General features: G+C 37.5%; 1 protein-coding gene across 1 annotated transcript; it reads left to right on the top strand.

The window, feature by feature from the left end:
* Positions 1-153,756: 153,756 nt before the first annotated feature.
* On the top strand, positions 153,757-283,451 carry LOC131764197 (beta-defensin 112-like). The gene is given in 3 exon segments (XM_067043215.1): positions 153,757-153,788; positions 267,456-267,596; positions 283,291-283,451. Coding segments are annotated over 2 exon segments (276 nt in total). The 5' UTR covers positions 153,757-153,788; positions 267,456-267,481.
* The last annotated feature ends 4,907 nt before the right edge of the window (positions 283,452-288,358 follow it).

Below are 288,358 nucleotides of genomic sequence, written 5' to 3'. Positions count from 1 at the left end.
GAGAGAGAGAGAGAGAGAGAGAGAGAGAGAGAGAGATTCTTCTTACATTGGGGCATGCAGGTAGTAGTCAAGGAACCAGGAACCCCACCAAAGTCAACTCAGAACCTCTCAAGCTTGTCTGAGGTGAGTTTGGCAGATGTATAATATCCGTGCTGTCTTTGGGTAATCGGTGAGGAGCATAGGGCTGTTCTTGGAGTACCAAGGAAAAGCTTTCGAAGGAGTTGCCCTAGCTCAGACAGGTCACCCCTGGAGGACTAGGACGGATGAAGCAGAGTGGGCTTCTCACCCTCTGCGTTCAGGGATGCAGCGAAAACCGTGTAGGAAGAACATACTCTTAGGAGGTTAAAAAGGAGTGGTCCCCCACCCACTAAGGGAACTTGACGGTTTCTGGGGCTTTTTATTGAAGTTTGAAATGGTTCCCACCTGGGGCTGTGTAGTGTTTCAGTTCACTTACAATTTGGGGTAGAATTGCTAGAAGCTTGTCTGCTGGATCAGATTCATCTAATGTCAGAACATGAGACAGATGGAAGATAAAGTTCAAGAAAAGGAAAGAAAAAAAACCCACCACATCCAGATTCCCAGGTCTCTGCAGAGTGAGCCAGTGCTGATGGTGATGGGGTTCACAGCCCCACCTTGAGCTTTGGTAAGAATGCCTTTTGTCTGGTAAATTCTCTCTAAACGGCTAGGGGAACATGACAGCTTTTGGATTTGTTTCAGTCTTAAGAGCTTCCTGTTACCTACTCTTTTCAAACTCTGTTTTTCACGAACCTAAAAACAATATAAAATAGTGATGATAAAGCTCTGTGTGTCTGTCTGTCTGTCTGTCTCCCTACTTATTCACTTAGAAAAAGCAAATGCTAAATAACCTCCTGTGTGCAGGATATTTACTGCTTTAGGGCACAATCTGTTGCAGAACAGTTAAAACTGTTGCTAAGGCATCTATTGTCATCATATATGCCTCGGCAGCCCTGTGTTCTGTCTCGCTCTGCATCTGTGAGTACAGTGATTTATTGGTAATACTAATCTTCTTTGGAAGTCGAAGTGCTGCTAAGTCAAACATGTTTGAAGAGGGGAAAAACAGTTTCATTTTCTGTTGTTTGTTTCCATGGAATGTCCTATGACTGCTTGAGAAAACATTTTATTTGGAAAGAGAATACATATTTATGTCGTTGAATAAAAAATAAGGAGCAGCATCTTCCTTAGGATTCTATTACTCCTATGAGATCTGCCCTGCTACTTTCATTTTCTTAGGACAGTAGTATCCTAAGGATTGCATCATCATCACCGTCATCGCCCTTGCTGTCATCATCAATTAGCCTTACTGAACAGTCATTACGTGCAGAGCGTTTAAGAAAAAAGAGGAAAATTGGAAAACAGAGACCCTAAACACAAACACAATCTGACTCTTCCTTTCAAGAGAAGTTCTTGGAAGAGAGTTCCTACCCAATTTCTACCTTCTCTTTCTGTCCTTCCACAGAGTGTTAGTAAAACTAGGAGAGCTTGACATTGATTGTATCCCCCAAAGCAGTGGGCTGAACCATTGCATTGAAACTCAGATACCCTGAAGGACAATTGGGAGGAAGGTGAGGGTCTTCCAGGCCAAGGTGCATAGGGTTTACACACTCAGCTCTCTTCCAGATTGACCCCAAGGTGATGAGTGGGTCATGGGCAAAGATGAATAGGAAGCTTTACTCTTGTTTCAGGCCTATATCACATCCTCTATCCTAGGACACCAAATTTTTTTTTTTTTCTTTTTCTTTGTGCTCAACTCCTTCACTGTACCAAATGCCTTCACCTCCCCGTTCACACTAAGGTAAAAGTTAGTGATAACAGCTCCAAGAGGTAATTGCTCTCAATCAGATATAAAGTCTCTGTCAAACACTGTACAGTTGAGCCTTGCACAAAGAGGGGGTTAGGGGGACTGAACCGCGAGCAGTCAAAAATCTGAGTATAACTTACAGCTGGTGCTCCATATATACGGTTTCTCATCTGTGGTTTCAACCAACCTTGGATCGTGTAGTACATATCTATTGTAAAAGTGGACCCGTGCAGTTCAAATCTGTGTTGTTAAGGGTCAGCTGTAGTTCTAAATTAAGGACATTAGTCATCCCATGGAAGAAGGCTTGTTCTGTGGGAAGAAAGTCTGCAAAGATAAGGTGGGGCCTTCTGACTATAGTTTGGAAAGGTTAGCATAATAATAAACATTGTGATTTCTGAAGATTGGTTGACCTGAATTTAACTTTAGCCTCATCACTTACTTGCTGTGTTAACACTGGGTGAATTTCTCAATCTTTCTAAAAGCCAGTTTCTGTTAAAATAGAGATAAAAGTAGTGCATACATTTTCAGGGCTGTAGTGCGGATTAGATAACATAATGCTAACCACAGTGCTGGCACTCAGCTAGTGCTTGTTGTTATTTATGTCAGGTAGATGACAGCACGCCTGTGTGTAAAGATAGTAACGAATGATTCCACTAACTGAATCTGCAGACTCCATAGATTTGAGTTCGTCCCACTAAGATAAAATAGTTCTTTCTTTTTCTTCTGGTTTAATCTTGGATATTGGACAACAAACACAAAAGGAAGCATGAAATATAAATGTATACAGAAATTAATATGAGAGATCATCTATAGATAAGCTAGTCTAATGTGCACTTAAAATAGCAATTACCACAAGTGTGCAGTAATTTGATTCTTATTAAATAACATCACATCAAACCTCATCGAGTCAAAATTCAAGAAACTAAAAAAAAAAAAAAAAAAATTGTTGGATTTTAATAATCTGATTTTTAAAAATCCAAGACTACATACCGTATAGTCATATATGAGGAATAGCTCTTTTGGTTAAACTCCACATACTTTTCCAGTATATTAAGGCAATAGAACATTCTGCAGACTCGGGAGTCTTTATAGTATTTTGGAATCATGGTTTTACTAATTTTGTAGCTGAGGGAACATGTCTGACTGCTTAGAGCCTAAGTTTCCTCATCTACCACTTTTATAAGATTGATTTTAGGATTAACAAGAACATATTCATAAAGCGCTACATACAGAGAAACACTCAACACCTGGTGGGCGTTATGATTGGAACTGGGCACTTACTATGTGCAGAGGGCAGCCTTTTCAAATTTCCTATTCTTGGCAACAATCTGCTTAGCAACACTTTCCCCATTTAAAGCACCTCTTTAATTTTATCTTTATTGTTAAGAGACCGGAGTAAATAAAAGTTTGAGTATGTTTTCCCTTGCCCAGAAAACAGCCAAGAGACCAAAGCAAGTAACACACTTGGCAGTACCCAAGCAACGAGGAGCGGTCTTTACCTGCCTCTTTTTTCTGTCAACATTTAAGCGCAAGGCATTAATTCTCTACAATCTGTAAATGCTTTGTTTGAGGGCTTTGCACCTTTGGAGAATAATGAATATTAATTAATGATGGCAATGACAATAGCATTCCATGCTTTTACCTTATTGCTCTTTATCAGTCTCTAAGCCTTTTCCTTCTCAAGTGGGTTCCTTATTATTTTATCCATTATTTTACTCCTGGAAACTTGTGCTTTGTTAAAATACAGCAGATATCTTCTTGTGTGTTACCATAGCAAATTGCATAAGAATTTACACCATAAATTATTCATTACAGCCAATTTAGTGTAATTATTAATTCCCGCACACACTGGTGCCTGATTACATCTCAGTGCTCACTGCAGGATCTTGACCATGTTCTGCTGAAAATAATGATCTGTCATGGCTAATCAGGATCTAACAAGTCCCACTAAAAGGTGAAAACGTTTAATAAATATTGGTTTAATGAAACAATGATTGATCTAGTTGCTACAATCTGTCAGAGATTCTTTCAAAGGTAATCCAAAATCTAACTGGTAATGAATTTAAGAGCTAGCTGTGCTGTACAAGCGATCAACGTGCTTTCCAATTCAAGGGCAAATTGGGATGTCCTCTTCCTTTGGTATCTTTATGCAAAAGTTTCACTGGGAAGCTTTGCTCCCAACATCAGTTCTGGTATTTCAAGCTTTCTTGCCTTATGCTCCCAATGAGCCCTTTTTTTTTTGCATTAAAGATGCATCCTGTATTGTATGTGAATGTTCCAAGCTGCACTGCCTCTCATGCGGATCTCATTTTAACTCTAAGTTGAGCTGAGCAAAGTTTGCAGTTGCATTTCCCTCTGGGATTAACTGTGTAGGATATGGCTTAGAATTCAGTTTAAAAGCCCTTTGGCTGAAAAACCATGTAGTCTAAATATCCGCAGAGCATCACTGAATAGATATGGCCTTAAGTTTGATTTAAATTTGGATGGGGAGAGTCTCTTGAAATGTAGAGGAGAAATCGGTCCTGTGTGCAATAAGATCAATTTTATTACATTAATTTATTTTATATATTTTGAACAATTTCTTTGTTTTTATGTTGAGATCCCTCAGGATCAAGAGTGAGACAATATTAATTAATTAATTTTAAATCTAAAGAATAAATTTTATGGCTTATCTTTTTACTCTTATAGGAGAAAATATATTAAGATGGTAACATCTCTCTTACTGAGTGCCAATGATGTACCAGAAACTTTGTATATATTTGCTTTCAGACTCACAATGGCCTTTTAAAGTAGATAATGTATTTCTCATTTTCAAGATAAGAAAACAGAAGCTGGAGGTCTTCATCTAGTAAATTGATGAGTCAAGTTGTAAACTCAGATCTGCCTCATCTACTCCAGCGCAGTTTATTGGATCATCTCTAAACCAGGGACATAAGACAGGGACTGTTTGAAGAGCTAAAGTGATTACCTTTTTGATCCTTTTTTTGTTAGACCATGGGTGAATTTTAATATATTGTTTAGAAACACACACGTGGATGAGACAAATGAGGGGAACAAGGCAGAATTTATATACTTGCTACCAATTCAATATCAGGTTTTGATTGACTTGGCTGTATATTTGGCTCTGTTTCAAGGGACATAAACTTGTAGATATCAGACCCATGTACTGTAGAAATAAGTCCTATTACAAAACTATACATCCATCCCATTTCAACTTTCACACTTCCCCTACTGATGCTCTGTGTGTTTTCCTAGGAAATCACTTCAAAGTCTAGGTTTTTTTGTGTGAATTTTGCTTAAAGTACCTTACCAGAGCTTGTTAGGACTGAGATTCTCAGGAACTGTCATTGTCTGCCTTGAAGGCTCAGGGGTAGTGGATACCTCAGCAGCACTTTGAGCGGCCACCTTAGAAAGCCATTGATGGACAAATGCTATCATCTTTGCCCTGCAGTTCAGTGCACACAAGCTTGAAGGTGTTCTGTACCACTTGAGAATTCATTAATGTCTTCAAGGCTAACCCCCTGTGTTCCACATCAGTTCACCCTAGAGTTCTTCAACACCAAACATAACTTACATGTAAGAGGAGAGGCCACATAGCCATAGCTATGCTGATATATAACCAAATATTCTATTTGCTTCTGGGACTTCATTATACCTAGTGTCACATCATGCAGTTTTAGAGGTCTTTGCTTGCACACTTGGTATAGTCCTCTGGCACTGCTAAAGCTTGTTAGAGTTTTCTCTTATTTTCACAAGTTTATTGGGTTGCTATAAAGCTGAGAGAAAAACTCCCAGGAGAAAGAACATGGGAACAAAGACTAGAAAACCAGGCAGAATGAGGAAAGAGAAGCCATAGGAATAGACAGTCAAAACTGCGAAAAGACAGTTAACCCCCTAAACTTTCTCCTTATAAACATATATTTATATCAGTATTTTCACCAAAGAGTCAAGTAAACTGCCTGTTTATTTACTGACCAGTCAATTGCATAATTCATATCCTTATATTCTAGGAACAGACAATCAAATAATACAAAACAATTATTATCTCTTTTTCAATATATTTAACTTTGGTTTGTTGGAAAGTTTCAGGAAAGGTCCATTTGAAGGTTTTACACCTATAGATGGGTAAGAGGAGGAGAATATTTATTCCTAATCTTGGCATATTTCAGTCCTCATGAGAATCCATTAAACATGTGGAAACAGGAACATGATTTAAGATTACTCAACATAACATGATTGTCATATTTCTGTACCTTGTGAATGCTCTTCATTTTTGGAAGATGACTTTGGAGATACAGGAAATGATTCTCACGTTCCCCTTCAAACAGGAACTTTCTCCACCCTTATCCTATCTAGTCATCAGAAAAGGACATAAAAGTGTTGGGGAAGCTAATATTTTGACAAAATATTAATGTATTTTTCTCTTTCACAAGTTTGCACATAACACATTTATAGCCAGGTCAAGACAACCCTCTGTCTCAGGAGTAAGGTTCAGTATGTCAGAGCAGGAATGGAAGGACAAAGATTTCATCTTAATTTTCTGACATTTAGTGTAGGATTTGGTGTAAAATCTCCTTCAGCACATCAAGAGCCAGCTTGGATTCTATACAAGAGGTTTTCTCTCATGGTCCATGGGTAGAATTTAAGGAAAAAAAGACAGAGAGGAAGTAATTGAAAGAACTTCAACCCTCTCAAACAGAGGATTGAGAGATCAAGAGAAGGGGCAGAAGAAGACATTAAGTGGTCAAACACGTGGTCGATTCTCACCTGGAATGAGAAGATGTATTATGATCCAATGGCGAGAAGGACTCTAGCCTTCTCTCACATCGAGACTCTGAAGGAAGATAACTGCACAGTCGTCCAGCACCAACAGTGGACAGTCTCACTCGTTTAGGAGTGTGGAATTGCATTGCCAAAAGTAGAGTGTTCAAGTTTGAAATTCGAAGATCGCTACCAATTCTTGTGGGGGTAATGAGTGTGTTTTCTATGAGGAAAGTTGTAGTGAAGGTGAGATGATGCCTAAGCAGAGGCTGGAGTAGGCTATTTTAGGACAGAAGTCAAGACAGACCACAAGGCTGAAATCTTTAGCACTGGCAAATGCCAAAGCCCAGAGAGAGGCCAGACTATGAATTTTATTATCTGCTAACAATGGCCACCCACACTGGAAGATGTCCAGAAATGGGACCAGTTACCCTCAAAGGTCACCAGCTTATGCACGTGAAGTAACCACCTTTTTTCCCCCAATGCCATGAGCTTCCTTTTTCCTATACCTGGACTTCATCATGAAGAGGAATCAGGGAAACATGGAGGAAAAAAGTCACTGAAGCTGAAAAAACAATCTCAAAAGTCCAAATAATGCCTAAACACCTTCATTTAATTGTAAATTTTTGTGTCAGACTTCTGAAAAATAGGATGCAATAAAAGTCAGTAGAAGCAATATGCAAACAAATTTCAAAGTTTCCAGAAAATCTATTTTGTATTACGGGGAAATTTGTAAACTTGTTTGAGGGAAAGAAAAATTTAGGTCATAGCAGCGATGCATATCTTGATATGTGTAATTCTATTGGATCTTTTGCTAAGAGCAAGTTTAAGGGGATAAACGGGTGAAAATCGGTATAGCAGAAAGGACAAAGGCCGTTGACCGAAGTAGTCAACTACTTTCTGACCTCTCTCTCTCCCTGGAGACACTTTCCCTACTCCCAGTGTTTATTATACTTGATGCTGTGTTAGGAAGATGATAACAAAAATTATGATAGTTACTGTTGATAATTTATAGTCACAATTAATAAAGAAGATATTTTACTAGCAGAACCTAACATCAGATCTTAATAGTGGTTTGGTGAAAGCACCTGACACTCACATGTGTGCTTTTTACCAGTCAAGGAAATGAGGGGAACAAAGGCTCAAACTGCTGAAAAGTAGTAACATTAAAAATATTGTAAGGCTTCTGTCTGAAAACTCAAATTGCGTTTGTTTCCTAGAAAACAAATCAGGAGAAAAGAAGTGAAAATAGTGAGTGCATCTAGATAGGAAATCCACCAGATTATAAAGCTGTTGAGATATTGATTGATGTCACACAACAATTAAAATAGTTTAAAATGGGCATTGTTTCATGATTGGAGCATTTAACACATTAGAATTCATGAAGAAAAGTTATCTGTAGTTCTGCCTTCCAAAGATGTTGACCAACAACTAATATTTGTGTCTTGCATTTCTTTCCTGAACAGATATTTTTACATTTTCTTTGCTTTTATGTTAGAGGCATTGTTTACTCATGACCACACAGTAAAAAAGAAATATGTAGATCTTTTTTGTTTGTTTTAAAAATACATTTTGAAGTTATCGAAATGGTGGCCAAAGTATCATTCTGCCTCACTGTGACCAGATAGGCACTTTGAAAAAATTATTGTCACAAAAAAACTTTTGCGAGTAAAGCAAGGGTGCTTGCGTATGCATGTATCTACATTTGTAGTGTGTGTTTGTGAAGAGGTTGGGCTTATTGGAACTTAGGAGCTTAAAGAAGTGACACTCAGACCTCTATGGAGGGGTGCTACCCCCCGTTGAGGGGTACAACAAAACTTTTCCTAGGAGAGCTGGAAGCAGCTGCCACTTCTGGAGCGGAGACCTGTTGCTGGGACAATGCTGGCAGCAACAGCAGCCAAAACAGGAAAGAATAGCTTCTTCTTCCTCCTCCAGCCTTGCATTCTCCATTTAGTGTCTCCCATTAGAAAGCCAGCTGGTAAAGCTGGAATGTAGTTTACAGAGCCCTAGCCCTAGCACCAGACAGTAGAGTATAGAAAGGAAGATTTGGAGCTGAGGGATTTAAAAAAAAAATCGTATTATCTCTTTGTGCCATGCAGAGGCTCACTTTCTCTGGCATACAGGTCAGAGAGCTGGATCATGTATAAACAACCAAATCATTTATACACAGATCAGTCTTGCCTCACCTAGAAAAAGAAGACTCCATACTCATAGTTTCCTCTCTAGTGCTAGGGTGAGTTTGGCATCTCTTACTTTTCCTCTTTTTAGGTTTTCTAATTTTTGCTCTCTACCTTCTCTAGTGTTTTAGAGTTTCCATTTGACAAGTATTTATTATGCCCATGTATATTCCAGGTACTCTGCTAGGAGCCAGGGACCCAAGTAATACATTTTCTAGGTTTTTCTAAAATACTTGGTGTATGTCTCATTTTCGAATATAATTTACAAGTGAAACACATTCTCTTTGTCTTTTTTTTTTTCTGTTGTGTTTTAGTATAGATGTTTTCTATTGGGCAGTCTTTCAATTTTCTAATTTTGTGGAGTCCAATCTGCTGTTGTAGATTTTTCATTTCAGATCAGATATTATATTTTATGACTTTAGCATTTGATTCTTTTTATAGGTTACAATTCTAAGTGAAATTTTTGTTTTGTCTTTTTGTCCATAATCTTCTTGATTTTAGTGAACAAATGAATTATCTTTTTAAAAGTTCCTTGTTTGTTAATTTTAATAATGATGTCAATTTAGGGATCTGTATTTAATATCTATTATTATCTATTATTTATTTTTATTACCTTGGTTATTTACCATATAGTCTTGTCTTTCTGTATGCCTAGAGGTTTTATTGAACACAGACATTGTGTTTAAAAAGTTGCAGATAATGTTATCTTTCATGCGAGATGGTTTTTCCTTCCCTTTGCTAGGCAAGAGATATCCAGCTGGCGTGGGTTGAGGTTGACTTACAGGTTTGTAGAATTTAGCGGCTGATTCATTCAGGTTCCTAGGGTGTGGTTTTCAACGACTCCCAACAGAGATCCTCTGGGAATTTTCCCCTGTTCTTTAGAGACTTTTGTCTTAGTTCTTTATTATCCCACCATGAACACCTTTGCAATGTGGCAGATGTCTAACTGGATAAACCAACTTGATCACCAAGTCCCCTCCAGTGTACAATTTTGTCCCTCCAGACCTGGACACTTCCCCAAAATACAGCTGGAAGTTTAACCTCCATCTTCCTGGGGACAAGAATGGATGCTCGGCCTCTATTTGTGCTCAGATGGTCAAATGTTCCCAGGTAGAAAGTGTTGAAGGTAGCCCTGTGCCAGCAGGCACACATTTCACTTGCCCAGGGACAAAGAAAACGTGTTCTTTTTAACCTCACACTTTTTCAGAAGATTTGGATTTTTAAAAAATGACCTTTTAACTTGCTATTGTTGTGATTTCTGAGAAAGAAAGAAGAGGAGTGCTGTTGCACATTGTTTTCCTGTCTCCCGCATACCCTTGTGTGGAAAGTCTAAACTGTAAGTGAGGAGAGATGTAGGTCATCCAGAGAATTGAGGATTCTGGAGCTACAGGCTATCTTTCTTTGCAGGACAGTTTCTGGGCCAAGCAAATAAATATTTAGCTGTTGTGGTAGGGAGGCTTCTCATAGCAACTTTGCTATTAAAAAAGGGGCATTATGTGATAAAGTATAGGGAACACTAAGGAGAGGCCCTAACGTCTAATTAGGTATTTCCCAATCCAAAAAATGAGGTAATGTGAACTTACTATAAAATTTTATATATTTTTTGTGACAAGTTAAATATACCCTTTTCCATTTTTCCTTACTAATTATACAGCCTTGTGCACATTGGGTAACTGCAATTTGGGGTTATGCTAACTTTATAGATACATTTTCCCCATTTTTATACTATATATCAGCTTTGGTAATTTTCTGTCTCTTCTTGTCCTCTTGAGAAGGGATAAGAATCATTAAACATCCTGGTTTCTGAGGAAGATTTTACTGGGCTTATATCAAACAAAGATCTCTGTTTGGGAGAGGAGTTCAAATGCTCCCTACTATGAGTTCAGTTTTGCCTATGGTGACTATACCTGTGTATACAAACGCGCGCGTGCGCACACACACACATACACACACACACGATAACCATGAATGTTCAGATGGTAACACAGACACATATAGATAGAATTTTACCCTCTGGGAGATTCTACCCTATCAGGGGTAGTAAATGAGATTACAAAATCTGACAACATTAATTTAAGACATATAAGTGACCAAAGTAATGTGGAAAGTAAAACCTGTTAAGGGGTAGAAATGACTCATGTCCAAGCTGAAACAACTGATGTTTAAGAATCAGGAGATCTGATTTTCAAGATCCATCTTTACCTGAGTTTCAGCAAGTCAGTTAAACTACCTGGTCCTCAGGTATGAAGTGAGGAGACTGGGTGAGATCTTTTAACTGATAGTCATCCAATAATCACTTTTTTTTTTTTGAACCTCATATCATCTTTATTTTTTTTAAACATCTTTATTGGCGTATAATTGCTTTACAAAGGTGTGTTAGTTTCTGCTTTACAACAAAGTGAATCAGCTATACATATACATATATCCTCATATCACCTCCCTCTTGTTTCTCCCTCCCACCCTCCCTATCCCACCCCTCTAGGTGGACACAAAGCACAAAGCTGATCTCCCTGTGCGATGCGGCTGCTTTGCACTAGCTATCTATTTGCTATTTGGTAGTGTATATATGTCAACGCTACTCTCTAACTTCGTCCCAGCTACCCCTTCCCCTTCCCCGTGTCCTCAAGTCCATTCTCTATGTCTGCACCTTTATTCCTGTCCTGCCCCTAGGTTCGTCAGAACCATTTTTTAAAATTCCATATATATGTGTTACCATATGGAATTTGTTTTTCTCTTTCTGACTTACTTCACTCTGTATGACAGACTGTAGGTCCATCCACCTCACTACAAATAGTTCAGTTTTGTTTCTTTTTATGGCTGAGTAATATTCCATTGTATATGTGTGCCACATCTTCTTTACCCATTCATCTGTCGATGGATGCTTAGGTTGCTTCCATGTCCTGGCTATCGTAAATAGAGCTTCAGTGAACACTGTGGTACATGATTCATTTTGAATTATGGTTTTCTCAGGGTATATGCCCAGTAGTGGGATTGCTGGGTCGTATGGTACTTCATTTTTAGTTTTTTAAGGAACCTCCATACTGATCTCCATAGTAGCTATACCAATGTACATTCCCACCAACTGCAAGAGGTTTCCCTTTTCTCCACACCCTCTCCAGCATTTATTGTTTGTAGACTTTTTGATGATGGCCATTCTGACTGGAGTGAGGTGATACCTCATTGTAGTTTTGATTTGCATTTCTCTAATGATTAGTGATGTTGAGCATCCTTTCATGTGTTTGTTGACAATCTGTATATCTTCTTTGGAGAAATGTCTATTTAGATCTTCTGTCCATTTTTGGATTGGGTTGTTTGTTTTTTTGATATTGAGCTGTTGAGCTGCCTGTATATTTTGGAGATTAATCCTTTGTCAGTTGTTTCGTTTGCAAAGATTTTCTCCCATTCTGAGGGTTGTCTTTTTGTCTTGTTTATGGTTTCCTTTGCTGTGCAAAGGCTTTTAAGTTTCATTAGGTTCCATTTCTTTATTTTTGTTTTCATTTCCATTTCTCTAGGAGGTGGGTCAAAAAGGATCTCGCTGTGATTTATGTCAGAGTATTTTGCATATGTTTTCCTCTAAGAGTTTTATAGTGTCTGGCCTTGTATTTAGGTCTTTAATCCATTTTGAATTTATTTTTGTGTATGGTGTTAGGGAGTATTCGAATTTCATTCTTTTACATGTAGCTGTCCAGTTTTCCCTCACCACTTTTTGAAGAGCCTGTCTTTTCTCCATTGTACATTCTTGCCTCCTTTATCAAAAATAACGTGACCATGGGTGCGTGGGTTTATCTCTGGGCTTTCTATCCTGTTCCATTGATCTATATTTCTGTTGTTGTGCCAGTACCATACTCTCTTGACTACTGTAACTTTGTAGTATAGTCTGAAGTCCGGGAGCCTGATTCCTCCAGCTCTGTTTTTCTTTCTCAAGATTGCTTTGGCCATTTGGGGTCTTTTGGGTTTCCATACAAATTGTGAAATTTTTTGCTCTGGTTCTGTGAAAAATGCCAGTGGGAGTTTGAAAGGTATTTCACTGAATCTGTAGATCGCTTTGGGTAGGATAGTCATTTTCACAATGTTGATTCTTCCAATCCAAGAGCATGGTATATCTCTCCATCTGTTTGTATCATCTTTAATTTCTTTCATCAGTGTCTTATAGTTTTCTGCAGACAGGTCTTCTGTCTCCTTAGGTAGGTTTATTCCTAGGTATTTTATTCTTTTTGTTGCAATGGTAAATGGGAGTGTTTTCTCAATTTCTCTTTCAGATTTTTCATCATTAGTGTACAGGAATGCCAGAGATTTCTGGGCATTAATTTTGTATCCTGCTACTTTACCAAATTCATTGATTAGCTCTAGTAGTTTTCTGGTAGCATCTTTAGGATTCTCTGTGTATAGTACCGTGTCATCTGCAAACAGTGACAGCTTTACTTCTTCTTTTCCGATTTGGATTCCTTTTTTTTTTTCTTCTCTGATTGCTGTGCCTAAAACTTCCAAAACCATGTTGAATAATAGTGGTGAGAGTGGGCAACCTTGTCTTGTTCCTGATCTTAGTGGAAATGGTTTCAGTTTTTCACCATTGAGAACAATGTTGGCTGTGGGTTTGTCATATATGACCTTTATTTTGTTGATATGATTTCCCTCTATATCTTCTTTCTGGAGGGTTTTTATCATAAATGGGTGTTGAATTTTGTCAAAAGGTTTTTCTGCATCTATTGAGATTATCATATGGTTTTTCTTCAGTTTTTTAATATGATTTTTCACATTGATTGATTTGCATATTTTGAAGAATCCTTGCATTCCTGGGATAAACCCCACTTGATCATGGTGTACAATACTTTTAATTTGCTGTTGGATCCTGTTTGCTAGTATTTTGTTGAGGATTTTTGCATCTATGTTCATCAGTGATACTGGCCTGTAGTTTCTTTATTTGTGACATCTTTGTCTGGTTTTGGTATCAGGGTGATGATGGCCTCTTAGAATGAGTTTGGGAATGTTATTCCCTCTGCTACATTTTGGAAGAGTTTGAGAAAGATAGGTGTTAGCTCTTCTCTAAATGTTTGATAGAATTTGCCTTTGAAGCAATCTGGTCCTGGGCTTTTGTTTGTTGGAAGATTTTTAATCACAGTTTCAATTTCAGTGCTTGTGATTGGTCTGTTTATATTTTCTATTTCTTCCTGATTCAGTCTGGGAAGATTGTGCTTTTCTAAGAATTTGTTCATTTCTTCCAGGTTGTCCATGTTATTGGCATATAGTTGCTTGTAGTAATCTCTCATGATCTTTTGTATTTCTGCACTGTCAGTTGTTACTTCTTTTTCATTTCTAATTCTATTGATTTGAGTCTTCCCCCTTTTTTCTTGATGAGTCTGGCTAATGGTTTATCAATTTTATCTTCTCAAAGAACCAGCTTTTAGTTTTATTGATCTTCGCTATCATTTCCTTCATTTCTTTTTCATTTATTTCTGATCTGATCTTTATGATTTCTTTCCTTCGGTTAACTTTGGGGTATTTTTGTTCTTATTTTTCTAATTGCTTTAGGTGTAAGGTTAGGTTGTTTATTTGAGATGTTTCTTGTTTCTTGAGTTAGGATTGTATTGCTATAAACTTCCCTCTTAGAACTGCTTTTGCTGTATCCCATAGGTTTTGAGTCATTGTGTTTACATTGTCATTTGTTTCTAGGGATTTTTTGATTTCCTCTTTGATTTCTTCAGTGATCTTTTGGTTATTTAATAGTGTATTGTTTAGCCTCCATGTGTTTGTATTTTTTTACAGATTTTTTCCTGTAATTGATATCTACTCTTACAGCATTGTGATCAGAAAGGATACTTGATATTATTTCAATTTTCTTAAAATTACCAAGGCTTGATTTGTGTCCCACGATATGGTCTATCCTGGAGAATGTTCCATGAGAACTTGAGAAGAAAGTGTATTCTGTTGTTTTTGGATGGAATGTCCTATAAATATCCATTAAGTCCATCTTGTTTAATGTGTCATTTAAAACTTGTGTTTTCTTATTTATTTTCATCTTGGATGATCTATCCATTGGTGAAAATGGGGTGTTCAAGTTCCCTACTATTATTGTGTTACTGTTGATTTCCCCTTTTATGGCTGTTAGCATTTGCCTTATGTATGGAGGTGCTCCTATACTGGGTGCATAAATATTTACAATTGTTGTATCTTCTTCTTGGATTGGTCCCTTGATCATTATGTAGTATCCTTATTTGTCTCTTGTACTAGTCTTTATTTTAAAGTCTATTTTTTCTGATATGAGAATTGCTACTTCAGCTTTCTTTTGATTTCCATTTGCATGGAATATCTTTTTCCATCCCCTCACTTTCAGTCTGTATGTGTCCCTTGGTCTGAAGTGGGTCTCTTGTAGACAGCATATCTACAGGCCTAGTTTTTGTATCCATTCAGCCAGTCTATGTCTTTTGGTTGGAGCATTTAATCCATTTCCATTTTAGGTTGTTATCAGTGTGTATGTTCCTATTACCATTTGCTTAATTGTTTTGAGTTTGTTATTCTATGTCTTTTCCTTCTCTTTTGTTTCTGGCCTAGAGCAGTTCCTTTAGCATTTGTTGTAAACCTGGTTTCGTTGTGCTGAATTCTCTTAGCTTTTGCTTGTCTGTAAAGGTTTTAATTTCTCTGTCAAATCTGAATGAGATCCTTACTGGGTAGCATTATCTCGGTTATAGTTTCTTTCCTTTCGTCACTTTAAATATGTCCTGCCACTCCCTTCTGGTTTGCAGAATTTCTGCTGAAAGATCAGCTGTTAACCTTATGCGGATTCCCTTGTATGTTATTTGTTACTTTTCCCTTTGTGCTTTTAATATTTTTTCTTTGTATTTAATTTTTGATACTCTGATTAATATGTGTCTTGGCGTGTATCTCCTTGGATTTATCATGTATGGGACTCTTTGCGCTTCCTGCACTTGACTGACTTTACCTTTCCCATATTAGGGAAGTTTTCAACTATAATCTCCAAATTTTTTCTCAGTGCCTTTTTTTTTTCTCTTCTTCTTGTGGGACCGCTATAATTTGAATGTTGGTGTGTTTAGTGTTGTTCCAGAGGTCTCTGAGACTGTCCTCAATTCTTTTCATTCTTTTTTCTTTATTCTGCTCTGTGGTAGTTATTTTCCCTATTTAATCTTCCAGATCACTTATCCATTCTTCTGCCTCACTTATTCTGCTGTTTATTCCTTGTAGAGAATTTTTATTTTCATTTATTGTGTTGTTCATCATTATTTGTTTGCTCTTTAGTTCTTCTAGGTCCTTGTTAAACGTTTCTTGTATTTTCTCCATTCTATTTCCATGATTTTGGATCATCTTTACTATCATTACTTTGAATCCTTTTTCAGGTAGACTGCCTATTTCCTCTTCACTTGTTTCGCCTGGTGGGTTTTTACCTTGCTCCTTCATCTGCTGTGTATTTCTCTGTCTTCTCATTTTGCTTAACTTACTGTGTTTGGGGTCTCCTTTTCACAGGCTGCAGGTTCGTAGTTCCCATTGTTTTTGGTGTCTGCCCCCAGTGGGTATTGTTGGCTCAGTGGGTAGTGTAGGCTTCCTGGTGGAGGGGACTGGTGCCTGTGTTCTGGTGGATGAGGCTGGGTCTTGTCTTTCTGGTGAGCAGGACCGTGTCCAGTGGTGTGTTTTGGGGTGTCTGTGACTTTATTATGGTTTTAGGCAGCCTTTCTGCTAATGGGTGGGGTTGTGTTCCTTTCTTGCTATTTGTTTGTTGTAGGGTGTCCAGCACTGCAGCTTGCTGGTCATTGAGTGGAGCTGGGTCTTAGCCTTGAGATGGAGATCTCTGGGAGAGCTTTTGCTGTTTGATATTGCATGGAGCCAGGAGGTCTCTGGTGGACCAATGTCCTGATCTCGATTCTCCCACCTCAGAGGCACAGGCCTGACACCCGGCTGGAGCACCAAGACCCTGTCAGCCACATGGCTCAGAAGAAAAGGGAGAAAAAAGAAAGAAAGGAAAAAAGGAAGAATGGAAGAAAGAACAAAAGTTATTAAAATATAAAATAAAAAATATTATTAAAAATATAAAAATAAAAAAGTAATTAAAAAAACGAAGAAAGAAAGAAAAGAGCAACCAAACCAAAATAAACAAGTCCACCAATGATAAGAAGCCATAAAAACTATACTAGAAGCAAACAAACAAACAAAAAATACGGACAGACTGAACCCTATGACAAATGGTAAAAGCAAGGCTATATAGACAAAATCACACAAAGGAGCATACACATACACACTCACAAAAAGTGAAAAAGGAAAAAAAACTATATATATATATATATATATATAAAGGAAGAGAGCAACCAAGTCAATAAACAAATCTACAATGATAATAAGCTCTAAATACTAAATTAAGATAAACATAAAACCAGAAACAAATTAGATGCAGAAAGCAAAACCCAAGTCTACAGTTGCTCCCAAAGTCCACTGCCTCAATTTTGGGATGATTCATTGTCTTTTCAGGTCTTCCGGAGATTCAGGGTACATCGAGATGATTGTGGAGATTTAATCTGCTGCTCCTGAGGCTGCTGGGAGAGATTTCCCTTTCTCTTTGTTCCCACAGCTCCCAGGGTTCAGCTTTGGATTTGGCCCTGCCTCTGCGTGTAGGTCGCCTGAGGGCATCTGTTCCCGCCCAGACAGGATGGAGTTAATGTAGCAGCTGATTCGGGGGGTTCTGGCTCACTCAGGCTGGGGGGAGGGAGGGGTATGGATGCAGCGTGAGCCTGTGGTGGCAGAGGCCGGCATGACGCTGCTACAGCCTGGGGAGTGCCATGTGTTCTCCCGGGGAAGCTGTCCCTGGATCACGGGACCCTGGCTTTGGCGGGCTGCACAGGCTCCTGGGAGGGGAGGTGTGGATAGTGACCTGTACTTGCACACAGGGTTCTTGGTGGCGGCAGCAGCAGCCTTAGCTTTTCATGCCTGTCTCTGGTGTCCGCACCGATAGCTGCGGCTCGCACCCGTCTCTGGAGCTCGTTTAGGCGGTGCTCTGAATCTCCTGTCCTCGTGCACCCAGAAACAATGGTCTCTTGACTCTTAGGCAGGTGCAGACTTTTTCCCGGACTCCCTCTCGGCTATCTGTGGCACACTAGCCCCCTTCAGGCTGCTTCGTGCAGGCAACCTCAGTTCTCTCCCTGGGGTCTGACCTCTGAATCTCGAGCCTCAGCTCCCAGCCCCACCCGCCCTGGCAGGTGAGCAGATGAGCCTCTCAGGCTGGTGAGTGCCGGTCGGCACCGATCCTCTGTGAGGGAATCTCTCCGCTTTGCCCTCCGCACCCCTGTTGCTGTGCTCTCCTCTGTGGCTCCGAAGCTTTGCCCCACCTACCCCCTGTTTCTGCCAGTGAAGGGGCTTCCTAGTGTGTGGAAACTTTTCCTCTTCACAGCTCCCTCCCAGAGGTGCAGGTCCCGTCCCTATTCTTTTGTCTCTGTTTTTTTCTTTTTTCTTTTGCTCTACCTAGGTACATGGGGAGTTTCTTGCCTTTTGGGAAGTCTGGGGTCTTCTGCCAGCGTTCAGTAGGTGTTCTGTAGGAGTTGTTCCACATCTTGATGGATGTTGTTCCACATATTTTTGGGAGGAAGGTGATCTCCATGTCTTACTCCTCTGCCATCTTGAAGGTCCCTCATCAATAATTACTTATTGAATGCTGCTCTGTGACAGGCATTTTGTTAAGTTCTAATCATCTTGGTTTCTCTCAGCTCTAAAATGTGAATGGACTGTGGATTCAGAAGAGTGGACAATATTTGTGGGCTTAGATCTGTCAGTTAAGGAATTCTTCTTAGAGCAAGAAGAAAAGGGAAACTGAAGCTGGCCCTTGAAGGAGGGGTGTAACATATAAATAGGAGAAGATGGGGCTGTGCATCTCCAAGCTACCTCCCATGCACGATCCAAGGAATTGGCTTTTTAAAGGAGACTAGAGCACAGCTTTTGGACAAAGCTGTGATGGCTCACACAGCCTATGCCTACTGGCACCTGGTGAGGGTTGTGGTCTTGTGTGACCCCCTACGGGCATATACTTTCCAAGTCAAATATAGAGCAATGTGACACTGTGCCCTTTATGATTATTTTTAATGGACATAAATTCAAACATTATGCATATATATTTACGACCAGCAAGTTATTTGAATGTTTGAACCTTCCAAACTACATAAGGATATAGTCAGTGACAGAGTTCTGACAACTTTGTTCTGTTTGTGGAGTTTGACATCAGCACACGTGAGAAAAATTAGACTTCTACTGGAAATATTTGCACAAGTTTGGGTAAAGCCTACACTTAAAAAAACAAGCATTTGGTTACAGGATTTATTTCAAATGACTTTTAGAATATTTCTTCTAAAGAAAAATAAAATAGGTTTACCATTCTTTTCCAGACCAAAGAGTTGCTGCCTGTGCCCATTTATTTGGTAAATAAATCGAGGCTATCTGTCATCATCATCTACCTATCTGTATCATCTATTAACTACTTAACCATCAGATTCTTACCTATGTCTAATATTTATGTACATGGTTATGCTCTTGTCTACTAGTCATATTGGGTGACTATAAAAATTATAAGTGCATCCTAGGAGGATAGTACACCAAGGAGACAGAATGTAAAGAAAAAAATAGTGTATCCTTGTCATTAGAGGGGCCATTTCAGTTGTTACATGGCTACTACTTAACTAAAAAAAATACATATTGGTAGAACGAAGCTTGATGCTAAATAGAGAAGGAAAAATAGTCATAATTCAATGGCATTTACAATCAAATTTCAAATAACTGTCAAAAGCTTCCTTCAAATGCTAATAAATAAGTTATTCTTTTCTCATATCAAGGGACCGAGGTCTATGACACACAGTAAATGCTCTGTAAAAGAGAGTTCACATACCTTTAGGATATGCCCGACTGTACGCAACACAGGAAAATAAGGAGTAAGAGATGAAGCAGTTGCTGAAGTTGTCATTCACTTGAAGCTTCTTTGTGTCCTGGGCTCTGAGAATTTTATCAATGGAGTGGGTGAAAACAGAGCCCACCAGAGCCCCAGAGAATATGCCTTGGGGAGCTGCCTGACCTGGGGCATTAGGGACTGATTGCGGAGGCCCTGGTGCAGTTCCTACAGCTCATGCTTCTGGAATCTACAGATTCTGGTTGGGAAAAAAACAAAACAAACAGCCACCCCTACCAACACTGCCATGTCTGTCTAGACACTTTGTAATCTTTGATTGCGTTCCTCTCCCTCTTCCAGAGGCTCTTAATTGGACCCAACTCATAGTCAACTTTCTTAATGGTATACTTCAAAACCAGGTTACTGCAGAGTAATATAGACACAGAAGAGTCAAATATCATAAAAGTGTAGGTCAATGGATTTCCATAAACTGAACTCTCCCCTTATAACCGTCATTCAGATCATGCAACACAACATTACCAGGACCCATAGGTCTCCCTTGTGCCCCCTTCATGTCACTACTACCAAGGGTACCCCATCCTCAATTTTAATACCACTGATTAATCCTGCCTTTTTTTTGTTTAATACAGAATTACACATTCTGTACTCTTTTGTACCTGGCTTCTTTTATTCAACATTGCATTGATATGTTCATCCATTTCTCTGCCTGTAGCCATAGATTTATTTTTTCATTTTTATTGATGTATTCCATAATGTGCATATGCCACAATTTACTTATTCTTGCAACTCTTGATGGACATTTAGGAATTTGAAATGGTCATTTTTGAAGGGCTATAAAGGAACCCTGCTGCTCAAATATACCTTTTCTCATAACTCTCTATACTGACCGGTATTCCTTATTGAAATACGTCCTTCAGCTCAACACATTAACTTCAAGCTCGTTAATGGGGCTTACTTGTTCCTGTATGAGCTGGTTTCGACTCCTTCCCCTGCTGTCCTCTATTGCTACTTCTGCCTCTGCTATAGTTACACTAAACTACTTTCTACTGTTTTTTCTCTGTGTGTTTCATTTTGGATATATTCTATTGCTAGGTCTTCAAGTTCACTTTTTTTTTTTTCTGTAGTGCCTAACTGGCAGTTATTCTCATCCATTGTATTTTTTATCTAAGTAGTGTATTTTTCATCTCTAGGAGTTCTTTAAAAAAAAAACACTTTCATTTCTCCATTCACCCTACTTAGACTGTCCTGTACCTTCTAGAATAGCTACCTTCTGGCTATTTATATAGCTCTTTCAAAGTCTTTGTTTAATTTTATAATCTGTGTTATTTTTCTTGTATTTCTATTACCTGGTTGTTTCTGTTTATGGGTCATATTTTTCTGCTTTCCGCCATGCTTATTGATTTCTGATTGGTTGAGAGGGCGTTGTGAATTTTACATTGTTGGGTGGTGGATTTTGCTTTTAATGCTTTTAATGTATAGGACTTTGTTCTGGGATACAGCTAAGTGTGATCCTTTTTGTTGGCTTTGCTAGGAAGGACAAGAATGCCTGTAGTCTAGAGTTTCCTTAGCCCTGCTGCTGAGGCAGTCCCCTTCTGAGAACTGTACATCATGCCCTGTGTGAGAAAGTCTCACCACTCTGCTGGTGGATACATGGATTCCCTCCTCTGTAAGAACTCCAGTGACTGCTGGTTTCACTTGCTTCTGTCTGGTGATTCTTTCTCTCATCTCAGTAGTTTGCTCATACATATGTGCAGTTAAGTACTCAGGGGACCTAAAGAAGGTCTCCAGAGTTCTGTTTCTCTGAGCAGCTTTCTGCTCTACGGTACTCTGTTTTGCAATTTCTAGTCACATATGCCAGAAGTCCATACTTTGCCTCCTCAACTCAGGGACACTGCCATGATCAGTTTGGCTTGCCCTGCCAGGTGTGTGGTGTGGAAAGCCTCTCCAGGCAGTGACAAGTTGGGTGACTTGTAGGGCTGACACCACCTCATTTGTTTCCCTTCTCTTGGGGACACTGTCCAGTGCTGTTTATTGGCTAAAAACTAAAAATAGTTATTTTGTATATTTTTCTAGTATTTAATTGTTTAAGGTGGAAGGTAAGTCCTTATTATTTCATTATGGCTAGAAGCAGAAGTCACCACCCTGACCTACTTCAGTGTAACAGCAAATCTTGCCTCCTGTTTCTAAGATTGAGACATACTGTTCTTTGTTCCTCTCTCGCACCTCATTTTCCTTGGCTCACCTAACTCCCACTCATTTTAATGGCCTTAATTTAATAGTAATAGCTTACATTTGTTGAGAACTATCAATATGCCAGTTATTCTTCTAAGCAGTGTGTGCATTGTTTTGTTTAACCTTCACAACAATTTTATGATTTTAGTGCTGCTATTATTATCTTCATTTTACAACAAGGGAATGAATGAAGCTCAAAGACACTGAGTCACTTGTTGGAGGTCCCATAACTAATAGGTGGCAGGTTGGATTCGAACTCAGGTGGTCTGGCTTCAGCCTTTGATGCTACAGCCTAATTATCACGCTGTACCTTCTCTCTAGTTATCTGGTATTCTGGAATGATTTTGCCGATACTCAAATTCTGTTGTTATTTTGTTTTGATTAAATATGTTTCCATAACACCTAAAGTTTCCCCCAATTAAACTTGTCCTTCCATATTAAAACCACCACCTGCTTATTTGTCTACATTTTTTGTTCAACTCCATGCTCTGGGAGGGCAGAGACTATATTGTCTTGGTAATCATCACTTCAGTAGCATCCAGAACATAAAAGGCAATCAATAAATGTTTGTTGAATGAATGAATAAAAGGATAATATCTTGATGAGGTGACACAATGATTTTTATCAAGGTCTTTATTAGAAATAGATTTTACATTTATTTCCTATATTCCCAAGAGAAGGAGTCACAGAAAAAAATATATTTTAGACATATATGGGAGGTTAGGAAAGGTCTGTATCTTGAAGTCTTGGCCCTTGACGGTGAGCCTGTTTGTATACCAGAGCAAGGGCTCAAAAACTCAAGAGGAAGAAAATGGGGAGGGGCTTGAGAAGAGGATAGGTAGAAACAAAAGGGAATAGGGAGTTGTTGAATAGACAACACTTAGTCATTTTGCTTAGGGCTGGCCTGCTTACTAAAAAGAGTCATTTATCACATCCTATTCAAAAATCTATGATCTCTGAAGGTTGGAAGTCATTATGCTTATTGGGAACAGATAGGTAGCTATTCTATCAGTCCAAATAAATTACTTAGTCAATAAAGTTGCATTTTAGTGACAGAAAATTGGTATTCTTTTGAGAGTGCTTGATCTTCTTTCTTATGATATAAAAGAGCACAGGATGAGTGAACATAGTCAAATCTGAAAGTGGCTGTATTTCATATTTATATTAGGCTGTTTAGATGACGGTTGTTGATTATCATTTCTTTCTCCTTCTTACCCAGACTACACCAGAGTGAGGGGATCACTATAAATATTACTTTTTCCAATCTGAGTGTCCTTTGTATATGTGGTTCTCCCCTTCTGTTTGCAAAAAAACCCCCCACTTTCTCATGTATTATTCTATCTGGTCAAAGCAGCAACGATACAGTGGGAATTAAGAGGTTTTTACAACCTAACTTTATATTTCTGAGCCTCAAATATCCCTATATATAAAATGGCTGTATTCTTTATAAATATTGTAATTCCATCCTGGTTTTCATATTGTGCTCCATGACAACTTAGGATTTTACAGAGGCGCCATAGAGTGAAATATTGAAGGAAGAGAAGGGGAGACCAAGCAGGAAGAGGTCCAGCACTCTCACCTTTATACCAACTAGGGATGCTTTGCTTCTTTTTTATCTGTGAGGGAGGATTTGCATTAAACCATCCTCACTCCCTCCCCTGGTACCGTTATAATGAACTGACCTGAAAATAAGTGCATTAAGTGGCCATAGAATGTAAAGACACTAATTAGTTCACTTGGGGATCAAATCCATGATAACAGACTTATTCATGCTTCTCTCTATCCCCAAAACTATACAGATGAAAGCAAAGGGGGAAAACAAATCTATCACATATATGACAGTCCTCAAGAACAAACACTTTAAATTTCAAATATGATGTAGGTGATTCTGTCACAGGGAAAGAATCTTATCAGTAGTTAAGAATAAGTAATAATTGAGTCTGGACCCATAGCAAATAATATTTCACAGCCAAAGAATGCAAATAGCCAATAAACATTAAAAAGGTTTAGCCCCTCTGATGATCAAAGGAATTTATATTTGTATTATGAGACGCTATTTTAGACTTTTAAATTGCCAAATGTTTTAAAAATTATATATCATGATGATGCAGGGAGGCGGAAACCCTTTCTTCAGTACACATCAGTAAATTATTTCTGGAGAACAATTTGGCATTAGGTGAAAGCCTTAAGCATATTCTTGTACTTTGACTAATAGGTTCTATTTCTGGAATCATCCTAAGGATATAATCACAGGTGTGGCAAGGGTACATACCCAAGTTTTATTTCTGTGGTGTATAGAATTTAGGCTCCCTTACTTTATAAGGAAGAGATGCAGGTTTACCCCCAGACGCTATGGGTTTGTTGTAAAAGCTACAAGGAAGGGTAAGGAAGGAAGACAGAAAGATTTGCCCAGCCAGGCTAAGTGAGAGTGGCCTGCATGCGATTTGGAGCAAAGAGGGTAAGGGAATCCTTCATGATATGTTGGCGTTTCTCCAAGAGCATCCTCTTGTCCCATCCTTAGCAGTGGGCCCATTGCTCTCTCCTCTCACAACCTACCACTTTGGTTAAGTTGCACTGTCTTCATTTACTGCTGATATGTCTCTTGCCTGAATCATTATTTTCTCACTACCTCATGACTGCTGCTCCTAGATACTGCTTGTTGCTTTCTCTTGATATTTTGGTCTCTGCCTTCACAAGGAGGCTCTGGACTCTTAAATACCTTTGATATATCTACTTAAAAAAAAGATTCTTCCAGAAACCTCACTAACTATTGTCCAGCCCATAGGTTGGTTGTCTTTTGTCTGGTACCCGATACTATTCCAAATAAGTCACATTTCCAGAGAGGATCATACAGTTTTGTTTCTATAGAATGGGTTGTGAGTGTGTCTGGTACTTGGAGGAGAACCTATTCTTACCCCAAATGCAGCATCACTGGTAAAAGCCCAAATGGGAACCAACATAGTTATTCAAAAATAGGGGTATTAGCACATACATTACACTATACACATAAATTATAGTATTATGCAACTATTACACATGTTTTGATAACATTGTGATTCAGGGAACATGTATATCATAACATTTAAAGTGAAAAAGTGTTTGAAACTATACTGAATAGTGTCAACTTCAGAAAATATATGTGTAGAATACATATATTGGGACAAAATACACTAAACTGTTGAGCAATTACCGAATGGTTAAGATATGGTGATCTCTATTTTCCTTTTTATATGTGCATCTTCCAGATTGCATCTTAGTCTTTTGTACTTTTTAAATCATGATGCTATTTAATAGAAGTAAAGAGGCTGATCTGAAAAATCAAAACTCTCAAATCCAGTGAAATAAATGTATGTGGTTTGCCCATGAGACAAATTTTCCTGTGATGCTTATATTTATGCAGGCAGGAGCTGAGAGTCATTAATTTACCCAGAAGATTGAATACCTTAGGAAAATGACTGCACATTCCGAGTTTTTCTATGTTACTGTAGGGTCCTTTTCTCTAAAATGTTGCAAGGAACTTGTCTCTTGTTTCTCATCTACTCCCAGACAACCCGCCTTATCATTTTCCAACAAAATGATCAATGAATAACCATTGTGATAACAAATGTTTATATATTCATCCCTTAGAGAAGTAGTACATTTGCCATTTTCCATAGACCTTCTCTTTGCTTTCCTAAAGGGCAAAAAATAAGCAACAGAATAAACAAAGAGCTAGCCATGGCTCCAGGTGACTACTCATATTTAAAGATCCACAATAAAAAGATGTTCTTTTTATTTATGTATTGATATATTGGACACATCTCCCTTGTAGATGGTGAGCTTCTGGGACCTACAAACAGCGTTTGACATTTCTGTACATAGTCTCAGCAACGAGTACATAATTTAAAAAATGAATTTCAGAGCTGCAAAGACTTTAGAAATCATAGAATCCCCTTCTTTGGCAATTGAGGAAACTGAAGCCTGTAGTGAATAAGGGCTTTTCTCAAGATCAAACAAGTTAATGGGAAAACTGACACTGGCACCAAGGTTTCCTGATGTTCACTCATATGGGGAAGAAGAAAAAATTCAACCTTTCTGATTTAGAGAAGACATCTTTTCTAAAATGAAACTACACAGAATCAAAATGTGATGAAAATGAACAGTAATACAATAGCTAATAGTGCCAGGTTAGGTTCTGGGAGACGCAGCGCTTAAGATAGGATGAAATGTGCAAGATATTTACTGGGAGAAATACCTGTGACCGTAAAGAGGAAGGAGTAGAGAGGAGAGTCTTCAGATCACCATGCAGGTCAGACCTGTGAAGGAGAAAGGGCAGGAAGAAGGATTAGACAGGAACAGTCTCAGACTGCAGTACAGTTCCAGGAAATTTTCAGCTAGACTGTTGGCGAGTACTCAAACCCAATTTACCCAGTAAAGGCGCCCCATGTTTTGTGGGAATGGCTTTCATTGGTATCTTTGTGTTTGGTCACTGGAGCAGGTTTCTGGAAGCCTGATATTGGCACAAACTCAGTAGATCCAGAAATTAGCAGCTGGGGTTGTCGGCCAATTATACAGCCTGTAGGAGAAAATCTGGGTGTGACATTTTCATGGCTATCACACTTATTGGGGACTTACTATGTGCCAGACACTGTGATTAAGTATTTATATGCATTATCTTATTTCATCATCAAAACAAATTTATGGCATGGATATGATTATTTCCACTTTACAAATGAAGAAATTGGGACTGAGAAAAGGTTAATAACTTGAGCAAGATTACATATTTGGTAAATGACAGAGTTGGTATTCAAGTGTATGTAGTTTAACACGTGAGGTTACATCTTTGTGCCACATATAACCCATGGCTATGAAAGTTTGCATAAAGATAAGGACCCCAATGCTGAATATTCCATATTACTAGCACTAACTCACACCCAATTAATTTGAAAACAAAAAGTATACTAGCCTTAGGAGTCAAGAATTTCCCAGTTTATACTAACCAAATATTTTACACTCTAAACACTATGAGAGAAAGATAAATAATTGAAAAATCATAACAAAAATATTAAATTTGATGACTAGAATTAAATGCTAGAGACCCTACAAAATTCTTAATCTTCTCAAATGTCTTAGTGTGCTACACTCTATATTTCAATGTGAAGGTAGAGGAAAACGTTGCTGTCTCAGAGACTAGAAGCCTCTATTGTTAATGACATCTAAACTACCTGTAGCTAGTGAACATCCTCTTCATTAATCCCTAGATAAAAATGATTAAGTGTCTTGGGATTCCAGTAAGAATCATTGTCTACTTTCTTCCCTTCAGTTCTCTGTTTCCTGCCCCTCTGTGTATTTAGGGAGTAAAAGGATGGGTTGTAAAATTGATTCTAAAATACATAACTATATTCAAATTCAAATAGTATTTCAAATAGACAACCATCTGAAGAAATACAGAATTCTGTGAAACACCAATTGGAAAATTACAAGAAAACAAAACTAACCAACCAAATTAAAGACAGCAAAAAACTACAAACAACAAATTTTCAAAACCAAAATACCCACATAGATCCTTGTAATATCTAGTGGTTTGTAAAGTACAGGGAAACGTATGCTTTCACTTACACATGGAATCTGGAAAACAAAACAAATGAACCACCATAACAAAACAGAAGTAGAGTCGTAGATACAGAGAATAAACAGATGGTTGCCAGAGGAGAGAGGGGCAAGAGGGATGAGAGAAATAGGTGAGGAAGACTGAGGTACAAGCTTCACAGTTACCAAATAAATGAGTCATCAGTATGAAATGTACAGTGTTGGGAATACAGTCAATAATAACTTAATGTCTTCGTATGATGACAAATGATAACTAGACTTATTGTGGTGACCATTTTGTAACGTATAAAAATATTGAATCACTATTTTGTGCACCAGGAACTAATCTTATATTTATCATTGAGTATAAGATTAATTATACTTCAAAAATAAACAAGCAAACAGACTCATAGAAAAAGAGGTCACCTTTGTGGTTACTAGAAGCAGGGAGGGGAAGGGAAATTGGATGAATATAATCTAAAGTTAGAAACTTCCAATTATAAGAAAATAAGTACTAGGAATGTATTGTACCACATGATAAATATAGTTAACACTGCTGTACATTATATATGAAAGTTGTTAACAGAGTGGATCCTGGGAGTTCTCAGCAACAGGGAAAATTTTTTTTTTCTTTAACGTTGTATCTATATGAGATGATAGATGTTCACTGAGCTTATTGTGGTCATCATTTCATGATGTATGTAAGTCAGATCATGCTGTACGCCTTAAATTTACACAGTGCTGTATATCAATTATATTTCATTAAAACTGGAATGAAAAAAGATACAATGAAAAATAATTGTGCGATTTGTTTCAAATTTTGTACAGAAGCAAAATAACGTTTGCAAAATGTAACGGAGCAACAAGAGGAAAGCAGCTGAGGCAATAAGCAGGGTAGTCTAGGACTCCAAACCACTTCACATGTCATAAATTCCAGGTTTTTTAAGGAAGTGGTTCACCGAACAGAATTTAGTCTCTGAAGCAGGCAGCTCTGCAGGACTACAGGATGGGGTCCTGTGACTGGGCGGGGAGGGAGCAGCTGGGCTGGTGGGGGTGGGGGGCACAGACAACTGCAATGAAATGAAAGGACAGAGTTTTGTTTTTTAAAAATATGTGAATTCAGACTTGTGTATTTGTGCACTTGTCACAAATAAACAAAATAAGGGATTTGTGAGTGGAATTGGATTTTCCAATTGGATTTTCTTGAATGAAATGTTCAAGAGTTAAATCCACTGTTCGACATTTTTCCAAATAGAGGCCAAGGAGAGTAATTGTGGAACTAATAATCTACATGTGAGGGTAAAAGGAAGAGGGACAAATTGTCCGTTTCAAAGGCTCAAGAGCAAAGAATTTTATGCTTTTTTTCTCTTCCTTTAGACCTCCTTTTCAACTGAAAATAGGAATATCTTGAATTGCAATAATATTTAAGATTTCAGAATAACGGCCTCCAGAGTGGAAAATTTCCTTTTCTAATTTTCCCTAAATCTTCATCTTGATAAAAAAAAAAAATGGTCTTGGTTAAGAAGGATGATTGTAATGGGTAATATATTACAAATTTTCTAAACTACTAAAGTTGTGATTCTCAAAAAAAAAATTTTTTTAAGTTAAAAAATAAACCTGTGTATTTGACAGCTTGTGGGATCCTGTAGATTTCTTAATTTTCCTGCTGGTCAGTGTTTTTGTATTGTTTTATTTTTTTAAAAAACAAGCATTGTTAACCAATTCAAGTCTCTTTGTCTTTTTTACTTTTAAGTATTGCTCACAAAGAACAACCATTGTAAGTTGAATTGGGCTGGTAGTGACTTTAGCAACCTACTGATATAAACAGTTTCCCTTGTTCCTTTTGCTGCGGAAGAGTGTGGTAAGGCTAGTTAAGGGGTAGAAAAGGAATTGTTGGCAACATTCTTACCTACATCTCCATTTATCCCACCACTCCCAGAAACAGGTGGTTCATTACTATTTTTTTTCAGCAGAGCTCTAAGGTGGAAAATTTGGTTCATAGTCCCCCTAGCCTCAATCCTGAAGGAGTTCTCGTAGCCATAGTAGGTTGCAGGTTCGTATGAAAAGATGCAATGAGATAAAAAGCACATAAAACATTATTTTGATGTAAAATTGCACAAATCCTATCAAAATGTTTGTCAGCACTGAAATGCTATGATTGCCTTCTTCATTCTTAGCTTTGTGGCATGTGGTTGGCATGTGAACAAACATTAACCCAAAACTTTCCTATAAAGACTAATACTGATGTCTGTATTTGAGGACACATGAGCAGCAACTAGCACTTTTGATTCAGAGCATTGAGAAAGGACCGTTTTAACGAAAGCTCCTTTTAAATACAAGTCCTATTTTAAATAGATGAGTCATGTGAATCTATATGTTAATGTTGATGTCAGGATTGGATGTTTGCTGCCTTTCAGTTTAGAAAACTCTAAAATATTGCTTTGTGATAAATTAGATTCAAACTTAAATGATTAGAGGGGGTGACTTGCTATATAATTAACATTATAATATAATCGGGTCACATCTCCTGATATTTTTATGAGATTACCATTATTATAATCATTTACAGACCTCATGCACCATTGATAGTATATTTGCAATGTGCATTCAGTATTTGAGAACTTATTTTGAAAAGAGGGTTATTTCTACTTTATGCAGAAATCCAAGTTTTACTAATGACCTGATCAAGCATCCCAAGAAACTCTTAACAATAGGGCACATATTCCCAATGATGAAAACTGTACTCAATTTAAATACAAGATGAATATTAATAGGATGCTTTGTTCCCTTTCAAATGCCTTCCCCGTTTTACTCTCTTTCCTGGGTCAGTGGTCTTTAAGCTGTGTTGCGATTGGTTTGTACAACCTTACCTTTTAGAGAATTATGCATAAAATCCATAAAAATCCTATGAGACTCTCTAGAATAAACTGGATTAATTCTGATTAATTCCTGTATGTGCTGAAATGCTCTTCCTCTTGCTATGCTGCATGCATTCAATTATGGGAAATGGGAACGCTTTAAAATACCACATTCTGGCGTGAAGTGTTTTGAAAATCTTTGGGGACATTAGTTTGCCTTTAATAACAAGTCCAGAATTGTGCCTACTGGGCCTTTCCCCTGGAAACAAAGATTGTATATTGCGATAAAAACACAGTATTGTCATCTGGCTGATGTCTGTCTAATGGAGAATAGCTCAGGAGAGAAGCACAGGAGAGAAGAGCGGGAGAAGCCAGAGAAAATAGGCATTCAAAGGTGAGAACTATCTTTTTTCCCTGGAAGATAGCTTTTTTAAGACAAGAAGAAAAAAGCATTTTATTTTTCAGTCCCTCTCTCCCCAGGCTTTACAAAACCTAGATGCTCTGTTTTCAAGTTGGAAAATTAGAGCCATAATTACCTTAAAAAAGTTTTACTTGTCAGAATTGCTTCTCAGCATGTAAAACACCGCTTTGTAGTGTCTCATGCCACTATTTCACTTCTGTAAGACATACCGTGGAGAACAACTTGTCCAAAAGAGTCAGTATCAATGCTTTTCCTACCAGGACAATTGATTCTAGGAACTTTCTACTTTCTTTTCCACTGGGCAAATCTTTGCTACTTTTTGGAGGATGACAAATGTAATTTAATTCTGAAATATCCAAAAAGAAACAGAGAACTATATGGATTTGGGATTGGTTCTACAAAATAAATTGAAATTCAGTGGGTACAAGTGCCTGGTAATAGGTTTAAGGGCATGCCAATAAAATACAGTTTATAAAAGTTCTGGGCACAAAGACATAGATAGAAACATTTCAACATGAATAGCTGATAATGAATTAAAAATGACTATCAACATGGTAGTTTTCATAGGAAAAAAAGAGGAAAATATTAAATAGGTAAGGTTTCTATCCAGCAGTTCCCAGTATCTCTATAACTTCAAAGTTTCCCCTTTTAGTAGTGCCACAGCAAATCCATCTTCCCATAAAATTAATTGTCTATGCCTTTTACTCACTATTAAAATCTGATTTCAGAAATATAGACTATTAGAAAGACTCTGAAAACTGGGATATGAAGTAAGGCATTAGTTCAAGACATGGTTTTGCTTCTTATTGACTGTGTGTCCTTGGGCCAGTGGTGTCCCGTTAAATGTCTAACAACAGATTTTCAGGCAAAAAAAGTTTGAAGTGTCTGATTTCCTTGGTGTATGTAGTCCTACCATGGCCAGTGTCCTGAATGTAGAGATGAGGATTGTGGACAGTTGGCTCTCATGACCTGAGAGGAATTGACTTTATCATATTACTGCCTTGAACAGATATATCACTGTTCTGACTCTTTTCTCTTTTGTAAAGTTGAAATAATAATGTTTATCTCACACAAATAGTTGAGAGGATTCAATGAACAAAAATATCAGTGCCCTAGTTTATCAGAAAAATGTATTAAGATTAGAGACCAATGTTGAAAGCCCATGTAAATTCCTACTCAACATTTCAGTAATGCCCAGATAGAGAAGGGATATCCATCACACTTATGAGTATATAAAACTAGGAAGAATAGTTGACAGCGTGGAAGACAGATTGTGAGTAAAAAAATATTTTGAAAGATTTGAGTATTGGCTATATAACAATAGAAAATTTACTGGTAACATCTACATCTACATGTGCAACTAAAAAAAATAAAACACATAAGCGTTAAACTGGTGAGGAAGAACACATTTTAAAGGCAGGCTTAGGTGTTTTGTAAGAAAATTACTTTTGTTTCTGCAATTGATATGGTGTCACCAGAGTTTACAAACTCAGGCTAAATTGAGGCAAGTTAATTCAATTAAGAAAGTAAGAATTTCTCTCCAATTAATGGTGGCCAGTCCACATATAGAAAATCTGCCTTTTGGTTCTAAGGGCTAACCATTAAGAATAAAACAGAAACATACAGCCCATGAGAAGTAGATTGACTAGATCCAGACAGGACTTAAAATATATATATTAATTGAAGGAATTACAAATGTCTAGCTTGGATAAATGAAGATGCAATGAAAATGTGATTGCTAACATTAAATATGTGAAAGTTCATCTTACATATAGTTTCAAAGATTAAAAACCAGCGTTGAATAGTTTCAGGAAAACAAATTTTTACCTCATCCTAAGAATTTTCTAAAGATGAAGTTATCTTCATTGGGAAACTGGGTTCTCTAAAATGATTGCTGGTCAGATGGCAAATAGATGACCAGACGTGAGAAGAATGGGATTTGAGAATGAGAAGAAGCCTGGTTGTACTTTATGCCATCAAGCATTCTTTCAGTTTTAAGTTGTTATATTTTTGAGTTTCTGTTTTTAGAAATAAATGGGGAAAAAAAGAATGTTTTCTGAAGTCTAGGGGTGGAGGACAATCTTGAAAACTTTCAAAGTTAACTTGTCCCCTTAATTTCAAAATATGTTAAAAACATCAGCATGAAAAATCAAGGGGGCTAAAAAAAAAAAAAAAAAAAAATCAAGGGGCTAAGAATGTGACCAAAAGTCAACTAACTACCTGAGAATACCAAAGGGAAGAGCTTGGTTTCTGGGGACGGTAACAGCAAGGGAAGCATTACCATGAGTGGAATTTTACAACGTGATGTGTTAACTATTATCTTCATTCAGCCAGTGACAGTCATGACGTTGGATGTTATTATAAAAGGAGTCATTTTTTATCCGCACAAACTGTGGGCTAAGACTGAGTCATTTCAACACACACATTCAGATCTCTGAAGAACAATGCATGTTTATTGATCATTTCCTGGTCCCTCGTTATGAGGGTTATTTAAAAAATGCCCAGCGTACACTTGTAGTTTGAGCAATACTTGATCTGGGGAAATATTTGACTTTTCACCATCCATTACATGTTTCAGATAAACTTACATTTTCTGTTACTGTTGCTCTACTTTACATCCATACAAATCCTTGGCTTCTTTCCTTCCCTAAATAGACACTGTCACCAGCTGGGTTTCTCAGAATGAAAACTTGGTACTCATGGAGCAAGGATAGTTTTTTTCTGTTACCTTTCACTATCATATACATTCTCTTTTGCTTAGGTTAATCTTAAATTCAATTATTGGTCTCCTGAGGAAGAGGCTTTGGAAAACCACAACTAGAGGTGTTAAGATTTTTTAATTGGCTAATCCCTTAACCTTGGTGTCTGCCCCTTGTGCTTTGCCCAAGTTCTCAACAACTACCGTGCGGTGATGTGAAGATTTGTCTAAAACCACTGCAGGCATGGTCTTCTGAGGACTGCCACTAGATTTTGTTATTAAAGCCCTGTGTCCTAAATTCTAGAAGTTCTAAGTGTCTCTGAATGCTTAATCAGGATGTGTTTCAGGCCCTGTGCTTGAGGGTATTGGAAAAGGTCATCAGCATCCTTGGTGCCTGCTTATCTTGAATGTGTAGTCAGCCTGAAAATTAAGATAAAAATTATGCAACCATTAATCATTGGTTGATTGTTGCCCCCAATTTGGTGCTGATGAGCCTGTAGTTGAGGGGATTTTTGTCAGTCCAAATATATATTACTGGAATGTCTCTCTGATTGGCCTGTTTACATTGAGAAGTGGTAAACTTCTGAGCAGACAGCTTTGAGCAAAAGCTTAAGATTTCTTCCCTACATCTTTCTGTTAGACTAGAGCTTCTAATCCCTGTTATGAATGTTTAATGTGCAGGATTTGAAGAATCACCAAATGGGATCACACAAACCTGAACCAAGTGAAGTACCAAAATCTTGAACTTAAATTCTACTCTTTAAAGACTTGTTGGAGGCTGCCAGATTCCTTTACCTGACAAGCCAATTTTTACCTGATGGGTTAAGCTCCCAACTCTCCTAGTTTCAAAAGTCTTAGTGGGTGTTTTTCCAATTGCTCTGAATCTCTGTTCCTTGCCAAATTTGCAAGCCGCTTCCTTTTCCTCACTGATACGGGTTTCACTAATTGGAATAGGTTGGGGAGTTGTGACTTATCTGACAGTAATAACTTCAGCAGAGCTCTTTAGTCCCCTTTTCCCTGGCTTTTCTCTAAGGCCTTCTGTGTCAGTGGCTGTGCTTTCTGATGACCAGCAGCCCTATCATCTGCAATATTCATAAATACTTGCTTGAAAGTCTTCAATATTTCAGGCAGTTACCAAATCATTACTTACCTTGAGAAGAATGCTTCAGAGTTACCAGTGGGAGTTTATATCAACCTCAGTGTCTTTCCCCCACTCTATTCTTGCCTTTGACAGAATCTCAGGGATCAGTTCAGCCACATTTTAGAGACCTTTTTTTTCTTCAGGGATAAACAACATTCCCTATGATAAATCTCAGAAAATGACATATATTTGTTGAGTGAATGGATGGATGGATGGATGAATAAATTATGTACTTTTTAAAAGCTAGCATGCTTTATAGAAATTCTTTTAACTATGGTCTGCAGACCACGTGCAAATGAATTCTCATAGGTGCTTAATAAAGTATAGTCTAGTGCCCCATGGAAGGCAGCCCCAAAGATGGCCCTCAATGATCTCTGCCTCCTGGTCTGTACACTCTTATGTAGTTCTCTCCCATATTCTATCAGGACTGATCGAATTCAGTAGCATGTAGCAGAAGTGATGATAAATCACTTCTGAGAACATAGAAAACGGATTTGTGGTTGTCAAGGGGGAGCGGGGATAGAGGAGGGATGGATTGGGAGTTTGGAGTTAGCAGATGCGCAAACTGGTATATAGAGAATGGATAAACAACAAGGCCCTACTGTATAGCACAGAGAACTATATTCAATATCCTGTGATAAACCATAATGGAAAAGAATATATATATATATAATATATATATACACACACATATATATATATCTGAATCACTTTGCTGTACGGCAGCAATTAACACAACATTGTAAATCAACTATACTGCAGTAAAATAAATTCACCAAGAAAAAGACACTGTGGCTCCCAGCTTGGTCACTTAGCCTCTCTCTTGGATGACTCACTTTGGGAAAAGCTGGCTGCCAAGTGGAAGAGCCCTATGGAAAAGCCCACATGGCGAGGAACTGAAGCTTTCTGGAAAAGACGAAAGAGAATGGAGGCCATCTGACAACAGCCACATGAGTAAGATACCTTGGAAACAGCACTTGCAGCTCCACTCAATTCTTCCAGTGATAAAACCCCAGCTGATAGCTTTACCATAACTTCAGGAGTGACCTTAAGCCAGAAACACCCTGCCGGGTCACTTCTAGATTTCTGACCTCAGAAACTGTGAGAGATGATGCATGTTTGTTGCTTTATACTGCTAGGTTTGGAGGTGGTTTGTTATGCAGCAATAGATAACTAATACTAATACATCATGTATCTACTGAATCAATATCCAGACAGAAGGGCCCAGGAAACTTTACTGTTAGCGAGCATCCATCACAAGGTGACGAGACCTTTGCATATTGGCATTGGAGAACCAGGCCATTATTGGTGTTTTTTAAGCTCTAAATAACTGTAGACTTCCATTTTTCACTAATTCACTGCTAAATATCCCTGATCTTTTAACCTGTGAATGGCTTTAGTTTCTTCTCAGTGCTATTACGGTGCCTAAGGACTTTCTAAATTTTGTTTGTTGTAATGGTTCTGCATTTCTCAAGCCCACTTTTGAGAATGGAATTCTATGAGTTGGGTAGATTTAGGCATTTGTAGCTTAATGTGGTTTTCAGAATGACTCCTGAAAGGATGGTTAACAACTAATTGCTCTGTATCTTTAAATCTAACCACCAAAATCAAAGAAAACTCACTTTACCATAATTACTTGGATGAACAGGAAATGCTTAGACTTCTTTCTCTCCAGTCCACTTTTCTTTACCAAAGCATGGGACCCAACTCTCTAAGATCAAAGAAAATCTTTTCTCTTTTTTTTTCAAAGCTAGCAAGCCATTAATATCCATCCTGTAAAGTAATCCAAATGAATATTTCAAAAGTGACTTGTATAATTAGCAGAATTTTACAACAGTGTCAGCATTCATCTGAGGACTGTAGGGGAGTCAGAGGAGCCTGGGGTAGGAGCCGTAGGCAGCAGTGACTCGGTAGAGTTGCCTTCGTTTCTCTGAATTGAGGCTGCTTTATTTCGGAATCGAACATGCCTTTTTTCTTTATAAAACAGGAATTAATTAGAAACGCTAAAGAGTCACTTTGTAATTCTGAGCATTGTGAGAATGAATATTATTACCGTCACCTTGGGTTTCTAATCCCCAAAGTCCTACTTTATTACTTCCCCTACTTTATGACTTCTTTCTACTTTATTGCTACTTCCCGTCATATCAGTCAGAGTTCAATCACAAAAGCAAAACCAATAGGAGTATAATAAAATAAGAGATTTATTGTAGGGTGCTACACTTTTGTGGAAGGCACTAGAGACATGAGGGTCCATGAATAATGTTGAAAGATCTAAAAAATTGTCGCTAACGAGAACTCCTGGAACACTGGCCAGTGTGGACAAGTCAGAGCTTGCAGCCAGAGTGAGACCACGAGGGAGACCCATGGGAAGCCCCACAGATGCCTGGTGGCTCCTTGTACCTCCTGCTTCTGTGAGTTCAGAGCTAAGTGTCTGGCGATGGGTCTGTGATTGAAGTTGGTCAACAAGGACAGAAGTTGGGAAGAAAGGTGGATATGAAGTGAGGAGAGGGATGATTCGGTGGGCTGTTCCAGTTTTTATGTTACAGTATTTATCTGTTTGTCACTGCATCTGACCCCCAAATTGTCAGACTAATGTTAGCAGCTTCACACTAGCCTACTTGCTTCTCACAACTTCCCTTTTGCCCAACTTTAAGCTAGACCCACATAGGGAAAGAGATTCTGGGAAACATAGTTCCCAGTGTAACCAAAATGACAGTAGAACAATCCAGTGCCACCACCTTCTCATCAAAATATGAAACCTTCATGTTTATTTTGAAATTTGTGGTTCACAATGTAAAAGTTGGTATAAGATCACTGGCTGTAGTGTCATGAGACTTGGACTGCATGTAATCTTATCTTTTTCTTTTTTCTTTTCTACTGAAGTATCGTTGGTGTACAATATAGTGAGTCACAATTTTTAAAGGTTATTGTGATTTAGAGTTATTATAAAATATTGGCTATATTCCTCGTGGTGTACAATATATCCTTGCATCTTATTTTATACCTGTTTGCGTCTCCTAATCCCCTACCCCTACCTTGCCTCTCCCCACTTCCCTCTCCCCATTGGTAACCACTAGCTTGTTCTCTATATATGTGAGTCTGCTTCTTAACTAACTTCATGAGTTTAGTCTCCTTACTTTCCTTCACTGGGCTTCAGTTTTCTCATTTTTATAATAGGTAGTGTTAGGTAGGGGTGTAGTGAACCAAGAAACTTTAAAATAACTTCTATCCATGATACTCTGGTAATTCTAGACATTTCTCTTTTTTTAACTAGACACTCTTTTTCAGTTCTAGCTCTTAAATTCTATGGTTCAAAGAAGCAGTTCATATCTAATAGAGTTCTCCTTATTTCTAAACTACTTACCTTCCATTAAATTTGCTCTATTAACCCCTGTAAAAATCATCTGCACCCAGTTATATGCAGAGAAGCAAAGATACACTGAAGGCTGCTCTCTTATGCCTTAAACACACTGTGGGTCCAGAACTAGATGCCTCAAAGAAATGTGTGTGTGACCCAGAAGTTTGGAAGGGCATTCAGCTTGGCTATACATTGTAATCATATGAGGACATTTAAAAAAAATACAGATTTCTGAATTGTACCACTAGAGATTTTGATTTAATTGATCTGCAGGGAAACTCTGGCATCATTACTTTGTTTTTTTGAGCTCCCCAGGCAGAGTTAATGTCCAGTCAGCATTGAGAATCACTAAATTAGATGCTCTGAAAGGAATAAAATATGACTCATTTTATCTGTCAATAGCTATTTGTAAAAACAACCTCTTCAGACTCAAGTTCTATGATTTGTATCACTGTAAGGCTGAGAGGTCTGAGATTCTTAGGAAAGAATCTTTCCAGCCAGCTAAATCAGTGGGTCTACTTGTGGCTGCTTTCCATACTGTAACACACCTGGGTAGAATTCTTTAACGATAGATCTCATACACAATGGAATTGAAAGGACCCAAATCAACACCATGAGAAAATCATGGATTCATTATTTAAGTAGTAGAAATACGATCATCAGATTCTTACCCCTGCCTTCTGTTGGTTCTGCTGCTTTTATTCTTTTGTCTTCAGTTTATTTTTGTGTCATTGTATTTGCACACTCATGCTTTGGATAACACTGCTGAGTGGGAAGCTCTTACCTCTTTTGCACCCTGTCCTAAATATATACATTGTTAATCTGCAGATGGTTCAGTTTCAAGATGCTGTACTAACCTGGGCACCATTTTCTGCACTTCCTCTTTAGCCTCCAGTGTCCATAAAGATAGACCTCATGCCTCACAATACCGTAGTTTATTTTAGTCAATCATAGCCACAAGGATCTTGTCTTTAATAGCAATATTTGTTCCTGGCTGCACTGGCCTTCTTGGTTCAAGTGACTGTACCTTCAGTAACTAGTCTAGCCTTAGCTCAGGTTTTAATAATTCTTCTAGTCTTGACTCCCTTCATGCATATGAGGTGGATATTAATCTTGACAACATAAGCTTGAAGAGGAAGAAGTAATTTTTTGGTGTATAGTTAGGTGTTCTCTGAGAAATAATAAGCTCATTTTTATTCTCAATCTCTTATTTTTCTCTTGGCTTTAGTTTTTTAGATTCTGTCTTCTCTCGTAATGATGTAGCAAAAATAAAATGTGCAAAAGCTCATGGTATTTAGATTGATTCTGTTCATGTATTGAAAGCTTGTTCAGTCCTTTCAAGTATATTTCTATATAACTAAATAAACGAGATGAAGGCCTTAAAATTTAGAACTTGAATTATGAGAAGATGACTAAATATAATACATCCCCAAAGTGTCACATCTTTGCTGGCAACAGTGAAGATGAGTATCACAATAAAAGTATCTTTTATAGCTACCCTTTCGGAACTCACACCCAGCAGACTCATCTGGTCAATACCTCTGATTCCGTTTTAAATCTGACTCTATGCTGGGCCAATAGGCTAGCCCATCAGAAGCATTTGACAAAGTGAAACAGAGCAAGTAATTAAAATAACTAATGATTAGCAGAGACTTATGATCTGTCAAGCATGGCTCCAAGAACTTTGCGTGTATTAACGAATTTAATCTTTAAAACAATCCTATGATGTAAATGCTCTCATTATTCTCTTTTTACAGATTGAGGAACCAACCCAAAACACATTACAAAGAGGGGTAGCTACAGTGTAAATCTGGAAAGACTGCACACAGTGTCCAAGTTCTTAATTCACACCACCATTATTTCATCCATCCTTTATTCCTTCCATCCATTCATCTATTCATCCATCCATAAAAAGATGTACTGCCCTGGAAGTAATGGTATACTGTCTACTAAAGTGTGCTGGTTATTCTGTTTGCTCTTCTACATCCATTGTTTATATCACCTGGATTCTGTCACTGGCTAATCTGCTTAGACTTAGCCAATGAAAACTTCCAGCAGGAGATAAGATGATGGAAGAGAGGAAAGCCCAGTATTTCTTCCCCACAGGTCTCCACTTCGGTGCTTTGTCTCTGGGCATAGCTGTATTCTTCCATGACTACTGGTTTTGCCTCGTGGCCTCCTCCTCCACATTTCCAATTCCTAACTTATGTCTTTTGGCTCATTGGACTTGTGTAGTTTAGTCTGAACTGTGTTCTTTCAAAATTGCCAACATTGTAAAATCGGGTGACTTGAAACATACAGAAAATTAGAATTCTGGCTTCTCTTGAAGAATAAAAGTTCTGACAGGACAGAGTCCTGTATTGCCATAAGGTGAAAAGCAGCTGGTGCTGATTTGAAGCCATGTTCTCTTCCTCTGCCCCACCTGCTTTGTCACCTGCCTGATACCTGTAGTCGTTTGAGGTTGCCACCCCTTCTCTTGTCACTTGGATCGCTACTGGCTGTTGTACAACCAGAGCAGCCCTTGTTCTGTTCTGACATTGGGAAGCAGAATGAAGTTGGCAGAGAAGATTGTGTTCCCTAGAGATGGAGAAGAAAGCCTTCGCTTTTGGCTTCTGGTTCCCAGTTGCAGTTCATCCAGTTAACAATGGAAAATATAAGGTTTCAGAACAATCAGGGATTCCGCGTTTCAGTGCCACCAGAGGAGAGTTTGCTTCTGATTGTTTGAGTAAAGTGTTGAGTTTGGAGAGTAAAAATTTAGGCCAAAGTCACAAATGCAGAATAATGATTTTCTACATTGTATAAACAAAAGCCTAAAATTTAAACATTAAATGTATTCTTTCACAGATAAGAATTCTTTCTGGGTACTGGAAGTTTGTTAGATTGGGTACTCAAATTCTAACACTTCAGTAGATTCTTAAGTGCACAAGCTGTGTAGCTTCCTCTTCGTTTTTTCATTAACCCATACTTTCTATTTTTTCTTGCTAAGTGAATGGCAGGAATATTCATCTTCTTTATAAGGTTATGGCGTGCATTTCAATTGTGTTAAAAACAAGCAAAACAAAATCTGGAAAATGTTACTTTGCAATCAGAAATGAGATACCAATTACTGCAAGATGAACTTACTCATATTTTTGCTTTTAATATTTTCCTGAAATAACGTATTTCAAGATTCTTACCAATATGTTCATTTTAAATATGTTCTCTATGGGACAAAAGAAAAGAAAACTAGGCCACAGGGAGAGAGTATAAAAGTTGCTTCACTTTTAGCTTTACTTTCAATTGTTTCCTTGCAAAGGCTGTAGAATTTGAAGATATTTGAGATTCCCATAATCCTTTAAAATGCAAATTTATTTTACATTTTTCTTCTTGGGAGATCTTTCCTAATCTAGCAGCTCTTAATAAAATAAGCATCAAACAGCAGACTGAGGTGTTGATTTGTGTTGATTAACGTATTCTCCCCACTACAACTTCTCACTGCTTTTCATTTCATGGAAACCTTTGCTAATGACACAAATGACTCCTGTCTAACATTTGAAATCTCAGAACTGATAGGCAAGGGAAGGAAAGTGAGTGACATGCTGAGTAAGCCAGAGTAGGCTAAATAATTTGCCATAAGTACGATAAAGAAAAACAACTTTGCTTTACTCTTCGCTGCCTCTGAATTCTTAAGAGCAGAGCAAATATTATGTGAACAACACCATGAAATGGAATGAGGTGTGATGGCTAGATTCCCAGCAGAAGAACTGTGTGAAATAAACTCTATGACCAGAGATCTTAAAAATAAGAGTGAAACTGACATAGCCATTTGGTAGCTCTTCACTGGTGAACGTGTCTCTTTATTACATTTGTCTTTTTATCATCATCATCATTATTATTTTTGTAATATAATCATCATTTATCTATTAGCATCATTTCTTGGTTGGAGAAAATTAATGTCGGAAACCAGAATGCTTTGCTTAATTTTTACCCGACCCAGTGCCAGTCAATATTCACAGAATTCCCAGCGCCCTGTCAGTGCTCTTCAACCCTTGCTCTCGTTGAGTCGTTCTTAATTGACTCCACGGAAGCAAATCCAATTTCTGCTCTCAGCCCTTGAACACATGTGTGAAGACTGCTAAATTTAAACTATTTCTGCTCAATTTTGTGCTGTCAACTCTTGACACACCAGACAGAATGAGATCACCGGAATTTGCTTTATATCTTATTTTAAGATCATGTAATTGGAATGATTTTGTGCCATTGTTTCAGGATAGTATTAAAGTGATATCCTAGAGGTGAAAAACAAATACATTATTCGACTCCATCATCCAATCTCTCTGAAACCACCTTCTTTGCTTTGTCTGCATGACTTGATTTATATATGAGATATGTGTCAATAACTTGTTTTTGATGGGTGCAATACTGCCAGGAAAATGGATATAATTGAACATTATGCTATAAAGAGGGGCATGAAATATAATTCAGATGGGGTTCATGACACTCGTCCCTCATCTGACACACATTCTTTTCATTTCCAATTTCACTGGAACAGCAAAAAAGTGGTTTCCAATCTGTCCCACCTCATAAAAATAGACCTGTGTTTAATTCTTCAGGACCTGAAATTATCCTTTGGATATTGTCAACCAGTCATCCTAGGAAAATGTTCCTGGCCAAAGTAATAGAAATATTCTAGGTATTGAGATGGCTAAAATATTACTGTTACCTTGCTTTTAATGATTGCACGAAATATTGCAGAAAACCAAATGTGATGATGATAATGACATAGCTTGCCACTTTTATTTTTTAAAATTAAATTGTGCCATTTTCTCACCAGTATATGGCGGTTTGTGAATATAACATTTTTTTTTTAATAGGAAGAGACCAATCACAGACCCTGACATATATGTTTTAATATAGTAAAGGAACTGTGTTTGTCAAAGCCAAAAGCCTCATTTAATTGTAACCAAGATCTCACATAAAAGATGTTAGTTTTATTTATGATTATAGTTCATGATGGATCATCGAAGTTTCAATTAAAATCTTATTCTGGCTTTCTTGATCAGCAAGTTGGATTATAAATATTATATCTCTAGAGCACAGCAGCCTGATAGAAAGTTAGCCGCCTAAATTTTAGACATTTGGACATTTTCTAGCAGAGGCCATTAATCATGTCACATCAGGCTTGTTATGAATAAACTAAATGTCCTTACAGAAATTAGAGAATACTCGTCAAAAACTTGGGCATTGAGTGAAGAATGATTTTTAGTTTAAGATTACTGGGGAAAAAAAAATTACAGGTCATCTATTTCCTTAAAAAGCCTATTGAAGAGATAATAAAATTTATAATTTCTCTGTCCCAGGCTTTGGAAAAGCTGAATCTGTACCATCTCATGCATGCATGTTCTACATACACTAGATAATAAATGCATAATTCCAAATTTGGCAAAAAACAATAAAATCTAATATGAAGCTTATTCTTTGGGGCTTACTCAGAGAGGTTAGTTATTTTACTTTTATATTAAATTTTTTACACTTTCTTCTGTTCACAAGTGACTCCTTGGAAGCTACACACTATGGATAAGGCTCTGTGGACCATATGTGTGATCAAAGAGCCCCATTTGGTGGTGAAATCATTGGACTGAAAATCAACCACTGTCAACATTAAGAGGATTGTCCACTAGTAATTAATGTCAATTAAACTCCTGTGATTGTTGATAGATTTTTATAAATACTATATTTTAATTAGGAAAAAATATTTGAATCACACCTCTCTCTCTTTAAACTGTTCAGCCATCAATAGGGGAAACACAGGGCAAGGATTAATACTTACATAAATTGTGTTCTTGCATAAACATAGTAGCTACTGAGAGCAGGAATGGTCTAGAATAGAGTATTTTCAAACAGGTATTTTGGCTGATTCCCTCTACCGATAGGTTAAAGATCAACTCTGGCTATTGAACATGACCAGTTGTAACAGGTAAAAGGTGAATTTGTGTCTCCCTAAGGGAGACACTTCATAGTTAATGTTTTCCCCTGCATCCCTTCTCCCCTAATGGCAGCTTGACTGACGCAAAGCATAGTTTCTTTACGTGTATTCTCAGAAACTCCTTGAGCAAATGAGTCACACCACAGCGAGGAATCCTCCTAGGCTTGAAGCCTAATGCAGACGAGGAGAATTTCTTAGCTGACAGCAAAGGATTGAAATAAAGAGAAGTGGAGGGAGTAGAGGCTCTCGATATTTCTCAAGCATCTACAACATGACAGACACTGTGTTGGAAGATTTATGCATACTTCTTGAGTTAATTTTCAGCAGAATTGTGAGTTAAGTTTTCCTAGTTCATTTTGCGAGCAGCTGAAATGAAACTCAGAGAGGCTAAACAATTTTCTTAAGGCAATACAGTGAGGAGCCAAGGTGTGTCTGGCTCCAGTTACAAGAAGAGTGTGTCCATGAACTGTTTCCATTATACGAGGCCATCTTAAAATTTATAAAAACATACATTTCTCGAACTGTAGCGTGAGGAGAATGCAAACTAGTACACTTTATAAATATGTAAGATAATCTGCTTTATAAGACCAGTGTGAATACTTTCTCTGCTGAAAACCTCCACACTCTACCCATATCCTTCATTTATCTTAGAGTTGGGCATCTTTCTCACTTGGACACATTGCTTTGGAAGCATTTGTGTTAATGTTCACTAATTTTCTTTTCCACTTTCTGTCTTTTGTTTACCTACTTTTTGACTCTTGTTAACAACCCCTACAGGACACTAAAAAAAAAAAAAAAAAAAAGGAATTAGTGTTATTTAATGTTATGAAAAAGGTATTGGGAGTTGAAAACAATACCCTCGTTAATGGATTGATTTTGCCTGTAGATTCCTATCTCTCTGACAAATTTGAATTTAAAGTTGGATTCCTTTGGGACCCATCACCATAGATGCCATCTGTATGTTCTAAAACTTAGCCCGTGTACCTAGGTTTATAAGCTTCCAAGTTTTTGTAAGTCTAATTGCAGGCTGCCTTAGTCTCCAAGACACATTAAAATTGAAATAGAACTTTTCTCAAAGTGCTTTTTTGGGTATTGACATAGGAAATCAACAATGGTTGCCTAACGGTTCCTCAAGTTGCAGCGTGAGTTTGCTGTCACCTGCACCAAAAGAAAAAAAAAAAGAAACGTAGGTAATTGGTTCCTGACCTACTTGTGCCTCTGTCAGATGAAGCACTATTATATATCTATAAGTGAGAATGCTTCACTGTGTGATTTCTTTTGTTGAAAGTGCAGCTAGATAACCATCCTTTGTGATTCAAGTATTTGAATAATCGCTATGAGATGAAAAAGTACCATGTGTAGATAAAAAGTACCAAGTGTAGATATAGTATATAAGTAGCTACAAAAATTTTAATATCAGTAATGTGATGTTGGAAGAGTTTGCTGTCAATACCATTTATATGTTAAATGTATTATTAGTAGATAGATCTACTAGAATCTTGATATGAATTTCATGTGGATGCTGAGACTCTCAAAGGGCAAATTAGGCTCTATGGAATTGCAAATCTCTCTTTTCTATTGCCTCATTAACTTCATGATAAAGAGTGACATTTATTATCTGGAAATATATTTTTTTAAAGTGTGTGTGTGTGTGTATGTGTGTGTGTGTGAGAGAGAGAGAGAGAGAAAGAGAAAACTCAGTTTCCCTCTTCTTCCTTTCTCTTATTTTTCCAGCAATCACCTTTCAAAAAGGAGGAAGAAAGTAAGAGGAGGAGGAGGAGGAGGAGGAATAAGGGAACATGTTTAGCCTTTATAATTTATAAAGGTACACAACTCATCCAGGAATTGCAGAATTACATAAGACTAGGAATCAATCATTTTGAAAGTCTCTGTTATAGAAGTTCTTTACTCAGTCTTTAAGTCTTGTGACCAAAGGAGACCTTTCTTTCCCATTACCCATCTAGAGAATGTTTCAGAGTCCAGCCCCCCAACCCAAAAAATGAACACATGTCTTTACTGAGCTTTCTAAATCATCTTCTAGGTATGATATTTGCACTTACTGTGAGATACTGGCCTTAAATCACGATTGGGACAGGGAGAGAGAAGGGAAGCACAGGGAGGTAGTGGCCCATTATTTATCATGTTATCAAGCCCTGTAATCAAAAGAAATCATAAAGACTGAGGATAGAGAAATAATGCATTTTTAATAAATAAGAACATTTCTTCCATGTGGCACAGGAGGTAAGGACAAACTATGGCTTTTTTGGTCTACAATAGGTGGACAAAATGTTCAGTTTTATGTTCTAGATGCAATCATACTTCAAGAATAGGAATTAAACTCAGCGTTTATTTTGTCCAAAGTCAATAGATGGATACATTTCAGAGTATCACAATGATTTCTGGGTAAAAAATTCTGCCTCTATAAGCAAATGAACTAAATTAGACAACCTTTCACTTTTAGATGGCTTTGGTTGTTTTAAGTTCTTTGTATGGTGAGCTGAACTTTTGCCTTTCTATAATTTTTGTACATTTCCTATTGGCTAAAGATACATAGAACAAACCTAGTTCCTAGCTACAGTCCACCAGTGTCTGAAAATATGTGACATTCCTCTTACATTGTACCTAAGGTTCAAGTATGCAGGTGCCACTGGGGGTCATTTGTAGTATATTAGCTGACAAGCTAGAAATACACTTATATCTGCTGCTATTATAGGCTATTCCACATTTCTACTCTCAGATGTTTTTGAAGTTAATAGTATCAAGTGTCCTGGCAATTTTCATGTTGCTCTAAAACTAGGGACATGGTTTAACTGATTTGTGGTTACAGGAAGTTAAACAATTGTGTTTCAGGAAAAGATTGTCCCTTTTAGGGACAGAGAATAACCTTTATCTAGAGATTCAGTTGTTATGTTCATACTAATGTATGCAAATAAAATCAGAGTTTCAGTAACTACTGTGCCTCTAAAAGGTCATATTCTTTTAATTAGAATCAAGCAATTAATTCTAAATGTTTCCCTATATTTTTCCGGAAGCATTTCCTTTCATTACCAAAAGCCTCAGATTTCTTCCCATTCTATTTTTTTAGCATATGAAATATAAAAATTTGTGCTTTGGTTCATCCTGGAATTAATTGCCCCTCCCTTTAGCGCATATCAATTCAGTGTGGCTCTTTGGGATTTTATGGCTTTTAGTGCATGTAATACTTGTTGATATGTAATGTTAGGACAAATTTGAGTGTTCGTTATGATTTTGACACCTTGAATCCGATGCCGCTGACTTGACTAGGAAATTACAAATAATAAAGCCTCACTCTAACATAAATTTATTATTTTTAATTAGTTATGTATAAAGGGGATAAATCCTAAAAATGTTACCAAAAACTTCCCTGCACTAATAAATATAATTAAGCTAAAATTCAAATTCAAATTTCTTTAGCACTGGAATGCCCTCAGCTCGTACATTGTTGTTGCTGTTTTTTTTTTTTAAATTTGATTGACAATAGCCAAAGTATTATTTTAAAATGACTTAACATGCTGGATTACCTTTCTTTTGTTATTACTTTACTCTCTCCTCCCTCTCCACTTTCATGCTCAAAAAATATTAAGAATATTACTCATTAATGCTTTTATTCATTCCTTTAGTTATCCACTCATGTTTTCAGTCAACACACATTTACTGAGTACCTACTGCATGTTAAACATTAGATGAATGAGCTTCTTCCCTCCCCACAAGGAGTTCCCAACTCACTCTCCTGCAGCCTGTGTAGTAGATAGGAGCCAGGTCTGAGCCACTGCTTCTGTGAGCCAAGCTTTGCTTTAGAACAGTGCTTGTCAAATCGTAATGTGTGGGGCTACCCTGGTGGCGCAGTGGTTGCGAGTCCGCCTGCCGATGCAGGGGACACAGGTTCGTGCCCTGGTCCAGGAAGATCCCACATCCCACATCCCACATGCCGCGGAGCGGCTGGGCCTGTGAGCCATGGCCGCTGAGCCTGCGCGTCCGGAGCCTGTGCTCTGCAGTGGGAGAGGCCACAACAGTGAGAGGCCCGCGTATCAAAAAAAAAAAAAAAAATTGTAATGTGTTCATGAATCACCTGGGAGATTTAGTTAACGCTCCGATTCTGATTTGGTAGGTCTGGGTGGGGCCTGAGATTTTGTAGTTCTAATAAACTCTTGGCCCAGGGAACATACTTCAAGGATCAGGGCATTAGATCAGAGAATAGATCTGATTCCTTTGAATTGATTTTTCTGTCCATCACAAAATCAAGACATTTGCTTTTGTAAATGGAGATCATTTTGAAAGGACATACTCATATTATTTTAGTTATTATGAATTCATCCTCTTTGCTTTTATGGCACTTATCACACTGTAATATCTTTAATTGCTGGTGTCTCTTTTGCTGAATTTAATTTCCTTGAGAATTGACATTAAATTCTATTTAGTTAGTGTTTGTACCAACTATCATGGTGTTTATGGCTCAATCATTATGTGATGAATGAATGTAGTAATGCTTAACACTGTCAGAGTAACATCTATTCTTACTTGCTAAGGGTCAGAAAGAGGCCTTTTCCTCTTTTCTTTTTCCCACTCTGGTCTTAATTCAGCTAGCCTTCCCACGGAGTGAAATGTTCAAAATTGAGCTAGTGTTGGTTTTGATGTGAGGTGGAGGGACTGTCAGGATTTTGAGAAAGGAACAAAAGCAAACAGGAAGTCTTATGTTCCAGACAAGATACTATTGGAAATGAAAGAACTATTAGGTTGCCAAGTGTCTCGAGTGGGGTGACTGAAAGCAAAGACCAGAGTTAATGGAGACTGGGCAAGGTAAGAAGGTGTGTTAGAGAAAGTCCCCTGGGGAAACCATATAACGAGGAAGCCATCAGCTGTGCTGGAGGGATCTGACCCATACCTTATTTTCTAGTCCTGAATTGTAGTGTCACCAGCGATATGGAGGTCAGCATGGTAGGAGCTGTGGAAAGTATGTGGGTGAGGGTATAGGTTTCTACCTGATCCCTGAATGGTGAGTCCCAGACAGATCCTCTCACCAACCAGCCAATGGCCTTATAATTTTCTTATGAGTTTACAAAAGCAGTCACACAATTATTTCAACATAATAATAATAGCAAACTCTTATAGTCTACTTTAGTGAGTGGATAGACATATTGGACTGTAGAAGTATATATAAATGCATTCTTTGTAAGGCACGGAACTAAATAATTTAAGAAACATAGCATGTCAGAATTATTGCTTTACAGTTAATATAACACCATATTTTTCCTTTGAAATATCATAATAATATTCATAGTTACACTTACTTAGAGCTTACTAGGTACCTGGGGTTTTTCTTAACGTTTTACATATATTAACTCATTTAATCCTTCTGAGAGAGATACTATTGTCACTATTTCATAGATAAGGCAATCAAGGCACAGCATGTTTGTGTAATTCGCTCAAGGTTACATAACAGTAAGTGGTGGGGTGGATTTTGAATCTGGGCAGCTTTGGTTCTAGTGTCTTTGCTTTTAACTACTACATGCCACTGTCCATCACATAAATAATTGTTTCTCATAAACTTTGAATGTGAGAGACATACAACTAAAATGGATCCATTTAAATAGAATTAAGAAGACAATACAGTTCTCATTGAAACTGGGTAAATAAACAGGAGGTGGGAAGTTCAGATCCACAGAGTCAAGGATTTATATCCCTAGAAAGTCAGACCAAGTGGTGCCACATTCTGTTCCTTTGTGTCAACAGTATATCATGTATGCTTCGTAAAATGGTTGCTGAGAAACACATATCTATACGTATACAACACATTCCATGATGGTTCTCTTAATATTCTGAAGGACAAAATGGGAAAATATGAGCAATCCTCTAATCCATAACTAATTGAACAACTATCTGAAGAGTATCTAGCAATGGATTGATGCCAGGCTCTATGGAGATCTCTGGAATGGGGATTCTCCACTTGGCTCTCTTGTTCAGCAGTTTGTTCAATAGTTAGAATGATGAAAGAAGAAATGCTTACCACTTCTGTAGGTAATGCAAAGCTAGAAAGGGTGGCTATTAGTTTAGATGATAGCCACATGCCTGAAAAAAGATCTCTCCAGGTTGGAACTATGGACTAAAACTAATAAAATGAAAATTTACTGAGTTATTATAAAGTCTTGTTTATTGCATATTTACAGGATAAGGAAATTTATGTCAAAATTCCTGTGGTTTTATTTGCCTACCTGCTCAATATGAGCCAGTATGGTGTTAACAGATGATTTAAAAAGTTAATGCAGGGTTTCCCTGGTGGCGCAGTGGTTGAGAGTCCGCCTGCCGATGCAGGGGACACGGGTTCGTGCCCCGGTCCGGGGGGATCCGACATGCCGCTGAGCGGCTGGGCCCGTGAGCCATGGCCGCTGAGCATGCACGTCCGGAGCCTGTGCTCCGCAACGGGAGAGGAAAAAAAAAAAAAGTTAATGCATTCTTAAATTGCATTAATAGAGGTAGAGAGTCAAGTTCAGGATAATAATAGTTTCACTATAATCTGAACTGCTCAGACGGTGTCTTGAATATTATATTCAGTTCTGTAAGCTGCGTTTTAAGAGTTGCTGAAAAGGTGGATTCTAGTCACCTAGAGGGTGACTAGAATGTTGAAGAGACTGGAAACCATAGTGTTTAAGAAGTTGAGCTCATCTAACCTGGAGAAGAAACTGATAAGGCATTATGAAAGTGCACATTGTAAAATGCTTTATTTTTCTTGAAGGGAGGTGATAATTTGGTGTAATTCTACTGAGAAGTAGATACGATAGATTAGAAAGTAAAGGATTAGGTATATTGTTACAGTTATGGCTAAGAAAAGGTAGAATAAGGCACCTTGAAAATAACGTGGGGTGGAGCAAAGCAAATATCATTTCTCCTTTTTGTTATAATAAAAACTGTTTTTAAAAATAGGAGATTTTTATTATAAATGTAAGTTGCTCAACCCAAAACTGTCAAACGATTTGGAGGGTATCAACTAAAAATTAAAATTCTTTTCCCCGTCAGAATCCGTATCACACTGACCACCATATGGCTGTCATAATAATTAGTAATACTTTCTTGCTCATTTTTTAGAAAATATCTATGCATAGAAAACATCATACAGGCATTTGGACAAAAATGAATATACATGTATAAATATACAAGTCCTTTTATAACACTAATGGGATCATACTATACATGGTTTTCTTGAGCGTACATTTTGGATATATCTTTTCATATCAGTGAAGTGAAACCTAGCTTAATCTTTTAAGCTGCTTAGAATTTCTTTCCTAAATACCCATAAATATTTAGGTGTTTTTATTGTACATCACAGTGATTATAAGTTTGACGATAATAGCCAACCTTGTACATAGATCATTCATTTCTTTAGTCCTAATGGTTAGAAGCAGAGCTGTTAGGTATGAGTGTTTTCAGACTTTTGAGATATTTTATGAAATTAATCTCAACAAAGATTGTAAAATTAAACTTCTACCAGCAAGGTGTAGATAATTCCATATATCTCCACCTGACCAACATTAAGTTTTCTCGTTATTTTTATGGTTTCCAATCTTATGGATGAAATAGGGCATTTTGTTTTGATTTCTATTATTAATGAAGTTAAAATGTTATTTAGTGTGTTTATTACTCATTTATGTATATTCCTTTGTGAATTCCTGTTCATGTCCTTTGGTCATTTTTCTAATGGATTGCTCTATTTTCAAAATATTGAATAGAATTATTTAAATATTTAGAATTCTAACACTTATAAATGATGAAAATAGTTTTTCTTGTCTAATATTTGCCCTTTAATTTATTTGTCATATTAGTGACCTCCATTCTCTATTATATGATAGTTTTGATTACCAACAAAAAAGGAAGAAAAGCCAAAAATAATACTCCATTAAGGAAGCCATAGTCCTCCTTGGTTTTTCAGTAATACCTACTCCTTCCTGGATATCAGAATATATGAATATAATAACATCTAAGATCTCACAAAAACTAGTGATTCCAATTTTTAAATAAATTTAATAAAAGGAAATTTTTAAAAATCATTGGAAACTGTTCTAGATATTGAGGAGAACTTTACAAAAAGAAATTCGGTAAGTTGTTTTTAAAAATTAAAAATAATTATCATTCCACATTCATCAAAAGTCAACTTGAGATTTATTTTTAAATCATAGCTTTAACCATATAAACAAAAAGTGTGAGTTGATATTTTTAAATTTAAAAGTTATGCCAGTAATTTTACATTAATGATGTCTGTGCATGTGCATGTATATGTATGTGTTTTAAGTGTATGAATTTTAATTTATTTTGGCTGTTTTATCATGTGCCTCTCCACTGATATGTTTTTGGTTAGAACATCAAGGCACAAGAGTAATTGTCAGCTTTTGTGTGCTGCCTAGTTGGTGTGTGATGGCTAATTTTTGTACCTGAAGTTTCTGGTGGAGTGTGGCCAAAGAATGATGTATAAACTAAAAGAATCTCATTAGGGCTTCCCTGGTGGCTCAGTAGTTGAGAATCCGCCTGCCGATGCAGGGGACATGGGTTAGTGCCCCGGTCCAGGAAGATCCCACATGCCACGGAGCGGCTGGGCCCGTGAGCCATGGCCGCTGAGCCTGTGTGTCCGGAGCCTGTGCTCTGCAACGGGAAAGGCCACAACAGTGAGAGGCCTGCATACCACAAAAAAAAAAAAAAAAAAAGAATCTCATTAAACTGCTAAGGAAAGACAGTGCCAATGGGAGCATCTGTTCTCCATTCTCCATACTAATGCTGTAATATAGAAAGAAATTAAGCCTCTCACTATATAATATTTCCTTGTGACTTTTTATAAGCAAGATTTCATTGAAGTTTCTCTAATTGGCTATGTCATTATCAGCTTATATTTTAGTAATTGAATTGTTAGTATGAAAATCTATCATTAAAAAACCTATCATTAGGGCTTCCCTGGTGGCACAGTGGTTGGGAGCCCGCCTGCCGATGCAGGGGACACGGGTTCGTGCCCCGGTCCGGGAAGATCCCACATGCCGCGGAGCAGCTGGGCCCGTGAGCCATGGCTGCTGAGCCTGCGCGTCCGGAGCCTGTGCTCCCCAACGGGAGGACCACAACAGTGAGAAGCCCGCGTACCGCAAAAAAAAAACAAAAACAAAACCAAAAAAACCCCTATCATTAAAAAGTACATAAATGTAAAAAAAAGTTTGGACAACAACAACAAAACGTCTGTCAAGTTACCAAACTATAAACACTACATAGACAAGGCTGACAAATGCTCAAACTGGATCCTGGATTTGGGATTGATAATTAAGAGGATGTTAAATCTCTTTCTGTGGAGAAATATAGATAAAACCAAACTTTTTTTTTTCTTTTGAAGCATTTATATAGAAGTTAAAATGACCTAAACATGACCAAGCACTCATTTTCTCAAAAACTTTTACTGGACTCCTATTATGGGTCCAGTCACAAAGCTACCTTGCCTAACTTTTCTGACAGTGAAAAAGTATTTTCTACCTTCACTTACAATAATTAAATGAAAATTAAAAGAGCTAGAAAACAACATTCTTTCATTATCAGCTCAGCAACTATTAAAATATCTGATGACACCTAGTGCTGACCAGGGTATAGGGAAGCTACACCTTGTACAATTTTAGTAGAACTGTAAGTTGATACAATACTTTGGAAAGGCATCTGTCGAAATTATCAACATTTAAAATATGCATATTCTTGGACCAGCAGTAATAATAATGATAATAATTTATTTCACAGAAATAATTTATATAATTGTGTGATGATAGATATGTAAGAATATTGATTGCAGTGTTGCTTAATAGTGATTAGTTATCTCAAATAATGTTTACTAAGAGAATTAATAATAGTTACTATTGTATGGATGATTTTCAGTTTCTTCTTTATATATTCTGTATTGTCTGAAAGTTTTATAATAGCGGTATATGTAAACTTTAACCTGGAATCATTATCATGATATTTCATTTAAAAATTTTAAAACCAAGGATGATATAGAGTCCATGTTACTCAATTTAAAAACTAAAAATCAAAACAATAATACAGAAAAACATAAGCTGGGAATTTAAGTGTTTTGTGTATACAGGAATTGAGTCACTTCAAAGCTAAAGACCTGGAAACTTGACACCTGATTGGCTAATGTTATTTTGTAAAATTGAGTTACAGTTTTGGGGTAGGTGAGATTCTTGGACTGCCACCACTTGAAATGAAAGCAGTATACCACTTAGTAGGAAATGTGATGTAAGTAATGTCTCTATATGTTGTGCAATAATTTATACCAGCAGTCCCCAACCTTTTTGGTACCAGGGACCGGTTTTGTGGAAAACAATTTTTCCACAGACCGGGGGTGAGGGGGTGGGGTGGGGATGGTTTCAGGATGATTCAAGCACATTACATTTATTGTGCACTTTATTCCTATTATTATTACATTGTAATATATAATGAAATAATTATACAACTCACCATGATGCAGAATCAATGGGAGCCCTGAGCTTGTGTTCCTGCAACTAGATGGTTCCATCTGGGGGTGATGGGAGACAGAGACACCCCAAACGTGTGGCTTATGTCCAGTCTACTCCATGATCTCCTTTTGGCTGCTGTCACTGCAGGAAACCCTGCTTCACAAAGACAGGGTGTTGGAAATGGAAGCAGGCTTCTCAGTGATTTTGTGGCAGTCTCAGGATATTTGGCCTTGACTTTGATCCAGAAGGTGTGGAGATTTGAGGGTGTCTCAAACATACTTTTAATGTCACATGTCTTTTGCAATCTCAAGCACTTGATCCTGTTCTAGCACAGATGAAGTCGATTCAGCTGGCTTATTCACAAATGGGTCGCGGATCCGTTCCTCCCCAGTCTGGGGGTCTTTTGTGGTTGGGAAGTAATGATCAAACTCTTTTGAAAGCTGAGATAGGAGAAAGAAGGCCCTGGCTCAGTCTCTTTCAAAATCTCTGCTCATGTTTGAAAGATGTCAGAAATCCCAGTGTTCACTCACCATCCCCGTAAGTCCTGTTTGGCTTTGAATGCAACCACTTTATCTGCCGACGTGAACACAACTGTTGTTCTCCCCTGAAGTGACAGATGGGTCGCAACTTTTGCGACCCATTCCGTGTCACTGAAATATGTTGTCAATGGTGACTGTTCTTCTAAAAGAAATCTCTGGAGTGGCTCTCATAACTCAAAAACTCTAGCCAGTGATCTACCTCTAGAAAGCCATCTCACTTCATTGTATAGGAGAAGATGTATGCTCTGCACCCATCTCCTCACAGAGCTGTGCGAGCAGACGTGAGTTGAGGGCCTGTACTTCAATGTGGTTGATCATTTTAATCACATCCTGAAAAACGGTGTTAAGTTCAGGTGACATTTTTCGGCTAGCCAGCATTTCTCTGTGGATGACACGGTGCATAGATTCACATTCAAAAGCCACCTCTTTGGCCGGAGTGGTGAAACCAGAAAGCTGTCCAGTCATGGCAGCCGCTCCGTCCGTGCATACAGCAACACAACATGACCAATTCCGTTTTCCTGGTATGTAATCATTCAAAGACTTGAATAGTTCTGCAGCTGTGGTGTTGGTTGGCAAGAAAAGTGCACATAACATATCCTCATGCGCATCCTCCTGAGAAGCATATCACACATAAACAAGCACTGTGGCCTTGCTGTCAACGTCAGTAGACTCGTCGAGCTGGACCGCGTACCACAGTGACTCGTTAATCCTCTCTAACGATTGTGCCTCAGTATCTTCTGCCATTTCATCAATGTGTCTAGTTATGGTGCTAGCCAAAAGAGGAACACGTGCCACCCCTCTAACTGCAGCCTCGCCTAAAAATTCACGACAGATGTCCTTAGCAGCAGGCAGGATCAACTCTTCACCAACAGTAAAGGGCTTCTTAGCTTTAGCAATGCGGTTAAGCCACTAAGAATGATGCTCTCAGCGCACACACATTTGACGAAGCGGTGGCCTTCAAATAATTGCTTCTGTCCTTCCTGTTCGCAGTTTTTTCTTTTGAAAAACTCCAAAGGCTTGTCTTTAATGCAGGTGCTTGGTCTCCATGTGGCAAAGCAGTTTTGAAGGTTTCATGGCTTCACTGGATAGCCAGTCGCCACATATCATACAAAGCGGGCTTGGAGAAGGTGAATCACCTGTTGCAGTGAACCCATAATTTAAGTAGGACTCTTGGTATTTCCTTTTAAATGCAGCTTTCTTTTTGTTGGCAGTCCTAGAGTCTTCTGCTGTCTCATCATTGGGTCTTTCCCCCTTTTCAAAGAAGCTCTCCAGCGGCGTTTGTCTTTTACTCGTTTTGGCGAGCGTTAGCTGGTGGGCTTACCAGCACTGTGACTGAGACAAGTGCACAGTGTGGGGAAAGAGGCGCAGCTGGAAGTGGTAAGTAAAATGACGGGTGGGCCACGTGCAGACTAAAATAAGTGTTGGATTCTGACTTAAAGCCTGCCACCAGATGCAGCCTAATTGTCACTTGCCACTCACCAGTAGGGTTTTGCTATGAGTCTGCAAGCCATTGATTTATTATGGTCTCTGTGCAGTCAGACCTCTCTGCTAGTGATGATCTGTATCTGCAGCCACTCCCCAGTGCCAGCATCACCGCCTCAGCTCCACGTCAGATCATCAGGCATTAGATTCTCATAAGGAGCGTGCAACCGAGATCCCTCACATGCACAGTTCACAGTAGGGTTCGCCCTCCTATGAGATTCTAATGCCGCTGCTGATCTGACAGGAGGCAGCGCTCAGGCTGTAATGCGAGTGACGGGGAGAGGCTGTAAATACAGATGAAGCTTCACTTGCTCGCCCACCATTCACCTCCTGCTGTGCAGTCCAGTTCCTAATAGGCCATGGACCACTACTGTTCCATGGCCCAGAGGTTGGGGACCCCTGATTCATACAACCAAGAAATCCCCCAGATTAATTTGGAGAGTGATAAGTCTTCAAGGAAACATATACACGATAAAAATTAAGAGAAGGAACCTCTGCAATGCCATTGATTGTTGAAGAGTGTGTAAAATTCAGACCTGAAAAATAAATGAATGCTGGTAAATTATGCTAAAAATATCTAAGTTGAAAAATATCTCAATAAAATGACTACATACTTCTAGAAAGTTTGTCATACAAGTGAATTTTTCTAAAGTATGTTATTTTTCCTTCACAGTGACTTTCATTATAAAATTTAAACTGGCTGTAAAATTTAATTTAGTATACTAATTTAAACACCTTATGACACATGAGCTTTTAGTCATATAGGAGAAGCCATATTTATCTATAGTAAGATTAGTAACTGTATCAATGATTTATTTAAATCCCCCTTGAAAAAATTATTCTATTAACAAGAGGATTTCCTTTTATAAATTTTAAAGAAAAATGAGAAAAAATTCATTAAAATTGTCTAGGGTAAGCACAAATTCTTTCTGTTAAATTTCTACAGAATACTAGCAGAATAGCTGTGTACTCCAGAAGAGGGACCACAGCTCATGATCTTCAAACCCAGGGTTTCCTCAGGGCTTTACAAATCACATGGAGCACAAAAAGGAATATGTTCCCAGCCTCCCTAAGCCCCTCTTGCCCCACACCCATGGAACTGAACTCCTGCCCTGTCTGTGTTTGAGGACAGGTGGATCTGGACAAGCACAGAGGAGGTGACCATAGGCCACACAAGAACACTGCCCCATCTTCCTCTTCCTTGTAGACATAAATTATTTCCACTTACCTCTACATAGTGAGTTTAGATAATATTTCCCTTGGGAGGGAAAATGTAAATTGCTAACACCAGGGCCCATCCCTCCAGGAAAGAGATAGATGAGGAATTTGGTAGCTTTTCTATAGTTTCATAAAGTTGCTTAGTAGCCCAATAGGGGAGGAAACCATGCTTGAGTGGATGAAGCTGAGAACTGAGTAACTTGGAAAATGCATGGGATGACAAAACTGCTCTGGTTATGTGAATGAACCAGAAGCTTAAGATAATAGGCTTTATCAGGCCAGCTGGGAACAGCTTCTATAACCAAGAGCCTCATGGTAAGAACTTACTTATAGAAGAAAAAGAGACATATCTAGGGTGTAGACATATGGGCACTGACTCTACCACTCCAGAAGTGCCATCATGGACGTATTGAAAGGAGGTAACTTCTGCCTGATTTAGATATCTTATTTTCCAAAGAAAGGCCAGTTCCACTTCCTCCCTTCAGGAGAAAAGGCTTAGAGTAACACCCTCCACCCCATGACTAATAGGGAGAGGCTAAGCAAAGAAGCCCGACCCCTGAGACTAAAGAAAGAATGAGACAGTCCTGCTCAGTGATGACCGAGGAATGCAGGTGAGTAGAGATCTTCTTCCAAAATCTGGAGCATTATCTAATCTCAGCATCTCAGATGATCACAGTTAGCAACAGAAGCCACATTAGATAACATCTTTAAACATAGTCTCACCTTTAAGGCATTTACTAATTTTTACTTTACTAAGTCTGTAGTATTGATTATAATTATGGAAACATTTAGAAAAATAATAATAGATTTTTCTGATTTAGAAAGTTAGATTTTTATCAAATTAGTATATTCTTAAGTCAGTTATGAAATTATTAAGCTAACATATTCCATTTTCCCTTCTTCACAATAGAACCTTTATTACTTAGTTAATTTATGTTGGGTTGAATTTTCTAGTATTTTCCAAAGTGGTGCTTCCTGCTCTTCTCCAATAAAAAAGAGTGATGCAGAATTCAAACCTTACTTTATTTTTTAAAAACTTTGATATTATTTAATTAAAATGACTAATACACTTCATATATATATCATCTCTCCCTCTCTCTCTCTATATATATATATGTATATATATATGTGTGTGTGTGTGGGTGTGTGTGTATATGTGCCTGTATGTGTGTGTATATAGTCAATCCTCATTACTTGCAGATTCTGTATTTCTGAATTATCCAACTAACTAAAATTTATCTGTTACCCCCAAATCCATACTTATGTGCTTTAATGGTCCTTTGTGCATATTTTTTGTAGGGAGAAAAATATTTGGGTTGCTGGAAGCACTCATTCCCAGCTGAGGTAGAGCAGGGCTATGCTCTGCCTTCTTGTTCCAGCTCTCCTACTGTAAACAAGTACCCTCTTGAAGGTCCACTTAGTGCCACATTTTCACATTTTTGTGCTTTTTATTAGTGATTTAGCTGTTTAAAATGGCACCCAAGTGTAGCACTGATGAGCTCTCTAACATTCTAAGTGCAAGAAGGCTGTGATGTGCTTTAATGAGAATATACGGTCACCCCCTCTTATCCTTGGAGGATACACTCCAAGATCCCCAGTGGGTGCCTGAAACCACAGATAGTACTGAACCCCATACATACCGTGTTTTTTCCTATATATACACACACCTATGATAAAGTTTAATTTTTAAGTTAGACACAGTAAACGATTAATAATAAATCTATAATAATAAATGAATAGAACAATTTTAACCATATATTGTAATAAAAGTTATGTGAATGTGGTCTCTCTTTCTAAATATCTTATTGGACAAATTTAATGCCTTTTCCATCTTAACTAAGCACTTATGCACTGTGGCTATAGTTTTTGCAGTTTGAGGTGTGACAGCAAAACTAGTCTGAAATTCTTTTTCCTTCTTTTAAAATTTCACAGATAGAAGATTTAGATCTTAGCAACCTCAGCATATGATTTTTCTTCTTTCCTTATTAAGTCGAGAACTTTCACCTTTTCACTTAAAGGAAGCATTTTGCAGTTTCTCTGGCATATCCGAATTTCCAGCATCACTACTCTTGGACTTTAGGGTCATTATGAAATAAAATAAGGGTTACTTAAATACAAGCACTGGGATACCTCGACAGTCGATCTGATGATCAAGAAGGCTACTAAGTGACCCGCAGGGGGATACGCTGGGTGGAGGGATGATTCACATCCCTCGTGGGATGGAACAGGGTGGCATGATATTTCATCAAGCTATTTAGAATGAGACACAATTTAAAAATTTAAATTGTTTATTTCTGGAATTTTCCATGTAATATTTTCAGACCATGGTTGACTGCAGGTAACAAACTTTGAAAAGCAAAAACATGGATGGGGGCACTACTGCATGTGTGCTAGGTCAGGGGTCCTCACCTGGGCCATGGACCAGTACCAGTCCGTGGCCTGTTAGGAACTGGACTGCACAGCAGGAGATGAATGGTGGGCGAGCAAGTGAAGCTTCATCTGTATTTACAGCCTCTCCCCATCGCTTGTGTTACCGCCTGAGCTCTGCCTCCTGTCAGATCAGCAGCGGCATTAGGTTCTCAAAGGAGCGCGAACCCTACTGTGAACTGCGCATGTGAGGGATCTCGGTTGCGCGCTCCTTATGAGAATCTAATGCCTGATGATCTGACGTGGAGCTGAGGTGGTGATGCTGGCACTGGGGAGTGGCTGCAAATACAGATCATCATTAGCAGAGAGGTCTGACTGCACAGAGACCATAATAAATCAATGGCTTGCAGACTCATATCAAAACCCTACTGGTGAGTGGCAAGTGACAATTAGGCTGCATCTGGTGGCAGGCTTTAAGTCAGAATCCAACACTTATTTTAGTCTGCACGTGGCCCACCCGTCATTTTACTTACCACTTCCAGCTGCGCCTCTTTCCCCGCACTGTGCACTTGTCTCAGTCACAGTGCTGGTAAGCCCACCAGCTAACCCTCGCCAAAACGAGTAAAAGACCAACGTCGCTGGAGAGCTTCTTTGAAAAGGGGGAAAGACCCAATGATGAGACAGCAGAAGACTCTAGGACTGCCAACAAAAAGAAAGCTGCATTTAAAAGGAAATACCAAGAGTCCTACTTAAATTGTGGGTTCACTGCAACAGGTGATTCACCTTCTCCAAGCCCGCTTTGTATGATATGTGGCGACTGGCTATCCAGTGAAGCCATGAAACCTTCAAAACTGCTTTGCCACATGGAGACCAAGCACCTGCATTAAAGACAAGCCTTTGGAGTTTTTCAAAAGAAAAAACTGCGAACAGGAAGGACAGAAGCAATTATTTGAAGGCCACCGCTTCGTCAAATGTGTGTGCGCTGAGAGCATCATTCTTAGTGGCTTAACCGCATTGCTAAAGCTAAGAAGCCCTTTACTGTTGGTGAAGAGTTGATCCTGCCTGCTGCTAAGGACATCTGTCGTGAATTTTTAGGCGAGGCTGCAGTTTAGAGGGGTGGCACGTGTTCCTCTTTTGGCTAGCACCATAACTAGACACATTGATGAAATGGCAGAAGATACTGAGGCACGATCGTTAGAGAGGATTAACGAGTCACTGGGGTACGCAGTCCAGCTCGACGAGTCTACTGTCGTTGACAGCAAGGCCACAGCGCTTGTTTATGTGTGATATGCTTCTCAGGAGGATGCGCATGAGGATATGTTATGTGCACTTTTCTTGCCAACCAACACCACAGCTGCAGAACTATTCAAGTCTTTGAATGATTACATACCAGGAAAACGGAATTGGTCATGTTGTGTTGCTGTATGCACGGACGGAGCCGCTGCCATGACTGGACAGCTTTCTGGTTTCACCACTCCGGCCAAAGAGGTGGCTTCTGAATGTGAGTCTATGCACCGCGTCATCCACAGAGAAATGCTGGCTAGCCGAAAAATGTCACCTGAACTTAACACCGTTTTTCAGGATGTGATTAAAATGATCAACCACATTGAAGTACAGGCCCTCAACTCACGTCTGCTCGCACAGCTCTGTGAGGAGATGGGTGCAGAGCATACATCTTCTCCTGTACACTGAAGTGAGATGGCTTTCTAGAGGTAGATCACTGGCTAGAGTTTTTGAGTTATGAGAGCCACTCCAGAGATTTCTTTTAGAAGAACAGTCACCATTGGCAACATATTTCAGTGACACAGAATGGGTCGCAAAAGTTGCGACCCATCTGTCACTTCAGGGGAGAACAACAGTTGTGTTCACGTCGGCAGATAAAGTGGTTGCATTCAAAGCCAAACAGGACTTACGGGGATGGTGAGTGAACACTGGGATTTCTGACATCTTTCAAACATGAGCAGAGATTTTGAAAGAGACTGAGCCAGGGCCTTCTTTCTCCCAGCTGGTGCATGATCACCTATCTCAGCTTTCAGAAGAGTGTGAGCACTACTTCCCAACCACAAAAGACCCCCAGACTGGGGAGGAATGGATCCGCGACCCATTTGTGAATAAGCCAGCTGAATCGACTTCGTCTGTGCTAGAACAGGATCAAGTGCTTGAGATTGCAAAAGACATGTGACATTAAAAGTATGTTTGAGACACCCTCAAATCTCCACACGTTCTGGATCAAAGTCAAGGCCGAATATCCTGAGATTGCCACAAAAGCACGGAGAAGCCTGCTTCCATTTCCAACACCCTGTCTTTGTGAAGCAGGGTTTCCTGCAGTGACAGCAGCCAAAAGGAGATCATGGAGTAGACTGGACATAAGCCACACGTTTGGGGTGTCTCTGTCTCCCATCACCCCCAGATGGAACCATCTAGTTGCAGGAAAACAAGCTCAGGGCTCCCATTGATTCTGCATCATGATGAGTTGTATACTTATTTCAATATGTATTACAATGTAATAATAATAGAAATAAAGTGCACAATAAATGTAATGTGCTTGAATCATCCTGAAACCATCCCTACCCCACCCCCTCACTCCCCGTCTGTGGAAAAATTGTTTTCCACAAAACCGGTCCCTGGTACCAAAAGGTTGGGGACTGCTGTGCTATGTAAGCTTTATTCAGGCATAAGTTATAGTGTGTTGGCTGACAAAGGCTCTCTCCTTGACTAAACTCTAGTCAGGCTCCTTTGAGCCCTCTTTTTGACCAGGCTTTGACGTTGGCCCTTTGTTTTCCTGTCTTTGGCCTGCCCAGTGAAGTCTTAGCAAGGTATTCTCTTAAATCAGTTTAGGGAAACATCCTTCCACCCTGATATCTGATCACCTTTGAGGTCTAATCAAGTTCCTCATCCTCCACTCTTGATGTGTAAATCCTTGGCCTGCCAGTAAGAAGAATCCTGTTAGGTCAGTAAGAATCTCCCTACTCTTGAAGTCTCCTCTTAATAACTTTCTATCCTCTGACCCCCTCACTCTGTTGGCTACAAATTCCCATTTGTTCATGTTGTATTCAGTGTTGAGCCCTATCTCTTGCCTATTATAGTACCCCTACTGCAATAGTTTTGAATAAAGTCTTCCATATCATTTTAGTAAGTACCAGAATCATTTTTTTCTTTTACACGGCCAGGTGTTCAATGTTAATAAATCAATAACATATATTAAATAAGGTGTCTTCAAATAGAAACACACATAAAACAAGGTTATACATTGGTTAGGTGATGAAAATGTTGTGACCAGAGAGGTCCATAGGAACCGAATCCTGTATTTTTTCTACGAGCAATGGTTCAGTGTTTTCCAGTTCAGTATTCATAGTGACTTTATAGACTATTAACTCCTCTGACAAATAAGAATTGACTGTATATATTTTATATACACACATATGCACAATGAGATCAAAATAAATATTTTCCTTTTTTATGGCTGCACATCTTAAATTATTTGGAAAAAGCAGGCGATAATTTTGAGAAGTAAAATAGTTTCTTCTCTTTTCTGATGTCCTACCTCTCTGTCTGGTAACTTTTCTTCCAAAATATTGGGAATATTTTTGTTTCTCAACCCAGGTCAAGGAGGAGAGGGCGTGAGAGCAAAGAAGAAAGAGAACAAGAAAGAGAGATTAGATGCTTGACAGTTGAGAACAATGTCTCATGTGCCTGTGACACAAACCATCTCAGTGGTTTGCCTTGCAGAACACAGGGAGAAAATGTGACAAATAGAAAGAAAGTAGAACACCCTTCAACAGCAAAGGGAAGCTTGGAGGGAGGGAGGGGGCCAGGAGTTAGTTGGCTCATTTAAGCAACGAAGATCTGTCTTCCAGTGATACTTAAAGCAGCTGAGCTGTTCTGTTTTATATTCTGCTTTGACAGCAAGTCTGCTCTGCAGAGAGAGAGAGCGAGAGAGATGGGTTGGGGGGTGGGGAGATAGAGATCATTTCTAGATGCTGAATAGAGCAGAGCAGCCCTTAAAACGATGAATAATTCTAATGGGGGGCATCCTTGACAAGTAGTGAAAATAAAAGTAAACCACATTTCTGCATTCTGTTCTCATTTCAGTGTATTTTGCTGCTTGAGGTAAATTAAGTAATTAAGTAATTAAGTAATTTTCATAGAGAAAGTAGTTTCAGCAGCTATTCATCAACCGCATAGTAAATAATAACGACTTCCAATTTTCAATCCTAAATCTTATAAAATGGAGCTCCATCAAGTGCATTTAACATCATACCGACCTGTGATAATACAACCTGTAAAAATACAGTATAGGGATTGGCCCCAAGTTACCAGTCACTGATCAAACATGTTTCCCCTTCCTGGTTCTGGGGCTACACCAGACTAAACGTGGTAAACAAACTTTGTTGCATAGCTTTGAAGTCTTCTTGCTAGTTTCCCCCAACTTAGAAAAATTATACTATTTATAAAAGTGCATAATTTGTAATTTAAGTTAAAAAAAAGCCTTGAAATTTTTATCAAAAGCATTCAAATTACTCTCTCCGCAGGTCAGCTAATGAGTTGTCAGGGGCTGGCCCCTCACTGTAGTGCACCTCCTGCAGGCTAAGACAGTTAACCGTGTTTTCATCAAAGGAAATGCTCATTAGTAGGGCTTTCAGAAACTGATTTGATTATGGTTTCACTTGTTAAAGTGAAATATTTTGAGCTCATTAGGATGATTATGATTCAAGGTCATCGTTTGAAGCTAGTCCTGTCAATATAAGATAAATGGTCCCTCATCTTTTTCCTTCTTTACGTCTGTGCTTTTAAAATTCTTCTGTGTAAAAAGTTCCATAGCCATAATTAATTTTTAGTTCTTCTGTTACAAAGCAGTTTTAAAAAAAAGAACAAAGATTTTGGCTACCAAAAGGGCCTTGAAGAACTATTAAGAGGAGGAGGAGGCTATCTTGTTTTAGAAAAATCAGAGAAAAACCTTGAAAAGTTCAGCTTTTGAAATCCAGCTGTTTTCTCCTTGACCTTCCCAAAGTTTCTAAAAGGTGCTTTGTACATAATTTTGCATGTACCCTTTCATCTCAAAAGTATAAAACTAAGCTGAAAAACCACCCAAGAACTACCAGTGGCTTAATTAAACATCTCCTCTTTCATGGCACAAGATGAAGTTAACACCTTTTAGAGTTCTTTCCTTTCTTTTTCTAAATCTAGCACTTAAATCTCTGAGTGTTGAAGAGCCACTTAGACATTAAAGGGAGTGGTGTTAACTTCTATCAGTCAGGCAGTCTAACATGAGTTTACCCCTTTAACTTTCTTGGTCAAATATTACCTTTTCCTTTAACATTAAGGAGGGGTTACAATAAAAGTAGAGTGTTTTTTTTTAACCTCCTGTATATTATATTTTGGCAAATCATTTTGATCTTTAATATGATTGAATCTCCAAAACCCTTCCCTTTATTTCAAATCTACACTGAACTTGAGCAGTGGATGACAGTTAAAAGGTTACAATAGACTATTAACCTCTTTAGTTCATAACATTAGGCTGTTTTTTCCCCTTACTTCTGTGGACAACAAGATGATTAAAATTTATCTCTGCTTCCTAAAATAATAAATCTTTAAAGGACTTATTCTAAACCCATGAGTTTAGCATTTAAGATATCGCTTATTAATCAAGAAAGCTAGTGCCCAAACATGCAATTCTGTGACACTGGATCAGAGGTTGGTTAGTAGATAATTATTTGAGGACAGATACAAACACTGTACCTTGAAGCAATTAATTTGTATTCTCACATGTACCTAAGGGTTCCTTTGACCATGAAATTGAGAATATAATTATGAAGCTAAGTTTGAGTATTGGGATGCTTGCATGAAAGTCCCTTACATGCTAAATTAATCTAGGTTTCTTTTTAAACAAAACAAAATGAAACTAAAGCACATGGTAGGTAGACTGTGGTGGAGGAAGGGTATCTACTTCAGTGGTGTGATGGTGCCAGGATGTACATGCAGTTGGATATGTGAAAGACAGAATGAACTCATTGAACTCCCTCAAAATGTGATGGGAAAATAATGTATGAGAACTGCGGGGCCCAGAGACACCTACAGTAAAGAGGAGAGTGCTTAATTCAAATTACATGCCAAAATTGCTTGTGAAGACTACTCTTTACCTTTACTTTGCACCCCACTTTCAATTGTTACATTGGATTGTTTCTTAATGAGCCCTTATCACAATGTGTAATAATTTTATTCATTTATCATGGATCTCTCTCAAATAGGATTACAACTTCTTGAGGGCAAGAAATTGTCTTTTGGTCACTGGTGAATTCCCACTGATCAGCACCATGTCTGTTCAAAGTAGGCACTCAAATGCATTTGTTAAATGAATGAATAAATGAAACCACAGGTCAATTATATATTGATGTATATTCATTCTTTGCATCCTGGGTATTTTTTGCATCTTGCACTAAAGTGAATCCCTTTGAGCTGATGTACTCAACTGACTTCTGATTTAAATACTCCAGACAAGGCATGATGAAAGCTTGTCCCAGGGTAGGAATAGTGGGACTGCAAAAGAGAGGGAGATACAGGGTTAAATAGGAAGGAGTATCAGCAAATCTTGAGAAATATTGACTGACAGCTTGAAGGAGAGAGAAAAGGATGAACCCCAGTTTTCTACCTGGGACTATCGGATGGAAAGTAATCCACTGACAAAAATCCTAAAGGAAAAGCCAAAAGTTCACATTGGTAGAGGTGGATGATCCTAAAAGAGAATTTGTTCTATTTTAGACATAGAGGATTGAGTTGAAGTGTTTCTCGAATTCCAAAGAGAGGTTTTATTTTGTAAGACAGTGCTGGAACTCTCATATGTGCCTTAAAAGTCAAGTATTGAAAGCAACATACAGAATATTTACTACTGGGAAGATGTGGTAAAGGGGAAAGGAAATAAAAGAGGAGAAAGAGTGAATGGAAAATATGGAAAAATAGCTCAATATTTATTTGTTAGTGTGAGGGTTACTTCTGGGCACCATTTTGAAGTAGCTGAAATTGTTTTTGAAACTGTCCCACCTCATTTTCTACATGTTAATTTCATGTTTTGAACCCCTTATCCAGGACAACTGGTTTCTTCAATAAGAATAATAAGTCCCCTCAGAAGTACACTCCTTCTCACCTGGGTGTTTTATCAGAACTTCGTGCCTCCCAAGCATTCTCTGCTTCATCCTTTACACAATTAAACATCTTGTTACCCAACTTCTCTCAATTAGTTGATAATGTAGCAGTCCTGTTCAGTAACCCATCCTAATATGTGCATTACCATTTTCTATACATATAAATAAAAAAAAAATAATAAAAGCACCCAACACATGTCAAATTGAGGATGTCACCAGGAAAAGTCCCTGGGCTGTGAAGAAACTTCCTTCACTGGGCAGTTAACTTTGTGAATTTGCCACAAGCCAAAGCCAGCTTTGCAATCCAATGGGGATATATTTAAATATGGACTTCCATCCGTACATGTTTTTAACATGAGAAAGTAGATAGACACTCTCTTAGTATAATAACATAAAGAAGGGACACTGGAGAGAGGATAGCTTTCTAATACAATATGAACATGTGGATTCGTTTCTTTATACTATGCCCTGAGATTAGATCAAAAAGAGCCCTTCCTCCCTCCTTTTGCCCACCCTAGAGAACCGGGAGACATAACTAATGGACAGAGCATGAGTGAAGACTCGTGTTGGAAGTTAGGCAAAAAAGAAAGCAGGACTTAGGGCAAGAAACAAAACAAAACACACACAAAAAATGGGTTGAGGGATTCGCAGGATGAGAACAAAGAGAGAAAGAGAGCGATCAGATACAAGATAAACACTTTAGGTTTTGGTGGACTCTGGGTTGGCAAGTGGGCCTGCTGTCTCATGCCCCAGACATGTTTCTCCACATGAGTGGTCTACAGACAGAAGGATAAGCACTGGTAGAAAGACCCAAATCAGGTCAGGATGGACAGTGAATTCCTGTCATTCCCTGGGTAGTCTAACAAAGGTTAGGTCTCTGCAGCTTCAGTGCAGACAGCAGAGTATCGATCATGAAACCATCCCAAGAGGCAGAAGCCAGGTGTGTTTAGGATAGGTATGCTCTTTGTGACCCAGTCCAGCATCTTACATGTGTTAAGCTGCTATTGATTATTGATACCTGCAGGCTACAGAGCAGTATTGTTTTTAACGATGTTTCCTATGCTTGCTTTTTCAGTGTTTGCCCCATTAGCAACAAGTTGGAATATTATGCCTCATCTTTACAGGAAGGCCCTGGAAACTAATCTTCACTTAGCATTAACTTCAGCTTTTCTCCAGAACATAAAGAACACAAGGGGAGCATAAAAGAAGTTTCAAACTAAGTGTAATTTGTTCTCCCTTGATGAATAGGACAAGAGCTATGAAAAGGGGGAGACGTATCCAATGGATCATAAGTCTGGCAGACTTTATGGTGTATTTTATGTGAACACTTGTGTTGGAGGTCACGTTAGGGTTTGTGTTAACAGACTCTAATGGATTTTTACCTGAGTCGTGAAGGCCTGCACATCCTTAAAGAATATAGGAAGGGAAACATAAAAGAAGGAGAACCAGAATGTGAACAAATTGTTGTATTCCGAACGATGTAATTATTACCATTTCACCAGGCCCCAAATTCCAAGCGTTCTGAAGTGGTTCATTGGCTTTCAAAGTCATATTTATGATATGCATATCTTTATATGTTTGCCTGTTCAGTTGCATCAGATTATTCTTGGCATGAGCCGTTGAGTTAATAGTAACTGCTATGGAGCCACAAGTGGTGAATTTAGATAACAAAATTACATTCAGAGGGATCTTGTGTGAGTTTAAGCAGACTCCTGAAGGTGGTAAGCTGCTTGAGGAAGTGGTTTTAAAAAGAGTTCCTTGACAACGTTTAATTATTCCACATGTTTCTAAAATATCAGTGTCATATATTATATTGACACCGAGCAAGCAAGTATTGAGGTGAAATCTTACCGAGCAGTTCTGAACAACCAGCTTCAGGAAGTGAGGACACTTTGGTGCACAACAGGGATTACAACCATGTCATCAACGCCTGGTCCCAGGTTGTGCAGCCTCTGACTAGCAGGTCAGTGATAGGACCTCCTGCTAAAGAAGGATGTTACAGAAGCCCAAGCGCTATGGAGAGCTGGCGGTGGGGTGGGGGGAAGGTCCCCATTCTTATCCACTGTCTCTAGTGCCTTAACTCCCAGGTGAGAAGCTGGTGATGACCACTGGCCACTATGGCTAAGCGCACACATCCCTTCGTCTGAGTTCTTTATTCCAGAGATTCTGCCAATCTTCTTATGTAATTTGACCCTCGTGATTTTGTATTGGTTGTCACGTAATCATTTTGTAGCATTTGTGGCTATCAGTTTTTGCACGTGAACTTACTTTGCATGTGAAAAGTCACTTAACCAGTATCCATTCCACTCTTTAATTTTTAAAAAATGCGTTCTGCTGAGTTCTGGTTGCATGTTTCACTTGATAATCATAGTTGGTGTTTAACATGGTCGCTGTTTGTCTCTCTTTAACTTGGGCATCCAGACTTGTTTTCATGTTCTTATTACTAGCTCTCTATTCCTCTCCAAAACCAACAGATATTCAAAATATCTGCTTTGATAAAAGGAAGAGGCATTTTAAACTACCTTTAAAGTCACATCCTGTTTGGCATATGGCTTGAAAATATTTCTCTTGGAACTGCACCTTGAAAATTTCTATGTTACATTATTAAACATCCCTCTCTTCTTCCCTCTTCTTAAGTCACTAGTAGAGGAATCAGAGTTATTATTTATGATTACATTCTGACAATTATGTCACTTAATTGGATAGATCATTGATGTGATCCAAGTATGTTTATCTTATCTGCTTATGCTTCTCTTCCACTCTTTGTAGTGAGTTCTTAGACATGTACCTCTTTAAAGACAGGGAAGTGAATCTCCTGAATGTGTCCAAGCTTCCATCCAGATCTGACTCTTTTTTAATTCTGCAATGCACAGTGTATTTCACGGGGTTCTCCAGAGAAACAGAATCAATAGGATAGACAGATTCCATAAAGGAGATTTCATATAAGAGTTGGCTCCCGTGGTTATGGAGGCCAAGAAGTCACACAATCTTCCGTCTGCAAGTTGGAGAACCAGAAAAGCTGGGGTGTAATTTGGTCCAAGTTCAAAGCCCTGTGAACTGGGAGTAAGGGATGGGCTGAGGGCAAGGGGTGTAGTGGTGCTAAGTCTTGTTCTGAGTCCGAAAACCCTAGAACCAGAAGCAGCTTCCCAAGGACAGGAAAAGATAGATCCTTTAGCTCAAGCAGAGAGTGGATTCACCCTTTCTCTACTTTTTGTTCTCTTCAGGCCCTCATTGGATTAGAGGATGCTCCCCTGCATTAATGAGGGACTACTTTACTCAGTTCACTGATTCAGTGCTAATCTTTCCTGGAGACACCCTCGCAGACACATCCAGAAATAATATTTTACCAGCTATCTGGGCAACCCTTAGCCCAGTCAAGTTGACATATAAAATTAACCATCACACACAATAACTTCAGTAATTCTTAGCAAAAAAATTGTCTTCTGAATTATCCATATTTACTTAAATGGCCCAAGATGAAATAATAGCAACTGTAGATATTTTTTCTTCAATAGCTTAAAAGTGCTCTTGGAATTTTCAATTATTTAATAAGTAGAAGCCAACGAAGTTAGTTAACGTTAAGACTGAGTGTACCTGGTCACGTAACTTTGAGGAAAATTTTTAGAATACAAAACCAAAACAATACATGTCTGACATCATGGGGTCAAAAATTCCATTTGCCAGTTGGAAATCTATCATTGAGTAGAAAATAAAACCATTATTTTTTTTAGTGCGAAATCCTTCGGTTGGCTGAGGCCCTAGACAAGTTAATGTTTCCCAAATTTCAAAATGCTAAATACCTCACGGAATAAACCCAAAATGAACTTGTAATGCAGTTTCAAAATATGAAATTATTACTAGCTTTTGAATCCCTGCTGCCCACTGTCGTGTGAAAGCATGTATAACTCACCAAGAAACCAGTGAAACGAAGCCTCAGCAAATATAAACATGATTTATGGCTTTTATTTTCCCCACGTAAAATGAACATCCATGTCTTATGCCTTCTGTTTATCAACACGACGTCAGCCCTAGAATGCATTATACATCCAGTATCCAGGAGAGGTTTCTAATTCTCCACTTCTGTTCGTTAAGACCTGGGGAAGAGAATGTCTTCTTGCTCTAATTCTCCACCGTTGACAGGAGTTATGTTAGAAAGTCAAGATTCTGTAAATGTACATTGTTCCTCATTAGCCTCAAGTTGAAGACAGTATCTCATTTTTTTGAGAAGGGTTCTCAAAGACCCATTCAGGGAATCTGGGCTAATGAGGCCACAGTCTTGAATGAGAGCCGGCCTCGGATGTCTGGATTCTTGCTCTCTTGCCATCAGAGCCATGGCAGATGCCCTCTGAAGGCTGAGAGTAATTATTTTAATGACTAACCTGTGGATTCCATTTTTAAATGCCCTTCCTGAGAAAAATATATTTGCAAGTCATTTTCACTCTTTTATTTCTTTTTCTCCCCATGTTTAATCCTACCTAAATTTTATTTTATTTTTTTAAGACTTTTTTTTTGATGTGGACCATTTTTTAAGGCTTTATTAAATTTGTTACAATATTGCTTCTGTTTTTATGTTTTGGTTTTTTGGCCGCGAGGCATGTGGGATCTTAGCTCCCCGACCAGGGATCGAACCCGCACCCCCTGCATAGGAAGGTGAAGTCTTAACCACTGGACTGCCAGGGCAGTCCCTACCCGAATTTTAAAGAGAGAATCTTTTTTAGGAGTTTACTACCTTAGGATTCTGAACTGAGAGAATTGCTAAATAAAAGCGAGTTAACAGCAGGTGTAATGAGAATGACAGTAGTTAATTTATTCAGATTCTTTGTTTTAGATATGGTGCATCTAAGGATAGTGGCAGGGAAAAAGATTTATATAAATGCCAGTGAAAGCAGACATGTTTCTCCCCCCTTATCTTAAAAACTTAGTGAGAAATGTCCTTTCCTATACTGTCAAATCAAGAATTTAGCAACTCAGATACAAGAGCAAGTCTTTAAGGTTAGAACCTCAAATAGCAAAGAAATGTAACATGCTTTAAATTTTTATCCCGTTTTATTGAGATGTCGTTGACATATAACATTGTATTTATTTTAGGTCTACAACATAGGGATTTGATACTCATATATTGTGAAATGAGTAACACAATAAGTTTAGTTAACCTCTATCACCCATATAGTTCTAATTTTTTTCTTATGATGAAAAAAAATTTTAAGATCTACTCTCTTAGCAACATTCAAATTTTCGATACAGTATTGTTAACCATACTGTAGTTACTATGCTGCACATTACAACCCCAGTACTTATTTATCTCATAACTGCAATTTTGTAACTTTTGACACCTTCACCCATTTTTGCCCTCCTCCTCCCACCTTAGCCAATAACCAGCTGTTCTCTGTGTCTGTTTGTTTGTTTGTTTATTTTTTTTGGATTCCACATATAAGTGAGCTCATACAATATTTGTCTTTCTCTTCCTGACATTGTACTTAGTACTCAACTTCAAGTTCCATCCATATTGTTGCAAATGGATGGATTTTCTTCTTTTTTTATGGCTGAATAATATTCAATTCAATAATATTCAATTGTATATATATATATATATATATATATATATATATATATATATACACACACACATATATACCACTTTTTTTGTATCCATTTATCTGTCTATGGACACTAGATTGTTTCCATAGCTTGGCTATTATAAATAATGCTGTAATGAACATGAGGGTACAAATATCTTTCCAAGATAGTGATTTTATTTCCTTTGGCTATATACCCAGAAGTGGAATTGCTGGGTCATATGGTAATTCTATATTTAATTTTTTGAGGAAACTCCATACTGTTTTCCATAGTTGCTGCTACAATTTACATTCCCACCAACAGTGCACAAGGGTTCCCATTTCTCCACATCCTCCCTAGCACTTGTTATTTCTTGTCTTTTTGATAATAGCCATTCTAACAGGTATATAGTGACATCTCATTATGGTTTTGATTTGCCAGTTCTTGATAATTAGGGATGTTGAATAGCTTCTCATGTGCCTGCTGGCCATCTGTATGTTTTCTTTGGAAAAATGTCTATTCAGATTTTCTGCCCAAATTTCAGTTCGATTGTTTGTTTTCTTGCTATTGAGTTGTATGAATTCTGTATATACTTTGGATATTAACTCTTTATAAGCTGTATGATTTGCAGATATTTTCTCCTGTTCTATAGGTTACCTTTTCATTTTGTTGATGGTTTCTTTTGCTGTATAGAAGCCTTTTAGTTTAATATAGTCCTACTTATTTATTTTTGATTTTGTCACCTTTAATTTTGGTGTCAAATCCAAAAAATCATTGTTTATGGCTTCAGGTTTTATATTCAAGTCTTTAATCCATTTTGAGTTGATTTGTATGTATGATGTAATATAGGGGTCCAGTTTCATTCTTTTGAGTAACTGTCCAGTTTTTCAATCACCATCTATTGAAGAAACTATCTTTTCCCCATTGTGTATTCTTGGCTTCTTTGTCATAAATTAATTGACCATATATGCTGGCCAATATGGTTATTTCTGGTCTCTGTATCCCAGTGCATTGTTCTGTGTGTCTGTTTACAATTGCATCAAAAAGAATAAAATACCTAGGAATAAATTTAACCAAGGAGATTAAAGAACTGTACACTAAAAACTACAAGACACTGATGAAAGAAATGGAAGATTACACAAATAAATAGAAAGATATTTCGTGCTCAGGTGGTTTCCTCCTGGAATGTTCTTCCCCAGATATTGACATGATTTGTTCCATGCTCCCTTCCACTCACTTTCTTTCACTCTCCACTTAGTTTTCATCATATAAAATAGGAATTCATTGATATTTTAGGAAACACCATTCCTCATTGTTTTTCACCCTTTTTTCTGCTTCAGTTTTCATTGAGCCCTTATGGCCATTATGGCATATTATACATGGATTTAGTGATTTGCTGAACTATTTCTTTCTCTTTGTTTCTGGAATGTGAGCTTGTTGAAAGGAAGGACTGTCTTAGCCTTAGGCTACTAAAAAAAATAAAGTAGGTAATTTAAACAACAGAAATTTATTGTTATACTCTTCCAGAGGCTGGAAGACCAAGATTAAGGGGCCAGCATGGTCAGGTTTGGGTGAGGACTCTTCCAGTTTTTCAGACAACCACCCCTTGCTGTGTACTCGCATGGTCTTTCCAGTGCATGTTGGATAGAGAGAGAGCAGGAGAAAGAGAGAAAGAGAGAGGAGGATTTTTCTCTTTCTCTTCTTATAAGGCCACCAATCCAATCAGATTAGGACCCCACTCTTATGACTTCATTTAATTTTAATTACCTCCTAAAAGTCCTATCTCCAAATACAGTCTTATCGTGGGTTTGAATTTGGTGTTTGGGGAGAATGATTTTTTTTTAAGGTTTGCATATTTGTTTATAATTACCAGTTTACATTGCTCCAACAGAGCAGCCGCGTTGCTATGTTCTAATTCTTAGCCATTAATTCCTACAAAAATAAACCTAAGCTTTTACAGTAACTTAATCGATACAGAACTAAAACCGTTACGCCTACTTAAAGGGATTTAGTTACCAAGGTACTTATGCTCACCACGATGCCCTGTCAGAGGGTCGCATGCTTCTACTAAAGGTCTGGTCCCTTTGTTCATGCAACAAATTTATATGCCCCACCCGCCCTCCACCCACCAGTAAAACAGAAACACAGAACTATTTACAATTGAGAGGAAATATGCTCTTGGTCAACCGACCTTGCAAAAAAAAAAAAAAAAGACTGGCTCATTTCCAAGTGGATGAGACACCGAACGGTGTTCCGCCAGAGTCCAACGCTGACTGGCCTGGGTCAGGGACTGGCAGGGACAGGGCAGGAGGGAGAGGGACGTCGCAGAGGAGCTTGTCCTGGGCGTTCACCCCCAACCCCGATTCCTATGGAAGCCACACTCCAAGTGACAGCTCCCAGCTCCCGTTCAGGGCCCCGTCCTACAACTCCAGCACCCCCGACCGCGCCAGCCCGCTACCTTGATGTCACCGCTCGGGATGTCAGGGTCGTCTGGTTTGCTTCTACAACATGATCCGTGGGACACCCCACTTTCCACGCCCTAGGCCCCCCCATTCCCCCATGCTGGCCACGCCTGGCTTCTAGGCCCCACCTGCGGTAGTGGGTGCCAGGCCAGCAGCGCCAGCGGCCTGCTGAATTACAGAGATGCGCTTGGCTGCTGCATTTGCCAAATGGGATTTGGTTCCACTTTAAAAAGCAAAGCTGTCCAGAAAAGGTCACAAAGTGAGGATCACACTTTCGCTCTAGAAACCTTTCTGCAAAATACCAAAACCTTAGAATCAGGCTGTGCACAACTAAAAAGGAAAAATAGGCCAAGGTACCTCAAAGAGGTTTCCCATATACACGTCCCCCCAAAAAAGTGGTTCGAACTCAGACCATGTCCAAATTCAGTTCAGTCCAAAACAGAAGCAGTAGCATGGGAATTTTCCAAACTCAGTAAACAAAGTGACCCATGTCTCCCGCAGTAAGTGCAGTAAAGCAGGGACTTTACTGAATTGTGGAATGAATTAATGGAATAATTTTTCCCTTGGACCTCTTGGCTCATATGTAAATCAGAGAATGTGGTTGGACACCTCTATAATATATGCAGGCATTCTGGACAGTTAGGCGCTCTTTGAACTTTCTGTAACATTTAAGTATCTTTGCGTGTTTCAATTTTTCTAAGCGCTTTCTCTAACATTTAAGCATGCTTGGCTCATTTTGCACGTGAACTTACACATATACATACACATACAACTCTGTGGGTGGAGAGTGTTGTCTGCTCCATATGCTAACATCTCTAAATCCTAGCTCCAGCCCAACCAATACACTTTTCTTCTGTTCCTCTCATGTGGAAACTTTACAGTCCCTTCCAAAGTTCTATGCCATTTAAGGAGTTCTAAGGAAAGGAAAATACATCCTTTCATTTGGAATACCTGGTATTTTTGCAGGGCTGGAGATTTTATTTTCACATGTTAAATAGTATCAAAGCATGCCAGAAACAGTATAAAGAGCATATATTTGCATGCTTTTAATTTCATGGTGCCAATTCAGCTTCCAAAGTGGCTTCTACCTTACCACTCATCTGTTCAATGCTATTATCACATTTAGAGTTCCTCCCAGTTCTGGAACAAGTTCTTCGGATATTCATGTGACCCATGGGCAGGCAGATGCCTTTCACTTAAAAGCAGTCCTGAGATGGTTACAATTCATTCGTATGAGTGGGGCTAGTATCTGTGTCCTCAGGTTCGGGTCCCAAATCAGGATTAAAAGAGCTGGTCCACACCTACTCTTTAGGGAAACTTTTACCTTGGTCTTTACTGGGACCTGAGGTCAGGGACATTTAATTATTACACTGTTTTCTGATGGCTAAGTAGAAATTTTCCATATTGAGGTAGACTGCCCTTTCCACTGCTCTATCCTCGCATCTTAGGTTCTGCCCTCACATCCACCACCTGTATCAGTATATATAGTAATTCCGGAGTCCTACCTGTTCTGAAAACAAGAGTTTACTGAAGGTAGGGATTAATCATCTGATGTGTTTTCCAAGCAAGTTTTCAGGCTACTTTTGGCTTTCAAAGCTTTTAAACTTTCAAACCTAAAAGTGTGTTCAACCATAACAAGGTGGTAGGATTCACTAATTTTCGAAGGACTGCAGCAGACATATGCTCCCCCCAAAACGGGAGGTGCTCTCTCTAGTCTTAATATTCCTTGAAGTTCCCTGTAAACTCTGAGGTTGAGAGGAATTTGTTGCATCAATGTCTGGAGTTCTTTCACTGCTGTTTTGTTTCCCCTTTTTATTTTCAAAAGTAGCTTTTCCTCTGCCTCCTTTCGAATTGGGTTCTCTCACTGGAATAATGTCAACCACCTTTTTTTTTTTTGCTTTCTAAAAATAAGTGAAAGTATTTAATGAGGGTGAGCCTAGCCTGACTCCTTTTTGGCTGTGACACTTTTCTCTAGGGCTTTCTGGGCAGGATTTTTTTTTTTTTTTTCCTGACAGGTCTTAGGAAATTTAACCTCTGTGGTTCTGAATTCATCGTTTTTTTGTTTCGTTTTGTTTTTTAAATCCTGTTTTAATATTCTAATAAATCTGCCACAGTGAAGGAGACCCTGGCTCACGGATGACTTCTAGAATAGTCACACAGGCTTTCCATTAACCCTTTCATATATATTTAACCTTTTCAGCATCTCATTGGCATGATTTAGCTAGAGTGCAAGGTCTCCTCCGGCTGTGGGGCTGACACAGCTTTCTACAAATTATTTCTCTATTTTTAGGGCCACACTGTTGCCATTTGGGGTTGTATAGTCTTCCCCAAATAGAAGATCATATGTGAACTACCTGGCCCAGCATACAGGCTCCTAGAGAACCCAACAGCATCCTCATACTTAGGGCTGGAAAGATACTTTCGTATTAAATCTTTTATTACATCTGACATAATCTGACATAGTCTACCTCTTTCTTTTTGTGAATGCTTTAGAAATTCTGTGTTCATGGTAGAAGAATTAAATATCCTTTTCTAGAGGAGTCTCTTTTCACATAATAATGTTGATGAAGAGATACTGATTACCACATTCAGCTAGGTTTGCGTTTATTTTCTGGTTTTATCTCCATTGGGCTTTTAAAAAGCCTATCAGAGGACATTAATTTCAGTATCACTTGAGTTCACCGCTTGAGTCTAGCACTAACAGTGCTTTCTCTGAACTCACATCTGTTGGTGGTACAAAGGTTGTTGTGGTTTTTTTCTTCAAGCTTTATTGAAATATTTATAATTGACATATAACATTGTATAAGCTTAATGTGTACAATGTGATGATTTGATACATGCATATATTGTGAAATGTTTGCCACAGTAAGAATATGTAACACATCTTTTACCTCACTTAATTACCATTTTGTTGTTGTTATGGTGAGAACATTAGAGCTTAGAAGAGAGCAGTTTGCAAGTATACAATAGAGTATTGTTAACTATAGTCACCAGGCCCTGCATTAGATCACCAGGACTTATTAATGTTATAACTGAACATTTTTACCCATTTACCAACATCTCATTACCCCAAAATCATCAGTCTCTGGCAACATACCCTCTGTTTCTGTGACTTCAGCTTTTTCAGAATCCGTGTATAAGTGAGATCATACAGTATTTGTTTTTCTCTAAGTTATTTCACTTAGCAAAATGTCCTCAAGGTCTACCCATGTCGTTGCAAATTTCTTGCTTTTTATGGCTGAATAATATCTATCTATCTATCTATCTATATATATATATCATATATATATATAGAGAGAGGTAGATGGATAGAATCACATTTTCTTTACCCATTCACTGGTTAATGAATACTTAGGTTGTTCCCATATCTTGGCTATTGCGAATAATGTTGCAATGAATGTGAGAGTGCAGATATCTCTTTGAGACAGTGATTCTATCTTTTTCAAAAATATACCCAGAAGTAGGATTGCTGGATCATGTAGTAGCACTGTTTTTCATTTTTCAAGAATCTCTGTACCATTTTCCATAGCGGCTGCGTCAATTTACATTCCCACCAACAGTGCACCAGCATTCCCTTTTCTCCACATCCTCAGCTACACTGGTTATTTGTTGTCTTTTTGATGACAACCATTCTAACAGGTGTGAAGTGACCTCTCATTGTGGTTTTTATTTGCACTTCCCTGATGATTAGTGACGATGAGCATCTTTTCGTGTATTTATCCACTGCAAAGCTTTTTTTTTTTTTTTTTTTTTTTTTACCGTGTCTCAGCTACTGTTCCAAGATCAACTTGCTCAAGCTCTAGAGTAACTAAACAATTAGCAATACAAATATGTAGCATACTTTGTCTGTTACTTTAACATTTCCCTGTAAGTCCTGCTGCTTTTACTAATGGGCAGTTCTGTTGGCACCAGGTTCTCTGCTCTCCCTGGGCCCCTGCATCATTTGCTGTTCTCCTTTCAGGGCTGGTCTTTGCATGGCCCATGACACAGACTTTGCACCATTATTGATCATATCTTACAGTTCTGGGGCTTCTAATGCTTTATTCATATTTCCTATGAGTGGGGCTTACCTGTGCTTGACCTCTGACCTCCCAAGGGTTATCTCCTCTCTCCACTGCCTGGACATCCTTGCCCCTGCTTACTTCTCTCTCTTTCTGGTCAATACTAAGTAATCTTTCTTTTTCCTTGCCAAAATATTTTCAAAAGTTCTCTGTAACACCGTTGCTTAGGCCCTACATAGTATAGTTTTGACATTCCCACCGAACCTCTCCTTTCTTGGGTGTACAGAGGCTCAGGAAGGATAATGTTAAGGCAAGAGATTGTCAAGTTACAGCTTCATAGCGTACCTGGAACGTGGCTCTCTCTGACATTTAGGACCTTTTCCTGCGTCAGCCCACCACTGCCAAGAAGACTCCTTACTCATTTAGGAGTGGGTGTTGTACCTCCTTAATATTTGATTCTAAGCCTCCAATTTCCCCACTCCCCACTCACCCAGGGTGTCAGCCTTGTCTACATCTGTCTCAGTAACAAATACAATAGGTTGGCATCAGTTATTTACCACAGAACTCCTACACATCATGTAGATTAAGAATATGGAGTTTCAAAAATCTTAAGTAAAGAGACTTAGAGCCCACAGCTCAGAGAGCAACTCTTTGGAAGGTAGGAAAGTAGGAGGTGTAAGAGATGGTTTGCTTAACAATACATACCTGAATCTGAGCTCCAACCTCACCAAAATTCCATGTCATGAGTAGATCAACTTTTTCTAAATCACCTAACATTGGATTTAATTCCAAGTAAGAACTCAACAGGAACCATAATCAATTATGAACGTCATCTTCAAATGTTCAGTTCCTTTTATCTAACCCTGTCTCTGTGTTGTCCAAAAATAGTCCAGGCTTTGGAACTACGGATTCTTAAAGTGTTTTCATTATTGTTTACTATGGCTTGCTTTGGAAGCAGATCCTGACCACTTTACCCTTATCATAAGGAGCATAAGGAATGTACAAGTGTGCTATTTATTAGAACAATAAGTTGCTTAAAGGAGGCTCTTGATAGATGTTGATTGGTGTCTTGTGGGATGTGTAGCTCTGAGCATGACTATGTCTTCCATCAACTAGTTGAAAAGATGAGGGGAGGCCTTTCTCATCTCCATTTCTGGGAGCTTGTGTCATTTTAATAATAGAAATTAGGGTCTGATATTTTTTGTCAGCTCATATAGCACTTTGAACACATCTGCTCAAAAAATAGAAGAGTGATTTGGGATTGTTCTGGTCTCTTAAGTCATAAACAATTCGGATCGGCTCTCTGGGACATTAAAGAAGAGTAGAACCTAGTATTTCCATGTTGGTGTTTTGTTTTTGTTTTTGGTGGTCTAGTGAAAATCCAAATTCTCTACCAAATGAAGTATTGAGACTTGTTTGCTGTAACACTGGAGTGTTTGCAAATGATCATCTTGGCTTATGGAACCAGTAAAACATTTCCTCATGCAACAATACCATCTGGAAGAAAGTATCAGCACTGTAGATAAGCCATGTGTGTTGGTTTGTGCTGTGCCAACTTGGTCAAGCTGGGGACTGTGTTTCTCAGAATCTCTTTTCTTGTATGGTCCTGTGTTAGCACTGGCCAAAAGAGGAACATGCCTTCTAAACTGAAGTAATGCCTTTCATTCTTTGGAGGTCTTTGCAAGGTCAGGTGCAATGATAGGTATATGCAAAAGAGGCCTGTGGGTTCCAGTTTGTTCTCACCCTCCTCCACACTCTACATCTGTGTCTTCTCTCCACTCTGCATTATGCCTACCACCTGTGGCCCTAAGTCTACTACTAGCTGCTACCATAGAAGAGGTAGCTACACAGAGGAAAAACCCTTGAACTTCTCCATGTGCTCTGCCTTTATAGTTACTCCTTCTCTGGTCCTACAGACCTTAGTTCCCAACTCCTTCCACAGTTATGTAAGGTCTAATTCCTATTAGCAATAAGTTATTCCATAAACTCATGGTTAACCTGATCTCCTTACTAAACCTGCCTGATATATGGCATTTCTCTCATGAGACTCTTTCATGTAGATTGTGTTCTTTAAATATTTTACCAACATACATATTTTCAAAGAAGAGATATAAAATTTCACTTCCTAGACATGTTACTATTTCACCCCCAGTACATTTTAGAGACATATGGCTTTTATCATTTCCTACATAAATAGTAGGTAATATGATTTGTCACGGGGATGTGATGTACAGCATAGTGACTATAGTTAATGATACTGTATTTCATATTTGAAAGTTGCTAAGTGAGTAGATCTTGGAACTTCTCATCACAAGAAAAAAATTGTAACTATGTATGGTGATGGATATTAACTAGACTTAATATCTGTCACCATACAGATACATAGGTTTGCAATATATACAAATATTGGAGTCATTATGTTGTACACCTGAAACTAATATAATGTTATATGTAAATTATACCTCAATTTAAGAAGAAATAAAATCAGGGAAGAATTAGGTGACTCTGATGATAGACTATGACTGTGTCAAAATCAAATACCAACCGTATTATGCCATAATAAGCCAATTATTGGACATAAAAGTCAATCAAAATAGATCGATGTTCTGTTAGGGAGAAATTTTTAAGGTAGGTTTTTCGTGTAGTTTTTTTAAAATTTGATTTAATTTTTTTATACAGCAGGTTCTTATTAGTTATCCATTGTATCCATATGTCAATCCCATGTAGGTTTTTTTTTTTTAAACATCTTTATTGGAGTATAACTGTTTTACAATAGTGTGTTAGTTTTTCCTTTGCTACAAAGTGAATCAGTTATACATATACATATGTTCCCATATCTCTTCCCTCTTGCATCACCCTCTCTCCCTCCCTCCCTATCCCACCCCTCTAGGTGGTCACAAAGCACAGAGGTGATCTCCCTGTGCTATGCGGCAGCTTCCCACTAGCTATCTAATTTTCCCATGTAGTTTTTAATGTAGGTTCCTTGTGTCTGCCTTTTCTTTTATCTAGGGTTGAAGCTTTACTATGATTTCTTAGCCCAAAGCAAATCAGAAGTAATCGTTTGCAGTAGTGTCTTCTCCACAACCAACATGTAACTGGATGAGAGGAGTATATGACTTAAATGTGCACATAGAGATGAGCAAGTAGGAAACTATGGGAGCCTTATATCACGGTTCAGAACTAAAGATAAAATAAAGACAGATCTAAGAACTAAAACAACTCAGTCTGGGGCCACTTACTGTGGGGGCATATTGTTCTTTAAACATTAATAGCCCTTAGGTTCTTCAATAATGTATTCATAATGCTCATCCTGGGCTACTCATCGCATATATTGTTTTGATATCAGAAAAAAATGAAAGTAAATCTTTAAGAGATTTCCATGTATAACAATTTAAAATTCTAAATAAAGAATGCTTAAGTTTCAGTTATCTAGAAAATGCATTTCTGTAGAATACCTAATTTCCTAATGCTATTAAATAAATGAGATATTATTAGCTAATTTTTATGTGTCACTCATAACATAGAGTATGATAGATGCTAGTTCATGGGAGTAATTGTGATATCAATGATGAAAAGTAAAGCTAACTTTGCTGAGAGCATCAGAGTGGGGACACAGAGACATGTGAGGGCCTGGTTGGGATTATCCCTGAGCCCCAGCCCTAGCTCTGTACTTCCTACCATTTATAATAAGAAAAATATTTTACATATTTTCCCATGTCATACTTACCATATCTGGTGCTTTTTCTTCCTTCTTGTTGATCCATATTTTCATTTGGTATCATTTTCTTTCTGCCTGATTGACTTTCTTTAATACTTTTTGTAGTGATGTTTTTCTAGTGATACATACTTTCAGCTTTCATGTATCTTCATTTTTTAAAATATATTTTTACCTTTATTTTAAAATGTATTGAGGTAGAATTAATTTAAAAATTACTTTATTTTAAAAGGAACAATTCAGTGCATTTTGTACATTCACAGTGTGCAACCACCACCTTTATCTAGTTCCAAAATAATTCCACCACTCCAAAGCAAAATTCCTTAGGCATTAAGTAGTAATGCTCCATTCCCTACTCCTCCTATGTTCTGGCAACCACTAATCTACTTTCTGTCTCTATGGACTTGCCCATCCTAGATATTTTATTTGAGTAGAATCATACAGTATTTGTCCTTTTGTGTCTGGCTTCTTCCACTTAGAATAATGTTTTGGAAGTTTATCTGTGTATCAGTATTTCATTCCTTTGTATATGTGATTAATATTCTTTTGCATGTACATACCAAATTTGTTTATCTATTCATCCATTGATGGACATTTGGGCTATTTCCACCTAGGTATTCCTAACAATGTTGCTGTGAACATGTGTGTACATGAAAATTGGTACTCAAGTACATGTACATGTATATTCATAGAAGCGATTTCTTCAATAGCCAAAAGGTAGAAATAATTTCTTCATATTTTCTTGTGTATGGAATTTATTGAACATCTTGGATTTCTGTGTTTGTAATTTTCATCAAATCAGAAAATTTTTTTAAAAGGTATTTTGGAAATCTTTCTTTTTAAATTAATTTATTTATTTTATATTTATTTTTGGCTGTGTTGGGTCCTCGTGTCTGTGCAAGGGTCTTCTCCAGTTGCCGCGAGCGGGGGCCACTCTTCATCGCGGTGCGCGGGCCTCTCACTGCCGTGGCCTCTCCCGTTGCGGAGCACAGGCTCCAGACGCGCAGGCTCAGTAGTTGTGGCCCACGGGCCCAGCCGCTCCGTGGCATGTGGGATCTTCCTGGACCGGGGCACGAACCCGTGTCCCCTGCATCGGCAGGCGGACTCTCAACCACTGCGCCACCAGGGAAGCCCTCCTTTTTTCTAAGCTGATTTAATTTGGGTTTCTTCAACTTATGTCTAAAAATTATGACTAATAACAGGCAATAATCAAGTAACACACATGAATTTATAAGCCATATTGACATAGATTCCATTTGACCTGATTAATGAGTAATTGTTTAAAATCTTTATTGAAAGTTTTTTAGTGGTAGGCCAAGTTTGGTTAAAAACCTGATGCAAGGCATCAGAAAGCAAAGTTATAACCTCCTTGAACTTACATGAGCTCTGGAGGAAAATCTGATAATGGTACTATAAAATCCACACAAAATAGAGAAACTTCTCCGTTGGTTCCTGTGCTATAATTGACAAAATCTTTTGCTGTTTCTAATAACTATAACTGTGACCTAAAAGCTTCACAAAAGACAGAAACAATGTGAGATTTAGGTTCATTAAGGCTTCAGATATTATTAATATGACTATTATTCACCTGTTTGGACCCCTAAGACTTTTCAGACTTGAAAGTAAGCTTTGCTATATTGTAGACAGTGGTTCAAAATATCTCAGTATTAATCATTGCAGTTTCCATTTATTCCCTATTGTCTATTCATGAATCATCAGCTCTTTTTGGAAGCATTTTGTGATGCAAATGCTACAGACTTTTCTGGGCTATTTGGCATTACCGTATGAAAAATCATAACTCTGACCTCATAGACTAAAGCATCAGTAACATAGCAGATTGACAGGCCTGGGACCAAGTGCAGAGAAATCCTTGAGATGTAAGCTGTTTATGTAGCTTTCAGGCTGCTTGACAGTCTTTTGACCCATGTCACTATTTATTTTCTATAATGATTTGGTCATAGAACTATGTGTTACTAGGAAATTCCCCTGGGTAGTTTAAGCATAAAAAAATGTTGATTTTACTACCTTGTCTTTTTACAGACTTTCTGCCACCTGGCATTTAAAAGGTAGACTAAAAGCTAAGGTTGGATAGGAAAATGACAAACAGTGGTCTAATGTCATGGCTGAAAACAATGTTTACAGTTCACTGAAATGTTCCTCCATGTAAAAATTGGAACTTGGTCTATAGGAATAGAGAAATCTCTCAATTTTTGAGAGCAGGAAAAGTAAAAAACAATAAAATAAGTAACATGAATCCAAAAATGTATTTATGGAATCAAAAACTCTAATTCCTATAACAATATCTTTTTGCTAATAAAATTGAACAATGTATATTTGGAAAATGCAGTATATGGGAAAAGAAATGACCATAGACCTGCTTACTAAATAATCATTCATTCCCTCAGGAATCAAGAGGACACATTTATCAAATTTAGTTTGACATGAAGTTGGGAGAAATTGTGAGCTTGTTAGGTGGCAAAATGTGGAGTCAAAAAGATCTTGACAGGCTGAAGTAACGGGCCTAATAACATCATTTCACCAGATAAAATTTATGTCACAAAGTGCAAAATTCTTTATTGGGATTTATAGTAGGGGAAACGTGGTGTGTGTGTGTGTGTGTGTGTGTGTGTGCGCGTGCGCGCGTGCGCATATATATAGTGATATGATCACTTTGTAATTTATATAAATGACATATTTATAAAATGATATTATGATCATTAAGTGTCAAGTGCTCTGTGAAGCAACTTATATGTACTCTCTCATTTCATTTCATCTGTATAGTCACTTGAGAGTGTAATTACTCTTATTAACTCAATTCTACAAATGAAGGAACTGAACTTCAGAGCAGTAAGTGACAGGATCTAGACATGAACGTGGTCCTGGGTCTGTCTGATTGTAAAGACCATACTCTTACCCATATTCCTGTAGCTTCTTACCCATATTCCTGTAGCTTCCCTATAGCTAAATGAGTCAGACATTTTACAAGACTGACAAAGAAACACAAATTACATGAGTGACAGTGAATATCTAATAAGACTGAGTGAAAATCTTCTTTCTGACAAACAAAATCTCCAGCTCCTCTGTAAGCTGCTGTACAGGGTCCTCTGTACGGACACGGGTGTGAGTTAAAGGAAAGCCATTGTTAAATAGTAGTGGACAACACGTGGTTCTGGACTCTCTGCTCTCAGCTTTACCTACGCCCTCTGTTCATGCGGTATTACTTTGCTAGAGCTGAGATAAGAAAATAACATAGACTGTGAGGCTTAAACAACAGAATTTTATTCCCCCATAATTACAGAGGCTAGAAGTCTAAAATCAAGGTGTCAGCAGGATTGGTTTCTTCTGAGGGCCTCTCTCCTTGGCTTGACATGTAGATGGCCATCCTTTTCTGCGTATCTTCACATTGTCTTCCCTCTGTGTATGTCTGGGTCTTAATTTCCTCTTCTTAGAGGGACAGCAGTCATATTGGATTAGGGCCCATGCATAAGACCTCATTTTACCTTAATTACCTCTTTAAAGACCTTATCTCCATAGTCACATGAGGTACCAGGGATTACAACTTCAACATACGAATTCATATATAACACATGCAAAGCCTTGATCTGGGTGGGTTACCACTTCATTTAAGCGCTGGTAGCTCTCCCTAGTTTTATGACAGGTCAGGGCTGAGAGAACTCAGCTCAAGAAGGGACATTTCAAATGGGTGTTCAATTGGTGTCTCATGATCAGATGCTCCATTTCAACCAGGGCCAATAACGTGGTAGATGCTGTTTTTCAAATACATCTTAATCCCCACTGCAGATGACACAGCCTTTCCTTGGAATCCCAGGGTGCTGCATTGTGATTCTATGAACATGTTCACATAACTGATACCATAGGATCCTCTGGATCTTAATATAGAGGATCTGCTGGGTCATATAGCCTAAGTGGTAGCACTACTAGCCCTAAAACCTGAAATTGATAGAGTACCCATTTTTGTTCTAGATCCCACTCAAAGCCGGCAGTCTAATGTGTGCTGTGCTTTCTTCATCGAAGTAGGAGGTGAAAAATTCAGTCATTTGCTTTTTACTTTAGAAGGGCTGTGACTGCTGGACCTCTAAAACTTTTACTGATACGGCAAGCTCCTAAGACTTCATGGAGTTTTTTCTCTGAAGCACATGTGTCTCTCTCAATGCTAGCAACTTCTTGTTTACCCAGCTTAATGAACATATAATCAAAGTGATGGGTCAGTATGTTGTTTATGAAAAGTACAAAGACAGACCAGCTCTCTTTAGACTAATTTTGTCAGAGGACTATAGTTAACAAAGGTCTTGGGAAAAATGGTAAATTGTATCTTACTGTCCCTTCCATGTGAATACACACATTTCTAATTCTCCTGAATGGAATAGAAAAGTACTCATTTACCAAATCTGCAGCCTGATAGCATACAAAGAACCTAGGGCTATATTAGTCTACGCTGTTTAAAAAAAAAAATCCACATCAGGCACAGAGGCTGCAATTGAGGCTACTGCTTGGTAGAGTTTTTGATACTTTGGCATTTCAGCCTGGCATAGCATGAGCTGTTGTTTCTTCCATGCTTGTAGGAGCCATCCAATAGTGAACTAGCAACATTTATTGGAGTCTTTGACAGGTGCTAAATCTTCTATCTTTGGGATGTGTTTCCAAAACCCTTCACTCATATCTATTCAATTTTATCTACTAGACTTTCTGATCAAGCACGCTTGAAATCTAGTCCTTTCTTACTCCTCTGGTCCCTGTTGGCCAATGCTGGCCATGTCTTGCTGCTCTTTTAATTCTTTCCTGTCTTACCAGTCCCAGAATGGCTTGGCTAGGTCATGTCATAGGCCTACGGATTAGGTGGGGAGATGGAGTAGACTGTAAAAGGGGGACACATGCATGTTATTTTATGGCAGAGAGGCTGCTGCATTTTCTTTAATCAAGAAGCAGATGTTAACCCTTAAGATCAAGGTTGTGGATCACTTCTGTAGGTTAACAGGGCTCAAAGGATTCCAAGTACACAGAAGTTTCAGGGGCACACACCCAGATGTGTGACTATCCTAAGTGTCAAAGTACCATTTATGTTTCATCCAGGGCCAAGAATTTGGCATAACGGAACTGCCTTGGTGGGGATTTAACCTCAGAGAGCTAAGCCACTCTATTAAGTCCTGGTCCTGGCCCTCAATTTTTTTTCTGTCCTCCTGCTATAAGAGATAAAAGTCCTTAGTAAGCTGCCAGAGGCCCATTGGCTTTCAATATTTGTTTTTCAATTACCTGTGGATTGTCTACAATTTTTCACTATCTTTTTCTGGGGTGTCCATGGTACTTAGCAATTGTGTTCCCATCCCCCATCCTCTTTAAACATGTGGGATGTTGCAGCAGCCAGAGCTTTCCCTTCCACTTGTAGATCACCCGAACTTACCACCAGTGAGCATTTTAACAACTGGACCACCACCGTGAGACAGGGGCTTTCTATGTTTTACCTGTCACCAGTAATGGTGTCTTCATTGACAGATGGGTGGTGAGTTATTTAGCTGCAAAAATCACATCATATCACTTTCTTTTTTTGAACATTCGTGGTACCAAATATTATAGTGTAGTTCCCTGGAAACAGATGCTTAGATGGAATTCTTGTACAGGATAATTATTAGATAATAGTATCTGTGGGAGAAAATAGCAAATGCGGGAACAAAAGGTGGGGTAGGAAACGAGATTGGGCAAAAGGAGAAGTCAAATTGCCATGCAAGCCCAATAAAGCCTGGGCCAACCCCATGGGAAGGTTTGGAGCATCCCTATGAAGGTCTGATAGAGCTGGCTTCTGGCTTTCCAAAATGACCAGACTCTATACAACACTCTACAACTCCTCCCGACCCCCTTCACAATTAAAAGAAGTCTGTGTCCCTGGACAAGGCATCACTCTGCCGCTGAGGAAACCCTGAAAGAGTTGACAGCTGGAGTGTGTCTGCCCCAGTAGCTGTGGCAACACATCCTTTCTTGAAGTGGGAACAATGCAGCCCCATGTGCAACACCAAAGTCACGTTACACTCTCTTTTCATACCATATATTTCACAAGAACACAAATTCCAGATGAATCCAATAGCCAAATCAATGTCAATTTTTAAGTTGAAAATTTAAAAAAAATCCTGGTAATCTTCCCTAATCTTAGCCTGTTCGCTACTTATATTAGCTTGATTTGTTTTACAGAATCAGTCCTCTCTGTGTGTTATTGAGAATGTTTTCCATTCCAGTAGATATTTTTTTCTGTTTCTTCATTTGCTGCCAGCAAATCTATACAGGAGTAAAGTGTATTTTCCACATGTGAATACTGCTCTGCCTTCTCTGGGAAACAGAATTACTTTAACAGTCACTTACAAGGAGTGGGAACATGCCAGCTTATCGTTGGCTTACTTGTATTTATCTAAGTACTTGCAAATCTTCCTAGACTTACTATGGGGTTAGTCACAATAAACCCATCATAAGCAGAAAATATCTTAAGTAGAAAATGGATTTAATACACCTAACCTACCCAACAGCATAGCTTAGCCTAGCCTAAATACTGCACTGAAAGTGAAAAAGAGATGGTTGTATGGGTAAGAATGGCTGTAAGTGTATCGGTTGTTTACCCTTATAATCACATGGCTGACTGGGAGCTGCAGGTCCCTGACACTGCCCAGAATCATAGGAGAATATCGTACCACATATTGCTAGCCAGAGAAAAGACAAGTTCAAAATGTAAAGTGTGGTTTCTACTGAATTCGTATTGCTTCACACCATTATAATATTGAAAAATTGTAAGTTGAACCATGATAAGTCAGGAACAACATGCAGTTACTCAAAATTATTCATTCTACAATAAAAATAAAACTAATACATAAATAAAAATGAGATAATACATATTTATGTTGTTTTAAGTCACTGTATTTGGAGATAATTTAGCATACATTGATAAATAATACAATTACTTTTATAAGTTTGCTTTGTTTATTTATTTAGTGTAACCTTAAAAAAGCTGAAAGTCATAAAGGCAGGAACCACATCTGACCTGGGCAGTACTTTATTTCTAGCACATAGCATAGAACCTAATGTTTAATAGATATTCAATAAAAGTATGTCAAATAAATGAAAAAGTAAATGAATGAAAGAACAAATAGATATTAGTAAGAACTCTCCAAAAATAAAATGGAAAGAATGTTTCCCCTATTACTGGAAGGTATTCAGGAATAATCTTGTTGAAAATTTTTCATGGGGAAAATCTGACAAATGAGAATTGTGTTAAGATTCAACCTGTTGATTCAGAAATTCTCTTATACGGACTTCTTCATGTCTCAATACATTCTTCTCTCTAAAATGAAACAATACTTCTTTCTAAGCACCCTCAGGTAAGCTTTCATGCAATGCTATCTTCTACAGTATTGAGCAAGGGATTGCTTTGAAAAAAGACAATTAGAAATACACTTACACACACACACACACACACACACACACACACACTCCACATACCCATACACACATGCCTGTTTTAAAATAGGATTTCTGGTTATTTCAAATTCTTACTTAGAATGGAAGAGCAGGTAGTATTATATAGCTCCTCTTTTGAAAGATCTTGAACTTTCAGACCAGATACTTTGGATTTAAATTTAATTTTGTCTCTTTCTAGATATCTGCTCTGGGAAGATTCCTTCACATTATCTGATTTCCCATATTCTATCTCCAACTCAGATCTATTCTTTAAAAGCAGTCTTAATTTATCCAACTATCTGATGCATATATCCAATTTGATGTTTCACAAGCACCTTAAATCCAACATATCCACGAAATAACCCAATAATTATCTTAAACCATCCCACCAGCCTTACTTCACCTACTTACCTAATCCTTACTCCTCCTCCCATGTTTTATGAATTAGGTAATGGTTCCACCATCTAGTCATCAAGTCATTCTTGATATTCATCCATCTCAACCACTCTGAGATTATTTTACAAGACTCAACTCAGGAATTGTTCTCTTCCTGAAGATTTCCCTGAGCCTCCAGGTTAAACTGAGTTGCCGTTTCTGTGTCTTGTATATATCAGTGCCATGGCACTTACCACATATTTTAGTTTTACTTTTATGTGTCTCCTATGACATCTTTGCTCTCTGTTGGCAGGCAAAAGATTCTATTCTTCTTTGTCTTCCTAAAACCAGAGTCTGACATATTTAGGCGTTCAGAGAACTGTTCCGTTTAGTTCAACAAATAATAACTTTCGCAGTTTTTCATCTGTAAATTAGAAATAATGATATATATTATATATAAATTATATATACGTATATGTGTGTATATGTTAGATATACACACACACACTTGTGTAGACACACACACATATCCAGGTTGTAAATATTTGAAAGCAGTCAGTGTAGTGCCAAGCAAATAGTGGATCCTGAAAACTACTTTTGAAAATAAATGTGAATTAAGGAAATTCAGTTGCAGAAATTTAGGAACAAGAAGCTGGCCATGTGGGAGATTGCCCTGATCTGCCAGAAGTGAGATGTATGACCACAAACCAGATCATTCCAAGATTTTTAGTTTTGTAAGGAAGACAGGACTCTGTAAGTCCCTTTTATCTATAAAATCCTGGGCCTTTTGTTTCTGTATCTGAGTGTGTCTATATATACGCACATAAATTTGGATTTCCATTGATTTATCTGCTTTTTAAAAAAATATACTGTGCCTAGTCGCATGTACTGGTTTCTAGCATGATATCTACAACATAGTAAGGAGTTAGTAAATGTATATTAGGTGAATACAAAAGTCACATATATTTTACATAATCACATCATTCTGTCTCTTAATGAGTGTTTACTGGTATCATTTTGTTCTATGTTCACTCAACTCTGGTAAATTGACTCTTGCAGCTGAACTTCAATTTACATGGAAGAATCAGTCTTAAAAGATATATGTCAATCTTTATAATCCTTGTTTCGGTGGATTCAGTGCCCCCTTTATCTCCTTAATGTGTTTATGCCCATTCTTGCTGGAAAATAAACAATACCTAAACTACACTTCATAGAACTCAGCAGTTGTCTTGTAATGAAAACGCCATGGGAGGCATTTATGTAGAAATTAGGTTTAGTAGATAAACAGACATTAGAATTTCAACTAAACCAATCCTTTCTTTTGTCCTTTGATATAATGTAGATAAAGCACAGAAATATATTAAATGATGCCTTTCTTTCCTATTAGCTTCATTTTCTGGCGAGGAGTTCTAGATGGCAAAGAGTCCACATTGAGTCAAAATCTAGGCTATTTCAGGAAAGAATGTGTAGTGTTCCTCCCATAGAAGAGTTCCAATTGATGGAGAATACCTACCTTGATAGTTAAACTTGGGAAATTTCCGAGGCTCAATGGGAAAAGGGCTGTGATGATTGAGACCTGCCTTATTGTGGAAGTGAGGAGTGGCTACTAGTAAATCACCCTTTGTCTTTCCTGGACACTTACTCTTGCCACCCAGCCAAGAGGGAGAGGTAGATGAGAATGGTATGAATCCACAGTGCTGATATTAACGTTCAGAACTATCCAATATGTAATTGCATAACAAGGAGCAGGGCTTCTGAGTATAGGTAGAAATATATCTTGGGATATAAGAAAAAGGATAGTGGACAAAAAAGGCTTCTGTTTTCTGTTACCAAGAAATATAAATAAATGTCTTATAAAGAAAATCATGTTAGATAGGACTTTTCATTGGAAAGTGTAAGTGACAGGAAAAGCCTTCTCACCAATATTAGAAAAACTTTTATAATTTAAAAAATGAAAAGCCACATTTTCTCTTGTGAGCCTAGCATGAGTGTCCGAAATATTAACTGAATGAGTATTTTTCATCATTATTCTGGAATCTAGATCACTTAGTGACTCAATATGTAGACCCATGGATAGGCTAATAGGGTAACTTGATTTTATTTTTCCCTAATAAGCTGGGAAGTGCACACCTAAAGTTGTCCAAAATAAAAAGTAGATTTGACACTTAATAGTCACCAAAGATGGTTTCTTTTCCTTTGACTAATAATCTGTTTCACCATTTAATTCATCCTACAGCCCAGAAAATATGTCTTATATGAAGTTCTAAAGTCTCTAACTTTATTTATTTATTTTTGTGGACAGAACTCTAGGAAGACAGAGACATTTGATTTTCAAATTTTTTGCTGAATGAGGACAAGAACCAGACTCCGGAGAGAGGGGATTTCAAAGGCTAGCCATATTTTCAGACCCCCAGAAAGTGAGCTGTGTCACAGAGCTAGGCTTCAATTCCAACAGGGCATTTGAGATGCTGTAAAGCAGAAAGCATACAGAGAGCACCAGAGAGGGGTAGGGTTATGGAGAGTCGGGGAACTGTGGATCACTGGACACTCACTAACCACACATTTCTTGCATTAAAAATTATGGCAAGAAGATTAATTTCAGCCTAATCAGTGTTGGGAAAAACATTAGCAGTGTAAACCCTGGATTGACTCAGAAACTGGTTGGATCTGAGCCTGTGGTAAAGTAGCTCAGTCCCTCACCTTGTGTAGGGGTGGGGAACACAGTGCTGACAGTATTAATTCCTGCACATATTTACTGAGTGCTTACTATGTGCCAAATACTGATATTATGGCACTAAGCAGAACAGAGAAGACTCTTTCTCGGGAACTTTACATTCCTGTGAGGATGACAGAGAATAAGTAAGGAAAAAAACGGGCATCGGAATTATAGATTGTGATAGGTACTTTGAAGGTAATAGACCAGGTGATGAGAAACAGTTTAAAGGATGTTAGGGCAACCTAAGTAGTTTGCAAAGGTGACAATAGAAAATGGGTGAGATAAAGTACGTTTTCCATTCATGGAGGACACTGTCCTCAGCCTCAGATTCAGAGAAGCACAAACATGTAATATGCTTAAGGAACTAGAATACTGTGTAAGCTCAATTTCAGCCAGGCAATAAGATATTAGAGAATTTGGCAGAGAAAATGTTTCATAAAAACGTTCCTGCAATTAAAATACAAAGAGTTTTAAAATCAGACTATTAAATATTTCAATAATACAACAAAAATAGTTTTGTTAATGTCAACATATGCTGGAACTGAACTCATGTTTTGTTTGTTTTTTTTTGCTTTTTCAATTATACGTAATCACACATAGGTTTTTCTCCCCCAGGGAAGCCTATGCTAGAGTGATTTGTTTTCATTGAAAACAAGAAAATAATGATAATACCTTGTATTGTGAGTTTCATTTTTAAAGCTAAACTCAAATGATCACACGTCAGAATCCTAACATAAACACTGTGTTTTGGACTAACTAGTCCATGTAATTGAAACAATAGCTTGTGGCTTGAAATTTTCATCAAGTTTATAATGTCTGTGGGAAACTACCCTTCCTACCTAGAGCAGCAGTAGCCTCTCAGGTTCCTGGGGCAAGTGTAGAGAATAGAGAGGCTGGTATGTCTCAAACAGTCTCATCTGATTATGTTAGAGTGTGTGTGTGTGTGTGTGTGTGTGTGTGTGTGCGTGCGCGCGCACGCACACGTGCACACAAGCACGTGTGTATTTTCAGCATCTTACTGCACACAGGACCCATACTAAAGACTAATAATTGCGTAAATGGAATCATATCCCTTGGAAAATCGACACCAAGTAATATCACTTGATTTCATCTTCATGCCTATCATTTACCATCAAGGAAAAATTTTAAAAATCATAAATGCAAGATGATGCAAGTGATATACTTGGTGTCGATTTTCCAAGGCATATGATTCCTTTTTCAAAATTATTAGTACTTAGTATGGGTCCTGTGTGCAGTAAGGTGTTAAAATACATTCACATGCACACATACACAACCAATAACATAATTGAATGCAATTGTTTGAGATACACCAGCCTATGATGTTAAAGAAGGAAAAAGATGATATGTTTTGTGATCAGACGGAATGCAAAGTTTTTCTTCCATCTACATCTATTTAATAGATGAGACACCATCAGGATGTCATAATAGTTCCTAACCATGACCTCAACAATATATAAGTTATGTTAACTACCAAGCCCTGCAGCTTTATAAAGGAGTCCAAAAAAGCCCTACAGGAAGAATTACATATTTTTACAAACGATTCCCTCAAAAAATTGGCCAGTGTGTGGAAGTCTGGTAATATGGACCTTATTCTATCATGGCTGGAACAAAGCATTCTTTACAAGGTATTGTACTCAGTGCCTTGCATCACCCTTTCTAACAATTTTTAAGTGCTTTCACATACAACTACTAGGTGCCCAATACTCCTCTAGTGACTTCTCTCCTCATCCAGCAAAATTTAGATAAATCTCTCTCTTCTATCCTTCTTTGAAAATGCATTGACTCACGAAATACCACTGAACTGTTGAATAGTCTCATGATCCAGCTCTCACTTTAGTTTTTATTTCTTAAGTTCTTTTCCACTGATTTCTTAGAGGATTCCTTTTTTTCTAGTTAACTAAATTAGGATAACATGAACTTTTGGTACTCATTCAGATGTAGCTTCTTCCTATAAGATTTACATTTGTGAAGGTTCTTTTAAAAACATGGTAACTTGATTCAAAGAAACGGATGTGAGATGTTGGCATTTATGTCAAGCTGGGACACTACTAAAATCATGCCAGTAGGCAAGCAACATAAATTGCTACCCTAAGAACTGGCCTTTAGCTCTTGTAAATTATGATAGGACATCTTATTGGAGTTACAGAAAAACTCGCTCCTTGTTCTGAATGAGCAATAGGAAAATTTAAAAAAGGAATAGTCAAAAGTTCAACGCAGGAGAAGTCACTGATATTTTCCTGGAAAATGTCTTGGAAAATAAACACTGCTTATTATATTCTTCCTGAATTTAATGGTTAACAGAACAATAGAGAAAAAAAGAGAAGAAATTTTTAAAAACGATGTATCTAAGTACCTAGTTGCAAATGAAAAGTACCATGTTTAACTAACTTAAACAGAAATGTAATTTATTGAATCAACATCAGGTAGATCTCAGAACTGATGCAGCAGCTGGAGGACATGTCAAAGGGAAAGGATGACAGGATCTAAGGGAAAGGAAGGAAAAACCAAGATTATGCCACCCTGTACTCTACCACCCTACTGGACTATCGGCTCTGCCAAAGACTCTATGAATACTTTCTGACAAACCTTTCCATTACTATCCTGAGATTCAAAGAATTGATGGGAACTTTCAACTGGCTGGGTCTAGTCACCCCCTATGTTTGTTGTCTGGGAGTTGGAGAAGGCATATCTGCCCCCACTTGAGCTTTTGTGATGGGAAGTGTGGCATGGACCTCACTTATATTGGCTTTTTCATGATAAAGGAAGGCTGTTTGTGTCCTGAGCAACCTCAGGTGATCATAATCCAGTTCATTCTACTCCTCTGGCTTTTCATCCAATATACATAGTAACAGAGAAGTGCTCCTACGTATCATAATGCAAATCTGTAATCTTTTATACACACAATAAATGCACTCATCATCTCCCCCAAATGAGGTGTACAAAATCTCAACAGTTATGGCATTTAGCTTTGGATCTCATTTATTTCTTTAGTGTTGTAAATATATCTTGGTATTGTGCAAACTATGGACAAAATTGCAGTTAACTCTACCAGCACAGCCTATGTAAAATTGCAGACGATAGAAAATTGCAGAAGGTAGAAGAAGAAATAAAATGGAAACTAGTTAAGATATGCATATATATGCATAACCTTCTTCCTCTCTCAGTCTCTATCAAAACTTGTATGTGTTATGTCCTTATTTCTCCTCTTAACTGTCACAAATTGACAACAGGGTGCTATTGACCCATATTGAGTTAATGCATTGCCCTTTATAAAATTTATGATCCATAGTAATATGAAACACTTGGTGGCAGTCTTCATGCTAACGAATCAATCATGAATAGTGTAAAGTTAGTCACTGTGCAAGCTAGTATGGATGAGATAGCTTTTGTGAGGGGAACTTTCTAATTCTCCCATATAACATCATGTAAATGGCATACCACTTTAAAAGTGGTCTTTAAAGAGCAAAGTGGATGGATACATGTAGATGAGAAAGTACGAGTGGAAGGTAAAATAGTAAAGTGAAAATATCCTGTTTTATACAGTATTATTTTAATGACTTGGAAGACTTCACTTGGCAGTAGATTAAAGTAGTTCGGAAGAGATCATTGAACTTTTTAAATAAAAATAGCATGACTAACAACTAGCTTTCTTATGCTTTTAATTAATACAGCTTTCTTAGATTTCACCAACTGAAAATAAAAAGACATCGCCCTCCTACCTCATCCTTCCTCCACACCCTCATTTACCCTTCTTCATCTAATGCTAATCCGGGTTAAGTTTTTTTTTTTGCCCTCTATTGTTTTAAGTTGATGCAGGTAGTTGAATATAGTCACCACTAAAAAACAGAGTCTGAATATCTCTCTTCTGCACATTTCTTGACATATTTTGGAAGCACCGGACAGAAATTGAAAGCAATACCCTTCTCACATTTGTTTTCTATTATTAATGTCAAAAGTCATCCATCCATTCCACCTATACCCATCCATCTCGCCACCTATCTATCATTATCTATGACTCTTTTCCCTCTCCTCTTGTTCTTATATCTTCCTTATCTAAATATGTCAAAGATGGTAAGTGTTTCATAAGAGAGTGATTTATAAAAATACAACCAAACCACAGTCCTGTCTCAAATGGTGAGGCTGGCCAGCATATGCAACTAACTCTCACAGAGGCATTCTAGAAAACCAGTGACAAGATTGGGACTCTGGGCTAGCCCCGGGGCAGTCAGCAGTGGTAGACTGCTACACACAGTCTCATGTGTAAAGTTTCTGAACTGACACAAGGCTTAATGGAAATGAACCTTGACGATGTGGCCAATGGAGTGTAAGTGACATCCTGCTTGGCATGCCACGGTGATTTTTTCTGTCCTCTCTTGAAGGCATAATGCTTCCTGTGGGAAACCCTGACTTAAAATGCCAATGTGTGCTTAGATAGGGGATTCACCAAGCCTGAAGAGGACATAAGGACCCCAGAAACAGGTTCTTCCTTATCCTCAGACTCCATTACTCTTGCCCACCCAATGGAAAGGGAGCGTGACTACACCAGTTTCAACTGACACAAGGTTGGAATAATAGCATATCTTATAAGAATGAAAATATAAGAAGACTGTGGAAAATGAAAAGAGGCACCCAGTTATTCCTTATTTATTGGTTATCTACTATAATGAATCACATATTGTTCTAAGTTTGTGGAGAATCAAAGAAAAATAAGATATGCTGTCCCTGCTCTCCAGGAATTGCCACTTAGATAGAAAGATAAGATATATATATATATATATACACACATATATAGATAATGATAGATAGGTGGCGAGATGGATGGGTATAGATGGAATGGATGGATGACTTTTGACATTACTAATAGAAAACAAATGTGAGAAGGGTATTGCTTTCAATTTTTGTCCGGTGCTTAAAAGGTGTCATGAAATGTGCTTAAGAGAGATGTTTAGACTCTGTTTTTTAATATATATATGTAAAACACAATAGTTAACATAGTTACCGAAATCAAGGAGTGATATGGATAGAAAATGCTCTGCAAATAAATAGTTTTCACAGAGAAACAAACAAGCAAATAAAGTTAAAAAATTTTTTTAAATTTCAATAAAATATTGCTATTCCAAGTAAAGACGATAAGGTTGATACACAATCCAAATCACCTGCACTTCTTGTATTTGGGTTATTTCTTTAAATAGTAGAACTGGGTTTATTAAACCTGTTACTGACTTTTTAAATGAAATCTCAACTATGAGAGTCTGAGGCTCTATGAAATGGAACAAGTCAAAGCTAAATAGGTTATATTCAGGCCATAGATGAAATTTAGAGTGAATGCCACTTGACCTTAATTCACATAAAAAATACTTTTTAAAGGAAGACTATCGCATGTACTTCTTAGCCAGTGAACCAGACCAATGTGCTATTTGTTGGGAGAAACATACAATTAAACTAGTCATTAAACTATAGTATAATAAGTGTTATTAGAGGCAAACTATAGGGCATTAAAAGAGTTTATAGGATAGATAACAAAACCACAAATGGCCATAAAGTTCTTGTGGACAAATGAGGATCTAGGATGGAGGTCAGCAAACTACAGCCTGTGGCTGAATCTGGCCATTGCTTGTGTTTTGTTTTTTTTTGGTTTTTTTGCGGTATGCGGGCCTCTCACTGTTGTGGCCTTTCCCGTTGTGGAGCACAGGCTTCGGACGCGCAGGCTCAGCGGCTGTGGCTCACCGGCCCACTCCGCAGCATGTGGGATCTTTCCGAACCGGGGCACGAACCTGTGTTCCCTGCATCGCTAGGTAGACTCTCAACCACTGCGCCACCAGGGAAGCCCCCATTGCTTGTTTTTAAATAAAGTTTAATTGGAACATAGCCACACCTCTTCATTTATGCATTAGTTGCTTTTGCCCTTCAACTGCAGACTGGAGTAGTTGCAACAGAGACCATCTGGTCTTCAAAGTCTAAAATATTTACCGTCTTGCCCTTTACAAAAAATGTTTGCTGACATCTAGTCTAGGGTGAAACCAAGTGCCTAATGGGCCAGATAGGAGACCTAAACAAGTAAAGTAGGGCAGGTATAAAAGGGAGTGGTGGGGTCTGGGGCAAACTAGAAGGTAATTACCCCATCCTAGACAGGAGCTCAGCCTGGCCAAGTGGTGACCTGCGGAAATGTTGCCAGATCTTTCCATTTTTCAAGGAAAAGTAGAAATCTGGATTTTTATGTGAAATCTTACTGGAGGAGGGAAAACCTCCGATTTAAAAAATGTAACTAATTTTTTAAAATCACTTGGAATCAAGGGAATGCCCCAGGAAAGGCTTTACAAAATAAGTGACACCTAACGGTTGAGTAGAAAATACCTGAATTTTTGTTGTCTTGATTGGCATTTAGCTAACAATTACTGCTTTCTCAGTATGAATCTGGCTCCATACCAAGCCCAGTTAATCCATAAAACAACTCTCGGAGCAGGTACTATTATTATTTGTATTAATGAAGGTATATAGAGAATGAAAACATGCTCCAAGACATGGAGTTAGAGACCAGTAAGACTTGATTCACTCCAAAGCCTGATGCTGTACCAGGTCACTCTAGTGCGAGGTAAAATTTGGAAATGCAAGTGATGGAGAAATAGAGAACCAGGGGCTGGGAAGAGTGTCCCAGTCAGAGGGTCAGGTGTGACATTTTAGATGTGAGGTGATGTAACTGAAAGATGCATTAGAGTAAGAGATGGAAACAGCAGGAAAAGAGACTAAAGAGGTATACAGATGCCAGTCTGCAGAATGCTATGCGTGGTGTATTAGCTTTTTACCCTATGAGCAATGGGTTCATTAAAGGTCCAGGAGCAGGGACACGGTGAATTTAGGAATATTTTTCTGGTTGTGATATGGAGGATGGGTTGTGTGAGGAGTGGGATAGTTGGTGACTCAGATACCATTGGGAATTTATTACTAGGAATCCTGGTGGACCTGGATTGTGGGGCTGGGATACTAAGAAAGCTGTCTGACTTTCAGAGTTATTGAAATGGAACACTCAAAAGAAAGGTTGTGTTATGTGTGGCAGGGAAACGTTTATGCCTACTTTTACATACTTTTGTTATGATTTAGTAAACAGTAAAATAGAAGTAGTTTAAATAACACTGGTAGTTCTGAAAACTTACTTTTCAAATTACAAGTGTTCTCTGTGTGATTCAAGTTTATGAGGTGCTGCTTATTATGGCTAAGCTATTCCCGTAGTATGAAGACTTCGGAGATATTCATTTAAGCATTCATATATTAGCCAAGATTCTGCAACAGCAAATATTAAACTGTTCCCAAGGTAAACCCAAAGAGTGAATCTTTGATAATTTGTAGCCTCTTTTCGAGGGACTATATTGGTATTTATAGCTATAGGCAATAGATATTGGAGAAAAATTAATTCTTAAAAACAAAATATGACAGGAAAACATTTAATCAGATTGTTACTGGGGGGAGGTAGTGTGTATAGTGGTTAACAGTAGGGTCTTTGGAATTGAGACAGATTTGAGTCCTTGCACTGCCATTTGATCTCTCTATCACTGTGGTGTAGTAGATAATTTGTGAGTTATATGCTCCATTCAAAGAGCAATTGTCAGAGAAAAGCTGACTCCTAGGGGATTCTTATTATCGGACAATTGATGTTCTCTGTCAAGAGGTGGTTCTGGGAAGCCATATTTGTACTAAATGGGTCTACTTCAGCCCTGGTCACAATCGATTAAACCAGACCTATGCACATGACTCAGACTGGGTTGATTGTATTCTTCCTCCTGGGAACGTGGATTTGAGACTGAGATGATGGATTATTATGAGCTCTTTGCTTGAGCTAATTCATACTTGGGTTGAGGAACTTTCATCTTACATCAGATGTATTCCAGAAATGAGGAAGCTGATCTTTAGGTAGAAAAAAAGTAAAGTGCACATGCAGAAAAAAGAAAGAGGAAAAGAGAGTCTGTGGTAGAGAGAAAAATAGTGGTTGAGTTAGTTCTCATTCTCTCTACCTGTTATATATTCATCTAATTTATTTAGTCACCAAACCAACAACTGATTAAGTTTCTCCTGAGTCCCAAGCACAATGCTAAGTTCTATATAACTCTCTGTATTTAAGTGCTATGTCATGTTTTACATCTTTCTTATGTAATAAGGTCTTCAGCACTTTTAGACTAAAATAGGTCTATATAAAGCATCTGCTATGTGTACAATTAATGTGAATTTCCTGCTACTTCTTTCTAGGTGCTTTTCCCGTTACTACATCTAATTGTTTTCTCTTGTAATATATTTTTTCAAGACGGTTCAAACATTTTTTCAAACTGCTCAAACATTTAGAAAATTTTCTACACAGTCCTGATTATTATTTGTCTCATTATTTGCATATGCTCTTCTCTCCAACATGATTTATTATGCATTGGGCAGAAATCATGACTTGTTCTTTCTATTTCTCAAGCTCATACCGTAACCGCTTGTGTAGAATGGGCTTTCCATCTATTTTTATTGATCGATGACTTTGGGGTATAAATGAGGACAAAACTGCAATGGTATGCAAAGTTTTCCAGGTTGAATAACTGCTCTTAACAGGTTTTGCTACCTTTCCAAGTATTTTTCATCTTTCTTTAATTCTCCATTCATCCTCTGTAAGTCTTTCTCTCTTGAGTTTATCATCCAGAAAAGTTTATACATTTAAACCAAGATTGTAACCACAGCTACAGAATACAGAGAAATGTAGGTTCACATAGCCATTCATTTTCTTCCTGACTTCGACCTTCATGGCCCTGTACATAGGAGCTGAGAGTATATGATTTGGACAAATATTTTGTACTTCATATATGATAAGACCCAGAAAAACTGGTCAAGAAGTTTCCTGTTAACTCATTTCAAAAATGAGTATACATCCTCATATGATACATCAACCAGTAATTATATAATTTAATAGAAAAAGTACTCATTTGGAAGAGAAGAGATTTGAACCATAAGCTTTGCTGCTAAGTAGCTGTGTGACTACATGCAAGTCTTTTAGCTTCTCTGAGCCTCCATTTCTTTACGTGTGTAAATGGACTAGATGAGATGACTAGCTTTAATATTTGGTTAACTTTACTTTGAGCTCTGGCAGTCTGCAGGGTGATATTCTGGCACCTTATTTAATTGTGAGTGATGATGTTGTAGGAATCATTTCTTTATCCATTACTAAGTCCAATGACAATATAAATATGTTTAAGATTGAGATATGCAAGAGCTCATCCATAACCCATATTGAAATTAATGTTGTTTAATTGCTCACTGAATGACAGACACAGCTTAAGAGAGCAGTAGGGATTTCAGCGTACTGTGATGTCAAATACCAACCCCAGGAAACCAAATTTGTTCGTTTTATTTCATTTATTTATTTATTTATTTTGCGGTACGCGGGCCTCTCACTGTTGTGGCCTCTCCCGTTGCGGAGCACAGGCTCCGGACGCGCAGGCTCAGCGGCCATGGCTCACGGGCCCAGCCGCTCCGCGGCATGTGGGATCTTCCCGGACCGGGGCACGAACCCGCGTCTCCCGCATCGGCAGGCAGACTCTCAACCACTGCGCCACCAGGGAAGCCCTGTTCCTTTTTATAATTACCTTTCGGGTGTTAAATGAAGTGCCACAAATTAAGTATTGAAATGAACTGACCTGAACAACACACTGAACATGCCTGAGGCATCAAACAGGTTTCTACTTTATTTGGATTCCCTTTTATTTGGGAGAATGATGTGACAGAAGAACCTTTGCTGATTTTTGAATCCTAAATAAATTAGTCATGGCTTGAAAACCACTTCAGTCATTTTCCACCGAGCAGGCTCTGCCCTCTAAGTTCACCTGTTCATGACTTTACTTAGAACTGGAGCAAGCTGGGAATAAGTGGTTCCCACTGCCTAGGAATTCAGGACTGCGTGGTAGGTAGAGTACAAACGATGGGGGTGTGCCACGCGAGACATGGGGTGTCCTCAAAGATCTCTCACCTGGATGCTTCCACATTCATCCACCTTAATGAAGCAAGTGGGAAGGATAAAAGGGAAAGAGAAGGAAAGAAAGCAAAACAGTAACAGATAGTGAGTAATGGTACTAATTGTCCTCATATTTATTATTCCATTTAAGGCATTACACAGACCTTGGAGAATGAGTCTTTCTGCCCATGGAAGAAGTGATGTAGGAACCTGGACTAAATTATATAAGGACGACAGTACCACTAAATTACAGAACTTTAGGAGATATTACTGAGTCTGTGGTTCTAAGGTGGGCAAATCGTAAACAGGATATACTTGTCTCCAACCTTGTTTCTGAATAGACATTTTAAATAAGCCTTAGATATGAAAGAGGAAAACCTCTTTTCCCAACTTGTCATCAGAAGCCTCACATTTAACTTGAATACATTTGAACAGGGACATGTTCTTATGTATTCATTTTGTGAACTATGGACATCTTTAACATTCAGTTCAACATCTCTCTCTTTGGTCCGTGCCCCACATCAACATCTTTAGAAAGATTAGATGAACACTGGAATTGCATAGCTCAGCCCAGGGAAACTTGACAGCACAATAGTCTAAAACAAGTGGACTCAGAACATCGACAAATGATTCCCTTCTTTAGATAAGGAAACGCCAGGTATGAGAGAGGACGACAAAATAGCTTAATCCAGAATAAAAAAAAAAAATGCTAATTGGAGTTTTGGGGTTCCCGACCAAGGATTACAAAATAGACCATCGGTACCAAGTGAACTCAATAGAGAGTTATCCTAATTTTGCAGATGAGGGAAGAGGGGGTTATATAAATTTCTGAGAGGCACATAGCTAGTGAGTGAATAAGTTGTTCAGATCCAAGTTAGTCTAATTCCAAAGCTCAGCCACTTTCTGCTGCCGAAACCATCCTCCAACTGTCCCATCAGCTGTGCAGAATTTCTTGGCATTCAAGACAAACTTGTGCTCTCACTTCTCCAGGCATAAAATAAGGAAGAAAAAATAAAAGTACAGATTATGTTATGGACCGTTTATAGATTTAAGATAGTTCAAGGAAGAATTTTAATGGGTGACCTTATAAACTGTGGCAAAATAGCCCCTTTTGCTTTGCCACGACGCTGCCCACATTTAGTGGTTTTAGTTCTCCTTTGCAAGGTCTCTAGGGTGGTGCCTCAGCACTCCATCACCACTGGAATCATCGACTTAAATTAGTTTAAATTCTCTTTTGAAAGCTGTGGTGTGGGGAAGCCACTGAACTTCTATAAATTTCTATCACCTTATTTGAGATGTCTGATCGGGAACCCTGGCCTCCTCAGTTTGTTGTGGAGATGAAATAATCTATACCATGAGATGCATCTAGCACAGGGATTGACGCACAGCTGCCATTGTTAACTAGTTATTATTGTGAGAGTGCCTTGGGGACAGGAAGGCAGACCAGGTCCCAGAATGCATATAGCAGTGTATGGAGTGGCAGCCTCCATGGGATCATTTGATCACCAAAGGTGAAGAGAGGGAAATGGAATAAGAGGAACATTGTTCTGGGGACACACAGCCTTCTTTACAATTTTCTTCAGACTTATCTCTGGGTAGAACCTCGAGTTTCAACTACATGGTCTAAATTGGGATAAAGGATTTCAAGGCACTGGAGATCCTGACTTAAAATGATTGAGGTGGCCCTGGACAGATCTTGTGGAGGGGAAAAAACTCAGTGCCAGAGTTAGGTCTGTCCCAGCTACCAGCAGTGTTGTAAGCAGGAGGGGAGGGTGCTGCATATTTTTGACAAGAGACCTCAAATTAGAGTGTGGGCAGAAAATGTCACCTGCCATATCAATAAACAAAGGATCTTGGTGCCATCAAGCCATCAGCCACTGCAGCGCCCCCATCCCCACCCCACGGGGTGCCCTCAGAGGATTCAGGATGGAGAAAACAGGATCCTGGCCCTCAATAATTAAGGTGCATATCAAAGGAATGATTTCACTGAGCCCAGACTCTTGCATCTTCCCATACAAAAATCATAGAAAAGTACTAAAATCATTAACTTGAGATGTCTGTTTTTTCTTTAATTGACAGTAGTCTTATGACGTTCCAACTACCTGGGGGTTTTTTTGCAAAAAAAAAAAAAAAAAACCAGAAAGAAAACTCCTATATATCCTGGCTCCTCTCTTACCTCTTTGGAGCAGCCCCTCAGAGCCATCTGAGAGGCTGTGTCCTGGGCTTAAGTCCTCAGTATGTCTGCTGAATAAAACATAATTTTCAACTTTTAGGTTGCACATTTTTTTTCAGTCAACAAGAGCTTTGATGCAGCTGCAAATATTTGGGCACAAAATTAGCGTGAAAATATAACTGCTTAATTGTCAGTTTAAATTTCTACAGCCACCTTGTATTTTTGGAAACAAAGTGTGTTATCAACAAATATTACTATAATTAGTAAATTTCTCCTACAGAGTACATGCAGCTTATTGAAACAATGGACAGTGGTAAATGAGTTAACAATATGTCTCTTTCATGAAAAGGAGTGTTTAAAGAAGAATTATATTTAACTTGTCGACCAGTTGAAACTAAGCAGGACCCTGCAGGGCCCTCCTGGGTACAAAAAGCCCTCTGTGTCCCCTGATTCTTGTCTGAAGAGAAAGGCTTTGGTCTCCTAGGCTTTTCCTGAGTTCCAAAGAGCAGACCTAAGCAGTTACTAATTAGGGAAGTAAGGGAATGCAGAAACAGGAAACAGCAGGCCCAAATGGTCTTTAAAAAAACAAAACAAAACACAGTGACTATGAACATTTTTGTCTATTTTACTTTATTTTTTTCTTTAAACCATGACCTTTTTCCTCTTTCTTTTTTTTTAATTGAACTATAGTTGATTTATAATATTGTGTTAGTTTCAGGTGTACAGCAAAGTTATTTTATTATGGACTTATATTACTTCCAAGTAAATTACTTTGAGGAATTTTAAAAAAACAACAAAACACACACAAACACATACACACACAACACACAGCCAGGGCCAACGGAGAACTGAAATACTTAACTGGTCATCTAGGCTCTAAATAAATAATAAAATAGCTCAACCATTGCTTTGGCTGTCTCCTAGAAAAAACTTAAGGGATCACAAGACCATGATTTACTAGTTTGCTTTACAGGGACATTTCAATCAATCACAGTCACCAATAACACTTTGAGTCGTAAGACAGTGCCGGGAAGTCTACAGCTGAGATCTTTCTGGGCAGCTGAAATCACAAAGACCTCCTCCCATTTACTCTTTTTGCCTTTAAAAAACCTTGCACCCCCGGCCAGCCAGTAAGATGGATCTGAGACAAACCTAAGTCTCCCATCTTCCAGGCTGGCGCCTCTCCATCAGTAAACATATTTCCGGTCCAAACTCCCACACTTTGGTTTGTGTGGCCTCACTGTGCAGTGGGCACACAAAGTTGGGTTAGACAACACAATTTCTGAGGCTTTGGGTAATAGATTAATGTAAAGACAGAGGCTGTAAGGAAAGTCAGGAGATCCCCTCACTCTGACAATATTTAAAAATGAAAGGTGTGAGAAGAGAAGCAACTGCAGCAACCCCCTCCTCTGAGTTCGTCCTCTGGTTCTTTCCTTCTTGTTCTCCATGTTTGAAAAGCTTGGGGGCAGTTAAAGGAATCCTCAGGCACTGGTTTGGATATCTGAGCAAGAATGCAAATTAGAACGTGCTATATATTTTTTCTTGATGTTTAATTCCCCAGACTAAAATCACTGAAATTGTTTAATAAGTGTGTTTAAGCGCTTTTTGCATTCTGATTCAATTAAATGTTTATTTCTTCAACCAAACATACTCATTATAAAAATTACCCCAGAAGAGTAATTTGATGGAATTAAGTCCTTTGGCAGAACTTAAAAAAAAATTTTCTCAATAGAGAGAAGCTAAAATTCTAAAATAAAGTGCTTTGGCTAGCCCTGTTTGAAATTTATACTCCCTAAAGACAAACTTCAGCTCCTGTGATATTCTAAGAGTCCTTAGCTAACTATGTGTTTTATAAACCTCAATTTGTCAAAACACTACCTAGTTATTTTATCAGTTTCTCCCAGTGAAAGACATGGCTAAGAGAAGTAAGAAAAATAAGAAACAGAAGAAATAGGCTGGTTCCTTCTGCTGTGACCTTGGCAGGTTGTTCTGTGGGTCTAGAGACACACTGTTTTTAAGAAAATGGTTCATCCATAAGATTGGCAACAAGGCATCGCGTTTCATTGAACCATCATTCATTGAATCTTTGCCTGTATACACATAGGCTCATCTCTATAGAAAACCAAGTTAATAAGCATTTTACATGCATATTTGTGAATATAATTTGACTGGATTTACAAAGAAATTAATATAGAATCCAGGTTTTCAAGGGGTTTAAAAGGCTAGCTGACAATACTCAATATTAATACTGAGTCCTAAATTGTGCGGCAAATTTTTACATGGTTTGAGAATGCCAAAAATCATTCTGATTATTATAATAGATAAAAGAATTTATTTTTAGCAAACATAGGCATGCATCTATGTGCCTAAATAAATTCTCCTGGCATTTCAGATATATTATAAGTACTTACAGGATAAATCAGAAAAGAGACAACATGGTCTAAAAACTATGTATGTGTGTGTATGTATGAACGTATATACAGAAAAATTGTATATATCTATTTTTATTTGCATATGCATATGTAGATATAGAGTTGATATATCTGAATGCATTATCTATAAAATATCAAGTAACTCATTTGGCTAAACTCCTCACATAACTGCTTGCATATTCTACGTTCTGGCAGATGAATTTTTCGTATTCAGTTGAAGTTTCCTCATTTTGGATATCAGACCTGAAGTACATAAAGTTGAGATTAGATTTGCCAAATTATAAAGTCTATAGGACAAAATCTGCATATTATGCAGTCCTGCCCCACTATCCCCTACTCCTGTGAGGCTCTGAGGCCATTTCCTTCATCTGCAAAATCAAAATGCAGCTCTGAGGCCTGTGGTGGGCTGTGCTCCTGACAGCTGCCCCAAGACCCCAAGGAGTAAAGGGGTCTAATCGCCAATCCCCACAAAGAGAATGCACAAGCAAAGGTGCTCCGCCCCCCGACCAAGAAAATAAAAAACAAGGGTACCATCTCGCACACCCTTTGCTTCCCAGGCTGGGTCAGGTCTCTCCCACAAAGATGGATAAAGCTCTTTCATAAAGAAATTGGAAAATCTGACAGTCTTTGGGGAAAAGAGGGCCTCTTGGAACGTGAATCTGCCCTTGGGCAAAGCTACTTTACATAGTCATGGTGATTATTTTATATGATTATTTCTCTTTAATTATCATTAGTATTAGCACATTGTCATATAGAAAAACTTTTTTTTTCCAAAACAACTATAAAGTCATTTTAATAACCATTCAAAAAACAATAGGAAATGTAAAGTTTATAACTAAAGTTTCCTAATTTAATTTTTATTGTATGTAGTTTGCTTTATCTCTCTTAAAGGAAAACAAGCAAACAAACCTTTATTTCCCCATTTATTACCTGGTTGCACATTCTAATGTGTCAGTTTTCTGGGTTGCTCATAGAATTAAACTCATAAAAAGATAAATACTTCTGTATGACATCAAGGAATTCAAGCTTTCTTTATTCAACAATATCTACTATTGGATTGCTCCTTTTAATACATTCCTGTTCAAAAAATAGTCAAGAAAATGTTGCAAGGGCAGTACCTCTGGCAAAATATTTACTAGCACTGCTGCTTTCTGAAATCCATGGTCAGGCCTCAGGAAAGTCAAGGTCAAGCACCTGCCACCTACCTTTCGTGGGAAAGTTTGAATCATGTTTTTTGACCTCAAAGAAGCTCATGTTGGAAACTTTGTGTTAGAGATTTCTGCATCTACTAGAGTTACATCATCTTAATTTTTACACTTTCAGAAGATTTCCTTAGAATCTAAGACACGCCTTCCACTGGATGTCTTCATCATCCCCTGCACTTGCTGGGACAACAGACAAGTGCAATTGGATTGAAACGCAGCAGGAGAGTGAAAAGCACGTGAACAAGTAGCCCTGCACACGATGCAAACAGGAAGAGCAGGGGTCCAGCATTTCACCCTGAGCTGCCTCTGAGCCCCAGATCTTTAACTTCTTCCATTGCATCGCCCCCTTTGGGCCAATTCGGCGCTGGGCTGCTGGATACAGAATTTCTCCCTCCTGCTAGGGGAAGTCCCTGTGGGTACCGACAGGATTCCCCACTTCTTGCCTCTGTTGGCTTCACACCTGCTCCCCGCCCTGTCTGGAGTCCATCTGTCCACAGCACTATCTAGAAAAGTCTCCCATGTGTGTATCTTATGGATGTGCAGAGCTTCGTAAGTGAAACAAGGCAATTAAAGAAGGCCAAGTCCATATTCTCAGAGAGAAGCCTCCATGTTTGCTCTAAGATACTGGAACCAAAAGCTTCTCTTCACGAGGCTGACCTACTTGCTTGCACTCCAGTTTTCTCTGGTGTTCTGGAGAGCAATGGACTCGGATTAGTTAGAGGGTAACTGATGCTTGCACTTAGATTTATGATAATTTCAGCATCCTTAGGATCGTACTAGGTGGCACCAAAAGACAATTCTCTTCTTCGCCAGGGATTTCTGTATCATTTCAACCACCGTCCAGGTAAATAAGCAGAGGCAATCATGGCACAAAGGCAGCCACCTGGACCACCAGTGGCAATGTCAGGACTCCAGAAGGCCATCATTTCTCATTCTCCTTGGAGCTATAACCAAGGACAGCGTGAGTCAAATTCCCACAGACTGGAGTGACACACACTTTGGGGGAAGATGATTTGTACAGTGTAAGCTAGCTTACACTGGCAGTTTTGCAAAAGAGGATATTCAGCTCTTCTCTATAGCCTGTTAGCATTAGTAGGTAAATTGGTTGTATCACTTACGATAAATAAAGCAGTAGGTTAAATAGGGCTAACTTGCTCTAGATTAAGAAGACTGTTAATCACCAACTTTACTAACTACTAGTTATGTTACCTAGAGCTGGTTATTCACCTCTTTAAACTCCATTTTTTGTATCTATAAAATGATTTTTTTTTTTAAGTCTTAACTTCTTGAGAGTAATTGTGATAATTAAGTAAGAAATTGTTTAATAAATACATTGACTATAACTGTTTGGAGAATTGTAAAACAATACAAATCTTCCTTGCTTTTATTGCTTCTGATTAAACAATTTGCAAGATTCCATTAACCATTTCTTTTTGAACTTCTGTCCTTATAATCTCTTCCTCACATGTTTAATTTTATGATTATTTATATTGTCCTCGAGGATCAGGACTTTCTCAGCTGTTGCATCAGGCAGTTCAGAGGCAGGGTGATTCCAAATTGCACGTTAATATACCAGGTCGTGTGTTAGAGCACAAAACAAATCACCACATAAAACTTTTATATTTAGCATTAGGAAAATGAGAGCATTTTATTGTAAGATGTTTAAAAAACAGCATCTTCTTTTCTTCCTTGGAGATATTCTGACCTCCTTCACAGGCTTATTGTGATGAATATCTAATAAAATGTTATTGTAAAACACTTTGCAAAAATAAAGTGCTATATAATTGCTTAAAATAATTATTAGATTTGAGTCCATTATTGCACAGAGCAATTGCCACCAAGATAGCAAATAACTTAATTGTTCTGCATTCCTTTCTTAAGGACTTTTTATACTTTGTCTTGGGACATTTACCTTGCCTGTTTCTATGGGGCTCTAATTGCACTGGTATCACAAACTCCCTGGAGGGTTACAAAACTGCTGATGTTCCTCTTTCTCCCTAGAGCAGTTTCTCAGCAGTTTCTCCAGGCTGAATCTGAAACCACAATAGACCCAGCTGCCTAAGTTCTCTAGGCTGAACTATAAAGTGGAAAAAATAGCTTTACTTTATGGCATAGTCATTTCCTATTGTTCCAGTTAGATGGCTGGTTTTCAGTGAAGACTCTCTCTTGTAAATTTACCCATGTACCGGTATAAATAATTTTTCAGTTTTCCTTCTGAATAAGCAGAGAGGTCCCTATTTTTTATGGATCTGTTCACAATGGGCTTAGGAAGAGGAGCAATTTGAGTGAAAACTAGTTAGCATGCTATAAATAATAACAATACCATCCCGACCACTGATAGTAGCAACTGATATTTATGGAGCACTTACAAGTATTCCAGGTTCTGCGATAAGTGCTTTATAAATCATTACCTATTTAATATTTACAAAAATCTACCCAGTAGGTACAGTAACAGTCTTAGGTACTTATCCAAGATCATACAGGTGGAATGAACTTTGAACCCTGAGAGTCTGTTTCAGACCTGTATTATTGTGTTGTGAAAGTGGTCTTTCTACAAATGAAATCAGTACATTTTTCTTTGTGAAGGTAAAAGCCATAGATTAACGATGAGATACTTATAAGGACTTTTTACTTTGAGTTGCCATTATCTTTTAAATACCCATTCAACCACATTTATCTGGATGTACTAATATTACACAGGAATTTTCACAAGATCAGGAGGCATCTGCTCCTGTAAACTGAAGTTTGTAAACCATTGTCTATTTTCAATAATTCCCTGAAAATATTTGCAGATTATTGGGTAGGTTATATCTTCCACTAGTGTTCATAAGTACAACTGTTTTTTAGATCTGTTGAAGTTTAAAACTAACTAAAGGATGAATACCAGAGACTATTACAGTGAAAAGTTGTAATTTTTAAAGTTATTGTTTGTCCTCATGTGAAATAACAAGTGATATTGCTAAGAGGCTATGCAAACTTGTGATTAAACACAAAATACATGGTGTTCAATAAGCCAGTATTCAAATATCACATAACCGTGAGAAAGTTAATTAACTTTAGGTTCATCCTCTGCAAAATAGATAAAATAATAGTAAAAATAACAATAATGATTAACAATAAATGCTTTTATGCCAGGTACTGCTCTAGGGGATTTATATATTATTAACTAATTTCTTCTTCACAACAGTCCTAAGAGGGCAGCATTTTAACAGGGAAGAAGGTAAGGCACATACAGGTTAAGTAACTTGCCCAAAGTCCACAGCAGATAAATGGGGAAGCTGGGATTCAAGCCCCCGCGTCTGACTCAAGAGCCCAGAATCTTAACTGCTCTATGAAAATACATGGTTGAGTGTCTGGCATGTGTCAGGCTGTAAGTTGTAAGTCCTCTATTGGCAGTGGGTAATAATAGCAATGACCATTTATTGACTGGTAACCGAGGAACAAAGAAGGAACATTTTAGGTACTGTTAAATTTTCAGATACAATCACAGTCCTAAAAAAGCATGGACGGGAAGTATCTTTGTTTCCAAGAAGGGTTGTTCTAAATGTGGTTTTAATGTATGAATTAGATGTGTCCTTATGTCCTCAGGTTAAAATATCTCACCCTCCATCTTGTAGAAATTTGTCTATAGAGAATGATTTATAAATCATTCAGTTAACAGATGATGTTATAACTAAAGCAGTGGGAGTTTGGAAATACCTACATCAGATTAAGCTTGCGTTTATTTCAAAAAAGGCTCTGATCTAGCTTTGAGTTTTGGCAGGCTCAACAGGAGACCAACATGAACTATTGTAAATCAAAGCTTTTTTTTTGAATGTCAAACTTGGAATATTTCCAGTCCCAATTAAATATCATTTGATGTGTTTTGGCCTCCTATTTTTTTAGGCAAAAACTTTCCTTTCCCTTCTCATATTTATGGTCATGAACTCAGCTTAGACTTAATGCTTTTAAAAAGTTGCTCCAGAAAGTTATAAAACCTCAGGGCTTTTACAAATTTTGTGCCAAGAAATACAGACCAAGATAGAGCTTCAACTCATGGATAAACTTAAATGTAAATATAGACATCAAATCTACAATTACCATTTCATTTTCTTCATCAAATTGTTTCAAGCTTTTGAAAATTCTGAATTCCAATATTGCTTTGCACCTCCTCTGCAGATTGCTTCAGTATTTTTCAGATTAGACTTACAAAGCAATAAATAGCTCATTCTTGATTTAACCATTGGAAAAAAAAAAATCAGACAGCAGTCACACCAAAGGAAGTACTCAAGGGAAAGCTCTTTAAAAAGTCTCTCAAGAGATTTTGTTAACAAAGTAATTTATGATTATCTCATACTGTGCATGAATAACCCTCATAAATATGGCACAGTACAATCCAATTAATTATGCATCCTAAATGGCTCGATAATTTATGAAATTGTGGAATTCTGTTAAGCCCGACTTTTAATAATGAATACAGATTGTAGAGAAAGGAAAACTTTGTAACTGCAAATCAAAAACGTTATATAGATCATGCAACAACATTCACCTTGCTGTGTAGATTTCTGGATTATTGGAGAGATGGATTTACAAAGATTTTAGTTCAGCTTTTATTCTTGCAGAGTGTTTGAGGCTCAAGTTACTTTTGTCTAATTTTTTTTTTGAGCTGACTTGCCTTCTAAGTGACTTATTTTATAAAATTAAAAATATTAAATAAGAAAGGGTGAATATGTTGTCACCCAATCTCTGTTTTAAAAAAAGATTCTGAATAAAATTTATCAGCAAAATCTTTAAAAATATCATATTTTATATATGAAAGATGACTAGAGAGATATGAGGACTATGGAAAGTCATGATATTGTCTTAGTTATTTATTTTTTAAAAAATAAGCGTTGTGAACATGTTTTCAGCTTGTGGTTGAAGCTAAACGTGACCCTGCAAGAATTAAAACAAGCTCTGTTTCTTTCATGGGATCCGAAAGTTGCACTCTGATGCCAACTCTATCCAAAGACAGAAGCTCAGCTGGATTTGATGATATCCTTGACATAGTATCTGTAAGGTGACCTTATTTGACTTAATAATAATTTTAAATTATTATTATTTACATTAGAAATTTTTAATTGTCAACAGAACAGTATTTCATGAATGTCATCACTGGAAGAAAGAAGTGGAAAATATCTTTCTAAAAGATATTTGGATAAATGATAAAAATTTACTATTAGAACTTCTTGATCTCTGTGTTATGTGAATATTTGAATAATTCTTCAGTTTTCCATCAATGGGAGATTTTGGAGGGAAAGACTAAGGAGAATTCCACATCCCTCAATTTTCTTTCAGTGAATAAGTTATTGTGAATGTAACCTGGAGAGACAACAAATTGAATTTGGATCCTGGTACCACTCTGCACATATTCCTTAACTAACATTTCTTTCTGTCTTTAAAATTTTTGTTTTAATCTCAAAATAATTATAGGTTCATAGGAAGTTTCAAAGAAATGTATAGGTAAGTTCCATGAATGCTTCACCTAGATTCCACCATTGCTAATATCTTGTACAATTATCAGTATAATTAATTATCAGTATCAATGCCTAGAAATTGACATTGGTACAATTTATAAGGCTTCTTTAGATTTTTATAGCCAGTTATTCATTCACTGTTGTGTTTGTGTGTATGGGAGGGTAGCTTTATGCATTTTTCAAAGTTTTTTTTTTTAATTGAAGTATAGTTGATTTACAATGTTGTGTTAGTTTCAGGTGTACAGCGAAGTGATTCAGTTATATATATTTCTGTTTTGTAAATAAGTTCACTTGTATCACTTTTTTAGAATCCACATATAAGTGATATCATATGATATTTGTCTTTCTCTTACTTCACTCAGTATCATAATCTCTAGGTCCCTCCATGTTGCTGCAAATGGCATTAATTTTACTGCATGTGTAATTTGCATGACTGTCACCACAGTCAAGTTACAGAGATATATCATCATTTCAAGTCTTTCTCATACTCAATTAGATTCTATTGGTTAATACTGTTGTTCAGTTCTATATCATTGTTTATTTACTCTCTGTTAGTTCTGCCACTTGCTAAGAGTGGGGTATTAAAACCTGTTACTACAACAGATTTGCCTACTTGTTTCAGCTTGTCATTTGCTCCATGCATTTTGAAACTCTGTTGTTTGGTGCATACACATTCAGGATGGCTATATCTTCTTCATGACTTAATATTTTCATTATTATGTAATATCACAAAGTAGTTTTCTTTGCTCTGTAGTCTACTTCATATGATATTAATATAGTCACTTTTTTTAAACCAGCTTCATTCACTTTTAAAAAAAATATAGTCACTCTTGCTTTTTATTAAATTAATGTTTGCATGATATATCTTTTCCCCATCCTTTTAAATTCAACCTACAAATGTCATTATATTTGTGAACTTCTTTTAGATGGCGTATAGTTGGATCATAAGTTTTTAAAATCAAATCTGCCAGCCTGTATTTTAATTTGAGTAATAATTTTTTTTGCTTTAAAATTCTTGTCAGATAATTCCAACATCTTCATTTCGATAATTGTCAGTTGTTTGTTTATTCTTCTTCAGGTTGTGTGTATCCTGGTTCTGAGTGTGATTAGTCATTTTTCATTCTCTTATGGACTCTTGGTTCTATTTAAATATTCTATTTTAGAAGGCAGTCATGTTATTTAGGAGCGGTGTGTAGGTACTGGGCTACTTTTTAAAGCTGTAGTTCCAATGACAGTTGAGTTTTCAGATCCCTTGAAATGCCACACTGATCTGTCTTGTTCTTCTGTTGCCTCTGAGATTGCCACTAAGCTTTTTCAGGTACCACTTGAGCTGCCTGGTGCTCGTGGATGGGAAGTTTAGGAAAGACTGGGGTCTGAGTAACTTTCTGCCCCTGACAAAAGGCTGTCAGATACCAGATGCCCTACAGGTGCTAGCATAACAAGCTTGAAGATGCTACTGGGTGACGGGCTGGAGTTGGAGGCTTCTCACAAGGTCCCTGCTTGTTTGTCTCTTTCCCTGTGCTCTGGCTAAAGAAAGCAGGCTTTTCTTATACTTCTTTCTTTTTTCGTTTTTCTTCTTTTTTTTTTTTTTTTTTTTTTTTTTGGTTATGTCTATACCTGTTGGGTTCGACAGTGTAGTTCTGGGCTACTGGCTTTTTGGTAGATATATGGAAGATAAGAAGAAAACCCAGGAACCTCACTGTGGTGTCATCCTTAAATTTTGCATTCTCTCTCCAGTCTGCTTCTCCTTTCATCTCTTTGAGTCTTTTTATGATTTTCGTTGAATTATTTCCAGGGTATTTAGTTGTATTTAGAGGAAAGTAGCAGAGAAAAGTGGTCCTAGACCATCCTTTCCTGGAACTGGAAGTCTTCTTAATTTCTTTGTGCTTCTATTTTCTCACATATAAAATAGATATAATATTACCGACTAGTCAAGGTTGTTGTAAAACTTGACATGTGTGAGATATTTAGTGTAATGACTAGCAGGTTGAGAGACTCATCAAATGTTAGTTTTCTTTTCCCTTTCCTTCTTTTCCTTTAATCATGTTATAAAGATGTGTAGGAAAATTCCTCTAATATTTTCAGACTTTTTGGAATAATGAGATAAGGCCAAAACCATACCCCTTTCTTCCTGCTAATAAAAACTTAGAGTCTGCAGTTACTTTCCACTAAGTTTATTCTGAAGTTTCAATTCATGGCAGAGAACTGGGGAGTCTCAGCTTGAGAAACAACTAGGGAAACCTTTTTTCTCCAAATTGCTTAATCACAAAATAGTCACTTATAAGGTATGAAGGAGACATTTACATTGGGAAAGAAATTAAAGGGTTTCTCCTTTACTCTATGCGCATAAATGAGAGAACTGGACTGTGTTTTCTCACTTTCGGTAGTAGAAATTTCCTCTGAACCAAATCCAAGACAAGTGATATTTTCTTCCCAATCTCACCTTTGATGCATGTTTATGCCTACTTACTCAATGAATCAAAATCATCTTACACAAGAAGAGACAAATTCACAATGGAAGAAATTGAGCAGTCCCGTAAGAGAACCATTCAAATTCAGTCACTTATTTTATGATATATATGACACAGCAGTGCAATCAGGGAAGGTTACTTTTTTCCTCTAAAAAGATTCTATGTCAAATACCTATTCACATGGAACAAAAAATAAGAAGTTAAGAATAAAACTTTTGTACAGAGAAACATCTATAATTGATGGATAGAGAGATGATAGATAGATAGATAGATAGATAGATAGATAGATAGATAGATAGATAGGTAGATAGGTTTAGAGAGCATGCATTTCAAAAAAAGTTAGTGCATAATAGCATATAGTAAATGACAGGTAAGCATAAATAATATTCACAACTCTGGAGCAGTTGTAACCTCATAAAGGAGGTGGGGATCAAAACAAGCCTTGAAGGAAGAATAGGACCTAGATATGTCTGTATCCAAACACACTGAAGTGAGTTGGTAGAGGATAGGGAGAGTGAGGAGAAGAGGAAAGTCACTAGCCTATAAGGCATCTCAGTGTTGATCAAATATAGGCAACTTCCTCCAAAATGGACTCTGCCTCCAAGAGGACCCAGGGTTTGCAAGAAGTGGATGATATGGATGTGTGAAATGAGCGCACTTTTGGTAAAGGCCAAATTTCTTTGAACAAAGGAGGTGAATTTTCTTTATATATTTTAGCTATTTTCCCCCCATTTGGATATACTAAGACTCATATATTTTACTGGGATCCAGATCTCCCTAATACTTTGGTCATGTCCTAGTACAAAGATGTCTAAATCCACTACAGAAACTTTTCTTTTGGGTCTTCATGGAAGGAAACTATTAAATAGATACAAGTTATGCTTGAGGTTATTCTTGTAATGTCTTTTCCTAAACAACACTATATTACCTAGTCCAAAAGAAAGCAAATAAGCCAGTCCATTCAGAATCCCAGGTTAACTCTGTGTAGATATTAAAATACCCATTCTTTTTTTAAAAAATTTTATTGGAGTATAGGTGATTTACACTGTTGTGTTAGTTTCTGCTGCACAGCAAAGTGAACCAGTTATACATATACATATATCCACTCTTTATTCTTGACTTTGAGAAAAAGAAGGTTTTGGAGTGTTTAACTAAGATGAATAAGTTAATGTTTGGAAATACAATTCAGTTTCAAACTCAGGTATGTCTGAAGACAAAGTTTTCAATGACAGTGAGTTACTTTACACTAAGCTTCTTTTCTGCTTTTCCTCATCAAAATTTACCTAAAATCTAAAGTTTAGGGCTCACAGCTGGGGATCATAATTGTACCTACCTCCTAAGATTTTGGGGGAGATTTCATGAGGAATGCCTGGAAAGCTCTTAGCATGGTACATGACACCAAAATTATATGTGTGAAAAATTATAACTACCATACTTATTTCTATTTTGCTATTTTCCTTTCCCGCATTCCTCATTGACCCTGACTAATCTAATAAGCATATTTCTGCTTAGGATTTAAAATAAAATTAAGAATAAAACTAAAGAAATGATTCTGTTGCTGGAATTTAGGACCCATAAGATATATTTTAAGTTAGGAGCATTTTGTCTATTAATTGCTTTGATTTTGTATTTGCATCTCTTTCTACTTACTCTGAAAACGTTAACTCTCAATGTTATTAACATAAAACTAAAATCAATACAGCAACTCAGTGACTGCATTTTAGGATTACTATATATGTGTGGGTATGCATGTGTATTGTCTTTAGGATAGACAAATACTGTCTTTTAAAATCGATTGAAATAATTTTTATGTGTAGATTTACCTCCAACTTGAAATATAATTAGGTTCAATTGTTTCAACGTGTTTTTAATTCTTGGAGATACTTTTTTTTTTTTTTGCTTAACTCAATGTATTTAAAGATATGTAAAATATTTGCATAATTTGAAAATGAAAACTATAAGTCAAGATTCATTCAAAAAAACTCTTATCTTCAATTTTTGTTAGCCTTTGGTTTACTTCTGTCATTTCCTTTTGAAAATATAAGCAAATATGTATATGGATACCCTCCTCATTACAAAATGATAGCATACTACACATTCTCTTGCACCTTGCTTTTTTGATTTCATAATATATCTTGGACAGTGTGCTGTAGCCATATATAGTGACCTTCTTCGATATTTTTTTTTACTTCATTATGTGGATACACCGTAGTTTATTTAACCAGTCTAGGACTTTTCTTTCTAATCCTTGAACCTCACAGTGAATATGATGCCTACTCTGTGAATGTATGTTTCTTCTTTCAGTCAATGTCCCCACTCCCAGGGCCTAACATCTGCTAAAAAATCAGCACAGTCATGCAGAAGAAAAGAGCCCGATGTGGATAAGACAGAATGCCGAGCATTCCTGGCTTAGAAAACCATCAGATTATTGAATTTTAGGAGGCTGGTTTTGCAAGGTCCTTGGAGGTCAAATTCCACAGAATTTTTAATTTTTTTTTTTTTTTCCTAGATGAGGACACAGAAGTCCCAAGCAAGAAAAATGTTACTCCCAGGGACATATTTTGTTACTAATAGAATCAGTAATAAAAACTCAGGATGGCCAACTTCTAGCCCAAGGCTTCTCTACTATGCCCAGGTTTCATGTTTTGTTGTTTTGTTGTGTCGTTTTCCTCCTACCACCTACCTCATTGCCCCCAGCTCAGTTCCTTAAATATTCAGAAGACTTTGTTTATCTTATGCTTATAAAAAGCAAGAGCAATACCTTTCCAGGTCAGGCCTTCTTTTCCTATCTTCATGTACTGCCACCCAAGCCCTACTTGCCCAGGGTCCAGTTTAACCAGATGTGTCCACACCTTTCCTCTGCGTGCCTTGGCTGAATGTTCTAACAAAACAGAGCATTCGGAAGGAGTAATGGGGCTCTTTCTAGTGAGGATTCCCAATCTCATGTTTTTACAGGAGGAAACCTTCTACTGAAAATAGGCCATCGAAGCCTAAATTTTACAGTTCTAATTTTCAGTTCCTAAGGTGATACTTCTCTGGAACTTGGGAATGCTATCTGGGCTAGAAGTCAGTTACTAATTTAGGACTCACCTCTGCATTTAGATAACACTATGGACAAAATTATATTGATGGGAAAACTGCCAAGAGAGATGACTTTCAAGGCTTGAGAACATCTTCTTCAGAAAATAGAAGGGGAGGGAGCAGAGAAAGAGGAAGAGGGAAAGGAGAAGAGACATCAATTAGGGTATCACAATTCTGGTTCATGGCCATAACTAGAAGTAAAAAAGGGAGAGACGCTGCCAGCAGAGGGAATATTGCTTGAACTAGTGCTATGAACCTGATTTTATCTGTCTGCAATCTTCATCAAACCATGGTCTACACCTGGTTCTTTTCTACAGTGAAACAGTTTTATAAAGTCCATGCTTATCTGTGTGAGACTTTACTATGATTTCCTCTTAATATCACTTACCAAATACTTAATGGAAATAATATTTCTCTTTTGTTTTGCTGACGAGTGTTTCCAACACTCAGTGGAAAACATTATTAAAAAGCTAAAAATAGGGCTTCCCTGGTGGCGCAGTGGTTGAGAGTCCGCCTGCCGATGCAGGGGACACGGGTTCGTGCCCCGGTCCGGGAGGATCCCACGTGCCGCGGAGCGGCTGGGCCCGTGAGCCATGGCCGCTGAGCCTGCGCGTCCGGAGCCTGCGCTCCGCAATGGGAGAGGCCACAGCAGTGAGAGGCCCGCGTACCACAAAAAAAAAAAAAAAAAAAAAAAGCTAAAAATAAAAATTCCCATTTGTAGATACAACAACTTAAAATGCCATTATATATTTTGATGATGTTATAGCTCTGGGCAATATGATTATCGCTTACAATGTATAAGATTTAATAAGGCAATTATAAGTATAACATATGTTGTAAAACATTACAACAACAGCAGGTAAATGGAGGCTTTTTAATCTTAGCCTCAGAAAGGAGTTAATGTACCATTTCTCTAATTTATAATCAAAATACTAAATAAAATTCAGTTAAAAACAAGTTATTGCATATCTGAGGTGTTGCATATCATAAATTTCATAAAGCTGAAGGCAACCTTGTCTTTTTAATTGAAAGAGATTAGAGACAAAATGCATTTTAATATGTATATACACTGCTACAAGATGATAGTAAACTAGGGCTTTACATAATGCTAAACCTTGGTTGATATCAGGTCCTTTTCTTCTAGGTCTCCACACAAAATTACAAATAAAACTACTAAGAAATCTAAAGGAAAAGAAAGAAAGGTAGAACCAGATGAAAAATCATATGCAATTTTTAAAGACATCAAAGAAGAGACATTTTGTGTGTGTGTGTGTGTTTCTGAAAAGGACAAGATCACTCACCATCTTACCTGTAATAGCTAAAAGCTGTAAGGCATGAATCACAGATAGGGTAATCAACTTTTTTAGAAAATGTAAAATGAGTACCTAAAAGTCATCAAGTTAAACTCACTGATACTTGCCCTAATCCCTCTATTTCCCAATTTTCATTGCACTGTCTCTTGGGGTTGGGGGTAGGAAATCACACAGTCTCACGTATAATCAGAGAACCAGTAGCTCCTTTAAATAGTGACAGAGGGACGGAATACTAGAGACAACTAAAGTTCATTTCCATCTTGTACACTTTTGCTAAGTGCTGCATGAAAGTAGCTCAGTGGGTTCAAGAAGAATGGGGGGGGGGCATGCTGCTTTTGATCCCACCATCAGACTTAATTTCCCAAGAGCACAAACAGTAGTAACTGTCAGAGATGCCAAAAGCACACGGTAAGCCATGCCCATTGAAAAACATTAGTTAAGATTCCCGCTACTCAGTCCCAAATAAAATTTGCTATTTTTTCATGGTACTATAAATGTAAAGTGCATAAAACCAATGAGTGCTAGCTTCTGAGGAGTTCATCTTGCATACCCAAGTAGTGTGTTTTATCCCAGGTCATTTTTATCTATGCTGCGCTTATGGAGTTAGAAATAGAAGACAAACCACTTAGAAAACCCTACACCCCTGTTGTCTTGTGGGTAGAAAGAGGTCGTGTTGTCACAAGGAGGGCAGTCAGCACGCATCTGAGGAAACACACGACCCCTAGGATCTGATTCAGACTTCCCAAAGGTGCAGGAACATTTCCTTTACTAGAAATAGTGAAGTCAACAATTCTGTAATCCCACCAAAAACAAACAAACAAAAACCTCTCATTTATACTCATGTAATATACATGAAAGCTGGGTATTTCATTAGGCAACTTAAATTGGTCATTTAGATATAACTAATTTGACCTTCTTAGTGAGAAATAGAGCTACTTGGTCTTTTCACTTTTCCAAGGAAGAATGAAACATCATTGTCACTTTACGTAAGAGGAAAAAGTAAACTCTTATGTAAAATTTACCTCAGATTCCATCTATGACCAAAGTAGGGAAACAATATGGAACAAAATATCATAACATACATCTCTTTAGGGACATGCATGGGACCAAAATGAAATATTCTTCTCCTGTTGGAGGCTCTGCAGCTAGTCTTTAACTCTACATAGTTGAACCGTAGACAGGTAAGGGGAGAGTCTGAGAGTTTTGGTGGAGAGTGGGGGGAAGCAGGGAAGAAAGACTCTTCTTAGACCAACTCTGTTTCTATCCATTCTATTATTTAGGTTTCCATGTAAAACTTAATATATACATATATATTTTAATTTTATTTATTTATTTATGGCTGTGTTGGGTCTTCGTTTCTGTGCGTGGGCTTTCTCTAGTTGAGGCGAGCGGGGGCCACTCTTCATCGCGGTGCGCGGGCCTCTCACTATCGCGGCCTCTCTTGCTGCGGAGCGCAGGCTCCGGACGCGCAGGCTCAGTAGTTGTGGCCCACGGGCTTAGCTGCTCCGTGGCATGTGGGATCTTCCCAGACCAGGACTCGAACCCGCGTCCCCTGCATCGGCAGGCGGATTCTCAACCAATGCGCCACCAGGGAAGCCCAGTATTTTTTAATGGAAAATCATTTTTGCATTTTCACACGCCAGCCCATTGTTGGCATCTTTGTTGGTAGAACTGTGGTCTAGTTTTACCCTCTTTTACCTTTTACCCTCTTCCTTTTCTTTTTTTCCTTACTAGCAACTTCAAAGTCAAGTTGATACTACTTGACTATTGATGATTAAGTATCATAAGTACTGGAGTTCAAAAAACAAAAATTATATATATATTCATGTGATAATTGAATAATTCCTGCTGCATATCTCCCCAAATGCCAGAGTGTACTTTCTCCTGTATTTCCACAGGTATTCAGTCAATAAATCTTCCCTGAGCTTTTAAAACACTGAAGTGACCAGGATGGGGAATTCCCTGGTGGTCCAGTGGTTGGGACTCTGCGCTTCCACTGCAGGGGCCTGGGTTCCATCCCTGGTTGGGGAACTAAGATCCCACAAGCCATGTGGCAAAAAAAAAAAAAAAAAAAAAAAAAAAGACAAGAAAAGGAATGAAATGACCAGGATGTATAAGTCCCATTCCCTGCCTTTAGGATTTAGTGTAAATGAAAAAAATAAAAAATAACTGTGATATAAAGTAGAATATGACCAAAAAAATTAGCAAGTAGGTATGGATAAGATTTTTTTGGAGTGCAATTAGCATACATACATTGCTTGGATGTGGAAGGAAAGAAATGAAGTGGCCAAGCCTTGAGAAGGCTTGGCAGTTACACAACTGTAGATCATTTCAAGAAAATTAAAAATATCAGAAATGGTTTTAAAGGAAGGTAAACTAGATGCCAATTCAGGATAATAGTACAATATAAACACAGAAGTAAGGAAATTGTGAAATATAAAGGTGGTTGGTATCATATCATTTTGCTTTTTAAAAACTTTAAATGATTTTCCATTATTTTATACTCTGAAATCTAAACTTCTTAGGATGCCACAGAATTTCCTCTGTCTGGCCCCAATTTTTGTTTCTAATTTCACCTTTCACCCATTTAGCCTTCCCTTCTAGTCACCTGGTGGATTACTCCCCATCATACCTGAGGATGTGTCTGCATATCAGTCTTGTGGGCCCCAAACCTTGCTTTTCCCTTGTCAAAGTCTTACATTTTCATAAGACCCCACCAGGGCAAGCTCCTCTGGGCCCCCATTCCTCCTTCACAGCTGTGTCCTCTGTAACACAGTCATTCAGATCACTAAACTGATACTTTCTCTAGATGTTACCTTTCATAATCCTGTGTTTACCTTGTTACTGTGTTTCCACCTAGAATGTTTTGGCTCTTTGAGAGGAAAAGAAAAATCTGTATTACTTTGTATCACCTAAGTATAGGATAGGGTTTCCCGGCTGAGGAACTATGGACATTTTGAACTGGATCATTCTTTGCTCCTGTGGGGAGCTGCCTGTGCATTGTAGGATGTTTATTTAGCAGCATCTCTGGCCTCCGCCCAATAGAAGTCAGTAGCACCCCCTGCCCCACGATGGGCAGGATGTCTCTAATCATTGCCCGCATCTCCAGGGTTGAGAAACCACCGTTATAGAACAGGGCTTTGCACATGTGAGTTGACAGTATATGTGATGGTGATGGGTTGATGGATTTAGTGGATTAACATATACAGACAAAAAGTTGGGTCTAAACTTCATATATCACTAGCATTTAGTAATATGTTATACAACTGCCATGTTATAATTTTTAATATGACTTTTTATAAGTAAGTTCATATTATAACTTGTACCATTACCTGAGATATGAGGTTGTATTCTCTCTCTCTCTCTCTTTTTACTACAGCTGGTATGAAAGATATATAGAGGTAGTACATTTGCAGTTGGATTCGTCCTTGCATAGCAACCATGATCAGTGACAGGGACATGGGGAAAGAAAAAAAATGGTAAAATAATAGTCCTACCATAGGACTATTCCAGCAGTGCCCACTTCGATACAGATTTAAGCTGTTAAAACTAATGATAATATTGCTTAACTTTATTAACTTATCTGCAGTCATAAAGTTATGTATTAGGAGCAAGATGCAGCTGTGGATATTTTAAATTTCATATGAACCTCTATGTAGGCGAATTTGTTCTCCTTTTCTTGAAATAGCTTAAAATACATTCACTGTAGAATTGAACTGATAATTTTCAGAGGGCCCAATTATTCCTAGACCCACACTCTCTGAGTGTCAGGGGCTGGGGAAGGATCTTAACTCTTTCAGTTAACTGAAGAACATTTTAATGAGTTACTACTATAAGAAGTTTTTATCTCAAAGCCTAAGGCAGAACTGTTACAAGGCATTCTGTGGTACCTTCGTGGCCAACAGATGACTATGTCTACATGAACGATTATCTCCTAACCAAGGAATGACAGGAGCTCGGGGAATTCTAACTTGTTTACTTTCAGTCTTATTCCACAAAAAAAGAAATATACTGGAGCTTATGTGCCTAAATTGAATCATGTGCTTTCCTTTTTAATCTTTTTTTTTCTTCATCACATGGGTTTATCACCCTTTCTCCCTGCCTCAGAAAAACTCTACCCATTGTGTCAGCTTCCATTACTGTACCCCAATTTCACATCTAAAATTACCTTGATGGTGTTTGGAGGGGAACACATAGTTACTCCATGATGTAACAGACTGCAATTTAAAAATTCTCAAAATTGGGGCACAAAATAGACAATTCTATCAGAATCGACATTACTTCTTATTTGTAAGTTACTAGAAGTGTTTGTGAATGATACAATTCTGTCTGTCCTCAAGGCTCAGCCCAGTAATGCTTTTTTTTTTAATATAACACATAGATTATTTAAAAATCAAGAAGTTATTCTGTTGTAGGTTTGTCCTTATTTAAACACTTGCTACCTTTTCTTTGACAAGCAGTTAGGGAGATGAAAGAAAGTGGCGAGGAAGTAAATAAGTAAAGCAAATAGTGAGACACCATCATTGCTGTCTTATGACTATAGAATTTTTCTATAAATATCGTAGCAAATTGGTGCAGATTTTGACTTGCACTGGGATAGGCTGACTGCCCTCCCTCTGCTCACTCAAACTTTCTCAGAGAAAAGTTGACTCATAGGCATTATTTTTCTTGGTTGTACATGGTTTAACTAAGGTTCCCAAACTATTCCTGGAAATATATGAATATGAGGTAGCTATTCTACAAGGTGGCCTTAACTCTAAAGATAGAAGCTATCCTTATTGAATTCTCCTTCAAGTCCAAGGGTGTCCACATCCCAAAGGATGATGGAGAAAGATAGAGGTAGGCTAAATTTAGTGCGTAGGGTGAGATAGTCTTTCTTTGACTCTGTGAGTACTTCTCTGACTAACACTAAACTTTCAGGATTATAAGACTAGGGGCTCAAACTCCGCCTCACAAATGATATGACTCCCAGAATCCTTAAAAAAATTATTTAGGCTCTGAGTCACCTTGACCCTGAACTTGGTGCCAACTCATCACTGCAGAGGAAACTGAAATCACCAGGGAAATACTCCCACTAAAGACATGGAAAACACAATGTTCTCTGCAGTTACTTCTAATGATTCTTTTCTGAAAGAAGTAAATCCAGGAAAACTTTCCATTTCACAAAGAAATGGGAAATACTGGAAACTATGATGCCATAACACTCATAGGCAGTTCTGACTTCTACAAATAAAACAATTCAAGTTCACATTCCCTCCAAATAATTTTCCTATGTGTATTAACGACCTGAATGCATGCACACCAACAGATACATACAAAAGCACCCACACATGTCTATAGGCTCTTGGAGAGCTGGTTTTGAATCTTTATCATTTTAGCCCCCAACTAGTATAATCCTGACTTCAGCATAATAAATTCTTGTTACAATGAAAGAAAGAATGAATGGACAAAATGCCCATAGCCACTGCTCTCATGCCGATCATTAATGAGAGTCAGCACTATTTCCTCTCCTCTTTTATCCCTGTGCCAGGACTCAGGCGTCTCTTGCTGCACAGACTCCAGGTCAATCCAGAGTGGACCCACAGAGGGTGTGGTTCCTTCCTACCTCTTTTGAGCTCATATGAAGCAGGGTGCTATGGGGCTACCTGGAGGAAAGCCAACCTATAAGTGTAGGAATTAATGCCCCACTGGGTTAATTTCAACCAATGGGTCTGGAGGAGATGGGAGAGGTCAACAAGATAAATCCCTCTCTTTTCCTTTCTCTGATGGATTATTCTGAGACATAATGTTTCTGCAAAGCTTGTCTGAAAGATCTCCCATATGACCAAACAACTGCCTGTTATATATACATATATTTTTTCTTTCTTCTGAAGATGTGGGCAAATCGATACTGTACCATCTTGTCCTTGCTTTTGTTCTTTCACTGAATCACTTTTCTTTTCTTTTCACTCTCACTTCCCTTGGATTGCACCACCTAGTAAAGCTTTAGCAAGTCAGCTTTGCGCTGATCTCTGTTTTCTGGACAACCCAAGTTCCGGCTGTTGAAAACTAAGGGAAAGAGAGTTTAAATAAGTGATCAGGGTCATAAAGTCTTTAATTCATAAAACTAAGTTTCAAACCAAGAGTATCTGACTCCAGAACATGTCTTTTTTTCTTTACAAACAGTTGGTTTCTATCCACTATGAAGGAGAAGACTGTCCTATAACTGAATATTATTTAATTTTACTTTAATAGAAAATATAGTATCATTTATGGTCTTTCTAATGACAGTATTTATCATCATACTGTACATGAAGAAAATGTCAAATGAGAATAAACATTGTTGCCTAAATATCGGGTAACTGAGAGTGTATTTTAATTCTGGCATGCCCAATAAAATTAGCGACATTGTTGTTGTTTTAATAATATTTATCATTATTATTATCAGGAAGTCATGAAGAAGTATGGTGGCCATGAATCATAAAGATATCTAATCTCTAAATTTGTATTCTGAATACAGCCAAATTTAGCATGGATATAGTTATCGAGTTTTCTATGTTGTTATTTTAAGTAGGGTAGAAAGAACTTGATGAGAAAGAAGAAAACAATAGTAAGCCCTCAGGAGAGCACAGCGATGGTCATCAAGCTTGAGAATAAAAGTTTATAGATTCTGGTTAGAATTATTGCGTCTCTGAATCTCCAAGAATAATTATATTTTAAAAATTGTTTTATTTTGTCTGAGACATACATAACATTATGTCAAATTTTCACCTGGAAACTCCAAACTTCTTGCTGCAATTCCCTTACAAACAAAACCTTGATGTCTAAACTCAAATTACAGCATCATGAATAGAATTGCACAAGTTGCCTTTGTATCTGGGAGATCCATAGGCTTTAACTCTTCGTTAACCAAAGAATGACTTATTGCAAAACAGTGTTTGCTTAAGTAGGCTTTAACTCTAGAATAGTCATTAACCCAGGAAACCCTTACCTGGACCATAACATAGTGCTTAGCAAACACTTGGCACACAGTCAGTATTTGTTGAAGCATATTTCTTCTTATCATATCAGAAATGTGATAAGTACTGTGCTATGATCAGAATATACAATATTGAACATGCAGGCATTATTTGTGTCTTCATCGAGATTAGAATCTACTAACAAGATCGATGTAAAATAAGTAAACACACGAAATTCCAATCACAATTGTAAAAATTGCTGTGAAAGAAAAGAACAGGATGTCTTTCTGTATGAGAGACTAAGAAGAAGAATTAATTTAAATTGTGGAAGGATAGGACAAAGCTTAGGACATGGCCTTCAGGCTTAGACCCAAACAATGAATAAGAGTTCATTAAGTATAGAGCGAACTAAATATTTCTAGGCAAGGAAACTACATGTGTCACACCTGCATCAGGAAGCCTCCCATCTCTTTGAATGTCTTATATGAGTTTAATGTTACTATAGTCTAGGGAGAGAGAGACTAAGTAAATGAGACAATATGAAGTTTGATTGATATACAGAGTCAGTATCGTGACAAACTTTGCAGGCAAGATTAAGGAGTTTGTTTTTTATTGTAAGGTCAGTGCAAAGTTTCTGAAGGTATCATTCATTCTTTCACTCATTTTTTTTTTTTGAGGGGAGTGACATGACCTGACTTATGATTAAATATGTTAACTGTGGCTGCCCCATGAGGAATAGATTGGAATGGAACCAGGAAAGGCAATTAAAGTAGAGGCAGAAGATGATTATGATTTGGACTTGGGTATTGGCAACAGAGAAGAAGGAGAGTCACCACATTTTAGATCCATAAGGCTGAATTGATAGAGATTGGTTATGGGTCAGAAAAGGGCAGTTCAAGGAGGGAAAAGTGTAAAAAATGTGTGAAATTCCTCAGGCTCAAAATTTCTGTGCTCAAAAATTTTGTTGTCTAAACAGGGACACTTTTGAGAGTGACAGAGGTAATATTAATACCTGTGTTAGGATAACAGGCATAAATGGGGCCAATTCTGCTCAAACTGAGCAAGTGGTCACTGTTGCCAAGCTAGACTTTTGGATCCACTCCAGTTTGCCATCTAAGGCTCCCACTGATCCAGCCATGATCACAAAACAATGGGCTCTATGCTGCCTGAGTCCATAGATGTTTGTTGACCTAACACTTTGTCAAAGATGTCTTTGCACTTGACATCTCTACGAAACTGCTGAGCACTTTGTCTGTTTTGAAAAACTTTCTTTCTTGACATTTCTCGTTCCTGAGGGTTTCTCTTCCTGTCTGGCTACTCCTCAGTTTCCTTTGTGGCTCAGTTTCTTTTAGCCACCTAACAAATGCTGGTATTCCTAGCTCTTCCTCTATTCCTTTATATCAATGTTGCCAATTTTGCTTGGCATCCACTACACCAATGCACAGAGATCCACACACATCTCCAGGCTAGATCCCTTCTCTGAGCCCTGGACTGTATCAACAGTTACTCAACACCTCCATACTTGATACCTGACAAGTTAAAATTTCAATGGCATCTCATACAGCATGTCCAGAACCAAATTCGAGAACTCCTTCTTCCAGAATTGGCTTTCTTCCACTTCTCTGTCTTAGTCAACTGGGCCACCATTCATTCATTTTGCAAGTCTGAAACCTAGAAATTACCTCTGACATTGCACTCTCCCTCTCTCACTATTGGTAACATCTGCCAGCTTATCTATCATACATCCTCAGCATTATCCACACCTCTCCATCCAAATTCCTTGTCATCACCCAAGTTCAACCTACCATTGTCTCTCCCAGGACGTCTGCAAAAGTCCCTTAGATAGTAGCTTTGTGTCTTTCCTCTAGCACCCTTTTCAATTTAGTCTCCCTACTGAGAAAGTGGCCCATTACTAATGAAAATTGTGTGATACCACACCACCTTCCCTCCCCAAAGCCCACAGTTTTAAAGCTTTCAATAGCATAACACCTTTCAGTGCTTTGGGGATAATGATCTCCTAGGCTCTTTGAGCTCTGAACCTGACCTCTGCAGGAGCACTTTGAAATACCTGCCTACTTGATTATTTGTGCTTTTGTCACACATTGTTTCCTTAAAAGCGTGATTGAGCTCCTGCCAGAAGGCCTCCATGCATGTATATTCTAACATCCCCACCCCATCCATACACACAGGGCTTCACCTAGTTAACTTTTACTAATCCTTTAGATCTCAGATCTGCCACCACTTCCTCAGGGAAGCCTAATTTAGTTCTCCAAAATGCCTCATATCCTCCTGATATAGGGTCTCATTAAATTGTACCACTTCCTTTCAGCAGATAGAGTTTTGATTGCTTCACCAGTGCCTGTCTCCTTTACTGAACTGGGAGTTCCATGAGAACGGATATAATGGCAATTTTTGCTTTCCATTTTTTTAACCTTGAGCCCAACACATGGGATACTACAGTCGAAGGTGCAAACTAGGGGACTCAAAAAATATTTGTTGAGTGAGTGAATGACTTCTAAGTGAAGCATTCCTGCTACACCAGGTTATTGGGCAAATCAATCAAAGGAAATGGAATGCAATGGTTTCCTCAGTATCTGATACTAAACTGTTATGTTATCTTGAGTTAACTGCCTCTTCTTATTATGCTGTTTAGGTTTCCCACCCACAAAATGGGGGCATGGCAAATTTTCCCTGTCCTATCCTCATAACTTATTCCTTAGATATCCTGAGCACTTAGTAGGTCTGTTCTACAGAAACATTAATTTTTCACTACTAATTAGATGTCACCATTGACACCACAGCCTACTACTACTACCGCTGGGCTGCATTTAATTTCCTTGCTGTGAAAATAGCAGATAATTAAGAATGGGCTGTTTTGTTATAAACACTGTCCCCATCCTGCAAATATACCTAAAACATACACACTTCCCTACATGCACACGTGCGCATACACAGAGATGCATAAACCCGCCATCTTTATCACCACCGCGGCTACCTTGTTAATTTCCGTTCTGTGGTCAACTTTCCCTCTTCAGAAGGTAGAAAAAAAAAAAAAAAAAAATATATATATATATATATATATATATACACAATTCAGAGCATTCATTAAAATTTATAAGTAAGTGCCAATTTTCTCTTGTAACAAATATGTAGTTAATCAAATAGCATAATTTCCAAACTGTCTTGCGATGCGTATACAATGAACATTATGTATTGTAGGTAATTATACAAAGCTTTGTATACGGACTTTCCCAAATGAACGTTTCACGTAAATGAGTAATGTAAATGCACTTCCAGAATGGGTATGTTGATACTGAATGTTACTCTTCCTAATAGAATGGAAGTGTGCCCGAGTGGCATTGACTTAGTCCTCCTTTTCTGCCTCCCCCGCTCCCTTTAAACCCCCAGTTAAGTAGCACAGTGGCTTTTCACCTCTCTGCCTGCTTCATCTGGCCCAGTATGACTCCTTCTCCCAATTTGCCCACACTGAGCCATGAGCACTAAATGAAACGAATAATTTGGTGCATTGTTGGGGAGGGTGGGGGTGGCAGTGGGGCTGGGAAGGGGAGGGGACAGCTGACAGTGAATGGTGTCAGCTGCAGAGGCAGCAGAAAAAGCCCACATCTTAATAAAACAGCCTCAGGCAAAATCCCATTAAAGCCTTCAGAAGCTTGTTTCCCTGCAGTTGAGCAGGTAGGCGTTGAGCAGGACGAGGCAGCCCTGAGTGCTCTCAGGGAGCCCAGTTCAAAAAAAAAAAAAAATTGAGTGTTGTTTTTTCTTAATATAAATCATCCACCAGCCTCGCTCCTCAGTCATTTGCAAGGCAGAGAAAGAAAGAGCTAACACGGGAGAGAGGAAAGGAGGGAGGAAGGAGAGAGTTGGGGAAAGAGAGAGATGTAAAGGGACCGAGTTCCTCCCCACAGCAGGAGCAGTGAGCAGGCTGCGTGCACCCATTAGCGGTGGAGTGCAGACCTCCGGATGACCTTTGGAGAGAGACGAGGGAACAGGCAGAGCTTGGGCAGAATTACAATGAGGATGGGGCATCTAAGAGGTGCATTGTCTGGCTGGCTCCTAGGCCAAAGTGGTGATGGCACATCCCTTGCAAGTAGTACTGTTTTGTGACTAGGATGCCCTACTCACAACAGAACATTGATGAATAGCATCATGATGGTGTGTTGAAAAGCATGGCGAGGCATGCCACCGACCCTACAGTGAAAGGGAAAACCGTACAAGTGCACATACATCTCCTGTCTACTCACACATATAGTGCGTGCAAAAAAGGTGTCAGAATGAGCCACACTTAGATCCTATTTGTGGATGGGAGTCTATTCAACTTTTTAGCGCTTCCGGGAAAGAGAGTGCAGTGTCCCAGAAACCACTCCTGGGTTTAAAGACCCCTATTGTCAGGAAGTTCATTGTCACATCTAGCAAATATTCCTCTCACTACAGATCATTTCCAGTAAGAGTGAGTGCATTTTGTTGATGAGCACTAAAAATGAACAGTGAACAGAAGACTTTTAATGTCATGCAGTTGGACACCATTTAGTTGATAAAGGCAATGTTCCTCCTAAATAATGACCATTTGTGCAATATGCACAGACATGAAAGCATTAACTTCACAACATTTCTAGTTCTTCTGCTTTTTAATTAAGGGCAAGTTTTTTTTCACCAAGTGCAAGTGATGTGAGGATGAAAAGTTGTGTGAATTTAAAGTTGCTATAAATTGAATCACATTTGAAGCATGTCGAGTCCTGACATTTAAATAGCACATACAGTGAGATGAATCCTTAGCACGGTCAATAATCTGTGGTGCCTTTTTGGTTATTTTCATGCAGATTTTGCTTACCAGGTTTTCTGATGCTTTGCTAAGTTAAACATTTTCATATTTCAATTTCACAAATCTGGCCTTTCACATTGGGGAGCCACACACAAGTCTCAAATCACTTGCTAGGAAAAGTGGTCATAGTGGTAGAAGTTTTAAGAGAGAAGGTAAAATTTAAGTTAAATTTAAGTATTTTCTTATTAATCAAGCTCTATATTCCATCTTTGGGCAAACCATAAACAGACATAAAATAAAGGTTCAGATGTTTAGTTGAGATTGTTGGTTCCTAGGTGAGACTGTTGGTTTCTAGGTGAAATTCCAGGCTGCTTTCCAGCCCAGCCCTGCTTGAGGCCTCTCTGCCATCCCCCGCTTCCAGCATGCCTTCAACTCTGAAAGGATGGATCAAGTCCAAGAGGATTTAAAGGGCAAGGAGTTAATGTTAACTCTGCATGGGAGCTACTTGGCTTCTCTAACTCAGGAATTCTTTCTCTCTCTCTCTCTTTTTTAACATACCTTGGCATTTCTTTAGGTTTGATGCATGTCTGTCTTTCTAGTGCCCAACGAAGACCCCTGTCAAATAGGCTCGTAGTAGATGGATTAGGCCTAATGCTGTAGTCTGGCCTTAAGTAAAAATTTCCTTGGCTTTGTCTTCCACTCTATCAGAATATAAAGCCTGTAAGGCAGTGATCTGGGTGGGCCCAGTGAATGCACATCTCTGTGGGTTGCTCACGGCATACCTCAAGGGGGTGCTATAATGCCTAAGACATAAGGCATTAAGATGTTCACTCAGTGTGCTGTTGTTACTCTAGATATATGGACCCGAGGTAAAAGTGGCTTTTGTTACGCACTGGATCCAGCCAGGCTCACTAGCTCTTTTTCAGTTGGGAGTGGTGTTAGGAGAGAGAAGCACTATATCAATACAGTTTTTTGTTTTGGGGGTTTTTTGGTCAGTTGTACTTTTTGCATCTCTATCATGGAATGTGGCATGGCTCTAGGAAGCAGATCAAGGATTTGAGGTTTCAAGATTCTGTATCTTGGACATTTTCTAATCTTGGCACAATTAACATTTGGTATAGATACAGCAGACGGGTAAAAAGCACAGCAGGCTGGGTGTGAGGCCAAGCCCTGTCTGCAGGGACAAAGGCTCATGAGTAGGGAGAGACCTCTAGTGTTAATACCTTGAACTGCAAGTGTACCTGCAAACCAACTGAGCAGGGTCCCTGGTTTGGGTGGAGGGGGGCAGGTGCAGGAAGATAATACTGGGGGCTTTATGGACTCATATCTTGGCTCTAGGAAGGCTTACATCTCAGGTGATTTGCCAGTGTGGTTTTTGGTCCTGTGAGAAATATCTTTTGTGGAAGATATTGACCCTGGTCTTTATAAAGAATAAATCAAGTCAGATTCAGCTCAAAACCCCCAGAGCTTCCCAGGCTCTTGAATGGTAGTGGCTGGAATCGGTAGGTCTTCACCATCCTGAGTTACATTCTCCTTTTAAACAATTTCTCATCCAGATTGAATGATTCTAGTTATGTCTTTCAAGGACCCAGAGTATGAGCTTGACTACTGTGAGATTACAGAGTTCATAATATCAGCTTTTTAACTTCTAGAGAGAAAGAAATCTTCCCTTATATTTCCACAGTGGAAATTCCATGGCAAACTTGAATGGTTCAGCTGGTAACACATGCCCACTCCAGACCGGGCTTGGTGGTTAAAGGCAGTTCCATTACTGGCCTCAGGGAAGTCACTTATAATGGTTCACAGCCCCTCTGGAAACCACACTGTTGGAATGAGAGAGTACCAGGTCCTAAAAAGAAGTGGAATGCTACCGAAGGTTGTAGCAATAATAAATTTCCCCTGTAACCGCTTTCTTCCTACCAAATTTTTTTCTAGCCTCATCTTTTCCATTCATATGAACATTACATTTACTATGAGGTTGCCTATTTGTTCTTTTTCTTACATACGTGTATAACAAGTTTGTTACTAAAAACTGTCAAAAATAAGAAAGTTTGGGAATGATTCCCCCACTTCAAGAGGATTTAAGGTAGTTCTTATAATGCATTGCTTTCATTACCGTGCATCTGAGTACGTCTTTGCTAATGGAAAATGGCAAAATTATAATCATTAAACTAGAAATTGTATATGACCTGGAGCCTTTTTTCATATATGGCCACCTTCTATTTCCTACAAATGAACTTCATCCAAGTGAATATCATCTGTCACGTGACTGTGTAGTATCATGAGAGTGCCCAGGATTGTAGGCAGATCTGTCGAACTCTTGGTTCTCTCCAATGTGTACGTGTATGTGTGATTCACTATATTATCTATAGTACTAAGACGACACCAGCACAGAGTAGGTGCCCAGTAAATATTGAATAAATAGTTAAATGTATAAATGAATGAGATTTGGGAGACTTCTTTAACTACATCCCAACCGTTAATTAGAATATTTAATCTGACTTCCTTTTTAAAATTTTCCCTTGGCTTTTCCTTGTGTTCTGGAAGAGCATTTTACATGGTACACTGTTGTACGTTTATTAATGAAATGTGTTCCCGATCGTCTTCTGGGATAATAATTGGAGTTTGTTTTAACATTGCAATTTGGATTATTTTTGTTTGCTTAGACTCAATTTTTCTGTTTTTTATTCCTGGTATTTATTTGACATGTGACAATTTTTCTGAATGTCTGATGATTCTTGATCGTTTGTTCCATTGCTTACCTGTTTTTTTCTCTATTCAGGATCCCTATTAAGTTGGGTAGACCTTTCTTGGAATGGCAGTACAGACCAAGGCAAGAAATAAAGCCAGAATATTTCCACACATTTAGGAACTCAAAATAATTCTAAAAGCCACCACAAGAATAGGTTTGATCTTCTCCCTGTCCTGTAGTTTCAGGAAACTACAGGACAGGGAGAAGATGAGTTTCAGATAGAAGAGGTGAGGCAGCAGAGTTTCACTTAATGTACTTGTGCTGACTTTGATCACATTGAGAGCTGTATATCAAAGGAGTTAATCAAGTGTGCAAGTGCATTGTGATGGTTGCTGTTGTTCTTGCTACTTGATTGACCTCCTGACTTTTTAATTAAAATTTATTGAGGTAGGCATATACAAAAATGAAATGTACCATTTAAAATGTATATGTTTATCAGTTTAGACCAATGATAGGATATTTCCATCACCATCAAAGTTTCCTCATACTTTATTACCATTGGTCCCCCAGTTTCTGGCCCCAGATAACCAGAGTTCTGCTTTCTGTCACCACTAATTCATTTTTCCTGTTTTTTAAACCCATTCAGCTAGTGTGTTTTTTGATTGGAGAATTTAGTCCATTTACATTTAAAGTTATTATTGATATGTATGTATGTATTGCCATTTTGTTAAGTGTTTTCTGGCTCTTTTTATAGCTCCTCACTGCTCTTTTCTTCTCTTTCTCTCTTCCCTTATGGTTTGGTGGTTTTCTTTCATGTTGTGTTTAGGTTCCTTTCTCATTTTCTTTTGTGTATTTACTGTAAGTCTTTGCTTTGTGGGTACTGTGAGGTTCACATATGTCATCCTATGTATGTAATGGTCTGTTTTAAGTTGATAGCAACTTAAATTTCAGAACTTTACATTTTTTCTCCCCCCTCACATTTTATATTTTTGATATCACCTTTTATATCTTTTTATTTTATGTTATTTCTTAACTAATTATTTTAGTTTCAGTTAATCTTACTGCTTTTGTCTTTTAACCTTCATGCATGTTTTGTTTTGGTTTTTTTTTTTTTTGCTGTACGTGGGCCTCTCACTGTTGTGACCTCTCCCGTTGCAGAGCACAGGCTCCAGACGCGCAGGCTCAGTGGCCATGGCTCACGGGCCCAGCCGCTCCGCGGCATGTGGGATCCTCCCAGACCGGGGCACGAACCCACGTCCCCTGCATCGGCAGGCGGACTCTCAACCACTGCACCACCAGGGAAGGCCCATACATGTTTTATGAGTGGTTGATCCATTACCTTTACTATATATTTACCTTTTCCAGTGAGATTTTTACTTTGATTTTTTGCCATTAACTAGTATCATTTCTTTTCAGTTTAAAGAAGTCCCTTTAATAGTTCTTGTAAGGCTGATTTAGTCGTGATGAACTCCTTTAGCTTTTTTGGTCTGGAAAACTCTTAATCTCCCCTTCATTACTGAAGGAGAACCTTCCTGGGCCGAGAGTTCTTGGTCGGAAGTGTCTTCCTTTCAGCACTTTAAGTATGTCATGCCACTCCCTCATGGCCTGCAAAGTTTCTACTGAAAAATCTGCTGATAGCCTTGGGGGGCTTCCCTTAAATGTAACAAGTTGTTTTTCTCTTGCTGCTTTTAAGATTTTCTCTTCACCTTTAACTTTTACCATTTTAATTATAATGTGTCTTAATGGATCTCTTTTGGTTTATCTTATTTGGAACTCTCTGGACTTCCTAGACCTGGATGTTTATTTCCTTCTCCAGATTAGGGAAGTTTACAGCCAGTATTTCTTCAAGTATGTTGTCTGGATCTTTCTCTCTCCTCTCCTTCTGGGACCCCTATAATGTGAATGCTTTTCTACATGATGTTGCCTCAAAGGTCCCTTAAGGAATCTTCACTTTTTTTAATTCTTTTTTTTTTTCCTTCCTGCTGCCCTGTTTGGGTGAGTTCCATTGCTTTGTCTTCCAGCTTGCTGATTTGTTCTTCTGCTTCATCTAATATGCTGATGAGCCCCTTTAGTATATTTTTCAGTTTAGTTTTTGTATTCTTCAGCTCTATAACCTCTGTTTGGTACTTTTTAATACTTTCTATCTCTTTGTTGATGTTCTCACTGTGTACATTCATTCTTCTCCTGAGTTTGGTAAGCATTTTTAATGACCATAACTTTGAACTCCTTATGAGGTAGATTGCTTACCTCCATATCTTTAAGATCTTTTTCTGAAGTTTTGTCTTATTCTTTTGTTTGGAACATATTCCTCTGTTTACTCATTTTGCCTGACTCTGGGTGTTTGTATTAGGCAAATCAGCTACCTCTCACAACCTTGAAGGAGTGGCCTTGTGTAGGAGATGTAATGTGGGGTCAAGAGGTGCAGTCCCCCAACCACCAGAGCCAGGCACTCAAGAGGTGTCCCCTGTGTGGTCTGCGTGCACCTGCCTGCTGTGGTGCAGGGGTGGGTGGGGCTCTCATGCAGCCCACTGCATGCCCTGTGGCTTCTCCTTGTGTTGACCTTTATTATTAGTGTCTTTTAAGATATAGTCTCATTTTGGGCTTTGCTGGCGGCGCAGTGGTCGAGAGTCTGCCTGCCGATGCAGGGGACATGGGTTTGTGCCCCGGTCTGGGAAGATCCCACATGCCGTGGAGCGGCTAGGCCCATGAGCCATGGCCACTGAGCCTGCGCATCCAGAGCCTGTGCTCCGCAACGGGAGAGGCCACAACAGTGAGAGGCCCGCATACCGCAAAAAAAAAAAAAAGAAAAAGAAAAAGAAATAGTCTCATTTTATTTAAGTTGGTGAATACAGGTTTATAGTTACTTATTTGTTTACTATATTTTCAATTGCAAAATAAACCATTTAGAAAAACACATCAAATAAAAATATAATCTAATAAATTGTTCTAAGATAAACATTCTGTAAACATCACCAGATCAAGTAGTAGAACTTTGTAATCCACCCCAGAAGACCAATTCCTCTGCACCATTCCAGTCACAGCCCCCACCTTCCCTTGTAGGTAACCATTATCCTACTTTTATAGTATTTACTTTGCATTTTTAAAGGAAGCCTGTCATCCAAATGTGCCTCCTTGGGCATTGTAATCTTGTGCATTTCTTTTCAAATTCAGTGTCTTTTAATTCTAGTTTAATCTTAGGTTTCCTCTCCAGCCCTTTCTTTTACTTGTTGAAACATGCATGCGGTTTGTCCTGTGACATTTCCCATAATCTGGATTTTGCTGATTATATACTCATAGAGCGGTTTAACGGGTTTCTTTGTCTCTGCATTATTACAAAATTGGCTATTGGATCCTGGAACTGGATTACCCTCAGGTTTGTTGTTTTTGCACAACTATCTATGGCATTTGGCAAATATATAGGGGTGACCTAGGTTCTGTTTTTCTATCATTTTATGATGTCAGGAACTACTGATACCTAATACCTATATTTATTCATTAGGGATTTAAAATGGTGATGTTCTAGTTATATGATTTATTTTTCCCTTATCAGTGGGAATACTTTTACAAAGACTTCTCAGTTACTATTTGGTCATCCTGTATTATAGTTTAGAAAGGAAAGGCAAAATTGAAACATGATTATTTCTCTTTATTTTCTAAATTTCAAGTGAATAAACTGGTTCCCTATGACTCTCCAACAGTGACCAATTTTTAAAATTAGAGCATGTATTTAAACATTTTAGTGGAGTCCAATCCATTGAAAATTTTATTATTGAAGCTCAAAATTTCCCATATTTGGTTAGTGGGAGATTTTTCAAGTTAATCGCTGAGTTCTCTAAGAGTTAGCAAATATCCTTACTATCTGTTTCAATAAAATGGTTCAGGCTCAACTTGTACATTTCTTTCCCATACCAGAGATCAAATTTTTCTCTAAATCCTTTCATTTTATGTTGATCCTTTCAATTCAAATTCAGGACCATGGATCTTTATTCTCAACCTCTTTCCTACTACATCTCTCTGTCTCCTTTTCTAATTTTTAGCTTCTCTCTTCTACACTAAAAATCTTGGTTTTCAAAGATAAGGAGATGATAGGATTTGAATATTCCATAATTACTCATTTGTTCTACCTCATGTTATACAAGCAAATATCTCAGAATAACAAATATAATACTATCATAATATGGTTACTAAAAACATTATTTTTTTAGTATATGTTCTCCTCATTCTGCCCCATATTTTTCAGTTGTTCTATATGTGAACTCTCAAAGTATGTAGTCACTGCACACTATACTCTTACTCTCTTAGCCCTTATGTATTCTTCCTTCTGCAGGTAACTATATACTTAATCCTCATGACCAGTCCTATGTTGATGTCTCTCTAATCATTTTGGATGTGTGAAGTTCATCCTGTAGTATATTCATCAGGCCCCCATTTTACTTTAAAAAAAAATCTGTTTTGCTGAATATAAAATCCTTTTCCACACGTATATTTTAATATGTTAATCTACTTTCTTCTGAGGTAAAACATTGTTTTTGAAAAGTTTGATGATAATTTAGTTTTCATGTGCCTTTTTATCAAAATGATTTTTTTTAGTTTGCTAGAATATATCTAGGTATTGTTTTTTGGGGGGGTCAATATTATCAGGTATGCACTGTAATCTTTCAATATGTAGTTTTAAATATTTTATTATTTCAGAGAAGATACCTTGAATAATAGTTTTTGTACTTTTTGTTTATTTGTTTTATTGTTTTGTTTTTCTTCTTCATACATATGTTGTTTTTTTTTTGCCTATACTCTATTTTGTCACTTTCTCTTAAACTCTGTTTGTCATCTTTTTTCATTTGTTTTTGAACTTAATTTTTTCCACCTTCTATTTCCTTTAATGTGTTATGTGTTGTATTTATTAGTTCATATGCTTTATAGTTTGTTTTACATTTTTGAAATGACTTTTTGTTTCTTTTTTCTTACTTTAGTTCTATCTTCTGTTTTTAAATTTTTCTAATTTCAATTTATGTTACTCTTTAATGTTCATTATCATTTTCTTAAGCTCTTTTGTTTTAAAATGGTCTTAGTTCTCTTTTGCAAGCAAATCTTCCTTGTATACTTTTATTATCTATGGGAGTGTTGTTTTGCTTCTTCCTCTTATTTTATTTTTTTAAAAATTCACATGGAATTTGCTCTTAGTCATTTTCTGTCTCTCATTTTTATATGGAATTTGTTTGTTTGTTTGTTTTTAAATGAGGCATAGTTTAGGAAAACTTCCAACTTCACAGAACTCCATCTTCCTGACCTTGGTCCCCTCCACCATTTTGATTTTGACTTTCCCTTTCCTTCTCTCTTGCACAATTTAGATTCCAATTCCAGAAGTTCCTCCTCATTGTGGGGCTCCGTTCTAGAAGAGAGCCCTCGCTTTCCACTTCAACCCCCTAAAAGTCTTCCTCTGATATATTCTGCGGTGGAGCTATTTGGACTGTGTGTCATTCATCCCTAATTATTCAGTATGCTTTTGCGCATTACTTACCTTTTTATAAATCATCAACATAAGGAATATTTGAATAAAAGAATGATCAGGAAGGTATTGGTACAGTTTAGATTCAGGTAGATTTCCTATGTTTGCTAGAACTCCAAATAAACTAGTCACCTCTTTCTTTTAGTCACAGTGTAAACGCTCTCTAATCTTGTAGGTTTCACCCAATGCCTTTTCTGACTTCACTGACCTAACACATTTTAGACCAGCCAAATAAACATAATTATTTGTTTCTTTCATTTAATATTCTTCTCCTTCTAATCTATTTTATAGGGTGTTTAGAAGGTAGAGAGAATAAAACTAACAGCCTAAATCACCATCTTGCCATCTTATGTTGAAAGCAGCTAATTTGTTTTTCATATTGTGTAAAAATATTTGCAGCCATTTAGTAAAATATGAATAATAATATATTGGTATTTTACTTCACTAACAATTTGGAAGTTTTTTTTAAAGTGTAGTGAACAGTTTTAACATAGCATTTTACAGTTTTTCGCAGAAGACTTGTTATTTAACTGAACTGACCAAATTGGCAGATCTGCAACCTGCTTATATTGCAATATAACCAAAGATAGTCTCCGTGTTCATGTCCTTTCTTCTTTCTGCTCTTGGCCTTAGATTTATGTTGGTGTTTTTGGTTTCCACTGTTGTTTATAGTGCACTGTGAGGTAAACTGAGGTGTAATCCATATATAATTATAAATTCTTAGAAAGTCAGAGTTGGACAGAGCATAAGAAATTATCTAAACCGTTATTTAAAAAAAAAAAACCTGAAGCTGATGAATGGGAAAGTAAAATGACTAGTTCAGGTCCACCTGTCTTATTGATAGTCAGGTAGAGAGTAAGAGCAGTCTCATTCTATATTTTAGCCCCATTATAGACCACAATCTCTCTTTCCCTATGTGAGGTGCATAATGTAGTCTTTTAAGTTTTGTCTCTACAGATGAAAATTCCATGCACCAACACTTATTAACACTGTTCTCACATATTTAGTTCTATATTACTACACACATATACTACAATTTTTTTTTTCAGTTCAATTATTTGGATTTTCATACTGTGTTTAACAGGGCAAATATTTCATTGGATCTACCTTTAAGTTTTATAAACATTACATATGACGTATTGCTATGTATCCATCTTAGTATATAAAAAGAAGTGCATCTTATAGATAGTGTACTTTTCACAGAAAGCATTGTGTTAAGGATACATTTTTTGAAATTAAAAAATGCATAGATGAGTATCTTATTAGCAAATATGGCAGATTAGGGAATTTGGGGGTTATCAGTAAGCAACAGATGAACTAGAACATGCTGGAAAATCTCTTTCTTCCACTTTACTTCTTTTCTATTGTTTTTTGCTCTAATTCCTTTTTGATTTTCTGTTTCTCCATGACTTTGCCTTAGCATTCCCATTGCCTTTGTATTCTAAGCTGCAAAGACTGACAGAATGCACTGGCATCCCTGCTGTTGTGACTGACATAACCTTGAATCTCTGTCGACATACCTGGCAGTTTGGCAGTGTGAGGGTCACTGGTAGGGTGTTTGTGTCTTAAGTGAGACAACCATGTTTTAAGTTGCATGATATGTGTGCTCCAATTAAATGTACATATTGGACAGTTGTGTGTTACAGCACAAAAACTAGTATTGTATAAGCATCTGTTTCTCTTATTGTTTCCATGCCACAAAATACATTCATTTCCCCAAAGTGGATTAGCCAGTCTAGACACCTTATAAAATGTCAGTGCAAGTATGAATCTTCTGTACACTGGTCTCAGGAGATCAGAGCTTGTCTGCAATGCTGCTCTTTCACAGTCAGATCACTACAGTCACACAATTTTGTGTTTTTTTGCACTTTGCCAACAGACAATATCAGAACACAGAATTTCTTTTTGTTTCCTAAGCAGGAAGTAACATATGACCAGAGCTCAAGAGGGAAAAAGTTAGCTGATAAATAAATACCCAAGAACTTGGGAAGAAAGTTATTTTTTTTTATTATCCACTAAGCCACAATAAGTATTATTATCATGAGATAATCATTCCTCTGGAGCAATACAAGACAGGGGACACAGCTGAGTGCTATCATGCCCATGGGATGTGATTAGCTTATGATAACAGCATCCCCTGGACTCATTGCTATTATGAAATGTCTATTTCCCCCCCCATTTTCTATATATAAATAAATGATTTTTGTGGACAGATTCAATTCCCACAAACTGCAAGTTTGCATTAAAATGCTTCAGCTGTGAGATTCACAGATATTAATCTACCCTTTTGGAATGTTGAACAGTCAATCAGAATCCTTCTTCGTCTCAAGCTGTTTTATGATATTATTACAATGTATTTTGTGATGGAATGGTGGGTAAAGCAAGTTTCAGAAAAATAGGCTTGTTTGGGCTCAATTTAGTTGCTTGAGGGAAACTTCTTCATAAAATGACTCTGCCTGCTCACTAAGGCATCCTAACTTTCTCATTATTTTTTTTCCTGCCTGACTCAATTTCTTTGCTGCATTTTAGAAGTCTGAATTTCATTCCTCTAGCTAGATTAATAAAAGCAGATTTCTCATTTCATATTTCAGAATTGACAAGGGAAAATACTGCCCTGGTAGTCAGAGTGAAGTCAGAAAATACTAGTTCAGAATTTTAGATTTTAAAATTAACATGAAATAAGATTGATTTTGGATTTATGAGTAAATGGAAAGCTTTGGGTATAATAATAGACCGATGGGTATGCTTTATTATGAGTTCAAGTGAAGATTGTGAAAATTACACCATAAATTTATAAAATTTAAAAGTCAATGTCATTTTATTAAGCTGAAAAATTTTGGATAATAATATTGCTAGGGTGGAGCCATCTCCAGGGTGGTACTTAGGAAAAGTAGAAACAAAATTGTCATAGAATCCTAAAACAAAGTTTTCTCTATATATTAATAAAAGGTTTGTTGTAGAAATACCAATAATATTAGGCTGAATTACTTGATAAAAATGGCATAAGTATATAATTTTTAAAAAAAGAAAGAAAAAGAGAGAATGTAGCATCTTCTTTGTCCCCAAATACATTTTATTGTTTTGGGCAGGCAGTCTTGTTCTCTTTCTATATTTTCACTGCTCTGAATTGTTGAGAGCATACAAGCATTCATCATTTAATTAGACAGTATCTTTAATTAAGAAACGCAAAATTTGCCACTTATTCTCCTTCTTCCTCTCTACCAATGTTCACTTTGGGGTATAAATGGTGCAAGAAGCTTGCCTTACAATGCTTGGACCAGAAGAGCGAGGGAGTCACACACTAGCTTATACAGATCATCTGATGATAAAGTTAATAAAGATTGTTCTAAGAAAGCTAAACAAAAGTACTTCTGATGAAAATGCAAATTCAGTGATCAACTCTGGAATTATAAAGTGTATATAAATAGTATTATAATGTGATTTTAAGGTAAGTGTTACTAATGTATAAGGAGTTATTATATTTATATTTGTCTTTTTGGTAAAAAGTCTTGGAATGAAATTCTGGCATTTTGAGGTATGAACTTGAGTAGGGTATAGTACCCAATTATTCAGTCAAACACTAATCTAGGTGTTGCAGTAAAAGTGTTTTGTAGATGTGATTAACATTTATAATCAGCTGACTTTATGTAAAGAAGATTATTCTTGATAGTCTGAAGTGGGCCTGATCCAATCAGTTGAAAAGCTTTAGGAGTAGAAATGAGGAAGAAGAAATTCTGTGTGTGGACTATAGAGTCAGCTTAGGCCCGGGAGTTTCCAGCCTGCACTTTCTGACAGCCTCTGCCCTATGAAGTTTGAATTTGCATAATTTGTTCCACAATTGGGTAGGTCAGTTCCTTGCAAAAAAATCCCTATATAGAGATATATATTAAGGTTCTGTTTGTCTGCTGGAACCCTGGCTGATACACCTATAAAAATAGACCTGATAAGTCTTATCTAATCCAATTTATTCTTTCATTTTGATTGATTTAGCAGCTTGGGGAAAGAATGAATGTGATTTGAGGTTAGAAAGAAAAGGTATAAGGTTACCTCAAATCTCAGTAAAACTGGGTAAAATTCCAAATGACTATCATATAAAAATGACTTTTAAGGGAGTCCAATACCAGGATGCATTTTTGTTAGAAGAAATTAGAGGGAAAAATCCCCTGTACATATAGAGAGAACTATTAAGACCCAACTTTTTAAACCAAACAAGTTTTCTTTTCATACTTCATCTACATGGCACTGTGTTTCCTTTCTATGTGTCAGGTATTGAACTAGACTCTGTGGACATATCTTTTAACAGAGGATTCAAGAAAAAGCAAACATAAAACCTATCATTTTTAAATGATGTGATAATCACTATAATAAATGTATTTATGAAGTTCAGTATTCACACAAGGAGCAGATTATTTAACTTTCTCTGGATTACAAGAGAGAGGATGAAATTGAAGATGTGATTGAAGGCTTGGTAAAGAAGGGGAAAATTAAGCTGGGACATGAAATATAAAGAATGATCAGCGGAAGTTGAGGTATTCTTTGACAAATAATAATAATAATAATTACAATGTTTAAATGAATGAACAGTATAGCATGTTGCAGAGATTATAAGTGGCATTGTTGCAACATGGTAGCAAAGAAATCTTGTAGCTAGAATTGATCATAAAAAGCCTCATTTGATGGGCTGCAGTTTGTGTTTTTACCTTGTAGTTAATAAGGAGCCACAAAAGTTTGGAGCTGGAATCAGCTAAGAGTTTTAAACATATCCCTGAAGCAACAGGTTGTCCTGGAGGGAGCTAAAACAGAAGATTGAGGAAATAATCTGGGTACCATTGTGAAATCCAGGGGAAAAATCATGAGGGGCTGCAGTAGCAATAGAAATGGAAAGGAGAGAAAGCAGTCTAGTTATATGTAGGTTGTGGGATGAGCCAGGCTTCCTGACAGATTGGATTTAGAAGATAAAGAAAAAACAATAGTTTCCTAAGTTTCTGGATCAAGTGGTTGGATAGATCATGTAGTTATTAACCAGTATAAGGACCTTAAAAGAAGGAAAAGGTTTTAAGGAGAAACTCGTGAAAATAACAACAGCAACAAAAAGCTGTATTAAATGTAAGAATATGTCAGGCACAGCCTTCTAGATGCTTTACATGAACTTTCACATTTAATACTTCCAAGTAATCTATGAGAGAAGAAAAATTGTTTCTTCTACTTTACAGATGTGGAAACTGAGATTTCAAGAGATACTTTGTAGAGTATCTTTTACATACATATTATATATAGAGTGTCATACTGGATAGAGTTCAAACAGCTGGTAAGCAGGGAGTTAGGATGGTAAATTTGAGGTGACTGAGTTGGACATACGAGTTTAGAAGAAAAGTTCTCCAATGGGGACATAATTATAGCCTCTTACCGTTGAAGCTATTCTAGTTAAGAATTTGAATTATTGCCAGTGACAGTCACTTTTAATTTGTGAATACTTTTAAAAATTGAAAGTGGGAAATCCAGAAATCATTTATCTAGGTCTTTGATGAAAGCCCCAAAACACAATGTTGTTATTATTTAAGGAAAACGTTAAATCTGACATTTACATAATGCTATATATTAATCATTTCCAGAGCTATTTGGGTTCTGAGCACCCAGTGTCACGGTGGGGTGGAGGGAGGGTTCTCTCTACACAACCAAGCAATGCTCAGGACACCAACTAGATATCCTACTATTCAAATCAATTTTGACACCAGAGATGGCATCAAATTCCACAGGTAAAGGGTTCAGTCCCACAAGACCACCTTCCACTTCAGAGGCCAATTGCAATCCCACATTGTTATCTGTGCTTCTGACCAAGTAAAAATTGGAGGTTCCAGGGACACCCTCCTTGGGTTCAATTAATTTGCTAGAGTGGCTCACAGAACTCAGAAAACCCACTTAATCACTAGATTAACTGGTTTGTTATAAAAGGATATAACTCAGGAACAGCCAGATGGAAGAGAGGCTTAGGGCAAGGTATGTGGGAAGGGCTACAAAGCTTGCATGCCCTCACCAGGCTCTCCGATTTCCCAGTACCTCCAGGTGTTCATCAACAGAAAAGCTCTCCAAACCCCATTTTTAGGGGGAGTTTTATGGAGGCTTCATTACATAAGCATGATAGATTAAATCATTGGCCAGTGGCGATTGAACTCAATCTCTAACCCCTTTTCTCTCCCCAGAGTTCAGGGGGTGGGACTGAAAGCCTCAATCTTCTAATCACATGCTTGGCTCCACTGGCAACCAACCCCCATACTTAGGTAGGGTCCAAAGGTCACCTCGTTGACATAAACAAAGACACCTTCATTGCTTTCATTGCCCAGGAAATTCCAAGGGTTTTAGGAGCTCTGCAGCAGAAATGGGGAAAAGACTAAATATACATCTATTATAAATAACAATATCATAAGAGTTTTGACCCAGTGGTGTTTTGTAGCATCAGGTGGAGTGTTACAGAGGATGTTAAAACAATTTAGCTTTATTTTTCAATGACACAATTGGTGGATGTACTCAAGGATAATTTTGATTATTCAATTTTCTTTTCCACTTTTCATTTTTCTCTTTCACATGTTGAGGAGGAGAAATTTTCCTCTACCCTTCTAGGTTTTTCTGGTTGGTCTAAGAATTAAATTGGCATGAGACAGATTAACAGGAGGAAATCAAATAAAAGTTTAATAACATATAAATATAAATACAAACATAAATATAAATGTAAATGGGAGACACTCAGGAAAGTTGATTAACTTGCCAAAATGGCTGAAGCCCTCACCTTTAATGTCATCTTTAAACTAAAGACAAAAGAAGGTGCTTGGGGCAGTGGTTTGGGACTTCAAGAGGGAGGAAGACTTTCACATGGGGATGGAAAAGCAATGTTCAGTAAATAAGTGTTTGCTGGGCCAGGCAGAGACAATGGGAAACCAATAAGCAGACTTTGCTAGGTTCAGCCCTATCTACACACCTAGTTCATACTGTAGTTATCTGTGGTGCTATCTCCCTTCCTGGAACAAATTCTCTATCTACATTGTTTTAGGCAAATAGCAGGAATGTCAGAGTTTCTTCCTGAATCTTTTGGTCCTTGATTGTTTTCAGTTCAAATTACTCCACATACCAAAGAGCTATTTTGAGGTGGCAAATTTTGTCCCCTTATTTTGTTGTACAAAATAACTTTTGTGCTCTGTGATTGAAAATATCTGAGTCCACATCAAAATAGTGAGGTTGAAAGTGCTAGTTAAAATAGTTGGGCAATAAAAAAGTTGTTAAGTACCATCTCCTTACCCTATAAAATAGGAATTGTGTTTTTTTTTTTAAAAAAAGAAAAACTTGGATTTGGAGAGCTTTTAAGAGTGTGTGAAGGTTTGTGAAAGTAGAAAAATATATAGAAGGCTAGGTTAAATGTAAAAGTATTTGATTCTATATGTAACCGAGGTAGTGAGACTGTAACTAGGGACTCTCAGCTCCTCAGCATTATTCCCACTCTATTTCTTAGTTATGATATGGCTGTGATGCTGTGCTTTCTATGCCTGACTTCTACCCTAGTTCACCATTAAGTTAGCTTAGCTTGCTGCAGATGGAGAAAACTGTTGATGCATATCAAGACTGAAGATTAGTTTTTCTATAGGCTTCACCCTTGATCCTTATTCTCCAGGAATAGCTAACCAGAGATTTATGACTCATATAATGTTCCAACCACAAGCTAATGGCTATGTGGAACCACATTATGGTGACAGTCATCTCTGAAAATAGAAGATTACCCCCTCCTCAGCATGTAGCCTGTTCCTCTTTTCCCTATAAAATCTCTGAGCAAAACCTGGGGAGTTGAGAGTTGGTTCTTTGGGACATGAGTCCTTCACCCCAGGATTGCCAGCTTCCTCAATAATGCTATCTTTCCTTTTACCCAAGACCTGTCTCTTGGTATTGGATTCTTGAGCGACAGGCAGCTGAACCTGAGTTCAGTAACATATAGATCAGGTACCAAGAGCATCCTATAATCATAATTTCAAGATAAATTCTAGAAATCATCTGGTCCAGCTCTCTGACTTGAAGAAATTAAATATTAACAATTCAGTAGTTAATGGGCACAGAGTCTGTTTTTAAAAATCTGTAAGGGAAATTATTGAAAACTCTACCATGTTGTTTTTGTATGCACTTTATCCACAAGTTTTTACAGTTTACCTAAAATGTTCTGATGTTGTGTGTGTCAAGGGTGGGAAAAAATGTGAACATGCACACATCAATATTTATGCCTAGCTAGACAAATATAACATGTGGTGATCAGAGCAGCCCTCTACTCAAGAGTGCAGTTGTCTGCAGAGCAGACATAGCTGAGAACTAGAAAAGGTAACACTTCATCAGCCACTGTCTTCTATATGTAGTTAAATTTTCTATGTTGTTGAATATAGTCCTTCCTCTCACAGAGCTACTAGTGGCAGATAGAACTAGGCAGAGTAAATGTTGCATCTAACAGTCTATAAACACTGACTCACAATAAAAAGAGCAAGCACTTTCATAATTCAACATAAATACATTTCTTCTCTTCCATCCCTACTGTCCTCTATATTAGGGAGTTGAGTTTCAAAGAAAAATAACCCTGGAAAATCTAAGTAAATTCTGAATTAGACATTTTATTTTTTACGTGTAGATATAGCTGTTATCTTGAGAATATGTTAATCCTGAAAAACAATAGGATGGATATACTTAGAATGAATCAGTGTGCTAAAAACAAATTTATCATACCCTCCTTTTACTTTTGAAATTATTTTCTCCTCATTTCAAAGACTCTGTCTATGCAAATTTTCATAGAACACCATCTCTATATTACAAAACATCCATATTAGTAAGATTGAGAAATATTGCACTTTGCTCCATAGTCTTGCCACTTTTGGAGATTCAAAATGCATATTAGCATATTAGTATGCTAAGACACTCAACAGTAAGAAAATAGGATAACTTTGTTTAATTTAGGGTTTTCTAAACTCATTGGACTACAGAATGACACACCCATTTCCTTCTCTTTCCAACACTATCATCATCATCACAATTAATATCAGTAAAATGATATCTCTAAGAATCTCTTTGGAAAATCTAGCATTAGCCTAGACTGTTGTGGGAGAAGAGCAGGGGTCAGCACTCTTTCTGTAAAGGGCCAAATAGTAAATATTTTTGGATTTGTAGCCCACAAATGGTCTGTGTTGCATATTCTTTATTTCTTTTACAATTCTTTGAATTCTGTAAAAAACCATTTTTTTAGCTTGAGGGTCATACAGAAAACAGGACATAGGTTGAATTTGGCCTGTGAGCCATAGTTTATTGAGTTTTGAATTAGAGGATACAATTTAAGAAAAAAAACCAGATAACTAAGAAGAGAAAAGTAGATTAATTAATAAAGAATCAAAGCACATGTGGGTAGGTATGGAATTTTGGCCAAATGGTCATAAATATTGACACATGAAACAGTAGGCATAAGCAACAAATGCTTTTATTCTATAATTATATAATTAGGGACTAGGTTTATATGTATACTGAATTAAAAATTATGAAAAGATATGTTGGGTTAGAAATATCTGAATATCAAACATCAACTTTTAGGAAGAGTTTATTAGGGTGTCCTAGAGTCCTTAGATTTTGTAGTATTTTGTTAACCTCTTTGAGTGAAGAAAAGGCTATTCACAAGTTCTTCCCACTATTAAGGTTCATCTACACGACAAATATGAGTTAGTGTACAATTTGGTATAAACTCCTTAGAGCAAATTTGGAACAAGGAAAATTTTTCCTTTTAAGTCGAAATTAAAAATTCCCAGTTGTTAGTCGAACATCACCTAGGAAAACAAATATTTTAACTATGTTTAAAGGGAAAATTGGCTCTGAGAAAAGAAATATGTAGTAAAGGATGCTCATTTTCATGCGTGAGGAGGGGAAAATTTTCCTCTCCACTCCTCTTGAGTACTTGTTCCTGGACTAATAATAAAATTGACACAAGAAAGATTAGCAAGAGCAAAACAAAAAACAATTAAAAAAAAATTTACTTAGGGCTTCCCTGGTGGCGCAGTGGTTGAGAGTCCGCCTGCTTATGAAGGGGACACGGGTTCATGCCCCGGTCTGGGAAGTTCCCACATGCCACGGAGCGGCTGGGCCCATGAGCCATGGCCGCTGAGCCTGCGCGTCCGGAGTCTGTACTCCGCAACGGGAGAGGCCACAACAGTGAGAGGCCTGCGTACAGCAAAAAAAAAAAAAAAAAAATTATTTATTTTTGGCTGTGCTGGGTCTTCTTTGCTGCCCGCGGGCTTTCTCTAGTTGCTGCTAGCGGTGGCTACTCTTCGTTGCGGTGCACGGGCTTCTTATTGCAGTGGCTTCTCTTGTTGCGGAGCACAGGCTCTAGGTGCGCGAGCTTCAGTAGTTGTGGAACACGGGCTCAGTAGTTGTGGCTCGTGGGCTCTAGAGCGCAGGTTCAGTAGTTGTGGTGCATGGGCTTAGTTGCTCCACAGCATGTGGGATCTTCCCAGACCAGGGCTCGAACCCGTGTCCCTTTCATTGACAGGCAGATTCTTAACCACTGTGCCATCAGGGAAGTCCCAAAAAACAAATTTAATTCACATGTGGAGAAGTCTCATAGGCATGGAACCTAAGAAGTGATCAAAGCAGGAAGCTTTTCTACTGGGCAGACAAGAAACAACAAATTTGTGAGGAATTGACAGAACAGAGAAACCTAGGTTTTTGTATACTTAGTGAAGAATCTAAATGGAGTTTGGGCTTGAGGTAGTCAATTAAAGGAGTAACAAGTTTTGTTTCTACCGGCTTCTCATCCCCAAATTTTCTGTCTCTGGTAATAAGGGTGCCCTGCTACCTCCAGAAGCAAGGAGGGCAACTTTCACATGGGAGACTTATTTCCTACTTCCAGGGAGACAGAGGGCAACATCAAAGTGTCTCCCTTACATCGGCATTTTCTTAAGTAACTTTAATTCAAAATAATCAGTGTGCAATTGAGGTGTATTTTGGGGTGGCCCAACCCAGACACATGCATTCACTAGTTCAGAAAGCAAGTTGGTTTTTTTTGTTGTTGTTGTTTTGTTTGTTTGTTTTTGCGGTACGCGGGCCTCCCACCACTGCGGCCTCTCCCGTTGCGGAGCACAGGCTCTGGACGCGCAGGCTCAGTGGCCATGGCTCACGGGCCCAGCCGCTCCGCGGCATGTGGGATCTTCCCGGACCGGGGCACGAACCCGTGTCCCCTGCATCGGCAGGCGGATTCTCAACCACTGCGCCACCAGGGAAGCCCAAGCAAGTATTTATATCTACTATATTTAAGATCTCTTGCATAGTTTTGCAATAATAAAGTTTGGAGAAAAATCTAAACTTTCAATGATTGAGAATCTTTTGCCATAAAATAAAGGTGTAAATTAATTTTTTTTACATGAAATATATTCACAATAAAAGGTAAGTGAGAAAAGAAAATTACAAAACAGAGCATATACCCTGTGTTTGTAAATATATATGTTAATACATAGTGTATGTATGCATATATATATTTATGTATCTGTATGTTGAAATATTCCTGTGTAAATGACATAAAATATTTGGAAGGAAATGCAAAGTGGTTAACTTTAGCTGGTGGTATCTTTGTTGTTTGTAAAGTTTTTATTATTTACATATTTTATACGATATATGTATTTATTCCTTTAACAAAAGCAATACCTGTTAGTGTTTTTAGATTGTCTGCTTGTTTTTAGGATCTGTTTCCTGTCCTTAAAGAGATTACTTTCATTGCATTGCTTGCACCTAGAGAGTCCCAAAATAGACTGGCTATAAAGTGGAAATTGCAATCCATTATTTGGAAAATGCATTGCAAAATATTCAGGGGAAAATGAAGCATCTCTGGCCACACTGAACAGTAAGCTGCTCTTTCTTCAGATGATGGTGTGGTCCTGTGCATTTCATATGTGTTGAGATCATGAAGTCAGCAGACTGAGGTGTTTCACGTGCCCTCATTTTATGACTACAGTAATTCACACCTCCCTGGGCTTGGCCAGATGGGGATGCCTCTATTAATTGAACCAAATCTCTCTATTACATTAACTTTTCCTCTTTTTGTGGCTCCACCAGATAGCTTCATTGAGCTGCCCATGATGCTGCCTGGATCCTCACCCTCCAGCACACTGAGAGATGTCAGCCAGTGAGGCGTGGATAAGCCTGTGGAAGATGCTCTATCATTCCTTCTGATGTGCTTGCTTTAGGACTGGCACTGCCTGGCCTGCATCTCATCTGCCATCTGACTGCCTCACTGCCTTCAGCTTCTCCATCCCAGGTACAGTTCACGTCCTTATGAAGGTGTGTCAACATCACTGTTGAACAAAAACCAGTTTCGTTTTGTTTTTAAACAACAGTTTATTTTTCTTCTAAGGGTTTATAACCTAGCAATCCAGTAGAGCAGAATGTGGCCCTCTGTGGGTAGCCCGGGTCTTTGTGCCTGAAGGACTCCCCCATTGTACACCTGTCTCGACAGATTGGTGCCCTAGAACAATATCACTTAGTCACATACTAACCAGCAGGGGGAAAGTCTGTGCCTTTTATTAGAGCCTACCTACTGGCTTAGTGTTTGGAATTCAGTTCTACCTATAAATCAACATCAGAGCATACAACCCAGCGTGTTCAAGAGCTTTGTTTAAACATGAAAGGGAGAACACAGACAAGCACTATGATAGAAATATAACTAATCACTTGCAAATACATCTTCCCTGTCAGTAGGAGCTTAACCTTTCTGTTTAATGTGACTGGGAGAAAGTGCACTTATTTCCATCCTATCTGTTTTCTTTAAAGAGATATAGAATTTTGCTATGAAAAAGAGATAATATTTTTTCTTAATGTAGCACATAGTGTAAGCATTTCAGAAGTGTTTACTTCAAGGAAGCCACAAGAAACTGAATTCTGTGGAAATCTAAAAGCTGTTTATCATATAATGAAGGATGAATTTACCCCATGAATCTAAACTTACTAGAAAAAAAACAACTTGTGATCAAGCAGCACTAGGAAAAAAACTAAAACATAATGAAAGCAAGATTTATTTTTAAAATGGGGAGGAACAGATCTTTATTTGTTTGTTGACTGGCAGTGAATGCAATTTGATGCTCTGTGGTACATTGATTGGGATCAATTTTACTTCATCCTCTGCTCCTGGTTTTATGTGTTCATGAGGGGCCTAGGAAGGATTTATTTGAGGTACTCAGAAAATCCTAGAATCTATAAACTATTCCTTTAATTTTAATGCTACAGATTATGGATGAGACTTTGGTCACCTGTGTGGATCAGTAGGCTTAGAGACATCAAAGCAAGTAAAAATAAGAAAGACAAGCAAGGAAACAACAAACAAAAAGAACTCCATCATTGAAACCAACGGTAGTGTCAGGGGGTTGGAAGTTTCGGCCAGCAATGTAGAATTCCAAAATGGATGAGCTTTGCTACAGCTCTGCCAGGGTTTCTAAATCTGGGATAAACCATAGAGGTATGAAGCCTCAAAGTCAGCATCTCTGAAAAGGGCATCTTCTATTACTTCTGACTTGATATATCTGTACAGTATTGGTAATCTTGATTTGTAAATGTTTTTGTGTAATAAAGCGCTTTTTAGGTAGGTTGTAGCAGTGAGAGCTTTATATACTTTATTGTCATTTTTATTTGTGAGGTTCTTATAGCTATGTATATACTTGTGGCTCTGTTCCTGTATATGAGAGACTGTCTATTCTAGTGATGTTAGGACTGGTGTTAATCTCAGAGGAAAGTGAAGGGAGCAGAAACGTTGAGTTTGACAAGCTAAGCAAGAATTTTGGACCCACGGGTACACATTGTGAAATCCTGGGCAATATTAATGCTCCAAACTTTAGAGCTGTTGTGAGAATTAAATGGACTCTCCTATAGACGATGACAAATGCATTTTTAACAGCCCTATAGGTCCTGACCATTATTAGTAGTACTAGCATTATTATCATTATCAAAAAACAGCATGGGGGTTAATGCTTTTATGCTATACATCTGGATGATTTTGTAAAAATACCAGGTAGTGACTAAGTCTCAGTAAGTTGTAAATTAAAGAACAGGACTATTTTCTTTTTTTCTGGTATTGAAAGACAGAGGTTTTAGAAGAGTTGTTGCTGATCAGACATGTTTGTTCTTTCACCTGTGCCTGGGGTCTGGACCCACCCCTCTACTCTCCTCTGCTTTCAAACATTCTGACTATGGTAAATAGAGCATGGGCTCTCCTCACTCCCTGCCTCCCTCCACCCCCTTTTTTACCTTAGAAAATGTACTCTGTGCAGAGACTTGGCCACCATATGTGGATGTATTCACATATATCAAGGTTAATAGCTACTTCCCACTGGCAAATGCTAATCCATATTGTCCATGAGTCTTCATGAGAATAAATGTAGCTGTTGTGCCCATTTAAATAAAACATTTCCAACAACATCACAGAATTATCGCACTATTATAATGCTAATGCACTGTGTTTTGACAGAGACTATAAGATCCTTGAGGGCAGGAATTTGTTCTACCCTTTGGTTATGTACTGCAAGGAGGAGAATGGAACACTGAATGATTTTGTTCTTAACAGCAAGTTAATTCTTTTTGTCCCAAGAAAAATTTAAGAGTTTAAATAACTTCCTGAGGCATGCTTCTCAGAAGGAGAAAATGGATTGGCAATTTTCAGAAATCAGATCTGCAGGACCTTAAGACCGTTACAGAGTTCTGTGACATTCAGTTTAGAGTTTCTCAAGAAAACAGCAAATGGCCAACACTCAGAGAATTCTTCGTTGTACATGCGCTCTGGAGAGGAGGGGAGATAAGGCCCTTGCTAGGTACTCTGGTCCAGAGCAAACTTTCCTCTAGCTTCTGATTTCCAGAGAGCTTCCCTTCCCCTTCCGTATTGCCTTCCTCTACGTAACGATCCACGACTTCAGTATCAGGCTTGTACCATACTTAGCTGTAGCACAGATAGATTAAAGACACTACTCTGGATCTCACAAACTGGTCAGAAGAATAACAGTAGAGTGTTTGAAATGGGGAGTGGTGGGTATAATCAAATCTCTGTTGACAGCAGCTATTCTACTCAAGTACTAAGTATTGGTGTCTTGCAGGTAAGGGCCAAAGTAGGGTGGGAGGTTGGAGGTTAGGAAAAAGTTTGAGAAGAATGGGTGAGCATTATCAACGTCCTAACAAGCAATAACTAAGTGTTGCTTTATCTCTACTCAACTTGTAACAAGATGAGAGAAAGGAGATTCACTCTGACTCTAAGAAGAAACCAAAACCAATTTCGTAATATTTATTATACAAAAGTTAAATATTCATACAAACTTCATTAATATTTTTTAACATCTTTATTGGAGTATAATTGCTTTACATGGTATGTTACTTTCTGCTGTATAACAAAGTGAATCAGCTATATGTATACATATATCCTCATATCCCCTCCCTCTTGCGTCTCCCTCCCACCCCTCTAGGTGGTCACAGAGCACCAAGCTGATCTACAAATAACTCAGTTTTGTTTCTTTTATGGCTGAGTAATATTCCATTGTGTATATGTGCCACATCTTCTTTATCCATTTATCTGTCGATGGACGCTTAGGTTGCTTCCATGTCCTGGCTATTGTAAATAGAGCTGAAATGAACATTGTGGTACATGACTCTTTTTGAATGATGGTTTTCTCAGGGTATATGCCCAGTGGTGGGATTGCTGGGTCGTGTGGTAGTTCTATTTTTAGTTTTTTAAGGAACCTCCATACTGTTCTCCATGGTGGCTGTATCAATTTACATTCCCACCAACAGTGCAAGAGAGTTCCCTTTTCTCCACACCCTCTCCAGCATTTATTGTTTGTAGACTTTTTTTAACATCTTTATTACAGTATAATTGCTTTACAATGATGTGTTAGTTTCTGCTTTATAACAAAGTGAATCAGTTATACATATGCATATGTCCCCATATCTCTTCCCTCTTGCATCTCCCTCCCTCCCACCGTCCCTATCCCACCCCTATAGGTCGACACAAAGCACCGAGCTGATCTCCCTGTGCTATGGGGCTGCTTCCCACTAGCTATCTGTTTTACGTTTGGTAGTGTATATATGTCCATGCCACTCTCTCACTTTGTCCCAGCTTACACTTCCCCCTCCCTATATCCTCAAATCCATTCTCTGGTAGGTCTGCATCTTTATTCCCATCTTGCTCTTAACGTTCTTCTGATCATTTTCTTTCTTTCTTTCTTTTTTTTATATTCCATATATATGTGTTAGCATAAGGTATTTGTTCTTCTCTTTCTGACTTACATCACTCTGTATGACAGTCTCTAGGTCCATCCACCTCACTACGAATAACTCAATTTCGTTTCTTTTTATGGCTGAGTAATATTCCATTGTATATATGTGCCCCATCTTCTTTATCCATTCATCTGTTGATGGACACTTAGGTTGCTCCCATGTCCTGGTTATTGTAAATAGAGCTACAGTGAACATATTGGTACATGACTCGTTTTGAATTATGGTTTTCTCAGGGTATATGCTCAGTAGTGGGATTGCTGTGTCGTATGGTAGTTCTATGTTTAGTCTTTTAAGGAACCTCCGTAATGTTCTCCATAGTGGCTGTATCAATTTACATTCCCACCAACAGTGCAAGAGGGTTCCCTTTTCTCCATACCTCCTCCAGCATTTACTGTTTGTAGATTTTTTGATGATGGCCATTCTGACTGGTATGAGGTGATATCTCATTGTAGTTTTGATTTTCATTTCTCTAATGATTAGTGATGTTGAGCATCCTTCATGTGTTTGTTGGCAATGTGTATATCTTCTTTGGAGAAATGTCTGTTTAGGTCTTTTGCCCATTTTTGGATTGGGTTGTTTGTTTGTTGGATATTGAGCTGCATGAGTTGCTTGTATGTTTTGCAGATTAATCCCTTGTCAGTTGTTTAATTTGCAAATATTTTCTCCCATTCTGAAGGCTGTCTTTTCGTCGTGTTTATGGTTTCCTTTGCTGTGCAAAACCTTTGAAGTTTCATTAGGTGCCATTTGTTTTTTTTTTTTGGTTTTATTTCCATTTCTCTAGGAGGTGGGTCGAAAAGGATCTTGCTGTGATTTATGTCATAGAGTGTTCTGCCTATGTTTTCTTCTAAGAGTTTGATGGTGTCTGGCCTTACATTTAGGTCTTCAATCCATTTTGAGTTTATTTTTGTGTATGGTGTTCTAACTTCATTCTTTTACGTGTAGCTGTCCAGTTTTCTCAGCACCACTTATTGAAGAGGCTGCCTTTTCTCCATTGTATATTCTTTCCTCCTTATCAAAGATAAAGTGACCATATGTTCATGGGTTTATCTCTGGGCTTTCTATCCTATTCCCTTGATCTATATTTCTGTTTTTGTGCCAGTACCATACTGTCTCGATTACTGTAGATTTATAGTATAGTCTGAAGTCAGGGAGCCTGATTCCTCCAGCTCCATTTTTCGTTCTCAAGATTGCTTTGGCTATTCAGGGTCTTTTGTGTTTCCATACAAATTGTGAAATTTTTTGTTCTAGTTCTGTGAAAAATGCCAATGGTCGTTTGATAGGGATTGCATTGAATCTGTAGATTGCTTTGGCTAGTATAGTCATTTTCACAATGTTGATCCTTCCAATCCAAGAACATGGTATATCTCTCCATCTATTTGTATCATTGTTAATTTCTTTCATCAGTGTCTTATAATTTTCTGCATACAGGTCTTTTGTCTCCGTAGGTAGGTTTATTACTAGATATTTTATTCTTTTTCTTGCAGTGGTAAATGGGAGTGTTTTCTTAATTTCACTTTCAGATTTTTCATCATTAGTGTACAGGAATGCAAGAGATTTCTGTGCATTAATTTTGTATCCTGCTACTCTACCATATTCATTGATTAGCTCTAGTAGTTTTCTCATAGCATCTTTAGGATTCTCTATGTAGAGCATCATGTCATCTGCAAACAGTGGCAGCTTTACTTCTTCTTTACCGATTTGGATTCCTTTTATTTCTTTTTCTTCTCTGATTGCTGTGGCTAAAACTTCCAAAACTATGTTGAATAATAGTGGTGAGAGTGGGCAACCTTGTCTTATTCCTGATCCTAGTGGAAATGGTTTCAGTTTTTCACCATTGAAGATGATTTTGGATGTGGGTTTGTCATATAAGGCCTTTATTATGTTGAGGAAGTTCCCACTGTGCCTACTTTCTTGAGGGTTTTTATCATAAATGGGTGTTGAATTTTGTCAAAAGCTTTCTCTGCATCTATTGAGATGATCATATGGTTTTTCACCTTAAATTTGTTAATTTGGTGTATCACATTGATTGATTTGCCTGTATTGAAGAATCCTTGCATTCCTTGGATAAACCCTACTTGGTCATGGTGTAACATACTTTTAATGTGCCATTGGATTCTCTTTGCTAGTATTTTGTTGAGGATTTTTACATCTATGTTCATCAGTGATATTGGCCTGTAGTTTTCTTTTTTTGTGGCATCTTTGTCTTGTTTTGGTATCAGGGTTATGGTGGCCTTGTAGAATGAGTTTGAGAGTGTTCCCCCTCTTCTATATTTTGGAAGAGTTTGAGAAGGATAGGTGTTAGCCTTTCTCTAAATATTTGTTAGAATTTGTTTATGAAGCCATCTGGTCCTGGGCTTTTGTTTTTTGGAAGATTTTTAATCACAGTTTCAATTTCAGTGCTTGTGATTGGTTTGTTTATATTTTCTATTTCTTCCTGGTTCAGTATCAGAAGGTTGGGTTTTTCTAAGAATTTGTCCATATCTACCAGGTTGTCCATGTTATTGGCATATAGTTGCTTGTAGTAATCTCTCATGATCCTTTGTATTTCTTCATTGTCAGTTGTTACTTCTCTTTTTTCATTTCTAATTCTGTTGATTTGAGTCTTCTCCCTTTTTCCCTTGATCAATCTGCCTAATGGTTTATCAGTTTTGTTTATCTTCTCAAAGAATCAGCTTTTAGTTTTGTTGATCTTTCATATTGTTTCCTTTATTTGTTTTTCATTTATTTCTGATCTTTTATGATTTCTTTCTTTTGCTAACTTTGGGGTTTTTTTGTTCTTCTTTCTCTAGTTGCTTTAGGTGTAAGGTTAGATTGTTTATTTGAGATGTTTCTTGTTTCTTGAGTTAGCATTGTGTTGCTACAAACTTCCCTCTTAGAACTGCTTTTGCTGCATCCCATAGGTTTTGGGTCATAGTGTTTTCATTGTCATTTTTTCTAGGTATTTTTTTCCTCTTTGATTCTTCAGTGATCTCTTGATTATTAAGTAGTGTATTGCTTAGCCTCCATGTGTTTGTATTTTTTACAGATTTTTTCCTATAATTGATATCCAGTCTCATAGCGTTGTGGTCAGAAAAGTTACTTAATATGATTTCAATTTTCTTAAGTTTACCACGGCTTGATTTGTGACCCATGATATGTTCTATCCTGGAGAATGTTCTTTGAGCACCTGAGAAGAAACTGTATTCTGTTGTTTTTGGATGGAATGTCCCATAACTATCAATTAAGTCCATCTTGTTTAATGTGTCGTTTAAAGCTTGTGTTTCCTTATTTATTTTCATTTTGGATGATCTGTCCATTGGTGAAAGTGAGATGTTAAAGTCCCCTACTATAATTGTGTTACTGTCAATTTCCCCTTTTATGGCTGTTAGTATTTGCCTTATGTATTGAGGTGCTCCTCTGTTGGGTGCATAAATATTTACAATTGTTATATCTTCTTCTCGGATTGATCCTTTGATCATTATATAGTGTCCTTCTTTGTCTCTTGTAATAGTCTTTATTTTAAAATCTATTTTGTCTGATATGAGCATTGCTACTCCAGCTTTCTTTTGATTTCTATTTGCATGGAATATCTTTTTCCATCCCCTCACTTTCAGTCTGTTTGTGTCCCTAGGTCTGAAGTGGGTCTCTTGTAGACAGCATATATATGGGTCTTGTTTTTGTTTCCATTCTGCCAGTCTATGTCTGTTGGTTGGAGCATTTAATTCATTTGCATTCATGGTAGTTTTCGATGTGTATGTTCCTATTACCATTTTCTTAATTGTTTTGAGTTTGTTTTTGTAGGTCTTTTTCTTCCCTTGTGTTTCCTGCCTAGAGAAATTCTTTTAGCATTTGTTTTAAAGCTGGTTTGGTGATGCTGAATTCTCTTAGCTTTTGTTTGTTTGTAAAGGTTTTAATTTCTCCATTGAATCTGAATGAGATCCTTGCTGGGAAGAGTAATCTTGGTTGTAGTTTTTTCCATTTCATCACTTTAAACATGTCCTGCCACACCCTTCTGGCTTGCAGAGTTTCTGCTGAAGGATCAGCTGTTAACCTTATGGGGATTCCCTTGTATGTTATTTGTTGCTTTCCTTTGCTGCTTTTAATATTTTTTCTTTGTATTTAATATTTGATAGTTTGATTAATATGTGTCTTTTCATGTCTCTCCTTAGATTTATTGTGTATAGGACTTTCTGTTCTTCCTGGACTTGATTGACTATTTCCTTTCCCATATAAGGGAAGTTTTCAATTATAATCTCTTCAAATATTTTCTCAGTCCATTTTTTTTCCCTCTTCTTCTTCTGGGACCCCTATAATTCAAATGTTGGTGAGTTTAATATTGTCCCAGAGGTCTCTGAGACTGTCCTCAATTCTTTTCATTCTTTTGTCTTTATTCTGCTCTGCAGTAGTTATTTGCACTATTTTATCTTCCAGGTTACTTATCCGTTCTTCTGCCTCAGTCATTCTGCTGTTGATTCCTTCTAGAGAATTTTTAATTTCATTTATTGTGTTGTTCATCATTGTTTGTTTGCTCATTAGTTCTAGGTCCTTGTTAAATGTTTCTTGTATTTTCTCCATTCTATTTCCAAGATTTTGGATCATCGTTACTATCATTACTTTGAATTCTTTTTCAGGTAGACTGCCTATTTCCTCTTCATTTGTTTGGTCTGGTAGGTTTTTACCTTACTCCTTCATCTGCTGTATATTTCTCTCTCTTCTCATTTTTCTTAACTTACTGAGTTTGGGGTCTCTTTTTCACAGGCTGCAGTTTCATAGTTCCCGTTGTTTTTTGTGTCTTCCCCTGCTGGGTAAGGTTGGTTCAGTGGGTTGTGTAGGCTTCCTTGTGGAAGGGACTGGTGCCTGTGTTCTGGTGGATGAGGCTAGATCTTGTCTTTCTGGTGGGCAGGACGGCATTGGTGGTGTGTTTTGGGGTGTCTGTGAACTTATTATGATTTTAGGTAGCCTCTCTGCTAATGGGTGGTGTTGTGTTCCTGTTTTCCTAGTTGTTTGGCATGGGGTGTCCCGCAGTTTAGCTTGCTGGTCTTTGAGTGGAGGTGGGTATAGTGTTGAGTTGGAGATCTCTGGAAGAGCTCTCGCTGAATGATATTTCAAGGGGCTGGGAGGCCTCTGGTAGCCCAGTGTCCTGAACTCAGGTCTCCCATCCCAGAGGCTCAGGCCTGACACCTAGCTGGAGCACTAAGATCCTGTCAGCCACATGACTCAGAAGAAAAGGGAGAAAAGAAAAAGAAAAAAAGAAAAAAAGTTATTAAAGAAAAGATTTTTAAAATATTATTAAAATAAAATCAAAAAGTAATTTAACAGAAAGGAAGAAGAGAGCAGCCAAACTAATAAACAAATCCACCAATGACAGCAAGCGCTAAAACCTATACTAAAAAGAACCAGACAGACAGAATCCTAGGACAAATGGTAAAAGCAAACCTATACAGACAATATCACACAAAGAAGCATACACATGCACACTCACAAAAAGAGAAAAAGGAAAAAAAAATATATATATATATATTTAAAGGAAGAGAGCAACCATATCAATAAACAAATCTACCAATTATAATAAGCTCTAAATACTAAACTAAGGTAAACATGAAAGTGGAAACAAATTAGATGCAGAAAGCAAACCCCAAGACTACAGTTGCTCCCAAAGTCCACCGCCTCAGTTTTGGGATGATTTGTTGTCTATTCAGGTCTTCCCCAGATGCAGGGTACATCAGGTTGAATGTGGAGATTTAATGCTCTGCTCCTGAGTTTGCACGGAGAGATTTCCCTTTCTCTTCTTTGTTTGCACAGCTCCTGGGGTTCATCTTTGGATTTGGCCCTGCCTCTTCATGTAGGTTGCCCTCTGGCATCTGTTCTTCACCCAGACAGACAGGAGGGAGTTAAAGGAACAGCTGATTCAGGGGCTCTGGCTCACTCAGGTCGGGAGGAGGGAGGGGTACGGTAATTATAATGGAATGCGGGGAGAGCCTTTGGCGGCTGAGGCCAGCGTGATATTGCAACAGCCTGAGGCACACCATGTGTTCTCCCGGGGAAGCTGTCCCTGATCACGGGACCCTGGCAGTGGCGGGCTGCACAGGCTCTTGGGAGGGGAGGTGTGGATAATGACCTGGGCTTGCACACAGGCTTCTTGGTGGCCACAGCAGCAGCCTTAGTGTTTCATGCCCATCTCTGGTGTCCACGCTGATAGCCGTGGCTCACACCCATCTCTGGAGCTTGTTTAAGCAGTTCATTAATATTTTTATAACATCCTCCTATGCATTTCCCTAGGTATTTTTCTTCTCCTCAGGGTCTATGTTTTGGTTAAATGTTTGTATATTTTTAAGTATATATTAAAATATTTTGTTAAAAAGATGTCCTAGTAGATCTTTTAATGATATTTGATAGGCACAAAAACACCATTTTTTGTTGTTATTGTTCAAACATCAGTTTCCCCAGTTGGCATTTATTTCACCCTTGTAATTGCAATGATCGTTATTAAATCACTTTATATAAAATAGAGACCATGTGTTAACTACTAGAGCAGCAGCTCTTCCTGAGCATTACTGTGTCACAGGAATAAGTTGAAGCAATGTGGTAGTGAACCAACATGTTCCAATCAGACTTGCATGTCGAATCTAATCTTCCTCTTGAAAAGGTTGTTTCACTTGAGTAACAGATGTTTGGAAACCATGTTCTGCCTCCTCGTTTCTCAGCTCCACACATGTGTTCATCCAGACATGGGTCAAGTTGCTATTTCAGGTCCACATTACTTTAGCGAAAGCTAAATTACTTGCGAGAGACAGGCAAAAAGACTGCCCTGATGTCTGCTTTGCCCAGGCAGAAGAATCTACAAATAAATGCACTCAAGTATAGTAAAGGACCCTATATATTGTTCTCAAGCTCATGTGCATCGCTGTCCTAAGAGGGAGAGAACTTATGAAAAACTGTCCTTAAGAACCTTGTGCTTGAGGAGTTGTCTGTCTGTTTATGTTCCTCTTAACTGAGTGGTTCACAGTGGGATTGTCAGTATCTCCTCAGCCTGGTAATCAGGTGTGGGGACTCTCTGGGGTATTTCCCAACCTCTCAATAATGTACAGTGAACTCTGTTGGAGGTTGTAGCAGTTCTCATATAAGTGAATACTCCTTCATTTCCGTTTTTCTCTTGTTCAGTTCCCACATTCTACTTCCTTTAACCTATCTTAAAGTTACCAATATCTGATATCTCCAGTCCTCCCTCTAATGGAACTCCAGACATCCCAATATGAAAAAGTGGTCCTAGCCCTTGGGCCGTCTTCTGGTGGTGTAAAACTTGATGCCTTGGAAGGCTTTTCTGCCTTCCAATGCTGTTTGATAAAGAACTATTTTCTTTAGGTTTTTAAGTCTTCTTTATTAATTCTACTTAACCTTTTCATCACCAGAAAAAGCCCAGCCCCCCTCCCACTAGCATTAGGTGCTGCTTCTACCTCGTTACACTAAGGATGTTCAAGTTTGCAGACCGTCACATTTTTAAACATATTCTTTTCTTCTTCTTCCTCTTCTTTTCAAAAAAAAGTATTAAACAAAATGCATCTCCTCCTAGTGGTAGCACAAGGGAAATCACAAGCTCACTGTATTATACCACTGTGACAGAATGTCATTTCAATTGCCTTATTAACCATATGAAAAAATATATCACAACAGTGAGAAAACTTCTCAGTTATCTATATCTTCCCCCTTAGGCTATTGTCATGAGCCACTGGCATACTAAGGAGAGTGTACTAATTCAGTTGTCAGCTGCCTCACCTATTAAAAAGGGGGAAAAATACCAGCAACAAAATTGAAACCCATAATAAGGGTGGTGAAGAGGTCTGAATAGCTCTGTCCACTTGTAGTCCTGAATTAAACACTCTCTCAGAAATGTGCCATTTGAACTGTCAGAGAGAATGCTGCTGTCACCCACATCTCGTTTGGTAATGAAGCATTAACAGTGTTGTGAAAGCAGCTTTCCCCGGCTGCATTTGGGGAACATGAGACTGGACGCTCATGCTTGAAGTTTTCAAGTGGAGTGTTAAGTATCATTTACCTCATGTTCTTTTTATAAGAAGGAAGAAGTCATGAGAAAGCTATGAAAGTATACAGGTCTGGAAGTCAGATCAGGGATTTTGGGGAAGCCAGAAAACAGCAGATTTTATGAGACCTGAACCAGCGTGCCAAGTGGAAAATTTTAAATTTGCTAGTTTTTGGCCAGACTTTGGAGATATACTGAATTTATAAACCTGACTTCTGAAAGCCCCTGCTGTGTGATCCTAGGAAAATACTAAGAGTTTATTAAATGATGTCCACTCTAAGTATGCATTGGATTTATAGATGACTGAATATGGGGGGAAGAGGTATAACTGATGACCTAAGTGTGTTTCAGACCTACTTTTCCATAAACTATTAAAGCCACACTCTGTACAGTAAAAATGACTTTAAAGCTTTAGATGATGTATATTGGAGCAATATTTTATATGATAAAACATGAGCCTACTGAAAGAAGAACACTATACTAGTCATAGTATTCCTTTAACTCACACAAGGATAATGAGGTTGAGTATGAATTAATATAGCCTATCTTTTACAGAGAAGAAAAATATTACCCAGACTAAATGTTTCTCATCTGCAGTCATATACCTAATGAGTATCAACAGATTATTTGAGCCCAGGACTAACTCCAGAATCCTTGGGTTTTCCTCTGTACCACATTGGAGAGGAAATCAGTATAATGGGTTTTGCCCTTGAATCCTTTTTCTTTCTCTTACTTTTCTTACTTTTAGGAATTTTCCATCACTTAAGTGTAAATATTATTAACTCCTTGTATTTGTTACCATTAAATTTTGTAAAGTTTAATACAGATTCCATTTAAAGGATTCTGGCTGAGAAAACATGCCAAAGCTGTTTAACAGCTCTGATATGGTCTTTAAAACTCATTTAAAAAATAAATCTGGGGAGAATATCATTGAGTGAAAGAATGCAGTGAAGAATGTAAAATGTGCGATATTTCATACCTCTAGTTTTTATGTCTTTCCTGTCAAGGGTTTTACCCTAGAGTTTGTCTCTAAGGTGCTGCCCTTGCTACCACTTCATAAGTTATTCTGTCTCTGTACCATTTGCTATTTTGCACCTTCCCTCTGTCCCTCCGTTTAAATTAAAAAAAAAAAAAAAAAAAAAAAAAAAAAAAAAAAAAGAAGAAGAATGTGATTGGCCCAGCATGTCTAGGAGATCCTAGAAAGCCTATGGATTGGTTGCCCTTGGGTCAGATAAACACCGTTAATTCAATTGGCTTAGCAAGGGGTGAGGCCTGTGGGTGGGCAGATTCAGAATGGGGCCTGGGCTGACTGGCATGTGAAAAACTATGAAGGGCCTTATAAGCTATGAAAAGTATCTTCATTTTAATTCCTTGGTAGAAAAAAGACATTGAACCCTTTAGTATGTCAACATATCACAATTATGTTTGGGGAATACTCACTACAGTGAGTAAGTCTCGGCATAAAATACATTCCTTGGTCCTCACAGAGTAAGTTATTTTTGCTGGATCCTGACCTCTAGGGATATCAATAGATAAAAATCCTATATGAGAAGTTGAAGAGTGGAGTGGATAAAATCTTGGTCTCTGAAGTCATGATATAGATCTGGATTTGAATACTTTACCTACTACTTAGATGGATGTCTTTCCTAAGTGCTTGATGCCTGTTTCCTCATTCTTAAAATCATAAAACACAGCCTTTCATAAGATTTTTGTGAGGGCATGTACAAATATTTAAAGTAATGCTTGTGAAGAACCTAATACTATCGAGAAAGGTAAGAGAAGATAAGGTTTCTGGGGCATTCTGATTCTTCTACCTTGGAAAAATAAGAACAACAATAATAATTATACATTTACATTCTTGATTTCAATTTTAAATATTCATAATAATTCTCTAAGGAAACCAGATTTGATATGGTTTAATTCCAGCTTTGCTGTTACTTGCTGACCAAGAGCAAGTCCCCTCTGATTCTTAGTTTCTTCATCTGTAAAATGGTGATAAAAGAAATTACCTTTAAAGAATACCATGAAAGTAAAGATAGAAAACATCTAATATTCTAATAAGCTCAGAGCACTTAACATGTCCCTCATAGCACATAGGCTATCTAGTCTTGGGTATCTCTGGAATTTTCTTAATTCCATCTCCCAAATCCATTACCAACACGTTATTTTGCATTCTTTTTTTGCTTTCCCAACAGGTTCATAATGGCTCTCTCTAGAGCCCTGGATATAGAGAGAAGGTGTGTGTGTGTGTGTGTGTGTGTGTGTGTGTGTGTGTGTGTGTGTGTGTGTGTGTGTGTGTGTGTAGGAGATGGTCAGTCCTCACATATAATTCAGTCTCCTGAGTGAGTATCCTCAATATCACTCCCTGCTTGCAACCTTGGAGATTGTGACAAGAATCATTTTTTAGCTTCCCTTTCAAGCAGAGAGCAGGGGACATGGCCTAGTCAAGAATGTGTACTCCTTTGGGCGCCTGATTTAGAGTTTAATGTGGTGAGGTTTGAAAGGGTTAATAATCAAAGTATTGGGGTGATGATAAGATAAAGTAGTAGAGTTCTGGGAAGTGCAAACTTGGAGCCTGATACTAAGGTGGAGGTCAAAAAGACAAGAAAGGAGATAGCAACTCCAGATATGGGGCTGTAGAGTAAGGTTGCTTCTCTTGTACTTACTCTGTGGCACTGGGGTGTAGGCATGTTGCCTCTTCATGTTCTGTTGTTTAATAGCTCAGGTCATAGTGTCGTGTACCATTTGTATTTCTGTTTACTCAATGTTTTTTGCTTTACCCAGTGTTGGAACAACTGTTCTATTTTCCACGCCTTACGTACATCTTTACTTCTGATCCCTGTTGTTTGCTGACTTGATGCTTCGCTCCTACTATCCATTTGAATTGGGAAATTTTATAGGTACCACATCCACCAGCCACCTTCCCACTATTGTAGTCTTAAAGGTCTAATCTCAGAAAGGTCATACTTTCTTATATTTTATCGGTGATGCACAGTTGCCCAAGAGAGTAATGCTGATATCATCTAAACGGTCATATAATCATTTGAATAGTGGCCAGTCTAAGCCCGAGTTTCTCCGTGTGACCCACTGACGGACCAGCAGCTTTAGCATCACATGAGAATATTGAATATGAAACCTAGGGTGGGACATAGCCATCTGTATTTTAATAAGCCCTCCAGGTGATTCTTGATACCCACTAACGTTGGAGAACTGTTGGTTTGGATTATGGATTGAGGAGGCCGATAGCATGGGTTGAAAGATTTATCTGTTGGCCTTGATTACCTTCCTTTCTAGAACTCAGTCATTATAGTTGTCTTCTGTCTGTTAAAGGCTTGCTTTTGCCTAGTAAAATTTAGCTATCTTTGGAAAGGATAATAGATTAAGCTGATAGTAATTTATAATTTTATATGAATTTGTTTATATTATCTTTTCCTCATAACAGCTTTGGTAGTAGCTAATTTGAAAAACATCATTTAAAAGAGTGGAGGGGGGCTTCCCTGGTGGCGCAGTGGTTGAGAATCCGCCTGCCGATGCAGGAGACACGGGTTCGTGCCCTGGTCCGGGAAGATCCCACATGCCGCGGAGCAACTAAGTCCGTGAGCCATGGCCGCTACGCCTGCGCGTCCGGAGCCTGTGCTCCGCAACGGGAGAGGCCACACAGTGAGAGGCCCGCATACCGCAAAAAAAAAAAAAAAAAAAAAAAAAAAAAAAAAAAAAAAAAAAAAAAAAAAAGAGTGGAGGGCTTCCCTGGTGGTGCAGTGGTTGAGAGTCCTCCTGCCGATGCAGGGGATACGGGTTCGTGCCCCGGTCCGGGAAGATCCCACATGCCGGGGAAAGGCTGGGCCGGTGAGCCATGGCTGCTGAGCCTGCACGTCCGGAGCCTGTGCTCCGCAACAGGAGAGGCCACAATAGTGAGAGGCCCACATACCGCAAAAAAAAAAAAAAAAAAAAATAGAGTGGATAGCTGTACAGCAGAAATTAACACAACATTGTAAATCAACTATACTTCAATGAAAAAGAAAATAAGAGTAGGTAATCCAAAACAGCAACATGTATTTTATTTCAATGAAATTTATCCTATCTTTGACAAAAGCCCAATATCTTAAAAATTAGAAACATAACTCATGGAATATTATAATAACTTTAAATTTATTTGTACTTATATAAATTTTTGTGTGAAGACACTATGTAATTGTACTTACTCAAATCTCCAGTTCAGAGAAGTACTAGTTATAGTTTAGGAAAACTGAAACCACTGGTATTTTTTAGTGAGAGATTTTTTTCAGATAGAAATAATCAAGGGGTACAACTAAGTTTAGCTAAAGTCTTACTGATATTTGAGGTCCTCAATTTACGATGACTAACAGCCCATGTTGTGGAAATATTTTGGAGGAAAACATATAGAAAAATTAAGTATCTGGTAGGTTTTAACATAAATGTTTCAGAAATTGTACTGAGAGTTCTAATTGCTGAATTATTAGAAGGCAGAATGCTGAAGTAGAAAGCAGGATGTATGGTGACTAGGGAAACATAGGCTGTACCACGAGCTCTGCGGATAATGCTATGTATGGCCTTGGTAAAATCAGTTAAATCTCTGGACGTTAGACCTATCACGTGTAAAAGGAAGAGTTGGACTAGGAGGAGCTGAACTAAATGATCTCAAAATGTTTCTCTAGGTCAATAATTCTGTTAATAACTACCATTTAATCTTTAGAAGAAATTGAAAACAACTTATATAGAGAAAAGCTAAGGCTCCAAGAAGGTATAAAGCTTTTCCAAGGTTATGCCGTTAGAAAGTAGCAGAACTGGGATTCAAACCAGGTGTTTCATCACATTGGCAGCCTATTTAACCCATTTGTGACCTAGACTTGTGTTTTTCCTCTTACATTTGAAAGAAAGCATCATTGACTTATACAAAAATCATATAATACTTACACCTCACAAGACAGTCATACATTGTGGACGTGACTTGAGAATATGAGAGAATTCCACATTATATCAATTTATTTTAATATTTGTGTATTGAAAATACTTAAATTAGTATACATGATTCATTTTAATTTCACAGAAACTATTTTGAGTTATTATTGTTTATATTTTATATTGCCTTTGCATTGATATAGAATCAAGAATTGATTGCTTCACTGCCCTATCATTAAATATTTCTATTGCTATATTCTAAAATGGCTTGTTGGGTAACTCTTTAGATAATTTATTAGGGCAAGAATTTACTAATGTTGGAGAATGATTCATTTAGCCAACCCTCTGTAAAGCCCAACTGGGTTTTCTCTCCAAGATTTAATATTATACATTGGCCACTGAATTTTGTGTCAGAAATCTGGACTTTAAATAAAAGAATCAGCCCTTTAAACTAGGTCTATTACAGGTAGCTGTTTGGGAGACAAAAAGAGTATTAGAAGATGATTTTTCCTTATCTTATCATCTTCGGTACTTTTATTTCCTCATTTTTCTGTATAACTTTCTCACATGGGTTGTTTGAAAACGACATCCCATTTTTAGACAATAAACTGGCCTCATCAAACTCAACGGTTTTGCATGATTGGGAAATTTTTGCATAAACAGCCTGTATCAACTCCTTCGTTCCTGCTGATGATCTGGAAACAGAAGGAAGCTACTTTGGGACACACCCACATTAATTCACACACACACACACACACACACACACACACACACACACACACGTTTGCACTGTCTCCCTTTGCTCCCTTTCATCTAGTGAAGTACGTTTTGGCCTCTTAAAGAGCATTATAAAGCACTAAAACGTAAAGGCAACATTTCCTTTTGACTGAATGACTGCTCTAAGCTGGGTCTGCATGTAATCCAAGAAAAACTTATTTTTCTGATAGATACAAACAAGACTGAGACTTCCTGTCACATTAATGAAAGTGGAGAGAACTCAGGAAATGCATGCTACCCTCTTAATTGGAAAACTTGGGCCTAAGAATAAAAGTCATTTATATTTTCTTTCTTCTAATGTCCCTGTTGTGTAACTCCATTTTGGGGAGGTAAGAACTTTCAAACTTTTTCTTTTCTCCTGACACACAACTTAAAATAATGAGGTGATTCCATCAAAAACAAAAAAGTCACTATTGCTCTTTAGAAATGAGAGGAATCTTAAGACAAGGTGAGAGAAGGAAATTTTCCTAGTTTTGAAAACTATGTGAAGTTTTACAAATTTATAAATATTATATTCTTATCATTATATTAAAAGTGAATTATATTAACATGTCTTTGTGTTGCATGTGCATATCCTAGTTGGTTTCCTCTTGGAGCTGGGTGAAGTTAGGATGGAGCTGACACAGGTGGGAGCATAGGTAGAATATTGAGGAGAATAGCATGAAATTCACCAGTTCATCAATATCATTAGCCCTTTTTAAATTTCAAATTTTGTAAATATTTAAATTTTATTATTTTTTTGAATTTCAATTTTAGGAGAAGTAGTGGTCTATTGTCTCCTGGAATATAAGTCCAGGGTCATTTTCCATAACTCTATTCAGCGTGTGATGGCGGTGAGGCCCAGGAACAATGACCGTTCCTTATTAGTACCAGATCCCTTTGCTCTAGTCTGTTGCTGACTGTGCACCTGACTCTACCTGGGGCCTTTTCTCTTATAGCTCGTAAGGGGCACAACCAAGATTTCAGTCCAGCATCAGAGCTCACATTCTTCCTCACTGATTAACTCCCATCAAGGTTAAGTACTCCACCCAGGTTATACAGCCAAGTGCAGGGAAAAATAAAGACTATCAATAGGGTGACCATATCATCCGTTTTGGGGGAAAAAAAAATCTCAATTTAAGTGACTGTCCCTGAATAATTATCAATACTGTCCCTTCACACTAAAAATTGAGCCAGTTTCAACAAAATTATATCATTAATTTAGTATTACAATTTAAATAGCAAATTCTCCTATGCCCATAATTTTTTTCCCTCAACAAATGTATTTATTTATTTATTTATTTTTAAACTCTTTATTTTATATTGGGGTATAGTTGATTAACAATGTTGTGTTAGTGTCAGGTGTACAACAAAGTGATTCAGTTATACATATACATGTATCTATTCTTTTTCAGATTCTTTGCCCATAATTTTTTAACTCCAATTTGTTTGATGCAAGCCAATTTACTTATTTAGCTAGTTATGATTTTCCTGTGCTCAGCCCATATACAAAAGAATTTGATCTACAGATCAATTAACCTCTCTCTATGACATCTCACTCAAATCAAATAAAAAGCTATTTCCCGTATGAGAAATAAAGAACAGGCCCTAACAAGGAAGATAATAATGCATTCTTTGAAAGTACATGGTCAAATTACAAAGAAAAAGAGTTTGGGATGAGATGAAACAGGGGAGAGGCAGACACATTTTTAGACATGTCACAACATTTACAGTGATTTTAGGTGAAAAGAGCAGTAAATTCCAATAGACTGAGAAAATTTGCAGCACAGCCGGCCTAGGGAAAAAAAAAAAATCTGTCTTCCACCAAGATCTTGAAAATGACTGTTGTAAAAGGCCTCCTGAAATGTGAAGATGCTGTATATTTTCTTCAGAGTCCTGCATTTGGCCTATGGTTATTTTAGGATTTTCAAATAACTATTTAATCTCCTGGGGGAACCCCAATAGTAGCATAGGTTTATGAAGGTGTCTTCAGTAACCCCAGTGCCCTCACTAATTAATACTTGGACTGAATCTGCCGTGGGTCAGTGTCAAGGCTGCTTAATGGAAGTCCAGTTAATGGTGAGCAGCGCCAAAGGGAGAAGCTCCCTACTCTCTGTTGTCACTTTCCTTCTCCCAACTTTCTCAGTGCCTTTCTTTATAAGTTTCTACCTCTAACCAGTTCTGCCACTTCATGCTTCTTCCATTTTATTGAACTTTTTATAAAATGGTCTATGCTTCACTCCTCTTCATCAAAACTTGCTCACGTTCATCTTCAAGAATGACTATCATGTCTTCTTGTGGTGCTGGAGAACCTTCAATGTATTCATGCTAGAGGCAGGTTCAAAAAACAGGACTGGCTAAAGACACAAGGGGACAAAAGTTATACTTACTGAGATGCTTCTCCCCCATTTCATAACTCCAATGCACATGAACACACACACACACACACACACACACACACCCAGGAAATCGTAGATGTATACACCCATACACACCAAATGATAACTCACATACACAGACTTTTTTAGCCATCATATATATCCAAGTACCATCATATATATCCTGTACCAGTGCCAACTAAGATGAAATCCATCTATCATTCTTCTTAATCTCAGGGCCTAAGGGGGGGCAACAGAATTCTGATGACGGAAAGAAAGAATTAGTTTTCCATATTCTCCAATTATTTACTTTGTTAGCTAACACTCCTGTCCTCCTAGTGGGTTTCAAGTTGGGCAAATACATGCCTGAATCTTTAGAGGAGTTGTGGGGACCTGGAGTGGCCAAAGTTCCCAGAGCAGTTGCACTCTGAGCTCTCCTGTTCATAAAGCCCATGGTGCTTTACAAACAGTTTTATTTTCTCTACGTGCTATTCCTTAAGGAAAGTTGGCAAGCTTTTCTTGGACTAACCCATTAGTCACCCTAATAATGATTTCAAAGGCACGGGTCTTGGTGAAGAAATCTGGGACTCTTGGAATCCAAAGCATTCAAGACTAGCTGTAGGCAGAAGGAATCTCCTCTAAGGTGTCATGGAATGTTCTTTCCACTTCGAGGTACTCATGCACAGAGTGGATCTCCTGCACTTAAAACCGTACCCACGGGCTTCCCTGGTGGCACAGTGGTTGAGAGTCCGCCTGCTGATGCAGGGGACATGGGTTTGTGCCCCGGTCCGGGAAGATCGCACATGCCGCAGAGTGGCTGGGCCGGTGAGCCATGGCCGCTGAGCCTGCGTGTCCAGAGCCTGTGTTCCGCAAAGGGAGAGGCCACAACAGTGAGAGGCCCGCGTACCACAAAAAAAAACAAAACAAACAAAAAAAAAAACCGTACCCACAAGTGGCATGTGGGTTTAGACTTCTACCTATTAAAACAATAGCAGTTCCTTATATTTATAGATTTTTATCCAGTTTATAAAGAAATATCCATGTCGCTTAACTCATTTAAGTACTTCCAGGAATCATCTCCAAAACCTGGTCATGTACTATATTATCTAATAAAACACAGACCTGCATTTAAAGCAAAGGCAGGGAAGGCAGCTTCTAAGAATGGCTTAGAAGGATACCCTGTTTCCAAAGCTGTGGAGTCAGGTTATACCAGTGACATTTTGAACTTTTCCCAGTGCAAAGCCAACAGCCTATCAACCTATGCAGTCACAGAGGTGGCCCTTGACAAATAAATTTAACGGAATAAATTCACTTTGGGTAGGAAAGAGCAGAACTGTGACCTTTCTCTTCAACAAGTTTCTCATCCATGGAATAAAGAAAATTTGCTCAGTTGGACTTTGTACAAGATGTTCTCTGCTGCCTGGTGTAAACTGGAACAGGAAGAGAATTCAGGAGGAGAATAATAGGATCTCGACTCCGATTGAATTATTTTCATCTCTGCCCAGAGAGAATATCATTGTAGGAGAAAAAGGGATTAATCAGACCAAGTGCTTTGAACATACCAACAGCTTAATGAATGTGAACTAATAGATTGTTAGCTATGGGAGAGAGCATGAGGTCACCTGTCTTTGTTTTGTTTTGTTTTTTGTGTTACGCGGGCTTCTCAGTGTTGTGGCCTGTCCCGTTGTGGAGCACAGGCTCCAGATGCCCAGGCTCAGCAGCCATGGCTCACGGGCCCAGCCGCTCCGCGGCATGTGGGATCCTCCCAGACCGGGGCACGAACCCGTGTCCACTGCCTCAGCAGGCGGACTCCCAACCACTGCGCCACCAGGGAAGCCCATGTTCACCTGTCTTTATCCCTGCTTCCCTGCAGTACCGCACTGAAACCTCTTCCTAAAAACCAGGGTAGATGCTGAATTCTAAGCCAAAATGTAGAATGAACAGTACAGAATTGCTGAACCCAGATTCGTATTAAACTCATTTTTGTTCTTTTATTAAAACCCAAACTTTAAAAAAAGGTAAGACCACTTGAATACTTTTAAATGTGGAGATTTTATTTTATTGAATAGGAACAAAATAGGAATATGCTTTCTGAAAGATGCCTGAGTTGATCCAGTATTTGTTTCAAGAAGAATTACAGTCTTTGAGATAAAAGAATTTCATAGCCTCCAACAGTAATATTTACTAGGGCTTCATGCACACAATAATTCTGTGTATTTAAATTAAATAACCCTGATGCATTTTGAACACATTTTCTTTCCTTCAAAAGGAGTGATCCTTTTCTATGTCATTCTTTTCCATAAGAATTTCCATAGAGTATCCCCTTTTATGCTATAAAATTATAATTTCTTACACTTTATTTTCTATCTGTCAAGTCACAGAATTATTTTCAATTACATTTGTAGTTTTTAACAATCTACTTAAAATTTTAAAAATGTTTGTGTGTGTAGCAGAAGAGTATCAGATAGGTCCATAATTCAGAATAAAGCTTCCCCTGATACCTGCACCCCAACTACTAATACCCTGATTCATCCTTGTCCTGTTGAAGATGAGGAAACACGGGTTTATGGAGGGAAAAGTCACACATGACATTGATCATGGAGACAGAAACAGAAGATTTATTCCTGAGTTCTACCACTATTAATCTCATTAAGTAGTACTGCCTTTAAATGCTCCATGCATTGCTGTACTTTTAAAATTTTAACAATGTGACTTTATCATCTCATCAAAATTAAATTAAACAAAGACTTCATATTTAGTTATAAGATGTCAAAATCAAAATCAGTTTCAAAAGTCTGGGGAAGAAACCACAACAATAAAACAACAGTGCACTTTGGATCTCTTTACGTTATAAGCGATTGTCATTCTGAACATTTCTTTCCTCTTAGTCACATAGGACATTTATATAATTTCTGCAGTGTTACAATAGAATTACTCCTCCGAGAAACCCCATACTATGAGAACGTATTCAAGTTAACTGAGCTGGCAGATGACCTTAATATACGAAATATATTGATACAACAACCACTTACTTTCCTGACCGATGAAGCTGATAAAAGAAGTAGAACAGAGAATATATGAGGGGAAAACATCCAGGCAGCTTAGACCCATGCTGTGGGAGTTGGAGTCAAAATAATCTAACCTACCTCATTCGCTTTGATTAATTTTTTCCTCTGATGGAATTATTTTATTCTCATCGCATTGTTCAAGACTTTATTTCACTAGGTTTAGTTGTTTTCCATTCTTGTTGATGTGAAGTACCAAGACCCAAATATTCATTCTTACAGAGAAAATACCACCTGTAAGCATTGTTTTCACAAGGTCACAAGTCTGCTTTCTCGTCCATCTGCAATCTCCACCTCTCCGGAGCCTGTCTCACTTGCTTTATTTCCTGCAAGTCTCTCACAGGATGCCTGGTGCATGGTAGGTGTTTAATAAATATACGTTAAGCAAACCAATGCTGCTCATTAGAGTAACCCCTCATTTACAAGCTTTGTGAACATGAGTTACTGTCTCACTTAAGCAGGTCAGCTAAATATCTTATTTCTCCCAGAAGTTGTCCTTTATTTACTAAATTAGCCAGACCATCCAAAGTTGGTATGCCAAATATATATAACCTTACTTACCTTAAGTAATGGATCTCCTAAGGAGAAATCATGACTTTCAGCAGATACTTGTAGTGGTAAATGAAATGTTGAGCAAAGTGCAGATTTCGACATCAGAAATACCTTGATTTAAATTCCAGCTCCCAGATTACTTAGCCATCTGACCATGAAAGCGTTACTTAACTTCTCTGAACCTGATTCCTCATTTGTAGTAATAACTGGCTTTCAGAATTTATTAAGCATTGCATTAATATCAGGAGGTCCAGCATAGTGCCTGAAGCATGGGAGGTCTTACTCATAGGCAACTATTACTGTTTCTAAATTTCACATTGCACACAATACTACAAATACCTGCCTCTCGAGGGGAAAGTATAAAATTTTATAATAACTACTATTTATTTAAACTGAAAGTGTACGAAAATAAATCCCTGCTAGACTGAAATAAAGTCTACAACATTCAGTTTAAATATACAAATCAGAACAGCAGAAGTTAGCAGTTAGTTGAAATATAAAATAGAATGTTCCATCTCCCTGCTGCCTCTCTTAATTCTTTTGGGACAATTTGGTATTATTTAGTAAGTCCTGAAGTTCCATAGAGTAAGAAATTTGGGGACTTCTAGGGAATGGGGAAGCAGCACAAGTAGATATGAATCTGGCCAGCTTCTCCTTGGCCCATTTACACTCTCTGGTTGTCAGCAGTTGAAGGTCCACAAGTCATAGTGATGCCAGGTAAGACTTGAAGAGAAATAGTTTCTACCACAAAAGCCAGAGAGAAATTTTTAAAAATTGGTCCCTATGATTTGATTGACAGATAGTTGCTTTTGTGTGTTTTTCACTCACTCATTTGTTCATTCTTAACAAAGATTACTCAGTGCCTAATACATGAAGGTGTTGAAATCAATGCTGGAACAAGAAACTAATTTTACCATTATGCAGTTTATAATATAATGAAGAGAGGGGAGATTTATAATCAGGAATGTTTAAGATAGTATGGATGCATTCGTTTAATAAATGCAGGTTAGATTCTCTTTGGCATTCATGTTTTGTAAAAGAGGAGATTTCAGTTTGGTCAAAATATAGCCTTTGCTGCTTGTAAAGTGAGGTCAGCAAATTACAGTGACATATTATGTCTTGGATTTGCAGTTCACAATGTGCCTACATTGAAAATCTCTGGTTTTTATGATTGTGCTGAGATGGCTATAATTTTTTCTAAATTCCTTTGATATTGGTAAATTGTTTTCTCCCTGGATGAGTGGAGGAGGTCAGTATAGAAGTAAATTGTTTGGAATCTTTAAATGCTTTCCCAATTAGAAGGAAATGAAAAGGTAGAAAAGCTTTCACAGATTGAGAAATCACAAGCGGATCCTCTGTGGTGGTGGTAGTAACCATTGTTGTAACTAACATTTTCTGAGCTCTTATTACGTTAATTACAGCAATCAGTATATACACGGATGTCCTTGCATTACCTCTGTGAGGTGAGGCTTCCTAATTTTATTTCTGATTTGCTGGTGGAGTAACTGAGGTTTAGAGAGATTATGTCATTTTCCCACAGCCCTGCCATTGGTGGCCGTGGCTATCAGACTGTATGTAGACCCAAAGTTCTTGAATCCCTGTCTCTGCCTCACAGTAAGGAGCCCCAGGGCCTCTGGGTGGAGGGGAGCGGGGCACAATGCAGCCCCCTCCATCCCCAGTGTGCATCAGCCTGCTGCTGTCTGCAGGGAAGGGGGACCACCTCTGCAGCTCCGTGACTGTGTTAATAACAGCAAGATAACACTCGCACCCCAGCACCACTCCTCCAGGTAACGGCCTCACAGTGTGGCTGGCTTTATGCATTGCATGGATTTTCCAATCTGATTCTCAATTCAACTCCAAAGAATATCATTGCCCTCGATTTATAGATGAGAAAAAGTAGGTTTAGAGGTTTAATAAATCCTGCCTCTGTGCCAGGATTCAAATACAGGTACATTTGCTGTGTTCTGACCTCTGGAACTAAACTTCCGCCTTCCTTCCACAAAGTGTTAAAAACGATGGTCTCCTACAGCCATGAGTGGCCCCAGAGGTCAGTAAACTCACCCAAGTGATCTAAACTCAGGGTAAGCCAAGAGAAGCTCATCTTCACTGTGATATTTGGTAAACCTGCTGCAGTGTCCTTCTGGTCCTAGAAGAACTGTGTTCTATTTCCAATTCTCTTTCTTATAACTTTACCTGAAATTTTTGAATTCCTTTTAGAATCAAGTATTTTTCCTTACACTGATAGTTTGTTTTGCCCCTTTTCCATCTATCTCCATTTCCCCGTGTACACTCAAAACAACACAAAAGTATGAACTGGTGTTTTTGAGATCCAATTCGTTACTCTTTTTTTTATTTTCATTGCATATCAAACAATATTTCCTAGAATATTTTCTTCTATTCCTAAAAAATTGATCTTTGATTTTTCAGGCATTCCATAGAACTTTGGGCAATATTTTCCAGAAAGGAATTTTTTAAAACCATTTTGATACAGTATTTCTACATTAATGCAGTAGGGACTTCTGAACAAAGCAAATATAGCATTTAATTATAATAATTATTTCATCTTTATGCAAATATCCTTTAAATTCTAGACTTCAAAGAACACTCCCTTAAAAAGTTATCATGATTCACACCTCTTAGTGAATAGCAGATGTTGACAATGAATTTTAATCTTTTTTATGTTTATTAAAGATATATTTTAATCACACTAGAAAAGTGAAAATAATCCAGAGTAAGGCCTTAAATTTAATTTTAAGAATTTTAAAAGAAAATTCTTCTAGTCTTCTAGATGGTGAAGAAAAGTGGGCGAATGCCACAGTTTTTCATTGTGACAACAGTGCCACCTAATGTTTGATCGAGGACTCTGAAATAAACTAAAAACCAAATGTAAACTTGGGCTCTGAATCCTAAACCTCTATTTGTACTTAGGATAAAATTTGACAGTTTAAATGTGAGTTAAACTGGATATTTACATTTTTTAAAAAAGTCAGAATTATGTAATTCTAATTCTTCTAATCATTTCAGTATAGAAAAATATTAATTTTCCACTTAGCCTAATAAAGAACTATTTGGATTATTTATTCCAAATAGAAGCACAAAACTGTACCCCTGTGATTATTATCTATTAAAGATAAGATTCTTGTCAAATTAATTTATTATAGTAAAATTATATCATTATTAATTGAAATTTAAGGGGATGCTACCTCTGTGAATTAGTAAAACATGAGTTGTAATTTTGTATTTTATTTTAATTTTGTATTTTATTTTATATATGGTTATCGAGATCCATTTTCACAGAAGAGACCTTAATAAATATCCAAAAATGACAGGTAATTATTCACAGTAACTCTTCTGGATGTAGGTCCAGGCATTTAAGGTGACTAAGCATTGTTTCCTTAAGTGGCTTAAACTCACCAATGTTCTTCTTATTAATATGTCAAAGTAGTAGAGGTATAAACCTTAGTCTAGCCTTTATCCAAATCGTCAAAAGTCTAGAGTAATAGAATCAAAATAGATTCTGTTATTTGATTTCAATAAACCCATGAATCTATCCTATGCTTTTCTGAGATTTCTAAAATAATTTTAAAAGAAACTTTTATAAAACATATTTAGCTAGTCATAGATATGTACTTAAGCAAACATGTAAAGTTTGTGAATACAGTTGTTATATATGACCAAAGTGTAGCTACTTCTACTTCACCTTGGAAGGAATCTGAAGTTCGCATTCAAACGATTTAGGATTTTGGTTCCTAAACACTTCTAATAATTTGCGAAAGTAACTCAGTTCTCCTTTCCTATTATATATGGAGCCAGCGCTATACCTTCCCATGAGTAAGAGCAGAGAATTATTAGTCTACTGTTCTTTGGCAGTTTCCTCCTTCCTTGAGGGTAAAGTTCCCTGAGAGGGGAAGCAAAGAGGGTCGTAATGCACTCAAGGCTCCTTTTCCTTTTCTTTTCTTACAGTCCCGCTCAACAAATGTTTGCTTATATCCCCATTCCCTGCTTCACTGAGTGTAACCTTCTATTTCATTTATCAGAGATTTCATTCCCCAAGTTTTCTAGATAATGCATAGGATGTTATTTTATCGTGAGCTCAAACACTTCACCACCTCAGTCTCCTCTGACATAATTTATTGTTAGTTTTATGCCTAGTTTATGACCAGAGAAACTGAGGTACACAGAGCATATTCATGCTGGCAGATTCTATTAATTAATTAAGCCCTCCAGTGTATCAGCGACCTCTCTTCCCCACTCCTCCAGGGGCTGATGAGAAGTGTGCAGAAACATGCCAGGTGTAGGAGTGCTTCCTGGAAAGCTCTGGCTTCCTTTTAAACGGGACTGAATTACTGGCTTCACCCTTCCTTTTTCTTTATCTTCTTCCCTTGAACGGGAATGTGATGCCATAATTTCAGCAGCCATCTTATATCTGTTGCAGAAAGACCAAGGCACTTTTCAAAATACTGTCCCTGGTATCATTGAGTTAGTGAATCAAATCCAGCAGCCACTTATTCCACACTTCTTATTAGGTGAAAGAAACAGAAAACCTATTTAGCTCATTATTCACTGGGTTTTCCAATATTTGGAGCTGAAAACCATCCCAAATGGTCTAGAAGTAGAAATGCAGATTATAGTAATTGAGCCTCTAGGCACAGAGCCCTGCATAAGTGCCAGGAATGGAATCAATGACCGTCCATGTTGTAATGAACTGGTGTTGTGGAAGACACAAGATCACCCCAAATTAGTCAGTTTTAAACAACAAACACTTGAGTGACGATTTCACAGTGGATCTTGATCCATACTGTAGGACACAACTGATATAAGATATAGCTGTTGCACAAAAGACCTAAAAATCATTTGAAAAAATAATTGGCTAATGTGACAAAACATCAGTGATGTGTCAGATAGATGGACAGACAAGAGTTACTTAAAGCCATGCTTATAGACTCTGGTCACTGTGTAGAAGCTGGAGAGAGAGAAAGAGAAAAGGCATTCCAGGTAGAGGAACAGTATGAGAGAGAGTGCAGAAGCTGACCATACAAGGTATGGTTTGTACCAGTTGTCAAGGGGTCATTAAGGATCTAGGTTCACATAAAAGCCGTAGACTCTGTCTCAATTTTGTGCTAACTTGGTTCTGTGGGCAGGTGGTTGGACTCCTTTTATCTAGGGATGTGACGAGCAATAGAAAGAAGTGAATAGTTAGAGAAAAAGTTGACAGTGGTAAATTGAGCAGAGACAATTAAACTCGTGGGGCAAAACACAAGAAATTCTTCAGGACTAGAGACTTCAGAAAATAAAACCAAACCCATGGATAAAGAGAAGAGCTTGGCAGTTGCCAAAGGTGGAGGGGTGGGGGATGAGCAAAATGGGTGAAGAGGGTCAAAAGATAAAAACTTCCAGTTATAAAATAAATCATGGCGGGCTTCCCTGGTGGCGCAGTGGTTGAGAATCCGCCTGCCGATGCAGGGAACACGGGTTCGTGCCCCGGTCCGGGAAGATCCCACACGCCGCGGAGCTGCTGGGCCCGTAAGCCATGGCCACTGCGCCTGCGCGTCCGGAGCCTGTGCTCCGCAACGGGAGAGGCCACAACAGTGAGAGGCCCGCGTACCACAAAAAAAATAAAAAATAAAAAATAAATAAATCATGGGGATGCAATGTACAGCATGGCGACTATAGTTAATAATACTGTAGTGCATATCTGAAAGTTGATGCTGTATTAAAAGTCAAGGGTCCCCAACCTCCGGGCCACGGACAGGTACCGGTCCATGGCCTATTAGGAACCAGGCTATACAGCAGGAGGTAAGCGGCAAGCAAGCGAGCGAAGCTTCGTCTGTATGTTCAGCCGCTCCCCATCACGCACGTTACTGCCTGAGCTCCACCTCCTGTCAGATAAGCGGTGACACTAGATTCTCATAGGAGCACAAACCCTACTGTGAACTGCACATGTGAGGGATCTAGGTTGCGCGCTCCATATGAGAATCTAATGCCTGATGATCTGACGTGGAGCTGAAGTGGAGATGCCAGCGCTGGGGAGCGGCTGCAAATGCAGATCATCATTAGCAGAGAGGTCTGACTGCACAGAGACCATAATAAATCAATGGCTTGCAGACTCCTAGCAAAACCCTATCAGTGAGTGGCAAGTGACAATGAAGCTGTGTCTTATGAAGTAGACTGGACATAAGCAACACGCTTCAGGTGTCACTGTCTCCCATCACCCCAGATGGGATCATCTAGTTGCAGGAAAACAAGCTCAGACTCCCACTGATTCTGCATTATGGTGAGTTGTCTAATTATTTCATTATATATTACAACGTAACAATAATAGAAGTAAAGTGCACAATAAGTGTTATGCACTTGAATCATCCTGAAACCATCCCCCCCCCCCCGCCATCCGTGGAAAAATTGTCTTCTGTGAAACCGATCCCTGGTGCCAAAAAGGTTGGGGACCGCTGTTAAAAGTCCTCATCACAAACAAAAACGATTGTAAGTCTGTATGGTGATGGATGTTAACTAGATTTACTGTGGTGATCATTTTGCAATATACACAAATACTTGATCATTGTGTTGTACAACTGGAACTAACATAATGTCATATGACAATTATGCCTAATAAAAAAGCTTTCAGAAAATATAATCAATACTAGTTTGAAAACATATAGAATATCATGTGACTGATTCCATTAGCTGTAACTCACATCCTGCCTATGACCAAACACTGGTCATTAGGACGGGGATGACTCAAAGCATGAAGTGGTGGAAAATGATGGATTATAGAGGGGCTCAGTGGTGTCCAGGTTCATCTGTGAGTGCTTTATTTGCCTTTCACTTAAATGATGAGCATACAGTTCAGGCTTGGCAGCATCTGGAATACACTTTGATATTTGGAGATTTTTGTCTGACCTGCTACATATTTGAATTTCTGTATTTATTCATTCTCTTATTCTTTCAACAAATATTTATCAAGTGATTATTCTGTACCAGGAACTGTAGAGACCATGCAGGTACCAGGAGTTTATACTTCTCTTTATCTTTACCATCTGATCACCCACTTACACAGAAGGACTGGATTATAAATAAAAATTTAGGTATCTTATCCACATGCAATTTTATCTTAAAATATTTCACTTATGTAACCCTCAAATAGCCTTTGCTTATCTTTTCATTTTCTTTTCCCAGTTTCATTGCGTGTGTACTTCAGCATCTTTCTTTTATCCAGTCTTAGTCTGATTCGTATTTTAAATTATACTTTCCCCTAGGTCTGTTTAAAAAAATGTTATAATTTCTTGCATCCTAAAAACGTATGTGTAAGTTCATGTGTGTGCTGGGATAGGCCTGGTTATTTTCTATCCAGGAGGGCTGACGGAACAGAGTAGGATACCGGATACATAAGATATAGACAATAGTTACAAAAGAGAAAAGGATTTTGGAAAAGAGAAAATTAGATTTAGGAGATCAAGGAAGACATATGAGGAAACAAGAGAATCTAGAGTTGGCTCTAGAGGTCTAGAAGTGCACTTAATTTCTTTAACAGTAGCTTAAACATAAACCAGGTATCAATGAGCCTGAATTTTTCCATATTTGTGTCAGCTTGACTTCTTGGACAGTAGAATAATGGTCCTGTGTGGAGATGTGGAGGAAGGAAACTCCTGTTGTTGTACATAGGCCAAATTATCTTCCCATTTCATTCATTTTGTGCTTGGTTTCTGCACAGAAACACTGGACCATAATGAGCAGCCTCATTTAGTTTCTTAATGAAATACTTTTCTGCTTGAAATAAATAGTGAAGACTTTTCAAGGTGAGTTCTCAGTCCCATAGGAGGCCTCCAGGCCCCTAGCTCTATCCAACCATCCACAGTGAGAATATAAAAGTAAATGTTAGTGTATCATATGCAGTGGGACTGAAGAGTGGGCTAAAGTTGTTGGAGCATTTATAATCCTTTTCCCTTCCTTTTCCATAAATATGCCCTCATTTACATAAATCTGTGATGGTTTAAATCTTTAAGAGCATGTATTGAAGAGAAGAGGTGATGTCAAAAGTTACAAGTATGGAAAATAATTAGATTATGGAGCATTTTTAAATTAGGTTTACTTTTCCTGCCTTCTCTTTTAAATAAGTATGTTTACAGTATGAATGAGATGCAACGATGATTCCCATAACCATTATTTTATAACGTGCCTTTTAAATGATTATAAAACAAGAGGAAGTTGCAGCGTGTGTTTTTAATTCTTTTTTTTTGAAGTATAGTTTATTTACAATGTTGTGTTAGTTTCATATGTAAAGCAAAGTGATTCAGTTATACATACACATATATCTATTTTTTTCATATTCTTTTCCCTTATAGGTATTACAAAATATTCAGTATAGTTCCCTGTACTATAGAGTAGGTCCTTGTTGGTTATCTATTTTATATATAGTAGTGTGTATATGTTAATTCCTAACTCCTAATTTATCCCTCTCCCCCTTTCCCATTTGGTAATCATAAGTTCATCTTCTTTGTCCAAAAATATATTTCTGTTTTGTATATAAGTTCATTTGTATCATTTATTTTAGATTCTACATATAAGCAATATCATACTTGTCTTTCTCTGTCTGACTTACTTCACTTAATATGATAATCTCTAGGCCCACCCATGCTGCTGCAAATGGCATTATTTCATTCTTTTTATGGCTGAGTAATATTCCATTGTATAAATATACCACATATTTATCCATTTATCTGTCAATGGGCATTTAGGTTGCTTCCATGACCTGGCTATTGTAAATAGTGCTGCAGTGAACATGGGGGTGCATGTATCTTTTCGCATTATGGTTTTCTTAGGATATATGCCCAGGAGTGCGATTGCAGGATCATATGATTCTTCCAATAGATATTTTTGAGTGCCTTCTGTGTACCAGACATTGTTGGAACTACTGCACATAAAAACAAACACAACAAACAGAAACGCTGCTCTAAAGGACCTAATCTTTTTGGAGTAAGAGAGATGATAAATGAAATAAGTAACTAAATAGGTGTTATTTTGTATAGTGATAAACACTAAGAAGAAAAAGAAATCATGAGGTGGGTAGGGAGTGTGTAGGAGATTGCAGTTTTAAGGAGAATTTGAGTAAATACCTGGAGAAGATGAGGGTTTGAGCCCTCTGGATTTTAGGGGAAACAGACACCCAAGAATATACAAAATTTGATGTCAGAATCTTGTAGGGCATTGGAGGGTATGGGGCAGAGGAGAAACTTGGTAAAACTGATATGCTGGCTGCTGAGTTGAGAATAGACTGAAGTGAGGCAAGGGAAGAAGCAGGGAACCAGTAAGGAGGTTCCCGCACTATTGCTAGTGAGAGATGATGGGGTCATGGAGCAGGGTCACAGGAGTGGAGGTGGTGATGTGTGGTAGGATTCTGGATACACTGAGAGTACAGAGCCAGGAGGATGTACTGATGGATTGGATGACGTAGTTGTGAAAGAAATGATTCTAAGTATTTGGTCTGAGCAACTGGGAGAATGGAGTTGGCAACACCGTTAACAGAGATGGGGGAGACTTTGCAAAGAATGCTAAGGAAAGGGATCTGGAGCTCATTCAGAGCATCTTAAGTCTAAGTCTGGGCATATTAAGTTATCAGTCTAAGTGAAGATGGTGAGTACCAGATGTAAATAGGAGTCACAGTGCAGGGAAAGTTCAGAGGTATTTATATAAATTGTGGAATATAAAGAAGTATTTAAAGTTCCTTAGGCTGCAAGAAATCACCAAGGCAGTAAGTGAGGACAGAGAAAAGGGCCAAGAACTGAGCCCATAGTTAAGAGGTCAGGGAGATGAAGAAGAAAAGTGATTCATGTCTGCTAGAATGGGCTGAGCCCATTCCATACCACCAGTCTTCCTGGAGTGGGAAAACCGCGGTGCTCATTTGATGAATCACATTTTAGGACAATAAGTAAAATTCTGTCCCATGGTAAGTTTCCAGTCCGATAATGTTTGTGGTTTTTTTTTTTGTCCAGTCAAGTGAAAGAAATAATAGAACATTTGTTGCAACTTGGCCAAAACACTAATTTTATTTATCTATTTAGTCATTCATTCATTCATTCATTTATTTATTGAAATATAATAGCTGATTGACAGTGTTGTGTTAGTTTCAGGTGTACAGCAAAGTGATTCAGTTATAGATATATATATTTTTTTTTCCCAAAAAAACACTAATTTTAAATTGCGGTGTCCTGAAATCCTTAAAATCTTCAATTGACAGGATATTGGCTTTCAGAACATGGGAATTAAATTTGATGCATATTGAAAAGATTCTCTTGAAACGTTTAATTATTTTAAGAGAGGCAAATCCATTAGGATTTGGCTTTCAGTGAGTTTTCTTTTTTTTTCGTATTCTAGCAATATAACAACCATGCATATAGAATCTTACTGATTAGGTATATTGAAAATTAGCACAGCATTCCATTTTATGATTTCCCAAGAACGTGAGCTATATACTACAGTTTGTCCCTCACCATATAAACATTTAGAAAAATAGCTATTTCTACTCATGAGCCTTGTTGCTTATGAACAAGCAAAATATTGTTTTGTGCTCTGGCTGTCATTAAATGGTTGACAGATTTGGGAATGGGATATAACAAGATGTCCTGAGTTATCCTAGGCAAGTTCTTCCTCTTGTACAAAATATAAATCAGTCATCCTGTGGATACTTATCAAACTGTGTACCTGGTAAAACAAACTGGTGAGTAAATGGCATGAGACTCCTACTTCTATAATTGACCAGATTTGCTACATGCATTTTAAAAAGTCAGGTCATTTTATAAAACATGGCACCATTTTTTCCCGCACGTGGGAAAAAAAGAAAAAATATATATACTTGAAAACTATTTCTTCTAAGCTCTGGAAAGCTCAGCCTGATGCAAGCAGGTAACCTACTAAAGTGTTGAGAGCAACTTATTACTTTCTCCATCAGGTGTCATTTTAAGTAGCAGCTGAACATGACACAATGAGATTCCATCTGGAGAAAGAGCTAACTTGCACATTTGGCGTGTAGACAGTCAAGAAGAAGAAAATGGCAGAAAGTGATATTGTCAAAGAACTTTGTAACAGGAAGGTGGACAGTTTATGAGATGACACTGCAATCAGCTAGACATGTGATACTGAGTCTGAAAAGGCCAATGTTATTTGGAGATGCAGATATAGAGCCGTCGGGCTGGGGAGCAGGAAGATGCTGGCTCCCCCTCTAATGATGGAGAAATTACACTTTCAGAATCCCGTTTGCACAGAGACATCTCATTTCGAAAACAATGTAGACAAATTGGGCAGCAGTCAGAAGAAATGTGATGCCGTGATTAAGAGACTGATGAACAAGGATCCCGGAGTAGTCAAGCAATTAAGCCTGCATGTGAAAATCTGACAAAGCACCAGCACTGTATGCATGTAATTGCTGTAAAAGCTGAAGAACAATTGTTATTGAAAGTGGGACAAGTGAGACAATTAGAAAATCAATTTCTTTTTCTTCTAAATGAAAATGCTGTTATGCTGTTGTCTTTCCAGAGACATGGCACAACATGTAGAGTTGGATTCAATTGAGGACCCTCCTGACCAGAAAACACACTCTGGCCCCAACAGGAGTAAAGAAGAAGACCATTAACCGTTCTGAGATCTGTCAAAATTCCTGGGAAGTGAATGGTAGTGCCCAGCAAAATCTGGCAACCAAGAGAGTGAAAATAATAATAGTAACAATAATAATAATGCCCTGTGTATGTACCAGGTACCATTTTAAACACATTGCATATATTTAACCCTCACACAATTTTATGTACTACACATAAATATTATCCTTATCTTAGAGATGAGGGAACTGAGACCCAGAGAGCTAGGAAGTGTTAGAGCCAGGATTCAGGCCCATGGGCTACTTCTGCAGCCAGAGTGCCTCACCTTTAAGCTATGATGCTGCTTCATAAACTCATAATTTCTTCACTTGAAGAAATGGATCCCCTCCTCTACTCCACACAAACACTTAAGCCCTGAAGTTCTTGGAGGACTATTCGGCTCCCTTTCCATGGCATTAATCCCACCTAAGACAGAACTGGCAGGTGCGACATCAGGACCTGACACAGATTCACAGGGAGTCTCCCCAGTGGAGCTGCAACTAACAAGTCAGGTGGGCATGAACTGGTTTTGAATAGTTAAGAGCTATTACACTTAAACATAGAATGATTATTTTAGTTTACCCCAGCACCATTAGGGTAAGTATTTCATTTCAGAGTTCTTTATCCAGCTCTCTGTGGTCTCTCTTTCTCTACTTCTTTCAAAGCTCCAGGATAGAGAGTGCAGTTATGCACTCCTAATGGAGGGAAGAGAGATCTAGGTTCTGCTATCTTTGAAGTTTGCTCAGGTCTCCAAAAAAATATGGCTGCTGTGGACTGATCCCCAAGTATTTAGGGGTCCGGCTCAACCTAGCTTGTTGTTGCCTACTCAATGATATAGATCAAGTCATTTCCTCTCTTTTTCCTGCATTGTGAATTTTCTCTTCACTTCATAAATCCCATCAGTAATTTCTCCTTTCTTAAACAAACACATGACTCTTTTGATCTCATATCTTCACCTGGCTACCACCCCATTTTTCTTCTCCCCTTTACAACAAAACATCTGCCAAAAGTTATCTCTAATTTTTCTCTTCAACTCCCTCCAACTAGACTTTGTTCCCCAAAATTCCACTAGCATTGCTCTTATCAAGGTCACCAGTGACCTCTGTGTAGTTAAATCTAATGGCCAGTCTTAAGGCTTGTCTTACTGGACCCCTCAACGTTATTTGACAAAAGTGATCACCCCTCATCCCTGAAATACTCTTTTCAGTGGGCTTCCAGAGCACCTCAGCCTCCTGATTTTTCTCCATCTTCACTGAACACTCTTCTCATCTTGGTTCCTCTTCATCATCCCACCTTTCAAGTATCAAATTACACTTGGTTTACTCATTGGCCCTCTTCTTTATTCTGTCTGTTCTAATCCGTTGGTTATTTCATCCAGCTTTATAGCTTTAAATACTGCCTATGTATTGGTGACTCACAAATGTATAACTTCAACCCAGACCTCATCCCTGAAGAAGAGTCTCATAGGTTTAACTGTCTCCTTGACAGCTCTTCCTCGGGGTCTAATTAGCATCTCCAGCTTAACAGGTTTGAAATGAATTACTGTTCTCTCCATCCCCAACCATTTCTCTGGCAGTTTTCTCCTCAACAAATGGCAATTCTCTTTTTCTAGTTGTTCAAGCCAAAGACTTTGTAGTCAATTTTCACTCCTCTCCTTCTGTTAAATGTCATATTCTAATCCATCAGCCAGTCACGTCAGTTTTACCTTCAACATATCCACATCGAATCACTTACCAGAATCGGATCACCTACCATCATGTTTACCTGCTTCAAGTGACCATCGTTTCTTGCCTAAGTTATTATACTACCTGTCTACTTAATCTTTCTGCTTTTACCTTTATTCCCTTTGGCCTGTTCACAACACAGCAGCTAGGATGATCCCTTTAAAAGGTGAAATTAAGCCAGTCTTCTATCAAAATTCTCTAATGGCTTCCTGTTTCACTCAGAGTAAAAGCAAAGTCCTCACATTAGCCTTCAAAGCCCTGACAGATCTGACCTCTTACCTTTCCCTCTTCCTCTGTCATTCTGTCCTATCCCCAGTGGCCTTCTTGAAATGCCAGCCATACGTCCATCTCAGAGCCTTTGCTGACACTGCTGTTCCCACTGCCTGGAACATTCTTTCTTCAGATATCTGCATTGTATACTTTTTTCTGTCTTTTAGAAATGCTGTATGTTCACCTGGGTTTTACCAGAATATTCTTCCTAAAATTATTTGCAGAACACCCTTAACCTCTCTCTGTTTTATTCCAGGGTGCTTACCACTCTCTGACATTAAATTTCCTGTTTATTTATTTGTTTTTTCGCTTGCTATTATTATTTTATTGATTGACTTTAGTTTTTGGTCTCCATGCACTAAGATGTAAGTCCCATAAGAATGAGGATATGTTTATCATTTTGTTTTGCTGGCTCATAAATCCCTAGTACATAGAACAGTGCCTGACACCTAGTAATTGCTCAGTTCATATTTATTCAGTGAATCAAAAGAATGAATAAATGACGAATACTCTATTACTTGAACTTTTCCTCCTACATGGAATACCTTTCTGCTTTTCTAAAATTTTGAATACCCAGTTCGAGTTGCACCTCCTTCATGAAGCCCTTGATGGCCTCTCTGTTTTCTCTGTCCATTGAAATATAATGACATTTTTTAACATAATCTGCTTACATATTAAACTGTCTCTTTTTTATCTATTTTTGTCTATTAATAATTACATGCATATATTTTATGTGGCATGGTTTTCTCTTCCAACCAGATTATGTATGAAATCTATGTCATATTCCTTTCTTATCTGATTTCTTGCTATTCTGTCTCCCACTATCCCCTACACAATTCTACCAGGATTCAGTAGAACTGAGTAAGCTCATAATGAAGAATAAATAAATGAATAACTCAAAATTCTGCCTCAATCACTCAGGAAAAAATATAAGTAAATTGATTATGAGGAGGCTGACATACATGCTTTTTGAATCCTTTATGTAGAAAAATAAAGATTTCATGTTTAGCACTTGAGATGTTCTGATTAAAAGGGAGAAAGTAAAGTTTTCATTTTAAAGGTAAAGTAGCTATGGAAGCACTTCAAACTCATTTGGCATAATACTTGGAAAATAAGCGTCAGGGGCAGAACAAATACGTAAGATTTTCATAAACAGAGATAACCACTTCCTTTTTTAGAAAAATATACAATTCTACATTTTTATGTGTTATAAATGATGGGGAAAATCTTTTGCCTCACATGCATTACATAATCCATTTTAAACAAACAGAAAATGAGCTACTATTACTAAAGCAGTCATTAATTAGAATGTGCACTTAACTTCACCTTTCTAGCGATGTTTTGTCCACTCAGATAAAAAGCAGACAGAAATGAAGTAAGATGCACTTGAAGAACTCACAGAGTTCAGAAACCACACATTTGACAACAGTGTTTTTCTGCGGCAGACAGACTGGAAAAAGCAAAAAAGAAGACTAGTTCCAACTCTACTACAGCATTGTAGCATTAGATGGTTATGGCTTGGGCTGGGGTGAGATAATGCAGGGACAGGAGGGGATGTATTGGAAGCCTTTGAGGACATGCACTTTTCAGGGCCTGGAAGAGGAGGGTGAAAGGGCTTCTCAGAGTGACTCTTTGGCATTTGGTGGTGTCATCACTGAGATAGGGTCAGTGGAAGAGGTTGTAGTTGGAGGAGAGCATTATCTTTGTATTTGACATTGAGTTAGAGGTACTTTAGCAACATCCCAGTGGCGCTATCAATCATGCAGGCAATCATATTTTACAGGCCTGATTTGATGTTCATTATCATGTGGCTTGTACTTAAGGCTGAGTATATGGATGAAGTTGACTAAGGAGAGAGCTCAGATTGGGAAGGGAGAAGGGCTAGGCCTCACCCCTGAGGGATTCCAGCGTTTTATGGACAAGTTGAAAGGTGAGAAGTCGAATAAGAGAAAGACTAAAAATGTCCATTGAACTTGAAGCCACAGAGATTATTGGTAACTTTAGTGAAATATGTTTTGTGGAATAAGGGGAATTGAGATGGGATTTTGTTGGTGAATGAGTGGAAGAAGAGGAACTACAGAAAATATAGAAGCCTTTCAAAATGTGAAGAGGTGGGTAAGTAGTGAAAAAGTAGCAAGTAAAGAGACATTAAGGACAACAGGCCTTTTCCCTCCCTTCCCTCCCTCTTTCCTTCCTTTGCTCCTTCACTCCTTCCCTCCTTCCTTCCTTCCTTCCCTCCCTCCTTCCTCCCTCCTTCCTTCCTTCCTTCCTTCCCTCCCTCCCTCCCTCCCTCCCTCCTTCCTTCCCTCCCTCCCTCCTTCCCTCCCTCCTTCCTTCCTTCCTTCCTTCCTCCCTTCCCTCCCTCCCTTCCTTCCTTCCTTCCCTCCCTCCCTCCCTGCCTCCCTCCCTCCTTCCTTCCTTCCTTCCTTCCCTCCCTCCCTCCCTCCCTCCTTCCTTCCTTCCTTCCTTCTAAGGAAGCACTCCTTCAAGGAGTGCTTGAATTATGTTAATGTCAACAGAAGAGTACAGCTTTTGGGGGAAATTGAATTGTGAATGAATCTTTTATTTTTTTTTAATGGAAATATCGTAGATTTACAACATTGTGTTAGTTTCAGGTGTATAACAAAGTGATTCAGATACATATATATATATACATATATATATGAAAATACCTATTTTTTTATTCTTTTCCACTATAGGTTATTACAAGATATTGAATATAGTTCCCTGTGCTATACAGTAAATCCTCGTTGCTTACCTATTTTATATATGGTAGTGTGCATCCGTTAATCCCATACTCCTAATTTATCCCTCCTCCCCTTCCCCTTCGGTAACCATAAATTTGTTTTCTATTCTGTTTCTGTTTTATAAATAAGTTCGTTTGTAATATTTTTTGGATTCCACATTTAAGTGATATCCTTTTGGTGCACTGCATCTTTAAGTAAGGCCTTACCAGGTGAATCTAAAGCCTATTTTTATTTTGGTTAAAGAAAAAAAAAATCTATCAATAACCCATTTTGTGAGTTTTCTCAATTTATTACCAGGCAAACACAAGACATTAATGTATTATTTTGGTTTACTTCCTAATTATGAAAGCTGCTTCTCTGCAAAACATTCCTTGAAAAATAAGGTTTCGTAAAGACATAATTTCACTTGAACTTTTTGCGGAGTGGAGCACAGGTTGATCTTTAACTTTACTGGTTGATAAAAAGTCTTATTTTTGTAAATAAGTTCATTTGTAGATTTTGTTCATTTTTTAGATTCCACATATAAGTGATATCATATAATATGTGTCTTTCTCTGACTTACTTTACTTAGTATGATAATCTCTAGGTCCACCCATGTTGCTGCGGATTGTGAATGAATCCTGAAGAGGTTTGAGGGCATAGGACCCGAAGCACAGGTAGTGGGCTGAGGTCTAGTGAGGACCATTATCCACCACACAAGGAGAAAGGAGGGGAGGGCAGAAGTAGGTGTAGGAGGCTAATGGCTTCTATCCACGCTATGAGATGGTAGGATTTCCCAAGTTATCTAATCCATACAAAAACTGTCATCACATTCAGAACTGCTGCTGCAATTTTTCGAGCTCTACCGTGGTAAAGAGGAATATGAAAAAGGGATGGAGAAACAAATAAGCGGAAATGTAGCTAGAGCTATTGGTTCTGTCCAGAAATTGGACCATGGAATTTCAACTGTTAAAATGAAAATTACATGACCTCCTTCTTTCCTTCTCATTCTGCTCTTCTATCTATCAGTCTTCTACACACTGCTTATCATTTCACAAGATACCTATCATGCCTAGGCAGGGTATACATATTTTAAATCCAGTAAAGAAGAAAAAGTGCTCCCTTGCAATGAACATAAAACACTTGAGACTAACCTAGGGTAGGAAGAGATGTTCTTTTAATGTCACTGTGGGTAAGTTTGGTTTTCCCTCATCTTTTCTTACGGATGTGTGAAGCTTTGGGGTAATGCCTCACAGCCTGCGTGGTGCATTTACATGTTGGTTTTCTCTCAGATCCATTTTCCTGTTTTCTATGGGAATAAAACTGCAGTCCACATTCATCCAACAGAACCAGCATACCTTAATCTACTGGCTACCCTCCCTTTCTCACCTGAGATAACACACAGGGAATGCTAATTACAACAGCCTAGGATTACTGGATGCTATGACTTTCCTGCTTTCAGTAGGGGTCTAAAGGGAAGACATTTCTGAAAGGGACATTGAAGTATCAGCCACGTAGAGAGAAGGCTCTTTTATAGCAACTCACACTGGATGCCCTGCTTACTGTTAAAAAAAAGTCATTAACACCAGCACAGTTTTCAAAACAAGCTATTGACTTAATGTCATGTTGTCTAAAACCGTCAGCTTGACTTCTGTCAACAGAGTCCACGCAAAGGATATTTCTTAGTTCAAGCTTTGAATTATGATTCCTTTAAGGTTCTTGAGATTTGAATCACTTAGTATCTGGGGAAAAAAAACTGGTCTCCCAAAGCCTTTCCTCAAATTATAATATAGTCGCAAACGTCTGTTTTTGTTTGGTTGCTATTCTTTCCTTCTGTAAAAACTGAAGAAAGCATTCTTTAGATCTCAGGAGTAGCTGTCCTTTTAGAGAAAGAGACATAGAAAATTTGATACTTTGTAGATTAAGGTTGGAAACTCTGTAAAATAGTTTAAAAATAGAGTTCATTTTTCTCTGAGAAGCACCTATATGTCAACAGAATTCTTCATTCAGCTTTTGGGTGTGGTAGCTGAAGTTCTGAGCTACACCCATTCAAAACTACCTAAAATAGTTTTAGCTAAATTCCAAAGATCATTACCAACTGGTGACTGAATGACAGCTCTAATCTCTACACAGACATATCCTCCTATTTATTATAGTTTTTCATTCAGTATTTACTTAACACCTACTATGTGCCATACATAGATGGCATGCATATATATGTACATAGATGTAAAAAGGAATAAATACTACCCTAATGTACAGGATTTCACATCTAGTAGAGGAGACCAACAAATAACAGGGCAATCTCAGGCTGCCTGAGGATTGACACCTAATCTGGTGAAGAATGGCAGGGTGATGAGGGTAAGAGAGGAATCAAAGGACAACTTTGCTAAGTAGATGAGGTCAATCTAAGTTTTAAATGATGAAGGAGGTAGACAGGCTTTAAAGGTAGAAAGGACCTTCCAAATAAAGATAATATCAAATTTAAAAGCATAACTTAAGGTTAAAAGGATAGACTCTGAAACTGTATTACCTCTATTTGAATTTTGGTCTGTTACTTACCAACTGTGTGACTTTTCCCAAGTTACATACCATTCTGTGACCCCATTTTTCTCATCCATAAAATAGGGGTAATAATGCCTAGTGCAAAGTATGATTGTGCACATTAAATACTCTATGTCAAGCACACAGAGCAATGCCAGAAAGTCCTAAGCACCGTATAATCATATGCTTGTAATATGTAGATGTGTGTGATCAATTAGGTGCATTCAGGTTACTGTAAAAAGTTGTGTATGGTGTGGAGAAGTGAGTACTATTAGGCTGAAAAGGGTAGGCAGGAGTCAATCTAATCTAGAAAGATAAATGAAAAATCAGAGGTTTGTATTTGTTTATTCATTTAGTGTTGTCTTTTTTTTCTTTTAATAAGTCTTCATAAAATTGATCATATGAAAATATATTGCAGACTAGAGCATGCAATTATCCCCCCTAGCGAGCTCGATGACTTTATTTCCTACAGAGACACTGCTATTTAGAGCCAACTGTGGTTCAGTGACACCTCTGTTGTTATGCTACATTCCTAGGGCTACACACATCATTTAGGATGTGAAACAATGCCTTTCTAGTTAAAAGTGGTTTCTACCCAGGAATGCAGAGTCCAGGTCATGCTTTTCTGTTTCCATAAGGCATAATAATTCTTGCCTCAAGCGTGGCTTCCCGAAGTGAGCTGAGATCCTGGGTAATTCATGGGAAGCATTGCATTTGAGGAATTATCACTGTTTCTTCCTATTCCTTTTTAACCCAATCCAAAATGACAGGCATTTTCTCCAACCCTCTAACATTAGAACAACATTGTCAAACTGTTCTCAAATGGCAGTGCTGCACTCACTGCTCTGACAGTCCATCCGTGATTCCTTCCAGTCCATGTGCTTTTCTAGAGCAGAGGGTCCCTCTGGAGGGGCAGATGAGGATTCTGGTACCCAATAGAACTAGAAACAATAAGCTAACATTTTCAATATGCCTCACTCCACTTTTATGGTTGAGGACCCAAGTTCAAATTTCACATGGGGAATGAAAACCAGGATAATGTGTAAAGCAATTTATTGAACTTAAAATTGAACACAACCCAAAATAGACAACATAAACTCCTATAATGAAAGTAGAAAAAACATTTACCTTCTTACCATATAAAATCAAGAAGGAAATTTAAGATTTTATTAAATCTCTAGGTAAAGGCTTACTTTTCTCTCAGGCTACTTCATGTCTATGTGTACTTCCTACAGAGACATAAAGGTCTAATATATGGTTCATATAGATTATCTTTTTGAAGCCATGTTGTGGCATAATATAAAGATGATTACAGTGCAAGGGACCTTTAAGATGATGGAGTAAGACGTGGAGATCACCTTCCTCCCCAGAAATACATCTACATGTGAAACAACTCCTACAGAACACCTACTGAATGCTGGCAGAAGACCTCAGACTTCCCAAAAGGCAAGAAACTTCCCCACATACCTGGGTAGAGCAAAAGATAAAAGAAAAAACAGAGACAAAATAATAGGGATGGGACCTGCACCTCTGGGAGGGAACTGTGAAGGAGGAAAAGTTTCCACACACTAGGAAGGCCCTTCGTGGGCGGAGACTGCGGGGGGCGGAGGGGGGCGGAGCTTTGGAGCCGTGGAGGAGAGCACAGCAACAGGATACAGAGGGCAAAGCAGAGAGATTCCCGCACACAGGATCGGTGCCAACCAACACTCACCAGCCTGAGAGGCTCATCTGCTTACCACCGGGGCGGGTGGGGGCTGAGAGCTGAGACTTGGGCTTCAGAGGTCAGATCCCAGGGAGAAGACTGGGGTTGGCTGCGTGAACACAGCCTGAAGGGGGCTAGTGCGCCACAGCTAAATGGGAGGGATTCTGGGAAAAAGTCTGGAACTGCCTAAAAGTCAAGAGACCATTGTTTCAGGATGCTCGAGGAGAGGGTATTCAGAGCACCGCCTAAACGAGCTCCAGAGATGGGCGTGAGCCGCGGCTATCAGAGCGGACACCAGAGACGGGCATGAAACGCTAAGGCTTCTGCTTCAGCCACCAGGAAGCCTGTGTGCGAGCACAGGTCACTATCCACACCTCCCCTCCTGGGAGCCTGTGCAGCCTGACACTGCCAGGGTCCCGTGATCCAGGGAAACCTTCCCTGGGAGAACACACATTGTGCCTCAGGCTGGTGCAACATCATGCTGGCCTCTGCCGCTGCAGGCTTGCCCCACATTCCATACCCCATCCTCCCCAACGCCTGAGTACACCAGAATCCCCTAATCAGCTGCTACTTTAACCCCATCCTGTCTGAGCAAAGACTAGATGCCCTCAGGCGACCTACACGCAAAGGCAGGGCCAAATCCAAAGCTGAACCCCAGGAGCTGTGCGAACAAAGAAGAGAAAGGGAAATTTCTCCCAGCAGCCTCAAGAGCAGCGGGTTAAATCTCCACAATCAACTGCATGTACCATGCATCTGTGGAATACATGAATAGACAAGAAAACAACCCAAAATTGAGGCAGTGGATTTTGGGAGCAACTGTAGACTTGGGGTTTGCTTTCTGCATCTAATTTGCTTCTGGTTTTATGTTTATATTAGCTTAGTATTTAGAGCTTATTATCATTGGTAGATTTGTTTATTGATTTGGTTTCTGTCTTCCTTTTTTTCAAATCTCTATATAATTTTATTTTTTCTCTTTTTGTGAGTGTGTGTGCATATTCTTTGTGTGATTTTGTCTATATAGCTTTACTTTTACCATTTGTCTTAGAGTTCTGTCTGTTATTTTTGCTTTTCTTTTTGTTTTTGATTTTTAGTATAGCTTTCAATGCTTGTTATCATTTGTGGATTTGTTTTTTTCTTTGGTTGCTCTCTTCTTTCTTTCGTTTTTTATCACTTTTTCATTTTTTTATTTTTCATAATATTTTTTATTTTAATAACTCTATTTTATTTTATTTTATTTTTTGATTTTTTTTCCTTCCTTTTCTACTGAGCTGTGTGGCTGACATGGTCATGGTGCTCTAGCTGGGTGTCAGGCCTGAGCCTCTGAGGTGGGAGAGCCGAGTTCAGGATATTGGCTCACCAAAGACCTCCCAGCCCCATGTAATATCAAACAGCAAAAGCTCTCCCAGAGATCTCCATCTCACCACTAAGACCCAGCTCCAATCAAAGACCAGCAAGCTACAGTGCTGGACACCCTATGCCAAACAACTAGCAAGACAGGAACACAACCCCACCCATTAGCAGAGAGGCTGCCTAAAATCATAATGAGTTCACAGACACCCTAAAACACACCACCAGACGTGGTCCTGCCCACCAGAAAGACAAGATCCAGCCTCATCCGCCAGAACACAGGCACCAGTCCCCTCCACTAGGAGGCCTACACAACCCACTGTACCAACATTAGCCACTTGGGGCAGACACCAAAAACAATGGGAACTACAAACCTGAAGCCTGGAAAAAGGAGACCCCAAACACAGTAAGTTAAGCAAAATGGGAAGACAGAGATATACACAGCAGATGAAAGAGCAAGGTAAAAATAAACCAAACCAAACAAATGAAGTGGAAATAGGCAGTCTACCTGAAAAAGAATTCAGAATAATGATAGTAAAGATAATCCAAAATCTTGTAAATAGAATGGAGAAAATACAAGAAATATTTAACAAGGACTTAGAAGAACTAAGGAACAAACAAACAATGATGAACAACACAGCAGATGAAATTTAAAATCCTCTGGAAGGAATCAACAGCAGAATAACTGAGGCAGAACAGATAAGTGACCTAGAAGATAAAATAGTTGAAATAACTACCACAAAGCAAAATAAAGAAAAATGAATGAAAAGGATCGAGGACATCTCAGAGACCTCTGGGACAACATTAAATGCACCAACATTCGAATTATTGGGGTCCCGGAAGAAGAGGGAAAAAAAAGATTGAGAAAATATTTGAAGAGATTATAGTTGAAAACTTCCCTAATACGGGAAAGGAAATAGTCAATTAAGTCCAGGAAGTTCAGAGTCCCATACAGGATAAATCCAAGAAGAAACACATCAAGACACATAATAATCAAACTATCAAAAACTAAATACAAAGAAAAAATATTAAAAGGAGCAAGGGAAAGCAACGAATAATATACAAGGGACTCCCCATAAGGTTAACAGCTGATTATTCAGCAGAAACTCTGCAAGGCAGAAGGGAGTGGCAGGACATATTCAAAGTGATGAAAGGGAAAAACCTACAACCAAGATTACACTTCCCAGCAAGGGTCTCATTCAGATTTGATGGAGAAATTGAAACCTTAGAGACAAACAAAAGCTAAGAGAATTCAGCACCACCAAACCAGCTTTACAACAAATGCTAAAGGAACTTCTCTAGACAGGAAACACAAGAAAAGGAAAAGACCAACAAAAACAAACCCAGAACAATTTAAATACATGGTAATAGGAACATACACAACAATAACTACCTAAAATGTAAATGGATTAAATGCTCCAACCAAAAGACATAGACTGGCAGAATGGAAACAAAAACAAGACCTGTATATATGCTGTCTGCAAGAGACCCACTTCAGACTAGGGAGACATACAGACTGAAAGTGAAGGGATCGAAAAAGATATTCCCTGCAAATGGAAATCAAAAGAAAGCTGGAGTAGTAATTCTCATATCAGAAAAAAATAGACTTTAAAAAAAAGACTATTACACAGGACAAAGAAGGACACTACATAATGATCAAGATATCAATCCAAGAAGAAGATACAACAATTGTAAATATTTATGCACCCAACAGAGGAGCACCTCAATACATACGGCAAATGCTAACAGCCATAAAAGGGGAAATCAACAGTAACACAATCATAGTAGGGGACTTTAACACCCCACTTTCACCAGTGAACAGATCATCCAAAATGAAAATAAATAAGGCAACACAAGCTTTAAATGACACATTAAACAAGATGGACTTAATTGATATTTATAGGACATTCCTTCCTAAAACAACAAAATACATTTTCTTCTCAAGTGCTCATGGAACATTCTCCCGGATAGAACATACCTTGGGTCACAAATCAAGCCTTGGTAAATTTAAGAAAATTGAAACTGTATCAAGTATTTTTTCTGACCACAATGCTATAGGACTAGATATGAATTACAGGAAAAATAACTGTAAAAAATACAAAAACATGGAGGCTAAACAATACACTACTAATAACCAAGAGATCACTGAAGAAATCAAAGAGGAAATCAAAAAATACCTAGACACAAATGACAATGAAAACACGATGACCCAAAACCTATGGGATGCAGCAAAAGCAGTTCTAAGAGGGAAGTTTATAGCAATACAATCCTACCTAGAGAAACAAACAAACAAAAAACTCAAACAACCTAACCTTATACCTAAAGCAATTCGAGAAAGAAGAAGAAAAAAAAACTGAAAGTTAGCAGAAGGGAAGAAATCATAAAGACCTGATCAGAAATAAATGAAAAAGAAATGAAGGAAACAATAAGAAAGATCAATAAAACTAAAAGCTGATTCTTTGAGAAGATAAACAAAACTGATAAACCATTAGCCAGATTCATGAGGAAAAAAAGGGAGAAGACTCAAATCAACAGAATTAGAAATGAAAAAGAACTAACAAATGACACTGCAGAAATACAAAGGATCATGAGAGATTACTACAAGCAACTATATGCCAATAACATGGACAACCTGGTAGATATGGACAAATTCTTAGAAAAACCCAACCTTCCGAGACTGAACCAGGAAGAAATAGAAAATATAAACAGACTAATCACAAGCACTGAATTTGAAACTGTGATTTAAAATATTCCAACAAACAAAAGCCCAGGACCAGATGGCTTCATAGGCGAATTCTATCAAACATTTAGAGAAAAGCTAACATCCATCCTTCTCAAACTCTTCCAAAATATGGCAGAGGGCGGGACACTCCCAAACTCATTCTACAAGGCCACCATCACCCTGATACCAAAACCAGACAAAGATGTCACAAATAATGAAAATTACAGGCCAATATCACTGATGAACATAGATTCAAAAATCCTCAACAGAATACTAGCAAACAGAATTCAACAGCACATTAAAAGCATCATACACCATGATCAAGTGGGGTTTATCCCAGGAATGCAAGAATTCTTCAATACACACAAATCAATCAATATGATAAACCATATTAACAAATTGAAGGAGAAAAACCGTACGATCATCTCAATAGATGCAGAAAAAGCTTTCGACAAAATTCAAAACCCATTTATGATAAAAATCCTCTAGGATGTAGGCATAGAAGGAAGCTACTTCAACATAATAAAGGCCATATATGACAAACTCACAGCCAACATCATTCTCAATGGTGACAACTGAAACCATTTCCACTAAAATCAGGAGCAAGACAAGGCTGCCCTCTCTCACCACTGTTATTCAACATAGTTTTGGAAGTTTTAGCCACAGCAATCAGAGAAGTAAAAGAAATAAAAGAATCCAAATTGGAAAAGAATTAAAACAGTCACTGTTTGCAGATTACATGATACTATACATAGAGAATCCTAAAGGTGCCACCAGAAAACTACTAGAGCTAAGCAATGAATATGGTAAAGTACCAGGGTACAAAATTAAAGCACAGAAATCCCTTGCATTCCTATACACTAATGATGAAAAATCTGAAAGAGAAATTAAGGAAACACTCCCATTTACCATTGCAACAAAAAGAATAAAATATCTAGGAATAAACCTACCTAAGGAGACAAAAGACCTGTATGCAGAAAATTATAAGACACTGATGAAAGAAATTAAAGATGATACAAATAGATGGAGACATATACCATGTTCTTGGATTGGAAGAATCAACACTGTGAAAATGACTATACTAGCCAAAGCAATCTACAGATTCAATACCAGATTCAATCAAACTACCAATGCCATTTTTCAAAGAAGTAGAACAAAAAATTTCACAATTTGTATGGAAACACAAAAGCAAAGCAATCTTGATAAAGGAAAATGAAGCTGGAAGAATCAGGTTCCCTGACTTCAGACAATACTACAAAGCTACAGTAATCAAGACAGTATGGTACTGGCACAAAAACAGAAATATAGATCAATGGAACAGGATAGAAAGCCCAGAGATAAACCCATGAACATATGGTCACTTTATCTTTGATAAAGGAGGAAAAAATATACAATGGAGAAAAGGCAGCCTCTTCAATAAGTGGTGCTGGGAAAACTGGGCAGCTACACGTAAAAGAATGAAATTAGAACACTTCCTAACACCATACACAAAAATAAACTCAAAATGGATTAAAGACCTCAATGGCAGACCAGACACTATAAAACTCAAAGAGGATAACATACGCAGAACACTCTATGACATAAATCACAGCAAGATCCTTTATGACCCACCTCCTAGAGAAATGGAAATAAAAACAAAAATAAACAAATGGGACCTAATGAAACTTAAAAGCTTTTGCACAGCAAAGGAAAACATAAACAAGACGAAAAGACAACCCTCAGAATGGGAGAAAATATTTGCAAACAAAGCAGCTGACAAAGGGTTAATCTCCAAAATATACAAGCAGCTCATGCAGCTTAATATCAAAAAAGCAAACAACCCAATCCAAAAACAGGCAAAAGACCTAAATAGACATTTCTCCAAAGAAGATATACACATTGCCAACAAACACATGAAAGGATGGAAAGGATGCTCAACATCATTAGAGAAATGCAAATCAAAACTACAATGAGGTATCATTTCACACCAGTCAGATGGCCATCATCAAAAAATCTACAAACAATAAATGCTGGAGAGGGTCTGGAGAAAAGGGAACCCTCTTGCACTGTTGGTGGGAATTTAAATTGATACAGCCACTATGGAGAACAGTATGGAGGTTCCTTAAAAAACTAAAAATAGAACTAGCTTATGACCCAGCAATCCCACTACTGGGCATATGCCCTGAGAAAACCATAATTCAAAAAGTGTCATGTACCACAATGTTCATTGTAGCACTATTTACAATAGCCAGGACATGGAAGCAACCTAAGTGTCCATCGACAGATGAATGGATAAAGAAGATGTGGCACATATATGCAATAGAATATTACTCAGCCATAAAAAGAAAGAAATTGAGTTATTTGTAACGAGGTGGATGGACCTAGAGTCTGTCATACAGAGTGAAGTAAGTCAGAAAGAGAAAAACAAATACCGTATGCTAACACATATATATGGAATCTAAAAAGAAATGGTTCTGATGAATCTAGTGACAGGACAGGAATTAAGACGCACACATAAAGAATGGACTTGAGGACACAGTGAGTGGGAAAAGTAAGCTGGGACGAAGTGAGAGGTTGGCATGGACATTTATACACTACCAAATGTAAAATATATAGCTAGTGGGAAACAGCCCCATAGCAGAGGGAGATCAGCTCTGTGCTTTGCAACTGCCTAGAGGGGTGGGATAGGGAGAGTGGGAGGGAGACACAAGAGGCAGGGGATATGGGGATATATGTACACATATAGCTGATTCACTTTGTTATAAAGCAGAAACTAACACACCATTGTAAAGCAATTATACTCCAATAAAGATGTAAATAAATAAATATTATCACATAGAGTCAGGTGGATTTGAATCCAAAATCTGGCTCTGTACTTATTTGCTGTGTCACTGGGTAAATTATGTAATTTCTCCAGTGTTGCTTCTTCATCTGTGAAAATGGGTTAAAAGTACTTGCCTTTTAGGTTGTTAGATTTATGTGTAAAGTCATGTGAAACCAACTAGAGTATTTTCTGATACCTAACAAATGTTGAAGTGATGCTATTTAGTCTGCAACTAAATGTTGCATTGATGAGAATGAAGGACATAAATGTAGCCTTTTTTGGTCCAAGTCTTTCTTTCACATCGAATATCTCATTCTAATAAGTAGGTCATAATAAGTATCTTGAAGAATTAATTTAGCATGATGCTACCCTCACCACCACCACTACTACTACTATAATAAAATAATGGTAGGTATTAATATATTTCCCCAGTTATAGAGTTTCTCCTTGTAGGCACATAAAAAGTTTGCATTTCCTACTACCATTGTTATTTAATGGGACCAAATGTCTTGTTTGTGGCCAATGAGTTTTGAGAAAGGTGACGTGTGTTTCTTCTGGGTTGGGATATCTGAATGTTGACTCCAGACCCTTCAAAGTTCCCTTCCCTCTGCTACGTCAACCATCGATATCCAGGATAGTAGCTGTTCCATTAGTTAGGGTCCATGAATAACTAATGAGGAACTCTTCTCTGCCAATGGAAGTATAGTATGGGTGAGAAATAAACTTTCCTTGTTTTAATGCTTCAGATATTGGGGAAGATTATTACATAGATTAATAGAGCCTATCCCAAGTGATAAGAGTAAAATAACAACAACAATACTAATATTTATGGAATGTTTCTTATGTCAGACACTTTGTATTGATGCTTCTAATCCTCTCTACAATACCATGATGTCCGCAGATTATTACCATCATTCCATTTTTACAGATGAGTCAATAGATACAGAGAGAAGCTAAGTAGCTTGTCCAGGGTGAAAAAAACTTATGAATGGCAGAGCCAGGATTTGAATTCAGACACTTGAGGTCTGCAACTGTGCCCTTAACCACTGAGTTTTACTTCCTCTTGTGCAACTTCCAAAGATGACTTCCTTAGTATCATGGACTGATTTGGCAAAGAGTTTGTTAAATGTCTATATTCCCATCTCTGGTAAGGTTTGACTACAAGGCCAATGCACTTTGTACTTTATTAAGAGGAAAAGAGTCAAGAGCTTCCAAGGAACTGAGTTGTTTTTTCAGACCCAAGAATTATAGATGTAAATCTTTTAATTTCCATAGTTTTATAAATTCCATAAGTAAAAAAAAAAGGATGTTTTGCATGGAGATTTTATTGGCTTGGTTACATGTATGACTCTCCAACCTTTTTTAAAGATGTAGTTACCCCATTTGGTACCATCTGCATCACTAATTGTGTGTCATTCCTGAGTTTCATTATATTCTCTGAAAGAACCAGTTTAGACTGATGTTCAGCTGTCATGTTTTTACCTGGTGTCTGCTTTTTGCTATTGGTGGTCGGTTCCTTTTTGTTTTCTGTTGTTGAGGGAGGGGAGGGGGAGTCCTCTCACCTGAACCATGTCCTTAGGAGGCCACCCAGAGCTTCCTCTTTCCTCACAGCCTCAAGATTGCACTCACATGATAATAGACAGTGCCGGTAGCCACCACAAGACAGGGGAAAGCATTCCAATTCTCTTGTCTACTGTGTCTGAATTTCTTTTTTAAAACAAATCTCTGACAGATCTCACCATGGACCTCTGATTAGCCAGATGACATGTAGATAATTTCATTCCCTACTACAGGGAATGAAATTGTGGGGTCTGTCACCAATCTTCTTTTAGTGCTGTAACTTTTTCATTTGGATGTGTCAAGAGGGCAAATCTCTGACAAAGAAACTGCAGCCAGAGCAGTTGCAGAGCCCACCACCAGGCAGAAGAGACAGAATCAGAAATAGATGCAATAATGATAACAGCAGAGGTGAAGCTGCAGTCTGAAAGCCCACCAGAACCCACCAAGACATCACAGAGTCGGATCTCCCTATGGTGGAAGTCTCTCTCCACTCCCAACCTCCAGTGGCTCCCTGGTCCAGATTCTTATTCCCACATTGGCAAAAACATCTTCTGATTTTACACAGAGAGCCAAGGAAGGAAATCCACAGTCTCTTTCCACGTGCCTTTTTAAAGTATTTGTCAAGAAGCTTATTACTTATATATTACTTAAGTCTCTCTAGATGTCATTTAGATATTCACACTTATTATACCTGAGAGATGAGAAAAATAAAACATTATTATTTTTCTTCTATTACTTGCTGAGGTTATTTCGGAGGAGATGAAGCTGCAGAATTTCTACTAGGTGTTCCTTCAAGAACTTCCTGCATTCCTCCCTACTTGCTTTTGCTTCTGTCATCATAACATAAAATTATTGTGCAAGATTTTGACAAACTACCTGTTTTACACCTCTGCAAAAGACAGATTAAGAGGAGATGGATTTTAATTATTACTAAATTTAGATGAGGCACAAGGAAATCGAGATGGATTTCCCAAGTTATATGACATGGGAATGAGATAAAAGGGAGATTATAATGTTTGCTTACTTGGTCTCATAGAATCCAAGACTTTGGGGGTTGCAAGATTCTCTAGTCAGACATAGTATTTGCCCAGATAAGGAAAGTGAGGCCAGACAGTTTACTTTGCTACTGATTTGTAGCAGGAGCATAATATCCTTGAGCTTGTTTTCTTATCTAAAAAAATGTGCACGACAGTGTTTCCCTTCCAGGGCTTTTGTGAGAATTGAATACCATTGGGTATGAAAAACCTCTAAAATTAGTGACTTCAATAGGTACTTTTTAAATAGAGTCCCTTTATCAAAGTCTGACATGTTTGTATGATGTGATATTGCCTCTTTTTCTTGTAGAAAGAAATGCCTGACTTCTGGGCAATGACTTCTTTTAACTCAAAGATGGCATTCTTTCTCATCAGAGAATCGATTTTTCATTGCAAAGATGAGCCCAGTATTGGCCTGGGCATGAACATACTCTGCCTGTGAAATGTTGGTGAGAGAAAAGAAATCCATTCACATAGTTCATTCCAAAATTAAGGCTCTTCTTTATCCTTTTAACCTCTGTCCATTAACAATGGAGGATGAAGTAAGAAAAAGAAATGAATATGCCTTCCATTCACCTACTACTCTCTAGTGAGAAGAGAGGCAGACGCAGGTTTTGTAAGACCTGAGTCTTTAGCAACTTTGGAGTCTGTTTTAAGAGAAAGAATATAAAATTGGAATACAGTTTAGGAATAAAAGCATTTATTTAGAATGAGGAAAAGAAATTGCAACAAATTATATGTTTTCTTAAAAAACTGATTAATATCACAAACATCAATACTGGGATTTTGACAAATTCAGTTTGTATCATTCTCATCAAAAAAGGAAAAGTGTGCATGCTTTGTATTGCTGAGACTATTCCTTTTGTTTTGGCTAGGTTCCACTGGGAACCAAAGTCTCTACATAACGTGTGTACCTTCCTCAGAACCTATATATACTTCCGGTACCTGTTGCTATCAGACATCTTCACATAGTCATCTGACTTTGGATCTTACCCCTTCATATCATCATGATAACTCAGCACAGTATTCTTGGAAGCTATTCCTCCACTAGGACAAGGAGCAATAACTTATATAGAAATTGAAGAGAGTACGAACCAACAAATATCCCCCTAAACCAACCTGCTATATTCTCAACTTAGTTTCACTGTAGCTGAATCCCAAAAATGGCTGCAGTCACACAGCAACACCAGATATATGAGAAGATATTTGACCAACAGGAAAAAGACAAATCTTGACTACTTGTGGTCAAAATCTCTTACTTTGATTCTTTTGTAGACAGATGTCTAGGGACCCTACTAGAGCCTTGGGGAGTGCTTGCGCAAGGGAATCCCTTAAAGCTTAAACTTCATTAGCTTCCTGGAACTTTGCAAGAGTAGAAAGAAGAAGAGGTGAGTGAGAGAAAGGTAAGAGAGGAAGGAGGAAAGAAAAAAATCAAATACCATTTTGAGGTAATATTCATGTAGTTCTGCCCTGAGAAAAGGAGATGGGTAAGTGATATTTCATAATCCCCTCTAGCTCCATATTTCCACAATAATTAATGAATTTTAAGTACAATGATTTTTAAAATACACTAGAAATTATTTAAATATTTTCCCTTGAAATTAGTTACTAAGGCATATTATAATTTTAGTTGAACAGTGGTGCTATTATTCATACTTTGCAAATATTTGCAAAGCTCCTTTGAAATTGTTGCTAATTATATAGTGAAATATACCAAAATAACAGGGTCATTAGTTTTTTAATGGGTCACTACTTTTTAATCTCAAAATATTTAACACACCTTTATTTAAGCCCTCTATATCACATAACACCTTTTAAAAGTCTTTGTATTATGAAATAACTATAGATATAGAAAACCACAATGAGCAAATCTATGGCTAATAATTATGTATTATAAATATAAATATAATATTATAAAAATAAATATATGTAATTGATTTAAAGATGAATACTCTTACAACCAACACTTGGATTGAGAACTAAAAATTTTCCAACCACCTCATAAGACCCTCTCTGCCCCAATCATAATTACAATGTACCCCTTCTTCCCATAATTACTTTTCTGACTTTTATGATAATTTCCTGTGTCTCCTTATATATTTATTATTCAATAAAAAATACTACTGATACTATCCCTAGGCACTATGGTTTATTCATGCCCATTTAAAAAATATGATATGTCTTTTAGTCTTCTTGAAGCTACATGATGTCCCTCCATCCTTTATTTTGCTTACAATTTATTTGTTGTAGAATCCAGGACATTTGATCCATAGAATTTCCCATAATTGGCATTTTACTGATTGCCAATACTTATGGTGCATATCAGCATATCCTCTGTCCTTCATATTTTCTGCCAATTGGAATCCAGAGTTTTGATCAGATTCAGCTTCCATCCCTTTGGCAAGACCATACATGTAGTTTATTCTTTTATCAGGAAGGATATATTGCCTGACTCTTTTTGTGATGCTTGAAGCTATTGATGTTCATTACCTACATCTATTAATCACTGGAGTTCCAAAATGGTGTTATTTTGATTCTGTCATTTCCTTTCTTTTTCGTTTATTAGGTTAGCCTTTTAAATAAATGCTTCCCTTCATTTATTATTTGGTTATCCAATAGTACAATTGCTATTGGAAAGACAGAATAAAATGCTTGATTCCTTAACTTGATTTACCAGTTCTCAAGAAAATGAATGTGTTCATAACAATTTTTGAGGGTGGCCATTTAAAAAATATAATTATTAATTCATAAACCTATACCTATCTTATAGGTTGCAATCTATTGCAATGATTATTATTATTAAGTTTCAAATTACTCCATATTTGACCAGTGGAAGCCTCTTCAAATTGGCTCTTGAGTTCTTTTGATGTGAACTTAGTCTTCGAAGGTTCCTTATTATCTGTATGGCAGTTTTTCCAGGCACATCTTATACATTTCCCACATCGAATCTGGAATCAGCCATTTAACTATGGAGGCCTTATTTCTTTTAGCGGAAACAGTATTTCAAGACCCCCATCTAGCTGCTAGTAATGCTCAATGCCCTTTGCTCTTGGGTTGAGCATTATTTCTAGACCTTTTCAGTAGAAAGAACTAGGACCTGTTTAAATATAAAATATGTCATATGTTCATACTAACATTTTCAATTCAAAGTCAGAATCTATGTTATATGTCTTCTATTTCATGCCAAGAATAATGGTTTTCAAGGGCAAGGGAGATGATTCAATACTGCATAGTTATTAATTTTCTTTATTTGATGTTATGTATGCTACAACATAAGAATAGCAACCATAATATTTATCATCCCAATACAGTTACTGAAAAGTGTGTGTGATTTTTGCATATGACCTCTGACTCTCTCTTACATTATGGTTGTACCATTTTTTATTATCAGAGAATATGGCCATTATGTAATAGTCTCTATCATTTTTAAACTCTCATTTGGTCTTAGTTTTATATGATACATATTGAATTTTCACTCCCAGTTGTTATATCAGTGTCTCTGCCTACATTGGTTGTCTAACCTCTGTTCTCTAGTACAGCCTAGGAACATGGGTACAATTCTCTGAGTCCTTACATAGCAATAGTTTGTTAATCTATCTGTTAATATGCCCTTTAAGTTTCAAAGTCAGATTTATTGGATATAAAATTCTTGGTGCATTTGCTTTCCTTTAGTAATTCACATATATTGCTCCATTTTCTTCTGGCATAAAGCACTGCTGTCCAAAAATTTGATCATCTAAGTTGTACTTCTTAATTAATCCCTTGGTGACTTGGTGTTGATCATCCTGGCATGACATTTTGGAGAATGTAGTGTTGTCTTTCAATGTGTAGTTTCTTTTTTTTCCTTCAGTAAACTGTTCTTAGATTGTCTGTTCTAGTATTGATTCTGTTCTGTGCTTCAGTTTTCTTCCTGAGCACTTCTCATTGACTGTTATGTTTGATGTTATTTGCCTATGTTCAATATGCATCTTTTTTTATTGTCTCTTTATTTTTATTGTCTCTTTATTCATTTCTTTATGATTTAGAATTTTTCTTCCTTTTTATTATCTGTTATGTTTAGTCATTCTTATGATCCTTCTAGTTGAGTCTTTATTAAATGATTTTTCTTTTATTTCTAGTTTTCTAAGTTCAGCCAACTCATTATTGAATGTTTCTAACTCTTATTTTGTCTTTCTATATAATTATGAGAATGTATTTCTTATGTACTCTTCTTGTTTATAGAAATGCTATCCTGTTCTTGATTAGTATTTTTAATGTCTTGAAACAACTAAGAAACTTGATCTCAAGACTTCTGTGTTGCTCACTTTTTTTTGAAATTAGAAGAAGATGGTTTTCAGGAAAGCGTTTCTAACCTCAGAGCTCTCATTTCTGTTGTTTTAATACAATGTTCAAAAATATGGCTAAATGGTTTTTTGTGGAGTTTTTTTTTTCGAGATTTTCTGGCTCTATTTCCCTCCCTCATTCTGATCTGGACATTCTTAATCTCTATGTATCAAGTCAATTTTGATGACATTCAGGAGTTCCTCTTCCATGCATTGGGGGTGGGGGTGGGCTTTGTTCTGGATGCTTTATTTCTAGAGCTCGCAAGGGGGCACTCTGCTCCATTTACCTTTAGATCTTCCTGTCACAGGCGCCATGCATTCACCCCCTATTGGAGAAGGCAAAACCTCTTCCAGGTTCACTCACTATTCTTACAGTGGCTCACCATACTCTCCAGAAAATACCTGTTGTCCAATTGGAGGTTCCCCTTGCTTAGCATTATCAGATACCTGTTGCTTCCCTCTGCTTCTTCCAGCACAGATGTTGATAATCATACAGGTCTCGTGGCTGTTGGTGGTTTCTCTCGATGTCCTTGTATTTGGGGCTTCCTGAAGATACTTCATCACCTTTGTTTTGTTGCAAAGGTCATCTTGTGGTTTTGACTTTGCTACCTAGTTTTTCTGTTTTGATGTGGTGATCTGTTGAGTTAAAAAAATTTACACTCCTGCTACCATTTTCTAGAATTTCCAACACTTAAAATTTTATTTTAAACAACTTTTGCTTGTTATCAAACTTAAAATATCCTCTTTGGAAAATATTGGCAATTTGGGGATATACAAAAATAACCAGCAATTATAAATTGTCTATGTCAGTAATCTGTCCCTGTTGATATGTATGTTTTCCCCTGGACTTGTAAATACATCACCTCTGCTTAAGTAAGGAAGGAACAATAAAAAGACCATAGCATTTTTTAAGCAGGTGGTTTCCTAATATTCTGTTTATGCAATCAAACCTGGTTCTCAGTAATACTGCTTTGAGTTTTATATGTATATATATTCTGTATTACCTTCTGTATGACCAAGAAATTGTGTGTGTATGTGTGCATGAGTAATTTTCTAAGCTTTTTCTCTAATTGCTTTATTCATGTCTGATGTGTCAGAGGGTAAGACACCTATCCTTGGTTTTCTATAAATACATCTAACCATGACAGACTCACTCTTAGGGGCTCTGTCCCTTTGCAGATACCCTGGGCATTTGAGAGGCAATAATCTCTTACTTTGAAGTATAGCCCGAGACAATGCTGTGATCATCAAGCTTGTGGTAATTGTACGAGCAAGTTACCTTGGCCGATTGAAAGATGACGTTTTATTGGGTTATGAGTCTAAAATCAAGCACCAGTCTCTACTTTCACAAATACACAGACACGATTATCCACCCATCTTCTGCCTATGTACCTGAGTTCATATTTAACTTAAGATTTGCCTATGAAACTGTTTTCCTGACAAGGAGTCACTTATTGCCGTGGCATCTTTTCACTTGATTATTAAGATTCTTCCTCGCCGTTCTCCCTGGAGCTTTAATTACAGCATTGCAGCTTGTTCAAAACACACTGCCAGATTTCTCCCTTGTACAGGAGACAGAACACGTATTTCACATCCCCTGCACATCCTTTATTCCTCTTATTGATTTCCTAGGCAATTCTGTATCGATTTTATCTTCATATTTCAATGCCTCCTTGGTCTTTTTCTTTCTTATTTTTCTGAGCTCTTAGAACCCTGGATTTCTCCTTGTTCACTCAGGTCATCCAATTAGGATGTGTGTGTGATCCTCCTTTGTCACTCTGAGGACTCTCTGTGATCCAGGTTGGAGCCCAGATATTCTTATCAGCATGGCTTTTATCTCAAACCCACACCATCTAACTAAGCTCTGGTACCCTCACCACTGTTTGTCTAAAAGTGTGAAAAGAAATTGTAGTAAGAGCCTTCCTGCCCAAAAGTATCATTCTCTGGCCTCCCGCATTCAGACCCTTCCTGCCATCAGTGTGACTCCTCTACTCGCTGTTGGTGCCATAGCTTTGTCTTTGGGGACTAGTTGCAACAAAGCCCCTGCTGTGGTGCTAGCAACCAGGAAGGAACACAGGGCCTCTTGTTAACTCTGAGTCCTCTTCTCTTAGCGCGTTACTGTGGTTTGGAAGTTGTGAGTAGCCTGACTCCTCGTGGTGGAATGAAAACACCAGGCTACCATTGGGGCATTGGACACCATGACAGCTTCTATCCGTTTCTATCTAATTGGAGTCCTTTAGTGAGTAAAACACTTTGAAACAAGGGAGAATAGCCAATACTACCTGTTTTGTAATTTAAACCAGGGTGTGACCTTCTGAGGGAATTTTACAAGACAGAGGTGAATCACCAAGTGCTATAATTCAAGGTTTATAGGAACTCGAAATTGGGGGAGAAAAATAAATATGCTCTTGCCTTCCATGCCAAAATATGTGGCATCATACACTCTGAAATATCTAGCTCCTTTCGTTCCCTACAGATTTTTTTTTTTATTATGCTCTGAAATCCATAAAGGGAAATAGATGAATCTTAGGTTGATCCTGCCTTTAATTAAATCTTTTTTCAGATCTTATTTAAATCTACCATGCTCCTTCTCTACCTACCTGCATACAGATATTCATTTCTGAATGAGCCCCGTTTGCAGACATGTCAAGTTCATTAGCATGACTACAGAAGCATTGAGATTGACAAGAGGAAGTGATTTTCATCAGTGAAATGCTGTGTTCATCTATTTACTTATTCCAAAGATATCCATAAAATATCATCTCTGTCCTTCCCTAGTCCTAGCTGCTGGAGATAGAAAGATTGTTAGGTAACTCGCCAATTTTGTTTCAGGCAATGTTCTTTGTTTTAAAGGATAGAAACCTAAAACATTAGCTCCATTAGCTTAATTAAGAAGGATGAGTTACTATAACTGACATGGTTATTACAAAAATGGTACTAGTTGATGTCGTTAGGATACAGCTTTACCTTTTTCCTTATTCAAATCCATTCTGCGAGATAAATTCTGCCCCCATCCCTATCCCTCTTTAGTGGGTTCTATTAGTGCCCTACCCAGATCTCCTAAACTGTGCCTTGCTGTGGCAGCAGAGCAAATGAATGAAGGCAAAACTGACGCTGTTTGGCAAAACTGAGGCAGTTTGGGCTCCAGGGCATCCCTGTAGTACTGAAATTACTCTCCGGCTGAGATCACTCTCTTGTTTAACTTTCTTACCCCCCTGTCCTGCTTCCCCCAATCAATTTCTCCTGAAAGCACTCATCCCAAAAAAGCACTTAGACAAGAATCCCATCTTAGGTTCTGCTTCTAGGGAAGCTGGCCAAAGACATACTACATAAAATTCTTGCAGAATCCATAGCTTATCTACTCACTTGTAGAAAACATAATCTGTGTTAACTTTTCTTTCCGAGAATAGTTTCACTTCAGTAACTAAAAAGTCCAGTCCTAACCAAGAGCCAAAATGTTAAACTCCTTTCATCCAACTTAGGGGTAGATGAGTCGTCTGCCTTCGTTCTTTAATTTGTGTGTCTGTGCCTCTGGCTCCTCCCTGGAAACTGTTGGTCCCAGTGAGGTCTTCTGATTCCTCCAGGGTTGAAAGTGGGAAGAGAGTCAAGGTTACCTGGTAGGAAAAATCGTACTCAGCTGACTCAGGTGGCATTTCTTATGGCGTCTCTGACTATCATAGGTGTTTAGAGTTGATTATTTGTCTCTTGGATGCTTTTTGTTAACTCCTCAGAGGTTCATCCATAAGAACTGGTAAGAGCTCTCTCACTACCTGCTTACGATCCTTCCTGTGGTCCCTGGAATTCACTCCATTCAGCCTCTTTCTTTGGGGGCTTCAACACCACCTCAGGCAGGCTTCTCGGGCAGGATCTCTCTTCAAGTGACCCTACACTTATACCTGAGGGTTACATCTCATCCCAGTTTCCACATTGGGCCCTTGAAGACATGTGCCTTGGACCAGCCTTGGGTAGAAGAACAGCTCCTCGCCACTTGAGCCCTCTTTGTTCATCAACTGGAAGGCCGCTCCACTTACCACCTTCCAGCTGTAGGATTTTCAGATAGGATTCCAGTCAGCTGTGTTTATCAGACTCCAGGAGGACACAGATCAAGCTTTTCTGGTAAAGTTCTTAAAAATCATTTTTTTCTTTATTCCTTTGAGGTGAGGAGGAGGCACATGCTATCTGCACTCCATGGAGAGAGACCTTCCAGTACATTGTAATTGTCTCAAGAAAATTATCTCTTCAACTTCTACACACTCAATGTGTGTGAGGTGCTAAGGACTGAAAAGACAGTCGTTGACTCCCTCTCTGAAAATCCAATGTCTTTGCCCAGCTTTGGATTGTGGAGCTGGTTTGCACCTATTGTCTTTGGGTCCAATAAAAACTGTGACAAAAGAAGTTCCACTGATGTGACATTTGCAAAGGATAACTGATAGTCGAACTATTATCCATGGTCAAGAAGAAAAAGTCAGCTGGAACTAAAGAGACTAGATATGAGAAATTAGAAATTGAGAACTGATGTTTCTCTCTTACTTTTTCTCTCTCTGCTTTTTTCTTGTCTCCTTTTGACTGCTTCCTATTCCCATATTGTCTCGTAAGTTATGCCCTCTGTGATTTCAGCTTGTATGTGGCATTGGCTTAACCTCACCTCCACTCAAACCCTTCCACTAAGTGACTTTTCACCTCTCTGTATGTCTTGTAGCTTGAATTACTGAGTGTGAAAATCTGATTGGTCAATGAAAATCCAATGAAATAATTTCCTAGTGTCATTTGTCCCCTGATTCAGCCAGCTCTTTCTAGCTAATTCTGGGGACAGGAAGGCTATATGGTAATTTTAAAATATTTCCTGAAAAATGCCCCTTTTGCAGGGGCTGTAGATTTGGACAATCACTAAAGAGGGGAACAAATCCATACATATATCCTAAAGCATATCTACAAGTGTCTCCCAACTTTCCCTACCTTCCAATTTTGTGATTTGCCACTCTGTATAGTTTCCCCAGGCTGTATCATGAATCTATTCCTTTGCTCGTGATATTCACTCTGACTTTAAACCTCATCTTACTTTAGTCCTTTGACTAAACGAGCCATTCTTTCTGATCCAGAGCCATTTCCTTCTTATCTCTCTTAGAAAATCTGTTTTAAACCTTCACAAAGTATTCTTGCTATTAGTTCTTAAACTATTGTGAAGATGCCTCTCTCTGACCAATATAGAGTATTACCACTCTACTGACTTCACACAGTTAAGAAATTGTTTTTCCCCAGTAGACACTTTGAGGATGTTTTTGTTGTTGTTGTTATCTCAATAGCTTAAACCTCTGAGTGACTAAAGAGGACAAGTAATAGAGGCAATGTTGTTTTACACAGTGAATCCAGGGAAGACAGCTCTGAGAAGCTGCTAAGCGAGAACACAACATTGTAGGAGATGAGCTATGTGGATATTTGGAGGAAAAGCATTCCGGGCCAAGGGAAGAGCTAGTGCAAAGACCTCAAAGCAAGAACAGCAGGGAGGCCTGTATGGTCCGAATGGGGATTTGCCATATCTAGCAAAGCATTAGGGGCTCCTGTTAACACTTTTATACGCTGCATCACAACATTAATGCAGAGGAAGCTCACCTTGTGCTGGAGGCGGCAGTGCCCTAGTGCTCATTTAGAAGATGAATTCTTATTGTCCTGTCTTAAGACATTGACAGAATCGATTTAGGAAATACAACTGAACTCATATTTCCTCTGGGCGTCCTAATACTGACTAATAGCAGAATTACGAAGATCTGGGGAAAATCACAGTTTTTGCATTTAGCATTTTAATCCCTAAATTAAAATTTTGGTTAAGTTTCTGGTTTGGTTATTTATCAAATTACTGTCTCATCTCATAAATGTTTTGAAGAAGAATATGAATATTAAAAACATTACATTATAGAACTCTCTTCCTGCAGCTGGCCCACCAAACCTACTTCAGCATTTTTCAAATACGAGTGAATACCTCTCTAAAGTTTGATTGATGTGTCTTAGCAGTTACAAGTAATTTATATAAATTTTTATATTTTGTGAGTTTTTTGAATGATAATCTCAAAACTGTTTGTATACGTATATTTTGGATCATTTCAATGGCCCCTTCATAATTTTCTCCATTTCATTGTCTATATAGGCTTTTGTGTTTATGATCACAAAGGGGAGAAGAGTACTTTTTCAATGGGCTAATAAGTAAAGGACAGGATTAAACGTGCTTAATAAGCAAACAGTACATTTATGACAAGTTGAAAGTGAAATACATTACAACAAGTCAAGGTACAAAATAAGAACGATTTTTTTAAGTAATTGAGCTAGAAAGAGTGGTGGGAGAACTGCGTTATCACACGGAGTTCAGTGTATAATCTTGTGTGATAGTGTATTCAGGTAGCTGGCAGCAGTTTATTTACAGGAAAATGACTTCAATCACATAAAATAAATTATCTTATTTCATTTTTTAATTTCTAAATTCATTTGTATGTAACATATAAATGTGTTTGGCTTTTAGAGTTGTACTCTAAGGTCTTGACCACAAAGAATTCATTTTAGTCTTATTTTATACATATTTAATTAATAAAATGCTTTGGGTTACAATTGGACATTTGTGAGAATTAGTTAGTTTTGAAAAAATGGGTAAAGATTTGATTCAGGTTGGATAAATGCTGCAGCATTATAATGTACTCATTATATGGAAAATAAAGAGATTCATTTTTTACAAAGAGATATTTTAGCCATCCTGAACAGAAATGACTGTGCAGGAATCATGAAAAAAATTTCAATGTCTCTTAGGTTAACATAGGCAGTCAACATTTCAGAGTCACCTGAAAGTGATCTCAAAGAACACTAAAAAGGTTGAGTGGACTAATGACTCTGAGACATCATATAGTGGAGGCATTTGCTCATATTTTCAAAATAAAGAATTGCAGAAAAAGAATGAACTATTCCATGCTCCTTTTGTAGTCCATGCTTTTTATAGGTGGCTTAGTCATTTGAAAAATTAAGATTATCTAATAATTTCACTTTGATTTAAAGGTACAATATCGTATATTATGCCTCTTACGCAGTAGATTTTGTCTGCTCTGACCCAGGACTCTGGGAGCGAAAAGGAACTAAAGCATATATCTGGGGATGCGCGGATCTAGGGAGGGAATGTCAAGGTGTTTTGAAAAGAATCCTCCAAGGTTAATACGTATTTCCATGGAATGTTATCTTTTCTAGCAATTGCTGATAGTAAGTTATTGAACGTTGAGGCCATCTGCTAGTGACAGTTGAAAAAAATAAATGGCCCAGAAACCAGCTAGAATGTGAGGTGAAAACAAAATCAAGTTATATGATAAAAATATAGAATAAAAACACAAGGTCAGAAACACACTCAAAAATATGGAGGAAAACCAAGAAATATGAATTCATAGGCACAATCCAAGAGAAATAAAGTAAAATGGTTCAGATATCTAGGATATATATGAGTTTAAATCACTGGTTTTTTTACTGTCAAGAAGTCAAGACAAGCATGTATTTTCAACCAAAACTTCTTTAAATTAGCCATCAGATAAATGATTATTAAATACTTATGTTTTCAAATATTAAGAAAAACTTTAAAATTTTTAGGTAAGTTACACTCTCATTATGTCCCTAATGAGCTCCAAAATTGCAATCTAAGTTCCAGTGTTGATAACTAGAATTTTGGTCCATCATCTATTTTCTTTGTAATCACTGGACCATTAACTGACATTTGTAATTTATTTTCTGGTTCATACATAGATTTTTCTTTAGTGTAATTTTCTATAAGAGGATTAGTTTATATATTCAGTCAGACTTAGTAGACATTCCCAGCTTTTCAGAATTTCTATTTCAGCATATCTGCAAGAAAAATAGAGATGGGGTATGACTCCCCCAAACCCTTCCATCCCGTCAAAGTTTATTATAATGTTTTGGCATTTCAAGGAAAAAAGCACAATATAGCAGGTGCTTGAGTAAGCAAGTCTTTATTTCTAATATCCTCCTTCTCTTCTTTCCTGGAATGTGCTCTTTATTTTATACTCCAGTTAGAATAATAGTCACATTTTAATTCCTCATCTTCCACGGAACAGCCCAGGTGCCCTAACCTCAGTCGTGCTAACTGGCTTTCACCCTGCATTGATTAAGAGTTCCCAGAGATAACAACAGTGTGTGTGGGCGCATGAATAATCTTCTGGCTTCTCAAGTCACTTCTTCTGCATCTCCGCAGTCTGGCAATAACACCCACAATTTGAGTAGTGAGTGGCTAGCTGTGAACTCTGAAATAGCATATGTATGACCTTCTGTTGAAAACATAAAAATAGAAAAATTAACATGAATATAATAAAATTTTTCCCAAAGAGAAAAAAATTACTGGAACATTTTCCTCTTATGCTCTGACTCCTCCCTGGTGAAAGAAAACTACACTTAACAATCAAATCGGGCAATTACCAACAGATTTAGAGCCAAACTCTAAAAAAAGTAAAGCCATTAGCATTGTTAGAAAACCAGAGGAAATTGCACAACAATGAGGTGTTTTTGATACACTACAAACCAGGGCTGTGAGTAACTAAACCTTCATCGCTATAACCCACTGTCACAGTCTTAGCTCAGTTATTCATCCTCCCTGTCCGGGAAGCAGTCCCCGTCCTGGTCTCTCTGTTACCAAACTCTTTACTTCTCAACCCGGATCCATTTTGCTGTTAGACTTATCATCCTAATTCACCAGTTCAGTCACATCATCGTGATACTCATAGATGCCTTGCCATTACCTATAGAAGGAAGGAAGCCTGGCAAGGAAGTGTCTCCTTTATTTTGTCCCAGCCTGATTTTCCAAGATTATTTCCCGACCTACTCATCCGTGCACAAGCTTCCCACACAGTCTCGCCCTTCCAGGATTCACGCGATGCTCCAGATACATGTGATAATTGGGTACCCTCGTTCTTACAGATTCCGGTTCCTGCTCTTCCTCTTACCTTAAATGCTCTCTGCTATCTCAGTCGGTGTCGTTGTGTAATCACTTGACAAGACCTAACACAAAGGAAGACTTCTCTTAGTATCTCAGGGCGACCACTGAATCATTTCTTCAGGACAGTACAATGTGCATAGCAACTGTTGTAATAGAGTTATTTGTGTCTTTTTCCAATAGATTTTGAGGGCCAAGAGGACAAATACTACATTATGTTCCCTACTGTTTCTCCTTCTATCTCCTTAAATTTGTCTTATAAACAGGATTAGTATCCATGTTTTTTTTCCTGTCTATCAACTTGAGCCTCTACAGATTATAAGAAACATTCTGTTGTGCGTTGATGACATGAGGATTAACACAGTTACAGTAAATAATGTCGGTGTCCTTTTACTAGGGAACACAACACGACTAATGCTTCATAAGTTTTTTTTTCTCCAGAAATGCTTTCATTAAAATTAGCACCTATTGTTATGCTAATATTTATTTATTTATTAGAAAGTCAGGCACTGAAGAGAGGCTTTGAAATCAGATACATCTCAGTTCAAATTTTGTTTTACCACATAGATATTACATCTAGGGAGAGCTACTTAACTTCTTGGATGTCACATATGCAAAATGAGGATGAAAATATTTACCTTTGAAGGTGTTTTGAATGATTGAATAGGAAAAATCGGGTTGAATGTAAGAAATTGCCAATATTCTAGCCTCTTTACCCTCAGACACAGAATAGTTTTGCTATGGAAGGCAGTCACTACAGAACAGATAAACAGTCAATGGTCGGTTTTAGGCAGATGATGGATTATGATGATAGTTATTACCATTACTATGATGATCATGATGTGATGAGGAGGAGGAGGACATGCATTGCTCTGGCTATCATTTCTCATCCAGTCTTCTCATAGCCAAAGCACATATAAAAACTTGACTCCGTTGTGTTGGAAAAATATAATAAAACTGCCTGGCCCAGTCACAACTTGGGCACAAGGAAGTAGCCAATGGAACACTGAACCTGTGACAGGTTAAAGAACGAATGACTGCAAAGCCAGGCACACATCAGCATTAAATTCAATCACTGTTAATTGAACCTGTACCGCGAGCCTGTATTGTTGGAGCAGGAATAAAAAGACAAGTGAGATGCAGCTCCTGTCTTTAAAGAGCTTGCAGTTTGCTCTTACACAACACAGAGATGTGCTTGCAAAGACATTTAAGAGAAAGACTACCAATGCAGGGAGAGAGAGGAAGATTTGCTTTACTGTTGGGATCTACATACTCCTCTAGTCTTTAGGAAGGCTCTGGTTTTACAATATGTGTCTCAGTGTTGGTGGACTTTCTTACATAATTCAAGCCATTCATTTTAACGGGATTCTGAACAACGGGGTATGAGCAAAGTATAACAGAATTGTTGCTGATTTGCTTTTCTCTCAGTATCTCTGCCCTTTTAGTGCCCTCTCTCTTTTTTTTTCTCTCAATTATATATATATATTTATATTTATTTATATATATATATATATATATGTATAAAAACGGACTCTATTCCAAATCAGGGAAGATGAACAGATTTTGAGTAATATCTTCACTTCTGGGAAGTATTCCGAACCAGATTGGTAAAGGAGGCACATACCCCACCCCTGTGTTGTCACCCCGTGATGGTTCAGGGGGCCATTGGATGTTTAGGGAGTTAGAAAAGTATATGAGGTGCTGAGGATCCATTCGACATAAATAACATTGTTCCTTAATGACAGTGTTTAAAAGATGTTCAAGGTCAATTGTTATTGTACTTCTAGAAATTGTTTATACATATTGAACAACAAAAAATCCAGTTTCGTATAGGATTATAAAGATTTATTCTAAAGAGATCAGCGAAGCTCTATTTCTATAAATCATCTGGAGGAAGAAAACAGGAAATAACTTTCACATTCACATCTTAAATGGTTTTTGCCTACGTTTTTCTGTCCTTTACTTTTCTGTTACGGTAAAATGCACTGAAAAGAAAATCGGTTATTTTCAAAATGTGTCCCAAATCACTATTTGCATATATCTACCTGAGAGGCAGAGCTACAATAGTTATATGCTATCAAAATATTCTACTTTAAATCTGACAGAGCACTTCTATAGCCAAATATTCAATTAGTAATACAGATACACTGAAGAAAGACAATTTTTTTTAAAACTTGTCTATATTCTTCTCTTTGCTGTTTATGTTCAGATTCCAGCCACTTAAATTGCAAATGAGTTTAATATGAACACGATGACAGCAATAAACTCCACTGAGTTTTAGTACATTTTCCAGGCACAACTACACAGGTTTTGTGGTGAGGTGTCTTTTTGTTTTGATGATACCACACTTCATTTTTTATCTAGAAATATCTCTTTACCCTACAGTGACACAAAGGTCTCCTTTAAAACTAGTATTTTCAGAACTCATTTCAATTTAATAAGCACCATTCTTCAGATTTTCCCTTAAACAGAAATTTTCTCTTAATATGTAATTTAGGGAAAAAAACAAGTTTTACATAATATGTGTAGTTGTTATTTCAAAATCTGTCCATTATATACTATTACTCACATTTCAATTCTAATTATTTTTTAAAAGATGTATAACTTCCCCCAGAGCTTGAGAAAATATAATGGCTTGACATTGTGCCATAAGTAAGAGAATACAAAAGTGAAAGAAATTTTAACAAAAAGTATGAGTGGCTGGTGCAAGCTGAGGACATGGAAAAAAAAGACCCAGCCAGACTTTGTGCAGGATTATCCATCCAAATAAGTAAATGCTTCAAAGCTTTTCACTTTTCTTATTTGAAGAATTACTTTATCGGGGCACAGAATTACTCTCTTTAAAATGGCAAATTCAGAGGCAACTAAAATGTTGAATAATGAAAGTATAATTTCCTTATATAAGGGCTTCAATCACTGAAATGAAACATAGTTCTTAAAAAATTATAAAAACTCTCTAGAAGATTTTTATTTCTAATGGTATTGTACTATGTCAGTAGGAAAAAAATGTTTCTAATGAAAAACCAACGCGCATTTATTCCTCTCTAATTTGGGAGGCAGTTTATTGAACTGTCATTAGTCCCCTGAACTTCTGTTTAAACTCTCCAAGTATGTACAGGTAGAATATTTTTTAGAACGATTATAGGTTATAATAAGGTTATTTTATTCCAACAACATGATATAAAGCAGAAGCAAAAAAGACAAATACCAATATGGTTGAAAAAGGAAATTAAAAGGGAGGGTATTTAATACATATGGTAAGACATTCTCAGTCATGCTTTATGTGTATTGTGGATTTTGACATCAAATGTACATTCACTGATAAACATGGACCTTTGAAATCTACATTGTTTTATTTTAAGCTACTGAAAGCATTCAGACCTACTATTGGTTTAACATTCATTCTCAGTTTGAAGATCCATTACCCGCAGAAATAAAATACACTTTACAATTTTGGCTTGGGTTAATGTTCCTTACTAAAACCTCAATTTATATTGAAATAATTGCCTTCCCTTAGTATTTCAAAATCCAAAACAAGTCAGAGGTATCATTATAATTTGAAAGAAAATTCTCTCGTTTCAAACTACAGATGGAGATATGTAGCTCTAATAACAAATGATTGGCTTCTCAAAAAGAGTGTCTTTGTGTGTGAGTGTGTGTGTGTCTGTGTATGTATATAGACAACATACACATACACAGCAGGCAGTACACAGGAAACATTGGGTAAGGTTCCAAATTGGACAATATTATGAAGAGTTAACTCCTATTGGCTAGAAGCTATAGAATATCACGACCAAACTGGAAGCTTGAGTCTAACAGTTTATTTTTTTTTTATATCAAAATTAGTCGAAGTAGCAGACGTGCAAGCATATATTAGACCTTGTACAGGGATAATAAGCAAATATATGTGTGTAGAATCTAAAGATGGAAAGGAAGTTTAGGGTTTATGCTTCTAGTTGCTTAGAACCAAACAATGTACATTTCAAAGTTCCAAAGGCACATTTGCACAGACATTCTAATTATTAGTTCACTTTATCTCTGCTGGCGTAATGTGGTTCTTAGCTTTTTAATCACTTCTCTACTGGCACAGCTAATGTGCCTACAAGTTGTCTGGAATTTTAATACTGCTAAATTTAGTGACACAAGTTGTGATTAAATTGTGAAAACTTGTTTAATGCAAACCTGATTGAAAAGAATACATGCTTATTTAAGGAAAATGTACAACTTTGCAAAAATTATATAGCGCTATATATAGCCCCACATTTAACAGCTTTACTAACCTGCAAAAAAGTTGGTTTTTGTAGAAAACTGCCAGGCTATGTAGTCTGAAATCTGGAGTCGTAATACCAGAGAGCTGTCAGTCAGCCATCCATCCATCTAATTGGCTTCTTACCATCTTTCCATCATGTTTTTTTTATAACTGGTCGCCTCTGGCTAAAATGCAAATCATGAGGAAGAGCCGTCTAGAAAAAGCTGCTGCTTTCTTAATTATCTGTCAGAGTATGGACCAGTGGACCTAGGGCCGCGCTGTAGAGTTATGCTAAGCAGCAAGGCATCATGGGAATTGGAGTGACAGCTCATTTTCCTCCTGTGTTTTCTGTGTTCGAATGACAATGCAGAAATGTGGGTTTTCCCACACTTTCTCTGAACACTTGGGCTATTGCTCAGGGGAGCACAAAGCCAAAACTGTCACATTTCCAGACATGGTCTTATTGCTGTCACTATGACAGGATTGTTGACAAATGCCAGCAGTCATCTCGGCATCTTGGGAAATGTCTGCCATGATTGTGTCAACAGCCTGACAGAAATTGTTAATGTTTAAACTTCTTCCACTGACAGAATCCTGTCTTGCTGACAATATTTGTCATATGAAACTCAATCTTTGTCAAACTTGCTTAAAAATTAACACTTTCTCAATTTCTTTTTTTTTTCTAGTTTACTGCCTAGCAGTGCAAAATTTTAGCAATAAGGTTTCAGCAAGCTAATGTAACACAGTAATTTAGGTCCACATTCCATCTGAATCCTCTAACCTATTATTAACTTATGTGACCACCTTGTCCTTTTGACCTTTGCTACCAGAATAATTAGCCATATATATGTATATATATATTTACATATATATATGATACACAATATATACTTATGCATCTAGGTTTGCGTGTGTGTGTGTGTGTGTGTGTGTGCGCGTGTGTGTGCATGCTCCTTAGGATTCACACTTGTGAATTATTCAGAAGGTACAAAACACTATTCCTCAGTATACAATGTGGAAAATCAATTAAATCTTGCAGATTTTTAACTTATATGAAAATCAGTTGCAAATTTGGAGCTATCCATTAACTAATTTCTTAACTTTAAGTTCTGAATTTTTTATTTTATTTTTATTAACTTTGATTAAAAAAAATCAGTCTGACAGGTTAAACAGTATCTATTTCAGGAACTCAACAAGAAGTTGTTTTGGAGTTTTGGGTTTTTTTTAAACATGTGGTTTTGTCAAATCTGCAATATAGGGATAGCCTTCATTTCCTAATTCTGGTAATCTATTGGGAAGTATTTATGTGAGCAGTATAAAAGATAGTAGTTTTTTTAAAAGGAGCATCCTGTTTAAAATGCATAGTGATTGATTTTTTAAAATATTTTTGGTGAGACACAATGCTCTGATTACTAGAAGGCAGTTACATCATCTCTGGCTGTACTAGAAATACAGTCATCCACAGGATGCAACATTTCTTAGACACGGTATAGAAAAGAGCAATTGGTTAGCAGAATATAGTGTCCATCTGTCCCTGACAAAACAATCTTTGTCAAACTAAGAGTGACAACTTGTTAATAATGACATAACTATTATTAGTTGTATTGTTATTAGATTGCATGTTATAACACACAAATATGGTATATTCATATCAGTAGGGACATATTAAAATAAGTATTAGAATAGCAATCTCTTAGAAAAATAGAGTGTGGCTAGAAGTACTATTTACCTGAATCGTTGCCAAATATGATTTCTAGTTACTCCATAGACAGAGAATAGACCAGGTACACCTCATTTGCTGAAATAAGACTTCTTAATATGCTTTTTAGTTTCAATTTTTCTTTGTTATATGTATATATATATATATATATGTTTATAAACAAATAATACAAATAATATAAATAAATAATACAATAATATGAATAAATAATATTAGTTAATTGACTAATTAATAAAATTTATTTTTTACAACAGTTTTAGGTTCATAACAAAATTGAGCGGAAAGTACAGGGAATTCTCATATGCCCTGTGTTCCCACCCAGGCACAACCTCCCCACTATCAATATCCCACACCAGAATGGTACATTTGTTACAACTGATCAACCCACATTGATACAACACTATTATATTATTTTTCCTATCTTTTAAATTCAAACATTATCATAAATACCTCCAACAGTATAATGCAACGTCTCGGACCAGAAGTTGGCAAACTTGTTATGCAATGAAACAAACAGTAAATATTTTAAGTTTTTGTCTGTATCATAACTCTTCAACTCTGCCTGCAAAAGCATAAGTAATACATTTTACAATATGGGAGTAGCTCTGTTCCAATAAAACTTTATTCCTAAAAGCAGAAAGCAGGCTGGATTTGACTTACAGTCTGTTGTTTGTTGACCCCTGTTTTAGACCAGGGGCTAAGTAGTTAGATAAACCCTGATTTCAAATTTCAGCTCTACTGCACACTAGCTGTGTGACGCTGAGCATATTTTCAGCCTATCACTTTATTATCTCAGTTATTCCTCAAAATAACCCTGTAGGAATGTATTAATTTCCTGATATTATGAGTGAGAGTTAGAGCTCATAGAGGTCAAGCCATGCCACCAGAGCTCCCAAGTAATGAGAAACAAATCTGGGTTTCTAATATGAATCTGTCTGAATTCTTAGCTTTCTGCTTTTCTAAATGATGATATGTTGTCTGTAATTCTCATTTACTTCTAAAATAAAATTATCAGTCAAGTTTGAAGACTTAGAGGACAGTGAGAGAGAAAAACGAATATGGGTGGGGGCAGTATTGATGATTTAGGGGAGAATGTGCTGCTTCACCACCAGAATTGCTTCCTGTGTTCATAACACAGGGTTTTGCCTTCACCTCCTCTAACACTCATCACTTCCTATAGTTGGCCTAGGAGATCAGGTATAGGATACAAAAAAGGAAGAGGAAGTATGCCTCCTAAGTAACTGATAAATATTTGAGGATGATTCTCTCAAAAATTCAAGAACAGTACCTATGATTGTTAATTTTATGTGTCAATTTGGCTAGGCCACGAGGTGCCCAGATATTTGCTTAAACATTATTCCTGTGTGTCTGTCAGGGTGTTTCTGGATGAGATTAATATTTGAATCAGTAGATTGGGTAGATTGCCCACGCACCCCCCCCAGTATGGGTGGGTCTCATCTAATCTGTTGAGGGCGTGAATAAAACAAAAAGGAGGAAGGGAGAATTTGTTCTCTTTATGCCTGAGAGTTTCTGAGCTGGGACATAGGTCATCTGCACTTGGACTAGAGCTTCTACCATTGGCTTTCCTGGTGCTCGGTCCTTTGACCTTGGACTGGAACTATACCATCAGCCTTCCTGGATCTCCAACTTACTGCCAGCAGATTGGTGTACTTTTCAGCCTACATAATCATGTAAGCCACTTCCTTATAATCAATTTATATATAGGAATAATTAACAGTGAAATCTATATATAAAATCTCCTATTGGTTCTCTGGAGAAACCTAATACAGCATTATCTTAGCCTCCTTTCTAAGTAAATGATACTAAAGGTTCCTCCAAGCTGGGCCATGTGGACTGTCTTAATTTTATGGGACTGTATACTCAGCATCCTTTTCTGGCTCAGTGTGGAAAGTGCAGCATCACTTCCTGTTGAACATGACTCAGCCAGACTCTGTAAGAAGTGTTGAATCAAGAACCTACAGCCAAGGGACTCATCTGCAGAAGTGGAAGGGACATTCCTAGATAATACTCTGCTGCTCTACCTTGTTCCTCTTTGACAATTCTATATAATGCAGTTCAATTCAAGTTCATAAGTATGAGCAGAGCATCTATTTTGTTTTAGGTTATATTGCATAGAGGAGTCAAAGAAATATAAATCCTGATCACTTACTACTTGGAGAGCATGATACTTTAGAAACAACCCAGGAATAATATGATAGAGCGCTTAAAAATCAAACAAAGAAACGTTCTGTTTAGCATCAGGCAGGCATGTGTTTAGTACTTACAAAATATTACAAATCCTCCAGATATAGTCATAAGCTAGACAAAGTTGAGTGAAATATATCTTTTAATCTCTTTCTTTCTCTCTCTCAAACTCAAACTCCCCTGGAGGCAAGAAGAGCTTTTGGCAGACTCAGATTAGTTTTGAAGATGTTGCATTAGCATGTGGGAGGAGTATAGGTTTCATTGTGTCCTCACAAAAGATAATGTTGAAGTCCTAACCCCTAGTACCTCACAGTTGTGACTTACTTGGACATAGCGTCATTGCAGATAGAATTAATTAAGTTGAGGTCATCTTGGAGTAAAGTGAACCCTTAATCCAATATGACTGGTGTCATTGTAAGAAGAGACACAAGGGAAAGACACAGAGATTTGAGTGATGCATCTGTAAGCCAAGGAAGTGTAAGGACTGCTGATAAAAACCGAAAGCTAGAAGAGGCAAGGAAGGATTCTCCCCTCCAGGTTTTCAGAGAAAGCATGACCCAGCCAACAACTTGATTCCAGATTTTAGCTTCCAGAATTGTAAGACAATATTTTTGGTGTCATTGTTTTAAGATACACAGTTTTTAGTACTTTGTCAAGCAGCCGTAGGAAACTAATACAGGTACATTAAGGTATAGGAGTAATAGGCTTTATTTTAGAACCCAGTAAATCTGGATTAAAATCTTAACTCCATCATGTCCTCTCATAATGTGTATTTCCTCATCTGCATAATGAGAATTCCTCCCACCTGGAATCTTCCTCGGACATCCACCAGAGGATGGTACCAACACACAGCCAATGCTAACATGCTCACTACATGCCCTGGTGTCTTGGCTAGACCTAGATTGGCAGCCAAAGCTACAGCGGGCTTTTAAAAGAGTTCCAGCCTCTTTTAAGGTGTGTTCACGGGTAGCCAAAACACAGTAGTCAAAGTGAAGGTGGAGATGCTTGTGATTTTCCAAGACAGTGAGGTATGATATATTTCTGTCTAGGAATCTCATTCTTTAAAGATTGTGAGTTTGGAGTCAATTACATTGTGGCTGTATTACCTTTCAACTCCAAACCAAAATACCTGTTTGTGAAGTATAAGTGAACCTTTGGAGACATTGGGGCTGAATACCTGGAATCAGGACTGCTAGGTAATTTTGAAGTGCATGGCACTGCGTACATAGATAGACATGTGACCTGGACATCTGCAGACCACCCAGAAGCTCAAGAAAGACATCTCTTCTCTATATAGAGTTAAATGTTGAAATGCCAAAGAGTCCACTTTATGTAGGCTAGGTGGGCTTTTATTCCAGGAGATCAATGAGATTATGTTCCCATAGGTCGGCTGCAGACAGGGGAGAATAACTACTATATTCACACTTTCTTTTATCAATGAGTTTTATTCCTCTCCCACTTTTCAGTTACTATACAATATACTAAACAGCAAACCACTTATTTTCAAAACGAGTCATTATTTTAATATGTCTTCTTGAGGCACAGACCTACACTAGGTCTGTAAGGAGAATGAAACACTTTATTTAATAACAGACTTTGAAAAGAAGATATTTTAGAAACACAGAATACTGTTTTATATAGACAAAGCCAAGCTGTAGGGGAAATAGCAGAAATAAGGCCAGGAGGGTTCTACACAAAGTAAGACCCTGACCTGTGTACCAAAACTCATAGAAAAACCACCTGCTTCCGTAAAATAATCTATTATTAGTGCAAAGCAGAGAGGAGAAAAATATCTACTCCCCCTAGAGGCCAAAAAGAGGACAGAAAACAAAGTTACATTTAAAGGATCTGCAGAAGACAAAATTGGATTCAGATTTTACTTCAGTAATGGGCACTGATAGATACTTTCGCAGTCTATAATTACTTTATAATTAAAAGTATTGCTGAATGTGAGATAACTGTGCAATGCACGGTTTGAAAAGGGAATGGAAGAACTGAGTTAATAAGGTGACAAGTGAAGGTTAATAAATTATTATTCAGGATTTTAGATAATTGGCATCATTTGGGAGGAGGAAAAGAGAATGAAGCTGAAGAGAGATGAACTAGTATAGTGGAACACTTTAACAAATGATCCATTTAACACCAATTATCATGCCATTTTACCATCACTCCTAGCTTTTATTCAGTGTCTTGATATCCTTTGGGAAAATGTGTCATACAAACGACAAAATGAGATTAATTATAATAAATTCAAAACAAAACACTTTTTGAAACCAAGCCTCCATTTCCAGAGCTTATTTTAAATGGACCTAGAGATTTGTGGTTCGTGGTTAGACAAACTTTGGCAGAGCATCACATTTCTGTAAAAGCCCTGCTTCCTCTTTGCTCTTTTAATGTATACTTAACCAACAGTTAGACATTTACTTATTTTTAACATGCAACCCTCCTTATTCCAAAAAAGATTTGATTTGGCTTCGTTAGAATGCTACTGGCGGTGATCCCTTTAACCATGAATAGTGATAACATAAATTTTGTTCCAATATTTTGCTCATAGCTACATACACATTTAAATACATAGTGAAAATCCTAGCTCTTGAGTAATTCCCTTCCCCAAAAGACAGGAGAATTTAAAATATAGGACACTGTTATTGAATCTTTCCTTTTTTTTTTCACATCTTTATTGGAGTATAATTGTTTTACAATGGTGTGTTAGTTTCTGCCGTATAACAAAGTGAATCAGTTATACGTATACATATATCCCCATATACACTCCCTCTTGCATCTCCCTCCCATCCTCCCTACACCCCCCCTCTAGGTGGTCACAAAGCACCGAGCTGATCTCCCTGTGCTATGCAGCTGCTTCCCAGTAGCTATCTATTTTACGTTTGATAGTGTATACACGTCCATGTCACTCTCTCACTTCGTCACAGCTTAGCCTTCCCCCTCCCTGTGTCCTCAAGTCCATTCTCTACATCTGCTTCTTTATTCCTGTCCTGCCCCTATGTTCTTCAGAACCATTTTTACTTTATTTATTTATTTTTTAGATTCCATATATATATTCCATATATATGTTAGCATACAGTATTTGTTTTTCTCTTTCTGACTCACTTCACTCTGTATGACAGACTCCAGGTCCATCCACCTCACTACAAATAACTCAGTTTCATTTCTTTTTATGGCTGAGTAATATTCCATTGTATATATGTGCCACATCTTCTTTATCCATTCCTCTGTCGATGGACACTTAGGTTGCTTCCATGTCCTTGCTATTGTAAATAGAGCTGCAATGAAATTGTGGTACATAACTCTTTTTGAATTATGGTTTTCTCAGTGTATATGCCCAGTAGTGGGATTGCTGGGTCGTATGGTAGTTCTATTTTTAGTTTTGTAAGGAATCTCCATACTGTTCTCCATAGTGGCTGTATCAATTTACATTCCCACCAGCAGTGCAAATGGGTTCCCTTTTCTCCACACCCTCTCCAGTACTTACTGTTTGTAGATTTTTTGATGATGGCCATTTTGACCGGTGTGAGGTGATACCTCATTGTAGTTTTGATTTGCATTTCTCTAATGATTAGTGATGTTGAGCATCCTTTCATGTGTTTGTTGGCAATTTGTATATCTTCTTTGGAGAAACGTCTATTTAGGTCTTTTGCCTGTTTTTGGATTGGGTTGTTTGTTCTTTGGATATTGAGCTGCATGAGCTGCTTGTATATTTTGGAGATTAATCCTTTGTCAGTTGCTTTGTTTGCAAATATTTTCTCCCATTCTGAAGGTTGTCTTTTTGCCTTGTTTATGGTTTCCTTTGTTGTGCAAAAGCTTTTAAATTTCATTAGGTCCAATTTGTTTATTTTTGTTTTTATTTCCCTCTCTCTAGGAAGGGGGTCAAAAAGGATCTTGCTGTGATTTATGTCATAGAGTGTACTGCCTGCGTTTTCCTCTAAGAGTTTTATAGTATCTGGCCTTACATTTAGTACTTTAATCCATGTTGAGTCTATTTTTGTCTGTGGTGTTAGGGAGTGTTCTAATTTCATTCCTTTACAAGTAGCTGTCCAGTTTTCCCAGCACCACTTAATGAAGAGGCTGTCTTTTCTCCATTGTATATTCTTGCCTCCTTTATTGAAGATAAGGTGACCATATGTGCGTGGGTTTATCTCTGGGCTTTCTATCCTGTTCCATTGATTGAATCTTTCCTTTTGCTATCAAGTAAATTAAGCTAAATTTTCCTCTTACTTTCAACTGAATTAACTGACATTTTTTCAGTGAATTGGACCTCCACTTTCCATCCTGGTAGAGAAGAACAACTGGAAAGTTTGTGACACAATCTTATCAGCAGGCACAAGGCCACAGGGTTTGGGCACAGGCCAACCATCTGTTTCTCCACTTCAAGTTAGAGTTGAGCCAGCAAATCAGCATTATTGTTTTTCAGTAACAACAGAAGTTCTAAATTGTCAGTTTATCCCTTGAACACACAACTCCTGCTTTTAAGACTTGAAGAGACATCAGGAAAGGAAATTGGAAATCCTGTCAACAGAAGAGGTTTGTAAAAATTGCATTCTATCCCTGCCCTCACTAAATTCTAGGCTTACAGGATGGGAGTATCTGCTGAAATTAAGGAGGAAGTTATTATTTGAGGTACACTGTTCTTGGAGCTTTGGAATTCATGGAAAATGAGAGTCCTTGACAGCCCCTATTGGTCACTTCTCCTCCCCACTCATTGTATAAATATCACCTGGAGTGGCCTCTTCATTACAGAGTGTGAATTATGTTAATTTTCACTTCATTAGATGAATTCAGCCTCCATACCCAGGAAAGTGTCAGTCAGAGGTGGGAAGGGCTGGAACTCTGCACAGTCTGGCATATAACAGATATTAAATCAGTATATATGAATTATGAAGAGAATGAAAGACCCAAGAAGAAAAATCTTCAAAGTCCATTACAGTGAGTTGCTAGAGAGGGTTCCCTGTTCCATAAAGATGTTTTCTGTTTGAATATTCATTAGGCAGCTTTGGTTGTTGTTGGTATTGATTTGTTTGATCTGATTCCTTCCTTTAAACTAGAATTAGGAATTCGTTAAGGACAGAGATTATTGCATACACTTCTATATGATCCCCTGGACTTATAACAATGCTCCATAAATAGCAGTATCTAAATAAAACTTAGAGGATGATTGCTATGGCTGAATGTTTATGTCCCCCCAAAGTCATATAACGTTGATATCCTACTGCCCCATGTGATGTTCTTAGGAAGTGGGGTTTGGGGGAGGTCTTAGGTCATGAGGATGGAGCCCTCATGAATAGGATTAGTGGTCTGATGGAAGAGACCTCACAGAGCTCCCTCACCCCTTCTGCCGAGTAAGGTACAAGAGAAGACTGTGACCCTGAAGAGGGCCCTCCCCTGACCAAGCAGCACCTTGATCTTGGACTTTCAGCCTCCACATCTGTGAGAAACAGACTTCTGTTGTTTATAAGCTACCCGGTCTGTGGTATTTCGTAAGAGTAGACCAAACAGACTAAGACAGTGATCACAAGAGCTAAGGTTTGCCTGCTTTATGTTTACCCCAGGCTGATGCTGATGAGGATGGTAATGACCAAGATGATAGAGACTGGGACAAACTGTATAAATAACTGTGATAACAATTCATTATTTTACCATGGATATACTAACCTTCAAGCAATGAGAACTGTTTAAGATGAGAATAATTGGGTTGGGAAATGGATCTCCTTCACCTGACCCAGTGCAATATGAACTAACTACTAATTAAATGACTATGGGCTTCTTTTTGTTTTTAGGAAGATATAAGTAAATCCAGAAAGTCTCAGTATTTTCTTCAAACATCCAGATTCCCTCCCTTTCAAGCTATATGGCCATAATGTTTCAGCAGCTTCCCAGGGGTAACAGAGCACCATGTATTCTGTCTCTGTAGATCTTCTTTCTCTCTAGAAATTTTATTTAGAAAAAAAAACAAAACAAAAACATCATTGACTTAAGAGTTTTGAGAAGGAATAAAAACTAATAAAAAGAACAAAGGGAGAAACTAATTTAAATGATCTATGTATGTAGCCAAGGGTAATGTCCCTTTAAAAGAATGCCTCCCGATTAAGTTTATCCAAACTAGCTTCTCCACTTTGACATGAAGGTTTGGGTATAACACATGTCAGTGGAGTCTGGCCACTCCATTACAGGAATGACTTTCAAATGTGCAGCAGATGGTAATCAAAATTGACTGGAGGCTCTTCAAGATATATGTTATGATTAACCAGACGTGGACTGCACAACTCAGAAATGAAGGAATGTTGGGGACACTTGAAGAGGAATCTGATGATACGTTGGAATGTTAAGATCAGGTGGCAACATAAGTCACTTCCAGAACAGGATGGAAAGTGACAAGACATGTGGTTGGGGTGATAGAAGTTGTTACCAAAGTCAGGAATGAATGGCACTTGCTGAATTCTTACTTAACCCTGTGACATATTAACATAAATCGAAAATACTGTAACATCTGAGTGGGTACTTATGACAACTCCCAAACATTCACATACACAAAGGGCATTTGCAGCTTTGAGTGTGTGTGGGGGGAAAGGATACATTGAACTCCACCCACATTCCATATGGCTGCCAAAACGCCCTCAAGGGGATCAGGATGTGAACTAATGACAGGCGTCAATCACTCAGTTCTTACAGAGCTTGGTAACAATGGTTCCTTGGTAGTTTTCTATGTAATTATTCTCCCTACACTGAATGTCCTGCAGGATTCAGAGGAGTAAACAGGGTGGACACTGGAGAAAGGAAAATAAGGGAAACATCTTTACTAGCATTAGTCATGCCTCCAACTCCTGAAATTTCTACTAGAAACAAAAATATATTTGGTGGTATTATTATTATTATTTATTTTTAATTATACACACTCTCCCTGAAAATCAAGGAGAAAATGTTTGGCAATTTGCTTCCATGCTGTTATTAGAGATGTCAGAACTTTCTCAATTCTAATCCCTCCATTAGTTCATTCATTTCTTTTCTCCCAGAAAACATGGCTGGGGCCCAACCTTAGGCTTCATGAATAAACTTTAGACTAGTAATCAATGACATTTACAGGTGTACTGAGTATTATGCGCTGTTCTAAATGCTTTGCAGTTTTTATCTCATTTAGTCCTCACGCCGGTCCTATGAATTAAGTATGGATGTTTTTATCCCCATTTCACAGATTATTAAACCAAAGTACAAAGGGGCTTGAGAACATGTAGGACTAAGCTGCAGAGCTGGATTTAACCCGGTCAAAATGTCTCCTAGACTGAAGTCGTTTAACTACTATGCTTTCCTGCAGCTCCTTTATCAGCCTGCCCTTGCCCCAAGAGAAGCACTACAAAGTCCCTGAAATCAATGTTCTTTACTGTTGTGGCTGGATTTATTGACCTCACAAGTGGGTGACAAAGGCTTTTGCAGAATTGTTTGAGAACAAAGGGAAAGAGGGCACAGTGGTGTAAAGGCACATACTGAGCTAGGCCAGGTCCCAAGTCATTCCCAACTACTGAGGAAATTATTTGAGCACATAAATATAAATTAAATTGAGCAAATTATTTCTCCTGTCTAGGTACCAAATGTTTTTCATCTATAAAAGTGTTGATTAGGGCTTCCCTGGTGGCGCAGTGGTTAAGAGTCCGCCTGCCGATGCAGGGGACACGGGTTCGTGCCCCGATCTTCCGGGAAGATCCCACATGCCGCGGAGCGGCTGGGCCCGTGAGCCGTGGCCGCTGAGCCTGCGCGTCCGGAGCCTGTGCTCCGCAACGGGAGAGGCCACAACAGGGAGAGGCCCGCGTACCGCAAAAAAATATAATAAATAAATTTTAAAAATAAAAGTGTTGATTAGATCATTTGTATAAACATCTATAACTCTAATACTCAAATGAACATAGTATTTTAAAGTGGAATTAATTATAATATTCTTAATCCTATCTAAGCCTTGGCTACCATGTGATTTCCTCAGAGATGGCATCTGGAATAATACACGTAAAGCAGGTATCATGCCCTTCCTTTCATTTTCTACACCAAAACCACAGTGTTTTCATCATACCAGTCTTCACTGATGTAGATATGTGTTTCTTTCTTGAACTCATCATCTGTCTCACCCACTAGACTCTATGCTCCATGAGGATGGAGACTTGGAATGGTATATTAACCATTTTAGACTTGACATCAAGCACAGAGTATCACATATGCTGGACATGCACAAAATATTTACCTCACTTATTTAGTATTGCCCTGGATGGAATTGTGCCACTTTACTGGAGTTTTTTAGATGATAATAATACCAGCTTATTGTCAGTGAATACTGTATCCCGTATTAAGAATTGTTATACACATCAGCTTCATGAGAGCCATAGTAATAACTAAGCTATCCTTTAAGCTTCAAAATTATCTGCTATTATAAATCTTTTAAAATTTTGTAAATAGCTTAATAAACAAGACATTTTTTTCCCTTTTCTTTTTGATTCTAGGATACCATTTCAAGCATCTGTGATTTTACTCTTCTCTGGGTGGTAGATTGCAAAGAAATGGCTTTCACAGTACTCTTTATAGCTCTTCCCAAAAGAGGCAGAATCTGCTTCCTCACCCCTTGAATCTAGGGGAGCCTTAAGATTTGTTTTGAAAAACAGAAACTGGCAATAGTGAGATTGTGCTGGTTCTAAACTCAGACCAGTAAGAGGCTTTGCAGCTTCCTCCCTTTGCTGCTCTCAGAAAAGATGCCACCGTGTGAATAAGTCCATGTTAGCCGACCACACAATGAAAGACATGTGGCCCAATCACCCTTGTTGCCCCAGGTGATGGCCAGCCATCTACCATGCCTGTGAGTGAAGCCTGAGACTCACCAGGTACCTACAGTTGCACAAACTAACCCAGTCAATGTCAGGAAAGTTTGGCCAGACCAGAAGAACTGCCTAGTAGAACTGCAAGTTCAATAAGTGATTAGGTGGTTGTTTTAAACAACTATGTTTTGGGATGTTTTCTTAATGCAACAAAAGCTAATACATAAACTTGAATACAATGATATTCTGAAAGCTTATGATGATATTTTGGTCATTTCTCTCAACTGAAAAGAGGCAAGAACTCTATTTTTAATTCTTGGAACTGTGTTCTGTAAGTTATCTTTTCTTTGTCTTTGTCAGAGCTGATGTGAGGACAGAGGACTTTCTCCAGAAGCCAGATCTTTCCCACACTTCTAAATTATATTTTTAATGTGTAACATAATCCAGCTTTGTGGTAACTATATATTTTATAAAAGAAAGTATCTTTTAAGAATCTTCAAAAAATCCCTTAAGTTTCAGTTTACCTGGATAGCTTTTGTGGCATCCCTTTTGTGTGACTACAGTTGTTTATTTGTTTGCTTGTATTTGCTTTCTTCCAGGCCCTTGTTTTGAATCAGAATACTTGAGGTTACATGAAAATGACACCCAGGTAAAACAGTTATTACCTTAATTGGTGTCAGATTCTCTGAGCCCAGATTTCAGCAGACTGTTTCTTTTATATCATTCACTTCAACCTCCCATGCATAAAAGGGTGGCTTAAATTTAATTTTGTTCATCCTTTGGACAGAGAGCCTTACTAAATGATATTCCTCCAGCTTGGGAGAAATACTTTACAAAGCATTAACTCTAGGACTCTTGTAGATAAAAGAAAAAGATTAGAAGACCTAGAGCAACAATAACCAAAATATATAAGTTAAAAAAGAATGAGTAAATGAATGAATGAATGAATGAATAGTTCTTCAAGAATAAATACTCTTAACTCTGAAGCCTTTCTCTTCTAGTCCCTGGTACTTCTCCTGAAGAGGGCATTTTGTCCACATTAGAGCCTGACTCAGGTGCTAAGGTGCACCTGCACCCGTAATGTCATCTGCATTACATAACATTTTAAATGCAGGTCTCCGCAGGCTCACAGCTTTTCACATTCTGTGACAGATACTCAGGTTGACACTAGACTGCATGATAAACCCAAGAAAGTGACAGGAATTCTATTAATACCTGGATACAGAATTCATAAGGGTACACAGTAGGTCGGGAAGAGATTCCTAAAGTAAGAAACTTTGCCTAAGAATAGACTCAATCAGTGTGATTTGGTCAAAACAGAGGTAAGAGTTTGAAAGAAGAAGCAAAAAGGTTGGGTAAGAAAGACTAGCACAGGCATTTTTGAGAAGTTGGCTGAAGAAGGAATAAACTAAAATAAAGAAGTAAATAGTGGTTCTATTTGTAAGTCTTAAGAGAGGAACATCATTAAAGAAGGAGAAAGGGGGAGATAGATGAAGCCCAGAGACAGTGAGAGAAGGGGTGAACAGCAGTCGAGAGAGAAATAAATAACTATTGGCTGAATATGATTTGGCCAGAACAGTGTTTAGAACCTGAAAGTTTTTTACTTCCTGCTAATGATATACAACATTTATTTATTTTTCTCTCAATTTGGACGTGTTTGTTCCCAGTTAATGTAGTGGATAGCTCCCTTATATCATAAGGCTGTCATGGCATAAGGTAATAAATGTAACTGAATATGGAAAATATAAACTGCAAAAGGAATATTGTAATAAACATGGAGAAAACAAGTGGGTATATGGATACTTCGACTCTAAAAACCAAGAGCCAGAGCAGATAGCTTTTGTATAAATGAAAGGGAAAACAAACAACTAATGCAGCAAGACACCACCATAGTGACCACCCTGTCCAAGTGACCCGTAGCCAAATTTCTGAGCAATATTCTCTGCTCTCACTGAGGAAGGCCCTGCCAAAGCAATGTGCTTGTGTACCGAATGTCACATTTTTATATTGTTGGATTTTGTGAGGTCTTCTCTTAAACCATCCATCACAGACACTGGAGAGATGGATGCTAGTTTAAAAAGAATTAAAATCTGCTTATTGCTCTAGCCATCTTTTACTTTGCTGTTTTGCCTCTCTCATTTTGGTGGTTCATATTTAGTGGTTTATCAGTTAAGGCTATGACTAAAAATAATGAGGAACCTGGAAAAAGGAAAAACTATACTGCTGTGAATGTAGTTTATGTTTTTGATGCTATACTTGATAACAACTTATTTTTCTTATTGTAAACTCCTGGGAGTGCAGAAACATATCATGGAGCTTGGTGATAACTGTAGTATTCCTTAGTGTCTTTGACGTTGCTTTAAAGTTTGTTGTAAGTATTATTCTGATTTTAAAGAAAAACATATTAGACGTAGGCAAACTTCATGAAGGCCACACGATAGGTGAGTTGAGATGCATGACCTACTCTAATTTCAACATCGTGTCTGGGCCAGGTTGTGAGATAGGAAATTTACACCCTCTTAAGAGTTCTTTAGTATGAAGTCATTAAGTGGTGACATGGCCAGATTTTAGGTTGTGGTGCCCTAACTTTCTTAAGGATTGCTCCCTGAGTCCAGAAATGTTCCACATTGTAAGATAATTCATTGTTGACCTTGAAGTTTACTGGTGTGAGCTTTATGGAAGAACCAATAATGATCTAAAAATCGAATACAGATGCCATTCTATCTAGATGCATAAGCAGTTCAAATATACATATATTTGATATCATTTATATAAAATTTAAAAACTCTCATTGTGTTCTTCATCTTCCTATGGTACAGAACGAGGTACACTGCTTTAGGTAACCTTTATTCCTTTGAGCATTACTGTGTCTGTTTTTCTTCATGTACATATGCTTCAAATTACTTTTCTTCCCAACATTCTCCACCACTCCCATAGCACATGCTTCCAATCAACCTATACCGTCATAGGTATTTTTTCCCTTCAAAATAGACACAGACTTTTTTGGATTCTACATGTAAGTGAGATCATACACTGTTCGTTTCTTTGTGCATGACTTCATAGAACTAGAGAATAGAACAGTGGTTGCCAGGGGCTAGGGGCTGGGGGAAGGGGGAATATTGGTCAAAGCATACAAACTGTCAGTTATAAGATGATTCTTATAAGTTCTGGGGCTCTACAGTACAGCACGGTGATTGTAGATACTAATACTGTATTGGGTACTTGAAATTTGCTAAGGGAGTAAATCTTAAGTGTTCTTACCACAGGGGAAAAAAATGGTAACTACTGAGGTGATGGATGTGTTAATTTGACTGTGGTAATCATTTCACAAGGTATACATGTATTAAATCACCATGTACTTCTTCAAACTCCAGATTATACATATGTCTAATTTGTGTCAATCATTCCTCAATAAAGCTGGAAAAAATTTAAAAAACCAAGTCCCCCCAAATAGATACAGAATTTCATTTCTTAAAAGAAAACTTCCATATCTTCCACCTATCTTTAGTCTTCTTACATATCCCCTTAGTGCTCTGTGCATATATGATTTCTACACACGTTGTACTTGTTTCATGCATGGTAGACCAGCAAGTTTGTATAGTAAGAAAACTGTGCCTTCTAAGCACTTACTACCCCTTTTCTCTGCCCCTTTCCAATACCTCCCTTCCTTTCCTATGTCCCCCTCATTCCTTCTAGTTTTCATAAAATAGTAGGAAAACTATTCAATTCAGCAAATATTATTTAAAGCCCATCATATTTTCAAATAAATCACAAACACTTCAAGATCAGTTAACCTAATTCATTGCTTCCAGTAGGATGGAAACTTTAAAAGAGCGTGAAATGACTCTATAATCCAGAATTTCACATTAAAACAAACAAACAAACAAACAAAAAACCACTTTTATTCAGTCTTCTTAACCTCACAAGACTAGTTATCATTCTTAAACATCTCATGTGCCATTCCCAAATCTTCTAGTGTTTTCTCATGTTATTTTCTCTTCCTAGAGTAACCTTACCTTTCATTCTTACTTGTTGAAAGCCCAATAAAACTTTACAAAAATAGTTGGTCAGCCCATGGACCCTTGATTTTTAAAATTATTTTGTTAAAGCATTATTTGTCTTGATTATTGAATTATTTGGCATCACCTTAAATTTTGCGTTCAAGGAAAATGCCTCAATCATTTCACCCTAGTTCTGGCCTTCTTATTTATCTTTCAGAATCTCCTATATTAATTTTATTCCTCATAAAATCACAAACTGTTGGCCATACTTTTATAAAATGTTTATCACATTACAGAATGATTATTTGATGGTTTATCTACATTCCCTGCTATAAAGAAAGAAAAAAAAAAAACAATTTTTGAATATTTCTGTGCTCCCAAATATATCACATCCTTTAGACCATAGTTTGAACTTGATATATTTGCTGAATGAATGAATGATTACATCAAAATGGGAGAAACTCTATAAGGTGAGGCATTTTTCCTGGTGCCCATAACACACAGTTGTAGTAACTCCTTAATTTACTTTTTAGTAAGGCTTTTCTCAGAGGCTTTCATCCACAAATTAAAGATATTTTAAGCAATTTTAGGGCAGGAATCATGTTTTTTATTATTTGTTTTGTTTTTACACAATATACACCAAAGAAACTTTGGGGTTTGGATTAGACATAAAGCAGTGAAACAGTGACACCTAATGGGACAGAGATCAACCATTTTGAATCCTAATTATTTCAGGAAATTTGGTGGTGAGAGTAAAGGGGTCCTTAAATATTCACCTTCATCTCTCTTGTATCAAAAATATTGGTATACAGGCAGTCAAGTTTTGATAAATAAATAAATGTATGATGGATACGTCAATGAACTGCAAACAAGAAATTAAACCTTCTGAATAATAGGAGTTTCTTATAAATATTGCTCATCCAGGAAGTAACTTTTTCTTGTTTTTATGTTTGTTTCGCATACCAATATAGAGATGGTCTAAAATCCCTTGCCGCCATATTTGTAAAACACACATTTTAACAAAGATAATTTTTTTTCTTTTAAATCTAAGGAGATTTAAATCCTCCTGTTGCTAAATTTTAAAAATATTCAAAGGACAATATGCAGGCATATTACTGAGTCTTTTTACAGGCACTTTCACATTTGAAAGGAAAGCATAGAATACCATAATTCCAATATTTCCTCTCCCCATCTGATGTGTGCAGACTCCACAAGAATCAACAGAGCTGGTGCAAGGCATGAATCCATATCACAAAGATGTTCAGAGGTTAACATCCAGCCTTTTCTTATAAGGGTGTTATTGAAAACTTAAGAAACATGAGACTCCAAAGATTGGTTGTATAACCTAGTACCTTACTGTGATCGTTGATATCCTTCTGAATAGGCTCAAATATACTTTAAGAATCTTTTAATATATGCTAATGCTTAATATCAGATGCCTTGCATAAAAATATCATTAAATGTGAATATTATCATCGTTTGCAACTGAAAATTCAACAAATACATTAAAGTCCTGAATTAAAAGACTGCCTTTTAAGTGTTAGAAGTTTTTGAAACTAGGGAACCCAACCATTATTTTAGTTTATATTGTCATTGCCAAATTGAGTAGACCAGTCTAACTGGAGCCCTCACAGACGGTACCCGGCTTACTGCTAAGTGTTCACCATTTAATTTCCATAGACTCTCAATGTATGCGGAATAAGCTGATGGGTGGTACAGATCCACTATGAAACGATCCTGTAGATGTAAGTTTATATTTATTTATGTAGTTCTGAAGATGTAGGAGTGAGATGATGAGGTTAGCGAACCAGTTAGGGATGGAAAGTGACAGAAAATAGAGACATGATAGAGTATGGTGACAGGAAGGGCATTACACATGAACTTTATCTAATTCACAATGTTTCCGAGGTCCAATAGTATCATTAATCTGCCGTTTTGAAGTGAAAGCAAGGTATAGAGTGGTTTAAACAGATGGGTTTTTTTTTTTTTCTTTTACCATCTTCGTACCATCTCAAGAACAAGCCTGCATAGTATTTTCTGAAGACCAGTCTCTGCTATGTCATCTTTGCTGATAAAAATCAGATATAAATGAAATGGAGCAAAAAATCTGTTGGCTTACTTAAATCATTTTTAAAGAGGGAAATATAAATACACAAAAGAAGAAAAATTGCAAGTTATAGTTAACTTCTAATGACTGGACACCTACTTTATGCCAAATACATTATTTTTTCCTTACACATACACAAGTTAGGTACTATTTGCTTGCTTTTCATTTTTTTTAATATATGTGCTGCACAAGTGAGTACAATTCTTTCTTTTCAAATAAAGAAATTGAGGTCAAAGAGGTGAATACAGTATCATAAGTTACTACAGAATTTCCCAGGAACTCAAATTCAACTCCAATTCTAAAGTCTTTACACTCCAACATCTTCATCCATAATAATTATATACTGTTATTTCCGTTCTGCACAAGAGGAAACTTAAGAGATAAAGAAAGTAACTGATTTTCTGAAAATCGTTTTGCAAGAAAGAAGCAGTCTGGATTTAAGACCAGGAAGTCTCACTCTGTTGTCCACGCAGGGAACCACAGTCCATTTTGGCGCAGTTGTGCCTCAACTTATTACCGGTTTATATTTTAAAATCTGTTTCCACCTTACACATATTAGCTATTTTAATCCCCCGTCAAATTGTGCGACGAACGGAGTACTGGGAGGCAGACCTTGGCTTCATTCATGTGTTTTTATAAAAACCTGCTCCACCTGTAGCTGTCCAAGCCAAACACACTGGGCTCTCCTTGACCCCAAGACCTCTCACGTTCCACATTCAATCCGACAGTGAATCCTGTTGACACTATCTTCAAAATATATATTAGAATTCAGCTACTCCTACTCTGGCCTGAATCAAAATCATGTCTCACCCAGATTATTTTCGTAGGCTCCTAACTGGTCTCTCAGTTTCCACCCTTATCCTCCTGCAGGCTGTTCTCAATGCAGCAGCTACAGGAGTCTTTTTAAAAGACAAATTAGATTGTGTTACTCCTTTGCTCAGAACTCTCTCACGGCTCCCCATTTTACTCGGTAATTTCTCACAATGATCTGTAAGGTTTTTCATAATCGGTCTCCCTTTTCCCCTGTGATTTAATCTCCCGCTCCTCCCCGGCTCACATCCCTCCTTCACACCTGCTTCCTTGCTGTGTCTCAGACACTCCAGCAGGTATCCTGCTTCCTTAGGGCCCTTGCACTGGCTGCTCCTTCCACGGGCGTGGTTCTTCCTTAGATTCAATGCTGGACTAACAATTTCATCTGCTTTATTTGTTGCAATTTCCCCTTCTCAGTGAGAACTACCCTGACCATCCTATTTTAAGGTCTGCCTCTGCCCCCACCCTCCTGCACCCCTGATCCTCCTTCCTCTCTAATCTACTCTCTTTTTTTTCCAGGTGGTTCATTGGAATCTAACATCCTATTTGTTTTACTCCTGTATTATCTCTGCTGTGCATGTTATGTCTTCCCTAAATACAATGGAAGTTCAATGACACTAGGCATTGTTCTCTGTTTTGTCTACTGACCTACCCTAAGTGCCTCTAATCACGTCTGACACACAGGATGTGCTGATAATAGGTGGTCTTACTCTGTTTTTGGATGCTGGACTCCTGCTAGCTTGCAAACCTCACCCTCCTCCCTTTACCGTATGCCCCATATATGGGCAAACTAAGAAAACGCCAGGGTGTTCCCTCTTGGACACTGGTTAAAGATTCAAACCATGCAAGCCCCTCTGTGAGTGAAACCTCACCCTAACACCACCCCCTAATTGCAAATAAAATCCTGAGTCTCTCCTTTCCTTGGTCTCTTAAGCCATTTTTGACCTGCTTGAGAGGCCTGCCCTGCCCCCACCAGAGAGCCGAGTCCTATAATAAACATTGACTATTATCTTGGGGGGAGGGGGAATTGTGACATCAGTCTGGACATTCAAACCAGATTTGGGAGAGTGGCCCTTCCTGCCTTTGCAGAGTAGCAGCAACAGTGCTATTATATATACACATATATATATATACATACATACATATGTATGTGTGTGTGCGTGTGTGTATATATACATATATATTTGTTAAAGATTTTTAAAATGCAAACGAATGCACAGAATCTCAATTGACAAGTACCAAGGGAAGGTTTAGGCCAATAGAAAGACTTTGGTCTTTCTGCACACGAGGGAGACCATCAAAAATTTCCATACAAGGGGAGTAAAAACATTGAGCCTCCTGGATCATAACCGGAGGGGGAACATCCAGATGACGAGAGGTCCATCAGCTCCCAGCCCAACCTTTTATAGAAAAGGTGGTAGCAATTCTGCCCGGATGCCTCCCTGTGGTTACATGTGGAAGATCAGCTCTGCTGAGTCAGGAAAAACTCGTGAACTTCAGATTAAACAATGAGACCTCAGAGGATACATTGTACCATACTCTCAGACACACAGTAGTCATTCATCCCCTCCATCCTTCTCAGATGAAGACTGGTTGAGAGCTCAAGAACTAGCGTCCCTGGTTAAGAGTGTTACACCAATGGTAGTAGGGGGAGAATGTAATGATGATTCATAATTCATTAATAAACTAGTATAAAAATATTTGGTAGTTTCCATTAGGAATAGGGATTTACTACTATGGTAACAATAAATATAAAGACCTAGGAGTATAAGTTCTAAAGACATTTTGACTGATTTAGTTAATGCCTATATTTGCTGGGAGGTAAAGAAGCTAAGCATTGGCTGCTGAACTAGGAGATAGGCTTTAGTTGCCGGAAGTTCTTGTATGCGTGCCATATTGTTGAATTAACATATGTAGAGCAGAGCCTAACATATTCCTATTGGTAAAAAAGAAAAATATTATAGGAAGAATCAATATAAACTCTTATGCATTGTATTCCAGTTAATCCAGGTAATCTATGCTATGGGGCCCATGGGAATGCTGTCATCACTGTATTTCTTGGGTAATTTCTTTAGCCATACATAGTGTAGGCATTCTGGTGTCTAGATAAGTTATAATCTTATCATGTGTCAGAGATGCAGCACCTTTTGTCTGGGAGCGAATCCTAGCTATTATATTGGTAGGACTTGTACTACTGAGAATACTAAATTTTCTTCTGATAACGACCTTAAAATATGGGTTAGAGGTTGATACGTAGGTATTTTTAGTTCTTGCGTGGTTTGATTAAACTAAGGTAAAGTTTATTTCCCCTCAAGGCTTTTATGACTTGCTGTATACCCTCAAATTTATTTTTTATTATCTTTCTTTTACAATCTGACCTCACCAGTCATCTCTACTTTAATATAAAATTCCTTTCTCCTTTTGTTTTTAATCTTAAAAGTCAATTTTTCTTTCTTTCCTTTTTTTTTTTTTTTTTTTTGCTTTTTAGACAATTAAAATTTTTTTTCTCTGAAATATCTGGTATTCTACAGTAGTGGGATCATATGTATATATAGAGATATTCATAAAAATAATAAAGCTATGTTATTGTCCGTCTACAGTTATAAACAATTCTTCTAGAGAGGCTAGAGGAAGGACAGAGAAGTTTGGAGTGCTAATATGTCCCTTGGAGCAGAATTGTTAGATTTTTAATAGTTATCCTTCTTAATTTTGCCAATGTGGAGTATTGGTTCTTTTAAAGGCCCTTTTACTTGCAATACCTATACATTTGCTTATCTCTAGACTCCTAAATTGTAGAGATCATTGATCCTTTTGGTTGTTGTATTTAAAGAGCCATAAACTGTATTAATTTCTAGCCTATTTACTTTCTAAGATGATTTGGAAATGTCTAACTACACATTGAATATTTTCTAAATTGACAATTTCACATCTTAACTTTTTTCTGGTTAAATGGGCTTGAATTCATTTACAAAAATAAAGAATAAGTTTCTCCATGTGTTAGCGGTTGCATCTACCCCAGAATCCTACTGGAATGCTCCCTGCAATCTATGTTTTATCTTAATTTAATTTACAATTTGAAACTGTATTCAACCTTCTCTTCGAGAGAGACTTCTGAAATTGACTTATATACTGTACTTTCAATATTTTACTTTAAAAACTTTCATACTGTGATATTTAAATTTTATCTTTTTACTCTGTTGCTTTTGCGTATTTTCTCCATCAATGAGCTAACGATTAACTGAACTACATGGTGCAGATCTATAATCCAGAATATGTGTTTCACAAAATTCTTAGAGTGGCTGTTTTGATTTCTGAGTAGAGCATTTAAAGAAAGTTACTATTTGTTGTTTTGTCTCTTAATCTTCCTCAAACTACTCTTAAACATGTTGACTTATTGATTTTGACATGTCAGAAATCCCACTTAAGGACTATTTTTATACTAAGTAAAAACTACTTTTTGCCCCTATTCAAGGAAAGTACAAGAATTTGGAAAACAGTGCAACTTAACTCAGGAACTCGAAGTGTTTCCAGGAAGAGTTTGAGATTTTGACATAGACAAATTCATGACAAACAAAGATGAGAGGCAGTTAGGTACAAAGTGTGGGTTTATGAACAGTGTCTTGAATTTCCCAGCCAAACAGAGGTGTAAGAACAATCAGTATTTTCTTAAGTTTGTGGAAATTATTTTTTATATTTAAGTACCTAACAAAATTCACATATGTTGACCAAAAATGACATACACAATTTTCATAGCAGCCATACACTGGAAATAAGTCAATGTTTTTAACAATAAAATGGATAAATAAATGGTGATCTAGTCATACATATGAGAAGGGGAATGAATGAACTATTACTATTCACACCAACATGGTTGAATCTCACACACAGGATGAAAGATACTGGACTCCAAAAATTATAGATTGATTTTACTGATATAAAATACAAAACCACAAAGAGAATCCATGGAAATTGAAGTCAACTAGTGGTTACCTTTTTTTTTTTTAGGGGACGGAAAGGAATGGCTGGGGTGCTGGTGATTTTCTGTTTTTGATCTGGGTATTATATGGGTGCATTTATCATGGTGTACACTTAGGATTTTTGAAGTCATTCTGTATTTAATACTTCAGAAGGATTAACAACAGCAACAACAAAACCTAGAAATTCAATTCTGATAAATTAACTGTGAAATAAAATAGCGCTTTCAAATACCTCCCACATACATACCTTCCTTTGACACCTCTACCTTTTATATATTTTGTTGTATTTAGATAGGCACAAGCTCATGTTATATTTCTCAAAGGAGACAATCATGTCTCATAGCTAATTTTTGCTACTATTATAAATAGATGGATCTGAATGGCTAACCACCAATAATTCTATCTCCCTCCACTCTCTCTCTTGCAAACAAATGCACAAACTGAATATAACATTGTAACATTCTTAGATATTTGAATTTAGAAGATGAAAATTTTCTTAATTCCCCTTACCATTTTTAGCCATTACATTTATTCTGTACATCAGCATGAACTACTCGATACATCATTTCTGAATAATTAAAATTTGTAACCAATTTCAGAATAATATTTTTTGCTGATGCTATGAAGTGATCATAATGTCAATCCAATATATCCTTTCTTAACTCCCAGGTAAAGCCAGAAAGGAGCAAAGGCAAGTACTGTGTTAAAAATGTGGTAGCAGGAGGGGAAGCAGGGAAAGGGTGGAAGGAGGGTTTAGTATTGACAGAACATTTTGTGCCTCCAAAATTATTCTAATGCCATTCAACTTTAATTCAGGGTGAAGATTTGGGTCAGTTGCTCATTAATCCAATCTGGCTTTCGCTTCTAGGCTACTATTATTAACTCCCTTATTCAGATGTTATTCAAATGAGTCTCTCTACTAGAGACTGCGAACTGATGCAGGCAAAACATATTGTTAGTAAATCTTCCCCAGTTTGGCAACACATTAATGATGGATCTGGCATTCTCAGTGTCAAAAACTCTATCGGCATCTGTTACAACAAAATCAAGATAAAATGAATGAGAAGAAAACAAATGGAGACAGGGAGGGGGAAAGTGCTATCAAATATTTGAAATGCTCTACAGATTCTTTGTCCCCAAAGACTCTCTCACTTTTCAACCATTGGATCAAGAATTTGGTACCACATCATGCATATAACTTTCCTGTGGCAATATACAAATGGGTAAACACATAATTATGTGGAAAAACTGAGGGTAGACAGGTGCTGTCAATATAAAGTATCTGAATGTGTCTTTGATGGATTCCTCCTTCTTTGTGACTCTCTCGCCCCTATTTATACCCCTTCCACTAGGCATGTCCTCTTCTACACCCAAATGTCCAGGAGGTCGAGCACCGTGCCTGGCCCAGCATTCAACCAGACAGCATCTTTACTTCTCCCCACTGAAGTTAATCAGCCCTGAATCTCATTCTGCCAAAACCTTATTCTATAAGTTAAGCACACTTACCAGGCATTCTGACCTGACCAATGTAATTCTTCATTAACAATTTATCCTACTAAAGAAATTAACAGTAGTATAGATTAGTCATCAAGAGCACAGATTCTGGAGCTAGACTGTGTGGGTTCAGATCCTACCACTAGCCGTGAGACCTGGGGCAAGTTTCTTGACGTTTCTTTCCCCAGTTTTTTCATCTGAAAAATGGGTAATAAAAATAGTACCTACCTACTGGGTTTTTAAGAGATTGGATGACTTAAAATATGCATGTTTTGTAGGGCGGTGTCTGGCACATATTAAACATAATTTAATAGCTGTTATCCTTATTTATTAATAACATGTCAAGGAAATTTTATTTTAAATAGGAATTCTTGGAGATGCCAAAAATCTAAATCCAAAGGAAGACTTTCTAACTGGGAAAATACTAGAACAGCTTATGAGGCAGTTAGGAAAAAAATATACAGACAAATATTTTAAGAACTCTCAAAATATGTCCTCCCCCTAATGTATGACAACTGCTAGGTTACAGATTATTGAGGCCCAGTGAAATGAAATAGCCTGACTAAGGATATAGAGTTAGTAAAGGACGGTGATAGAGTTTGCCGTGGTAGAGATAAGAGGTGCAGCTCCAGGGATCTGGGTCACAGGACCTCTAATGAGAGTATACGGCCCAAAGAGCTTCAACTAGCCAAACATCTCTCTCCCCAGATTCTCAAATCTATATCTCTTTCTAGGTCTGCGTTCAGCTTCTGGGTAATATATTCAGTTGCCTCCAAGATAGTTCTGTTTCTGTATCCCAATGGAAAAGCATGCAACCTATGACCAAAATGACCCTTTCTCCTGAACCTCCTGCTCCCTGGCACTGCCACCCACTCCATTACCCAAGCCAAACTCCTAGCAGTACCAGGACACCCCTCTTTCCACTTGTGTTTTTCTCTAGTAGTAGACGTACTACCTTAATTCAGAGCATCGTTTTCTCTCACTGAAATGACAGCAGTCACATAACTGATCTTCCACTCAGTGTCACCCCCATGACTTTTTCTTACAATGTAGTCATAATTATCTCCCAAAAGTACAAATGATCATGCTAATCCACACTTGGGACTCTTCGATGGCTCCCAGTTACCCATCATTTCAAGTTCAAATTTAAAAAGTTAGCTCCCAGGCTTCTTCCTGATTTTGCAAGGGCCTAACTCTTCAGTATCCACTCCCTGTAATCTCTCAGCGGCAACCTCTGAGCTCTTTAAGTTCACATATGCTGTTCCTTCTGCCGAGGCTACGTCTTTCCTCTGGTGGTGTTCCTGTATATTTGAGGCCTGGGTCAGGTAATTCAGGAAAATATTTCACATTTTATACATAATTTCATCATATATATATATATATATATATATATACGTATATATGCATATAAATATTTATTTATGTATAAAACACCTTAGAGTTTGCACTGTTTCACTGTTTGCAATCTTAAATTCAAATGAAAACTTCTAATGGTCTCATCGAATTACAGAATTACAGTAACTCAAGTTCTGTTTCTTCATCTTTACAATTACTGTGCTAACATTGCTTTTTCAAATCTGCTGTTTATGCACAGGAATATTTTGCACCACTGGGGTTGGAGACAATGACTGGGTTTGAAATCAAAGGGGTTTTGCTTGGGGTGGCAAATGAATGAAGAAGTAACAACGTTTGTTTATACAGCTTTGTCGGCCTCGGATTCCCTATCTCCTGAGATAAGGATGCCTTCGCATAGGAGTTTTTTTCCTGATTTCAGAGGAACAAAAGTGGGTCAGAGTGTTCTTCTTGTACAGACTGTTTCTCAAGTAACTTTAATTCAAAATAATCAACATGGTACCTTGGCACATTTGGGGGCTGCCTGCCTAGCTAACTCCTACCCATTTTGCTATCACTACTTCTTCTAGAATCTGTCACTAGACTAGAGTCCTTGAATTATTCTGAATTAGATGCCTGATGTTATAAACTCCTGGAATTTCTGGGCATGTGTTATGTTTACGTTACAGATGACCCTGCCCCTTTTTAATGGTCAGTTTGCTGGTGTATCTTTTTCATTAACACTATAAACTCTACAGAAGCAGGGACCACACACTGTTTCAGGAGTAGTCAATCGCTACAAACAAATTTCCTCTTTACTGCTCTGTCAGAACGTAGCCCAAATCCTAACAAGTGTGGACTGACTTGATAGTCTCACTCTGACACAGTATCAGGTTCTACCTTTTAAACTGTGTTTCACAAAGTCTAGTGAGGTCACGTGATGCTCACCTGTTGTGACCCGGCCATTCAACGTGAGGATGGATCATGGTGAGCAAATACTCATCACATCCATGTGTCTGTGCCTGAGACCCAGCCCAGCACGCTGCAGAGAGAGAAGCTTGAGGGGACAAAGTGGGGCTGGAGTGTGGGTGTGGCGGAGGGAATGAGGGGGTGGAGAGCAGGGGAGCAGGCTAACAACATTTGCTCGTGTTCGTTTTCCCTACTTGGTCGGTAACACGTTGCCTCCTTTCTTCAACTGATGAAAAGTTGTCCTCACTAAACCTTCAGGTAAACTGTCTCCTGCAGAAAATATTTTCACACTTCCTGTCAACACTCCCTGTCCCTCTTAGGTATTCTCAAAGTAATATTTGCCCACATTCTGTGAAAGTACTTATCAGATTTTATTAAAATCTTCAGATTTGTTTTTGTCAGTTTCTTCCACCAAACCATAATCTCTTTGAGAACCTGGATCTGTTTTTAATTTATATTTCAATTCCAATCACCTAATTTAGCAACTGTCCATAACATATACTGAAAGTATGCTTGTAAATTTTGTAAAGCAGAACTGAATACCGTCCACCTATAATGTTAATTGAGGTGAACCACAGAGGTGAACACTGGACTATTAGGTAGGTGGTCCTCAAACCATCCCTTTCTCTCTCTTTCTCTCTCTCTCTCTCTCTCATCTTTCTCAGTAACTCTCCTTTTGTTTGTATAACCTTCTTTTTCCATGCGTCTCTATTCCCTAACAGGTAACTATATGGAACTTGGTCTTTGAGAACTTGAGTCCTTCCAAGTGAGAGACAAATAACATCCCAGAATGGATAAGCCATTTTCTAGATAATATTCCCATTTATTATGCCCCTTCCCTGAATCTAGGATCGATGTTCTTGACTCAGGGAAGACAATGTATTCTAATTCTCTAGCGTCTGTCTTGTAGAATGGCATCCTTCCTAAATTATAGCATCTCTTGTTTTCTTTCTAACAAAACTGTCTCACATAGAGAATTCACTCATTTTGGCCTCAGAACTCACCCCTTAAATAAACAGATCACTAGGAAAAAGTCAACCTTTCTTCAGATTTTATAAAAAATAATCCTCCTTCCTCTCGAGCCATAAAATACTTCTTCTCAGCAAATTTAACATATCGGAGAGTTCAACTGTGTATGTGATCCTTTCTGTTCTGAGTGTGAGAAGACCCGGAAAGTTGAGATATCATTGAGAAGTGGAAAAATTGGGGGTCTCCTGTACATTTTGGAGGTTATAAGTTATTTGAGTCTAGATTTTCCCACCCCCAGCAAATGAAAATCCTAATTCCACACTCACTGACTATCATGGATAGTATTCTCTGTCTGCCATGGAAACATTCTAATGAGGTGGGCTTCTTAGACGTTTCATTACCCAGTTTGCAAACACTTAAAAAAGTGTGGGTAGGCAACATTTATCTATTTTAGGTGAGCATTAGAATCCAAGATAGTGTGAAAAACAATAGTTATAACAGCATTGTTTAACATCTGCTGAGCATTTGGAATGTTCCAGTTACTATACCACATACTTTATGGACGTTCCTCTGCATGATGTAGATAAGAAAATTGAGGCACAGAAACGTTCAGAAACTTTCCAAAGTTTACACAGCAAGTGAATTGAAATCCAGTTCCTTCCAGAGCTCACCTTCTATGCCTCCAACTCTAAAGTGCCCGCATAGTATGTCATATTTCTCCCAGGTGAGTGTAAATTTCTGAATAGTAAAGACCACGTCTTTACTCTGTTCAGTGCTAAGCCCAGGGCCTTAATGATTCTTAATTACATCTCTATATCATAAGTGAAAGAATTATAAGTATGTTGAAGGTAAGGGCTGACATATATTCTATTCCTTACATAGTAAAAGAAACATTCGCCTTTTTTTCAATTTTAGATTTCTTTAAGCTTGTTTAAATAAAATATTCAAAGAAAAACACATGAAAGAAGATATTCTTCATGAATGACAATTTTGGAAAGAATATTATGCTCAGAATGGAACAGCAGAAAGAACAACATAATGAAAGAACCTTTTTCTTATACTTAATAGAAGGCAAGGTTTTCACAGATTATCCCCTATAATCATTATGATAGCCTTCAGATGTAATTGCTACAATTAGCCTCAATTTTATAGATGGGAAATTGGGTCTCAGAGTTACTAGGTATCTTGCCAATGTATTAAACTAGCAAGCAGTAGAGTCAGGATTGACCCTAAGAAGTCTGTCATCAGAGCCTGTGTTCTTCATCACTTGCATTAATACAGCACTGAGAAATGCCTTCCCTCTTTCATATCGAGTATTTTAGATTTTTAAGGACTTATGATTTGTTTTATATGCTCTATAAATTATAAAAAGTAAATTCCCATGGATCTGTCTCATAAAAACAGATTCTGCCCTTTCCATGGTGCGTCATGTGCACATTCTCTGTTGATCGCTAGAGGGCAATCGTCACGTTTTTAGGGTGGATTAATTCTGACTGGAAACACTGACTCCGTGCAAAATAAAGTCAGGCAACCACTTTCAGCTGTGAAAGGAGAGTGTAAAACCAATTTAATTCTCCATGAATTCAACATATAATTTTATGTGATACATTGGAGACAAAAACAGAGATTCGTTACTCCGTGAGTTTACAATATGTTTGGGGGAGAGCTATGCACATGTAATAAATCTAAACAAGCAGTGTGGACAATAACACCTGGCAGTTTAGAAGAAGGAACGATTGTCAGCCAAAGAAATAATATTGCATACTTATAAACTGCTTTTACAATTTTAAAGTCTTTGTTTCCACTAGATTCTCACACCTTTATACAAGTGTAATTCTCTCTGCCTCGCATATAAGGGATCTGATCCCTGGAGATGAAGTGACTTGCCCCAGTCATTGGTTTGCTATTAGCATTGGTGAGATCTTCATTTGCATCTTCAAACCTCCTTTCAAACCATTGTTCTTCTTAACTCACAGGAACTTAATGTGTAACTGATAGAAATTGACCATTTCTACACCTTGGTGTTTTAGGTAATTGTTCTTTTCTCTAATTCTGTCTAGATATAGTTGGTGTATTTTTGTTGTTACTTTCAGACTTTAATGCCTAAAGTGGCTGAATAGATCAAATGTGTATTTTTTTTTTTTAATTTCATGTAGAAAACTGAGTTCTATGTCTCAGACCTTGTTTGCCAAGTTTCAAGAGAGAATTTTATGGTCAAATTATAAAACCCTGAAAATAGGACTTTATGATGGAAATGCTGATACAACCATAACTATAGCATTGCAATTGCACCACTATAAGGTAATTGGTTTAGATAATATACCCTTCTGGAATGAATGCCATTCTAAACGATTGTGCATATCCATAAATCTAAGCTAACTCAGTAATTCAAAATTACAAAGATTTAAGTTTAGTACCAATAAGCAATAAACTTATGGCTACTGCTATAATAACTGTTGGTGGCTACACCCTTATTTCACAGCAGGTCGTCTGCTCCATGCTGGTTGCAGACTGAATGAAAGCAGGCAACAATTAGAAACTAATTTCTGAAGTTGATGGAAGACTCCAGAGCCATTTCAACTGGTGAAATAGTGTTGTGTTCTGTGCACTTGTTTTTTCTTTTTAAATTAAATGCTCTGAGACACTTGACCTTTCTGACAAACAAAGGGCAAACACAGGTTTGCTCTCATTTCACGTCACAAATATGTCTCTAGATATTTAAAATTGTCTTCAGCAGATTGTTTTTTGTTCATGTCATTATTAACACAATACCCCTGTTAAAAGGGAGAATAACTTACTTGTCATTGAGTGGATTTTTTTTGAGTCAAAAAACTGAAAGAGGGCTTTGTTTTAGTCCATCCATGTTTGACTCTAGACAAGCAGTCCAAGAAATCTTGCTCCCTTATTCCTAATCTCTTTGTTAAGAGCATGATATACTTTGTTTAAAATGTATGTTCAGGTTTCACAACTTAAAATGTTCATTTTTAAATGATGAGGTAGACATTTGGAAAAGCCTTCCTTCTCAGGAAGAAATAGTTTCACACAACTATTGATGGGATTCAGTCCTCCTGGTTTTAGAATCAGACGCTTTTCTTGAATATTGATGAAGTGTTTTTCTGAATTATTATAAAATATATTAAAAATCTTTGTTAATATCAGCGGTTTAGGTGACTTAAGAGTTTGGTCTAGGTTTGTATGAATGCTACCTTTTTTTTCTTTCTTTTTTTTTTTTAATACTTCCTTATCTAGAACCGAACCTTACACAGAATAGTCACCAAATAAATTATTTTCTCTTTTTCTTACTTTGAAGAAAATGGGGTACATTTAAAGGAAAAAGTGGTATTCAAGATAAAAAAAAAAGAGAGATGATTGTTGAAGCCAAAATCTGATGACAATGATTGAAAATAATAAAGAACATAGGCAAAAACACTAAATGAACAATAATATTGAATTTGAAATAAAAATAAATGATTTAAGCATCATGGATTCCTATGAAATAATACATATAGTGTGAAATGGTTTCACAGAAACTTCAGTTGAAAAAGGTATTTTCTTTAGCTAGGGTTTTTCATTTCTGAAATAAACTATTATGTATTTTAATCAATTTGAATATTAAAAAGTATCAAATTATCTAATACCTATATTCTTGGATAGGGAAGCATATTTTACTTCATTTTTTAATTTATTGAAGTATAGTTTACTTATTTTATTTTCTTTCTTTTTTATTCACTGAAATATGGTTGACATGGCTTTTTTTTTTTTTTTAATTTGTTACCAGTGCTTTGAATACAATAAGCATAGTAAAGTCTAACAAATGGAACCTTACAGACTTTTGTGCAACATATGTTTAAAAACCACACTTCAGGAAGTTTCCAAACTGCTGAGCTTTGACAGTTCATTGATGTTCTTGTTGTTGTCTTATGAAGTCACACATTTACTCACATTACACTGAGATGTACAAAAAGAATATATTTTCTTTCTATTTCACATAATAAATCTCATGATAGCCATTCCCCTGGATAATGTGGAACTCCATTCCCTATCAATCCCTTGGGGCACTGGGCCTCAGACAATAACTTAGAATGTCCCTCTAAGTAAATGTGTAGTGTTTCAGAGTGGCACTCATTTCCCCACCTCAACTCCAAGATCACATCGGAATATATGGAGGGAGGGGCCTCATGTGACCATATTTTGCATTTTAATTTTACTACTGGTGAACTTGTGGTTTCTTCTTTCTCAGCTCATTTGGGGGCCAAGTCCTCCCATTTATGAGGACCAACCTCAAGTCTCACTGGCATTGTAGACCCTCTGAGATGTAACTGCAACTTTCATTTAATTAGGCTCAGGCAAGTCACTGAATTCAAAATCGATTTGCTCCTATGAGTACCATCGTTTCTGCCAACATCAGTCAAGACTCTCAGCTAACTTCTGTGTGTCCCTTCCCACATTTCCAAGTGCAAATGGAAAGTTCTGAGTCTCATGCCAGCTGAGATTAACATGGAAGCTGAGATGCTTGGGGAGATCTACGTCAAGTTTCTCCTTTGCCTAACTAGTGTATATGCCATTATTTTTCTCTGATTATGGTTGACCGCAGGTTGGTACAAGACTAGTCTTAGTGGAATCTCTTTGTTAAGTGTGTAAGTGGGGGTAAAGCTTCTATGCTACTGATCAGCTCATCAGTCCATCTTTCCCATGTTCTCTCTGCTCATGTTGGAAGCTCTGAAGAGAAGCTTGGGCTACAGGCACTTCTCCCCTAACTTCCCTTCTCTTGTTCAACTTCTTTCCACATTTTTTCTGAGGCTGGAGGGAACATGCTTGTCTCTTTTTCCCTTTTCCTGGATGTGATACTTCTGTATATTACATTCTTCTCTTTCCTTATGTGGAAGACACTGTATCCATTCCCAGGTGCTCTAATGGTAAATTGATTGCATAGGGCTTACTGTTAAGGAAAGAGAGTAAAAGTTTTTTGTTTGTTTTTAACTTCTTTATTTTCAGCCTTTCACCTGTAATTTCTTGTAATATCAGAGTACCTAGTGCTTATTCACTAGTACCCTTGGGTATGATCATAATAATTGTTCAAATATTGAAATGCTTTTTTACTTGTTGGTAAATAGCCACAGAAGGTGTCTAGTATAATACTCAGCATAGTGATGCACAATAATTTTTTTTAATTTTAAGAGGTTTTTGACCATGGAAGAGGCATTAGACTTCTTTCTAGCTAATTCCTTCACTTTCAAGGGGAACACTGAGATGTATAGAGGACTAATTTTTTTTTTTTAACATTTTGTGTTCTGGGGATCCCATTTTTCAATAGGACTGTGAACATAAATTTATGCTATAACTAAAAATAAAATATAAATTTCACCAAGGCTTTTCATTCTTCCCCTGAAAGCACTAAAGATTAAGTGAAAAAATAAAAGGTTTTGATGAGCATCCTCCTCGTACAAACATGGAGAAGCCATTTCCTGAACCCCAAGTGACATAGTTAAGGGAAAGAAAAAAGAAGGTGATCATGTCCTGGTTCTTCTTCTTCTACCCTGAACATTCTGGAGCCTTATATTGGTGAACAGCTCCACTCCACATGCTTTTGTGACCATGAACCAAGAGGAGTTACATCAGTGACTGAAGGAACGGGAGGATTCTCAGATAAACATTAGCTGCACACAAAAATGTTCCAACACTGCCGTATTCTATAGCCAATTTTTTTCACTCCTGGCATAAATATTAAGGGATTTTGTAAGTCAGGAAATGTTTAATGACCAAGAGTTTCAAGCCAAGTCATATTTTCTATCTTCCTTCGTGTTTTTGTGACCTCATTGCTTTGATTTTCTTTCCCCCCACTTCTGTCTCACACAAAGACATAGCTTTCATCATTCTCACTATGTAATAAAATTTTATCACTAATCTAATGACTGTCACCACTTAGAATATCAGTGGAGCGTAGATTTGGATCAAAGGGCATGTGGCATTTTAGTGAACAATTTATTCTGAAATAGCCTTGTGGTTGGGTTGAAATGTTAAGTTGTTCAGTAAGAACTTTCCCTCTTTAATTAGTTTTGTTATCTGTGCTTGATATTACAGAGTGTTCTTGTGGGTAGAGCCTTGGAGATTTCACTTTATACTTGGCATGAGCATAGTTTCCAATTTGGAGATCACAGAAAAACACTGTCACTTCAAAGTCACCTAAATTATACTTCTTTCTGCTGTATCAATTCTATGATGCAATTTCCTTCACCTTGAGTTTATTTCTCATTTGGTTACTTTCCTCTGACTTATCTTACCATTGCAAAATCTCCCTTTCTTTTCTCCAGATGATACTATTATCTGTTCAAGCATTTATCCAAATGGAGTTCTTTCTTCTGCATTTGCGCATTCCATGAAGTTTTATAGAAGTCATGAGAATCTCCTCATCATTTGAAATTTGTTCTCGCCGTCACTTAATACACACATTGTATTCTTTATTGTCTGTTTCCTTGAAAACACTCTCATCTCCATCCAAATCTCAAAATCTCGGTCATACTTATTTTTCTACTTTTTTTTCTGCCATCAACCTAAGAGTCTAGCAAACCTTGGCTATCATTTATTCCTTGAGAAGCTCCTTGAGAAAGACATTCTTGGATTGTAGAACTAGGAAGAGACTGAGAGAATATTTACATCTCAAAAAAAAAACCCAATTTATATTACAAGTTTTCTCAAGCAAATGCTTTAAGAAAAAGGAGGTCAGGGGCCTGTTGACAGGGAATAAAACCTATCCACAGTTTAGCCAAGGTGAGAACAGTAAGATTATCTTGATCAAGAGCCTTTGTGCAGGAATAACATGTCCTCTTTGTTTGCTATGCCAAAAGTAAATGTGATATCATATGCTTTTTGTCTCTTGCGGGAGGAGGTGTCTAAATAATGTCCTCAGATAAGGAGTGTTTACAGTGTCTGAACTGTATGGTGAGTTACTGGAAGGGAAAGGACCCTTACCCCATCGTTTTCTCTCAGCAGCCTAATAGTGCTCGTATATGAAATCATTCACTATGAAATCTATGAAATTCATCAATATCTTTGGTAAAAATAGGAATGCAGGAGATTTCTGTGTATTAATTTTGTATCCTGCAATGTTACCAAATTCATTGATGAGCTCTAGTAGTTTTCTGGTAACATATTTAGGATTTTCTACCTGTAGTGTCATGTCATTTGCAAACAGTGACAGTTTTAGTTCTTCTTTTCCAATTTGGATTCCTTTTATTTCCTTTTCTTCTCTGATTGCCATGGCCAGGACTTCCAAAACTATGTTGAATAAAAGTGGGGAGAGTGGACATCCTTGTCTTGTTCCTGATCTTAGAGGAAATGCTTTCGGTTTTTCACCATTGAGAATATGTTTCCTGTGGGCTTGTTGTATATGGCCTTTATTGTGTTGAGGTAGGTTCCTCTGTGTCCACTTTCTGGAGAGTTTTTATCATAAATCTGTTGAATTTTGTCAAAACCTTTTTCTGCATCTATTGAGATGATTATATGGTTTTTATTCTTCAGTTTGTTCACGTGATTTGTGGAAGGAACTTGGATGGTCCCCCAAAGGTCCTGTAGTCTAGTAATTTTCAAAATAGGTTTTCTATAGGAGCCAAGATTACTACAAAACTGTTTCCAGACAACCACAGGGATGGGAAGATTTAGAGACCTATTTTTTCTTCTCCTCCTGAAGCTTGATTTTTATAAATCAAGGTTATATACACAATTTCATTTCAAAAAAAATTAACAAAGTTTGAAAATTGCCCCAAAATTTTCAACTCCATACCTTATAGCTGAGAAAAGAGAAATCCAAAAAAATGATATGACTTGACCAAAGTCTGGTGGTTATCATTATATATTTTGAGTTAAACATACCAAGGTAAAAATTCTAGTCCTTTGACTTACTATTTGATTTGGGGCAAGTTATTTACCCTCTCTTAATCTATAAAATATAAAATATAATATCTACCTTATAAGGTTGTTGTAGATACCAAATTGTAACATCTCAAAACACAGTCCCTGATTCATAGTAAGCTTTCAAGAAATGGTAGTGATTATGAGGATTTGGACAATAATTACCTTTTATGTCACAGAACCTGAATTATAGATTGTGCTTGCCATCTTGAGCAGGGAAAAAAGACTGAGTGTTACAGAGTTTAAAATAATAAGCTCAAATTTACTTCTGGGGTCAACCTTAAATGCACAATCAGGTTAGAAGGAAATTTCCATGTTTTTCATGGAGTAAGACCTAGCTCATAAAGCCTTCTACTGAATCAGAACTAACATTTCCTTTTTGCCATTGTTCCCTTTCCAATTTGGAAAATGTGGGTTCAAAAACAGTCATTCTAATTGGCTTCAGTCCTTGAATAAAGGAATAATCTCATATTTGTTATTTCTTTGTAATGGAACAGGAGGATAAAATCAATGAAATGTTCTTCTCTGTTCTTAGTATGAGGAGTTCTGGTAACAAAAGGATGTTTTAACTGATTTGCTTATGGGTTTGGTGACCCACATTAATAATCATTGTTATTTATAGCAAAATTAAATTATTTATATCTTTTACTGTGTGATTTGAGCAGGACCAGATACATGAATTTTACTTAGCGACAGGCTGAAATATTACCCTCATGTCAAATGATAGGAAAATTCTTGATTCTTTCTTTCCCGGCAAGAGCATGAGTGAGTCCCTGGGACAGGCCGCCAAGTGAGGGTTCTTGGCAGGAAATTTTTTCATAGATAGTATCTTGGTTTTGGACAAAAGGAGTGAAATAGTTTGGGCCCCACAATTCAACAAGAAGCAGTTTGTTAAAATTTGAAATTTTCCATGTCTCTTTTTATTGGTATCCTTTTGCAGTTGATTTCTTAGTTTGGATTTGCTATTTTCCTCTTACTTCTTTCCCATAAACTTTTTGGAAAAATTGATAATTCATTTTTATGGTGATTAAAAATAATAAAGTAATTTAGGAATAAGGGCAAACTTAATTGGGGAAATTTTGCTCCTGAAGAGGATATTCTCCGGATCCAAAGGGAAGTAATTCCCTATGTTTCTCAACTAGTAGAGAGCAAATACATTTTGTGCATTTTTATATCCAATGTGGTATGGTTTTTGATAAATGGAAATATTGTGGATCCCAAATCACTAATTGTAGTAATAATTTACTTCTCTATAATTTAATAAGGAGAATTAGAAAGTTTAGAGAAAATGAAGCATGATAAAAATAACCTTATTAATGTACTCAATATTACTAGTTTTTGCCTTAATTTCCACCATCTGGGCTTTTCTTATTAGATCCACAAAATCCCTAGTCCAGAAATGTTGTGATATAAAATCTTCAATGTTGAACTTTGTGCTACAGGGAAAATATATTCAAAAGACATATAAGAACTATTTTCATATAACTGTAATGGCATTTATCCTATTGATTGTCATATATTTCTTTTCATGTATTTTAAAAAATAATTTGAGTTTCTCAAGGCAGTAATAAGGTCTTCTTATCTATTTTCCTAAATATCTAGAATTTCTACAAGATGATCATAGATTTGTGGTCAATGGATCCAAACATTCCTAAATTATCCAGCTGTCTAAGATTTAAAATTCTTTATACTTGTAAAACAAAAACAATTTAAATGATATGTATTATCATGTCCAAATAATAAATGTTGAAAGGAATCATCTAATTCTGCTTTGTGACATAGATTATGTAGAATGTATTTAACATGTTGGACTTCCAGAGTGAAAGATTGAAATGATGCTTACCCGGTCAAAAAAAGGAGTAGTTTCCATATTCTCCATGGGACTAGACCTGGGTTACAGAGTATCCTAAGTGAATCAGTAGTTATTATTTTGCTGTTTTTTTCTCCTCCAGATTTAATAAATAAATATCCAAGATAAATTTCTAATTGGCTTCAGTCCTTGAAGGAAGGTAATGATATTACACATTTGTCACATCTTTGGAAGGGAATAAAATAGAAAGTCAATGAGAGACCTTTCTTCTCTGCTCTTATACTTATTCGCAGGAGTTCTGATAACAGAGAAGGTACCCAATAAGTTATTTTAATAGAGTTTTAATTTTAGCTTCAGTGACTCAGCTAATACTTATCCTCATCCACAACAATCAAATAGTCTATCTTCTACAGCAACTAGAGCAGTAATAGGCCGGTGGTAGATGTTTGATTAAATTTTGTTGAAGTTATCTTACATAGATTTAAGCCTAAATGATTTTACTCTATGTCAGATGTTGTGGAAATTCTCAATCATGTGCTTCCCAGCAAGTTCTTAGCTTTCAATAGAAGTTCTTCATTTTTAATTCATGTTTCATAGAGTGAAGAAATTGGTTGCAGAAGGAAACAGTTCTTAGACATATCTCATTATTACTTTTTTCAGGAAGTTTTGCCAAGATTCTGAATATCTACACATGTTTTAATAGCAAAAACGTCTGTTGCTGTAAAATAAGGATGACTAATGCTGACCAGAACTCTTTTATACACTGATTCTTAGTGCCCTCTTCGGGTATAGTAAGAGAGAATCAATGGACCATTGCTCCTAACGTTTGCTTATGGGATCTAGGGAGAAATTTCAGCTGCTCTTCTCCAATATCTACTATAATAGACCATGGAAAACTTATGGATGAGCTCAGAAATAACTCAAACCTACATAGAAAAAAAGAGAGAGAGAAATGCAATCTGAATTTTTAACCTAGTATGTTTGTGCACTGAAATTTATAAATCCTACTTGAGGAGACTGGCTTTTCTTCAAGGTGCAAATAATTTCCAAACACATTATTATACTGTCTTGATTTATGTTCATATATATTTTAAATAAAATGACATGAATCATGAAGTCATCTGACCACTCTGGAACTCAATACGTTTATATGTAAAAAATTAAATATTTCAAGGGTAACTTCAGTCTAAAATTCTATTTTGAATTTCTCATTACATTGAAACTCATTTTTTAATATTGCAGACATTAAAATAGTATATGTGATTATATAAAACACATACTACTGGAATATCGTGTGATTACTACCATATTATTTCCAACCTTGGTCACTTAGCAATTTATACCCGTAATCTGGTAACTGTTAGGTTTTTTTTTTAACATCTTTATTGGAGTATAACTGTTTTACAATGGTGTGTTAGTTTCTGCTTTACAGCAAAGTGAATCCGTTATACATATACATATGTTCCCATATCTCTTCCCTCTTGCATCTCCCTCCCTCCCACCCTCCCTATCCCACCCCTCTAGGTGGTCACAAAGCACAGAGCTGATCTCCCTGTGCTATGTGGCTGCTTCTCACTAGCTATCTGATTTACATTTGGTAGTGTATATATGTCCATGCCACTCTCTCACTTCGTCACAGCTTACCCTTCCCCCTCCCCATATCCTCAAGTCCATGCTCTAGTAGGTCTGTGTTTTATTCCCGTCCTACCACTAATCTCTTCATGACATTTTTTTCTTAGATTCCATATATATGTGTTAGCATACGGTATTTGTTTTTCTCCTTCTGACTTACTTCACTCTGTATGACAGACTCCAGGTCTATCCACCTCATTACAAATAACTCAGTTTCATTTCTTTTTATGGCTGAGTAATATTCCATTGTATATATGTGCCACATCTTCTTTATCCATTCATCTGTCGATGGACACTTAGGTTGCTTCCATGTCCTGGCTATTGTAAATAGAGCTGCAATGAACATTTTGGAACATGACTCTTTTTGAATTATGGTTTTCTCAGGGTATATGCCCAGTAGTGGGATTGCAGGGTTGTATTGTAGTTCTATTTGTAGTTTTTTAAGGAAGCTCCACACTGTTCTCCATAGTGGCTGTATCAATTTACATTCCCACCAGCAGTGCAAGAGTGTTCCCTTTTCTCCACACCCTCTCCAGCATTTATTGTTTCTAGAGTTTTTGATGATGGCCATTCTGACTGGTGTGAGATGATATCTCATTGTAGTTTTGATTTGCATTTCTCTAATGATTAGTGATGTTGAGCATTCTTTCATGTGTTTGTTGGCAATCTGTATATCTTCTTTGGAGAAATGTCAGTTTAGGTCTTCTGCCCATTTTTGGATTGGGTTGTTGGTTTTTTTGTTATTGAGCTGCATGAGTTGCTTGTAAATTTTGTAGATTAATCCTTTGTCAGTTGCTTCATTTGCAAATATTTTCTCCCATTCTGCGGGTTGTCTTTTGGTCTTGTTTATGGTATCTTTGGCTGTGCAAAAGCTTTTAAGTTTCATTAGGTCCCATTTGTTTATTTTTGTTTTTATTTCCATTTCTCTAGGAGGTGGGTCAAAAAGGATCTTGCTGTGATTTATGTCATAGAGTGTTCTGCCTATGTTTTCCTCTAAGAGTTTGATAGTGTCTGGCCTTACATTTAGGCGTTTAACCCATTTTGAGTTTATTTTTGTGTATGGTGTTAGGGAGTGTTCTAATTTCATACTTTAACATATACCTGTCCAGTTTTCCCAGCACCACTTATTGAAGAGGCTGTCTTTTCTCCACTGTATATCCTTCCCTCCTTTATCAAAGATAAGGTGACCATATGTGTGTAGGCTTATATCTGGGCTTTCTATCCTGTTCCATTGATCTATATTTCTGGTTTTTTGTTAAAGTTTCTTAAAGAAAGTGACTTCAAGAGGAATCAGTAGATTGCATTTTGTGTGACAAGGCATCAGCTTTTTCTAGCGACAATATCTTTGACCATGGTACTATTCAACCAAGCATAGAAATGTTCTTACTCTTCATAAGGCTCAGTAATCAAGGATTCTTTTCTTTTTTATTTCAACAACACCTGAGTTAAGACAGAAGATCTGTGGACTGTTCTCTCCTAAGAAATGATTTACAGTGAAGATCCTTCTCTTTTTCTCTATTTCGTTCTTCTTTCAGAATGTCTTCATTCCACCAGGTAAAATATTATTACCGGGGGGGGGGTGGTCAGCTCTAAATAAGGGGGGTGTCAGGATTTTTTTAAGTGAATATCATTAATGTTACAGAATCATATTAATACCATCACAGGAACACATTATATTTACTTACAGTCCCTAGATGGGAAAATATTTGAATAATTTTTTAAGGACATGCACTAATAAAGACTATAATTCATTAAGTTTGTAAATTATTGGAAGAAAATACTGTTACTGTGATTTCATCAATCGCTGAAAAGTGTTTATTCAATATTCAAATTCTACTAAATTTAATATACTCATATAATTTTAAAAATTGAAGAGGAATGAATTTAGGTTTGGAAATTATTCACCCCACATGTATAGTATAGATAGCAGAGTTTAAGTGAAGTTCAATGGCATGTTAAAGTCCAGATTTTATTATATCCACAAATGAGACTAGCTGCACAGCTACTCACTTCCAGTTGAATTCTTCCTTATTTTGCTGCTTTAACTTAAACACAAAGACATCTGTCATTAATGAGATCAGAGAAGATCACCAAAAAATAAATCTGTAGTATACTATTCTCTCACTGCTACTCTGCTGTAATGCCCAAACATAAATAACTTTTAGCTTACAATTTCTTACCAAAAGTGGAAAAGTAAATAAACTTTACTTGAAAATATAACCCATGTGACTCAAGGATTGCAGTTGATTTAAATAAGGCTAATTTTTTCCTTCATCCTCTTCATAAAAATTTATTAGAATATGCTCACTAAAATTCCCTCTATTTCTAGAAATTTTCTAAGATATTATGTTATATAAATTTCAATATGCACTGTTTTTTCTTCTTAATAATAATGATTGTAATAGCTACCATCTGTTCTGCTTTTTGCCAACATTAATTTATTACTCCTTACAATAGCCATGTGAGGTAATCTTAGGAATAACCAAATCATTCATTTACTTATTCAACCCAATTTTAAAGAAATGTGTACTACTTGTTTATCATTTTCTAAAACCTCTTATAGTATATAGGACCATGAAATAAAGATAAGTACATTAATGTCTTCATGTTGGAAAACATTTTTTTAAAACTTCTGAAGTAATGTTTTTCTTTTACAGTGGGTTCTGACTTTGTTGGAAATTCTATGTCATCATCAAAAATCCTATGTAGATGGAAACTTGAGAAGCTATACTCAGAGACACATAATTCTTCCAGAATATTTGAAAACGCACAGTATGGTACAGAGAAAACCTACAGAGGTAAAATAAAACAAATAGAATTATGTCCTGCACATTTTAATTACTATCTGTCAAATGAAATGAAGGAAGTGTCCCAAGGATGTTCTCTATCCCGGTCCCATTTACTTAGCTCTTCTTGTCTTTTACCTTTCAGGCTTATGAAGGCTGAATTTCATGTTTAAAGTGAAAATAAGTCTTATTTTTAACTTATAGGGTCTTATTTTTGATGAAACTCTGTCTAGACAAATGTCCTCAATATTTCCAGGAGGGAAAATTCTCCAACCATTGCTTCCAAATTTCTTATTATTTTTTAAGTATTGTTAGTGCCTTTATGCTTAAGAGTGAGACTGTTGTCTCCGTTTTCCTCTTAGCTGATAACTGGCAGATTTTATTTTTGTTAATCACCACTGTCCATCGTTCATAACCCTGATAACTTTGGATATCATACAAAAAAGATATAGTTACACAGAAAGAGTAGTTAAGGTGTTCTTATGAATTCCAAGGATGATGTAATTAAGATAACTTGAAGAGGCAGTTTGAGCAACAAAAGTCTAGACTGGGTGCAAGGGACATTTAAAAAAATTTTTTTTTTTCTGTTTTAGTCTTTATCTCAGTCATGATTTAGGATATTATTTAGCAAAATATCTTCTCAGGTTAGATTATAATAAACACCATGTGAGTGAGACAAATAAATTTCTATGGGAGGGTAAGGAAAGACAGTTACTTTGTGACATTATTCAGAAAAGAATTTAGTGATGAGGTCTTTGGTCAAGTTTACTTATATGGGGCCCACTTTTTTTTTGCCACAATGTCATTGCTAAAGCCTACCACAGTGCTTAATATATAGTAGGAGCTCAATAAAGGTTTATTTATTGAATCCATCAATCAATCAATCGATAGATAGATGCATGGATAGAGGGAGAGAGACAAACCAAAGAAATAGTCTTCAGAAATTCAGGGATCAAGATGGTAGAGTAGGAGGATGGGGAAATTACCTCCCCCATGAACACAACAAAAATACATTTACATGTGGAACAATCCTCACTGAAAAATAACTGGAAACTGGCAGAAGGACTCTTGTATAACCAAGGCTGTAAGAATGATATACTTGGAATTGGGTGGGAAGGGAACAGAAGTGATGAGTGCCCCTGGGAGGGGGCTCAGAGGAAAAGGGAGATTACACAGGTAGAGATTCACTCTGGGGAGTAAGCATTTCGAGCCACTTTTTAGGTGCCCCAGCCCTGGCTTCTACACAAGGAAGACGAGCCCCCTTGGCTGTTTGGAGGACTAACAGAAAGACTATGGGAAGCCTGGACTTCCCTTGTGAGGAGTGCACGTACATGCTGGCTTGCCCTTGAGCCAGAGTGGAGAGGGTGGATTGAAGGCTGTTCCAGTGGCTGCCTGATTTCCCGTGACCACTCTGGCATGCATCCCAGCTGGAGTCGAGTGACTCCACTTATCCCACATCACAGCACCACACTGGACCTATGGCTGCCATGACTGAGGAGAGATCTGGGCCATGGGATAAGAGGTGACTTGGACCCAGGGCAGCAGCTGGCTGGGGGGGCACAGCCATTCTTGGTGAGGACTCTCGCAGTGCATCAGAAGCAACTTGGAATTTTGACAGCAGCCAGTCCACCACAGCCTGTGCCCTAATACATGCTGAGATCCAACACAAGCCCCACCTGCCCTGCGGTGTGGGGCGAGGGTGGTAGAGGCTGGGAGGAGTGACTGGCTGTGAGGGACAAAGAGGTCTCGGACCCAAGGCTACATATGAGCAGGGCAAGGGCAACAATTTCTGGCACATGCACAGGTGGTACCTAGGAGGCAGCTTGGACTTCTGTCTGCAGCCAACCTGCTGCAGCCTGTGTCCCATCATGAGCTGAGGGCAGGCATGAGCCCCTCTTGTTTCAGCACTCTCTCCTCTAGGCCAAGAGCCCCAGTGCTGGCAGAGGGGAAAGCACAGATTTAAAGGGAATGGAGCCAGCTCAGACCCAACCCTCAGCAACTTGGGATGTGACCCTGCCCCTGATAGGGCAACAACTGCCACTGAGTAGAGGGGAAGCCTTGCCTCACACCTGGCTCCAGCTCTAGCCCTTCCATCTGCAGCCCCACCATCTACCAAGGTGATAGGTGCCATCACACACTGAGGAAACATGTGATTTGCACTGACATCAAATCTAGCTCTTCAAGCAAAGGCACTGGGCACAAGTAAACTGAATAGGGATGCTCGCATATAAGGACACCCCTTCAAGAGCACAGTAAGTAACTGTTTCACTAAATTCATAGAGATAGAGAAAGTTAAGCAAAATGAGAAGAGGAACCAGAGGAGAGAGAGAGAGAGACCAGAGGAACTGGTCTCAATTGAAAGAGCAAGAGAAAATGTGTGAAAAAATAAATCATGAAATAGAAATAAACAATTTACCAGATAAACAATTTAAAACAATAGTAATAAGAATGCTAACTGAATTAGGAGAAAGAATAGATGAACACAGTGAGAATTTTAACAAGGAACTAGAAAATACAAAAGAGGCTCAATCATAAATGAAGAATTTAATAACTGAAATGAAAAACACACTAGAAGGAATAAATAGCAGACTAAGTGATACAGAAGAATGCATAAGTGATCTGGAAGATAGAATAATGGAAATCACCCAACCAGAGCAGCAAAAAGAAAAGCACATTTTAAAAAAATGAAAACAGTTTAAGATACCTTTGGGATAACCTCAGGCATACCAACATTTGCGTTATAGGGATCCCAGAAGGAGAAGAGAAAGAAAAGGGGATTGAAAAATTATGTGATGAAATTATAGTTAAAAACCTCTCAAACCTGAAGAAGGAAACAAATAACAGGGAGTCCCAAACAAGATGATCCCAAACAGACCCACTCTAAGACATATTATAATTAAAATGGCAAAAGTTAAAGAGAGCAATCTAGCCCCTCCTCCTTGTGAAGACACAGCAAGAAGATGGCCATTTATGAACCAGGAAGTGAATTCCTCACCAAACACCAAATCTGGTCATGCCTTCACCTTAACCTTCCAGCCTCCAGAACAGTGAGAAACAAATGTCTGTTGTTTATAAACAAACAAATTCTAAAGGCAGCAAGAAAAAGACAGAGTCATTTATAAAGGAACTCCCATAAGGCTTTCAGCTGATTTTTCTGCAGAAACTTTGCAGGATGGATGGGAGTGGCATGATATATTTAAAGAGCTGAAAGGGAAATGTCTGGGATCTAGGGTACTCTGTCCAGCGAGATTATCATTTAGAATTGAAGAAGAGATAAAGAACTTCTCATAAAAGCAAGTATTAAAAGAATCTGTCAACTAAAACTATCCTAAACAAAACATTAAAAGGTCTTATCTAAGTGGAAAAGAAGTAAGAATCTATAGGAAAAGGAAAATACCACTAGGAAAGGCAAATGTATAGTGAGGGCTGAGGATCAACCACTTACATAAGCTAGTATGAAGATTAAAAGACATAAAAATTGTAAAAGCAACCATAATTAAAATGAACAGTTATGGGACAAAAATGAAGATGTAAAATGTGACATTGAAAATATAAAATATGGGGAGGAAACTTAAAAAAGTCAATCTGTTAGAAAGTGCTTGAACTTAAATGACTACCAGTTTAAAACAAGTAGATATAGTTATAGGTCAACATACATGAACCAGTTGTAACCACAGAACAAAAACTAGTGACATATAAAAACCCCAAAGAACGGAATACAAACACACTACTAAAGAAAATCATCAAACCACAAAAGAAGAAACAAAAAGAAGAAATGAACAGAGAACTACAACAAAACAATCAGAAAACAAAATAATAAAATGGAAATAAATACATAGCTTTCAATAATTACTTTAAATGTCAATGGACAAAATGCTCCAATCAAAAGATATAGGGTGACTGATTAGATTTAAAAAATAAAAAGAAAAAAAAAACAAGACTCATCTACATGCTGCCTACAAGAGACTCACTTCAGGGCTTAAGACACACAGAGACTGGAAGTGGGGAATGGAAAAAGACGTTTCATGCAAACAAAAATGGTGAGGACCTTCAAGATGGCAGAGAAGTATGACATGGAGATCACCTTCCTCCCCACAAATACATCAAAAATACATTTACATGTGGAAAAACTCCTACAAAACTCCTACTGAACGCTGACAGAAGACCTCAGACTTCCCAAAATGCAAGAAAATCCCCATGTACCTGGGTAGGGCAAAAGATAAAAGAAAAAACAGAGACAAAAGAATAGGGATGGGACCTGCACCTCTGGGAGGGAGCTGTGAAGGAGGAAAAGTTTCCACACACTAGGAAGACCCTTCACTAGTGGAGATGGGGTGGGCGGGGGGGAACATTCGGAGCCACAGACAAGAATGCAGTAACGGGTGCAGAAGGCAAAGTGGAGAGATTCCTGCACAGAGGACTGGTGCACTCACCAGCCTGTGAGAGTTGTCTGCTCACCAGCTGGGGTGGGTGGGGACTGAGAGCTGAGGCTCAGACTTCAGAGGTCAGATCACAGGGAGAGGACTGGGGTTGGCTGCGTGAACACAGGCTGAAGGGGGATAGTGCACCACAGCTAGCAGCAAGGGAGACTGGGAAAATGTCTGGACCTGCCAAAGAGGCAAGAGACCATTGTTTCGGGGTGTGCAAGGAGAGGGGATTCCTTCCCTGTCTGCCCACAGAAGGCAGAGGACTGCCTAAGCAAGCTCCAGAGATGGGCGCGAGCCACGGCTATCAGCTCAGACCCCAGAGACAGGCATGAAAAACTAACACTGCTGCTGCAGCCACCAAGAAGCCTGTGTGCAAGTACAGGTCACTATCCACACCTCCTGGGAGCCTGTGCAGTCACGAGATCCAGGGACAAGTTCCCTAGGAGAACACATGGGGTGCCTCAGAATGTTTCAATGTCACACTGGCCTCTGCCGCCACAGGCTAGCTCCGCATTCCAATTATAAGTAACATACCCCTCCCTCCCCCTGGCATGAGTGAGCCAGAGCCCCTAATCAGCTGCTCCTTTAACCCCATCCTGTCTGGGTGGGAAAAGATGCCTGAGGGCGACCTACTCGCAGAGGTGGGGCCAAAACCAAAGCTGAACCCCAGGAGCTGTGTGAACAAGGAGAAAGGGGAATTTCCCAGTGCAGCCTCAGGAGCAGCAGATTAAATCCCCACAATCAACCTGCATCTGTTCAATACCCGTATAGACAATGAATCATCCCAAAATTGAGGTGGTGGACGTTGGGAGCAACTGTAGACTTGTGGTCTGCTATCTATGACTGATGTGTTTCTGATTTATATGTTTACTTTAGTATAGTTTTTAGCACTTGTTGTCATTGGTGGGTTTTTTAATTAGTTTGGTTGTTCTCTTTTTTATTATTATTTTAAAAATTTTTTTAAAATAATTAATTTTTCTTTCTTTTTTTCTCCATTTCCTTCTGAGCTGTGTGGCTGACAGGGTCTTGGTGCTCCGGCCTGAGCCCTGAGCTTCTGAGGTGGGAGAACCGAGTTCAGGATATTGGTCCACCAGAGACCTCCCAGCCCCACGTAATATCAATCAGAGAGAGCTCTCCCAGAGATCTCCATCTCAACGCTAAGACCCAGCTCCACCCAAAGGCCAGTAAGTTCCAGTGCTAGATGCCGCATACCAATCAACTACAAAGACAGAACACAACCCCACCCATTAGCACACAGGCTGCCTAAATTCATAATAAGTTCACAGACACCCCAAAACACACCACCAGACGTGGTCCTACCCACCAGAAAGACAAGATCCAGCCCCACCCACCAGAACACAGGCACCAGTCCCACCCACCAGGAAGGCTACAAAATCCACTGAACCAACCTGACCCACTGGGGGCAGACACCAAAAACAATGGGAACTATGAACCTGCAGCCTGTGAAAAGCAGACCCCAAACACAGTAAGTTAAGCAAAATGAGAAGACAGAGAAATACACAGCAGATGCAGGAGCAAGGCAAAAACCCACCAGACCAAACAAATGAAGAGGAAATAGGCAGTCTACCTGAAAAAGAATTCAGAGTAATGATAGTAAAGATGATCCAAAATCTTCGTAATAGAATGGAGAAAATAAAAAACACATTTAGCAAGGACCTAGAAGAACTAAAGCGCAAACAACCAATGATGAACAACACAATAAATGAAATTAACAATTCTCTAGAGGGAATCAGCAGCAGGAATAACTGAGGCAGAGAACAGATAAGTGACCTGGAAGATAAAATAGTGGAAATAACTACCACAGAGCAGAATAAAGAACATTGGAATTATAGGGGTACCAGAAGAAGAGAAAAAAAAGAACTGAGAAAATATTTGAAGAGATTATAGTTGAAAACTTCCCTAATACGGGAAAGGAAATAGTCAATCAAGTCCAGGAAGTGCAGAGGGTCCCATACAGGATATATCCAAGGAGAAACATGCCAAGACACATATTAATCAAACTATCAAAAATTAAATACAAAGAAAAAACTTTAAAAGCAGCAAGGGAAAACAACAAGTAATATACAAGGGAATCCCCATAAGGTTAACATTTGATCTTTCAGCAGAAACTCTATGAGCCAGAAGGTACTGGCAGGACATAGTTAAAGTGATGAAAGGGAAAAGCCTACAACCAAGATTACTCTACTCATCAAGGATTTCATTCAGATTCGACAGAGAAATTAAAACCTTTACAGACAAGCAAAACCTAAGAGAATTCAGCACAACCAAACCAGCTTTACAACAAATGCTAAAGGAACTTCTCTAGGCAGGAAACACAGAGAAGGAAAAGACCTACAATAACAAACCCAAAGCAATTAAGAAAATGGTCATAGGAACATACATATTGGTAACTACCTTAAATGTAAGTGGATTAAATGCTCCAACCAAAACACATAGACTGGCTGAATGGATACAAAAATAAGACCCATATATATGCTGTCTACAAGAGACCCACTTCAGACCTAGGGACACATACAAACTGAAAGTGAGGGGATGGCAAAAGATATTCCATGCAAACAGAAATCAAAAGAAAGCTGAAGTAGCAATTCTCATATCAGACAAAACAGACTTTAAAATAAAGACTGTTACAAGAGACAAAGAAGAACACTACATAATGATCAAGATATCAATCCAAGAAGAAGATATAACAATTGTAAATTTTTATGCACCCAACAGAGGAGCACCACAATACATAAGGCAAATGCTAACAGCCATAAAAGGGGAAGTGACGGTAACACAATCATAGTAGGGGACTTTAACACCCCACTTTCACCAGTGGACAGATCATCCAAAATGAAAATAAATAAGGCAACACAAGTTTTAAATGACACATTAAACAAGATGGACTTAATTGATATTTATAGGACATTCCTTCCTAAAACAACAAAATACATTTTCTTCTCAAGTGCTTATGGAACATTCTCCAGGATAGATCATATCTTAGGTCACAAATCAAGCCTTGGTAAATTTAAGAAAATTGAAACCATATCAAGTATTTTTTCTGACCACAATGCTATAGGACTAGATATGAATTACAGGAAAAATAACTGTAAAAAATACAAACACATGGAGGCTAAACAATACACTACTAAATAACCAAGAGATCACTGAAGAAATCAAAGAGGAAATCAAAAAATACCTAGACACAAATGACAATGAAAACACGATGACCCAAAACCTATGGGATGCAGCAAAAGCAGTTCTAAGAGGGAAGTTTATAGCAATAAATCTTACCTCAAGAAACAAGAAACATCTAAAATAAACAACCTAACCTTACGCCTAAAGCAATTAGAGAAAGAAGAACAAAAAAAACCCCCAAAGTTAGCAGAAGGAAAGAAATCATAAAGATCAGATCAGAAATAAATGAAAAAGAAATGAAGGAAACAATAGCAAAGATCAATAAAAGTAAAAGCTGGTTCTTTCAGAAGATAAATAAAATTGATAAAACATTAGCCAGACTCATCAAGAAAAAAGGGAAAAGACTTAAATCAATAGAATTAAAAATGAAAAAGGAGAAGTAACAGCTGATACTGCAGAAATACAAAGGATCATGAGAGATTAGTACAAGCAACTATATGTCAATAAAATGGACAACCTGGACGAAATGGACAAATTCTTAGAAAAGCACAACATTCTGAGCCTGAACCAGGAAGAAATAGAAAATATAAACAGATCAATTACAAGCACTCAAATTGAAACTGTGATTAAAAATCTTCCAACAAACAAAATCCCAGGACCAGATGGCTTCAGAGGCAAATTCTATCAAACATTAAGAGAAGAGCTAACACCTATCTTTCTCAAAATCTTCCAAAATATAGCAGAGGGAGGAACACTCCAAACTCATTCTACAGGCCACCATCACCCTGATACCAAAACCAGACAAAGATGTCACAAAGAAAGAAAACTACAGGTCAATATCACTGATGAACATAGATGCAAAAATCGTCCACCAATTACTAGCAAACAGAATCCAACAGCACATTGAAAGGATCATACATCATGATCAAGTGGGGTTTGTCCTAGGAATGCAAGGATTCTTCAATATATGCAAATCAATCAATGTGATAAACCTTATTAACAAATTGAAGGATAAAAACCATATGATGATCATCTCAATACATGCAGAAAAAGCTTTTGACAAAATTCAACACTGACTTATGATAAAAACTCTCCAGAAAGTAGGCATAGAGGGAAACTACATCCACATAATGAAAGCCATATATGACAAACCCATAGCCAACATTGTTCTCAGTGGTGAAAAACTGGTACCATTTCCTCTAAGATGAGGAAAAAGACAAGGTTGCCCACTCTCACCACTGTTATCCAACATAGTTTTGGAAGTTTTAGCCACAGTACTCAGAGAAGAAAAAGAAATAAAAGGAATCCAAATCAGAAAAGAAGAAGTAAAACTGTCAATTTGCAGATGACATGATACTATACATAGAGGATCCTAAAGATGCCACCAGAAAACTACTAGAGCTAATCAATGAATTTGGTAAAGTTGCAGGATACAAAATTGATGCACAGAAATCTCTGGCATTCCTATATACCAATGATGAAAAATCTGAAAGGGAAATTAAGGAAACACTCCTATTTACAATTGCAACAAAAAGAATAAAATACCTAGGAATAAACCTACATAAGGAGACAAAAGACCTGTATGCAGAAAACTATAAGACACTGATGAAAGAAATTAAAGGTGATACAAACAGATGGAGATATACACCATGTTCTTGGATTGGAAGAATCAACATTGTGAAAATGACTCTACTACCCAAAGCAATCTACAGATTCAGTGCAATCCTGTCAAACTACCAATGGAATTTTTCACAGAAGTAGAACAAAGAATTTCACAATTTGCACAAGAGGGAGGGGACATGGGGATATAGGTATACATATAGCTGATTCACTTTGTTATACAGCAGAAGCTAACACACCATTGTAAAGCAATTATACTCTAATAAAGATGTTTAAAAAAATATGACAAGAAAGCAGAGGTAGCAATACTTATATCATAGACTTTAAAACAAAAGCTATAACAACAGAAAAGAAAGGCATTATATAATGATAAAGGAATCAATAGAGGAAGAGAACATTACACTTGTTATCATATATGCACCCAGTATAGGACCACCTAAATATACAAAGCAAATATTAACAGACATAAAGGGTGAAAGTGACAATTACACAATAATAGTAGGGGACTTTAAACCCCACTTACATCAATAGACAAATCATCTAGACAGAAATCAAAAAGGCAACAATGGTCTTAAATGACACAGTAGACCAGTTGGTCTTAATAGATACCTACAGGACATTCCATCCCCAGACAGCAGACTATACATTCTTTTCAAGTGCACATGGAACATTCTCCAAGATAGATCACATGCCAAGTCACAAAACAAGTCTCAACATATGTAAGAGGATAGAAATCATATCAAGCATTTTTTTCAATCACTTAGTATGAAACTAGACATCAGTTACAGAAAAGAAAATAGGAAAAGCAGAAACACATGGATACTAAACAACATGCTACTGAAAAACCAATTGGTCAATAAAGAAATCCAAAAAGAAATCAGAAAATACCTTGAGACAAATGAAAATGGCAACACAACTTTCCAAAATCTATGGTATGAAGCATTTCTAAGAGGGAAATTCATAGCGATATATGCCTTCCTCAAGAAATAAGAGGGCTTCCCTGGTGGCGCAGTGGTTGAGAGTCCGCCTGCCGATGCAGGAGACGCGGGTTCGTGCCCCGGTCCGGGAAGATCCCACATGCCGCAGAGCGGCTGGGCCTGTGAACCGTGGCCGCTGAGCCTGCGCGTCCGCAGCCTGTGCTCCGCAATGGGAGAGGCCACAACAGTGAGAGGCCCACATACCGGAAAAAAAAAAAAAAAAAAAAAAAAAAAAAAAAAAAAAAAGAAATAAGAAAAATCTCAAAGAAACAACTTAGCTTACCATCTAAGAGAATTAGAAAAAGAACAAAGCCCAAAGTTAGCAGAAGGAAGGACATAATAATCATCAAAGAGGAAATGAATAACACAGAAACCAAAAAAACAGTAGAAAACATTAATGAAACAAAGAGCTGGTTTTTTGGGGAGAAGATAAACAAAACTGATAAACCTGTAGTCAGGTTCATCAAGAAGAAAAAAGAGGACCCAAATAAAATAAGAAATAAGAGACATAACAACCAATACCACAGAGATACAAAAAAATCATAAGACAATGCTATGAAGAGTTATATTCCAAGAAATTGGACTACCTAGAAGAAATGGACAAATTTCTAGAAACATAAAACTTACCAAGACTAAATCAGGAAGAAACAATTTGAACAGACCGATCAATAATATCATACCAAAAATAATAAAATACCTAGGAATAAAATTAATCAAGGAGGTGATAGACTTACACTCTGAAAACTATAAAACATTGGTGAAGGACATTGATGATGGTACAATGTAATGGAAAGATAACCTGTGTTTTTTAATTGGAAGAGATAATATTGTTAAAATGGCCATAATACCTAAAGCAATCTACAGATTTAATGTAATACCTACCAAAATACCTGCAACATTTTTCACAGAAATAGAGCAAATAATCCTAAAATTTATACACAACCACTCATGACCCTGACTTGCCAAAGTGATTTTGAGGAAAAACAACAAAGCTGGAAGTATAATAATCACTGACTTCAGACTATGGTACAAAAAAAGTTACAGTAATCAAAACAACATGACGCTGGCCCAAAAACAGACACATAGATCAATGGAACCGAATAGAGAGCCCAGAAATAAACCCACAAACCATGGTTAATTAATCTATGACAAAGGAGCCAAGAACATACAACGGAGAAAAGACAATCTCTTTAATAAGTGGTGCTGGGAAAACTGGACAGCTACATGTAAAAGAATGAAATTAGTACATTCTCTAATTCCATATACAAAAATAAACTAAAAATGGATTAAACACCTAAATGTAAGACCAAATATTATAAAACTCCTAGAGGAAAACATAGACAGAAAACTTTTTGAGACAAATTGTAGCAATATTTTTTGGCTTTGTCTCCTAAAGCAAAGAAAATAAAAGCAAAAATAAATAAATGGGACCTAATTAATATTAAAAGCTTTTGCACAGCAAAGGAAACCATCGACAAAATGAAAAGACAACCTACTGAATGGGAGAAAATATTTGCAGACAATGTGACCCATAAGGGCTTAATATCCAAAATATATAAGCAGCTTACACAACTCAACAACCAAAAAACAAACAACCAGATTAAAAATGGGCAGAAGAACTGTGAATAGACATTTTTCCAAAGAACACATACAGATGGCCAACAGGCACATGAAGATGCTCAGCTTCACTAATAATCTGGGCAATGCAGATCAAAACCATAATGAGATATCACCTCACTCCTATCAGAATGACTATCATCAAAAAGAACATAAATAACGAATGTTGGCAAGGATGTGGAGAAAAAGGAACACGTGCACTGTTAATGTGAATATCAATTGTTGCAGACACTGTGGAAAACATTATAGCGGTTTCTCAAAAAACTAAAAATAAAACTACCATATGACCCAGCAATTCCACTCCTGGGTATATATCTGAAAAAAACAAAAACATTAATTTTAAAAGATCCATGTACCCCAATGTTCATAGCAGCATTATTTACAATTGCCAAGATATGATAGGCAAGATATCATTGCCAAGATATCCATGTACCCCAATGTTCATAGCATTATTTACAATTGCCAAGATATTTGTTGACAAATGAATGGATAAAGAAGATGTGGTACACATACAATGAAATAATAGTCAACCATAAAAAGAATGAAATTTTGCCATTTGCAGCAACATGGATGGACTTGGAAGATATTATGCTAAGTGAAATAAGTCAGACACAGAAAGAAAGACAAATACTGTATGATATCATTTACATGTAGAATCTAAAAAAAAACAACAAACTGGTGAATATAACAAAAAAGAAGCAAACTCACCGCTATAGAGAACAAACTAGTGGTTACAAGTGGGGAGAGGGAAGGGGAAAGGAGCAATACAGAGGTAGGGAATTCAGAGATACAAGCTATTATGTATAAAATAAGCTACAAGGATATATCATACAACACAGGGAATAGAGCCAATATTTTATAATAACTCTAAATGAAGTACAACCTTTAAAAATTGTGAATTGCTGTACTGTACACCTGTAACATATAATCTTGTACATCAGCTATATTTCAATTAAAAATAAATATATAATAAATGAAATGAAACAAAAGGTATCCTTTATCACAATTATCTGTATCCAGTAACAGGTGTTGTTTTGAGATTTTTTTAAAAAATAAATATCAGGAGTCACCACTTTTTGGCTACTAGATATTGTTGGCAATATGTGTAAGTGGTAAGGCCTGCCATTATGATATCAGAAAATTCGTATTTACTCACTATCACTGATACATGTATGTTTAAATCTTCCCTTGGTCTGTAGTATGCAGTTTTGGAGATCTTACTCCTCAAAATCAGAATTGCTTTGGTTATAATATACATAAATTTATCTGTGCATCTCTATCTCTAAATGTGTAATTTTATTTCTGTATATATTTATCAATATTTGTCTATACCTATATTTATGTTAACTTAGATAATTACATTTATTTTATCTTTTAATTTATAAATCATTTAACTTACATTAATTACTGAGTTTCATTAATATACAGAAATAATTTGTATTATCTCAGTGACCTTCAGCTCAAATTTAGGCCTCAGGACTCACAGGCTTCTAAGGTCCTTCCCTCTTGATTATAACACTACTTGATCAATAATCTCAGCGTGAAAAATTCTATCAATTCTTAATATATTTGTTTGGCCAAGCCATAGAATGAAATTTTTAAATTGTAACATATATAACTGGTAAAGTGCTTGTTACTAGAATATATAAAGAATTCTGATAAATCAAAAGAAAAAGAGACAAGTCAGTGGAAATATGGGGAAAAGCCTTAAAGGCATAATTTGAAGAAGTGGATATACAAACCTGTTTAAAGTTCTCATCATCACTAGCAATCAGGAAAATTCAGATATAAGTCATGATAAGATAGCACCACACATTCAACAGAATATATACAATTTTAAAAGTTAGTACAGAGTTTTATAAAACAAATGGAACAGTAAGAACTTTCAAACATGGCTGAAGAGAGTTAAAATGGTAGCATCAATTTAGAAACCAATTTATCATAATCTGTTATAGCTAAAGGTCATATTCTATGACCTAGGATTTCCTGTGACTGTATCTACCCAACAGAACACTGGTACATGTGCTCCAGGAAATAGTACAGGAATGTTAATAGCAGCATTATTTGCCATATAACAAATAACCTATATGGTTATCAAAAGCACAAGAGATGAATAAAGTGAATACCATGTCTTAATGAAAATCAGTAATCCACATCTACTACCAATCACATAGTTGAATCATAGACTATAATGTTAATTGAGAAAAAACAGAAACAAACGAAAAATACCATATGATTTTCTGTTCCTTGGGGATACACATGTATATTTGCATATCTATATCTATATAATTGCTTACATATTTTGAATATATATATTCAAAAACAAGAGTAAAGAATACATACTTAAGTCATTAAAAACATAAAGAAAAGTAAGGAAGTTAGTACTTAATTCAGGATAATGGTTACTTTTAATTGAGAGAGGGAGTTGTGATTCAATGGGGGTTATGTATAGAACTTCTGGTAATGTTTTAGTTCTTAATGTAGGTAGTAATTACATAGATATTTGATTTATAATAATGCATTAAGCTTTGTACTTATATTTTGTGCTTTATAAGAAAATATTTTTAAAAATAAAAGAACGCAATAGTGGGCAAAGTTGTTCTCTAAGAATACTCATAATTTGTTGCTCTATTATTATTTATAATGTCCAATTAGCTAACAGAGTTGCATTGAGTACTGGCTCCTAGGTGCCTAAGCTCATGTCACTCTGCAAATCTAGAGTATGGTAAAAGGACACTCAGTGTAGTGTGGCCCAAAATCTTCCTTAATTGAAATACTTGCTGCAAAATGTATTAATAATATTTCTACTTTATTTAAAATGATATGTATATTTAAATCTCTATAAAATATTTTACCAAAAAAGATGGACAAGGGATTGATTAATTACAGAAGTAAAAGGTCTTTGGGAAAGAAAGTATATTTATAGTCATCGGTGACAATGGCTCACCCATTCTGGCCCACCTTCTAAAATATTGCCCAGCAGAGCCTGATTATATTTGCCCAGGATGGTAGATACGTATTTCCTAAGACACTATCTTTCCTGTCTTTCATGATCTTTATAAAAGCTTTAAATGTTAAGGAGTCATTTATTATATTGAGCCCAAACCTGGCTTTCCATTGATCTGCATCATTTATGTATAGTTCTGTTCTGTGGGTATACAGGAAATAAATGAAAAGCTTCTGTTAGTGACAAAGACACCCAATATCCAAATCCTTACTTCATTCCTCATGATTTTTGAAGTTAAAAATCAAATAGACTATAATGCAAAGTGAGACTGGGAAATTTTCTTTTACGTTTCTACAGCTTCAGAAACCTTAGTGTGAAAGAGAAAGAAGGGAAAGTAGCACTGAAAAAATTGAGTTTTGCTGAAGTGTTTATTATGGTCATTTCCTATTCAATATACTAATCTCTCAAAGTGTCTGTTTTTAACCAGAACTTCTCTTGGGGTTGAGGGTTGGGTGCAGATCCAAGAGACATTGGGATATTTAATAAAATAAAACAGTATTTTTCCGTATTTTAGAACTGCTGAAGTCAGGTTACAATGAACAATGAAATCTTATGGAGGAAGAAAGTATTTACCAGAGAACAGAAATAAGCATGAATAACAAAGGAGAAGGTGGAGATTGGGCCACTCATATTTAATGGCTCTAGAGGACAAGCAAGACAGACTGAAGAAGGTAATAATAAATTGCAGGCTCTCCAAGTATCCGTTATTGAGTCAACACCTAATCAATTGAAATGTGTAGAGGTGGGACATCTACCTTAGGAATCAGAGGTTCTTGATTTGTTCTGATATAGAAAAGAAAGATTCCAATGAAAAAATGAGAGAATTCCTTTCCTTTTTCTCCCCTCTGTGCTTTTTGTCTTTTAAATCTACACATGTCTTACCTGGATTATTAATTCCATCCAAACTTGCTTTCTTTCAGCTAGAAGCAAAGAGCACGATACTGCCCTTAATCTGAGGCTTGCATGTACAATGCTTGGTGGTCAGTGTAAAAATAAAGACGGTGAAAAAGAATTTAGGATGGTACTCTCTGAAAGACCTACAACTCTCTGCTGAATGAGAGAATGTGACCCTAAGAAATAATTGAAGACACCCATTCACAGAAAGAGGACCAACATGAACTGTCTTCTCATTACTTCATTACTTCTGTTACTTCATTCACAGCCTAGTATTTCTGTGTATCCATGTCTCTAATAAAGAATTAAATAAAATATATTTCAACCTGAACCATTCATGAACATTGTGCCTGCTTGGAAGAAAAAGTCAGAATACAGAGTAGAGCTTTGAATTTGGGAATAGCAGCAGAATGGAGAAAAGCCCACGATGGGACTACTGTGTTGTATGAGATTCTGGGGACAATTCTATGTTTAACGTGAAAAGTATGTTGGCGGTGATTGGTGATGTATACCGGGCACTCTCTGAGAAGGGTGAAGAGTGGAGTCAGCGTTTGTGAGAGATGGAAGGTATGTTTCATCCCTGAACTAGTGAAAACGGTTGCAAGAGCCTTGAAGTAGTATGGAATCCTTGTAACTTCCTCATATTAGTTATACTTTTTTTCTGTTTATTGACAGAGTTCTAAAAATAAAAATAATTTAAGTGCTTAGCCAGTCTTTTGAGAAAAATGATTGCAAATGGTAGTATAGAGGGAAATGACTTTAAGGAAGAAAGAGAAGGTAAGTCTCTGAAGCTTATGGTAATAATAGTAATAATAATAACGTTGAAGTGTTATGACTTCATCTTTTGTTTGGGTTTTTAAGATACTTCCTCATACCTTCACATCACTATATCATGCTGCTTATCAGCATCTTAGTTATGTTTGCTTGTACATACTTAACTCTGGGAAAAGATAATAGAACATATGTAAATATGCATACCTTTATTCTATTTATAGAAATTATATATTACATATAAATATAATAAATATTATATGTATTATAATAAACTTATTTATAATAATTATAAGGCAAGGGTATGTGACAAGGATATATTGAAGGCTAAAGGATGGCCTTGAGGGGAAAGAGTTAGCAGCAGTCTTACTGCATAAGCTAGCCTAAAAGTTTGCCCTTATTCAAACATCTTGCAATATCTAAGAATATTATTTAGGCTGTGTTCTTGGCTGGCAGTCTTGTTTGTAATGCAACTTCTAATGTGTGGACTAAAGCCACATTAAGGAAAGGGAGCTAGTCACTTAACCTTACAGAGGTTAGCAAGGTATTTAAGCTGGGGCACCATATACATGAAGGCTCTTATGCTGCTGCGATATGCATACATATCAGCTTCAGGTTAAGCTTACAGAAAAAAAATCCTGGGTACAGTGCCTGGAGACATAGGAAAATGAATCTAGATGTTCCTCAGTTATACATGATGCTGCTGGTATATATAGTGCCTTATTGGGTCTTGTGAGTTTGATGTATAATTCAAATCTTGAACCACACTTCAGTGGTCCCACAGAATACGAAAATACAATTTATGTATCCATTCTAATCATAGATGGAAATCATGAGTAAAGGTACTAAAATTTTATTTACATACGCATTCATTATTAAGGGGCATATACGTACCTAAGGGGTAGGATCATTGTAACATGTTATCCATATTTATCTTTTATTGATATTGACAGTTTTCCAAAGTAATTATGCTAAATTTTATTTCCAACAGCAGTGTATGAGAGTTCCAGTTGGTCCACATTTTTCCAATGTTAGCTATTCTGTGTTTGTAAATGCATATCACGTTGGTTTTCATTTACTTCTTTCTCTCAAATAATTATATTGATAAACTTTTTCACATACTTATTAGCCATTAGATATAATTTTTTGAGAATTTCTAGTCGAGTCTTGGGCCAATATTTTTACTGATTGCATCTCTTTTCCTACTGATAGGTAGGAGTTATTCAACATTCGTTCATAATAATAAGTATTCAGTATAGTTGGAATTATACAGTATGTAGTCTTTTCAGATCGGCTTCTTTCATTAAGTAATATGCATTTAAAATTCCTCCATGCTTTTTCATAGCTTGATAGACCATATCTTTTTAGCTCTGAATGATATTTCACTGTCTGAATGTACCACAGCTTATCCATTTACCTCTTAAAGGACACGTTGGTTGCTTCCAAGTTTTTCCAACTATAAATAAAGCTGCTATGAAGATCCATGTGCAAGTTTTTGGTATGAACATAAGTTTTCAGTTCCTTTGGGTAAATACCAAGGAGCACAATTTCTGGGTTGTGTGATAAGAGTATGTTTAGTTTTGTAAAAAAAAAAACCTGCCAAACTGTCTTAGAAGTGGCTGTGCCATTTTGCATTCCCACCAGCAATGAATGAGACTTCTGCAAATCCATATCCTTGCTAGCATTGGGGGTTGTCAGTATTTGGACTTTGGCCATCTTAATGTGTGGAATGGTAGCTCATTGTTGTTTTGATTTGCATTTCCCTAATGATACATAATGTAAAGAATCTTTCGTATGCTCTTTTGCCATCTTCATACCTTTGGTGAAGTGTCTGTTAAGGTGTTTGGCCCATTATTTATTTAGGTTGTTTCTTTTCTTATTGTTGAGGAGGTGAGGTCTGTATCTGCCTTGCAGTACTGTAATTCAAAAATAGGAATCTTTGCTTGCAGAAAAGTTTTTTTTCTTAATGAAATGTTAGGAGGTAATTTTTTTGCGCTAACATTAAAATTATAACTTTTTGAAAGGTATTAGATTTTGCTGAAGTAAAATCTGACGATTCGAAATCAAAAAAAAATTTAAAAGAGTTCTTTGTATATTTTGGATAAATGTGTCTTTTGCAAATAGTTTCTCCCAGTCTCTGGCCTGTCTTCACGTTCTCTTAACATTGTCTCTCACAGAGTAGTTTTTTCCCCTAGTTTAGTGAAGTCCAGCTTATTAATTATTTCTTTCAGGGATCATGCCTTTTGTATTATATGTAAATAATCATCACCATACCCAAGGTCATCTAGGTTTTCTCTTATGTTATCTTCTAGAACTTTTATACTTTTGTGTTTTACATTTAGGTCTGTGATCCATTTTGAGTTAATTTTAGTGGCAAGTGTAAGGTCTATGTCTAGATTCATTTCTTTGAATGTGGATGTCTTATTGTTCCAGCACCATTTGTTGAAAAGATTATGCTTTCTCCATTGTATTGTCTTTGCTCCTTTGACTATATTTATGTGGATCTATTTATGGGTTCTCTATTCCTTTCCATTTATCTATTTATCTATTCTTTAGCCAACACCCCCATTGTCTTGCTTATTGGTAGTTTTATTGGACATCTGGCAGCCGGGTCACATCATTCCTTCAATTTTATTTTTCTCCAATATTTTGTTGGCTATTCTGTGTCTTTTCCCTTTCCATATAAACTTTAGAATCAGATAGTGTATATACACAAAATAACTTCTTGGGATTTTGATGGGGAATGCATTGAATCTATAGAACCAATAGGGAAGAACTGATATCTAGATACTATTGAGTCTTCCTGTCCATGAACATGGAATTTTTCTCCATTTATTTAGTTCTTTGATTTCATTTAGAAGAGTTTTGTAGTTTTCCTAATATAGAGCTTTTACATATTTTGTTGGGTTTATACCTAAGTATTTCATACTTGGAGTGCTAATATAAATGGTATTGTATTTTTAATTTGAAATTTCACTTCTTTATTGTAGGTATATAGGAAAGTGATTGATTTTTGTATATCAACCTTGTGTCCTGCAATCTTGCTATAATTGCCTATTAGTTCCAGGAGGATTTTTTGTTTTGTTTTCATTTTTGAATTCTTTCAGATTTTCTATATAGATAATCATATCATCTGCAAAGACAATTTTATTGCTTTCTTCCTAGTCTATATGTCTTTTATTCCCTTTTCTTGTCTTGTTGCATTAGCTAGAATTTCCAGTATGGTGTCAAAAAGGAGTGACATCCTGAGAGGGGACATTTTTGCCTTGTACCTGATATTAGTGGGAAAGATTCTAGTTTCTCACCATTAAGTATGATGCTAGCTATACAATTTTTGTAGATATTTTTTATCAAGTTGAGAAAGTCCCCCTCAATTACTAGTTTACTGAGAATTTTCATTATGAATCAATGTTGTATTCTGTCAAATACTTTTTCTGCATCTCTTGATGTGATCAAATGTTTTTTTCTTTTGTAGCCTATTGATGTGATGGATTATATTAATTGATTATTTTGTATATCGAACCAGCCTTGCATACCTAGGAGAAATCCCTGTTGGTCATGGTGCATAATATTTTATATAGTGTTGGATTTGATTTGCTAATATTATTGAGGCCAGGTTCTGGGGCCCCATCTTGTGCAAGTTGATTACATGGCCACTCAATTCTGAGATAGATTTCACCTCTTCTTTCATGTAGTACATCTCAAGGAAGTCACATAAGTGGGATCACTTTTTCCAGTGGCCTGTTTTCACAGTTCCAGTAGTGACTAATTCACACATTTTCCCAAGTGCCATGCACACTCCAATGGATTCAGCTCCTTCTCCCAATCTTCACCTTCTGAATTCTTGATATCCTGAAGTAAGATTTGGCCATCTCATTGTTCTAGATCTTTATCAGTTTCTCAGTATGTTCTTTATCTTCATAACATTGGCAAAGCCACATCATTATAGTCAAAGTAGTAAGATATGGTAAGCATGGGGAGGCACAGAACTCCAGGTTGATCTGGCAGCTGCAGGTGATAGATGTTAACTAGACTTATTGTGGTGATCATTTTGCAATGTATACAAGTATCAAATCATTATGTTGTACAGCTGAAATTACTGTAATGTTATATGTCAATTATATCTCAATCAAAAATAAATAGAGAGAGAGAGGCAAGACATCTGGATCTACTGTAGGTATACTGAGAAGTATAGGGTGAGCAGCCTTCTAGGAAAAGGGGAAGATACATATTAGGGTGGTTTGTATTCTAAGAACGTTACTGGAAATGATTTCAAATCCTTAAAGTACTCTGAGGGAAATAGGAAGGACGATGGTCGTTTTA

The sequence above is a fragment of the Kogia breviceps genome, chromosome 10 (genome assembly GCF_026419965.1).
Source record: "Kogia breviceps isolate mKogBre1 chromosome 10, mKogBre1 haplotype 1, whole genome shotgun sequence".
Lineage (NCBI taxonomy): Eukaryota > Metazoa > Chordata > Mammalia > Artiodactyla > Physeteridae > Kogia > Kogia breviceps.
Note: the sequence above shows the minus strand (reverse complement) of the source record. Positions and strands in the feature narration are given on the sequence as shown.